Source organism: Lutra lutra, chromosome 3, assembly GCF_902655055.1.
Source record: "Lutra lutra chromosome 3, mLutLut1.2, whole genome shotgun sequence".
In the NCBI taxonomy this organism is placed as follows: domain Eukaryota; kingdom Metazoa; phylum Chordata; class Mammalia; order Carnivora; family Mustelidae; genus Lutra; species Lutra lutra.
In genome coordinates this window covers 117,750,829-117,978,771 of record NC_062280.1, presented here as the reverse complement: position 1 = coordinate 117,978,771, position 227,943 = coordinate 117,750,829, and the positions used below count along the sequence as shown (strand labels likewise).

At 38.7% G+C, this 227,943-nt stretch overlaps 2 protein-coding genes and 2 long non-coding RNA genes across 6 annotated transcripts; 2 read left to right on the top strand and 2 right to left on the bottom strand.

Annotated features, from left to right (window-relative positions):
- The first annotated feature begins 5,495 nt into the window (after nt 1-5,495).
- Nucleotides 5,496-30,105, top strand: LOC125096144 (uncharacterized). Its single transcript, XR_007126081.1, has 3 exons — nt 5,496-6,652; nt 12,932-12,983; nt 27,008-30,105. It is a non-coding gene; the product is annotated as an uncharacterized LOC125096144 (long non-coding RNA).
- A 3,316-nt stretch (nt 30,106-33,421) lies between these two features.
- On the bottom strand, nt 33,422-89,363 carry MPHOSPH8 (M-phase phosphoprotein 8). Its single transcript, XM_047722836.1, has 14 exons — nt 89,017-89,363; nt 74,556-74,711; nt 60,793-61,638; nt 59,207-59,306; nt 57,207-57,464; nt 49,895-50,020; nt 49,724-49,812; nt 46,863-47,003; nt 45,368-45,454; nt 41,237-41,391; nt 38,208-38,362; nt 35,355-35,482; nt 34,422-34,505; nt 33,422-33,765 (listed from the first exon to the last, which is right to left on the bottom strand). The coding sequence occupies exons 1-14, from the start codon at nt 89,257-89,259 to the stop codon at nt 33,724-33,726; spliced, it is 2,610 nt and encodes an 869-aa protein (XP_047578792.1). The 5' UTR covers nt 89,260-89,363; the 3' UTR covers nt 33,422-33,723.
- LOC125096145 (uncharacterized) lies at nt 35,478-36,960 on the top strand. The gene is made up of 2 exons (XR_007126082.1): nt 35,478-36,236; nt 36,357-36,960. It is a non-coding gene; the product is annotated as an uncharacterized LOC125096145 (long non-coding RNA).
- Nucleotides 89,364-91,947: 2,584 nt separating the features above from the next.
- Nucleotides 91,948-227,619, bottom strand: PARP4 (poly(ADP-ribose) polymerase family member 4). Of its 3 annotated transcripts, none has more exons than XM_047722833.1 (35): nt 227,415-227,619; nt 222,645-222,777; nt 214,080-214,281; nt 213,263-213,329; nt 211,722-211,803; nt 203,840-203,953; nt 201,135-201,281; nt 200,448-200,585; nt 199,203-199,376; nt 195,482-195,642; nt 192,014-192,151; nt 186,967-187,062; nt 174,564-174,747; nt 174,216-174,372; nt 172,832-172,956; nt 166,085-166,216; nt 165,198-165,284; nt 161,610-161,774; nt 160,580-160,626; nt 160,358-160,436; nt 156,855-156,992; nt 141,394-141,589; nt 140,336-140,403; nt 139,487-139,674; nt 136,852-136,951; nt 135,038-135,208; nt 134,702-134,782; nt 132,743-132,823; nt 131,350-131,445; nt 130,612-130,734; nt 116,639-117,679; nt 113,718-113,817; nt 98,148-98,280; nt 92,291-94,364; nt 91,948-92,082 (listed from the first exon to the last, which is right to left on the bottom strand). In XM_047722833.1, the coding sequence occupies exons 1-34, from the start codon at nt 227,483-227,485 to the stop codon at nt 94,217-94,219; spliced, it is 5,163 nt and encodes a 1,720-aa protein (XP_047578789.1). In that variant the 5' UTR covers nt 227,486-227,619; the 3' UTR covers nt 91,948-92,082; nt 92,291-94,216. The 3 variants fall into 3 exon arrangements, with proteins under 3 accessions (XP_047578789.1, XP_047578790.1, XP_047578791.1); XM_047722834.1 differs by having other exon boundaries at nt 211,722-211,797; XM_047722835.1 differs by lacking the exon at nt 227,415-227,619 and adding an exon at nt 225,541-225,599.
- Nucleotides 227,620-227,943: the final 324 nt, after the last annotated feature.

Sequence of the window (227,943 nt, the reverse complement as noted above, 5' to 3'; positions counted from 1 at the left end):
GTTTTAACATTAACTATAATTTTTAAATGATACCTGTTGCACCTAAATATCTTTCCCATCATCTTTATTTTTATTCATATAGTCCCAGGTAATTGCTAGCATTGTATTTTGCTTCAAAACTGAATTAAGAGTGGGAAAGACTTGATCCTTTGATGTTAATACCAAGCTGTCTTTGGCCAAGGCTGTGAAATTCTGTAACATTGATTCAAGAACATTTGAAAGCCAGTACACAAAGAGATGTCCTAATCTCCTGAACGTTCTAGTGTCCGGCTCAACTCTGGCTCCAAGAATAGAGTTCTACACAGCTTTTTCCCTGCATCAAGAAAATCTTTGTTCCAGTACTTACCAAGTTTACCCTGGGAACAGTCAGCTTCTGAGTGACAGTCAAGTGGAGCATCTGTGAACCCTCAGTTACTCAGTTTTTAGTGTTTTTGTATTAACAACTTTGTGGCTGGTTCAGTCAGTATTTTTTCTTGTGAATTAGTATACAAACTGAGGAAGATATTTGAATGTCATTTGCTTAAAAGCAGTAGATATAAAAATAAATAATATTAGCTTTTCTAAATAAGTGTGAACTTGTCATATGCTACCATAATTTTCCATAAAAGCTAATATGAAACAATCTTAGAATTTCACAGTATCATGTTTCCTTTTGTGTCATAATTTACTGAATTAAAAGTCTGTAGGATTTAGATTTCATATGCTATTATTATGTAAGTAATGTATATAAAATAAACACCCATTTTCCTAATTATTTTGTCAAAATTTACCTGTTTTTTGTTTGTTTTGAAGATAAATAAATTGTTTTTCTTCTTGCCAGATCTAGTTTTTTTGTTTTGTTTTGTTTCTTTGTTTTTAAAGAACTTTTGGTTCATCCAAATTTCAGAAAACCCAATTTGTTATTCCTTGAAATTTTGATTTTTCTTTTTAAAATGAGTACTGAGCACTCAGTGAAAGAAATTATTTAACCCAACGGTATCCATAATATTAAAGGAAAAAATAACCTGTTTTCACCAGAATTGCCATTTAATATAAGAAATAGAAATTATCAACAAGGACATTAATGGAATGTTGGATCTTGTGTCTCAAGTACTAATTGAAGTTACATCTTCACATTTTATTCAAAACATACTTGTTGAACATTTCAGTAACTTGGTTTTAAAAAGTAAAGTCTATAATAATTACTAAGTATTAGTGTGAATGATTAATGGTCACTAATTAATATTTGGGGGTTTGATTCTGAATTAGAAAAAGATAGTGTGTGATTGAAATAAGTGTGTGATTAAAAAAAAGTCTTGTGAATGTGATGTTTATGTTTAAACCTTTTTTAAAAGTTTTGAAATTTAGTGTCAAATGGGACTATCAGAAATAAAAGGGATACGTTATTTTGCAAAAATAGAGGAAATTTTCTGGGGAATATTGTGGTATTTAAATGATTTGTGTGTGTTGTTGTGTTATAATATCTCATAATATGTTAAAATATGTTCCTGAAATATAAGAAAGTGCTAATGATTTGAAAGACTATTTTCAAAAATAAGTTAGCGAACACCCACATATCTGACTCCTAAATTAAGCAGTTGTAAATATGTTCCTGTGCTTACTTCATTGATAGATGCTTGTAGACATGGCCTTATTTGGGACAGGGTGGAGGGAAGAGGTGGAAACTACTTCCAAGTAAGTAGCAAGTCCATCACTTAAGTTAAATAGACCCGTTTGGGTTTATTTCATCCTAAATAAATGATGATTAAATACATCGAGAGTAGTGTCATGCTTTCAAGAGCATTATTGTCTTTCCTGCACCCTTCAGAACTAAATTTCTAAAAACAGGAAACAATTTTTGTGTGCTCACTTTACATAATTGTTGTTCACAGTTGTGTAAAATGAAACACACAAAGCTTCCCAGTTGAGTGTGGACTAGTAATTTTTAGAACATCACTCTGGGGAAATAGTGAAGAATTTCATTATTTTTTTAGTATCTGATCTTAAATTTTTTTAATAGTGTCATTGAACTCTGTTTATGTATTATATATTGTATTCTTTTTTTATTTGTCAAAAGCACTGTCTTCTACATGTAGAAAAGCCATCTTGAAATTTTGTTTTCTTGATTACTGAAAAACAGTATTAATAGTTGAAGTTTGAATCTTAAAAGACTGAATATTTAAAGGCAGAACCAGAATGCGGTTACCTTGGGAATATTACTTCTTGTCTTTTTCTATAAAACCATGTTTAGATTATAACTATCTTCAGGGATTCCTTTTGGTTGAAACTTACTATTTGATTATTTTTTTCATTTACCTGGTTGGATCAGTGGAAGATACTTTGTTTTATGATGTACATTTTCCCTTTTCAATAAGAGAAGCCTGTATTTTCTAGATGGAGTATAGTGCATTTCTTAAAGTAATCTTGCCAGTTTGTAGTACACATTTTTTAAAAATTGTTTTTCAAATATATTGTTTTATGGTTTGAATCACTGTTACTCTTACCAGTTCTTACCTCTGCAATAGATACTAGATTTTGTTGACTGTGTTGATATAAAAATCTTAAGTTAGAATTACTGTTTGTCTTCTGAGTTCAAGAAGTGGGTTTTAAAAGGTGGTATTCTGCATATATGTGTATGTAAAATTTCAGTTGTGTTTTCTACAATATAATCACCCAAATTTCATGTAAGGCACTTCCATCTCATAAAGACTAATTAGTACGATTAGGTAGAATTAAGAAGTATACTCAGTAGGAATACATACTTTTTAAATTTTCAACTTATTTTTTTTTTAAGTATCAATTGGGACACCTAGGTGGCTCAATCGGTTAAGCATCTGCCTTCTGCTCATGTCATGATCCCGGGTTCCTGGGATTGAGCCCCACATTGGGCTTTCCGCTCAGCGCGGAGTCGTCTTCTCTCTCTCCCTCTGTTCCCCTCACCCAGCTCGTGCTCCCTCTCTCTCACTCTATCTCATATAATAAATAAAATCTTTAAAAAATAAGAGTATTGTCAATTAATAAGAAATGGTTTTTATTAATTACAAACAAAGGTTCTGCATTGCATCAGTAGTAATGTGTGGACCTTACTTGAGTAGTGATGTAATGGACCTAGAGTTTCTTAAATTCTCTGTATAAGTGTGTTTGCAGCATTGAAGACTTCAGAATTGATACTTATATCTAAAATTTGTTTCTAGCTCTGAAATTATTTCAGATATTTAAGGTAGGAAATACATGGATATAAGTATCAAAACTTAAAGGAGTAGCCACAGTAATCCATTATGTTTCATGTTATATCTGTGACTGGATCTCTTAAGACATATTCGTCCTTGTTTCAATGTCATCCTGCCGGACATTTGTGAATGTGAATGAGGGTTTACGTATGTTTTGGGGGTTTAGAAGAACCATGTAAATATAGTCCTTTAACTATTAACTTTGCCAAGTTTGGCCTATGAGTTACTCTCATTTTTATACGCTTAATTAATTTCTGCAAATTATACTATCATACATTTTGCCAAAATAATGGTAGTTAATTTTTTGTCAGGGTATTTTCAGATTATTAGGTAACATTAAATCAGCATCAAATGTGACACATTGCTTAGATTTACAAATGTTGCTTGGTGATTGTCTTAATTTCTGACCTTCTTAAAAGTGTTCGAGGCCTGTAGTAACTTGCTTAGTGGTTACTTAGTCTGTAATGCTAATTCTTAGAATTGCTTAGAATATATATATGTTCATGGACTGGTTAGAATATTTTAAACATTAGGAATCAGCAGTTCAACAAAGTTGAACATGAAAATCAGAGTAATTGTCCACAAAATGATACTTTTGCAGTCATATAGAGTTTATGGGGGAGCCATGTCATTCAGAATTGCACTACATCCATGTATTTATTGTACCAATATGTATTGAGGGGTCCTTTTGTTTGCTGTACCCTTTCCTAAGGCGGAGATACAGGAGTGGAAAAAACAAAATCCCTACTCTTAATTAAAAACCAGCATCCATGTGAATATCCTTTCAGATTGGTAGTTCTCACACTTCAGTGTGCATTACAGTCACCTGGAGGGCTCATTAAAACAGATTTCTGGGCTCTACCTCACAGTTTCTGATTCAGCAGGTCTCAGGTAGGGCTAAGTAATGTGCATTTCTAACAAGTTCCTTGATGAAGATAGTGTTGGGTTTGGGGGCTCTTTGAGAATCTCTGTTCTGAAGTGTTACTCAAAAGAATCATGGTAACTTTTTTGGTTAGATGGTTTTTGTTGGTGGTAGCATAGGTGATTTTCCTGGTACGTTATATGTTATTTAGGATCTCTGGCCAATCATTGAGACCATTCAAAACTCCCAAACGTTTCCAGTTACTGCCAACTGACAAATACTGCAAAAAAGTCCATTAATTTTAAGTAGGCTATTGAGTGCTAAATCTTACACATAAGATTTTTGAACTAGGATTTTTTGTGTCACAAGCCTAGTGAGTTCAAGTGAAAAGAGAATACAGAAAAGTAAAATTTGAAAATTTTGTAAAGGTTTCTCACTTAACTGATTTTCAACTACCTATACAGGATGAGAAATGGAACACTGTAACAATGTTTTTGTATAAGTATATTTGAAGATGCCTGGGGTGCCTGGCCAGCTGTAGGACTCGTGCTTGACCTTGCTGGGTCATGAGTTTGAGCCCCATTTTTGGGTGTCATGGTTATTTAAAAAGAAAAAAGAAAAATCGTGAAGTGCTTATGCCAGACAGATGAAGGTTCTAGAAAACACTTCTGGTCTTTGCTTACCATCTTGGTAAATAATGAATATAGTGACACTATTTTCATGAATTAAAATGATGACTCAACCTTTCTCTTTTGTGAACTGGTCTTTTAGTTTACTAGTTTGAAGGTACAGATTTGATAAATGCATTTTCCAAGACAGTGAGTATATTTATTAAAATAATTTTGTCTTGGTTTGCAGCTTTAATTTTCATTACTCGTTTTAGAAAGTAATGCCACCAAGGAGTTCAGTAAATGGAAATTGTTAAGCAATTTTATGGTAAAGTTATAGCCTAGCTTAAGAGACCTTACAAAGATTTGTGCTGCATATAGGTATTATTCAAAGTCTATTCAGTACATTAAATGCAGTACATTAAAACAAATTGATCCATAATGAGAGCATATAGTTGTAATCCTGATTATAGTTCCTTTCAAAAATTTTGACTATTATTAGTGCAAAGAAGCAATCACCTGGTATATAGCCTTTTAAATATTTCAGCAAGTAGTTTCTAGAACCTTGTGTATGTCTGCTAAAATCTGTGTATAGGAAACAGAGACTTGTTTGTTAATTTGATGTCACCTGGGTGCCCCTCTCTCTCTTGCTTCCCAAAGATTGCCATACCATAATGTCCTCTCAGTTTTACCAGGAAATCCACATTGACCAAGCATTTTGTGGTTTGTGAACTAGAAATGGGATTGACTCTGAGTGGTTACATATCTGTCCTCAAGGAAGTCAATTCATCTACCTTTTATCTTTCAACTTTGCATCAACCTACCCCCCCCTTTTTGTTACATATCTGTCCTCAAGGAAGTCAACTCATCTACCTTTTATCTTTCAACTTTGCATCAACCTACCCCCCCCCTTTTTTTTTTTTAATTAAGAAGTCCGATTCCTTGCTCCACAGGAACCCAGGATTCAAAGAGACTACTAGGTTTCTTCCCCAACATGGCTTATTACCCTATTTTCCAACTGTGAAATTCTCATGTAGTCTATTGAGAGTAAAAGTTTCTTAAATCTGTTCTTTAAAAATTACATGGATAGGTTTCTTACACATTTATTTTGCCTCTTCAGTTATTTATTACTAGTTTTCTTCAATCAAGAAATGATTAACTCCTGTGGCAGTACTTGGACACTACAGTAAATTATATTTCTACAAGTCAGTGCTTTATTTTTAGGAACACAAATGGAGGAAAAAGTAACATTTGAAAAAGCAAGCTGTTAATCTACACCAGTTTTCTTTCTTTCTTTCTTTTTTTTTTTTAAAGATTTTGTTTGTTTATTTGACAGCACAAGTAGGCAGAGTGGCAGTCAGGGAGAAGCAGGGAGCCCCATGTGGGGCTCGATTCCAGGACCTGAGCCCAAGGCAGCTGCTTAACCTACTGATCCACCCAGGCGCCCCTATACTGAAGGTTTCTGATTGATGTTATGGTTTCCCTATATAGCAATGTCCCCTTATCTGAGGAGGAAACATTCCAAGACCCCCAGTGGAAAAGCACAGACAGTACCAAACCCTGTACGTACCTTTTTTCCCTAATTAACAGGCATTCCTGCAGTAAAGTTTAATTTATAAATCAGGCACAATGAGATTAACAATAATGACTAATCAAAGATAGAATTATACTATAAATAAAAGTTATGTGAATATGGCCTCTGTCTCAGAATATTGTACCTGTATTCAATGCCTTTGATGATGTGAGATGATAGAATGCATTTGTGACGAGATAAAGTGAGATGAATGTCAAAGGCATTGTGATGTAGCATTAAGCTACTAGTGACCTGACCATATGTCTGAAGAGTATTGTCTGCTTTCAGACTCTGGGTAACTGGAACGGTGGAGGGCAAAACCACAGATAAGGAAGACTTCTGTATTCCCTGCACACCTGATCCTATATTTAACAGCCCCAATTATTTTCCTACTAGGCAGGTATAAAAACTTTAGATTTATACTGGTTCTGTTGCTACTATTAGAATAACACATGATTAATTAGGAAAATTTAGAAATCCTTTTTTTTGTTTGTTTTCTTTATATTATGGTACATGGACTTTGACCTGGAGCCATTAAACCTTTTAAAATATTAGAGAAGATCAGAAGGTTTTAGAAAACGACATGCTCCAAATTTTGGGGAGTAGGAACTATAATATAGGTAACAAGTATTCAGATTAATTTCTCCCTTGCTATATAATATGCTTATATTTTTAGAGGAACTCGTTTATGTCCCAGTATTTGTGCTACGGTGTCAGAGCTGAGGTAAACTAAGATATAGTTAGGTTCATATTATGATCTTTTAGACCTCTGAATGGACGAGATACTCCCTAGGTTGATTGAAATTATAGATCTTAAAATTTGAATTATTTTGCAGCTACTTGAACCATATGGAAGACAACCTGTCACAGTTTCTAGTCATTCTTCTTTTAGATTACATAAGTATGATGCACATGTTAAATAATTTAGCGTTTAAAACATTCAGTATTGGTTTTCTGCTGTTGCCGTATTGACGGTTTCTTGCAGTTTGGGCACTGCAGATAATAGCTGTATGCAGAGTAGAACAACCCTCAGCTCCCATGGCACTAGTGTTCTAGACCTAGAGGAGCAAATAGAGTTGAAATAATTTATGAGGTCTTAAAGGTAGAGGAAGTGACAGCTGTTTTAGATAAGAGGACTAGAAAATGTCTGTCTCAGGAGAAAAAGGGACAGCATTGTTTAATTTGGTCTGTGCTGATAAAAGACAACATTGTTGTGGGTGAAGTAGATGCTGTAAATCTACTGTTGGAGCTGTGCTGTTCAATGTGGCCATAAGTGGGCTATTGAATCTTTGGAATGGGACTAGTGAAACTGTAAGATTTTTAATTTTATTGTAATTACATTCAATTTTTCGGTACAGTGTTTAGCATATTTGGAAAAACTTGGGTATTCAAATCTTTTGCATCTTAAGTAATGAAATATACATACACATAAATATCGGAGAGAATTTGCCAGTTGAATTAGATGTGTAAAGTACAGAATTGGAAAGATTTTATATGAAGAAAAGAATGTAAACTATCTCAGTTTTTAATATGGTCATATGTTGAAATGATAAGGTTTGTATATATTGGGTTAAATAAAATGTACTATTTAGCTAATTTCATCTGTTGCTTTTTTTCTCTTTAATGTACTTAGAAATTTAAAATTTCTTACATTGCATTATTTTTCTTCTGGTTAGTGCTGGTCTAGAACAGTAACTTTGTCAAATTTCTCTTTTCCTTACATGGATGTAATTCCAGAATCTCATTACATGGTGTAATTATGCAGTTATTTTCGTCTTTTTAACAAATGAACAATTTGAGTTTGAACTTTAGAGTTTATGTATTCACCATTAGGTGTTAGATTGATTTCCTGGTAGTATAATTGTTTGGCATTTGTGCAGGAGTGCAAGAAAGAAATTTGAATACCAGCTTTTAGGAAATAAATTGTACACATTAAGTTTTACTTTTTTCACTTTTGTTATTTTTCTTTTGTGTTTATTATTTACTTGATACTCCATGAAGTCCCCAAATTTTATTGTCCTACAAGATTTCTCTTAAAATCTTTGTGTGATGATTTTGTGTTCATTTATTTGTTTACTTGATTCTGTCCAGAGTGTCAGCTCTAGGAGAGTATGGATCTTATCATTTAGTGATTTGTCTTCATTTTATATTACATCCTCATTAAATGTTTGTTTAATGAATTAATGACACCAGCTGAGGGCAACACACGCTTGTTGACATGAGAATATACAGCAAATAAAATATGGTCCTTGCCCTCTTGGGATTTAGAGTTTAGTGGTTTTACAGAAGCAAAGTGTAATAAGACCAGTTGGTAGTAAGGAAGGGTATAGGAAATGTTCTGAAAACCTAGAAGCAAGTATTCACTTACACTGGGAAGACTGGGAAGAATTCGCTAAGATGATAACTTTTGAGCAGGTCACAAAGGTGAATAAATACTTGTTAGCTGTAGGTTTTTTGGATGTAGAGGATAGGGAGGGAGAGTTGTGGGAAGATGGAATGGTGTCAGAAGGGCTAATAAGTGAACAGAGATCCTGAGCAGTTAGTAAGGAACTGTTTAGGGGAGGAGGTAAGAGTAGAGAAGGTAAGAAGTAATGTTTAGATAAAACTGATCTAAGTAGAGGAGTTTTGATCTTTGCCTTTTAGGTGACTGGGTGTTAGGCAAGAAGTAAATGGATCAGAAAACAGACCACATAGATCATTGGTTTACTCTCATATTCTCCTCCCCCCACATGATATCTGAAAGGATCTTTTAGTGTCCATGATGATTGTTCCGATTCCAGATGGTAATTCAGAAGTAGAGTGAATTTAACAGACTAGTGTGTTGGTGGGAGACGAGATGAAAAGTGATCTAAGAGTTTTCTAGTTTGAATGATGGGGTGATGATGCTGATAACCATTAACTGAAACACAGAAGGTAAGTGTGTTCAGGATCAGGGGTGGGGTAGCTGCTTGAGGGAGAGGAAGGTATTGGATTTTTTTAATATTTCAGTTTTGAGTATCTATGGTGGATTGTTGGGATTTTAAAACTCTACTGGTAAATATGTTCTCAAGGCACTGTCATTTGTTAACTTGTCATGCTTTTCTTTTGTTCTTGTAATTTAGTTTCCACGTCGTATCTAGTGCATCCTTTTAAAATGTGAATTAGATCATTGTAGGTCTCTTTTTTCAGATGCAATAGCTTTTCATTTTAATTGAAACCCAACTATAAGGGTACCTGGGTGACTCGGTTGTACATCAGACTCTTGGTTTCGGCTTAGGTTGTGATTTTAGGCTTGTGGGATAGAGCCTGGCTCGTGCTCTCTCTGTCTCTTTCTCTGTCTCTCAAAAATAAAAACAAAGAAACAAAAACAAAAAACCAACTATATTGTTGGCCACAGGGATTTTTTTTTTTTTTTTTAAAGTAAGCCCTACACCCAACATGGGGTTCAAACCCACAACCGCAAGATCAAGAGTTGCACACTCTACCAACTAAGCCAGCCATGTGCCTCTAGGTCACAGGGCTTTTTATGATCTGTTCTCAGTCTACCTTTCTAACCTCATCTACTTTCTACCCCTTGTGTACTAAACACTAAAATTGTTCCCCTGTCTCCCCAGATATTTTTGTAGGTTTCTTAAGAGTCTTATAGAATTTTCAGTCCTGTCACTTTGTCAATTATATCATGTTTACTTACTTGCTTGTTATGCTTGCATTTTATTCATCTCTTATTAGTGTTCCCCATATCATAGCACATTTGACATTCAGTATTTTTTGAACCAGTCTCAGGGAACATCATGGAGTAATGGCATAGATTTAAGTGTAGTTTTCAGAACCAACTAAAGTATATGGATGAAAAGCCCAGATTGCTTATTCATTTCCTAAACAGTTATTGAACATTTTTGTCTCAGCTCATTTGTATAATAGTGAAGAAAATAGAATTGGTCCTCACCCTCTTTAAGCTTGAAGTCCGGTGGGTGGCAAGAGAAATCATGGGAAGAAATGATAAATTCTTAGACGATTTCATCATTGTACTGAGCGTCAGAGAAAGCCAGTAGAGAGTATGAGTGAATAGTCCAGTTTTTAATAGAATTTAGGAGAATATGTACCCTTACATATGTCCATATAGAAATCTATCTAAAAAGAAAGTACTAAGAGCAAGTGATAGAAGGACATGTGAAGGGAGTAATTTGAAATGGATGGATGGAAGTCACACCTTACACTGAGGCTAGAGAGTTGTTGAGGTTGATGGCATGGAAGAAAGCAAATTTTTAACTCCTGGAACAATAAGGGTTCTTAAATTTTTTCAATTAAAAAAGTTCCCAAGTGTAGGTTTTGTGTATTGGGTGTCTCAAGTACAGTGGTGTTTTGGTGTTGATGGAATCCTAAGCATTAAGGAGACCACAGGTATTGGAAGGAAATAGAAAAGCCTTCCTGAAGTGTCAGGGTCACTTGGGTGGCTCAGTCAGTTATGTGTCCAGCTCTTGATCAATTCTTGATTTTGGCTCAGGTCATAATCTCAGGGTTGTAAGACCAAGCCTGTGTCAGGCTCTGTGCTGTGCATGGAACCTGCTTAAGATTCTCTCCCTCCCCCTCTTAAAATAAAATGCCTCTTAAAGTGTCCAAATCCAAAGAATACCTGTTTTTCTGATTGAGTATAAAATGAAGGCTGTTGATTGTAAGTTTACATATTTGTTTCTCTGTTGCACCTTTTCTAATCATTGATATATGTTGAAGAGAAGATTTGAAGCAGGAAAAGTAGAACAGGTTGGCTGCAAAGAGCAACTCCTTGGGAAATACTCAGAAGGGTCTCCTATTAATGTGTAGCAACTTCGGCTCATTGTTGCTGTGATTATCCATATACACTTTTTAAAAATGTGATCATCAGATATATGTCTATAGACACTGAAGGTCTGATTATGGTAATTCTCTAATAATTGAACTTTAAAATGACAGAGTGGTTAAGATTTATTTCCAGAGAAGTCATTCAATAAAACTTGGATGTTATGAAGGGAACGCCTAGTCCTCCTAGAAGATTTGAAAAATAACTTGGGTATTATATGAAAAAGAGCTTGAAAAGCTATTCTGTACAAATATTGGGAGAGAGAAGCATATAATAAAAAGTTTGAAGAAACTTTATCTCACTTGGTCTTTTATTAACAGTTCCTATTTAAGAGTGGGTAGTTATTCCAATACTCTAAAGGTTTTCTTCAGGGCTACTGATTCCCTTCCATTCCTTTATCATTGTCTTTGAGTTAACATTCATTACTGTTCCTTTTGATGGATTATAGGGATTTTTAAAATTACCTATAAAAGAGGCATTATTTGCTTTTCTGAATTGCCTTTACAATGTGATTTGAAATATTTCTAAGAAGATTAACATTTTTCTCAAATAGTAGACATTACTAAGTTCCTGGATTTAGGTTTTTATCTTTCATGTATTTTTTAGTAAATTCAAATTAGCATAAGTTTTAGGAAGAAAGGGAATGCCACTTCGTTGGGACCTAAACAAAACAATTTTCTGTTTTGCCATTTTTTTTCCTCCTTGACTTCAGAGCTGTTGAAAAATTGGGAGATAAATGTCCAAGTGCAGTATTTGTGAATGTTTTTAAAAATTTCCAGTTTACATTATGGTACAACTTTAGTTAATAATCAACATGTTAACAGTGGTACATGTCATCTAACATCTACATGGAGGACAAATAAATTGAGTCAACTCGGGTTAGCCAAAGTTCTAATGTAATTTTTTCTTTATAGTTAATATGTACTATATGAAATAGAAGAGTGTGTATGTTTTTTGGTTTGGGTTTGTTTTTTTTTTTTTTTTTAAAGCCCTGAGATCAATTCCTGAGCTGAGATCTAGAGTCATATTTTAACTGACTGAGCCACCCAGGCACCCTTAAGTGTATTTTAGTATTTACTTGAACCATAGTTAAATTTTCTTTGTTTCAGTAGTGTGGAAAGAGAATTGGTTTAAGACCACTAATTGCTGTTTGAACTAATTTGTATAAGTTTTTCATAAAAATTTTCCCCCAGCGGGCACCTGGGTGGCTCAGTGGGTTAAGCCACTGCCTTCAGCTCAGGTCATGATCTCAGGGTCCTGGGATCGAGTCCCGCGTCGGGCTCTCTGCTCAGCAGGGAGCCTGCTTCCCTCTCTCTCTCTCTCTCTGCCTGCCTCTCTGTCTACTTGTGATCTCTCTCTGTCAAATAAATAAATAAAATCTTTAAAAAAAAAATTTTCCCCCAGCATTCAGTATATTTACCATTTCATTAACTTCCCATGCTCATCATCCTGCTTTTAGCTCCCCTCCTCATCCCAGGATTCTTCCTGGAGGCTCACTTTTTTCTGCTACAATCTGAGCTGTTGCTGTATGGAACAGCTGCAGCAAAACGATACCCCGTAGAATCTCAGTGCTTTTCGGGATTGTATGTGCTTTTGGCTGAATCATCATTAAATGAAAGCAACTATTCCTTTCTTGTTTGTTCTTTAATAGTTATTTTCTTCGGGGTAGTGCTTGAAGATACGCATACACAGTAGCATGGGTGCTAGTACTATGATGAGTTTTTTGTTTTCCAGAATTTTATCACATTGTTAAAAATAACTTAGGTATTAGAATGCTAATTTAATGTATGTGCACTGTTGCTGTTGTAATTGGATATATGCATGCATTTGGTCAATAAAAATATTTTTTTTTTAAATGGATAGGGCCTATGAATTGTGAAGAATTATATCATTGTTACATTTGGAAGGAGCATAGGTGAGTATAAAATAGAAGTGGTCATATATCATGAATCACTGATTCTATGGTAGGTACTGTTGACATGGAATATCAGTTCTATTTAAGTATTTGCTACATTTAAGACTTAGGGCAGCCAATATGGGGTAGATACAAGGTGCTCCTGTTGTTGAGCAGTTCCAAACCCTGGTGGCAGAGGTTGGAATGTAGTATAATAGTTACTATACAGTGGTGAAGAAAAGGCCTAAGGGAAAACAAGAGGATGGTAAACATAGTAGGGGCAGCACCTTTGAATAATTTAAGACTTGGATTACATTTACATGGCTTGGGAGGCAGGGAGAAGAAAGGAAAAATTCAAGAAAGCACACGTGAATATAAAATAAGTCTTGGAATCATCAATACAAATGTGTTTTGTTGTGTTTGACTTGGAGTATCATGTGCAGTAGGTTATCACCTATTACCCACTGGGAAAAAAATAGCATGCTGTGTATTCAGCTCAGTGGCAGTGCTCAGTATATTAGGGTGACTTCATTTACTACATATGAGATCTGTTTGTCCAAAATTAAGTATTACGGAGAGTTTGGAGAAGAGAAATGAGTAGAAGATAAACTAATTGGGAAGGATGAGGAGAATGTTCTTGTTTAGGCAAGGGAGATTTGAGGACCATTCAGAATAAAAGGGAGAGAATTACTTAATGAGTATGTCCAAGGAATTGGGAAGGTAGAAGTGCCTGAGTATCATTTTCAAGATGAGTTACAGCTCGTGTTTGAGAGCAGGTCAAATCAAAGAAGACCCATTATGAGCAAAGCCTGGGAGCTGATAAATGTGCACGAAGCTGGCAGTAATCCAGAAGGAGAATAGGAAACTAATGAGATCTTATTCCATGGCAAGATATATTGGAAGTTTTTGGCCAGAGAATGGTGGTGGTCAGGTTTGTATTAGTAAAGTTAACTACATTTTGGGAAGGGTACATTTGTAGGAACTCAGACTGCAGGCAAGGAAACCAGTTTTTATATGTTACTTGGATTGGAAAGGAATAGTCAAGACCCTAATTAACCATGAAATGGTCAGGGCTTAGTGGTTAATTGGATGTGGGGGGCCATTATGTGGGAAAACAAAGATGACTAGTTCTTAACCAAATGGTAGGTGACTTGGGTGGTACCAACTTCGAAGAATAGAGCAGCAGTCCGGATGGAAGGCTTCAGGTTCTTGTGACATCTACTAAGTGTTTTCAGCATGAAAAATTGTGATGCTTAGGAAAAGGTACTGGCTCAAGAATTTTGTGGTCAACAAAATCAGCAATAATTAATAAATGAAAGTATGAGACAAATAGTTCACCAATGCAAAACTTACATAGACTTATATAGATTAGGGGCTATGATACCTTCTAACCATCTGTGTAGATGGGGTTTAGGTAGGTTTTAAAGGGCTTGGTGAACTAGGTTGATTCTGAGGGGTTTGAACTGAGTCTCATGCTGGAGTACTGGAGTTTAATCCATGAATACTGCAGTTGTATGCATTAGTTACAGAAAACAAACTTGTTAAAGGAATGGACACTTACTAGAGATTCATTTCATTCATATTTGGTCAGTGGTCAGCACAAGGAAATATGGAAACCAGAGGTGGACTAACACCTATTGCCTTACTCTTCAAACTTAAGTTTGAATTATCTAAGTAAGCCCTATAGTACAGTCATCATTAATACTTGTTTGAGATCCAGAAATAATCCTTTGCACACTCTTGTACTTTGGAAAGCATTAACACCTAATAAAAATAAACTAGCCTTCAAATACTATTGATACATAAACTACTCTATATTTTTTAATTATTTGAATAATAATATGCATCTGGTATGCAAACGTGAAAATACAATACGCTATGTAGTGAAAGTAAATTTCTCCCAGTTGTGTCTCCCAGTTGCCCAGCTTCTCTGTCCAGGTGTATTCATTGTGACTAATTTCTTGTGTATCCTTCCCGAAGTTTCTGTGTACTCATAGAATATTTGTATTCTGTGTTTGTATACATTCTTAATACATATGCAAGGACACTGTACACACTTTTGCCATTTACTTATTTCCTCACAATATTCAGTTTTGGAGGTTATTCAAGTAAATGCACATGTGAGAGGGAGAGCGATCCCTTGTTTTTACATCTGTTGCTTGGTCATTATTAGTTATGTTATGGATCTTTTTTGGCCGGTGATTAATGTATGTTCCCTCCCTCCTCCCACCCCACCCTCCCGCCGCTTCTCCCCTTGACATGCTCTAAAGTATGTATTTGGGCATGTATTATGGAGCATGTATGTGGATGTATATATAGGATAAAATTTCTACCAGTTCAATTGTTTGGTCACTGGGCATGTATATTTTTAAAGGTTTTTTTTTTTTTTTTTGGGATGTTCCCTATCCTAACTGAAGACAATGAGAATTTAACTTTATTCCCTGCGGTCCCCAACCAAATGCATAAAGTCAGTAAAGATCAGAAATTAATAAAAACTGATGGAACTGTTGCAGGTAATAGGTAGAAGTTTTAGAATAGAAGTTATGTGATTGAACTTGGAAGAGCTTTAAAGTCTAAAGTTGGCTAATAAGAATTCTGGGAATTAGAGGGGCGCCTGGGTGGCTCAGTGGGTTAAAGCCTCTGCCTTCAGCTCAGGTCACATGATCTCAGGGTCCCGGATCGAGCCCCCACATCGGGCTTTCTGCTCAGCAGGGAGCCTGCTTCCCCCTCTCTCTCTGCCTGCCTCTCTGCCTACTTGTGATCTCTGTCTGCCAAATAAATAAATAAATAAATCTTTTTTAAAAAATTCTGGGAATTAGAGACCTAAAGTCTTGTGCTTTAAATATTAGATTACATTAAGTAGTTGCCTGTTTAATTAAACTATTAATGTCTTTAAGAGAGTTATCAATAGATTAGATTTTTTTTAAAGGTTTATTTATTTTATTTTATTTTTTTTAGATTTTATTTGTTTATTGGACAGAGAGAGATCACAAGTAGGCAGAGAGGCAGGCAGAGAGAGAGAGAGGAGGAAGCAGGCTCCCCACCAAGGAAAGAGCCCGATGTGGGGCTCGATCCCAGGACCCTGGGATCATGACCTGAGCTGAAGGCAGAGGCTTTAACCCTCTGAGCCACCCAGGCGCCCCATAAAAGGTTTATTTATTTTAGAGGGAGAGTGAGAGAGTGGTGTGGGGTGGGGGGAAGTAAGGGCAGAAGGGGAGAGAGAATCTCAAGCAGATACCTTGCTGAACATGGAGCCCAATATGGGGCTTAATCTCACAACCCTGAGATCATGACCCGAGCCCAAACCGAGAGTTGGATGAGCCACCCAGGTGCCCAATATGTTAGATTTTTTAAAATGACATGGTGAACATTAACAGTTTGCCTTGTGAGAGATATTACAGTGAATATAATAATGGCTTTTTTTTTTGTGATAGAGAAGGGGAGGAGGGCATTAGACTCGAATTCAGAAATTTTTCACTTAAAAAATTTCTATGATTCTCCAGTGATGGGAATGGGCATAAAGTTGTGATGCTCAAATACTTAACTTGGATTTCATTTCTTAAGTGTCAAAAGTAGAAGAACCATAAACTTTCCTAGAAGAATTCCCATCTTTGGTGTTCATGCTACAATATCACTTTGAATTTTAGATCTTGTACTATTTCGAAGTACTAGAGGGAGGTAGATACGTCATTCATAAACCAAAAAGGATGGAGGTTCTAAGCTGTATTTTAGATTAGCTCTACCTAGAATTAATAAAAAAAATTCAGAGACACTTGTATACATTCCCAAGGAACTGTGGTTTTTATTCAGTGAATTATTATATATGTTTGAAGACTTTATAGCAAAATGAAATGATTTTTTTAATTAAAAAATTATATCTTCAGATAGTAACTTTAAACAGTTGTGTATATTGTTTGCTCAAGGACTTGAATGAGCAGTTTGCTGTTCGCAGAACTGAAATCTCCTTGGTCAGAGGTCATTTATTCCACCATTCATCATAATTGTGAAGTATTCTCTCTCCAAGGTATGACTGGAGGATAAACATTATTTTGTTTCACCACATATTGTAGTTATTAGACTTCTTAAGAAATATTTATTGAGCACATACTGTAGCAGTACTAGGACTATTCTGACTGACTCTTCTAATAAAACCTAGGGAATACAACTGGCCTAGGGAAACAGATGTGTCCATTTTAGCTAGGATGGTCAGGGGAGGCGTCTCTGAGGAGATGCTTGAGCTAAATGACACCTGAATAATCGGAAGGGACTTGCAGTGTTGGAGGTGTTGAAGGTGAACCCAGTTTCAAACTGAGGAGTTTATCATTTATAGCATGGAATAGGAAAATGTCTTTTGTGGCGGGCATTAAGTGAACAAGGCAAGGGTGTTTCTTAACCCTTTTTTTCCCCCTTAATTGCCACCCTCATGGCCCTCATGAAATTTTTTGACTCCCTCATGAAATTTTAACTCAGTTGTTTATGTACTATAAATATATCTGTTATATCTATGCTTTTATACATTAAAAGAAATTTTTGCCTTTCCGTACTCCTACCTTCAACTAATTTTCTCCCACTTGGGGGCAGTACTGTCCCATTGAGAAAGCAGGATGTACACCAGTGTATGCCCTAGTAAAGAGTTGAGATATTTTCTTTTTTTTTTTTTTTTAAGATTTTATTTATTTATCAGAGAGAGAGAGAGAGTGCACAAGCAGGCAGAAGAGGAGAGAGAAGCAGGCTCCCCACCGACCAAAGAGCTGGATTCGGGACTCGATCCCAGGACCCTGGAATCATGGCCTGAGCCCAAGGCAGCAGCTTAACCAACTGAGCCACCCAGGCATCCCAAGATTTTTTTCTTGATGAGATATCATCATGAAGGCTTGGGCCAGGTAGTGACATGATCTAGTTTATGTATTAGAAAAGAATTTTAGCAGGTGCCTGTTGCATGTGCATGTGCATGTGATGTAGCAGGTGCATGTGATGTTGATGAAAGCTTGGGGACCAGTGTGCCCTCCAAATTACAAACCCACGAAATGAAAGAAGGAAATGACCCTTGGGAAATGCGAAACTTGTCTGGTTTTTAACCTTGTTATCATTTGAAATTTATTTTTCAGTAGAATATCACACATAATTTAGAATGGTCAGAACTCCATATATATTTTTTTAGAGCTCCATATTTATTTCAACTTTCTGGTTTTTGCTTTTTTTGTTTTTTTTTTCAATAGGAATGCACCCCCTATTTTGTGCCTTCCATTCCAGAATTTTTATGGGGAAGTCACTTTAAAAGCCTGCTTATTCTTTTGTATTCTGCTACAGTAGTGGTGGTTATTAGTATGAGAACATTTTCAGTTAAAATTTCTTTTAGAAATAAATGATTCTTACATAACAGACAATTCTTGGGCCCTCTGACTTATGAGGGGTAGACCGTGAATTCTCTAAGGCAAAAGGACTCACACCACAGGTGCTTACTGCAGTTTGTTCAATCAGTGAGGAGGCTGTTTTTCCAAGTTCATACTGGAAGTGATTAGCAGAACCCAAATGAGATTTTATGGCACACAGTTTTGTCTCAAAATTGAGTGTAATGAATGCAAAATTACTGGAAATGCTTAACAAACCCTGGTGTAGCATAAGTAGCATTAATGGTTTTAAAAAGGGACTGCAGGGGGGCCCCTGAGTGGCTCAGTCAGTTTAAGCATCTTCCTTCAGCTCAGATCATGATCTCAGGGTCCTGGGAACGAGAGTCCTACATCTAGCTCCCTACATGGTGGGGAGTCCGCTTTTCCCTCTGGCTCTCCCCATTGCTTGTGCTCTTTCTCTCTCCAATTAATTAATTAAAAAAATAAAAAGGACGGCAGGGAGTTCTGAGGTTCACACCATTCAGATCCTGCAGCACCTTGCCACGGGAAGGCATGAAGTCCTCTTGGGCTCTGATGAGACACAGTGCAGTGCATCTGGAGCTTTTGTTGATTGGGAGTATGTTGCATTTACAAATGATGTGGAGGTGTAAAACATTTGAGAAGTGAGATTTATGACTTTTTTTTTAATGCTTTGTTTTTGTGTTTTCTGTTTCTACAACCTAATTTCTCAAATCTAGTGGTAATCAAACAGGAAATTTTGCACATTTTTAAAATGTGACCAAAAATTTTTAAAAGATTTTATTTATTCATTTATTTAGAGAGTGTGCACGGATAGGGGCATGGGTAGAGGGAGAGGAAGAGAATCTGCAGCAGACTCTGCACTGATCCTGACACAGAGCTCAATCCTAGGACTCTGACATCATGACCTGAGCTGAAACCAAGAGTCAGAGGCTCAACCCACTGAGCCCCACAGTGACCAAAATATTTAACTCTTCTGTTTCTAGACTTTTCAATCCCTTTTTTAGAACATGTGTTGGTATCTTGTATCCAGGACAAAGTATTTTCATCACTGATTTAGCTTAACACCTGTTCTCTACCCTATATTTAAATAAATGTAAATAGATAAACAGATAATAGTGCAGATTATACTTGCACAATGTTTAATTTCTCCCTGATACATCATTTCATATTATTTACTGCATGTGAACACATGTGAACACATGCAGTGGATTCCTTTTTTTTTTAATTTTTTACTATATATATATATTTTTTTAATTTTTTAAATTAACATATAATGTATTATTTGTTTCAGGGGTACAGGTCTGTGATTTATCAGTCTTACACAACACCCAGCATGCACCACAACACATACCTCCCCAGTGTCCATCACCTGGCCACCCCATCTCTCCCTCCCCCCTTCACTCCGGCAACCCTCAGTTTGTTTCCTAAGATTAAGAGTCTCTTATGGTTTGTCTCCCTCTCTGGTTTCATCTTGTTTCATTTTTTTCCTCTCTTCCCTTATGATCCTCTTCCTTGTTTCTTAAATTCCACATATCAGTGAGATCATTTGATAATTTTCTTTCTCTGATTCACTTATTTCACTTTGCGTAATACCCTCTAGTTCCATCCATGTCATTGCAAATGGCAAGATTCCTTTTTTTTTTTTGATGGCTGAGTAATATTCCATTGTATATATACACCACATCTTTGTCCGCTCATCTGTCAGTAGACATCTGGGCTCTTTCCATAGTTTGGCTATTGTAGACATTTGGGGTACAGGTGCCCTTTCGGATCACTGTGTTTGTATCTTTGGGGTAAATAACCGGTAATGCAATTTCTGGGTTGTAGGGTAGCTCTATTTTCAAATTTCTGAGGAACCTCCATACTATTTTCCAGAGTGGCTGCACCAGCTTGCATTCCCACCAGCAGTGTAAGAAGTTCATCTTTCTCCATGCAGTGGATTCTGCAAGAAGTGTTTTTATTAAGTTGATTCATTTGTTCTCTTCAAAGTAGGGTAACAGTAGTTGTTATTTTAATGTGCTTCTTAAGTATATGGTGAAAAGTAAACTGTTCATTTCCAGTGCTTTTTTCATTATATATAAACATGATTGATAAATAATAATACTTGAAGTATTGAACTTTTAAAGAAAATAGTAGTGAAAGCTATACAGGTAAGTTTTTAATAACAATCTTTTATCTTGAACCAAAAATGCAATTTATTGTTACTGTACTCTGCCTTGTTTTAAAAACCTTAACCCTGGGGCACCTCAGACTCTTGGTCTTGGGTCATGAGTTCAGGTTCCACGTTGGGCATAGAGATTACGTTAAAAAAAAAAACATAAAAAACTTAACCTTGATTAGGCAATGATCAAGGATATGTTTTCTTTGGCTTTTGGGGGAGGGGTGCTTGAGAAATCTTAGGTGATCACAAGAGGATAATGCTGCTGCTTTTTTTTTTTTCCCCTTCCTTCCTTCCTTCCTTCCTTCCTTCCTTCCTTCCTTCCTTCCTTCCTTATGCCTTTGTTGGAATTGGGGACCTTTATTGGAATTGGGGACAAAATTAAGTTTGAAATTTTTCAGTGGTGTCTTTCAGTCACAAGCCATTGTTGACCTCATTACAATTGGCTTGCAAAATTGGGCCCCCTGCAGTCCCTTTTTAAAACCATTAATGCTACTTATGCTATTTCCCATTTTCAGTCACCACCAGGGTTTGTTAAGCATTTCCAGTAATTTTGCATTCATTACACTCAATTTTGAGACAAAACTGTGTGCCATAAAATCTCATTTGGGTTCTGCTAATCACTTCCAGTATGAACTTGGAAAAACAGCCTCCTCACTGATTGAACAAACTGCAGTAATAAGCACCTGTGGTGTGAGTCCTTTTGCCTTAGAGAATTCACGGTCTACCCCTTATAAGTCAGAGGGCCCCAAGAATTGTCTGTTACTTAAGAATCATTTAATTCTAAAAACAGGTCTGGGACCTTGAAATTGACTTAGTTATAACTTTTCTTAGAAGTCATTAGTTATGTATGATGTAAGTCATTAATATGTACTTCATTAGATTTCACATGAGTGTTTGACCTTTGGAGAAAAAAGACAGTATGTGCATGTGTGTATTTATATGTACATCATATGTATCAGTAAACTTTTCCTGAAAAACCTGGTTGTCCTCAATAAAGCTGAAAAACCTAAATCTTTATTTTTTCTTTAGTATTTCCTAGATTTCAGTGTTATTTAATAGTATTTATAAATGATTCTTACCTATTTACTCAAACGAGATCTTATTTTATGTACTTATTTCTTAATTTTGAGTTGATCTTTCTCTGATTCTTGAATCTAAAAAACCTTAAAATCCCGGGGTGCCTGTCTGGCTCTGTCTGGAATATGTGATTCTTGAACTCAGGTTCCTGAGTTTGGGCCCCACAGTGGGTGTAGAGCTGACTTAAATAATCTTGGGAAAAAATTAACCTTACAATCCTGCATTTTAAAAATTTGGAATAGCCTGTCACTTAAATTTGTGAGTTTTGTTTGGTTTGACAGCCTCATTTTTCATAAACCACCTATCTGAGGGGCTCCTTTCCAGTCAGTACATCCTGTATCAAAGGAACCTCTGTATTATTTTGGTCACCACAGATTAGTTTTGCATGTTTTTGAAAAATGTAAATGGAATCATAGAATGTATACTCTTTGCCTCTGGCTTCTTTCATTCAACGTAGTGTTTTTGAGATTGATCTGTGTTGTTGCATATCAGCAGTTGGTTCTCTCTTCTTGCTGCATAGTGTACCATTAAATGAATATGCAACATTTTTTTTCCAGTGTCCTCTTGATGTATTCTTGGGGTAGATTCCAGTTTAGGGTTATTATGATTAAGCTGCTATGAACATTCTTGTATAAGTCATTCACACATTTCATTTTCCTTGGGGAAAATATCGGGGAGTGGGATTGCTGTGTATAGGGGATGTGTAGGTTTCTCAGAAACTGCCAAACAATTTTCCAAAATGTGTGTCCTACTTTATACTCCCATGATCAGTGTACCTGATTTCTGTTTTGCTCTGCATCCTTCCCAGCACTCAGTATTGTCAAGTCATGTTTGTTTTAGCTGTTGTAGTGAGTATGTAGAGGTGTATCATTGTGGTTTTTAATACATATTTCCCTAGTAATTTTTCGTACACTCTGTGGCTATTCAGATACCTTTTTTTGTGAAGTATATTTGCGTTTCAAACCCTCCTTGCTAGTCCTGCCCCCCCTTATTTGAGGGGGACACTTTGGAGAGCCCCAGTGGATGCCTGACTGTGGATAGTACCAAACCTTATAAATATGTTTTTTCCTGCATGTACATAAATACGATAAACTTTAATTTATAAATTAGGCACAGGAGGAGATTAGTAGCAATAACTAATTAATAGAACAATTATAACAGTATACAGTAATAAAAGTTATATGAATGTGGTGTCTCAGAATGTCTTACTGTTCTGTTACCTTTCTGGTGACATGCCTATGTGATAAAATGTGATGAAGTAAGGTAAATAATGTAGGCATGGAAAAGTAGCATTAGGCTTTTATTGACCTTCTGACAAAACATTGGAAGAGGATCTTCTGCCTCTGGACGACCGTTGACTGTGGGTAACTGAAACTACAGAAAGTGAAACCATGGGTAAGGTGGGGGACAACTATGACTAACCAGGTTGTGTGGTTTCATTGCTAGCCATTGTAAAACTTACTTATCTCTGTATAACCTATTGATGTAAAAAAACATGGGCATCTTGATTAGAATTTTGGAAAGCCAGATGATGTTGGGAATGCAGAATTGATTGTTCATATTACGGACTTTTGCTTTTTGTAAAATATCAGCTAGAAAATAGAAATTATGTAATTGAACATTTATTATGATGTCTGGCATGCTAATGTGGGTAGAAGATACATGGGTTTGATTAAAAAAATCAAAGCCCAGTTTGCTGTATTAAACTGACAGTTTGTTTTGAAGATTTTATTTATTTGAAAGATAGCACAAGTCGGGGAAGAGTAGATGGAGAGAGACAAACAGACTCCACACTGAGCACAGAGCCCAATTCGGGGCTTGATCCCACAACCCTGATATCATAACCTGAACTGAAACCAAGAGTCAGACACCCAACAGACTGATCCACCCAGGTGCCCCTTATTGCCTATTTTTAATCCAAAAGAGGTGAAGACTTAAAATGTTGAAATTTTTTTTACGTTTTTCTAACTTCCAACTAACTGTTCAGTTAACTGGAAATGTAATCTGTTACATTGTCTTCAGTTGAAAATGTATTACATCAAAAAGGATGAACTTGTAGTATTGTCCATTGTTTTAGAGATCTTCTTTCATGGGTGTTTATGCATTTCCTTGGGAGATGATGCCTTTTGAATTTTTGGCCTAATTTCTTTGGATATATTATTCACTTAATCAGACACTATTTCCTTATACTCTTTGAAGATGTATTTTAATTTTTTTAAAGATTTATTTTAGAGCAAGAGAGCGTGTGCTTTCACAAGCCTGGGGAAGGGCAGAGGGAGAGGGAGAGAATGCTCAAGGAGGCTTCCCACTGAGAGAGCAGCCCAGTGTAGGGCTCGATCCCAGGACCCTGAGATCATGACCTGAGCTGAAATCAAGAGCTGGATGCCTAACTGACTGAGCCACCCAGGCGCCCCAAAGATACATTCTTTGTTGCTTAAAGAGAATCTTTAGTTAACATTGAAATAAAATTACTTCACTTAGGAGTGTGTTACATATTTTCACTGTTGTAAATTCCCTGTAATAATAGTGTTCAGTTTATTTATTGCTTTAGCGGTTGGTGGTGTGGTCGTTTTTGTCATGAAAGCAAAGGATCATATTAGATTGTGAGCTCTATTCTATATATGCTCTCTCTGATGGTAATGTTTGATAATATGGATATCCTCCCACCTCCATACCCCAAACTTCAGAACATATGCTCCTCAGAAGGTAAACCCCGCTGCAGAGCATGCCAATAAAAGAATGTGGCTCCTTTATGGTTTGATACCATCGGAATCTACTTCAGAAGAAATCATAACCTTTTACATTGATTTCCGGCAAAGCCTTTCCAACATGAGCCATTGCTAAACTCCTGTTTCATAGATATTTACAATTTATTTTATTTTATTTTATTTTATTTATTTTTTTTTTAAAGATTTTATTTATTTATTTGACAGAGAGAGACCACAAGCAGGCAGAGAGGCAGGCAGAGAGAGAGGAGGAAGCAGGCTCCCGCCGAGCAGAGAGCCCGATGCGGGGCTCGATCCCAGGATTCTGAGATCATGACCTGAGCCGAAGGCAGCGGCTTAACCCACTGAGCCACCCAGGCGCCCCTTACAATTTATTTTAAACAAATTTTTGTAAATTACTGTAAAACTAATTTAAACACCTTTATAGAGTATTTTGAGCCTCCATGCTTGCTGAAGTATCTATATTTTATACATTTCTTTCTTAGAATGTACTTCTATTATAATTTATATATTATTATAATTTATATACTTGTAATTTATATACTTGTAATTTATATATTGTAATTTATTATATATTATGTAATAAAAATTATATGTAATGTAAGGATTGTGTACTCAGTAGAAAAGGATACCTTCTCTAACCCAAAGAGGGGAGAATGTTAGGTGCATTGTTAGTAATTGTTAGGAATGGCCTTCCATATCTTCAATGTTTTGTTCTTTAAGAAAAGTCATTAGAAAATATTGTATGTTTCTGACTAAGTAGGGTATGGTTAGAGTAGTCATTTTTCACTCTTAACAATTCATATGTTTTGGCATGGGAAGGTAAAACCAAACATGAACTTGTATGCAACATTTATTGAGCCAGTTTTATCCTAAAATTTAAAAATGGACCAATTTCTTTTTTTTTTAAGATTTTATTTATTTATTTGACACAGAGAGACAGAGGGATCACAAGTAGGCAGAGAGGCAGGCAGAGAGAGAGAGAGGAGGAAGCAGGCTCCCTGCTAAGCAGAGAGCCCGATGTGGGGCTTGATCCCAGGACCCTTGGAACGTGACCTGAGCCAAAGGCAGAGGCTTTAACCCACTGAGCCACCCAGGTGCCCCAAAATGGACCAGTTTCATCCAAAGTGGTATCATAGTCTTGTTACAGTTGTGCTTTAAGATTTCAATTAAGAATTTTTTTTAATGTAATTATTGGCTGGTGTCCCCCGCCCCCAGTATTTAACAGTATCACTTTATAGAGACAGCTGTTCTTCAGCATCAGAAAATAAATGTATCAGCTGTCCTTGTGTATCAACTTTCTAGGATTTCACAGACTTTAAATCCAAATTAGAAGTGCCATGGAACTGGGGTGCCTGGGTGGCTCGGTGGGTTGAAGCCTCTGCCTTCGGCTCAGGTCATGATCCCAGGGTTCTGGGATCGGGCCCCGCATCGGGCTCTCTGCTCAGCAGGGAGCTTGCTTCCCTTCCTCTCTCTCTCTGCCTGCCTCTGCCTACTTGTGATCTCTGTCTGTCAAATTAAAAAAAAAAAAAAAAAAAAGTACCATGGAATGGATGTTCGTGTGCAGTGGCTCACTGTAATTGTTAGTGGTTATGACAGACCAGTGTACCATAAGCCTCGTCACTTCTTTGTAAGACCACTTTAAACAGAATGCTAGTGATTTTGAGTATTCATATATTAAGCCACCCTTTTAAAGACTAAATATTGGCAACTAAACTTGGATAATTCTAGAGATTACCTTCCTAGGTTTCAATATAGGTAATGAATGTTTTGTAAATTGCGGGTTCACATTTTTGAAAAGTTGAGAAGATAGTATTTTGAATTGTTCAGTTGTGCAGTTTGGTTTATGCGTTCCATTCTTGTCTGCAATAACTTTACTAAAGATGATAAAATTACAGAAGTATAAATATGCACTAAACCAACTTAAGAATGCCTTAATGACTTTACTGACAGATACCTAACAAGGATCCTGCATAGTAGAATGCTACTTGTAGGTGGAAATATAGAAAAGATAAATTTTTTGTTGGTTTTTGGCATGCCTTGTTTGAAAAAATATTAAAGTTTTATAACTGGGACCATGGGTCCTGTTGGATCATTTGGAATCCCCTTAAATTACATGTAGGATTTTGTGTTCATATTTTTTTACGTACAGATTTGGGGGAGGGGACTGTTCATACTCCATCCAATTTTCAGGTGTATTTGAGATCCAAATGGGTTTTGGAAACAATACTAATTTAGGGTAGTTGTTTCTAGTCTTTGGGGGTCAAGTCAGTCTTTTTCTGATGGAATACAGGAAATGTATTTGTGTGCCCTCCCCTGGTACAAGTATAATAAAATGTTCCAGATTAGAGTAGGGATCAGGATCCTATGTAGAATTTTGGATTATAAAATTTCAAGCAGTGGTGTGCTGAGGGATCAACAATGCAGAAAAGACGACCCGCCTATGGAAATAAAAACTAAGGACTTAGCAAAATATGCTCTTAATATTTTAAAATTATTAGCAGACTTGGGAGACTCAACCTTTAGGATTTAGTGGTGTTTAAGCCAAAACATAAAATTGAACTGAATTTTAAGTCTGTTGATATTCTCCAAGAAAATGAATGCAAAGGAAAATCTTTCCTGAATGAAAATTACTATTAAGAACTTTAATACATCTGCCATTTTATTGATTGTGGAAACTGGCTAAATTTGACTTTTTTGTATTCCTAGGAGGGTGAAAGAAAACATGGATGAAGCTTCCTGAATTTCGGCTTCTGGGATGAATCAAGTTCAGACAGTATTTCCTCTCAGGTTAGTCAGTGTCTGTTGAAACATTGTTCCTTCCTTCTGTTTCCTTAACCGTACTTCCTGATCCTGGCACTGCTGATTTCATGAATATATGTAGTAATGGTCCCCATGCTTTGAATTAGTGGAATGTTAGTGAATAGTTTATAGTGGAAGCTGAAACCTCTGCTTCTCTGCCTGTATTAAGGGATCCCCAGGGTCACTGCCCTTCTCTCTGAGCCAAGTTGGAGGCTATTTTTAGCTCCAGGTTGCCCTCATCTTTCCTTGGTTAGTATTTGTCCTCAGATAAAAATGAACAGAGTAAAAATGACCTATCAAACAGGTCTTTACTAAGAAAAGAAATTCCCTCTTGGTTTTTAGTAATCCCAAGTCTAGAAGCCTTTAGTTCCTTGGAAAGTGTATAATCTTAAAAATGGTTTAATATCATAAATTCAGATCGATACTAGGGACACTAGTTCTGTATCTTCCTCGCTGCTTTCTACCTTTTGTAAAGGTAACAATTTTCCTATTATCTTAAGTTAGATATAAACTTTTATAGAACATTTACATTGTGACCTTCATGACAGAATTTCCAGTGATGGTGTCCGGTCATCCTTATAGATCCAGAAAGTATTATTTTAAGGGTATTTCTTATCTACTTGTAATGATTTACCATCTCTTCTGTTCTTGCTTCCACAAGTGTGGTCCCAGGAACCAGGAGAATCAGCCTTTTGGGCTTTTGGCAGTGCACAATCTCTGAACACAGCTGACCAAATGAATCTGAATGCTCATTTTAACACAATCCCAGAGGATTTGAATGATGCGCATTGTGTTGAGAATCATTGATAAGAGAAATTTCACCCTTTTAAAGTATCTGATGCCAGTGCAGCACAATAATGTGAAAACTCTGTTTTGTGTTCTATTATCCAGCTCTAGAAAATTAACTGTGGGTAATAATTCTCAAAGCTGGTTCCTAGACCATCTAGGAGCTTAAGAATGCACATTCTCAGGTCCAGCTACTGAACAGAAACTTGGGGGTGGGATCCAGCAATGCACTATTTTATTCTTAAAAGGCCTCCAGGTAGGGGTGCCAGGCTCGCCCAGTCAGTAGAGCATGTGACTCTTGGTTTCTGGGTCAGGAGTTTAAGCCTCACATTGGGTTATAAAGATTACTTTAAAAAATAAGGCAGGGTGGTTGGTGCCTGGTGAGTGGCTCAGTCAGTTGAAGTGTCCAAATCTTGATCTCAGCTCAGGTCTTGACCTCATGCTCATTGAGTTGGAGCCCTGCATTTTTCATCTTAAAAAGAATGAAAAAATAAAAGCCGTCCAGGTAAACTGTTTACTGTTGGAGAGCCACCAACCTAGGGAATTATTAACTAAAAAATTAGATTGCCCTTTGAAATTAGAAAATTACTTTGTAAATATTCTGTAGACCTTTTGTTTAATTTTCAAATTGCTTTATTTGTAAGTCCTTTATTAAATAAAATTTGAAAAAATAATCTCAAAGTATGTGGGTAAGGGGAAACACATTTAATGTGCATAGGCTAACTGCACCACAGATCAAAGCTATGGCATTCATTATGTGGTTATCAGAGAGAGATCTTGTAAGCTTGTCAAGTGGATCAGTCATTGGAACTTTAGGATTTTGAAGTTAATTTTGGTAAGAGATGAATAGTATTTATTTAAAATAATTGCTTTTCATTACAGATTTTCTAGTCAATGGAAAAGAGAGTCCTTTCAGGAAGATACTTTTATTAAGTTTATAGATGTTAATAAAGTGCAGAAGTCTTATTAAAAATAGGGTATCCTCAGGTTATCCTTTGATGAAACAGTGGTTCTCACATTTTCAAGGGGCAACAGAACCCCCTGGAGAACCCCCTAACCCCCTTTGTTAGAACAAAGACTGCAGATCCACCGTGTAAGATTTAGAGGGCCTGAGAGGTTTCATTTCTAACAGGTGGTGTTGGCTCTGGTGTGAGGACTGCATTTTCAGAACCACTGCTACTGCTGTTTTTTTTTTCCTCAGCATTAACGTATTTAACTCTCCAGGCATTCTCTATACGAGCTCACAACAAAATACTAATTACACAGGTGGATTGCAGAAGAAAATTTTATAAATCCAGCGTATTAATTCAGTTCTTGAATATTTTTTAAGTCTGTTGCTCAGTGACTCTAGCCTGGCAAATTCTTTCCTTTGTAACTTAAACTTCTGTGTTTCCTACAGAAGATACACAGTAGATACTAATTTCTGTTTGCTAACGAATTTATCTTTTTTTCAGGTCATTTTGTGGGCGAAGTGCTTTTAAAGACATAGGAGAAACAAGCCAGAAAACAAACTCATTTCATTTGTGAATTTATTACTCCATATAAACAACGTAAGAATGTATGAGTAAACAACTTATGGATGTATGAGTAATCCTAACATTTGACATTATGCTTCATGAAGTTTTCTTTGGTTAAAATAATCTGGAATAATGCAGACTTCCATTTTCATTCAGGTGTTTTTTTGTTGTTGTTTTTTATTAAGATGTATACCTACTCCTTCATGTGGTCTTGCCATGGAATGTAGTATGGTGTAGTAACCCACAAATACAGAATAACCAACATACTTCCCTTTCAACTCCCTATAAATGGGAACCATTAGAGGGATTTTTTTTTTACCACCTCATGTGGCCTGCAATTTTGGGTAAGTCCCCACAATAAGGATCTCATCATGGAATTTGGCATTGTTGTGAGAAAGATCATGTTTTACTAAAGCCATATATTGTATTTTTTAGCCCAAGGAAAGCAAAGAATGGCGGATATGAGCAAGGCAGAGTGTGTTGTACAGTAATGGAAAATTACTTTTTTCCAAGTTAAACTGATGCCCAGTATTAGGGTTAGGATTCCAGCTGGGGTCCTTGGGAGCTCTGGGTGTTGGCAGAGGACTATTTCCTGATTTTAATTTGGTCCTTTTTTTTTTTTTTTTTAAAGATTTTATTTATTTTGACAGAGAGATCACAAGTAGGCAGAGAGGCAGGCAAAGAGGGAGAGAGGAGGAAGCAGGCTCCCTGCAGAGCAGAGAGCCTGATGGGGGGCTCGATCCCAGGACCCTGAGATCATGACCTGAGCTGAAGGCAGAGGCTTAACCCACTGAGCCACCCAGGAGCCCCTGGTCCTTATTTGATTGTTTACTCATTGTAATTACAATTTTCTGCCTTACTAGTAACGCTCTTCTGTACTTGGAGGAAGATGGAAAGCTTAGAAATCCCAGATCTGGTCTGAAAGGAGCATTATCTGCAAGTCAGCACTGGATGGAGGAAAGCAGTGTGGGTTCTAATCAGTGGTTCTCTGCATTTACTTACCAACCAACTGGTTGGTAACCAACTTTACTTACTTACCAGCTTTACTTACTTACCAACACTTGGACCAATAAAGCTTTAAAAACTTAAAAACAGTTCTAAGGGTTTACATAGTTTTAGGCTATGAAAATTAACTGCATAAAATATTAAGATTTTCCAAATTCTTACTTCATAAATCATTTTTGATAGTGCTGGTGTGTATATCCTCCTTTTCCTTGGTCTTTGCTTATCATCCTCCTTGCTTTAAAGACATTAGACTTGAATGGTAAATGCTTTATCAGGTCCTTTTACCATTAATATTCTGGATGCTAAGCCTTTTTCCATCACTAGTATTTTCTTACAAAGCTACCAGTGTAACACTGAGTCAATTCTAAAAACACCTGAGCTACAAACTGCAACCTCCTGACATTTCACTGAATAAGACAGGAATGACTTGGGAAGATGATATATGCAAATGACCTCTTCTCAGAGCTAAACCAAACTCCCTAACTGAAGCTGTTCAACATTTGAGTAGTTTGGATACTGGATGTTGCTCTTTGGTACTACTGCGATAAAGAAGCATGTATGGGGCACCTGGGTGGTTCAGAGGATTAAGCCTGTGCCTTCAGCTCAGGTCATGATCTCAGGGTCCTGGGATCGAGCCCCACATCGGGCTCTCTGCTCAGCAGGGAGCCTGCTTCACCCCCACCCCCACCCCCTGCCTGACTCTCTGCCTACTTGTCATCTCTGTCAAATAAATAATGTGCTTTCTACTACAACCATACTCATTAGAGTGGACCAGATCTGAATGACATAGAACTTAAATTAATTAAATAACCCAGTTATGTTGTCCTTACTGCCATATGCACAGGAGAGGATTGATTTTTTTTTTTTTTTTTTAATTTATTTGAGAGCGAGTGAGCAAGCAGTGGGTGGGGAGGGTTAGAGGGAGAGGGACAAGAAGACTACCCACCCTGAGCAGGGAGTCCTGCGTGGGGCTCAAACCCAGGACCTTGAGATCACAACCTGAGCCAAAGGCAGATGCTTAACGAACTGAACCATCCAGGTGATCCTGATTTATTTTGTTTAAGTTAATATAAAATTGAAATAAAAATGTGTACTATTTGGTTTTCTCTGAGTCTGGCTGAACAATGATGCATCCTAGTTTTGACGATCTGCTTAATAAGATTGCCCACGGCCTAGATATAAAGCTCAGTTACATATTCTGTATCGTATATGCTTTCTAAGAAGACTGCTTTGGTTTTGACCTATGGTACTAAGCAAATCTGTAAATCATCTGGTCATGGTTTGTTTTCTAGAGAAACCATGGCTCACACTTTGTACAAATTTTATTTAAAAGTCAAAGTAGCAACACTATCAGTATCCGATGAAATTAGCTGCCTAGTCAGAGAACCAGCAAGAAACCACTCAAGTGTGAGTCTCTAAACGATTCAAGTCTTCTCCATCCTTAAGAAACCAGAACTTTCAGAGTGGACAGGTATGGTTTTCATTTGGCTATAGAGAAGGTATAGAACAAAAGGTATTAAATTCTGTGGCTCTATTTTCTATTCCTAGTAGATGCAACTGTTTACATAACTTACTGCCACATCTGGCATTAAATAAAACTGGTAGAAGTTGAGATGGACAACTCAAAGGTTGTGTTACCTCAAATAATCTCACACTTTTGTCTTCCTTCCCTGACCCTGCTTCTGTCAAAATAACTTGCTCAGTTATTTTCTTCATGTTACACGTTTTTTATTTTTGAAGATTTTATTTAATAAAATTAAAGATTTTATTTTATTTATTTATTTGACAGATTGTGAGAGAGGGAACAGAAGCAGGCTTCCTTCCCACAGAGCAGGGAGCCTGATGTGGGGCTCAGTCATGACCTGAGCCCAAGGCAGATGCTTAATGACTGAGCCACCCAGGTGCCCCTGTTTTGTTTGTTTTTTGTTTGTTTTTTAATCCTTGCTGACTTCCCAGCTTTCATACTTCTGAACCTAAACTTCTAAGGAAATTATTCATCAGATTTCCTACTTGATTTCTAGCCTGGCCTAGCCTCTTGGATAAACTTGCCTCTTGTAAAGCTAATAATATCTTAAGCATGATTTTGAGACAGAAATTTTCTTTAAAAATGCATTTCTCCCTGACTGTTCCTGACCCACCCCACTGTTAACTCAAATCTCACAACTTTTTTCCTAGAAAGCTGTGAAGTCAGATGACTCAATGTAGATTAAAAAATTCCAATCCCAGCTGTCATTTAGCTAAAAAATTACACATTAGTATCCCCCTGGTTTTGAAGTCCTGAGACTTGAGATACAAAGAAAATAGACCAACATTTGGTGTTTTATTGAGAACATTGTAGGAAAAGGCAGTGTGTAAAGTAAAAATGGCTCTCTGAAATGTCTATACAATGTATGTGGTCTACTGTATGACATTCTGAAAATTTTTCATTAAAATTATAAGACCAGTCATGAACTAAATAATTTTATAATCTCCAAGTCCAGACTGAGTTTGACTTTTTAGTTAGCCAAATTTCTTAAGGGACTAGGAGAGATCTGTGGGGAATCTCTAGAAGCAGTAACTCTTCACCTGAGGCACAGTATGGCAAATAAGCCTTGGCTGGCCTTCCCAGTGTTTGTTAAGGGCACAGGATCTGGCTTTTGAAAATTACTTGACAGATGAAAGAACAAGGATAAAAGTCCACAAGTACTATGTTCTTTAGGCCCCATAGTGTCCTGGCTTACATTTTTTTCCTTTCTTTTTTTTTTTTTTTTCTGTATCTTAGATTCTGATTTATTATCTTTTCAAAGAATAAAGGATAACTGCAAATACACAAAGTTTTCACCTCCAATTCAGGATCTGTGGCAACTGCATATTACGAACAGCTCAGACCTCCTCCCTCAAATCTGCCTACCAAGTTAGAAAGTCATCCTTTAAGGGCAGCAAACTGATACCTTATTTAGTGCTTCAGTGACTTGAATATCACATCCACACTTAATTGTTTTTAATGCAGAAATTCACCAGGGCTAGTAGAAAATTTCAAGCTAGAAAAAGACTTTTAATTTTCTTAAATAATCCTTCCATGTACCTTTCCACATTGTGGAAAAACTGAATTATGCAGTCTGGAGACAACATCAAAATTTCAGAACACTGGCACAAATACTTACATCTATATTTTATAATATATTAGAACCACCATGTCCTGTGTTAGAGCCTGTAACAGATAACAGGCCTGAAACTGCAAGAGATTTACAGATGAAACTTCAATTCTGGAGGTGTTAGCTGTGCCAGAGTTCCAAAATAGGCCTGGAAATAACTCCATCCCAACTCTCCGTTCCGTCACTGCAGCTGTACTCTGTATGCACCTATTAGCAGTTTAACCTTTTGAAAGAAAACAGGCGTAAGTATCAGTACAGATACCTCTATCAAGTTCCTCTTTCTTCAAAGAGGGAAAACACTCACACAACCAAGATTTGTCTTATTTGGCAATGTTCTCAAATTGGCTATCAATTCAGGGTGTTAGTTACCACTTTTGTTACATAGACTTTTGGTCCACCTTCAGTGTTCAGTGAACAGCCTACGGACATACATAAAATGTTATACATTAAATAACAAAGGCAAGAACTACAGCTTCGACTGCTCAATACTGGAGAGATGCATCCTTATCAGTCTCTTTCTTTTTTTTTTTTTTTTAAAAGATTTTATTATTTGGCAGAGAGGCAGGCAGATAGAGGAAGCAGGCTTCCTGCTGAGCAGAGAGCCTGATGCGGGACTCGATCCCAGGACCCTGAGATCATGACCTGAGCCAAAGGCAGAGGCTTAACCCACTGAGCCACCCAGGCGCCCCATCAGTCCCTTTCTTGACACACAATTTATGTCTAACACATCTGTAGATTCTGGTGCACTGCTATCCCAGAAAGCACTGGTCTCCAGGACAGGCACACCAGGAACACAGCATTGGAATTTTTTTCTGCCGATAAAGTAATCTGAAGTAGCAATATGAGTAGCTGCACTAAATGTAAGGAAAGGGTTTTCACCTTGGCAGAAGGCGCTTCCGTCAACCTTATGAAGAGTTTATTGAGGCCTGCAGCAGGGCTGAACGAGTAAACAAAATGACTGTCCTAGGGAGAGAGACCAACCAGTCAGTGTTCTCTCAAACTTCTACATCGAAGAACATCATTGTATCTTAAAACATTTCAGAATCCAAAGACGTAAAAGAGAACACAAATTTTATACTTTAGATCGATTTGCTGATTACTTTTGATTTATTAAAAAGATACAAATGACAAAAAAGCTTGTAAGATATATCTGCAAAAACAGCAACCAGATAAATCTTTAGGATTGGATTAGCTTGTATAATGTATATGGATAGCCATATACAGCATGAGTGTTAAAAATCTTCATAAACAGTTGATTTTGCTTAAGTCAGCCTAAGGAAAGAATTCTAAGTATAGAAAAGGAAACATACAGGTTCTTCAAGACCATTTTTTTGTTAAAATTATATAGCTGCTAATATTTTATTATAAACCAAAATTAAAGTATAATGGTTACGTAAAGCTACACACATTAAAACTAGGCATGGATACACCCATGTTCTAGGTATTTGAATCACAGAATGGGTATGTTTTTAAAATTCTCTAAATTTCCTTTAGGTGAATGTTTGTAATTATAATGGTGGGAAAAGGCAGAATATTTTAAAAAATCAGTACATTTCTTATACCTTAAGAATTTGTATTCAGAATGTTCTAAGACATTATGATAAATATAACTTAAGGCATATATATCAAACATGAGAAATACAGACTCTTACAAAATTTAGGAAAATTTTACTTTATAATTATGGGTTATTGTCTTATTTCCAGTTGGCTTAGTTGTAATTAACATATTTTATTAAAACACATCATTAAAAGTCATCTGTGCTTCTGGATTAGAAGAATGTATTTTTCAGTAATGAACTACAAAAATCTTACCAGAAAAACTGGAAGTTGAAATTTATCATTTAAAACTACAGCTTGTACACTACATGGTCCACAGAGCCGGGCAATAACTTCTTTACCCAAAAAGTTGGCATGGAAAATAAACAGCAGGATGCCAGAGCCTGAATAAGGGAGATGTAAACATAGATTTTCAACCCTACCATGGCCATCTTTCAACTCTGAAGAAAGCGCACCTGTACAAGTTGGGAGTGGTCCCCTCAGTAAGCCTGGTGGAACACACCCTGCCTGATGCCCACTCATACTGGACAATCTGAGTCCCAATTTCAAAACTTGGTGTTACCTAGCATTTTTCAAACCACAGACCCTTGCTATTTTTTTGTCCAAGTGATCCCTACTGACAGCTCAGGGAACAAATTTTTTAAAATATGCTTTCTACATTAATTTTGGTCTTAAAGGGTAAAAGCTGCTGCTGAATATGTAAAATGTCCTTGGATGCAAACTTCTATGATGGTTTCTCTGGGTTTGGGTTTGAGTGACTGTCTATTTTCTTCTACACAGTCTTTTGCCTTTTCCCAATTTTCTGATTAATACCATTATTTTGGCAGGGTGGGGTAGGGTGGGGACTGTGAAATTTGAAGCTTTCACTGAATATCCAAAATATTCTGCATGACTCATTTTTCTGAACAAAACTATACTTTTATTATAACAGAAAATAGATACATGAACTCTATGACCTTTCTGATAAGCCATTTTTTAAGATGAAAAAACACTGATCCAGCCCAATTATAAACAAGAGGAGGCTTTATAAAAGAGACCCCCAAGGAACCATTGGCTTTTATTGTTCTGGTCCCAGGGAAAGGAGGACACACTGATTCACCCCTAGCTCTCTTTCTTCTCCTTTTGAAGCTATTTAAGGTTTGTCATACTGATTACTTAAAATGCTATACCCACCCCACACCTGCCCCAAAGTGCTGAGGTTCAAAAGAAAAGGCCTACACACAATATAGGGACTGTTTCTTGTCTTTTTCCCCTCAGCTCCACTATGAATGAGCATCTGATCTGGGACAGAAGTTGAGGTATTTGTTACTCTCTCTATAGAGGAGAGGGGTGGTAACTCTTCAAAATGACCTGAATGGAGACTAGTGGTCTACAGTGAAAAATCCTATTTGAAAATCCTTCATTCAGGTGCTGTTTATTCTAACCAAAATCAGATCTAAGGAAGTTGTGTTCATTAGCTCTACTCTGACAAGTACTTGAATTTCACAGACCTACTATGACATGAGGAACCCTAATCAATTTGCTAGCAGTTGTTTCATGCTATCAGTATAAACGTTTTCTCCAGCCAAACTAGGTGTTAAACACAATCACAATCCCCTCAAGGAACCAAGGTCGGTGCTTCTCAAACTTGAGTGTGTTCATAAATCACCTGAGATCTTAACCAAGGTGTCAACTGAGAGTCAGGTCTGGGTGGGCCTGAGAGTCTGCATCTCTAACAAGCTCGCATCTCTAACAAGCTCTCAGAGCAGTCTGAGACCACACTGACTAGCAAGGGTCAGGAAAACCTATCAGGATCTTGTATCAGGATGACAAGGCATCTTTGGTAAGATTTCAGATAGAGAAGATTTCTGTTAGCCACACTGTGTATGTGCAGAAAAAAAATTAGTAACCTTAAGACAGTCCAGGTGCACTGAAGCCCGTAAGTTGTGAATGCTGGGAGACTGGCCCAGATCAGCTCAGCAACCCCTACACCCTGTTCCCCAACCTTGTGCTCACTACTCAGCAATGCAAACTATCCACTTGGACAGTTGAAGCCACAAGTGATTCTTCAATGTCAAGTTCACTAAACACAGGTGTTATGTAATAGATGTCTTTTAAATTTTCATTAATTACATATATAAAGATTTATTTCTTTATTTGAGAGAGAATGAAGCAAGGGCTGGTGGCCAGAGTCAGAGTGAAAAGGAGAAGCAGACTCCCTGCTAAAGCACAGATGCAGGACTCAATCCCAGGACCCTGAGATCATGACCTGAGCCAAAGGCAGATGCTTAATCAACTGGGCCACCCAAGCACCCAATATGTATTTTTTTTAATGGATGTTTTTTCTTAACAAAAAAGCCAGAACCCAGTTTCCTACTTTCATGAAGGCAGTGTTCTTTCCACTTAAACAGTTTATGCTGTGTCCCTGTCCTAGAGAAGGGCCATGCCCATGTCATGGTCTTGCCTGCAGAGCAGCCGTTAAGGAGAGGTTAGGAACCAGAACTAAAGTTTCCACCTCCTGCTATTCAACTTTCCTGTGGGTCAAGACACTGACTTTTTATTTTAACCAAGTTTAACAAAAGTTAGTACAATAATTAAGATCCAACTTCCATACTTTTTTCAAGACCCAAGGCAGGAAGAACAGTTCTAACTTCCATGCTTTTTCATTTTTAAAAAAAATTTAAGATTTATTTGAGGGGGGTGGAAGGACAGAAAGAAAATCTCAAGCAGACTCCCTGCTGTGCACAGAGCCCAACTCAGGGCTCAATCTCACGACCCTTGAGATCATGACCTGACCCAAAATGAGGAGTCAGATGCTTAACTGACTGAGCCACCCAGGCACCCCAATGGTTTTTAAACAAGTGCTAACAGTGCTCCATGGATCCCTCAAAGTCACCTGGGATGGTAGGTATCAGCTGGGTCACCTTTTTCTGCCAGAGTAGCTCTGCTGTTAACTATTTTACATAATTATTATACATAATGGGATTCTGTGAAGATATGTTCACAGAGTTCTATTTAAAAATCAGCTAACAGTCTACGGCCATACCACCCTAAACAGGCCCAATCTCGTGATTAGAAATCAGCTGATATTTACAGTGTCAATTTTCAAACAGAAAAACACAGGCTTACCTTCTGGTATGTTCTGTGGGGGTTTGTAATTGAAATCTGTTGAAAAATCTGGCCCCTCACAGAGACGATGACATGCTATTGGGAAAATTGGTTCTAATAGAGCAAGACGTGCTTCAAAGTAATCCCTTATTGTTTCTTCTGCTACTCTTGACAGTCTAGGCAAAAAGTATAGTAAGAGTTGTTAATATTAATGTAGAAAATAACCATGAGTCATATTATCAAACTGCTGAATACATGAGGCCTTCCCAAATCAACCTTTAAAATAAATGTAATTTCCTACCTATCCTGCTTCCCTGGTGTATTTTTCGTTAGCACTTAGCATCTGACAACACTGTCTTACTGTGTATGTTGCCACAGGGAATTTAGGCTCTAAGAGGGCCAGTCTCCCCCCCCCCCCCCGCCTGCTTCTCCCATCTTCCCAGTCTTCTGAATAGTTCCTGGCGTACAGAGAGCACTCAATACTTATTTGTCTAATGAAAATGAAAATTCTACTGAACAATAAATTTGAGAAGTGCCACACACACACACACACTTTATAGTACTTAGTTTAGAAGACAGTTAAATAAAATGCTAAGGCAGATTAGTGCTAATTCAGAAAATATTTTTAAACTATCTTGCAGGAAGGTAACCAACTCATTTGGTTTTCCCAAGATATTCAGGTTTTAGGAGTGGAAATCCACTGTATTGGGTCATGGACACACAGAGAAATTATGGGTTGGGTAAAGCTCCCAGCAAAGGCTGGACAGACGCACGACGTACGTGCCATTTTTGGTTTGTTTTTTGTCTCTCGTCTGAAATTTACCTTACTTTCTGCCTAGAATATAGATCCTGGAATTGGAGTTAACTATCATGCAGGCATGAAGATCCAAGTCATACCTCTAGACTCCCTGTTATTTTGAATAAACATCTTACTCGTGTTAACAACTGTTTGTGACGTTTCTGTTACGTGTTGTCAAAATAATTTTTTTTTTAAATATAGAAACCCCATCAAGTTCAAAACCTTTTATTTTTTTTTCACCATTTTATTTATTTTTTAAAGATTTTATTTATTTATTTGACAGACAGAGATCACAAGTAGGCAGAGAGGCAGGCAGAGAGAGAGAGAAGAGGAAGCAGGCTCCCTGCAGAGCAGACAGCCTGATGTGGGGCTTGATCCCAGGACTCTGGGATCATGACCTGAGCCGAAGGCAGAGGCTTTAACCCACTGAGCCACCCAGGCGCCCCAAAATAATTTTTTTAAAATTAGTTTGAGAGGCAGAATTTAGTGTTTCATCAGTTGCATATAAATAACACCCAGTGCTCATTCCATCAAGGGCCCGCCTTACTGTCACCTGCTTATTCCCCACCCCCGCCCCACACACTCATCTCCCTTCCAGCAACCCTCAGTTTGTTTCCTAGAGTTCAGCCTCTCTGGTGGTTTGCCTCCCTCTCAATTTTCATCTTATTTTTTCCTTCCTTTCCCCTATGTTCATCTGTTTTGTTTCTTAAATTCCACGAATGAAATCATGTATTTGTCTGACTGACTTATTTTGCTTAGCGTAATACCATCTAGTTCCCTCCACATAGTTGCAAATGGCAAGATTTCATTCTTTTTGATGACAGAGTAAGCCAGAATAATTCTTAAGGAAAAAGCTAAGTTACTTGTGTGATTTTCAATTAAAATAAAATGATTTAGAATTCATCTGAAAAAGAATGAACTTGAACAGATAAACTGTGGTATATCCAGACAATGGAATACTGTTCAGCATTAGAAAGAAATAAGCTAAGCCACGAAAACATGGTGGACCGCTACGTTTATACAGTATTATTTAGTATTATTTACAATAGCCAAATTATGGAAGCAGCCAAGTGTCCATCGATAGATGATAAATGGATAAAGAAGAGGTAGTATGTAAATTATTCAGCCATAAAAAATGAAATCTTGTCATCTGCAACAACATGGATGGATCAAGAAAGTATAATGCTAAGTGAAATAAGTCAGACAAAAACCATATGATTTCACTCATATGTGGAATTTAAGAAACAAAACAAATGAACAAAGGAAAAATAAAGAGACAAATAAAAAAAACAGACAACTATGGAGAACAAACTGATGGTTCCCACAGGGGAGGTGGGTGGGGGGATGGGGGGATGGGAGAGATCAGTGAAGGGGATTAAGAGTGATGAGCACTGAGTAATATAGAGAGTTGCTGGATCACTATATTGTACAGCTGAAATATAATACTATGTTAACTAACTGGAATTAAAGCAAACAAATTAAAAAAAAAAAGACATGGAGGAATCTTTAATGCATATTACTAAGTGAAAGATGCCAATCTGAAAAGGGCAAGTACTATGATTCCATCTGCATGACATTCTGGAAAAAGCAAAACAATGGAGAGAGCAAAAAGATCAGTGATTGCCATGGGTCGGGGGGCAGGGGCGGGAAGGGATGACCAGGCAAAGCGCAGAGGATTTTTAGGGCACTGCTATTCTATATGACACTAATGGTGGGTACACGTCATTATACATTTGTCAAAACTCCAAAATGCGCAACACCAAGGTGTACCCTAATGTAAACCCATGGACTCTGGATGGTAACTGTCAATGCAGGTTCATTGGTTTTAGCAAATGCACCACTCTGGTGGACAGATGTTAGTAGGGGAAGTTGTGCATGTATGGAAGCAGAGGATATGTAGGAACTCTGTACTTTTAGCTCAACTTCACTGTGAATCTAAAACTGCTTGAAAAAATCATGTCTATTAAAAAAAAATACAGATTAGTTTTAAGAAAGCATGAGTCAAATTATGAGCATAATTAAGATTTTTAAGGAGATACTCCTATCTAGGGGTGACAGTGTTAAATTTTAAAGTTTGAGACCTCAATAACTGTCAGGAAAATAATTCATATGCCGCTTATTAAATTTATGATATTTTGAGAACAGAAACCTGTTATGACTTCCACTTAACAATCTTCATCTGAGCAATTATACACATGATGTGTCCACACAGACTCTGTGACTTAACCATGGCACACTTGCTCACACTTACGTCTCTAAATGATTCTTCAGCAAGTCGTACACCAACACATTGTTACACTGCTTTGCAAAATGCAGTGCGCTGTTTTGGTGCTTTGACAAAATATTGCAGTCAGCTCCACATTCGATTACAAGTCGTACAATATCAGAATTCCCTCTTTTACAGGCCTACGACAGGGAAAAAAGGAACAGTAATTACTTAGCTGTAAGATAAGTTAACTACCAATCTGTGTTTGCCCCTTTCTCCACATGTGAGCTTGGGAATTTCTGTGAAGAGAAGGACAAGAATGTTGGAGAGGGAGAAAAAAACTTGGCATAGGGTCTCACCAAGAGTTACAAACTGTTAAGTAAACAAACAGTGGTATGCCTCTTTTACTCTGAACAGTACTGAAATCTGTACTACAATTTCATCCCTGACTCCTACGGAAATGGGCAACTCTAAAAAAAAGATACTTCTGTTCCAAGTCAGAACAAACACCAGGCCTTCCTAAGCTCTAGCGTGCTCCATTCTTCGGATCAAGTCTCCCAGCACCACAAAGTAATTTCAACATTTCCCTAGAAGACTGCTTTAAAGGAGACTAATTGAGCATAGATACAAATTTGAATTCAGCAAATTTAAGATGGACCTGGACACAATTCAAAGACCATTTCCAGAGTAAGAACACCTACATCTATGTTCTCTCTCCTGTCTGTTATTTATTTACCGGCTAAGGGACGTCAAGTAAGTCCCTAATTCTGAGTCTCACTGTTTCCGTTTGTTGAAAGGGGATCACAGTACTTCTGCCTCACAACACTGAGGCTGAAGTTAAATAACATATTGTAAAGGACCAGGGCAAGCCAGTAAGCTTTCCTACAAAAACAAGGCCATCTGGTATGCTACCACTCCAGACAGTATTTCTACAGAGTAGGTTTTTAAGCTGTGCAAGTGCTAGGTCAAAGGGCACGCATCTCGTGGAATAGCTGACAAATATGCCCTTCAAAAGAATGTAACTCAGTGGTTCCCACTGGGGTGGTTTTGCCCCCCAGGGGAATTCAGGCAATGTATGGAGACATTTCTGGTTGTTACAGGGTGGGTACTTACGGCATCTGGTGCAGAAGTTAGGGATGCTGTTATACATGCTACAAATGATCTGGCCTACAATGCCAGGAGGGAGAAGATTGAAAAGCCCTGCTGGAACCAATTATATGCCCCACATCGGTGGGTGAGAATGTGGTTTCTCCACCCCTTCACAGTCTGGTAATGACCAATTTTATATATTATTTCTGAGATGAAAGGTTTTTTAAATTTTGTTTCAAAAATTTCTGAAAATCTCTCCCCTGTGTTTATTTCTTCTAATTCTAAAAACCAATTTAATATACTAAATCCTTAAAGCTTAAGAAACCAGTACCAAAAAAACCCCAATACAAACAAAAACCAGACCAAAACAAAAAACAAAAACAAAATTTAAATACAGTTATAGGCAGTCTTATTTAGACAGCAGTTAAATATGCTTTAAGCACTTCTCTAGGAAGAAGGAACAAACAGTCCATCGATCCCTTCCCCTCTGGACACTGCTTTCCTCCTTGTCAGATCAACTCCTAAGTGCCTGCTACATCCAAGATCCACCTCCTCACCTTGTGCAACCCCACACCCCTCATACCCAACAAATGAGGGCACCAATACCCTCTCCAGTGCTACTTCCCAATGGAACTTCCCAGCCTCTTTCTCTGGCATCTCTGCCTCTGCAGATGCTGCAGGCCTCCTTAAAACGCTCAGGATGCTTCTCTCTCCTGATCGTCCTCCTCCTCTAGTCTTCCCTATGTGGCTGCCTTCCATCTCTGGCTTTTCTTTCCCTTCCAACTCTCAGCAGTGACCCCACTCTCACCCTAGGGCTGTAACTGTGCTGTCTACAGTGATGACCCTGAATCTGAATCTACAGCCGACCCCTCTCTCTTGGGCTAAAAAACACATGTGAAACATCATCTGAGCATTCCTAGCTCAAATGCAACACCGCTCTCATTGTATACTGCCTGACTTCCCGAAATTAAGAAATAGGATTACCTAGCATCACCTTCAATTACCAAGCCCTGTGAGTTCTATCTTCTTAAACCACCGGTCAGTCTACCCACTTTTATCTCCACTGTCACTACCTAGGTACAGACTACTATTTTGCTTAATTTTATTTTTTTAAAGACTTACTTTTTTTTTTTTTTTTAACATTTTATTTATTTGACAGACAGAGATCACAAGTAGGCAGAGATGCAGGCAGAGAGAGACAGAGGAGGAAGCAGGCTCCCCGCTGAGCAGAAAGCCTGATGCGGGGCTTGATCCCAAGACCCTGGGATCATGACCTGAGCTGAAGGCAGAGACTTTAACCCATGAGCCACCCAGGCGCCCCTATTTCACTGAATTTTTTTTTTTTAAAGATTTTATTTATTTGGGAGAGATAGCGAGAATGAGAGAGAACATGAGTAGAGAAAGGTCAGCAGGAGAAGCAGACTCCCTGCCAAGCAGGGAGCCCGATGTGGGACTAGATCCTGGGACTCCAGGATCGTGACCGGAGCCGAAGTCAGTCACTTAACCAACTGAGCCACCCAGGAGCCCTATTTCACTTAATTTTAAAAACATCCCTGTACTGCTTTTTATTTATTTATTTATTTATTTAAAAATTTATTTATTTTACAGAGAAAGAGTAGGCAGAGGCAGGCAGAGAGAGAGGAGGAAGCAGGCTCCCTGCTGAGCAGAGAGCCTGATGTGGGGCTTGATCCCAGGACCCTGGGATCATGACCTGAGCCGAGGGCAGAGGCTTTAACACAATGAGCCACCCAAGTGCCCCATTGCTTGTCTTTTTAACCAATTCGTTCCCCCTACTGAACTAAGTGAGGGACATTAAAAACAACACCTTTATTCTGATTATGTCTTTCTCTAGCTTAAACCTTTTAGCAGCTCCCAACTACTCTCAGGACCAAGTTATCCTAATTCCTTGTTCCAGATGTAGACCATGTCCATGCTCACTGCCCTATGTGCACACCTTTATGCACCAGACTAAAGTATTTACTGTTTAGAATGTACCTGGGATTTCTCAATAAGACAAAGTTTTAATTCATATTTGATGTGCCAATTCTTCTCTAAGCATATGGCAACAGAAGACACAAAGGAAAACTAAAACTCAAAAGTAGGGCTCCTGAACAAAATAAGCATTTCCATAAACCAAAAATGATACAGCAACACAAGCAGTGAGCAAGGTCCACATCTCGAGCATGAAGAAGGTTGAGGGGATAGGTGAACCGGGCCTTGCTCTCTTATTGACTCAGGAAAGACGGCTGAAAATAGGTACTATAGACAAACACCCACTTGGGTCAATTTCTTGCACAAAACTGTATCTACAAACACAGCAGTAAGACAGAGCCTCCACGCCAGGAACTAATGCATGGCTCGGTGTCAGGACCTGCTCTGTCCTAATGGGATTTTAGGCCAGGAACCTAAACTACCACAGTAGTTAGACTGGGGTTGGCCCCAGGAGAAGCAAAAACAAAACTGCTAAACAGGGAGAGGTCATTAAAGGGATAGTCATGGGGGATGCTTTAACAACCTTCCACTCAAAATGGTCAGCAAACCACAATTCCAAATACACATGAAGAAATTGGAGGCTAAGGAGATGAATCCACCAATGTAAAATAAAAATGAAAGTACATCATGTTCTTTTCCACTCCCAGCTCTCTGCATATCCTATTCCATTTCCTGCTTACACAGTTCATCCCTGCCAGCTTATATATCATTTGTAGGATGCAGCTCAGCCACCTATCACATCCATATCCACCCCCCCCTTTTTTTTTTAAAGTAATCTCTATGCTCAACATGGGGCTCAAAAATTATGACCCCAAGATCAAGAGTCATATGCTCTATCGACTGAGCCAGGCAGATGTTCTACCCTGTCCCACCTTGAATCGGCACTGCTCAGCCTGGTATCAACTTTTATGTAATCCCATGGCTCTCTGGGTTTATTCCTATCACATTATTGCTCATATCAACTCTTAATTTTGCTGACCTGTTTCTCCTACACATTTGTGTCCTGTTCCCCATCATATTCCCAGCCCCCAGCAGAGTGCCTGGCAATCAGGGTACTAACAGGAACATCTGTCAAGACCGAAGTGAAATATTTACCTTCATTAGAGCAGTCTCACCATTGCTCTGCTGGACATTAACAAAAGCTCCTGCTTCCAAAAGAATAGCCACTGTAGTTAAAAAGTTCTAGTAAAAAAAAAAAAAAAAAGGCAAATTTAATTCCCAGAATTCTTTAAAAGATAGTTTTTGATGACTTTAAGTTTTTAGCCATCCAGAAAAATACTCAGATTCTATCCCAAGCAGATCAGTGAACATGGGTCTTCACTGTGCCCACCATTCAGGCCCCATGCACAGCCATACACAATTTGACAGCAACTTCAACCTGAAGTTTAACTACTGGTTTCAACATAAGAAACTCTGTATATCAATCCTTTAAAAAGATACGTGGAAACATTTTAATTATGTTCTTAATCAAAAGGAACACTTAATTTCAATTGGGAAAGATTTTTAAGAATTTTTTAAGGGTATCTTTCGTGTTATTTTCTCTTTTTTAAAAGATTTTATTTATTTATTTGACAAAGAGATCACAAGTAGACAGAGAGGCAGGCAGAGAGAGAAGGGAAGCAGGTTCCCCACTGAGCAGAGAGCCCGATGCAGAGCTTGATCCCAGGACCCTGAGGATCATGACCTGAGCCGATCCCAGGACCGTGAGGATCATGACCTGAGCCAAAGGCAGAGGCTTAACCCACTGAGCCACCCAGGTGCCCCAGTTTTAAGAGTTAAAAAATTTTTTTTTTATTTGACAGAGAGAGACACAGCCAGAGAGGGAACACAAGCAGGGGGAGAGGGAGAAGCAGGCCTCCTGCCGAGCAGGAAGCCTGACACAGGGCTTGATTCCAGGACCCCGGGACCATGACTTGAGCCAAAGGCAGACACTTAACGAATGAGCCACCCAGGTGCCCCAAATTGGAAAAGATCTTTAAAAGATTTAAGATTGAAACCAGCATTAGTATATTAATCAGAGGCCCTTTTTCTTTTCTTTTTTTTCAAGTATTTCTATGCCCAGTATGGAGTTTGAATCCATAACCCTGAGATCAAGAGTCACATGCTCTATAGATTAAGCCAACCAGGTGCCCCTAGGGTCTTTTTTCAATATGAATCACTTCCCACTAGATAAATCACATTTTCTTTTTTTTTTTTTTTAAAGATTTTATTTATTTATTTGACAGACAGAGATCACAAGTAGGCAGAGAGGCAGGTAGAGAGAGAGCGAGAGGGAAGCAGGCTCCCCGCTGAGCAGAGAACCCGATGCGGGGCTCGATCCCAGGACCCTGAAATCATGACCTGAGCTGAAGGCAGAGGCTTTAACCCACTGAGCCACCCAGGCGCCCCCACATTTTGAAAATTCAATTATAAAGTACTACTATTGACCAAAAAAAATCCATTCATGATAAGTCCTAGATGAATTGAAATATGAGATTTTAAAGTTACGTGACCATGAGAGTTATATTTCCCTACAGAAACAGACTCTTGTTCTGGTCCACAGGCAGGAATTCCTACAGAATAAGAAACTGAGGTCTTTTGAGTTCCCAACCTTCTCAGCCGCATGAATGAGGGCAGTGGTCCCATTCTTCTGTCTGCCATTCACCTTAGCCCCCTTCTTGATGAGGAGCCTCAGCAGGTCGTCTTGCCCTCCTGCTGCAGCGAGCATCACCAGAGTCATCCCGCTTGAATCCTTCATTGGTTTTGTTGAGGAAAAAGACATGTCAGTGTCCATCAGAAAAATTTTAGAGCTAAGTCTTTCCGTCTATGATGTTTCAATGTGAAATCACTTAAATACACGGATTTAAGCAGCTACTTAAGGTTTTTATGAAAATATCCTTATAATAATTAGAAATATCAGTTTCTTTCAGATGTAAATATAAAATTTTACAACTTCCATGTTTGTTTGTTTGTTTTAAGATTTTATTTATTTGAGAGAGAAAGAGAATGAGAGAGACCGAGCATGAGAAGGGGAAGGTCAGGGGGAGAAGCAGACCCCCTGCTGAGCAGGGAGCCTGATGCGGGACTCCATCCAGGACTCCAGGATCATGACCTGAGCTGAAGGCAGTCGATCAATCAACTGAGTCACCCAGATGCCCTACAACTTCCATGTTTTAAAGGCCTATCATATCAACACTTGGCATGACATGTGATGAATAGTATTCGTATCTTGATGCTATAAAAATGGCAAAGTAGGGACGCCTGGGTGGCTCAGTTGGTTGGACGACTGCCTTCGGCTCAGGTCATGATCCCGGAGTCCCGGGATCGAGTCCCGCATCGGGCTTCCAGCTCCATGGGGAGTCTGCTTCTCCCTCTGACCTTCTCCTCACTCATGCTCTCTCTCACTGTCTCTCTCTCAAATAAATAAATAAAATCTTTAAAAAAAAAATGGCAAAGTATTTATTTATCACACATTTCAGACACAAAAGTCTCCCTGTGTTCTAGGTAAAACAGGTGAAACTTACTCACTCACTTGATACTCACTTAGTTGGCTGAAAGACCTAAGGTTCGAAATGACTACTAGACGTAACCTAAGTCCACTCTACTGATGACGGGCTAACTGAATGCTGTCACCACAAACGGTGGCCTATATGAATATAACTGTTGGGAAGTGACGGTTGGCTACTCAAAGGATAAAGAAGAAAATTCAGAAGGAGGAAACTGATACGATTGGATTCTAAGATGCTATGACAAAATAGAGAAATTAAAATACTTTAAAGAGTTAAAATTACATAAAGTTGACAAAAAATAAAAAGGTAATAGCTTAAATATTTTCAATCATTAACTGAAACAAACAAAACATTTATTAAATACCATCCATTTATTAAATACCATTTATTAAATACCATCTACTAAAACCAAGTTCTAATAGTTACTTTTTGGTTAATTTGGCTATAGGAATTTGGCTATAATCTGAAAGCTCAGCAGAATTCACTTATATGAGCAATCTGAAGGAATACAAAAGTCTTCTGAAATAAGAGAGTGCACTTCCTCTCATTTGTAAAGTATCCTATTACTACAAAACATGTTAAAGGGGAAAAAACCTTCTTCTAATTTATTCATAAAGACCAAGCTACATTAGTAATAAAGTAGGAAAAAAAATCTGTTAAAACCCAGCATCCATCCACCCCTGATAAAAACTTAAGCAGGTAAACAAAGGAAGTCTAGAAAGAGAAAGACTACTGTCCACAAGAAACCCACAACAGTAAAATAGAGAGAGAACCTTCACACACAGCCTAAGGGGAAATCCCCACTCAGATCAGAGGCAGAACAGGATCACTTCCATTACTATTATTCTTCAAAATGTTACCAAGTTCACAACACCAGAAAAAGAAATATTACTGGGAAAAAAGGAAACAAAATAGTTACTTTTTACTAGGTGATCATATTCTCTGCCCAAAGAATCCCAGGCAAGTGACTTAAAAATTATTACAGTAAGAGAATTTCACAGTGACGGGAGGCCACATGTATGCACATAGGTGCACACGTGCACACACACACACACACACACAAATCAATAGCTTCACCAAACATACAGAATAACCAGTTAGAAGATAAAATGTGGAAGGAAAAAGATACTAATGATCATACTGAGATAATTTAAAAATTATCAAATATGTAGGAACACAACCAAAATGAATGTGCAAGAACCATACAAAGGAAAAAAAATTTATAAAACTTTGCTTTACGAATAAATGAAGAGCTGAATAAATGTAGAGTTACCATGTTCTTATTTGGAGGACTAAAAATGTAAAAATGTCAATTCTCAGTCAAATTAATCTATAGAGTTCATGCAATTTTACCCAAAATCTCAGTAATCCTTTTGAACTGTAATTCCTAAGGAGTAAGCTTAAAAAAAAAATCCACCACCAAAGCAAAAATACTGAAGAAGAAAGTATAAAAAATCTTTTATAAACAAGACACCCAAAGCCATAAAGGAAAGGATCGACAGATATGACTATCTAAAAATAAAAATCCTCTAAATAATAAAAGACTCAAAAAGCAAAAACTAAAAACTAGGAAGAAAGGGTTAAGGTGCTTTCATTAAAAGAAAAAACACCCCCCCCAATAAATCAAAATGAAAAATTACAGCAACAGAACCATGGGCAACTGCTGTGAAGAGGAAACTACCACCGAAGCACCATCAGAGACAATGACACAAGGAGTCATTTTATGCCCCTCAGAGCAGCAGAGATTCAACCACAGACAAAAACCAGACAGGCCACAGCTAAACCCAAATGGTCGCTCTTGCGGCTGGAATTACAAGGTCTCTAATTTTCTACACTATACATTCCTACTGTGTTTTCAGTTTACAAAATGAACATTACTTTTTTAATTTTTAAAAAATGAAAAATAAAATAGAATTATATTAAAAGAGCTAGTATCTTTATTTCATGAGATTTTACTAATTACCTCTTGGTCCAGGTTATAGTCTTCATTTGAATTAAGCGCAACTTTTACAGCAATATAATCTCCATTTTTCACAGCGTCCCTCAATAAGTCTACAATGAAAGAATTAAGAAAAATTAGGCTTCACATATCTAGATACATGAAAAGGACCTCCAAAATTCCTAAACTACTCACTACTTGGAATTGCATTTGCTGTGGTAAAGTTCTCATCTTCCCCATCAAGATGCTTTTGAAAATCTTCTAGTTTCATCCATTCCAACTGCAAGTCCATGCCCAAACTCAAAATCTGTTGTCTGCCATCTGGAACACAGAAGAGCCTTTATATAAATACACATTTTCTTTTCCTGTATCAATGCTGTTTTATTAACTTTTGGTGTCTTAAGCAAAGTTTCATATACACTTGTAATATATTTCATTATGTAATTGAGTCTTTAATTAAATTTCTGCTTTTCTTGGTCAAGTAATACCAACTACCCACATTTAGATGTCACAGTGCTTCAAAAGCATAAATACAAGATTAAGTAGCTCAAAGGAAGAGAGAAAAATCATAGGGATTCAGTAAGAGGAATCTCTTAACATTTCTATCTCTGGCCATTCTTCTTGGATATGCATTGCCTACAATCATTTATGCAAGTAAAGCCATTCTAAATGTGTAAACCAGGGGCACCTGGGTGGCTCAATCATTCAGCATCTGCCTTTGGCTCAGATCATGATCCTAGGGTCCAGTGATTGAGCCCCACATTGGGTTCCCTGCTCTGCGGGAAGCCTGCTTCTCCCTCTCTCACTCCCTCCGCTTGTATTCCCTCTCTATCTCTTTCTCTGTGTCAAATAAATTTAAAAAAATCTTTAAATGTGTAAATTAGACCTGTATGTAAATAAGTCACTGATCTTTCAGACTCAGCTCCAGGTCCTCCTCTTGGAAGTCCTCTGTGCTTCCTCCTACCCACAAAGCAAGTACTAATTTCCTCCCTCATCTGTCTGACCCAGGAGCTTTCCTAACATTAGGAAAGAACATGTTCATCCACTATTGGCAGTGCAACAAATAAGATTTGAGCATTAATTCATTGGGGAGTATTCAAAACAACTGTCTTATTTTATTTTTAAATATTTTATTTATGTATTTATTTGTGGGAGGCAGAGAGGGGCAGAAGGAGAGGAAGAATCTTAAGCAGTCTCCACACACAGCACAGAGCCTGATGTAGAGCTTGATCCCGTGACTCTGAAATCATGACCTGACCTGAAATCAAGAGACTCTTGAGTGCCCAACTAACTAAACCACCCATCCAGACGCCCTTCAACTGTGCTATTTTAAAAAGCAAAAATAAAAAATATTTTATGGTAAAAGTATTTTCACCTAAAACCAATTCCTCAGGGGCACCTGGGTGGCTCAGTGGATTAAGCCGCTGCCTTCGGCTCAGGTCATGATCTCAGGGTCCTGGGATCGAGCCCCGCATCAGGCTCTCTGCTCAGTGGGGAGCCTGCTTCTCTCTCTCTCTCTCTGCCTGCCTCTCTGCCTATTTGTGATCTCTCTCTCTGTCAAATGAATAAATAAAATCTTAAAAAAAAAAAAACCCAATTCCTCAAACTACACAAATGTCAGGCAGTTAAACTTGCCATAGACATGAAGTTTGTAAAAGACACACAAAGAAATGAAAGAAATTCTTCCAAAGCTTTCAACTCAAACCCACACTTCTCTTTGCTACCTCCAAGAGCATTCCATCATAGAAACAGCACAGCCTTAAGAGCTACACATACTGGATTTTCTGTATCCCAGATCCTTATGTCAGCTGCATGGCTTTGAGTAAGTCATGTAAACTTGCAATACCTCACTTTCTGAATAACAGCAGTAATAGTAAAAGCAGCTAACATTCAGGGAGAAGTGTTCGAGTATTTAAATAAATTAGCATATTTAATCCACACACAATAACCTATACAGGGATACATGTTATGGGTAAGAAAACAAGGCAAAGAGGTTCTGTGATTTGCTCAGACACACACATCAGTAAGCCAACAGGCATCTTCTCACTGAGTTGTATCTGAGCCCACAGCTGGACCTCCTCTCTCTAGCACAGCCCCACAATACCATGGACAGATCTGTGAAGCAGGACAGAAGAGGGTTCGTATCAATTGAGATACCACCACCTAACTTACAGGACCGTTATAAGTAACAACAACATGCAATATAAATAACAAGAAAATATATGCTGTAGCTTGGATTTTGGTCTCTAACATAGCCAACTTGTTCAAAATCCTATGTTCGTTCCTACCAAGTACTGGATCTTGATTTGGCATCTGGTAGTTTAAGCCTTTCTATTTTTAATAAGCTTTATTAATTTAATAAAAAGTTTATTTTTAGTAACTAAAAGAATGTGTTAGGAGGTAAACATCTGTGAACAGAGTACTAACTTGAGCACAGACCCACCCTGGGGCCTCAACACTCCCATACCATGCTATCCCCCACCACAATGATGTCACGGATCTGGAGTTTGAATCTGTCATTCCCTTCTGTTCTTCTTAAAAATGGTTTTGCCATAAATACATATATCCTAAAAAATCTACAGTTGTTTCTTAGCTTTATAAAAATTGGTATTGGGTGAATGGGTTGCTCAGTCGGTTAAGCGTCTGCCTTTGGCTCAGGTCATGATCTCTGGGTCCTGGGATTGACACCCATATAGGGTTCCCTGCTTAGGTGGTGTCTGCTTCTCCCTCTCCCTCTGCCCTTCCCTCCTGCTCGTGCTCATGCCTACATGTGCATTATCTCTCTCTCTCTCTCAAAGAAACAAAATCTTTAAAAAGAAATTGGTAGGGTGCCTAGGTGGCTCAGTGGGTTAAGCCTCTGCCTTCGGCTCAGATCATGATCTCAGGGTCCTGGGATCTGCCCAGCATCAGGCTCTCTGCTCAGTCAGGAGCCTGCTTCCCCTTCTCTCTCTCTCTGCCTGCCTCTCTGCCTACTTGTGATCTCTGTGTGTCAAATAAGTAAATAAATAAATAAAATCTTAAAAAAAAAAAAAAGAAAAAAGAAATTGGTATCTACATGGCTAATTTTGTGCATCATATTGACTGGATTAAGGGATGCCCAGATAGCTGGTAAAACTTATTTCTGGGTGTGTCTCTGAGGGCCTTTCTGGGAGATTAGCATTTGAATTAGAAGGAGCTAAAGATCTGCCCTCATCAGTGTGGGCAGGTAACATCCAATCCTCTGCACTACACAAGAACACAGATTCTCTCTTATTGAGCTGGGACCTCCATCTTCTGCCTTGACACAAGGAATCCTGGTTCTTGGACCTTTGGACTTCCGGGTTTACACCATCAGCTCTGTGATTCTCAGGGCTTTGCACTTAGACCGAAATTACACTATCAGCTTTCCTGGCTCTACACTGCAAATGGCAGGTTGTGGGACTATTCTAAACCTTTATAATCACACATGCCAATTCTTTCTAACAAACCTTCTTTTTTTATATATATCCTGTTAATTCTGTTTCTGGAGAATCCAATACAGTATCATACTGAAGAAATTTTTTTATATATTTTGAGTACCAATCCTTTGTTTTTTTCACCTTTTTAAATGGGAACTTTTGATGAATACAACTGCTTTGCAACCAACTTTATCACTCTTTTCTTTTATGGTACTTTTTTGTGTCTTGTTTCAGAAATCCTTCCCTATCTTAAAGATATGATCCTTTGTCCTCCAAATATCTAATATCTAACTGTCCTCTTTATATTTAAGACCTTAATCCATCAGAATTTGGTTTTTGTATATGGTTTCTTCCATGGATAACCAAGTATCCTCACACTATCTATAAAGAGCTTATCTTTCCCCAGGGATCTGTTACCACTTACCATCTATCCAGTTTCCATATTTGCAAGAGTCCTAGTCTGAAGACTACTCAATTAACTAATTTAACCCTCTCTGTGCCAAGTAAATATTGTAGCTATACAATACAGCAGGTCTTGATTACTACTGGGATAACTGGTTTTGGCTTTTGGTTACTCTTCCACATAAATTTTAGAATCAGTATTTATAAATTCCATTAAAAACTATGTTGGGGCGCCTGGGTGGCTCGGTGGGTTAAAGCCTCTGCCTTCGGCTCAGGTCATGATTCCAGAGTCCTGGGATCGAGCCCCGCATCGGGCTCTCTGCTTGGCGGGGGGCCTGCTTCCTCCTCTCTCTCTGCCTACTTGTGATCTCTGTCTGTGAAATAAATAAATAAAATGTTTAAAAAAAAAAAAACTATGTTGGGAAGCTTACTGGAACCAGAGTGACATTATAGACCAACTTAAAGAAAATATCAAATTTATATTGTGTTTATTAATAAGATGGTATTAATTTTAATAACTTTCAAAAAGTTTTTATAATTTTCTCCATATAGGTCTTACAGATCTTCATACACAATATTCTTAGAAATCTTTTAAATGTATTGCTATTGAAAATTAATTTTCTCATCCCCCTACCTTTTTAATTGAAGTATAGTTGATACACAATGTTACACTAGTTTCAGGTGTACAACGTAGTGATTCAACAACTCTATACCTTGTGCTATGTTCACCGAAGTGGAGCTATCATCTATCACCATACCATACTATTACAATATCACTGACTATATTCCCTATGCTGTCCTTTTATCCTGGTGACTTATTCATTCCATAACTAGAAGCCTGTATCTCCCACTCCCCTTCACCCATTTTTCCCTTTCTCCTTTCCCCTATCCTCTGGTAACCATCAATTTGTTCCCTATATTTAAGGATCTGTTTCTGCTTTTTGTTTATTCATGTTTTATTTTTTAGTTTCCACATATAAGTGATATCAGATGGGGGGGGGTATTTGTCTTTCTTTCACTTATTTCACTTAGTATAATACCCTGTAGGTCCATCCATGCTGTTGCAAATCTCATTTTTTTTAATGGTCGAGTAATACTCCACTGAGTGTGTAGGTATATGTATGTATGTATGTATGTATGTATGTACACACACCCCACAGCTTCTTTATCCAGTCATCCGTTGATGGGACACTTGGGTTGCTTCCATATCTTAGCATTATGAATAATGTTGCAATAAACATAGAGATGTATATATCTTTTCGAATTCATGTTTTCCTTTTCTTTGGATATACTCAGCAGTGGAATTATGAGTCATATGGTATCTTTTTTGAGGAACCTCCATATGGTTTTGACAGAGGCCGTACCAATTCACATTCCCCCAACAGTTCACAAAGGTTCCTTTTTCTCTACATCCTCTTGTTATTTTTTGATGAAAATTAACTTTTTATGATTACATTATTTACACAGAAATGTATGCAGAAACGTACACTTGTATAGAAATAGAGAACTGTCATTAACTTTTGTATATTGGTTTTATATCCATCCAAGTCACCTTGCTAAACATTAAACATTTCTAAATATTTGTGAATTGAGTTTTTCATATATATAACATCTGATAATGAAAATCTGCAGGGGAGGCTTCCTTCCCAATACTTGTATCTTTTTGTTTCTTAGTGTCTTACTCTACTGGGTAGGCCTTAGAACACTGTTGAAAAACAGGGATGCAGATGTCTGCCAAAGTTTTAATGTTCTTTATTAGTTTGAGAAAGCTTCCTTTTATTCATAGTCTGCTAGGTTTTGTTTTTTAAAAATCAAGAATGTTCTTGAAACAGTTTCTCCCTTACATAGTGAATTCCTAGGGAACACCTAACTTGATCATAAGAGGTTTTTATATACAGCTAGATTCAATTTGCTAATGTTTTGTTTGGGACATTTACTTGGCTTGTCATTTTCCTTTCTAATGAAATTTTTGTCTCATTTTGGTTCTGAAATTATGATGGGCCCATAGAATGAGTCAGCATTCTTTATTTTTAGGAAGACCTTTTTATAAGTTTGGTAAGCTCTTGCATATGAAAACTATCTGTGCCCGCTGTTAAATTTTTAAGGTTACTTTAAATTACTATTTCACATTCCTTAACAGTTATAAAACTATTCAATTTTTGTATTTCTTCTTGGGTCAGTTTTGTTAAACTATATTTTTCTTTTTTTTTTTTTAAACTATATTTTTCCAGGAATTTTCCCATTCTGTTTTCAAATTTATTGGTAAAAAATTACTCAGAGAATTGTCTTTTTAATCTGGACCCAATCTATAATCATGTCTCTTTTTTCTTTGGAAATATTGTTTGTGTAAGCATCATTTTTTTCTCCCTAATCAATGTTGCTAGAAGCTTGTCTATTACTCTTACAATGAACCAACCTCTGGCTTTACTGATGCTTTTTACTATTGGGAGGTCATCGAGAGGATGTGACTTTGGGTTGACCCACAGGCTGGACCTGAGCAAGTGGAGGTTTCTCCTTAGAATGTACATGCTACCCACCATTCCCATACTAGGAGCTATTTCAAGGACATAGCCTTGAGAATATAAGGTATTATTGAGAACATCTGGACTAAATATGTGACTGAACCCAGTTAAAGCCTCTATATAAACTTCTAAGACTCAGGAGGAGGGGTGTGTGTGTGTGCACATGCACAGATTTATCTACTCATCTTGTGGCCAACCAAGGTGAACCTTGTATATAAGTTCCCTTGCTTATTAAACTTGACATCTATCAATCTGGAATGGCTAGCTTCTTCCTTTGGTCATTTCCCACACTCCCCATACCCATGCTGGTTTCAGATCTCATCCAGGGAAATTCTGAGTTCTGTTCTTTGTTTAATATCCCAACAGGAGTGCTGCTTTTTGGCATTTGCCCTGTGGGTAATCTCTTTCCTCCCTCTTATCTACTCCTCTTAGACAGTGTATCAATTGCCTGCAAGCTCAGTAATGTATCAAAAAGCATGTTTTTACACAGTGTTCAGAATCTAGTTGTTCTGCAGTATGGGAGCCACCCAGAGAATCTAGCCTGCATATATTTTTAAATATTTTAAAAATTCTCTTCAATTATTTTTCAAGATTCACAAGAAACAATTTTATCAGGTTAACCTCTTTTGTTTATTCCATCCTAGTTTTACACACACAACTCTTTTTATTACTCTTCCCTATAGCTATTGTACTCTGTATTCCACATGATTCTACCCTCCTTGGCAGCCAATTCCAACATCCCCAGGATAGCATTTATAATATAGTCTTATTTATCAAGTGTTACTTACTGCAAAGTTAAAAGGGCAGAATACAAATAAGTCTGTATTTGATAATTTCCTGAAAAAAATCTAGTAAGATACAGAAACAGACTGCTGGGCAAGAGTAGGTAATGTAGAAAACCGAAATCTTTCCAATTTCTAAATGTGTTGAGCACAGTATAGGAACTCAGAAAATATTTAATGAATTTAGAAATCATAGAAAGACTTAAGCCTTCAATATAAAAGTGTAGTAAAAATGTCAGGAGATTCACTAAAATCTATGCTATTATTTTCTGATCAGAATTATACTGGAAGAGAAGAGTAAGGAGAATGAAATAATATGGTGCATTTACCGTGAAAAAATACTGCAAAATGACCACACACATACCAGAATTTTCATCTGCTTGGCACATACTGTCTAGAACCTCTTGATCACCTTCTGCAGCTATATATGCCCAAGTATCAGTTTCATCTCTTGTATTTCTCCTTTCTTTAAGTAACTGCTTGTTTTCCTTGGTTTTGTGATCTTCTGTGATTTTACAATCTAGTGATATTTCTTCTCTTTTCCGATTATTCTCAGGAAAATCATTTTTTTCTTCTGCAGTTAATTTAAATAAATCAAATGCATTTCTGATTTCCTTAAAGGCTGGTGAAAAAATAAAATTGAGAATAAATATGAGTCACAAATTTCTGTTGTAATCATAAGAAAATCTGGGTGTTAAGCAGTTATTTTTTAAATTTTTACTAATACTTGCCTTGGTTATAAAGCACGATCAAATTTACCATTCAAAGCCATGAAGTTATTTCAACTGGCCTTTCTATTGGCTGCTCAATATTTAGAAAGGGTTTCTAAAGTGAATAGCTGTTAAGTGTTTAGAACTACTCCCAATTTTGATAAAGGCTTACTAAAGATGGTGAGTCTCAAAATAATCCTAGTCATGCCACCACCGTCCTGCTAAAAGAACTGCCTACAACTGTATCCTGAGGTTAACCTTACACAAAAATGATTCCTGGTGGTGAACGGGAGAAACAGGTGCCAGCACACTGACCATGCACGAGTAAAATTATACCTATTGTCTGTGAAAATCCACTCAGCTTTTAGCTAAAGATAAAAGTGGAAAGAATATGGGGCCCCTGGGTGGCTTGGTGGGTTAAGCCTCTGCCTTCGGCCCAGGTCGTGGTCTCGGGGTCCTGGGATCGAGCCCCGCGTCGGGCTCTCTGCTCAGCGGGGAGCCTGCTTCCTCTTCTCTCTCTACCTGCCCTTCTGCCTACTTGTGATCTCTGTCAAATAAATAAAATCTTTGGGAAAAAAAAGTATTAAAAAAAAAAAAGTGGAAAGAATACTGGCAATAATGACCTCTAAAAAGGGCAGAACAGAACAAAATTAGGAAGAACTCCATTATAAACTCTGGGTACATACCAGACAGGATTTATTAGCAGGGATGTTGAAAACTGGACTCCCAGGTAAGTACCATTATAAATGGGATGAACAGCAGTTTAAGACTATATGTTGAAGGTAAAAGTGTATCAGAAATAGACAAAGATAGTAGGAGGAAGAAAAAAATTATCCAGCTTCAATTTCACAGTATTTTGAATCTCTACTTTTTGAAGAATAATACATGTTTAAAACTACAGTACTCTGACTAGATAGCCTTTAAATTGTAAACTACTTTATGCATAATCCATCAAAACAAGTGCTCCTTCTCAGCTTCCAATACCCTACTACTTACTACTAAATCACAGCTTAGGCTTTTAACCAAAATCTACTTTGACTATTACTCTTAGCTTTTGGGAGAAAAACCAGGGGAAATTATCTATCTCTGAGAATCACCACTTCATTAGAACATGTGTCCAAGTACTTTTGGTACATGAACTAAAATATCCATTGGGGTTTTATTCAAATACTACAATGGTGAATGTTTTATAAAGTACTTGATTACAGTATTGACACGTCATGGATTCTCAGTATGTTTGATCTTTCTGATCCAAAATTTATACTCAATATTTTATTTACACAAATGACTCAAAGCTAAATACAACACATGTATTAACAGTAGTTTGTCTCATTCAGCATCCACTATAAATAGAGACATTTACTCTTCTACCACAACTAACTTATATTGTCTCTGTGATCCTAGTGTACTTCATCAAAAGGAGAAACAACAAAGTAAACAGAAGAGAAAAAATTACAGAAACAATATGAACCGTAATACAATAAACTAAAGTAACTGTTTAAATAAAAGTAGCATAAAGTGCTAATTCTCCAGTGAAATTTTCTAGTTTTATGACATTGCAGGTTAGAAATGAGAGACTATCTTCACACTAAATTGAATTCTTTGTATAAAAGATGACAATGGTAAATGACAAAATGTTAGTATTCACACTCACTCTTTAATCCCTTTGGCTCTTTACGGCCTTTTTCTTCCTTGTCCAAATCATGCCTTTTCTGGTTTTTTTCTTTGGGTTCATTTTTTTTAATCTCTTTCTCCTGAAAGAGACATATGAAAGACCCAAAACAAGAAGAAAGAACTGATATTATATATTTGAAGACTGGAAAACACAGGTCCCTGGCACCAGTGGCTGCATTTTGGGTACTACGGCACATAACCTCTAATTATTAAATCTTTTTTCACATCAACTGCTTCCTCAGTCAGGATTATCCCTCAACCACGAAGATTTACAAAATATCAAATTCAAAACCCAATACCTCACTCTAAATATTTTTCATTATTAAAAATTCAAGAAAAAGCCACCTGGGTGGCTCAGTGAGTTAAGCTGCTGCCTTCGGCTCAGGTCATGATCCCACGGTCCTGGGATCAAGCCCCGCATTGGCCTTTCTGCTTAGCAGGGAGCCTGCTTTCCTTCCTCTCTCTGCCTGCCTCTCTGCCTACTTGTGATCTCTGTCTGTCAAATAATTAAATAAAATCTTTAAAAAAAAAAATTCAAGAAAAATTCTCCTTTAGTACTACTAATGAAACATCATTATTTTTATTTCTCCACATTCTCCTTTCTGATCTTTGTAAATTTACATAGATAATTTTGTTTAAAATTCAATTTCCTTTATTTATACTGCATAGTTATTTTTACGACTGAGTTTATATTTATAATTTTCTTCAGCATAATATTTTACAAACTTTTCTATTTTTGCTACCTTGACCTCATAATTAGTATTTCAATGGAGAGATAACAGTCCCAAAGTTGATACAACAACAACATTTTCTTAATCATTTCCCTCATGGCTAGACAGTTAGTTGGACTGGTATTAGTTTTAGTAGAACTACACTGCCATAAATATGTTTGTATATCTAGCTTTTCCCTGCGTTAAAATGATCTCCTTAAGATAAATCCACAAAGAATAATGGATGAAAAAAAGATCTTTTTATAGCTCTTGGTAAATACTGCATATATGAATACTTTCATAATGAGGAAACTATTTACATTTTGAAAAACCATACAAAATAACTTTTATAATAATGGGATAAAATCCTATTAAACATTTTTTTAAGATTTAAAAGGTTTGTAATTATTTGTGCATATTATTTAAGTAAAAAACAAACAGTATAGTGAGACAGAAGGGATAAAATAGCAAGCAAGGAAAAGCTAAGCTGATGAAACTTATTTTCAGTGTTAATACACAATGCTACATACCATCTGAGTACCCCTAAAAAAAATCCTTTTGTTCCCAAATCAGTCCTCAATTTTCTAGTTGTAATCTAAAAAAGGCAAGTTTTAAGACTAAGAGAGAAACTTGGGAGATCCAAAAGCTAGATGATCTTCAGTATTTGTAAGTGCTTATTCTAGTCACATAGTAAGTAACTTAACCACTGAAAAACTATTCTTATAGTTTGTTTCACGGTTTCCTCTTTGTTTTTGTGAAATTTCTTGATCACTCAAAAAGAATGCCAGCTTGATCTGAATATTTCTGTATTCTGTAAGATTTTGACTGCCCTTCAACCAATCCCCAGAGTACTTACCTCTCCACCCGAGTCAGGGGACCTGAGGCCTCTCTCTTCCACACCTGCTCTTGAACTCTTTAGTGTCTGGACAGGTAAAGGCGGCAGCTTATCTAACTCTGTGGTGCTTCTGCCTTTGTCCTGATTCCTTTGCTTCTTATATATAGTTTTCTTCTCTAGGAAAAGATTCCTGTTTTCTAGTGTTTTGCTTTCTTTAAGTTCCTCGGTCTTTCTCAGTTTCTTTCTTTTTCTCTTTGCTTTGACTTCTGCATCCTCATCAGCACTAACAAAGTCATCTGGCTGTTTATCAAAATCATCTTGAATTGCATCTTGCCCTGCTTTATCTTTTACGCTTTTAATCTTCTGTTTCTCTTCTCTGTTGTCAGAATGTAAATCTTCACTGTCATCTTCTTGAAAAGGGGAGTCATTAAGTATACTTGATTCAGATTCCAACTGAGATTCAACACATTTCTCTTTTTTTGTTTTTCTGTTTTCTCTGGAATCTTCTCTTAATTTATTCTTTAAATCTCTTATTTCACCCTTTTTAACTTTCTTTAATTCCTTTGTTTCTTTTGTATCCTCTTTCTTGGGTTTTTTGGATTCCTTTAATTCTTCTTTGGCTTCTGAAATTCTTTTCTTTGTCCTTAAATCAAAAACAAAACTTTCAGAGGAGCTTTCCAGGTCTGGTTTGGATTTATCTTTGAGTTTCCCAGTCTTTGCTTTTTTCTTTTTCATATCATCTGGGCTTTTCTCTTCTCTATACCTTAATTTTTTCTTTTTCTTCTTTGGAGAAGTATCTTCTTTTGTCTCACTTTGCTGATCGCTATCAGAATTTGCCTCAAATATGTCATTATTTAAGGACAGTCTCTATAAAATATAAAAAGACTTAACTAGTCATTAACATAGCAATTTAAAGATTTTGAAAAGTAGTACTAATGAAAACTGGTAGAAATGTTTTTATTTTCAAGCAGTTTCTTAACTTCTTAAAATTATTTATCTAGGGGCGCCTGGGTGGCTCAGTGGGTTAAGCCTCTGCCTTCAGCTCAGGTCATGATCTCGGGGTCTTGGGATTGAGCCCTGCATCGGGCTCTCTGCTCAGCGGAGAGCCTGCTTCCCCCTCTCTCTCTGTCTGCCTCTCTGACTACTTGTGACCTCTGTCTAATAAATAAATAAAATCTTTAAAAAACAATTATTTATCTAAATTGAAGTTGTATATTACTTATGTCTCTGATTTAGCAAATAGGTCTTGGAGATGATAGTAAGTTTCATTTTAAAAAAGCAAATAAACAAAGTGCTAATAAAATGTTGGTGTCACTGAAGGTCCCAAACTAAACTAAAACAGAAATGAACAATAAAAGCCTTATGTATGGTGTGTTTTATATGATTTGAAATTCAAATTTTTCTAAATCACCAAGAAAGTAATTTGTATAGACTTTCTTGGCTGACAAAAAAGTAGTTACCAATCTAAATGCAAGGTTTTTAAAGAGTAGATCCTAGATATCTTTAAAGGTCCTACTGTATTTCACAGTTACATATGGAATGGGCAAGACTGCACACAAATCTTACTTCCCCAACTGATCTGATTTGTGTTGGAACCTGAAATATCTCCTATGGAAAATAAATTTTTCACCGCTAAAAAACCCCCCAAAACAGCAAGAACAACAACAAAAAACAAAACAAAACAAAAAATAAAACCAACCAAACAAAAAACCCCACACCTTAAAAATACTCATGATAGGCACAAAAACACTGCAAAATATTTTCAGTTCTCATTCCCCAAAGTCTTTTCTTCTAAATGATGTGCAGGTGGAAAGGGAGGGAAGATAGGTACACTTTAAAAACATTTTCCTGGGCACCTGGGTGGCTCAGTTCGTTAAGCATCTGCCTTCTGCTCAGGTCATGATCCCAGGATCCTGGGATCAAGACCCACACTGGGCTACTTGCTTAGCGGGAAGCCTGTTTCTCCCTCACCTTCTTGCCTGCTGCTCCCCCTGCTTCTGCTGTCTCTCACTAGCTCTCTCTGTCAAATACACAAAATCTTTAAATTAAAAAAATAAAAAAATTTAAAAACCCACATTTTTCCTATAGTGTCTAAGAAATGAACATCACTGAGGTTAACAAGATAGTGAGAGTATGGTGGAACTGGCATAACTTTTTGAATCTCCCTGAATTGCTTCATAAAAAGACAGAGCTGGGGCGCCTGGGTGGCTCAGTGGGTTAAAGTCTCTGTCTTCGGCTCAAGTCATGATCCCAGGGTCCTGGGATAGAGCCCCACATTGAGACCCACATTAGGCTCTCTGCTCTGCAGGAAGCCTGCTTCCCTTCCTCTCTCTGCCTGCCTCTCTGCCTACTTGTGATCTCTGTCTGTCAAATAAATAAATAAAATCTTTAAAAAAAAAAAAAAAGATTGACAGGTCAATCGGAGAGGAGTGGAAGGAAGGGGGCAGAAGCTGTACGTGTACAGGGTGACTGCAGGTGTCTATGGACATGTGAAGGGCTGGCCCAGGCCAGGTCCTGTGAACTATCCAAAGTATTTTCAGTGGTCTCTTCCAGGACTTCCATGACAAAACCCCAAAATGAGGAGAAACTACTGGAATTAGATTCCAAATAAAGTAGGACAGGAAAAACAGAAACAAAGAAAAGAGAAGATTCAGATTTGGGCAGGGGGAAGGTGAGGTAGGGTAAAACCAAAGCCAGGAAAAAAAAATCTCATTAAGTCTAAGGCCATATTTTTAAACTAAACCTTCATAAAAATAATAAAGGACACAGCTCAGGAGCCATTAAGTTAAAAAAAAAATATCTTGTCCTCTTCTTTTGCTTTTCAAAACATCAGAAAAAGTAATTTCATATCAATATAAATAGAAAATTAGGGTAAAATATTTTACTAAGTTGTTATAAGAAAAAAACAAACCAAGGAATAGAGTACTCTAAAACAATGAAAGCATGCCAGAAAGACATGCCTACAAAACAGTAGAGAAAATAAACAAAAATTTTGAGGCATCACACAAAAATACCAAGTCACTTAGAAGAGAAGGAAATTCAGATTCATCTTTTTTTAAAAAAAGATTATATCTATCTATTTAACAGACAGAGATCACAAGTAGGCAGAGAGGCAGGCAGAGAGAGAAAGAGAGAGAAGCAGGCTCCCTGCTGATCCCAGGACCCCGGGATCATGACCTGAGTAGAAAGCAGAGGCTTTAACACACTGAGCCACTGTGGCACCCCAGATTCATCTTTAGAGAACAGTGTTTTACTCCAGATAACAACAGAATAACACATTAAGATATTCAACAAAAGAAATTGTGAGCCAAGGAATTTATATCCTGTCAAACCAGCTTTCAGATCTAAAGACTGCAAACAACTATTATGAAATACAAGAACTCTAGGTATATTTTTGTCATGAGCCCTTCCACCATGAGGTGGTTCCAAAACCTTAGCATGCATCAGCATACTGGAGGGCTTATCAAAACACAGGCATGGGGTGCCTGTGTGCTCAGTCAGTTAAGAATCCAACTCTTGATTCTGGCTCAGGCTGTGATCTCAGGGTCATAGGATGAGCCCTGTGTTGAGCTCTGTGCTCTCCCTCCCTCTACTCTCAATCTCTAAAATTAAATAAAATCTTAAAAACAAAACAAAACACAACCCCCAACCAAGAAACCCCCAAAACATGGGCAGCCAGACCCTATCCAACAATGTGCAGCCCAGAGACTGAATTTTTAACACATTCCCAGATGAGGATAACTGATGATTCCGGCCTGGTGTCCACATTTTGAGAACGACTATGCTAAAGAAGGAGCTTCAGATAACCAATAATGACTGGTTAGACATCAAAATAAAGACAGGTAAAAACTATTAAGTAGATATTTGCTTTTAGAATTAAGACTGAATGAGGGCTATAAGAGAGTATAGTATGTAACAGTCACTAAATACTCTTGAGTAGAGCAGCTATCAAAATAATAGGGAGAGAATGGTGAGAAAATATGAAACAATACATAATATTCTTGCTGACTGCCTTATAGTTCTAACCCAAGAGTAAAGGGACAGTACTTCAAATTAGATATGGAGGTAGAGGGAACATAGTAACAACCAAATGAACCTTGTTGATCAAATTGATAACATAACCATCAGAAAGAAAAAAAAATCGATCCAAAGAACTTTTTTTTTTAAAAATATTTTACTTATTGGGGCGCCTGGGTGGCTCAGTGGGTTAAAGCCTCTGCCTTCGGCTCAGGTCATGATCTCAGGGTCCTGGGATCGAGCCCCGCATCGGGCTCTCTGCTCAGCAGGGGACCTGCTTCCTCCTCTCTCTCTCTGTCTGCCTCTGCCTACTTGTGATCTCTGTCTGTCAAGTAAATAAATAAATAAAATCTTTAAAAAAAAAAATTTTACTTATTTTACAGAGACAGAGACATTATTTATTTGACAGAGACACAGAGAGGGAACACAAGCTGGGGGTGGGGAAGCAGGCTCCCCAACGAGCAGGGAGCCTGAGGAGGGGCTCAGGGTCTAGATCCCAGGACCCTGGAATGGAGACCACAGCTGATGGGAAATACTTAACGAATGAGCCAGCCAGGCATCCCCAAAGAACTTTTGAATACTAAATATCCTCAGTGAATATGCTTATGTAGGGACAAAAAGAATTGCAAATAAATTTGGAGTTTTACAACAGAATGGATGTAGTAAACATCCATTTGTAGAACTGAGTAAATGAGTAATGTTGGTGGAAACCAGAGTTCTCACAGTAGGAAAAGGGAAACAGACTATGGCCAGGCAGAATGAGTGGAAGACCCTGAGGTCATGGACTGAAATTACAGATACCAATACAAATTTATGACTTAAACAAAATGACATATATTTTTTCCTTTAGCTCTGTCTACTTAAAGGGCCTAGAAATAATTGTATCCCAGTAGGTCCTGGTTTTTTAGCCTATCCTCCTCTACAAAGAATCAGGACTCCTTGGAGAAATGATTGATACCAGGGATGGAATAAGAAAGTACATGGTAACACTGGAACAACTTGTCAGAAGCAACAACGTGCTCAAAACAGAAAGGGAAATATCAAAAGGATACGGAGCTGCCTTGAAGGGGCTCCACCTACCCAAATTTGGGACCATTTTAGCATCAACATGAGTAACAGCAATGGAAGACTGATGAATAAAAAGATTCCATGAGTATGTACTGATACTAAAAAAAATTTCAGGGAGGGAGGAGCTGTTCTTTATAAAATACAAACAAAAAATATACTATAACAGCATTAGAAAAATCAGTACTTGTAACCAACAAAGGAATACTAATTGAGGCAAGAAGCATCAAGGTATTTTAAAATCATGGGGTGAGAGGCTGTGGGGGAACAGGAGATTCTCAGTCTCAAAGACTACTCATTATTAGATTATTTATTATTATGTTATTATTTTAAAAGGAAAAGGGTACCTTTAAAAAGAAAAGGGAAAAAATGGGCCTCACTTTGTCATACAACTGTAATTTAACACTAGCAATAATTGGAATAATTGACATATCATATATCTCTTGCCATAATGTAATTACCTATATAATGCATTTGTCAGAATGTTCACACTGAATCTAATCATCAGGAAACAAACCATCTAATTCCAACTTAGAAAAAACACTATTTGTGACTTAACACTAATTAGCATTCATCTAATTCCAATGTGAAGAACTTTCTATGAAATAACTAGCCTGGATTTTATTTTATTTTATTATTTATCAGAGAGAGCACAAGCTGGGGGAGTGGCAGGCAGAGGGAGAAGCAGACTCTCCACTGAGCAGGAAGCAGAATGTGAAGCTCCATCCCAGGATCCCGGGATCACAACCTGAGCTGAAAGCAGATGCTTAACTGAATGAGCCACGCAGGTACCCTGAACTGGTTTGGATTCTTAAAGAAAGATCCACATCATGAAAGACGAAAAACGGAAAACAGGCTATGGAACTGTTCTAGGTGAAAGGAAACCAGAAAGACACGAAACTAAATGCTCTGCATGACAGAAAGGAATAAAGGACATCCCAAGACCAACTGGGAAATCCAGATGAATGTAGATGCATCTTAGCTGCACATTAGGTTAACAATATTGCTGAGATACTGCTACTGAGAGGGCACACTGATAAATTTAAAGTTCCCTGAGTGTTAACAATGCAGGAGAATGTCTTTGTTGTCACTAAATACGAAACATATACAAAATACGAATATGCACTGAGGACTTAAAGTCTGCAACTTGCTCTCAAGTGCTTCAGTTGTCATGCTCTCACCCAAAAGCTACCTTTTTGCTTCAAGCAATTTCTGTGAAAGAGTACTTAATGACTTGTAATATTTCAATTTTCCCTCCATTCTAAAGAGTTTACAACCGACTTCCTTCATCTTAAAAATAATTTTGCCTTATTTCACTTAGCATAATCCTCTCCAGTTCCATCCATGTCAATGCAAATGGTAAGAGTAAAATAAGTCAAGCAAAGAAAGACAATATGATTATGGTTTCACTCATATGTGGAACATAAGGAATAGTGCAGAGGACCATAGGGGAAGGAAGGGAAAACTGAAGAAGAAGAAATCAGAGAGGAAGACAAACCATGACAGACTCTGGGAAACAAACTGGGGGTTACAGGAGGTGGGGGGGCAGATGGGAGGGCGTAGGTGATGGGTTTTAAGGAGAGCACATGTGGTGATGAGCACTGGGTATTACATACAACTAATGAGTCATTGAACACTACATCAAAAACTAATGATGTACTATACGTTGGCTAACTGAACAAAAAAAAAAAAAAAAAGAACAGCAGATTTTAAAATAATTTTGATCCAAAACTAAATAAACACATTCACCTATTATTTATTTATTTTTATTTATATTTTTTTAAGATTTTATTTATTTATTTGACAGAGAGATCATAAGCAGGCAGAGAGGCAGGCAGAGAGAGGAGGAAGCAGGCTCCCTGCTGAGCAGAGAGCCCGATGCGGGGCTCGATCCCAGGACCCTGACTGAGATCATGACCTGAGCCGAAGGCAGCGGCTTAACCCACTGAGCCACCCAGGCACCCCACATTCACCTATTATTTAAAAGAAAAAAAAAAAAGAAAGAAAAAAGAAAATCATTTTGCTAAAGACTGGTGTTGACCTCATTTCTAAAGTATACAGCCTGTTTTTATTTAACTGTCCCTATTGATAAAAGCGGAAAAGGTGCAGGGTGTGGTATGGGGGTGAAGAAAAAGAACAAATTTCATCTTGCTAGGTATATGACTAATATTACTTCAAAAAAATTTCAAACAATTATTTTTTCAGAATACTTACAATCATATTATTACTTGGAACACGGGAATAAACATATCCTGTATTCTCCACAAATCACCCAATCTCTACTTCCAGCCCAAATCTTTCTCTTCAACTCAGACCAGTATTTCCAATGAGAAACTGGACATCTTCACTTGGATGACAAATAAGTAACTAAAATCTAAAGTGTTCAAAACTGCATGTGTTCAAAACTGCATCTGTTCCCTAAGTAATACCACCATTTGTCTGGGTCCCCAAATGAGTAACCTTAGTCATCTCTGACTCCGCTTTTCCCTAGATCAGATCAGTTACTAAATCCTATGGAATGTACAATCAGTTCTCCCAACTATGCTACCTTAATTCAGTCTTCACCTCTCCCTGCCAGCAGTGTCTCCCCATCTCAGAACCATGACCGCAATATCTCCAGAACTCCTGCTAATAAACGCACAGGGATGAATGACAGGATTAGAAAATCACTATTTTCCACCCTCTAATGAGAGAATGGTCCTAGGCAGTGAGCAACGGCCTCCTAAAACCTACACATGCAAAGTTGGGAGTTTTCTAATGAAGGATCAGACTGAAAACACCTAATTTCAAAGATCGTATTAACCCCACTGTAAGGGAGTCAACTAAGGGAGTCAACTAAACATCATGTGCTTTCTGATGTGCAGGAGGTGAACACCACTTACAACTATCCTTGCAAAAATAATTAAACCCGAATGTAAATATAATCATGCTTCCGCATCTAGCTACCAGTTTACAAAAATATGGGGCTAGAGGAACGTGTTAAACACCACCATGCACTCAGCCAAACCCAGCATATGGGAAATTCAACAGAAAATGATGTGATTTCTTCGTCAAATAAACAACACGGAGAAGGAACTGCTTAGAGTAAGATTATTAATGATACATGTTGTATAGATCTTTTTCAAATCTCAATTTGCTTGAAAAGATTCTAGCAAACAGGGGTACCTGGGTGATTCAGTTGGTTAAGCATCCGACTCTTGATTTCAGCTCAGGTCATGATTTCGGGGTCATGGGCTCGAGCCCCACATCAGGTTCCACGGTTGTCTTGGAGCTTGCTTGGGATTCTCTCTCTCCCTCTAGTCCTCCCCCCAACCTCCTCCTCTCTCTAAAAAAAATAAATAAATAAAATAAATAAAAAAAAAATCCTAGTGAATAAAAAGGGAGAGAGGGAGCAGTGGACAGAAAAAGGAAGAATGGTGAAGTACTGGTAACAACTGACAATGGTGACATTTAAATGAGTCTCATGACACTGCCCTTTACAGGTTTGTGTGTTCAAATTTTCCTTAACTGAATTCTTTAAAAATAAGAGTCTGGACGGTATCAGACACTATATTTATTAAAAATGCTATCCCTAAATAAAAGAAAAAACCCAGAAAGGTATAAATAGTAAAGTGCTGATGAAGCAGAACAGATTGTAGATTATCTATCCATTAAAAACAAAGGGCTAGACCATATCACACATATGTATGTTAAATAGCACCTCAATTTTTAGTTTAAAATATTTGATGGGCAACAAAAAGATAAAAAGGGAACCAAATGTTAAATGATGAAAAGTATTTTAATGAACAAATAACATTTCTATGTCATGTATATTTTCTGATTAATAGCATTAAAACTATTTTTGGGAATTATTTTATTTATTTAAAAATATGTATTTATTTTAGAGAGAGAGAAAGAAAGCATGAGCAGGAGGGACAGAGGGAAAGGGAGAATCTCAAGCAGACTCCTAGCTGTGCGCAGAGCCCAATGCAGGGCTTGATTTCAAAACCCTAAGATCACGACCTGAGCTGAAACCAAGAATCAGACACTTAATTGACAGCGCCATCCAGGTGCTCTTTTTTGGGTTATTTTAGAAAACCATTTCTAATTTCTGTGATGCTTAACTTACTAAGTCCTAAGCAAACAATGCTCCCAGATTTAAGCAGAAAAAGTGACAAATCAAATATTCTTACAGATACTACTGTGGTGAAACCCCTACATAAGACAAAAATTTTGGTTACTGGGATAGATCACAATTTTCATAGACAACACATATTTGTTGCTTGTATGAACATGGACGATGAGATGAAGAAAGCAATTTTCTCCTACATACTATTTCTATATCTACAGTGAAAAGAATCATGAAAGTTTTTCAATGGCAAAACTGTTTTGCTAAAGAGGAAAAAGATCAATGACTAGTTGTATTTTTGCCATATTTCTATCCACTGATCTTACCTCAAAGAGTCACAGCAATAGACTGAATACTTAAGAGATGAGAGAATTCATGAGAAAGCTGACATCATATAGGAAATAGAAGTCAGTCTTTAAAATGTAAATTTTGAATTTTTGAATTTCAGATTCAAAATGTACCTAAAATTTTAAATTTTTTAAAAAAGATTTTATTTATTTATTAGAGAGAGAGAAACAGAGAGAGAGATCACCAGCAGGGTGGGGGGCAGAGGTCAAAGCAGACTCCCCAATGAGCAGGGAGCCTGACACTCAATTCCAGGACCCTGGGATCATGACCTGAGCTGAAGGCAGACCCTTAATCAACTAAGCCACGCAGGCACCCCTAGAATTTTAAATTATTTATAAAATAGTAAGGAACGCTTAGAAAAAAAATACTTTTTACAAGTGGAGAACTGTTTTTTTTTTAAACACTATTTTTAAGTAATCTTTACACCCAATGTAGGGCTCATACTTATAACCCCAAGATCAAGTGTTGCATACTCTACTGACTGAGCCAGCTAGGCACCCCTCAGGTGGAGAAATATCTTTCTAAAATTAAGACTGGATTCATAAGCTTAAGAATACACCTTAAACACACCAGTCTATCAGGAATCATTCTCATTCAGACCATTATCAGTAATTCTAAATCAAGAAAAAGAGCTGCAAGTAGGGTTTAACCAGAGGCTTGGTAAAGTAAAAGAGACAATAAAGCTAGTATTCTGTAAGAAAAAAACTTCTTGGGATAAGTTTTAGCAAACTTATCTTATTGCAGGAAATGCAGGAAAATAAGAAATATACTTTAGCAAGAATTCAATCAAAAAGACTAATTTTTTTGAGTAATGAGAACCTATCACTTAGTAAAACAGGTTTATTTGTGTTTGTAAGAGTGTTTTTAGGGAAAGAAATAGGGAAGGAAACAATAGGCACCCATTCCGTAAGAGTGAAGTATAATATAGCAAAAGAATTTGAGGAAAAGTCTTTACTGTGAACTCATTTGGAAAATGTTCCTTTAAAAAAAATTTAAAAGTAATGCAAATTTTTTTTTTTAAAGATTTTATTTATTTATTTGACAGAGAGAGATCACAAGTAGACAGAGAGGCAGGCAGAGAGAGAGAGAGAGAGAGGGAAGCAGGCTCCCTGCTGAGCAGAGAGCCCGATGCGGGCCTCGATCCCAGGACCCTGAGATCATGACCTGAGCCGAAGGCAGCGGCTTAACCCACTGAGCCACCCAGGCGCCCAAGTAATGCAAATTTTGCTTAGTAATTTAAAAACTGTATTTATTAAAGACCTTGCCACTATAACAAAAATTTAAAAACCAGGTAAGTCCACTACTCTGAATGGATTTCAAGTGATAGCCCAAACTGGTTAAGAATACAGCTGCCTGGGGGCGCCTGGGTGGCTCAGTGGGTTAAGCCTCTGCCTCTGGCTCAGGTCATGATCTCAGGGTCCTGGGATCGAGTCCCGCATCGGGCTCTCTGCTTGACAGGGACCCTGCTTCTCTCTCTCTCTCTCTCTGCCTGCCTGCCTCTCTGTCTACTTGTGATCTCTCTCTGTCAAATAAATAATAAATAAAATCTTTAAAAAAAAAAAAAAAGAATACAGCTGCCTGGCTCTATCATTACTAACTGGTTAACCTTAGCTATAGTTACTTATCTAAACCTCGGTTTCTCCTCTTAATCTACATAAAGTGGTGACCCAGTGTTTGGCACATATACAGTATAAGTGTTCAGTAAACACAAGCTGCCTTGTTACTGCTATTATTATTAACAACCACTATATTCAGTCAAAATTGGTTCCTAATATTGTTTTGGTTGAAACTCCAATTGTATGGAAAGAAGATAAACATTCAGTCCTTAAAATCTAGGCTTCAGTAAAGTTAGAATCTATTTCTTGTAAAAATTTTTCACCATATAGTTCTAAGTCCAAGAAGTTCTGCCAGTATTCTAAAAAAATTATTATAATTTCTAATGAAAAAGAAAACTAAAAGCAAAAGCAAAAAGTTGAGTAAGAGTTGGTTCAATTTGTAAATAGAAGCTATAAAGGAAATTTACATGAAAAAGTACAATGGGAATTATACAAGAATGGAATTCTTACAAGAATTTATAAATAAGATAAAAATAAATAAATAAATAAATAAATAAATAAGATAAATAAGAATAGGAATATATAAGAATGGGAATTCTTACAAGATTTATAAATAAATCTAATTCAATTATTTGTGGAATAAGAGGACCAAAGATAAAACAATAGACAAATCCACAGAAGGAAACCCTTACTCCAAGTTTTTGCTTCTGTTTTAATAATATCCCACTCTAACCTGTAAGGGCCTGGTTGGCCAGAGGGAGTCATTTTGTGTTTATGTAGTGAACTTAGATCGACCCCGCCCCTCCCAGAGGAACTTACTTGCAAAGCCTAGATACAAGGGCGGGTCAGGCCAGGTGAAGACATCCAATCAGTGGGGCGCGCATATATCTACTAGGGTAAATTGAAATTCAATTGGCCACCCGTGTGTTACCTAGCAGTTTTTTCTGTGTGTGGCAGACCTCGCATGACTGTGCAGTTTTCTCTGTGTATTGCAATCTCATTGGCCACCTGTGTATAGCCCGGCTAAACTACCTCTATAAAAGTTAGTCTGCGAGGCTGGGAGGGGTCGCCTCTTTGCAAGAGACGGCCCTGACCGGTCAGTTTGATTCTTGGTGTGAAATAAAGCTTTGCTTGACCTTCGCTTTGTATCAGTCTCGCTCCTTTGATTACGGACCCTAACATAGCCCACCATGAAACCTTTTTCCAAACTGCTGATGACAGAAGTTTAACTTATCTGGGGCACCTGGGTGGCTCAGTCAGTTAAGCATCACTTTTTTTTTTTTTTAAGATTTTTTATTTTTTATTTGACAGACGAGATCACAAGTAGGCAGAGAGGCAGGCAGAGAGAGGGGGAAGCAGGCTCCCCGCTGATCAGAGAGCCTGATCCGGGGGCTTGATCCCAGGACCCTGGGATCATGACCTGGGCCGAAGGCAGAGGCTTTAACCCACTAAGCCACCCAGGCACCCCAAGCCTCAGACTCTTGATTTTAGCTCAGGTCACAATCTCAGGGTCGAGAGATGAAGCTGTGTCAATTTATCGTGTAAGTGGAGCCTGCTTGGTCTCCTATCCTTTTGCCCCTCCCCCACTAGCACTCTCTCTAAGACAAATAAATAGATCTTAAAAAAAAAAGTTTAGGGGCGCCTGGGTGGCTCAGTGGGTTAAGCCTCTGCCTTCGGCTCGGGTCATGGTCTCAGGGTCCTGGGATCGAGCCCTGCATCGGGCTCTCTGCTCAGCAGTAAGCCTGCTTCCCCCTCTCTCTGCCTGCCTCTCTGCCTACTTGTGATTTCTCTCTCTCTCTCTCTGTCAAATAAATAAATAAAATCTTTAAAAAAAAAAAAAAAAGTTTAAATTATCTGAGCTCCTTGACCTCTAAATCCTTCCTTACCATCAGCAAGAGTTTACTTAAAAGCAATAAAGTAGCTAAAAACCAAAATGGGAATAGGAGAGAAAAATAAAAATCAGATCTGTGAATAATCTCTAATAGATTAAAATTTATAGCTTTATAAAATGATTTAAGATTTATTTTAATTAGCAGAAAAATCAGCCATAATACATTGATAATGCAGATAAAACATACAAATATGTACTATACCTGTAGTAACAACATGAATAGTACAAAAAAATGTTCCTAAGGTACACAAAAACAAGATGCTCATACCATGGATGAACAAAAATTTTGACATGTTTTTAACCTCCCCACTTTCACCTTACTCTTAACTAAAAGAACAATATTTAATCGGCATGTCCAAACTGTATTTATTTGTCAACTGTGATCATAGGCTGACTACAGAAGGAAGAGTTTGGCAAAATCAATGTAAACATTCTGTGAGAATCAATCGGCTGTACAGAATTTATAATACATGGAATACTATATATTTTATTACTATTTGTAATTTTTAAAAAAGACTTTATTTGAGAGAGCAAGAAAGAGAGAGAGCACAAGCAGAGGGTGAGGTGTGGGGAGGGACAGAGGGAGAGGGAGAGACAGGCTCCCCAGTGAGCAGGGAGCCAATGTGAGGCTGGATCCCAGGACTCTGGGATCATGACCTGAGCCAAAGGCAAATACTTAACTGACTGAGCCACCCAGGCACCCTATTTATAAATTCTTTACTGCACATTCCTTATGTTAGTAAAAATTATAGTAAGTTTATTATTCTGAAAAGAAGAAATATGAAATAAAACACAATACCTGAATATCCTTCTTAACTGGCTTAGCTTTGTTCTCCACAACTTTCTTCCTAAATTCAAGAAGAACTTCTTTACAGTCCTCAAGATGAATCTCAGGCTCCCAGGTATCATCATCTGATGTGTATCCTTTCCATCGAACTTTGTAAAGGATTTTACCCTGTTACAGAATTTAAAACAGCCAAATAAAGAACATTAAATTTGATAATTTAAATTATTAAATACATACATACAATCCTGAGAATATACGAATGAACTTGAAATGGAAATTAACATCATTATAAAGTATGTTCATCTCCTGAAGAAACTGATTTAAGAAAAAGTGTCACACCAAAAGTAAACAAATGAAACTCTATCAAATTAAAAAACTTGTTTACTACAAAGGAAACCAACAAAATGAAAAAGCAACCTACTGTACTGGCAAATATTTCCAAATCACGTATCTGATAATGGGTTAATAATATCCAAAACACAGAAAGAACTCATACAATTCAATAACAACAACAAAAAAATCTGCTTAAAAAATGGGCAGACTGGGGCACCTGGGTGGCTCAGTTGGTTAAGCAACTAACTGCCTTTGGCTCAGGTCTCAATCCCAGAGTCCTGGGATCAAGCCCCACATCAGGCTCCCAGCTCCATGGGGAGTGTGTTTCTCCCTCTGACCTTCTCCCCTCTCATGCTCTCTCTCACTGTCTCTCTCTCAAATAAATAAATAAATGGGCAGATCTGAATGGACATTTTTCCAAAGAAGACATACAAATGGCCAACATATATATGAAAAGATGTTCAACATCACTAATCAGGGAAAGGAAATCAAAACCACAATGAGATCTTACCTCATACCTGTTATTAATGAAAAGAAATAACAGGTATTAGCAAGGACTAGGAAAAAAGGAAAACACCTTTGCACCATTGTTGAGAATGTAAACTACTATAGCCACTACACAAAAACAGTAAAAAGCTTCCTCAAAAAATTAAAAACAAAACAAAAACAAAAAAATCTACCATATGATCCAGCAATTCCACTTCTGGGTATTTATCTGAAGAAAATAAAAACACTAACTCAAAAAGATATATGTACCCCCATTTCACTGCATCATCACTTCAATAGCCAAAAAGTAGAAATAGCCCAAGTATCCTCAATAGATGAATGAAGAAAATGCACACACACACACACACACACACACACACACAAATATTATTTGGCCATTAAAAAAAAAAGGAATCATGACACTGGCAACATGTTGGACCTCAAGAACATTATAGTAAGTAAAGTAAGCAAGAGAGAGAAAGACAAATACTGCATGATCTCAATTATGTATGGAAGGAAACAAAATAAAACAAAAACCCAAGCTCACAGAAAAACAGAAAAGACTGGAAGTTGCCAGAGGCAGGGGTTTGGGGCAGAAGAAATGGATGAAGGGGGTCAAAAGTTAAACATTTCCAATCATAAAATAAGTCATGGGGATATAATGTATAGCTTGGTGACTACAGTTCATAACACTGTACTGCATACTTAGAAGTTGCTAAGAAAGCAGATCTTAAAAGCTTTCATAACAAGTTTTATAACTATGTAAGGTGATGGATATTAACTAGACTTATTGTTATGATTTTGCAATGCATAAAAATATCGAATCATTATGTTGTATACCTGAAACTAATACTAATAGTATATAAAATTATACTTCAATTTTTAAGAAAATAAATAAACAATATTACAGATCTACTTTTCATAAATTGAAGATTGAGGTCTTTCTCTGATTACATAAGCAATGTGTAATATTTGAAAATCAATAAAAAGCAGGAAAAAACAAAAATCACCCATAGGTGATAGAAGGAACATACCCCAATATCATAAAAGCCATATACAAAAAACCCAAAGCAAATATCATCCTCAACAGGGAAAAACTGAGATCGTTTCCCCAAAGATTGAGAACACAAGAGGGATGTCCACTCTCACCACTGTTGATCAACACAGTATAGCAATCAGACAACAAAAAGAAATAAAAGGCATCCAAATTGGCAAAGACGAAATCAAGCTTTCACTCTTCTTAGATGATGTAATATTATACATTGAAAATCCAAAAGATTCTGCCCCCAAAACTGCTAGAACTCATACAGCAATTCAGCAAAGTGGTAGGATATAAAATCAATGCACAGAAGTCAGCTGCATTTCTATACACTAACAATGAGACAGAAGAGAAATCAAAGAATCGATCCCATTTACAATTGGACCAAAAACCATAAGATACCTAGGAATAAACCTAACCAACAAGGTAAAAGATCTGTATTCTGAAAACTTCCATAAGAACACTTATGAAAGAAACTGAGGAAGACAGGGAGAAATGGAAAAACATTCCGTGCTCATGGATTGGAAGAAAAATATTATTAAAATGACTCTGCTACCCAAAGCAATCTGCACATTCAATGCAATCCCTATCAAAATACCATCAATGTCTTTCACAGAGCTGGAACAAACAATCCTAAAATTAACTAGAAAAGACCCCAAATCGCCAGGGAATGTTGAAAAAGAAAACCAATGCTAAGGGTAACAAAATCCTGGCCATCAAGCTGTATTACAGAGCTGTAATCATCAAGACAGTTTTGTACTGATACAAAAACAGACACGTAGGATCAATGGAATAGAATAGGGAACCCAGAAATGGACCCTCAACTCTGTGGTCAACTAACCTTTGCCAAAGCAGGAAACAATATCCAATAAAAAAAAAAAAATAAATGTAACAAAACAAAACAAAACAGTCTCTTCAGCAAATGGTGCTGGGAAAACGGGACAGCCACATGCAGAAGAATGAAACTAGACCACATCTTACACCATACACAAAAATCTGAAATGGGTGAAAGATCTAAATGTGAGACAGGAATCCATCAGAATCCTAGAGGAGAACACAGACAGCAACCTCTTCGACCTCAGGTGCAGAAACTTCTTACTAGAGATGTCTCCAGAGGCAAGGGAAACAAAAGCAAAAATGAATTATTGGGACTTCATCAAATAAAAAGCTTTCCTTTTGTAGAGCAAAGGAAACAATCAACAAAACTAAAAGCCTACAGAATGGGAGAATGTATCTGCAAATGTCTTATGAGATAAAGGGCTATAAAAATCTGTAAATACTTATCAAACTCACACCCAAAAAACAAATAATCCAATCAAGAAGTGAGCAGAAGACACGAACAAACATTTCTCCAAAGAAGACATACAAATGGCCAACAGACACATGAAAAAATGATCCACATCACTCAGCATCAGGGAAATACAAATCAAAATCACACTGAGATACCACCTCACACCAGTCAGAATGGCTAAAATTAACAGCTCAGGAAACAACAGATGTTGGCAAGGATGCAGAGAAAGGGGAACCCTCTTACATTGTTGGTGGGAATGCAAACTGGTGCTACTACTCTGGAAAACAGTATGAAACTTCCTCAAAAAGTTAAAAATAGAACTACCATATGACCCAGCAACTGCACTACTAGGTATTTACCCAAAGGATACAAACAGTGATTCGAAGGGGGCACCTGCACCCTAATGTTTATAGCAGCAATGTCCACAATAGCCAAACCATGGAAAGAGCCCATATGCCCATCAACAGATGAATGGATCACAAAGACAGATCTCTCTCTCTCTCTCTCTCTCTCTCACACACACACACACACACGCACACGCGCACGCGCTCGGAATATTAGTCAGCCATCAAAAAGAAGAAAATCTTGCCACTTGCAATGATGTGAGGGAACTAGAGGGTATTATGCTAAGTGAAATAAGTCAGTCAGAGAAAGACAATTATCATACAATTTTACTCATATATAGAATTTGACAGATGACAGAAGGGAGGGAAAAATAAAGTAAGACAAAATCAGAGACGGAGACAAATCATGAGAGGCTCTTAATGATAGGAAACGAACCAAGGGTTGTTGGAGGGAACAGGATGTGGGTAGGCAGATGGAACAACTGGGTAATGGGCATTAAGGCGGGCACTTGATGTAATGAGCACTGGGTGTTATATGCAACTGATGAATCACTAAACTCTACCTCTGAAACTAATAATATACTATATGTTAAGCTGATTTTAAATAAAATTTTTAAAATATAAAATTTTTAAAAATCACCCATAGATATTGATGACAATTTGATCTACTTCCTTCACCTTTACATTTACAAATGTAATGACAAATATGTATTTTACATATATTGTTTAAAACACTGGTATAGGGGCGCCTGGGTGGCTCAGTGGGTTGGGCCGCTGCCTTCGGCTCAGGTCATGATCCCAGGTCCTGGGTTCGAGCCCCGCATCGGGCTTTCTGCTCAGCGGGGAGCCTGCTTCCTCCTCTCTCTCTGCCTGCCTCTCTGCTTACTTGTGATTTCTCTCTGTCAAATAAATAAATAAAATCTTTAAAAAAAAAAAAAAACACTGGTATAATACTATTATTTTACCTTGTTTTCTTCACTTAGATATGGAACAATTCTTATTTTAGTATTTTTCAAAAACATGATTTTTACCAATGGTTCTAAATACAATAAGAAATACAACAAAAACTGTCCCTTTGGAAACCAAGGATTGTTTTGTTTCTGATTTTTGTTTTCATAACCAAAGCTGTTATATACTTGTGCATCTTTGATCAGACTGCTAGAATAAATTCCCCAAAGAGAGATCAATGAGATTAAATAATAAAGCCACCTAAAACACTGTTAAAACACACTGCCAGAAAACACATTCCCAGAAAAGATGCTCTAATTTACATTTCCACCAGATAAAAGACCTCATCTCTGTGTATCAGAGGCCAGCAAACTATAGCAGGGCCTGCCACCTATTTTGGTTTGGTCATCCTGTGAGCTAAAAATGCTTTTACATTTTTAATTGGTGGAAAACAAATCAAAAGAAGAATTACATTTGCATCAAGCGCTTTATAATGTCATGCATGGATTAAATCTTGGGAGTTATTAGTCTTTTAATCTTTACAACAACCCTGTGGAGTACTAATACTCATTGTATAAAGAAGGAAACTGAAGCTTCTAGATAAGTAACTGGTAAAAATTATACAACTAAAGAGTAATTCAGCTGAAAGTAAAACCCAAGGGCACTTAACCAGCTTCTGCATATATCCAACACTGTGAGGACAGTGTGTAAAATGTCAAAGGTGGATGCAGGTAACACATTCTAGTGCACAGCATGGAGCCTACTTAAAAATAACGTGCACATACTCTTAGCTGATATAAGCACTGTCCCCTCACCTTGTTATATAACTAAACCATAAAATTATATCAATTTAGGCTTAGTTATTATTTTAAAATCATGAGGATTTTCAGGATTGTCTTTAAAAGTTAGGAATCTGGGTGCCTGGGTCGCCCAGTTGGTTAAGCGACTGCCTTCAGCTCAGGTCATGATCCTGGAGCCCCAGTCAGGAGTCCCACATCAGGCTCCCTACTCAGCGGGGAGTCTGCTTCTCCCTCTCACCTTCCCCTTTCTCATGCTCTCTCCTGCTCTTTCTCTCTCAAATAAATAAATAAAATCTTGAAAAATATAAAAAGTTGAGAATCTAAGTCCACTTTTCCCATTATTTCTTAGTTTCCAATCCTACTAGGTGCTGATGTTGGTCTTTCTATAAGTGACAGAATGATTAAAAGGCAGTGTAGGCATGTTGAAGGGTAAAAGCAGAGGGAGTAGCAACTGGCTTTGGTTTGGAAAGCTTACTGACTCAGTGGTTGTATGAATAAAATCAGGTAGGTGTTAAGTAAGTAAGCTAGAATGGTGCTCTGCAGTTCATGTGGAAAACTATTTCATATATTCTTGCTTCTCAGTCAGATTGGGTATTGAGCAGAAAACATAAACAAGAAATTTGGAGAAGCAAAAATGTGGAATATGTATGATTAAGATTTGATAGCCATAAAACATTAAAAAGAAAAATTCTTATAAATGAGTGAGAAAATGGGCAAAAGATAAATAGCTAATTTTAAAACTGTTTATTGTAGTTTCATGTTTTTTGGTGTATGTACCTTAAAATTTGCCATTTTAACCATTTTTAAGGGTAAATTCATAGAGACAGAAATGGCATTAAGTACATTCACAGAGACATGCAGTTATCATGTCTGTCTATCTGTAGAACTTTTTCATCTTTCCAAATTGACTCCGTCCCTATTAAACAATAATTCCCCTTCCTCTGGACCCCCGTAATCCATCATTCTACTTTCTGTCTCTGTGAATTTACTTATTCTGTGTACTTTATGTTAAGTGGACTCATACAATATATGTTCTTCTGCTTCTGGCTTATTTCATCTACCAGAATGTTTTCAGGGTTCATCCATGTTTTAAAATGTGTTAGAATTTCCTTCCCTTTTAAGACTGAAAAATATTTCATTGTGTATATACACCACATTTGTTTATCCATTCACCTGTTGATAAACACTTAGGTTGTTCCCATTTATTGGCTACCGTGAACAATGCTCTATTGGACATGGTTGAACAAATAACTGTTTGAATTCCTGTTTTCAGTTCTTTTGGGTATATATCAAACAAAGGTGTGGAATTGCTGCGCCATCAGGTAATTCTGTTTAACTTTTTGAAGAATAGCCAACTGCATAATATCTTTACCATTTTACATTTCTACCAGTGTAAGAAGGATCTATTCTCTCCACATTTTCAAAAATAGTTGTTTTCCATGTTTTTGTTTTATTATAGCCATCTAGTAACTGATGTGAGGTAGTATCTCATGGTTTTGATGTGCATTTCCCTAAGAACTAAGGATGTGGAGCATCTTTTCATATGCTTATTGGCCATTTGTGTATCTTTAGAGAAATTTTTATCAAATCCTTTGCCCATTTTTAAGTAGGTTGTCTTGTTTTTGAATTATAGGAGTTATTAATATATTATGGATATTAATCCCTTGTCAGATGTGATTTGCAATATTTTCTTCAGTTCTGCGGGTTGCCTTTTCACTATGCTGATACTGTTCTTCGATGCACAAAATGTTTATTTTGATGAAGTCCTTTTACCTATTTTGTGTGTGTGTGTGTTTCTGGAGTTATATCCAAGGTTGCATTGTCAAATCCAAGGTCCGGAAAGATTTACCCCTGTTTCCTTCTAAGAATTTTAGGGTTCTACCTCTTAAATTTAGGTCTTTCATTCAATTTGAGCTAATCTTTGTATAAGGTGTGAGATAGGGTCCAGCTTTTCTTTTTTACATGTGGAAATCCAGTTATTTCAGCACTATTTGTTTCACTATTAACTGGACTTGATACCCATTATGAAAAACCAACAGGCCATAGATGTTTGGATTCATTTTTGGATTTTCTATGTCTGTCCTTATGTCAGTACCATACTGCTTTGATCATGAAACTCTGTAGTAAGTTTGCAAGTCTTTTACCCTATTGGTTAAATTTATTCTTAAGTATTTTGTTCTTTTAGGGGTATCTGGGTGGCTTAGTCAGTTAAGCATCTGCTTTCAGCTTTGGTCATGATCTCAGGGTCCTAGGATCGAGCCCCACGTCAGGCTCCCTGTTCAGTGGCAAGTTTGCTTCTCCCTCTCCCTCTGTGATCTCACTCTCTCTCAAATGAATAAATATGTTTTCTTAAAGATTTTGTTTATTTATTAGAGATAGAAAGCACAAATAGGCAGACTTAGGGAATTTAGGGGCTCCAACATCCAATTATAGGAGTCCCAGAAAAAGAGAAAGAAAAAGGGGCAGAAAATTTATTTAATGAAATAATGTCTGAAAACTTCCTTAGTTTAGAAAGGAAACTGAAATCCAGATCAAGAAGGCACAAAGAATTCCAATCAAAGTCAACAAAGCAGATGCACACCAAGACATATTGCAATTAAATCTGCAAAATATAGTGATAAAAAAAAATCATAAAAGCAGCAAAACTTAAAAGGGAAAGCCCATAAGCCTAAGAGGAGATTTTTCAGCAGAACTTGGCAAGGAAAAGGAAAAGGAAAGGAGTAGCATGATATATTCAGTGGCTGAATGGGAAAAATCTGCAGCCAAGAATACTCTATCTAACAAGGCTATCATTCACAGAGAGATCCAAACAAAAAATAAAGGCATTTGTGACCCTTAAACTAGCCCTGCAAGAAATATAAAAGGGGAATCTTAGAGTAGAAAGGAGAGAACAAAAATGACAGTATAAAGGTATGAAATACAAAAGCAGTAAAAATGAATATTTCTGTAAAAAATCAGCTAGGGAAGTCAGACACACACATAAAGGATATAAAATATGCTAACATATACCTAAAAATGTGGACAGGAGAGAAGAATTGGTTCAAACTTAAACAACTACCACCTTAATATAGACTGCCATATACAGAAGATGCTATATATAAACCTAATGGCAAGTTAAAAACAGACCTTTCTTATGATCTAGCAATCTCACTAAAGGGTGCTTACCCAAAGAATACAAGAACACTAATTCAAAGGGATGCATGCACCCCAATGTTTGCAGACTGCTGTGTCCATCAACTGATGAATGGATAAAGAAGATGCTGTGTCCATCAACGGATGAATGGATAAAGATGAATGGATAAAGACGTATTATTCAGCCATATAGAGAATGAAATCTTGCCATTTGTGATGACATAGATGGAGCCAGAGAGAATAATGCTAAGCAAAATAAATTACAGAAGACAAATATCATCTGACTTCACCCATATGCAGAATTTAACAAAGAAAACAAACAAGCAAAGGGAAAAAAATAAAAGAGAGAGATTGAGACAAATCAAGAAAGCGACTATTACAGAGAACAAACTGATGATTACCAGAGGGGAGAATGGTGGGGGGACCGATTAAACAGGTGATGGGCATTAAGGAATGCACTGGTGATGAGCACAGTGAGGTGTATGGAAGTGTTAAGTAACTATACTGTATGCCTGAAACAATATCAGACTATGCTGGAATTAAAATTAAAACTGGAGGGGAAAAAAGTCCTTTTTGGATTGTGTATTACCTGTATATAGAAACACAACCTTTTATTATGTTAAATTCTTGTACCCTTGAAGTTTGCTGAATTCATTTATTACATCTAGTCATTTTCTTGTAATTCTTTGGAATTTTCTATATAGAGAATCATGTCATCTGTGAATATAGTTTTACTTCTTCCTTTCTAACTTGAATGCGCTTTACATCTTTTTATCTAATTGCTCTCTCTAGAACTTACAGTACAGTACAGTGCTGAACAGCAGTGGTGAAAGTGGGTGCATTACAGGTAATTTTTTAAAGAAAAAGTGTGAATGGCTTAATAATAATTCTGTAACTGGTTACAGAGCCAAAGTCAGAAGACTTCAGTAAACTGCTATATAGCAAATATTTTATACTTCATCAGTTGAAAGGGAAAATTAGGTTTCAAAGTTCATCCTAAAAGTCCTTCCTCTCTCAATGACAGTGATCTTCCCTCTTGCCCCACTTGGGGCCTGAACTCATGACCCTGAGATCAAGACCTGAGCTGAGATCCAGAGTCCAACTGCTTAACTGACTGAGCCACCCAGGCTTTAGTGTTGCTTTAAAAAGTGACAGAGGTGCCTGGGTGGCTCAGTCAGTTAAGCATCTGCCTTCAGCTCAGGTCATGATCTCAAAGTCCTGGTATCAAGTCCCGCATCAGCTCCCTGCTCAGCAGGGAGTCAGCTTCTCCCTCTCCCTCCGTACTCTCTCTAGCTCTCTCTCAAGTCAATAAATAAAATCTTTAAAAATAAATAAATTTAAAAATAAAATTGACGGGCGCCTGGGTGGCTCAGTGGGTTAAGCCGCTGCCTTCGGCTCAGGTCATGATCTCAGGGTCCTGGGATCGAGTCCCGCATCGGGCTCTCTGCTCGGCGGAGAGCCTGCTTCCTCCTCTCTCTCTCTCTCTGCCTGCCTCTCTGCCTACTTGTGATCTCTCTCTGTGAAATAAATAAATAAAATCTTTAAAAAAATAAAAAATAAAAAAAAAATAAAATTGACAAGGAACACATCATAAAAAATGCCGGTTACAATGATCAATAATAGGGGCACCTGGGTGGCTCAGTCATTAACCATCTGCCTTTGGCTCAGGTCATGATCCCAGAGTGCTGGGATCAAGCCCCCCATCAGGCTCTCTGATCAGCAGGAAGCCTGCTTATCCCTCTCCCACTCCCCCTGCTTGTGTTCCCTCTCTTGCTGTATCTCTCTCTGTCAAATAATAAATAAAATCTTAAAATCTAAAAACAATCTATAATATTAGGAGTATGAAATTGAGAACAGCTCATGCATGCAAATTATTCTCAAATTAGTTTCCCATATTTCCAGTTTCAACTTCCTAAGTAATGGCTGATTTGCTTGTTGGCAACTATTTTATAGGTTTTTTTAAAGATTTTTTTTTTTAATTAATTTATTTATTTGACAGACAGAGATCACAAGTAGGCAGAGAGGCAGGCAGAGAGAGAGAGAGAGAGGGAAGCAGGCTCCCCGCTGAGCAGAGAACCCGATGCGGGGCTCGATCCCAGGACCCTGAGATCATGACCTGAGCTGAAGGCAGAGGCTTTAACCCACTGAGCCACCCAGGCGCCCCATTTTATAGGTTTTAAATAACCCAATTAATCAAACAAATATTCAGTGTGAAACAATATAAGAATACGTGTCAGTTTAAATAAAAAATTCTTTTAAAGCACATAAAATATTTACTAATACTCTCAATGTTTGGAAATTAAGCAATATATTTGCACATAATTTGTAGAAATTGGAAAATATTTTTACCTGAATGAAAACACAGTATAAACATAATTTATGAGCTATAGCTAACCTAAGATTAGAGGTATATGATTTGAGAGAGCCTGGCTGGCTCAGCTGGTGGAACAGTTGGTGGGACAGTAAAATTCCTGATCTCAGGATTTTAAGCTTAAGCCCCAAGATGAATGTGGAAATTACTAAAAAAGAAGAAGAAGAAGAAGACAAAGAAGAGGAGGAGGAAGAAAAAGAAAAAAAAAAAAAAAAAAGGCTGAAAACAACTATGTATCCACCTCAAGATGCTGGAAAAAGGCACATAAAGATTAAAGAAAGAAAACAAAGAAAAAGCCAAAATTGATTAAAAAAACAAATACAAACATTAAAAAAGTAACATCACAACCAACTCTGGTTTATTCTGTGAATACAAAATTGATTTGACTTAGAAAATCAATATAATTTACCATATTAATGGAATAAAAGAGAAAAATTACGTGATCATCTAGATAGATGCAGAAAAAAATTTAATAAAATTCAACATCCATTCAAAAAAGTATTTAGCAACTAGAGTGCCTGGAAGGCTCAACTGGTTAAGTGTCTAACTCTTGATTTCGTCTCAGGTCATGATCATAGGGTGGTGAAATCAAGCCCTGTGTAGGTATGGCTCCCCACTCAGTGTGGCATCTGCTCGTGAATCTCTCTTCCTATGCCTCTCCTCCCACCCTCCTACATCCCAGGACTCACTCTCCCTCTCTAAAATAATAAATAAATAAATAAATCATTTTTTAAAAATCTGACAAAAATATTGTTGAGGGAAAAAAAGCACACACACAAAAAACAAATATTGTGAGATTCTGTTTGAACGAAAGAAAAAAATCTGGTAAAACTACACTCAAGTCTCAGAGAATGCATCCTTAGGCAGAAAAATTACAAAGAAAAGCAAGAAAGCTATTACCATATAATAATCCAGGACAGTGATTTTGGGGGATGGAAGAGGATACTGATGAGAAAGTTGAATCAAAAGAGGTTTCCAGGGGCGCCTGGGTGGCTCAGTGGGTTAAAGCCTCTGCCTTCAGCTCAGGTCATGATCTCAGGGTCCTGGGATGGAGCCCCACATCGGGCTCTCTGCTCAGCAGGGTGCCTGCTTCCCGACCCCCTGCCTCTCTGCCTACTTGTGATCTCTGTCAAATAAATAAATAAAATATTAAAAACAAAAAACAAACAAACAAAAACAAAAGAGGTTTCCAGGGCTGGCAGTCTAATATTTCCTGACTTGGATGGAGGTTACACAGGCGTTGGCTTTGTGATAATTTACGAAGTTTTATAATTAAAATATTTATTTGTACCGTAAAAAAAAAGTCAAATCAAATTCCCATAAATAGTAAAAGTACTAGCTTTTTATTATGTAAAAATGACTCCAATTCAAAATTGAAGCCAATACTTCAAGATCTGTCAGATTCATTTAATTGTTCTGAAAACATACAAAAAATATATTTAGCAATAAACTAAAGAAAGAGCATGGCTAATATATAAATTTAGAATTAATGCTATTCCTCCAAGCCAACACTCATCATTATGATTATCTTAGTCAATAAGAGAATACCACAGTCTGGTGGCTTATGAACAACAGAAATATCAAAGACCTTAAGACTACAAGGAGGCGAAACAAACTCTATAAGACCCTTAAGTTTTTCAACTGGCTGGCTCACTTAGCCAATATAGATATAGTTCACAGAACCGATATAGTTCTGTTCTGCTGAGCTAATACTTTTCATCTTATAAATCACTCATTCTCAAGAGCACCTAAAAATACAAGGCCCTGAGAACTAGAATTTTCACCCAACTTCACATCACTAAAGTGATATAAATAACCCTCCTTTATTGCTTTAAACACTTAAGCTTCATAGTTTCATCCGCTTTTGACTAGAATATATGAGACTTTGGGTACAGCGCCTATAATTTTTGGGACAAGGAATATTAAATATTGTATGAATTTAACTACATTGGAATTAAAATAAATTTAAAAAAGAAAAAAGTATACCAATAGATGAATCATCTTAATTCTAAACATATTACTCCTCTAACCAAATATTTTTCTAAATATTTTCTATGTGCCAAGCACTGTGTTAACTGCAGAGAATACAAAACAGTCCAAGATTGGCTCTACTCTCATCTCAACATGCTTTTGTAATATATTTGGGAAAATTACACCAAATAAAGTTCCTATCTTTGCTGAATTGCAACTAATAATAATATTAATGGCACTAGATTTCAATTATTTATTCCCAATAGACAGACTCTTCAGTGTCAGCAACTGTGTGTGCTACAATTCATCTCTATATGCTCAGGACCTAACACTGCACATAGCACACAGCATGTGATTAAAAAAAAAAAAAAAGTTTGCTAAATAGACAAAAACATTAACGCAAGGTAGCACATGACAAACAGAAAACAACAGACAATAAAAAGAATACAGAGGGGTGCCTGGGTGGCTCAGTGGGTTAAGCGTCTGCCTTTGGCTCAGGTCATGATCTCAGGGTCCTGGGATCAAGTTCTGCATCAGGCTCTCTGCTCAGCAGGGAGCCTGCTTCCCCCTCTCTGCCCGCCTCTCTGCCCATTTGTGATCTCTCTCTCTCTGTCAAATAAATAAATAAAATCTTTACCAACTCCCCCCCAAAAAAAACCCAAAAAAGAATACAGAGATCCGACTACCACGTGAGACCTTTGGTTATCTCACACTTACCTACTGAAACAAAGTGCTTCCCTACTGTCCATCCACCCATTCTCCTTTACCCCAGCTTGCACTCCATGATTCATTCACTCATTTAATAATCTGATAAACACAAACCACTTACTACATACTAGGCACTGGATACCAGTGATACAAAAATTAATAAAAATATTCCCTTTATTAAAGGAGCCTACAACCTAGCAGGGGAGACAAATATTTAAAGAATAACGCTTTAAGTGCTGAAACAGAGGTCTGAACAAAGTGTTACTCGGGTCTAGTTGAAGAAGCACCTCCCTCTGCAGGGATCAGGGTCAAAAACGGATTTCACTGAGAAACTGACGCTTAGTAAATAAGACCTAAAAGTCTGCGAAAAAGAAGAGAGGAGTAAGCGCCAAGGCATAGTGTGAGGAAGAATTTCAAGTATTACTGTGTGGTTTCAATCACACAGTAAACAAGAAGGGAAGATAATGGTCACGTTTTTAAGATCTTTAAATGCCACCCTCTTGGGCGAGGTTCTGAAGACGAAGAGGAATTCCGAAAGATTTTAAACCAGAAAATTGATCATGGCTTTGAAAAACACTGAAACGATGGCGTGGACACTGGACTATGAAGAGAAGCACGATGTCGAGTCACTCCTTTCTAACACGGAGCAGTGGCCCCAATCAGGTACGTAAACATCGAAGACCATGACAAACCCTTCACCAACAGTCTGCACCCCTGACATTCACATACCGCAACCTACACTGCTTCCTCTCCTGGCCACACAACCCTTTCAAACTTCTTGAAACGGACCCTAAAAGCCACAGCCCAAGAGTCCGTTGAGGAATGTCAATGCACTGCTCCCATGATTCGCACGCTTGCGTCGCCTCTGGCTGTCACGTTCCTTTCCCCCGCCTACGTCGTGTGTCTGCACAAGCTGGTCTTTTCCAGCTTGTGAATTCTGGGAGGGCTTTGCGTCCTCGCGCGGCAACACTCCACAGACGTCCAACAGCTCCCCGCTTCACCACGTCAGGCCCTGCAGGCCCAGCCTCGCCTCCCCCGGCGCAAACGTACCCCCTCGGTCTTCATATCCAGGATCTTTTCCACCTCAAACACATCTTCTCCGTCCTCCTCGCTGTCTCCAACTGCCTCGGCTCCTTTCGTGGCGGCATCCTTCTTTTCGCCCACTGCTCCAACACCTTCTCCTTCGACTTCAGGAGGTTCACCATTGCTGTCGGCAACTGCAACAGGAACTGCACTCACGCTCTCTTCCTCGGCAGCCGCCGCCGCCGCCGCCACCACCACCACCTCCGCCATAATATGAGACCCGCAAACCGCCGAGGAAGAGCGGCTGCGACACACACCCCGATAGTTCCTCGCGCTCCGCACTTGGCCCTAATCCACTCTGGCAGCGTGACGCTGCGAAGGAAACTCTCCAATAGCGGGCTCACGACCCTGGAGCGACACACACTGAAACCAATCACTTCGAGGCTGGCGCGCTGGAGCCCCACGAAGCCTACGGGAAGCGGGTGGGCGGGCCGAGGGGCGCCCCGGCGGAAGGGCGGGGTGGACGGGGCCGTGAGAGAGTAGCGGAGGGTTGTGTCTCGGGCTGGCTGTTGGAGGCATAGGGCTGCTTCTGAGCCCCTAGGGGGTTGGGACGGGAACTGTCGCTGGGGAGGGGAGGGGCTTGTCTGGGCGCGGGGGAGGAGGGAGTGAAGTTGACGGGGTTCCTCAGAGAGGTTGGGCTTCAGCGCTGAGTGGTGAGCCCGCTGCGGAGGTGGGCTCGGCGCTTCCAGAGTTGAGACGAGGCGCGGGAGTTCGATTGGAAGAAAAGCTCAATCTCCTGAGGGGACCGAACGGTGCGCGAGGTCTCTTCTTTCTTCCAGTTGCGCCTCACGGCCAAGGCGGGGGCCTTTGTAGGAATGCGGCCCACCTCCTGCCAAGACCTGAGCTGGCCAGAATGGAATGCCGGGCCATTCGTGCAAGTGTAATTTTGATTCGTTTAATGCGTGTGAACGATACAATCAAACCTAACTCATAGTGCTATTATATCTTAGTATATCGTATTGTTTAAGGTTAGGGAAAAAAAAATTTAAGTAACAGGCCAAAACCAATTATTTTCTAAGTTCTTCGGATTTTTTTTCCCCATTGAAAATGTCAGAGATTGTGATAAAAGTATTTTGTCCACGATTGACAAAGCTAGTTATCCAAAGTTGCTAGGATAATCCACTTAATGGTAAAATATTTTTCTCACTTTGAATCTTAAATAAAATCTCTATTGTAGGGGACTTTCAATTTTTTAAAATTTATTCTAAAGTTTGATTTAAGTAATCTCTACACTCAACATGGGGCTCAAACTCACCCCGGAGATCAAGAGTCACAAGCCTTTCTGACTGAGCAAGCCAGGCACCCCAAGGCGCTGTTTCTTTGAATGGTGGACTTAATTTATAAGATTAGCACTTTAAATTAACTTTGAGGTTAACTAAAGAATCATCTATGATCCACCAGATCCATTTGGATGATGGAGGAAAGACAGGTTTCAGAGCATACAGCCATGAAAGAATTTCTGAGACATCTTTGGTGCAAAAAGTCCGTTTTACTAAAGCATGGGCACAGGACCTGTGGGCAGGGAGCTGCGCTGGGGTCATTATATACTTTCAAGTTGGAAAGTGCTTGGGAATAGCGTAGGTTTCTCACAAATTTGGAAGCAAGGTTTCCAGGACCCTGAGGGGGCTAGCTATTGTTGGGAAAAGGTAATTTATTACTCTCTGGTAAAACCCCAGTCATGAGACCCTTCAGATGTATTTTGCAGGAGTAGAGATGAAGTTTCCAAAGGAATTTTTATATGTCAAAGTAGACTTACAGGATACTGGAGGGTTGGGCTAAGATTGCCTTTTGCCCTTAGCAAAGTATCAACATCAAGGCAGTTGAATCCCTAGAGGAATGTCACTCTGCCTGTTTCAGAGACTTGTCAATGGACTGTAAGTAGTAGGAAATTTAATAATTTTTCTTCTACCTTTGTTCCCACATCATGGGAGAGGCACATCAGATCTTGAGTGGGCTCATTGATTTATTATTTATTTAGCTTACTAAATGCATCCTATGTACCATGACTGTACTAAGTATTAAAAACACAAAGAGCAATAGAGCATAGTATTAAAATTCAGCAGACTAAATTTGAAGATCTTATTGACTTTTTTCAACAGTTGGGGCAGCATCCCATCTAGCAAATAGGAACTCCAAAGAAATGCAGAAAAGGACAGGTTTTTCATGACAGAACGGGGGTAGGGCAAGGAAGTCATAAACAAAAAAGGATTATTTCAGGCAAATGCACTGTTCTTTGGGGAAGGCTGGAGTCTATTAAGAGGATTACCTCATAGTACTAACAGGAAATTCCAGACTACTAGTTAAGATTATATTCCTAGAAGAGCCTGAAACTGCAGTTAGGTTGGGTATCAAGTCTTGCTTTGCAGATGTGGGTGTTGACATAGATAACTCCATTTTGGGCCTGTTGTCTCTTAACAGTCTCTGCCCTCCACAGACTCTTAGTCTATAAAGGAAGACACACAACAATTCTAATAATTAGATATCTTTTTAAAGCAAGTTTTTAAAAAATACTATAATCAAATAACAGTTGATGGGGAAAGCTCATTTTTTGGTTCTTTTTTCAGAAGAATTTCGGTTAACAAGCATAGAAGAAAACATAGAGAATCACAGTATTTCATGAAAATAATTCAGGCAGCAAAACCATTAGATGAAAGATTGATGAGGAACTGGCTGCCAAAGTATCTCTTCAAACTGTTGGTTGGTTGTAGGAGAAACAAAACTTCACATTGGAAAACCCAGTGATCAATGTTAGCATTACTAAAAGTAGAACAACCAAACTATATGCCTCCTGTTGATAAAAATATGGATCGTTAACCTATTCAGGGCCTTAGATAGAATTTCCAGTTTACAAGAAATATGGGGAAAGAAAAAAATGGAAATAATTGGACAAATCCAGAATGTAGGACATTGTTTCTTTAATAAGTCAATAGCAAAAGAAGAGGGAAGAGAAGACTGTTCTAAATTTATAAAAACTTGGCAAAATATTTTAAAAGATGGACTGTATGCTCATTATACTATTTTCTCTACTTTTACCTATTTTTATTTTTAAAGATTTTATTTATTTGTCAGAGAGAGAGAGTACACACAAGCAGGCAGAGAGGCAGGCAGAGAGAGAGGAGGAAGCAGGCTCCCTGCCGAGCAAGGAGCCCGATGCGGAACTCGATCCCAGGACCCCAGGATCATGACCTGAGCCGAAGGCAGTGGCTTAACCCACTGAGCCACCCAGGCGTCCCACTTTTACGTATTTTTGAAATAAAGTATTTAAGTATATATATGTTCACTGTAAAAATTTTTAACTAATTCAAATATATAAGATAGAAATAAAGTTCCTATTCCTCAAAGGTAACATTTAAAATATGACATGACAGACTTCTATATCATACAAATATAAATACCCATTTATATAATTTTTAAATGAGCTCTATTCCACATTGTTCTGCAACTGTAATATATATATATATGCACATATATATGCACATATAACACATGCATGTGCGTGTGTCCATATTTTTGCAAGAAGAATTACTAGAAGCGGAATTCCTACTAGTGAAATTTATACTTCAAGGAGGATAGTGATTTAAATTTGGATAAATGCTGCAAAACTTTGTTTTACTAGTATATAGTTCCAATAACAACATAAGGAAGTCTGTTTACCTTCACACACTCTGCTACTAGGTATTATCAATTGCTGATCCCCTTACTCTGATAAAACAAAAGAGTTATCTTCTGTGATTATGTCAAACAAGCAGACAAGTTCAAGGGCAAGACATAATTGATTTAGCCAGTAAAAACATAACAAGCTATTTTAGATTTAGTGGGTTACCATTTATATAAACACCAAGAGGAAGAGTAGTCAAAGATGCTGTCTCCTCTTGGTCCTTATCCTACACACCAAGAGGAGCTAGATAATTGCAATGTGAGTTGTGGGACACATCACTGTTGAGGAGCCAATTCTAGATGCAGCTAGGAAGATTTTTAGTCTGCAGCTGTATTTGGAGTTTATATTGCCTCAGAACTGGGAGGTGATGAGAAATAGAAATAGTCTTAAGTCTGCCTCTCAGGGGGATAGGCAGATGGGAAAAGGCCTCATGGAAGCTACAAGCTTCCCATCCTTTGAGTATCACAAGATATTCTGCCAAGACTCAATTATAGCTGTGGTTCAAGTCCAGGGAATTAGGAGGGGTCACACATCAGGATAATGGAAGTTACTCAAGATGAAGGCAGGATGGGCAGTAAAAAGGGAAATCCTGAGCCATACGTGAAGGAGAGTGGGTACTGGGCATTTGGCAAATTCACAGTAATAAGGACAGGCTGGAGGATAGCTAAAAGACTGTATCTCAGAGAAATCTGTTGTGATGAGCATTGTGCTGGCTAATTGAATTTAAATTAAAAAAAAAAAAGTGAAAACAAAAACAAAGAAACCAAGGTTTTTACATAAAGGTAGAGAGGTAATGGTCTGGAAGTGGTAATGTGGAGGAAGGTAGACAGTGACCTTACAGCTTTCATAAAAAATAACTCAAAATGGATCACAGACCAAAATGTAAAGTGCAAAATTTATGAAACTTCTGTAAGATAACATAGGAAGAAACCTAGATGACTTAAGGATTTTAGAGGCAACACCAAAAGCAAGGTCCATGAAAGACTTGCTTGGGATACCTAGTTTCTCTAAGTGACAAAAAATGTATCAAGGGTTCTATAGACTAGGAACCACACCAGGAAGCATGCATAAATGAGGCAAAGTTCTGGATACACAGAGCCCTGGAAACAGGCTTGCATGCCATGAACACTGACATCTTCCAAAGATCTTGTTTCTCCCCAGCTTACTAAGTCCAGCTGGGCCAGTTCTCCACTAGAGTCCTTAAAGGGGAGAAGGAAATGAGGCTCTAGGACCAGCCAGATGTGTCTCTTATCACCTCAAAACATTTAAACCCAAATCTGTAATATGCAATATTTTGTTACCACTTGCTAGTTCATTAAAATAATCAATTCTGTTTCTCATTATTTTAAGCGAGTGCTAAACTGAATGAAATCATAATTAAACTTCATTATGGGGATCTATTGATATCTTACTATTTTATACGTGGAAGCATGAAAAGTGTTTAAAATACAACTTCAGTTGATTCAGCTTGACTGTAATTATGAACTCTGTGAAGAGGAGGTGTGGTGTTTACGTTTGGATCCCCAGTAGCTGTTTAGTGGCAGAGTCCCAATCTTGACCCAATTCAAGCCGTTGGCAGATAGATGGATATTGTCCTTCAGTTCTTCTTACCCATTCACTTGCTTTCTTTATTTCTTCAAAAGCCCAGGGAATATTTCTAGATTAGAAATAAATAGTTCCATCAACTTCAGAACACAATTATATACGAAATATAATATGATACCAAATCCAGCACATCATATCAGACAAGATAATTCTGTCAAAAATTGAGCTATGTAGGGTACGTGGGTGGCTCAACCATTAAGCTTCTGCCTTTGGCTCAGGTCATGATCCCAGGGTCCTGGAATCAACCCCCACATCAGGGTCCCTGATCCGCGGGAAGCCTGTTCTCCCTCTCCCACTCCCTCCTGCTTGTGTTTCCTCTCTCACTGTCTCTCTCTCTCTGTCAAATAAATAAAATCTTTTTTAAAAATTGAGCTATGTAATAAAAGCAATTCTCTCTGACATTTTATGCAAGTTCTATCAGACTGAATCAACACATTTTAAAATATATTATTATACCCATCAAGTTCCAGCTTCCAAATGCTTCACAGACTTCCTTGTTGCCTCCAGGACAACTCTAGCTTTCTCTAGCCTTTATATATATATATATATTTTTTTTTTTTGTCATCCCCTTTCCATTCTTCTTGATCTAAATCCATCCATTCTTCAAGGAGAAACTCAATACTATTTTACAAACCAGGTTTCTATTTCTCTTTCCTTTTTACTGTACCAGGAATTCTTAATTTGATTAGTTAACAAAAAACTTAACACTCGCCCATGAAACTGCCATGTATTCTGTCACACAAATCAGGAACGACAGTACTAAACTGTGCATAACATAAAAACTTGAAGTTTGTGTACATAAGATGACATCAAGCATTCAAGACTGTCAATATTCAAAAGTCTATTCAAGATTCAGAAAAATTACAAAATTTTTCATTAATATTAGTTAACTACTTCCTCATTTATCTTTCACCTGCTAGAATTTATTAGCAAGCAAATGGGAACATATACTAAAGTTCAAAAAAAAATTCTATGGGAGGGGACTAAAAATTTGGAAAATTCTCTCCATCTTCCTGATTTTTTTCCCTGTAAACTGGGAAAGGGCCATCAGTATAGTGTGGTGGCTAAGAGCTAGGTTCAAATCCTGACTCTGAAATTACACAATGTTGGCTGTGTGATATGGTGCATCTTTCATTCAACACTGGAAGTCTCCATTTCCTCAATTATGATAATATGAGATCCTTAGGGTTTGTTGTCGGGATTAGCAAAACATAGATTTCACAGGCTTAACAGTCCCTGTCACAGAGTAGGTAATCAATAAATGTTAGCTGAATATTATGATGACACAAACATACTAAATAGGGAGCACGTCCAAAGTGGTTAAAAGACCTGTTTCCCAGTAATCATTAGTCCACTTATAGTTATGAACTACTACAAGCAACAAAACTAGTTTTAAATATTTTCACTAATTCCATTGGTTTTCCTCTAGCTGACCTCTAAACTTTTGACTGACCATCTCACTAGTGTGAAGGTTTTGTTCATATACCTTGATGCAATGTGCTACTGTAGTAATGTTATGTGCATCACAAAGCAGAAAAAGACAAAGAAAAGTTATAAATTATATATGCAATAAGCAGGAAATAAAAATTACTTAAAAGTTTGACTTTAAGTCAACTTTATTACTTATAAACCTTTTTGCTCTCACAATAACTCATATAGTAAGAGCAAAGTGATGGAATATACTTATTTTTGAAAATCTTGGTAAAATACTTTGTGATGTTGCAATTAAAAGTAGGTTCAAGTTATTAATACTTGTTTTAATGGTTATCATAGTTGTGATGCCAGACAGGCCAAGAAGGAAGGCTTTATGCCCCTCACCAAGACGGTTCTTGGCTTTTTGAGAGAAAGAATTTAAGAGCAAGCCATGTAGAGAAAGGGACAAAGATTTATTATGTATACAAGTAAGAAAGGAGCTACTTCACAGATAAAGTAGTGGCCTCTCTTCCCAGGGGAGGAAGAGGAGCCCCCCCACCACCTTGTCTCTAACAAAGGGTTTCATAAGGGTTTTTTGTTGTTGTTGTTGTTGTTTTAATTAGCTAACCATATAGGGAGGGGCTTACCTTTTAACTTTGGGTTTAACAGTTACATTGGGCAGTTAGTTTTTCCACTGTCCTATAGAGTTGTGGAATTACCCACAGGAGCAATTTTAGGAATGTCCAGTCTTTATGACTTTTACTGATGGAGGGAGTGGGGCCTTATGGTCTTCCGTAAGCTGAATCTTTTCACCTGTTGACTTTTAGGTTAAGGGTGAGCCTAAAAACCAAAATGGCTTTACTTTGGTCAGCTTGTCTCCTAAGCCTCTCTTCCCTCTGTCTCAGTTGAAAAAGATCTAAATAGAAGAAGTGCCTCTTTGGTTGTGTCTGCTAAATCAAATATTAACTTGTCAGTCCTGTCTACTAGTTCTTTGAAGTATTTTTCTTGATACTTAATAAATTCCTATCTTTCTCAAAAAGCTCTTTTGGCAAGCTCATGAGAAGGTAATGCTTTTCTTAAAATATAAGTACAAATTACCTACAGTAAAACGCTCAATTTATTATTTTCTGAGTACCAATTTTGTATTTGATGCTATTGGGAATTGAGAACTTAATCAGTCTTTGTGAGAGGGTAAAAATAGGTCTGCTTATTTATTTTAATTTCATCTGTAAATACATATCTCTAAGGGACAAGAAGAACTTTTTCTTAAACATGACATTAAAATAGCTATAAGAGATTCTTTAATATCACAAAATATACAGGTAATGTTTAAATCTCCCTAATTCTCTCTCTCATTCTCTTTAATAAAATGGGTTTTGTTCAAGTCAGGATCCAGAGTAGACCTAACATTGCCTTCTGGCCATGTGTCTTTTAATTCATAGCTCCCACCCATCCTCTCGTTTTCCTTTTGCCATTTATTTCCTCACATTCCAGACACTGCTGTTGGTAGTCCATCGCATAATTTAACAATTTCAATCTCTTCTCTCTGGCATCTGGTCTTTATTATGCAAAATATTTATGTAGTTTTAAAGTTAAAAAAGTAAAACAAAGTATATTAGGAGAAACCTTGTCTCCTCTTCCTCCCCTATAAATAATATTTTTATTAGTTTTGCTAGTTTTCCCACTTATCTTGCCTTTTTGAAAAAATCATAAGCTAATTATATAGGTATGTATGTATAGGTACATATATGTATATTGTGGGTATATGCACACACGTAAGGGGTGACAATTTGCATGAGGTATGGATGGAGTTTTTGTAAGTAAGAAGGGTATTCACATGTGCCTCAAGGCCTCTTGTGTGCCAGAGATCAGCCCAAGGACTGCCTCTCTCTACACGGTCACATGATGACATCAAACTTCAAGTGGTCACAGAACTCTAAATTTGACCCTGGTCTTCAAGAAGTTGTATTTGTCCAGGCAGGGCTTTAAATGTGTTTTATTTAAGTTTATTAGTTTGATTTATAACTTTTAAATGCTTAGACATATAGTATGTGTGTTTGCATCTATATTCTTGTGCCAGGCCCTGCAATTTAATGGGAACAGACCTAGTCCTGACAATCACATTGTGGATTTTCCAAAAGCACACAGAATCAATATGCCATAGTGATAAGAATACTAAACCAGGAGCCAAAGATCTGAGTTCTGGTGTAAGCTACACTTAAACACTCTGACCCCTGGTTTTTCACTGAACCAAGAGGCATAAATATTGTGTCTGCCCTGCCTGTGACATAAGAACATAGGCAAGATATTCCCTGTGAATAAATTCTCTTTGTTCTTACAATTCCATGTTGCTTCTTACAAATTTTAATTAAGAAATGGTCAGAAATGTAAGTGAGTTGCTTAATACTATAATTAAAGCTACCTGGAAATGGAAGCATCATCCAATTTCATTAGTGATTTGAAGACTATGCCTTTTTGTTCCAACTTGGTGCGAAGAAATTGTAGTACCAGAAATGTGGCAATCAGCTCCAGGAGACGCTCTCTTCCTTTTATTCCTAAAAGTGGAAAACCCTTTTATATTTGTTGGAAACTGCATCTCAAACTGTGCCCATTTATAAAAATTCTATTAAAGAATTTCCATACTATTAAACCATAATACATTAGCAGATCATAAAACTCCATAATTCTCTTCAAGATCCTTACCTACCTTGTTATTTAAATTAAAAATGAGGACAAATGGAACAAGTGCCATAGCACCCTGAGGGTTGTTAGGAAGGAATACATCCATAGCTTCATTTCTTTGCCCTCTTTAATAAACAGAGATGCATGAAGTTCGTGAAAGAAATTCAGTTTCTAGGCTCTGGTACAAATAGCTTTGAGGAGTAAACCTAAATGTACAACAGATAAACAACTCATACAGCTGGGTAGGTCAGCGTAGCAAATTATTTCTAGTGATTCATGCCATCGGAATAAATTTCTAGGCCCAAGATGGAGCTGCTATTACCCAGGGTGCCAAGTCAGCAAACCAAAATCTAGATAACTTTTATGTCCCTATAAATACTTTACCTGATCAGAAACACAATGTATCCAGTTGGCCAATCCTCCAAAACCAAGCCAACTCTGGGTGCTATACTCACTTCCCAGTTCCTTGACCTTTCTAAATATGGTCAGATACGCAACCCCAACTAATGAACGTAAACCAAGTACTTCTTCCTTGTTTCCTGCTTGCCTCTTTCTATAAGAGCTTGCAGCCCTGTCCCCTTAACTTTGCAGTTCTCTGGACTCTTGAGGATCAACTAAATTGTCTTATTATTTTTAATAGTACCTACAGGTAACCAGTGTTATACACCTAAACCAAGATATTTTACTATATTATAAAATACCAAAATTGAAAATGAATGTATATATATATTGAGCCAGAAATTAACACATTTTAATTTTCTTAAATGCAAGTATGTATTTGAAATCACATCATATAAAAATTAGATTTCAGGTATTGTTATTTTTCCAATCTAACACTTCATGAAACAAAACTTTTAACATCCATCTTTTTTTTTTTTAAGATTTTATTTATTTGTCAGAGAGAGAGAGAGCGAGGGTGAGCACAAGCAGGGAGAGCACCAGGCAGAGAGAGAGAGAAAAGCAAGCTTCCCACTGAGCAGGGAGCCCAGTGCTATCTGGGGCTTGATCTCAGGAACCTGATCTGAGCCTAAGGCAGCCAGTTAACTGACTGAGCCACCCAGGTGCCCCTTTTAACATCTATCTTAAGTGGATTAAGCCACCCAGAACATGCCCCTTTCATTTTGAACTGAAGGCAATCAGGACCCAGAAGGACTCAGGAAAAGCATTTTACCTTCCCCTTAACTGTTTAAAAGAAATTAGAAAGGTGGCTTGTATCAGGAAGAGAGCTATTACCAGAGATAACTTTTTCACCTGAGAAATATGTCTGCTTTGGAAGACAACATCCATTTACCAAGCATTTCCTCCACTCACCTTCCTGTGAATCGCCCCTGCCCCTCCTCCACTTGAAGCCACAGATCTCTCTCCCTTTCCTTAGCTCAGTTGCCCAGCTGCCCTTTAAGTCTCATCTTTGGGGGGGCTCCCTACTGTACAAGGTATATATGTGTGTACATAACAAAAATGGTTTGTTTTTCCATTGTTAATCTGTCTTTAATTACAGAGTGTCTCAGCCAAGAAACTAGAAGGAGGGGAGGAAAATTATTGTCCTCCCTTGCAATCTTCATCATCATTGAGCCACAGTGAGTTGTCTGCTAGTTTCTGAGGTAAATTATTTTTATTTCCATCTTAGATGTTTGATAAGTAGCACAGTTAGTACCACTACAACATAGCCATTTAATGGTTTTTTTATTATGAAATATTTTTAAGCACACAGAAAAGAGAAAAATATGATAGCTGGTCACCTTTTAACATTTCCCCTCATCTGCTTCAAATCTTTTTTGATTGATTGATTGATTGATTGAAATTCCTCTCTTTTTTAGAAGAAACAATATGTTGTAAAGTTGAAGCCATCTTGTATATGTCCTCTGATCCCCACCCTATGTCCTAGCTTTTCAAAGGTAAACACCATTTGGATTTTGCAATTTACATTCCCATGATGTACTTTGCTTTTGTTGTTTTTGTTTTGCAAGACATATCCTACTCTTTTCCAAAGTTAGTCTCTACATGTCATGTGTTCTCCCTTGCTTAATCAATTAAATGTATTTTTCCTCTTTTGTATATACCTTACATATACATATTTTGTCCCTTCCTCTGTCTACATTTTAAAAAAAAGTTTTAAATTCCAATTAGTTAACATACAATGTTGTATTAGTTTCAGGTATACAATATTGTGATTCAACACTTCCATGTAACAGCTGGTTCTCCACACAAGTACACTCCTTAATCCCCATCATCTATTTCCTCTATCCCCCCACACACTTCCCCTCCGGTAACCAACAGTTTGTTCTCAATAATTAAGAGTCGTTCCTAGGTTTATCTCTCTCTCTATTTTTTCCCCTTTGCCTGTTTGTTTTGTTTCTTAAATTCCACAAATGAGTGAAATCATATGGTATTTGTCTTTCTCTGACTTATTTCACTTAGCATTAATTGTTCCAGCTCCATACATGTCATTGCAAATGGCAAGATTTCATTCTTCTTTAATGGCTGAATAATATTCCATTGTGTTTATATATATCACATCTTCTTTATCTATTCATGTATGTTGCTTTTGAAAGTGATTTTTCGTAGGCTCATTAAACAACATTTAGTGCTTATAATTTTCAATTCATATTCCAAGAAATACTTAATAAACCTCTGTTAAATTTCTTTTATTTACTTTTTAAGGATTTCTCTCAGATAATTTCTCTAAGTATTTGAAATAAATATTTCAAAGCTGAGTCCTCTCCTCAATTGATACTTACCCTTTAAAAATAAAGTAATTTAGAGAACATATAATATTTGTAAAGACTCAAATACACCTCTTTTTCTGGGAGACAATGGTTTTGGGGAAAAAAAAAACCACACCAAAACCTTGCCTTGTAATAATACACAATTTTGTTTTATAAATACAAAAGGACCTGTGCATAATATGTATATATCTGCACATAAAGCATTAATTTTAGATCACTGAGATAGCCATAACTACTTAAAAAATGACATCATTTTAGGGGTACCTGGGTGGCTCAGTCAGTTAACCATCCAACTCTTTTTTTTTTTTTAAGATTTTATTTATTTATTTGACAGAGAGAGATCACAAGCAGATGGAGAGGCAGGCAGAGAGAGAGAGAGAGAGAAGCAGGCTCCCCGCTGAGCAGAGAGCCCGATGCGGGACTCGATCCCAGGACCCTGAGATCATGACCTGAGCCGAAGGCAGTGGCTTAACCCACTGAGCCACCCAGGTGCCCCAACCATCCAACTCTTGATCATGAGGTCATGATCTCGGGGTCATGAGATCAAATCCTGCATTGGGCTCTATGCTGGGTGTGGAGCCTGCTTAAGATTCTCCCTCTTTCTCTGTCCCTCCTAACCCACCCCCACACCACTGTGTGCTTTCTCTCTCAAAGGAAAAAAAAAAAAGACATCATTTTCTTAATACAGGAAAAAAGAATTAAATAAAATTTTAAAACGAAACGACAAAACCAATCCCTTATCCCACAAAGAAAATCAAAAGAGACAAAAGAAAATATGGGGACTATTTAATTTAGTGGGTTCTTCTTCTTTTAGTATTGAATATAAAATCTTAGAGTAACTTTTAAATAATAAGCAACACACAATTCTGTTAAAAACATCATAAACAATAGAATTATAAAATGCCTAAATAGTGTATTAGAGTCACTTAAGAAGTAAATTGACTGGGTTGTGGACATTGGGGAGGGTATGTGCTATGGTGAGTGCTGTGAAGTGTGTAAACCTGGTGATTCACAGACCTGTTACCCCTCGGGCTAATAATACATTATGTGTTAATAAAAAATTTTAAAAAAACTAAAAAAGAAGTAAATTGAGAAGTGGAAGAAAAGATAAAAGGAAAATCAAGAAAAGGATAAAAGAAAAAACTGGGTAGAGAGATATAAAAATAAATCAGGGGGAGAAATCAGACATCTTGCAACTACAAGTAGAGGAAAATGGCAGAAAACACACATACAAAAAAATAACATGGATAATATGGAGATATACAGAGTAGTACAGAGAAAATCCATGGGAAAGGCATATCCATAAAAAAAGCTCACCTGTTGGCACCTGTGATGCCGTACTCCCTAGCTTTCCTCTTATTTCTCTGGCCATTCCTTCTTAAGTCTTTGCTGGCTCCTGCTTTGTCTAACCACTAAATATTGGCATGCCCAAGGATGGCCCTAAGCCCTATTCTCTGTTCTGGCTACATTCTTTATTTAGGAGATGTCATACCTGCCCATGGTCCATGGCATTAAATAATGACAGTTCTCCCAAAGTCTTTCAATTCTGACCTCTTTCTGAGCTCTAGCCTCATAGAGCCAACTAGGTATTTCTTTCCAATATCTGCTAGGAACCTCAAATTTTAAAGTCCAAAGCATAACACAATTAGTATGTTTATAGGCTCAGCCTACCATTGTTTTCCTTTCTCACGCTCAATGCTGAAAATTCCCCTTCTCCTTCGACTGCCCACATCTAATTCATTACCAAAGGCTGATGTTTCTTAAGAATGAATCTCAAGGAGCGCTTGGGTCGCTCAGTGGATTAAAGCCTCTGCCTTCAGCTTGGGTCATGATCCCAGGGTCCTGGGATTGAGCCCCGCATCAGGCTCTCTGCTTGGCGGGGAGCCTGCTTCCCCCTCTCTCTCTGCCTGCCTCTCTGCCTACTTGTGATCTCTCTCTGTCAAATAAATAAATATTAAAAAAAAAAAAGAATGAATCTCAAATCTTCCCAAGCATATACTTAAATTTTTAAAAATATTAAATATTGAGTAGATGCAACAGACAAACAATGTATCTGTAGGGTATAAATAATATAACAAACACCCAAGTATGAACAACCCACTAGGTATTATTTTTGTTTTAAAAACCTATAGTAAAATACACATAAAATTTATCATTTTAACCATTTTAAAGTATACAGTTTAGTGCTATTAAGTACATTCACATTGTTGTGCTGCTGTCACCACCATCTATCTCTGGAACCCTTTTCATTTTGTTAAACAGAAACTCTGTCCCCATTAAATACCAACTCCTACATTCCCTACTCCTCTCAGACCCAGGCAACAACTATTCTACTTTCTGTCTCTATGAAATTGTCTGTTCTTGGTATCTCATAAAAGTGAAATCAAGCAGTATTTGTCTTTTTGTGACTGACTAGTTTCACTTAGCATCATGTTTTTGAGGCTCACCCATGTTGTGGTATGAATCACACTGAATGAATACTTCCTTAAGACTGAATAATACCAATTGTACGTATATATCACATTTTAAAAATATATTTTATTTATTTATTTACTTGAGAGAGAGAGAAGTGCACAAGCCAGGGGAGGGGCAGAGGGAAAGGGAGAAGCAGACTCCCTGCTGAGCAGGGAGCTGGATGCAGGACTCAGTCCCAGGACCCTGGGATCATGACATGAGCTGAAGGCAAATGCTTAATCAACTGAGTCACCCAGGTGTCTTACATCATATTTTCTTTCTTTCTTTTTTCTCCTTTTAAAAGAGAGGGTTTTTTTTTTTAAGGTTATTTATTTATTTATTTATTTGACACACACACACACAGAGAGAGAGAGAGAAAGCATAAGCAAGAGGAGCAGTTGGTAGAGGGAGAGGGAGAAGCAGGCTCCCCAGGGAGCAGGGAGCTTGACACAGAGCTTGATCCCAGGACCCCGGGATCATGACCTGAGCCGAAGGCAGTTGCTTAACCAACTGAGCCGCCCAGGTGCCCTATATCTTATTTTCTTTATTCATTCATCCAATAACGAACATTTGAGTTGCCTCCACTTTTTTACTACTTTTTGAATAATCCTGCTATGAACATGTGTATACAAATATCTCTGAGTCCCTACTTTTAATTCTTTTGGTATTATACCCAGAAATGGAATTGCTGAGTCATATGGTAATTCTATTTTTAATTTTTTGATGAACCACTCTATTAATAGTTCTCCATAGCAGCTACCATTTTATGTTGCCACCAACAGTGACTAGGGTTCCAATTTCTCCACATTCTCCCCAATACTTGTTATTTTCTATTTTTTTAAAAGATTTTATTTATTTATTTGACAGACAGAGATCACAAGTAGGCAGAGAGGCAGGCAGAGAGAAACGGAGAAGCAGGCTCCCCGCTGAGCAGAGAGCCCAATGTGGGACTCCATCCCAGGACCCTCAGATCACAACCCCAGCCGAAGACAGAGACTTTAACCCACTGAGCCACCCAGGCGCCCTATTTTCTATTTTTTTTTGATAGTAGTCATCCTAATGTGTATGAGGTGGTATCCAACTACCCATTTTAAGAAACAGTATGATCATTAGCTTGAAAGTGTCTGTGAGCTGTGTCCCAATTGTATTCTTTCCTGCTCCCTTTTATTTATTTTTTGATAAGCCTATTATTTATTTCTATTTTTTTATTTGAGTATAGATGATCCACAATGTTACATTAGTTTCAGGTACACAACTTAGTGATTTGACAAATTTACATATGTTCACCACAGATGTATCTACCATCTGTACTACTACATCGCTATTATAATATCATTGACTGTATTCCTTATGCTCTGTTTTTTATTCCCATGACTTACTCTTTCTGTAACTGAAGAGCTGTATCTCCCTCTCCCCTTCATCCATTTTGCCCAACCCCACCCCTCCTTTGGTAACTATCGGTTTGTTTGTATTTGTACGTCTCATCCTGCTTTTCTTTTATTCATTTTTAGGTTCCATATAAGTGGAATCATATGGTATTTGACTAACATAACATAATAAAAAAATAATAGACAAATGGATAAGGAAAAAGTAGAACACAATGGAATATTACACAGCCATAAAAAGATGAGATTGCGCCATTTAAGACAATATGAGTGGACCTAGAGAGTATTACACTCCCTTTTAGAAACTACCACCATGCTGACGTTTGTGTTCATCACTCAGTTCTTCCACAAAGTTTGTACTTTGTTTATTTATTGTTTATATGTGCCTTTATCTTAGTATCCTTAGAGTATGTCTTTTTCACATTTTATATTTTATTTTTAATGAAGAAATATCGCTGATGTTGTCTATTTATCTTTTCCTTTATGACTTGTGCCTTTTTTGCATTGAGAAATTCCTCTCTGATTGATAAATCAAATACTTCAAAATGTTAACATCTTTTAGGTAAAGGATATATGAGAATTTTTCGTACAGTATTTGCAACTTCTCTGCAAGTTTAAAATTACTTCAAAATAAAAAGTCTAAAACAAACAAAATCTTTCTCATCCTAAAATCATAACGAGTTTTTCCAGTATTTTCTTCCAAAAGCGTTATTGTTTGTCTTTCACACTTAAGTCTTCAATTTTTGAAGTATGGTATGAGGTAAAGGTTCAAACTGTACTTTTTTACTTATTGTCTGATTGTCCTATCATCACTGACTGAAAAGTCTTTTTTTCACCATTACTTTTCAATCATCACTGATTGATGATTGTCCCAATCATCACTGACTGAAAAGTCTATCTTTTCACCATTTTTAAAAAATTATAACCACCCTAATGATAAGCCTATTATGGGTATGAAGTAGTACTTCACTATAGTTTTTATTTTCATTTCCTTGATGACTAATGAGCCTGAGAGAAATATTTATTCAAATCCTTTGACTATTTTTTAATTGCATTATTTGTCTTTTTATTACTGAATTATAAGGGTTCTTTATATATTCTAGATACCAGTCCCTTATCAGATATATGATTTGCAAATATTTTCTCCCATTCTTTGTGCTTTTCATTTCTCAATTGCACACAAAATTTAAAAAGCTTTTATTGAGGGGGGTTCTGTATACATTTTAGGATTGTTTGTTCTATTTCTGTGAAGAATGCCACTGGAATTTTGATAAGGATTGCACTGAATCTGTAGGTTGCTTTGGCTAGTATGAACATTTTAGCAATATTCTAATCTAAGAACATGGAGTACCTTTCTTTTTATTTATGTCAGTTTTTCTCCATCAATATCTTATAGTTTTCATGTATAAGTCTTTCACCTCCTTGGTTATATTTATTCCTAGGTATTTTATTCTTTCTGATATTTGATTCTTTCTTTTATTCTTTCTGATTCTTTCAGATATATCTTTCTGACATTTTATTCTTTCTGATTATATTCTTTCTGATATTGTAAATGGAATTATTTTCTTAAAATCTTTTTCTGATAGCTCACTATCAGTGCATACAAACAAAACTGATTTTGTGTACTGATTTTGTATCCTGCAAATTTCCTGAATTTATTAATTCTAACCATTTTTTCCTGAAAATTTTTATTAATTCTAACAGTTTTTTTGAGTCTTTAGGGTTTTCTACATATACTATTATGTCATTTGCAAATAGTAACAGTTGTACTTCTTCCTTTCTGATTTAATGCCTTTTATTTCTTTTTCTTGCCTTGGACTCCTTTATCACTAGGACCTCCAATACTAGGTTGAATAAAAATGTGGACAATGGGCATCCTTGTCTTGATTCTGATCTTAGAGGAAAAGTTTTCTATTCTTCACTATTGAATATTATGTTAGCTGTGCGCTTGTCAGGTATTATTATGCTGAGGTATATTCCCTCCAAATCCACTTTGTTGAGAGTTTTTTTTTTTTTAACATAAATGATAAAAAGAAATTGTCAAATGCTTTTTCTGTATCCACTGAAATGATCATATGATTTTTTTATCCTTCATTTTGTTAATGGGGTATATTGATTAAATTGCAGATGTTGAACCATCCTTGAATCCCTGGAATAAATCCCACTTGATCATGATACTTGTAATGTATTGTTGAATTTGAGTCTCTAATATTTTGAGATTTTTGCATATGTAATCATTAGGATATCGACCTGTAATGTTCTTTTCTTGTAGTCTCTCTGTCTGGTTTTTGTATCAGACGAATGGTGGCCTTATAAAATGAGTTTGGAAGTGTTCCTTCCTCTTCTACATTTTGGAAGAATTTGAGAAGGATTGGTGCTAATTCTTTAAGTGTTTGGTACAATTCACAGTGATCTGAACTTTTGTTTGCTGGACAGTTTTTGGTTACTGATTCAATCTCCTTACTAGTAATGAGTCTGTTCAAATTTTCTATTTCTTCATGATTCAGTCTTGGTAGGTTGTATGTTTCTAGGAATTTATCCATTTGCTCTAACTTGTCTAATATGTTCGCATATAATTTTTCATAGTAGTTTCTTACGACCTTTTAGATTTCTGTGGCATCAACAGTAATGTCTCTTTCATTTCGATTTTATCTGAGTCGTCTCTATTTTATCTTGGTGAATCTAGCTGAAGATTTATTTATTTTGTTTATCTTTTAAAAATAGCTCTTGTTTCATTGATCATTTCTATTGTCCTTTTAGTCTCTAATTCATTTGTTTCCATTCTGAACTTTGTTATTTTCTTCCTTCTACTAACTTTGGGTTTAGTTTGTCTATTCCTAGTTCCTTGCAGTGTAAAGTTAGGTTATTTAGTTGAGATTTTTCGTTTATTGCTATAAACTTCCTCCTTTGAGTTACTTCTGCCACATCCCATGTTTTGGTATATTATATTTCCATTTTCATTCACTCAAGTATTTTTTTAATTTCTCTTTTGATTTCTTCTTTGTTCAGTAACATGTTGTTTAACCTCCACATATTTGTAAATTTTCCAGTTTTCTTATATCCTCTAGGAGTATTATAGTTCTACATTTAGGTCTATGTTCCATTTCAAATTAATTTTTAAGAAATATTTAATTTATTTATTTGACACAGAGAGAGAGAAAGAGAGAGAGGGAGAGAAAGAGAACAAGCAGGGGGAGCAGCAGACAGAGGGAAAAGGAAAAGCAGGCTCCTCGCTGAGCAGGGAGCCTGACTAGGTGCTTGATCCCAGGACCCTGGGATCATGACCTGAGCAGAAGACAAATGCTTAACTAAATGAGCCACCCAGGTACCCCTCAAATTAATTTTTGAGTAGGGCATGAAGGAAGGGTTGAGTTTTTTTCCCTTCCATTTACAAATCCAATTTTTCTAAGATCAGTTTTGAAAACTCTTCCTTTCCCATTAATTTCATTGGTTTCTTTGAAGAAAATCAATGGACTAAATATGCAGGTCTTTACCTGGACTTTCTATTGTGTTCCATTAGTCTACTTACCTATTTTTATGTCAGTATCATACTGGCTAGTCTTACATTTGTGCACTCCTACTGTCGTCTTCTACCATGAGATTATCTTGATTATTCTAAGGGTTTTTGCATTTTCATATAAATTCTAAAATCAGTTTGTCTGTTTGTATAAAAATGTCCCCTGGGATTGCAGTGAATCTCCTTCTGGGCTCTTCTGTTCCTTTGACCTAATTGTCTATATTGTTATCAATACCATTCTGTCTTGATTACTGTAACTTTATAGTAAGTTTTGAAGTTGTGGGCGCCTGTGTGGCTCAGTTCGTTAAGTGACTGCCTTCGGCTCAGGTCATGATCCTGGAGTACAGGGATCGAGTCCCAGATCGGGCTCCCTGCTTGACAGGAAGTCTGCTTCTCCTGCTGACCTCTCTCCTCTCAAGCTCTCTCTCTCTCATTCTCAAATAATAAATATATATATATATATCTTTAAAAAAAAGTCTTGAAGTTGCATAGCATCAGTCTTCCAACTTTCTTTTTTTTTTTTAATTTTTAAAGATTTTATTTATTTGTCAGAGAGAGTGAGCACAGGCAGACTAAGAGTGGCAGGCAGAGACAGAGGGAGAAGTAGACTCCCTGCGGAGCAAGGAGCGCGATGTGGGACTCGATCCCAGGACGCCGGGATCACGACCTGAGCTGAAGGCAGCCGCTCAACCAACTGAGCCACCCAGGCGTCCCCCAACTTTCTTCTTCGATATTGTTTTGGCTAGTTGAAGTCGTTTGCCTCTCCATATAAATTTGGGAATCAGTTTGTCCATATCTATAAAATAACTTGCTGGGATTTTGATTGGTATTCCATTGAATCTGTAGGTCAATCTTGACAATACTGAGTTTTCCTATTTATGCACATGGAACATCAATCCATTTATTTAGCTCTTCTTTGATCAGAGATCAGATTTATTGTTTTCTTCATATGGCTCTTATACATATTTTGTTACATTTATACCTATATGTTTCATTTTTGAGAGTGCTAATATAAAGGATATTGTGTTTTTAATTTCAAATTCCATTTGTTCTTTGTTGGAATATAGGAAAGCAATTGGCTCTTTTATATTAATCTGTATCCTGTAACCGTGGTATAATTGTTCACTAGTTTCAAGAATTTTTTCTTTTACTTCATCTGCAAATCTTATTAAAACCCTTTTAAAGTTTTTATTTTAATTTCAGTTAAGTTTCAAGGGTTTTTTGTTGATTCTTTTGAATTTTCAACATAGACAAATATATCATCTCTAAACAAAGAAAATTTTAATTTCTTCCTTCCTGGTCTATATATCTTTTACTTCCTTTTCTTGCCTTACTGCATTAGCAAGTACTCCCAGTACAATATTAAAAAGGAGTGGAGAGAGGGGCAATCTTTGCCTTGTACCTGATCTTCATGTAAAAGCTTCTAGTTTCTCACCTGTAAGTATAATATTAGCTATAGTTTTTTTTAAAATAGTCTTTATTAAGTTGAAGAGATTCTCCTCTATTCATTGTTTACTGAGAGTTTTTAGCATGAATGAGTGTTTGATCTTCTCAAATGCTTTTTTCCTAATCTATTGATATGATCATGTGATTTTTCATTTTTAGTTTGTTGACATAATGGATCACATTAATTGATTTCCTAATGTTGAACCAGACTTGTATACCTGTGATAAATCCCACTTGGTCGTGGTGTATTGGTCTTTTTATACTTTTTTGGATTCAACTTCCTAATATTTTGTTGAGGATTTTTGTGTCTATGTTATGAGGGATAATGGTTTGTAGTTTTCTTCTCTTGTAATGACTTTGTCTGGTTTTGGTATTAGGGTAATATTGCCCTTATAGAATGAGTTAGGAATTATTCTCTCTGTTTCTCTAATTCTGAAAGACATTATAGAGATTTGGTATAATTCCTTCCTTAAATGTTTGGTAGAATTCACCAGTGAACTCACTGGGCCTGGTGTTTTATGTTTTGGAAAGTTATTAGTTATTGATTCAATTTCTTTAATAGATACAGGTCTATTCTATTTTTCATTTCTTCTTTTGTGAGTTTTGGCAGATACTGTCTTTCAAGGAATTAGTCCATTTTATCTAGATTATCAAATTTGTGGGCATGTATTCACAACACTGAATCTATAGATCAATTGGGGAGAACCAACATCTTCACATTTTTAGTTTTCTAAACCCATTTATTACCTTAAAATTTTTCTCTATTTATTTTGATCTTTTAAGAATTCTCTCATTTGGGGTGCCTGGGTGGCTCAGTTGGTTAAGCATCTGTCTTCAGCTCAGGTCATGATCCTAGGACTCCAGGATCACCACCTGAGCTGAAGGCAGATGCTTAACTGACTGAGCCACCCAGGTATCCCTCTCCTTTATTTTTAAAGGCTCTTTTCTGCTGAATATAGAGTTCTTAGTTTGTAGGGCTTTTTCTTTCATCACTTTAAATATATTATTCTATTATTTTTTAGCTTCCATTCTTTCTTCCTTTTTTTAAAAGATTTTATTATTTATTAGAGAGAGAGAGGGCACAAGCAGGTGGAGCAGCAGGCAAAGGGAGAGGAAGAAGCAGGCTCCTCGCTGAGCAGAGAGCTGGACATGGGACTCTATCCCAGGAAACTGAGATCATGACCTGAAGGTAGCTGGTTAACCAACTGAGCCACCTGGGTACCCTAGCTTCCATTATTTCTGATGTGGGATAATTTAAAATTCTTATAGATGTTCTCCTGACTCTATGTGTCCTTGTTTTCTGTTTGCTTTAAGATTTATCTGTGATTTTCAGCAGTTTGATTCTGGTTTCTTAAATGTGGTTCTAATTGTATTTATCCTGCCTGAAGTTCTGCTGAGTGTCTCAGATCTAGACGTTGATGTCTTTCAACAATTTTGGAGAAAATTCAGTTATTATTTATTCAAAAATTTTTCTATCTACTCTCATTCCTCCTGGGATCCCAATTATACAAATGTAAACCTTTTGGTATCACTCCACATGTCCTGGATTCTCTTCTTTTTTCATTCTATTTTTTTCTGTGCTTCAGTTTGGATAATTTTTATTACCACTTTATATTATTATAATTTAAGTTACATGATTTCTTTTTGTTTTGTTTTGTACATTCTGCTACTAAGCCCATCCAATGACCCTTCCATTGAAGATATTGTAATTTCCAGTTCTAGGGTTTTCATTTGATTCTTACAGTTTCCATCTATTTGCTGAGCTCCTCCCATTTGTTCACCCTTTCTGTTCTTCTTTTCTGATAAACCCTTTACTGTATTTTTAAAGATTTTATTTTTATTTATTTGACAGAGATCACAAATAGGCAAAGAGACAGGCAGAGAGAGAGAGAGAGAGAGAGAGGAAGGGAAGCAGGTTTCCTACTGAGCAGAGAACCCGATGCGGGGCTCGATCCCAGGACCCTGGGATCATGACCTGAGCCGAAGGCAGAGGCTTTAACCCACTGAGCCACCCAGGCGCCCCTTTACTGTATTTTTAATAGCAGTTTTAAATCCTGTCTGCTAATTTCAACATAAGGGGCATCTGTAGGCCAGCATCTTTAGGCCATTTCCCCTAGATTTTAAGTCATATTTTCTTGCTTCTTTGTATATTATTAAATTTTCATTCTAGATTGTACCTTGAAAATTGTGGAGACTCTGGATTATGCTATCTTATTCTAAAAAGTGTTGAGTTTTGTTTTGGTATATCCTTTGAAAGCTTTGTTTTAGGTTTTGTTAGGGTGGGCCTATTTTGTATTTCTCCTTCATCCTGTGGAAGTCTTTGATCATGATTTATGGTCCTTTTGATAATGTCTGGGTTTTAGTGGAAAACTTAAGATTTTTATAAATTCTAATTTGTTATAATTCAAATGCCAAACTCTTTGTCTCCCCAACACTTGGCAGAAGCTGAAATCTCTGCTCTACATGTTTCCTTTCTAGTTGTTGCTTTTTTCTAGATTCCTTAAAGTCACACCCTGTGTGTATATATGGGTTAGGGAGAACCAAGATGTGAGGGAATTTGTATGCAGATTTCAGAGGTCCCTGCTCCGTGGCTCACTCCTTTCTAGGATTTTCACCCTTAATTTCTAGCCACTCTGGCAGCCTTGAACTCTGACCCAAATATCATTATCCTGTTAAGACTTTCTGTTTCAGTTCAATCTCTCCTGTGCCTCATGAACTGAGAAGTACTTTTGGGCAAAACAACAGCTGGATAAATGTGGAGCTCACCTCATTTTCTTCCTTTTTTCAGGGATTTTTGTACCCTTTGGTTTCTGTCTGTTTTTTATTGTATTCTAGGCCTTAAAAGAGTGGTTTTAAAATATTTTGTCTGGGGTTAAAAAGTGTTTTTGGTAGGAGAGTTAGTCTGATACAATCCCCTTTATCATTCCCGGAACTAGAATTCTCCTTATATAGATATTCATCATTTCTTTTTAGTGTAGAGCAGGTCAAATAGACAAAGATCTGCTAACCATGGAATAAGCCTGAGTATGAAAACCCTGACATTTCCTCAGAAATGTCAGGGTAGTTAGACCTTGCTGTTCAATGAATACTGACAAGTTGTTTAATAATAATAATAATATTTTATTTAAAAAATCTCTTAACTTAGCATTTGACGTTTAAACCAATTGCTCATCTATCCCCTTCAGTATCATAACAAGAAACAGGTCCACAGAGGTCGAACTTGCTCTGCCAGAGACTGACTAAATGCTCATAAAAGCTGTTTTCTTTTCCTTAACACAAAGCTAAAGTACATTTCCCAGCCTTCTTGTATCTGGGTGGAGTTCTGTGACTCGATCCTGCCACATTTACTATTTCTCCTATCTACCACGTAGGTGATGCCAGAGCAATTTTCTTTTTACCAGAGTAATTTTAAAGACACTTTTGATAATGATAGAGCCACAATATGGAAGGAGCCTGGGTCTGTAAATGACAACCTGGAGTGGAATTTCCTGCTGACCACTATTTGACTGTGATATGGGCAAGAAAATAATCTTTACGTTAAGCTACTGAAATTTTGTATTTTTTAAAACAGAAGTTACTGCTACTTATGCTAACTAATTATGCAAAGCCTAATCAGTGGTGAAGATATGCATAGAAACTAGTCCTCTGTTTTCTTTGATGGTTAACAAAAATAATTCCACTCATATGTAACTTACACAATTATCATAGTAGTACACTAGTTTACAACAAAATTTAAATAATTAAGAGCGTGCCATTTAATTAATAGAAAAATGCTGACTTACCCAGAGAGCGAATGCCTTTTTGTTCAAGAAAGCTGTTTAAAATAATTGTATTAAGGTTTAATATAAATCCCAGTTCTGGTGTAAGTTTCCAGAAGCCATCCTATGAAATAAAAAACAAATTTAAGCGACAGTACTAAAATTGATTCACATACATAAGAATGTAATATAATAAATAATATGTTTCCAATTATTTCAATTCAGTTTAAGACATTTCTAAAATTTTTATTATCAAAAATTTTTAATTACTATTTTTATTATTCTTTTTTTAAAAATATTTTATTTATTTATTTGACAGAGATCACAAGTAGGCAGAGAGGCAGGCAGAGAGAGGAGGAAGCAGGCTCCCTGCTGAGGAGAGAGCCCAATGTGGGGCTTGATCCAGGGTTCCTGAGATCATGACCCAAGCGAAGGCAGAGGCTTTAACCCACTGAGCCACCCAGGCGCCCCTATTTTTATTATTCTTAAAATTGAAATTCTTCATATACTAATGACACAGTATTGTTGGGAATCTCAAAAATACTATGGATGTTATGTACCAGGTGCACTTATAAAGTCTGGAGGGGTGCCTGGGTGGCTCAGTGGATTAAAGCCTCTGCCTTTGGCTTGGGTCATGGTCCCAGGGTCCTGGGATTGAGCCCCGCATGGGGTTCTCTGCTCAGCAGGGAGCCTGCTTCCCTTCCTCTCTCTCTGCCCGCTTCTCTGCCTACTTGTGACCTCTGTCAAATAAATAAATAAATAAAATCTTAAAAAAAAAATCTGGAAAGCGGGGCACCTGGGTGGCTCATGGGTTAAGTCTCTGCCTTCAACTCAGATCATGATCCCTGGGATCAAGTCTCACATCGGGCTCTCTGCTCGGCAGGGAGACTGCTTACCCTCTCTCTCTGCCTGACTCTCTACCTATTTGTGATATCTCTCTCTCTGTGTCAAATAAATAAATAAAAATCTTTAAAAAAAAAGTATGGAAAGCTGCTCACGTGTAAGGATTTTTAAAAATGGTGTTATGCATTTTTTTCTTCTAGTAATGTTTTGAACTGATGTTTCTCAAACTTTTCTTTTTCATGGTAAGGAAACATTAATTAAAATGCCAAGTGCAAAAGGACAGGATTTGGCTGACATATGTAAATGCAAATAAAAGACTGTAGGGAAAGTGAGACTTCATTGAAGGTAACATGATTGCAGAAAGATGTGCTGAGCAAGCACCTCAGCAGAACAGGCAGTTTGGGGCAGTGCCATAAGCTACAGGCATTTCAGAAAAAATACACTGAAAATGTAATTATGATGTTTCTCAAACTTTTAAGTAGCATGATTCCTTTTGATCAACATTAAAAATGTGCCTTTATGATGTCTGAAATGTGAAAATGATATTTTTTTAACTAAATATAAAATTGTTATGATGAATATGTGCTTTAAAACTATCTTACTTATTCTCACTGTCCTCTGCCCACCTCAGCTAACTTTTAGGGCTGATGTTTCTTACATATTATGAGGTAGTTGTAAACCTGAACATGGGGATCTTGAACTTGAAGTAGATCAACTCCAGGTCTCAGGGGCACTAATACAGGGAGCAGAAAGAAGGGTGAGGTCATAGGCAGATGCATGGACTCGACAGCAATAATTTGAAAAAATGACAGCATGTTAGCATATGCTAAGCATATGCTAACTAGTGATGAACTAGTTCTAGGTGCCAGGTTTTTTTGTTTGTTTGTTTTTTTGTTTTTATCTGTTTAGCCACTCGTGTGGAGGCTATTACTATACCTTTTGCAGATGAGAACTACTTTTCAATTGAAAATACTGAGGCACAGAGAAGTTAAGCAACTTGTTCAAAGTCACACAGCTAATAAGCAGCAGAAGCACAATTTAAGCCCCGACAGTCTGGCTCCAGGGCCCATAAATGGCAGTACCTGCTATACTGTTTCCAACACTGTTTTCATGTACGTTCTTTCAGGTTTAAAAAAAAAAAAAGCTGACAGCAGTTATTATCTCATTTAAACCTTAAAGCCACTCTAAGAGGCAGACACCATTATTACCCCCAGTATATGGGTGAAGAAACTAAGACTCAGAAAGGTTTTGACTTGCCTTAAATCACAAAGAAGTAGGACTAAGGCTCAAATTTAGTCTCACACTAAATCAAGTTGCTTTTCTGCTTCACTAAACTACTTTACATTAAAACACATAATTATACATGTGTGACTGGGTCTTAGTACCAGTGCAAGAACTATATTTATTGAGTGTTTACTAGCTTCACAAATGGAATGATAAGCTCTAACACAGTCTAACATGTTGAGTAATATTCCCAAGACCATATGTGAAAACAATCAGAGTATACTTACAACACTTTTCTTTACTTCACAAGGGAAGTTTACATGATTGTAATTCATCTATCTGTTCTAGAACCTAGCAAATCAAGGTGTTACCCCATGACCCACTTAGGGATGCTAATTTTCAGCTGAGGAATATTAACATTCACTTGCATGACATTCTGGCCTAACAATTAAAAATAGATAATTACCATCATCAAGCACACTATATTGTTCAATGATTTTTTTTTAAAGATTTTATTATTTATTTGACAGAGAGAGAGATCACAAGTAGGCAGAGAGGCAGGCAGAGAGAGAGAGGGGGAAGCAGACTCCCCACCAAGCGGAGAGCCGGATGCGGGGCTCGATCCCAGGACCCTGGGATCATGACCTGAGCTGAAGGTAGAGGATTTAACCCACTGAGCCACCCAGGCGCCCCTCAATGACTTTTTTAAAGCAAGATTTTCTCAGTGAAGGAAGCAGGGTGTTGATTTACATTCTTCCACCAGTCACTTTCCTCACTAATGCACTGGTAAGTATTTCAACGAGCAGCTACTTTGAGTAGCTATGTTCTGAACTATGAAGCTAATTAACCACAGACCTAAGGGTAAATAAGACTAATACCTCAGTTTGTAGACTGAAGAGTTCAGTCCAAGGCACAATATTCATCCAGCTCTGTTCATATTTTCGTGCCTGGAAGCTTGCAGTAAAATCACTTCCTGTTATATCAGATATTGTCACTTCTTTTTTCTTTTTCTTTTTTTTTTTTTCAGATATTGTCACTTCTTGAAGAAAATAATTTGCCAGAAATTCTGGTGTTCCATTATTTTCTGTTTCAGAAAAACTTCCATTACTTGAAGCAGATAATGAAGTTCCAGCAGAAACAGCTGTACAGAGAGAAGCCTCCGATTCAGTGTTAGCAAACAGATATGCTGGTGGTTTGTAACTGGTGCTGAAAGGAACTGCAGAATTTTGAAAATAAAGAGGAGAACAAGAAAGGGAATGAACTGCAAACCCTCTGGATGGACCAGCAGAATTAAGTCTACGAGGAGGCAAATGAATATTCGGCTGCAGAGGAGAGTCCAACTCAGAGAAAATGTTAGCAGAATTGTGGGTCTTATGGCCTTGATAAGTTTCAGGTAGATTAACATCACTGGAGTTAAATGAGACACCTTCACGAGCACAAAAAGCAAAGGATTTAAGATGTGGGGGAGGCAGTCTGTAAGGGGTATATGACGCAGGGGTAATGTCACCCAAATGGTTAGATTGAAGGTCTTGGTCATTCTTAGATGGACCAAACTCTTTGAGACTCTTAGCAAATGTCTTAGGATGTAAGCGGGGATGATGGAGGAAACAAGCACCTTCAAAGGGCTCATCTCCCAAAAGGGCTGAACCATGGGCAGCAGAAATACTGCAACTAACCAGTTGTGGGAAAGGAGTATCTCTATATAGCTGTTGTTTAAATGAATCCATCTGACTTAAATCCAATGGCTTTTCCACATCTTCACATTCAAAATTGAGTGTTAAAGGTTTTTCTGATAGTTGGGAACTATCTTCAAAATCTTCAGAATCTTCAGAATCTTCCAGGTGATATGATTTAAACTTTCTGTTAGTCAACTGTGGTTGTTGCAGTTCTTCATTCCATTCAAAGAATGCTAAAAGAGGCTGTCCAAGAGGGAAAAATATAATGTAAGGGAAAACACAAAATAAAATGAACAATCAAACATACTTCCTAGACTTAACTTCGGAGTAGACAAGAAATTGCCTATCCTAGAGCACTGAAAAATTGGAGATATACAAGATAATTTAAATATAATGCCGTTGTTATATAGATACAAATCTGAGATTTGGAGAGAACAGCAGTAATAAACACATCAAAGTTCTTAGTTTCTCTTTGTTCTTAGCATGTTGAAACTTCTAATACCCCTCATTTGATACAAGAGGAAACGCAGGACCACAGAAGTGTCTTGTCCAAAATTTTATAATTAGCAGTATCATAGTATGTAAATTAGCCCTAAAATAAGCTGATAATTTGAAATAAATTATTCTAGTCTTTTATTCTGCTTTACAGCAATATTAAGGAAATGAGACAACTGATAGAAAATTTCAAAACCTTTATCTTAAAAAGTTGCAAGTAAATAAAATCCAGTTTTATATGAATTACAAGTCTTTGAGATATTTTGGAAGTAAGTAGCCTGACAGCACCTGGCTGGCTCAGTGGGTAGAGTATGTGACTCTTGATCACAGAGTTATAAATCTGAGCCCTATGTTGGGAGTATAGACAGCTTAAAAGTAAAATCTTTAAAAAAAATAATTAGGGGTGCCTGGGTGGCTCAGTGGGTTAAAGCCTCTGCCTTTCGGCACAGGTCATGATCTCAGGGTTCTGGGATCGAGCCCTGCGTCAGGCTCTCTGCTCAGCGGGGAGTCTGCTTTCCTCTCTCTCTGCCCGCCTCTTTGTCTACTTGTGATTTCTGTCTGTCAAATAAATAAATAAAATCTTTTAAAAAATTAAAAAATAATTAGCCTATAATTTTACCAATGTAAATCAGGTATTTTATTTTATTATTATTTTTAAAAATCAGCTATTTAAAAAAAAAAGAGTAGTTCTTTCCCAACTCAGTCATTTCCAGTATACATTTAAATAATTACACTGCAGAACATATTACAAAACACATATTTGAAAATAATATTTAAAAACAATGTTTTTCTGGGTAAGTTTCTCTTAAACAAACGGAAAAAGAAAGTAATAGTGATAGACTAGACCTATTAGATATTAAAGTATTTTATAAAATTGCAATAATTAGACACATCAGTGGAACCAGAATAGATGGTCTAGCAATAGATCCTAAAACACATGGGAATTTAGTAGATGACAAAGATGACATTTTAAGTCAATGGGAGGAAAAAGAATTATCCAATAACCGGTGTTGGAGAAAGTGGGTAGCTATCTGGAAAAGAATAAAGTTAGTTCCATACTTCCTATCTTATACCAGGATAGATTCCAATTGGATGAAAAATTAAACGTAAACAAGAAACCATAAAACTATTTAAAAAAAAATAAGAAAAAACCTTTAGGAAGCATAGCCTCTGAATAGGAAAGATATTTCTAAGAATGATAATAAAATAAAACAATATAAAACAAAAACAAGAAACCCAAAGATCAAAAAATTTGCCTGAATTAAGAAATCTGCATGACAAAAAGATGATGAATGACATCAAAATACAAATAGCAAACTGCGATACAAATCTGTGCAGCTCAAAGTAAAAACAGCTAATTTCCCTAATACGTATTTTTCCTGAAATAAATAAGAAAATGACTAGGGCGCCTGGGAGGTTCAGTTGGTTAAGCAACTGCCTTTGGCTAAGGTCATGATCCCAGGGCTCTGGGATGGAGCCACACATCAGGCTCCCTGCTCTGCAGGGAAGCCTGCTTCTCCCTCTCATTCTCCCTCTCCCTCTGCCTGCCGTTCCCCCTGCTTGTGCTCTCTCTCTCTCTCTCTCTCTGTCAAATAAATAAAATCTGTTAAGAAAAGAAGGGAAAAGAAAAGAAAAAAATGACTAACATCACAATAATAAAGGTAAAAAAAATTAATAGGTAACACATAGAAAAGAAGATACCTAGAGCTCTTAAGAATATGAAAACATGCTATCTTCATTCACAAAGAAATGAAAATTAAAATATCATTAATGCGTTTCTCACCTGCCCAATTTGCAAAGATCAAACATTTGAACGATAAACTGGGTTAAAGACGGACAGAGTAAGACTCTCACATGCTACGGATGGGAGTGTGAATTGACATAACCTACAAAGAGGGCAGTTTGGCTAGAGTTAATTAAAATTTTCAGAACAGATTTTCTTAGGTATAATTGATGTGCAATAAACTGCACATTTTAAATGCATAATTTGAGGGGTACCTAGTTGGCTCAGTCAGTACAGCATATGATTCCTGATCTCAGGGTCATGAGTTGGAGCCCTACACTGAGGGTAGAGTTTAATTAAAAAAGTAATAAGGGGCACCTAGGTGGCTCAGTTGGCTAAGCAGCTGCCTCTGGTTCAGGTCATGATCCTGGGGTCTTGAGATCAAGCCCCACATCGGGCTCCTTGCTCAGCAGAGAGCCTGCTTCTCCCTCTTCCTCTGCCTGCCGCTCTGCCTACTTGTCCTCTGTCTCTCTGTCAAATAAATAAATAAATAAAATCTTTAAAAAAATAAAGTATATAATTTGGTGAGTTCTGACATAAGTATACATCATGATGCCATTATCATAGTGAAGAGAATGAACATAACCATCACTCTCAAGATATTCCTGTGCCCTTTTGTAATCCATCTCATTCCTCCCCTCGCAGTTCCCAGGCAACCACTATTTATTTCAATAACTTTATATTGGTTTACATGTATTTTGTATCAATGGAATCATACAATTTCTATTCTTCTGTGTTTCACTTCTTCTACTCAGCATAACTGTCCTGATACATGAGGTTGCATGTATCCATCATAGGGCTATATCACAGTTTGCTTATTCATCTCCTGATGGTTGTTTCCAACTTCTGGCTACTACAAATAAAAGCCACAATGAGTACTTACGCAGAAATCTTTGAACATACATCTTCATTTCATTTGGCTGAGTCAAATGGTAGGTGTATATATTTTAAGAAACTGTCAAAAAGTTTCTAAAATGGTTGTGCCATTTTGCACTTCTACCAGCAGTGCATGAGAGTAACCATTGTTCCACATCCTCACATGTAGTACTGTCAGTCCCTTTTACACCATTCTAGTGGCTATGTGAAAGCATCTCACTGTGCCTCCAATTTGCATATTCTCATGTGACTGATGATTTTGAGCATCTTTTTTTTTTTAAGATTTTATTTATTTATTGACAGAGAGATCACAAATAGGCAGAGAGGCAGGCAGAGAGAGAGAGAGAGAGAGGAGGAAGCAGGTTCCCTGCTGAGCAGAGAGCTGGATATGGGGCTTGATCCCAGGACCCTGAGATCATGACCTGAGCCGAAGGCAGAGGCTTTAACCCACTGAGCCACCCAGGTGCCCCTTGAGCATCTTTTCTGTATAACTTCTTTGGTGAAGTGTCTTTTCAAATCTGCTCATTATTTTATTGGGTTTTCTTAGAAATACTGAATTGTAAGATTGCTTTATATATTTTAGATGACTGTGTCAGATATATTTTATGAATATTTTCTCACAAATGTGGCTGGTGCATTCATTTGCTTAATGGTGTCTTCTAAAGAGCAAAAGTTTTTGGAATTAATGAAGTCCAATTCATCAATTTTTAAAAAAAGATTTATTTATTTATTTGACAGAGAGAGAGAGAGAACACAAGTAGGCAGAGAGGCAGGCAAAGGGGGAGGGGAAAGCAGACTCTCCACTGAGCAGAGAGCATGATGTGGGGCTCGATCCCAAGACTCTGGGATCATGACCTGAGCTGAAGGTGAAGGCCCAACCTGAGCTACCCAGGTGCCCCCAATTTATCGATTTTTTAAAAGATTTTATTTATTTATTTGAGAGAGAGAGAGAGAGAGAGAGAGTAAGAACAAGTACCAGCAGGGGGAGTGGGACAGAGAAGCAGACTCCCTCCAATGCAGAGCAGGAAGCCTGACGCAGGGCTTGATCCCAGGACCCTGAGACCATTACCTGAGCCACCCAAGAGCCCCTCATCAATTTTTTTATAGTTTTTTTTTAATTTAAAAAACCTCTGTCGAACCCAAATTCATTAACATTTTCTCCTATGTTTTCTTCCAGATATTCTAGTTTCAGTCGTTATATTCAAGTCTATATTCCAAATCAGTCTTTGCACATGGTGTGAGCTAAGGACAGAGGTTCATTTTTGTTTGTTTGGCAAATGGCCATCCAATTGCTCCAGAACCATTTGTTGAAAAGATCATCCTTTCCACATTGAATTGCCTTGACACATCTGTAGAAAATCCATTGACCCTCTATATGTGGATATATTTCTAGACTTTCTATTCCATTCCAACTGTTACATGTTTCAGTGGTGTTCTTATGGTGCAGATGTCTATTTTACACAAATATCACACTCTCCTAATTACTGTAGCCTTATAAAAAGTCTTAAAATCAGACAGTGTAAGACCTCCAAACTTTTCTTCTTTTTCAAAGTTGTTTTGGCTAACAAAGATCCTTTACATTACATATACAATTTAGAATCAGTGTGTCAATTTCTAAACAAAAAACTTGCTGGGATTTTGAGTTGGATTGAACAGAATCTATAGATTAATCTGAGGAGAATCAGATTAAACGAATTTAATCCAAGAACATTTATTTAGGTCTTCTTCAATTGCAATTTTCTCAGCAATGTTGTGTAATTTTCAGTGTACAGGTCCTGCTTACTTTGTCAAATTTGATTTTATATATTTCGTATTTTCTATGGTATTATAAATGGTATTGTTTTTTAAATACCAATTTTTAATTGTTGCCAGCATACAGAAATTAAGTTGGTTTCTTACATTTTTTAAAGGATTTATTTATTAATTTATTTGCCAGAGAGAGAGAGAGAGAGAGAGTGAGAGAGAGAGAGATCACAAGTAGGCAGAAAGGTAGGCAGAGAGAGAGGGAGAAGGAGCCTCCCCGCTGAGCAAGGAGACTGATGTGGAGCTCAATCCCAGGACCCTGAGATCATGACCTGAGCCAAAGGCAGAGGCCCAACCCACTGAGCCTTCCAGGTGTTCCTAATTTCTTACATTGACCTTGCATCCTATAACCTTGTGAAATGCATTTACTTATTAATTCTACTAGTCCTTCCATAGAATCTTTAAGATTTTCTACAGAGACAATTAGGTTGCTTATGAGTAAAGAAAGCTCTACTTCTTCTTTCCCAATATGTATGCTTTATATGTATTTACATGTGTGTGTGTGTATATACATATTTTTAAATTTTTTTTTCTTTTTTTTTAAAAGATTTTATTTATTTATTTGACAGAGAGAGATCACAAATAGGCAGAGAAGCAGGCAGAGAGAAAGGGAGAAGGAGCCTCCCCGCTGAGCAAGGAGCCTGATGTGGAGCTCAATCCTAGGACCCTGAGATCATGACCTGAGCCAAAGGCAGAGGCCCAACCCACTGAGCCTTCCAGGTGCCCCTGGTTTCTTACATTGACCTTGCATCCTATAACTTGTCAAATGCACTTACTTACTAATTCTACTAGTCCTTCCATAGAATCTTTAAGATTTTCTACAGAGACATTTAGGTTGCTTATGAGTAAAGAAAGCTCTACTTCTTCTTTCCTAATATGTATGCTTTATATGTATTTACATGTGTGTGTGTGTATATACATATTTTTAAATTTTTAAAATTTTCTTCTTCTTCTTCTTCTTTTTTGCTTTAGGTACCAGTCTTCTATGCAACATTGAACAGAAGTAGTAAGGACAGACATCCTTTTTTTCTTTTTCAAATATATCTGTTAAATTATATTATAACCATTAACACAAATATGTCTCAATAATTTCATTCTGGTAATAAAAAACAATGGTATAATGATGGTTTAAAGCTGGCTCAATTGCAATTATAGAGGCTTAATTATCAAAAGTGAAAATAGAAGACTATTAAAATAGCTAAAAAAATAACATGTCATAGTGCTAAATGTTTCTATAACTATTGGTAAGGCTTACATCTAAATTTGATACAGAAGTCATTTTTTAAAATTTTTTATTTAAACTCAATTTAATTAACATATATGGTATTATTAGTTTCAGGGGTAGAATTTAGTGATTCATCATTTGCATATAACTCCCAGTGTTCATTACATCAAGTGCTCTCCTTAATGCCCATCACCCAATTATACTCCCCCTCCTCCACCCATCTCCCCTCCAGCAACCCTCAGTTTGTTTCCTAGAGTTCAGTATATCTTACAGCTTGCCTCCCTCTTTATTTTTATCTTACTTTATTTTTCCTTCCCATCCCCTATGTTCATTTGTTTTGTTTCTTAAATTCCACACATGAGTGAAATCATATAGTATTTGTCTTTCTCTGAGTGACTTATTTCATTTAGCGTAATACCCTCTAGTCCCATCCATGTCATTGCAAATGGCAAGATTTTATTCTTTTTGATGGCTAATATTCATTTGTGTGTGTGCATGATCTTTGTGATCCATTCATCTGTCAATGGACATTTGGGATCTTTTCACAGTTTGGTTATTGTGGACATTGCTGCTATAAACATTGGAGTACAAGTGCCCCCTTCAAATCACTGTTTGTATCCTTTGGGTAAATGCCTAGTATTTAATACCCAGTATTAAATTTAATACCTAGTATAAATACCCAGCAGTTGCTGGGTCATAGAGTACTTCAATTTTTAACTTTTTTAGGAAGCTTCATACTGTTTTCCAGAGTGGTTGCACCGGTTTGCATTCCCATCAACAATGTAAGAGGGTTCCCCTTTCTCTGCATCCTTGCCAACATCTGTTTCCTGAGCTGCTAATTTTAGCCATCTGACTGGTATGAGGTGGTATCTCATCATGGTTTTGATTTGTATTTCCCTGATGCTGAGTGATGTGGAGCATTTTTTCATGTGTCTGTTGGCCATTTGTATGTTTTCTTTGGAGAAATGTCTGTTCATGTCTTCTACCCACTGATTGATTGGATTATTTGTTTTTTGGGTATTGAGTTTGATAAGGTTTTTTTTTTTTTATAGATTTTGGATATTAGCCCTTTATCTGATAAGATATTTGCAAATATATTCTCCCATGCTGTAGGCTGTCTTTTAGTTTTGTTGATTGTTTCCTTTGTTATGTAAAAGGAAAGCTTTTTATCTTGATGAAGTCCCAATAATTCATTTTTGCTTTTGTTTCTCTTGCCTCTGGAGACATCTCTAGTAAGAAGTTTCTGTACCTGAGGTCAAAGAGGTTGCTGTCTGTGTTCTCCTCTAGGATTTTGATGGATTCCTGTCTCACATTTAGAACTTTCACCCATTTCAAATTTTTTTTGTGTGTATGGTATAAGACGTGGTCCAGTTTCATTCTTCTACATGTGGCTGTCCAGTTTTCCCAACACCATTTGTTGAAGAGACTTTTTTTTTCCTTCTTCTTCTTTTTTTTTTTAATTGGATATTGTTTCCTGCTTTGTCAAAGGTTAGTTGACCATAGATTTGAGGGTACATTTCTGGGCTCTCTATTCTGTTCCATTGATCTATGTGTCTATTTTTGTGCCAGTACCATACTGTCTTGATGATTACAGCTTTGTAATACAGCTTGAACTCCGGAATTGTGGTTTCTCCAGCTTTGGTTTTCTTTTTCAACATTACTTCAGCTATTTGGGGTCTTTTCTGATTCCATACAAATTTAGGATTGTTTGTTCCAGCTCTGTGAAAAATGCTGTGGTAGGGTTTTTTTTTAATTATTATTTGATTTTTTAAAAAAGTTTTATTAATTTACTTTGTAAGAGAGAGAGAGAGCATGACTGGAGGGGAGAGGGAGAGGAAGAAGCACATCCCCCACTGAGCAGGAGCCTGATGCAGCATTTGACCCCAGGACCCCGGGATCATGACCTGAGCCGAAGGCGGATGCTCAACTGACAGAGCCACCCAGGCATCCCTTTTAATTCAATGTAATTAACATATAGTGTATTATCAGTTTCAGAGCTAATTTAGTGATTTATCAGTTTCATACAATACCCAGTGTTCACTACATCAAGGGGCCTCCTTAATGCCCATCACTCAGTTACATCATCCCCCCATCCACCTCCTGTTGGTGGTAGTTTGATAGGGATTGCGTTGAATGTGCAGATTGCTTTGGGTAGTATAGACATTAAAAAAAAAAAAAAAAGAATTTATTTATTTGACAGAATCACAAGTAGGCAGAGAGGCAGGCAGAGAGAGAGGGGGCGAAGCAGGCTCCCTGCTGAGCAGAGAGCCCGATGCTGGGCTCGATCCCAGGACCCTCTATCCCGATCCCATGACCTGAGCTGAAGGCAGAGGCTTTAACCCACTAAGCCACCCAGGTGCCCCGGTAGTATAGACATTTTAACAATATTTGTTTTTCCAATCCATGAACATGGAATGTTTTTTCCATTTCTTTGTGTTTTCCTCAATTTGTCTCATTAGTGTTCTATAGTTTTCAGAATACAGATCTTCTACCTCTTTGGTTAGGTTTTTTCCCCAGGTATCTCATGGTTTTTTTGTTTTGTTTTGTTTTGTTTTTAAGATTTATTTATTTATTTGACAGACAGAGATCACAAGTAGGCAGAGAGGCAGGCAGAGAGAGAGGGGGAAGCAGGTTCCCTGCTGAGCAGAGAGCCGCATGCCGGGCTCCATCCCACGACCCTGGGATCATGACCTGAGCTGAAGGCAGAGGCTTTAACCCACTGAGCCACCCAGGCGCCCCGGTATCTTATGGTTTTTGATGCAATTGTAAATGGAACTTTTTCCTTGATTTCTCTTTCTGATACTTCATTATTGGTGTATAGAAATGCAACAGACTTCTGTGTGTTGATTTTATATCTTTCAACTTTGCTGAATTCCTGTATCAGCTCTAGCAATTTTTTGGTAGAGTCTTTCTGGTTGTTGCTCTCTCCCTCTTGCTGTCTCCCTCAAATAAATAAATAAATAAATAAATAAATGAATGAGTGAATGAATGAATGAATAAAATCTTTTTAAAAAATAAATGTTTGGTAGAATTCCCCTGGGAAGCCATCTGACCCTGGACCCTTGTTTGTTGGGAGATTTTTGATTCCTAATTCCATTTCTTTGCTTGTTTTGGGTCTGTTCAGACTTTCTATTTCTTACTGTTTCAGATTTGGTAGTTTATATGTTTCTGGGAATTTATTAATTTCTTCCAGATTGCCTTATATGTTGGTATATAATTGCTTATAATATTCTCTTATAATTGTTTGTATTTCTATGGTGTTGGTTGTGATCTGTCTTTTTCATTCATGGTTTTATTTATTTGGGTCCTTTTTCTTTTCTTTTTGATAAGTCTGGCTGGAGGTTTGTCAATGTTGTTAATTCTTTCAAAGAACCAGCTCCTAGTTTTGTTGATTTGGGTTTTCAAAAATTTCTGTATCATTTATTTCTGCTCTAGTCTTTATTATTTTCCTTTCCCTTTTGGACTTAGGCTGTGTTTGCTGTTCCTTTCCCAGCTCCTTTAGGTGTGTATGTGTATTTGAGATTTTCTTCCTTCTTGAGGAAGACCAGTATTGCTATTGAACATCTTTTCATGTGCTTACTGACCATTCACATATCTTCCTTGTAGAAATGTCTACTCGAGACCTGTGCCCTATTTTTAAAAATGTTTTTATTTTTTTTAAAGATTTTATTTATTTATTTGACAGAGAGAGATCACAAGTAGACAGAGAGGCAGGCAGAGAGAGAGAGAGGAGGAAGCAGGCTCCCCACTGATCAGAGAGCCTGATGCAGGGGCTCGATCCCAGGACCCTGAGATCATGACCTGAGCCGAAGGTAGAGGCTTTAACCCACTGAGGCACCCAGGTGCCCCTTAAAAATGTTTTAAAGATTTATTTATTCATTTAGGAGAGACAAAGAGAGAGTGGGGAAGAGGCAGAGGGAAAGAATCTTCAAGTGGACTCCCTGCTGAGCATGGCACCTGACATAGGATTTGATATCACAACACATGAGATCGTGACCTGAGCCAAAACCAAAAGTCAGACACCCAACTGATTGAGCCTACCCCCTACCCTATTTTTGAATTGGGTTGCTTTGTTGTTGTTGAGTTTTAGGAGTTCTATACATTCTGGATATTAATCCCTTATCAGGTATATCTGTCAAAAATTTTCTTCCATTCTGTGGGTTATCTTTTTATTCTGTGGATAGTGTCTTTTGATGTACAAAATTTTTCTAAATTTTCATGAAGTCTGATTCCTCTTTTTTTTTTTTCTTTTGTTACTTGTGCCTTTGGTATCACATCCTGACAGATTACTGTTAAACCCAAAGGGTGAAGATTTGTCCTATGTTTCTTTTAGGAGTTATATTGTTTTAGGCCTTATATATAGGTCATAGATTCATTTTGAGTTAATTTCTGTATATGATATTAGGTAAGGATACAACATCATTCTTTTGCATGTGGCTCTCCAGTATTTCCAGCACCATTTATGCTTTCCCAATGAATAATCTTGGTACATTTGTCAAAAATCACTTGACCATATATACTAAGGTTTATTTCTGGACTCACTATTCTATTCTATTGGTTTATAAAAGTCTGTCTTTATACGAGTATCACACTGCTTTGATTACTTATCATTGGAGTAAATTTTGAAATCAGTAAGTGTGAGCCCTCCAGTTTTGTTCTTTTTCAAGATTGTTTTGGCTATTTTGGAGTACCTTGAGATTCCATATGAATTCCACGATGGATTTTTCTATTTCTTTCTTTCTTTTTTTTTTTTTAAGATTTTATTTATTGGGCGCCTGGGTGGCTCAGTGGGTTAAGCCGCTGCCTTCGGCTCAGGTCGTGATTTCAGGGTCCTGGGATCTAGTCCCGCATCGGGCTCTCTGCTCAGCAGGGAGCCTGCTTCCCTCTCTCTCTCTGCCTGCCTCTCTGTCTACTTGTGATCTCTCTCTGTCAAATAAATAAATAAAATCTTTAAAAAAAAGATTTAAAAAGATTTTATTTATTTATTTGACAGAGAAAGACACAGCAAGAGAGGGAACACAAGCAAGGGGAATGGGAGAGGGAGAATCAGGTTCCCTGCCGAGCAGAGAGCCCGATGTGGGGCTCGATCCCAGGACTCTGGGACCATGACCTGGCCTGAAGGCGGACGCTTAATGACCGAGCCACCCAGGTGCCCCGATTTTTCTATTTCTGCAATAACATTGCTGAGCTTTTGATAGAGATTACATTGAATCTATAGATTGCTTTGGGTAATACTGACACTTTAATAATAATACTGACATGAAGAAGCAGAAGAAGTTCAAGTTCATTGCTTCTTTCTTCTGCCTGCTCAAATCTGCCTTTGAATCCCTCTAGTGAATTTTTCATTTCAGGTATTGTACTTTTTAGCTCCAGAATTTCTTTTTGGTTTCTTTTTAACTCTTCTGTCTCTTTACTGATATTTCCCTTTCATCCATTCATCATTTTCTTGACTTTCTCCTCATCTTCCTCTAGTTCTCTGAGCACCTTTTAGATCACTGTGTTAAAGTCTTTGTCTAATATATCTGCCACTTTGTCTTTTTCAGGGACAGTTTCCGTTGTTTCATTTTTTGGGGGGGTCATACTTTCCTGGTTTTTTTTTGTATGCCTTGTGATTTTTTTCCCTTGAACACTGAGTGTCTGAATCTAATAAATGTGGAAATCTGGATATGAGATTCTCTCTTTTCCCCAGTGTTTGTTGTATTTTTGTTATTCTTTTTCCTTTCTTAATTGTTGCAGGCTGTCTCTGTGGTAAGGATCAGCCTAAAGTATAAACTTAATGTCCTCTTACGTCTTTTCTGAGCCTTTCCTTGGGTATGGGCAATATTTTTTTAATTATCCCCATATAGGAGTTATTTTGGAATGTCCTAGTCTTCAATGGCTGACTCCCAAAAGGGGAAGAGTAAAAAATGAGCAGGGAGAGTAAAGGTGCAGCTCTTTAGATCCCCTGGAATTTGCTTTAGCCAAAAGAGGAGGGACTTGTGACAACAGGGGAGGTGCACCAAAGGCTGCCTACCTCTTTATCTGCCAGTTGGGACACAGTCATTTCCCCAGCCCTGCCACTACCCATCTGTTCTGTGGAGGCTACAATTTCTCTTCTCTCTAGTGTGACCTACATGACTAGAGAAGTGAACTCAGAAAAAGAGTAAAAACAGGATTTTCAAAAGTTATTATCCCTCTCTCCTTTCTTTAAAGACAACTGTAAGATAAAACAAAACAAAAATTCTGAATGAAGGATTTGAGGAAACATTTATGGTTTTGTCTGGTTGTTGCTGTAATGTTATTTATCATCTCAGATCATGATTTTTTTTTTCAGATCATGATTTTTGAACAAAGTAAGCAAAGGATATCTAATGTGTTTTTATATTCTTAATTGACACAGTAACTTCAAAGTGGATCAAAGGAAATAAATGTTGCATATATTACATTTTCCCAAAATTCCTCTCAAAATTTTTCCTTAGATTTTAAATTTCTTAATTTTGGCAATTTTATTCTGCTAATTCTGCCAGATACCTAAGGGTTTTATTAGCACTGTTTTGTTCCTTTGGTTTTGAAAATGCCTTTCAGTTTCTATGGGAATCACATTTTCCAATTCTATTTCTGGTCACAAAGGCCACAATATAACACGTTACAAACTTTAAGAATTATTAGTGGTGAATTTAGATGATCAGATAGGACTTTTCTCACTACTTTCAAGATGAACTATTAATTACTTAGAGTAAGTGACTTTAGTTTCTTGCATGACAGCTTATTTGTCTATGAATGAAGTAAAATCACAGTTATTCCCCTTTGGTATTTTACAGCTACATTTATGTATGGTGACTCTCTCAGTCATATGACAGCTTTTTTATAAATGTGCAAATGTTTTCCATTTTGAGGGCGACAACAGTTTCTGCAAATTCAAGCAATAAGTGTGCTATTTGAAGCAAAGGGCTCCCCTCAAAATCATACAAATATGAAAACACAATATTAATTGATTTGGTAGTTAACATTTACCTGTGCCGCACTGGTATCTGGTTGCTCCTCCTGCCAGCTCATGTATGGTAGAAAATCAACATCTTCTTTGGCAATAAGTTCCCCAATATTTGGAATATTAGGAGAAGGTAACTCCTTACCATCCTATATTGAATTAAAATTAGGTAAAAACAAAACAGACATTATCAAATTAAATGATTACTATTCATTCTAAAGCCTGGTGAATCCTTAGTTTGAAATATGTATGGTGTCAGATTAGATTGTTCTGGGCCACAAGGGAGGGAGAAAGAGTCTAAAAAGAAAATTATGCTCAGTTGAGTGGCTTTCCTCTTTATTGAGCTGGGTGTGGGAGCTGTGGTAAGTGCCTTCTGTGGTCTTTTCCTCTTTTCCTCTTAAACTTACAAAAAAGAAAAGGCCTCGCAGAAGATGAGGGAAGCTCAAGCCCTTTGTTTTTTGAGGGTCTTGCGTTAATAAAGATGAGAAATGCCCAAATGTAGTAAAATTATAGTGTATCTCATAAATACACATATAACTAAGTAATAACTTATAACATCAAAAACATAACATATGTGACTCATTTAGAGAGATTATAATGAGCCCTTCATGAATGTGAGGCTCTGGTTTCATGGTCCTCCCTGCCTCTCCCCTCCCTGCTCTTCATAAGCCATGAATGTGGATATTGTCAGTAACAGTCAGAGCAAGAGTAATTTTCTTAATAAGTAAATACAAATGAAATAACCACGAATTAACAATACATACCCTCTTCTCAACTGCAACAAAGCTTGTAAACTGCGTTACGAGACAGTTTTCTTTACTGAGTATAATAATCAGAGATTTTAAGATTTGCTTCTTCATCTAAAACAGAATCAAATGAAGTTATGTCTTATTTTATTTTTCACTGTTTAGCTATGTATGACCAATAAAACAAGTATTAAATAACCAACAAATGTATTTTTCTACAAAATAAACCATTTTATAATTAGTATTTCAAATTAAATTGAGTCAATGGCCCTGTCTAAATGTCTAGAGTAGATGACTTAACATTCTCTGAAAAATAGGATCAAGTGACTGGTTAAGTCATAGAAAAATAATTCATATTTATATAGTTCTTTATGATTACAAAAAACTCTCACTCTCAAGTGTGGGGGGTTTCTGCATTTTTTTACAGTCTCTTCCTCTCATTTTAAAGATGGGGAATCCAAGGTGTGGAGATGTGGAGTGACTTTTTCAAGACTATTTGGTGGAAGGGCTGGTCAGTTGCCCACACAGATAAAAAGGCCTTCAGGAGGGCATCTGGGTATCTCAATTGGTTAAGATTCTTGGCTTCAGCCCAGGTCATGGATCCAGGGTCCTGGGATTGAGTCCCACATCAGGCTCCCTGCTTGGCATGGTGTCTGCTTCTCCCTCTACCCTTCCCCCTGTTCATGATCTCTCTCTCTCTCTTCCTCAAATAAATAAATAAAATCTAAAAAATAAAACCAAACCCAAAAAGGTCTTAGGTAAAACAGAACACAAGGCTGCTAATCTAAGGGCAGCAAGGGAGTACAGTGAAAACACAAGGCCATCTATTACCTGCCATGACTGCACTAACAGCCAGGGGAGGCCCTCTGGTTCCTTCTTTTTGGAAGGGCATTTGAGCACCACTTCTCCTAAGCTCATTTAAGTTTACAGCTACCAAGGGACCAGGTCATCAGGTGGGCTGGCTGAGTGGGACCCCCCTCCTAGGGGCCTCATCAGGTCAGTGAAGAAGGCACAGGGTGGGCTTTGGCTCCACTGTGTGTCTTTAGGCTGGTCACCTACCTGTCTTGCACCTGGGATGCTTCATCACTAAGATGAGAATACCAACGCCTACAGTATATGAGATCTTAGGTGATATTTATGAAAGGAGCTCAGCAAACATTCTCTGAGCCCTCCTCTGGCCTCCTCCTGATGAGGAAAATGATCAGAGAATTCCTAGGAAACCAATGACATCCATTCTTTCATTAATTCATTCAACAAACATTTACTGAGTGCCCTGCACCCAAGGTGCAGAAAATACAGATACGATGATGAGTGCCCCCATACCACATGTCTCTCCATTCAGCTATCCTCACTTTACAGTTCCATGGATAGACCAATTTAAGAAGGATGGAGAACAATGAAAAGAGCAAACCTCATGGTTTGTTTCATTTTCGTGGAGAATGCCGTCTTCATAATCTCGGATCAGAGCTCTTGCTGTCAGCTTGTGGATCATCTGTGTTTAAGCAGCAAAGGGGAAAAAAAGATTCAGACGGCTTCTCTCATTAAAGTCTTAACTTAGAAAACCACTTTTAAAATTGAGGTATAATAGTACATACAATAAAATTCACCCCTTTTAAGTGTACAGTTTGATGAGTTGTAACAAATGTATATAGTTGTGTGACTACCACTGAAATAAAGATACAGAATAGTTCCTTCAATTTCAAAAGTGAAGGGCACTCCTCATGGTCCTTGATGTCACCTCAAGACCCTGACACCCACTCATCTGTTTTCTATGCCTACAGTTTTGTCTTTTCTATAAAAGGGCATTTTGCTAATTCAATTTATTTCTAAAATTTTAAACTGTTCTTCTACTGTAGGAAGAAGTCCGCTTAGTGCTGTGATGCCTAACTCTGAATGTGACCTCCATCCTGAAGGGCAGGGGTGGCAAAATGTGCCCTGGGAAGTGCAAGGTGAAGGACTGCCCCCTTCCTTTCCAATAACTAAGAAACACAGCTGACTTTATTATTTTTTTTTATTTATTTTTTTTAATATGTTTGCTATGTGGCTTCTGTCACATAGCAAATCTCTTCCATTTCTTTTTTTTTTTTTAAGATTTTTATTTATTTATTTGTTTGACAGACAGAGATCACAAGTAGGCAGAGAGGCAGGCAGAGAGAGAGGAAGGGAAGCAGGCTCCCTGCTGAGCAGAGAGCCCGATGCGGGGCTCGATCCCAGGACCCTGGGACCATGACCTGAGCCGAAGGCAGAGGCTTTAACCCACTGAGCCACCCAGGCGCCCCCACAGCTGACTTTTTTTTTTTTTTTAAAGATTTTATTTATTTGACAGACAGAGATTACAAGCAGGCAGAGAGACAGTCAGAGAGAGGAGGAAGCAGGCTCCCTGCTGAGCAGAGAGCCCGATGTGGGGCTCGATCCCAGGACCCTGGGATCATGACCTGAGCCGAAGGCAGAGGCTTTAACCCACTGAGCCACCCAGGCGCCCCACACAGCTGACTTTAATAGCAATGTCTGCTTACAATGATAATTCCAACTCTTGTAATTTTGTTATCAATAAGGCCATAATTCACAGAGTAAGTACAACTATAAAAACTTCAATTTTATGGAAAGTGATCTCTTTCCAGGTAAAACCTTTTTAATTATTAATTCCCCCCTTAGATTCAATTTTTTAAAACAATAGGGAGATTCCCTTAAGTTCTATACATATATCACAGGCAAACAGTAAGTTATAATAATTGATTCAGGGCCAAGAAGTAAGCTATATTTTATTTTTAAAAAAAGACAAAATATCTGCAATGTCTTGGAAGTAGTTTACCTGGCTAGGCAAATAAACACTCCTATGAATAAAGCTACATATATATAGTATATATAGGTTAGGCATTTTCCAGGTCTGACTCTAATAGATTAGGTACTAATGCAAATACTACAAACTTTCTGGTGATAATTCATTTGCTTTTAATCTGAAAGTAGAAAAAGCAAACATTCTCAATATATGTTTACTCTCAGTCCAGTACTGTTACACTTCATATTTCAAAATAACACAGGTTGATCTGTGGTGCTTAATTTTTATCATGTCATGAACAACTTCGAGAACCTCCTTTAAAAGTGTTCCTGTATAAAATACCAAATTTAATTGCAGTTAGTCATATCCACTGATGCCCATATGGATACACCTAGACTCAAGAACCCTAGAAAAAGAACTGTTGCATCAGAAACTGAAGGAAAGCATCCTCATTTGTAGAGACAACGGTTCCCCATATCATACTGTGCACTGAAGGGTCAAAATAGAAAAACAAGAACAACAAAGGTATGAAAATATAAATTTATTACAACTTTCAAAGAGTGAGTTCATAGTTAAAGTTTTTAATCTTACAGTTCCAGTTGTCTTCTGAAGTTCACTAGTTGATACTATTGTAGAAAATTCTTTCTCTTGAATCAATGCACATAGAGCTGCCTGAAATGGGGGAGGAGGGTGGAATCCCTTATTAATTTTTCATTCTGTAGAGTCTTAGTTTCACCATGATTTTCTTTTTCCTTTTAATGGAAATTAAAAGGTTCCCCAGTATCCCTAGTTAACTACCCATTCGGTTTCCAGAAGGAGAAATTTGCCTGTTATGATACAAGGAGGGGGATGGAAGAAAGGAAAAAGAAAGTTGTTGGCAACATACATTGCTCTTCCCATAGTAGAATGAGCTGTGTGCTTCCTTACCTGTGTACAATGAGGAATAAATCCATAGACAAGGAGTCGCTCGTTGTGGAACAAGGACTGCACCTGGGCTGGAGCCTGCAGAGGCTCAGGAGCATCTGTACTTAGCTGCTGCCATTTGATGGAGACAGAGTGACAACTTGGAGAATGTAACCTAGCCATTTGGTCTTCTATCTATTTATAAGAGATGAATTATTTCTCTTTCAATGTTACATCCAGAAAATAGTTACTTAACACTTAAAATAATTTTATATTCTCTCTTTCAGGATTTGTACTACTTTGGTTTAGTTTTTCTCCTTCCTGCTCAGGGTACATTTTCAAAAAGATTTTCAATAGAATTCTTAATAATAGCATTAGCACATAATTTAAATATGTAAGACATTCCCAAATTATTCCATTAGTTAATTACTAATATACAACTCTGGCAAGGAGTAGTTGCTAGTTATAAAAATTAATCCTACAAAGGACTTGAATAGACATGTCTCCAAAGAAAATATGGCCATTGAACACATGAAAAGATAGTCAATATTACTAGTCATTAGGAAAATGCAACTCCAAACCCCAATGGGATACAATGTCACACCCCAGGATGGTTATTCTAAAACAAAAACCAAAACCAGAAAACAACAAGTGCTATCAATTATGTAGAAAAATTGGAACCCTAGTACATTGCTCAGGGGAATGTAAAATGGTGCAGCCACTGTGAGCAACAGTATAACAATTTCTAAAAAACAAAACACAGAATTATCATATGGTCCAGAAATTTAACTTCTGTTATATACCTAAAATAACTGAAATCAGACCTGAACACTTGCTTATATGGCAATACTCAAAGCAGCATAATTCACAACCACTAAAAGGTAGAAACAACCCAAATATCTATCAACAAACAAATGGATAAACAAAATGTGGTATGTGAACACAATGAAATATTATTCAGCCTTTAAAGAGAAAGAAAATTCTGACACATGCCACAACATGGATAGATCTTAAAAACATTATACCAAATGAATCAAGACAGGCACAAAAGGACACAGATTATATGATTCTGCTTTCATGAAGTATCTAAAGTAGTCAAATTCATAGAGACAGAACGTAGAATGGTAGTTACCAGGCACTGAGGGAGAGTGGAATGGGGAATGGTTTAATGAGTAGAGTTTCTGTTTGGGATGATGAAAAGTTCTGGAGATGGATGGCGGTGACGGCTGTACAACATGGTGAATGTGCCTTTATATATTATTATTTTTAAAGATTTTATTCATTTACTTGAGACAGGGAGAAAGAGTGGGAGAGAGAGCACAAGTAGGAGGTAGGAGCAGAGGGAGAGAGAGAAGCAGACTCCCTGCCAAGCAAGGAGCCCAATGCAGGGCTCGATCCCAGGACCCTGGGATCCCAGCCAAAGGCAGACACCAAACTGACTGAGCCACCCAGGCACTCCTAGTGTACCTTAATGTCACTGAATGCCACTTATGAATGGTTAAAATGGTAAAGTTTATGTATATTTTGCCAAAATAGCATATTAACTCTAGCAAAACATGTATAATACTTAAGTCACTTTTGATAAAAACACCTCCATGACACTTTATAAAGAAGAAATCAAGCTATTAGCTAGGAGAATGAGCCAAATAAGGAGAATGCGTTCCTGCTAGGTGTCAGACGGACATTAACTAAGTAATTGCTTTCAGTAACTTTGTCATTTTCCTAAGTCCCCTTTCCACAAATGAAAACACAGAAGTTACTGTCACTAGATTTGCAAGACGATAATATTTCCATATGTTTAAGCATAAAACTAGAAATAAGATGTTTGAAAAACGTACCTGTTTTTTCCAACTATGTTTGGATTTTGAGTTAAAATACTCAAATACTCCAGCACCGTACTGGGACAAAGTCCTTAAGATATGGCGATTTGCTGTAGAACTGATCACATGTTACATGTTTTAATTTTCAAGAAATTTTAGACACATTTTGAATTTCATGTAGTTAACAATGTTGACATAGCTTGAAACTCAGTAGAAGAGATATTGCATGCAGAAGAATTAGTCTCTGTAGTTGAGGTTAAAGAGATAAAACTCAGGATGGACAGTAGGAACATCTGAAGGTTTGGGTAACTTAAGCTCCCACATATCAGAGAACTTATTTCTTTTTCACAATAGAAAAGAAAAAAAAGAGCAGAAATTCTTGACTCCTGGTTTACCAAAGAAGGGAGTAGATGATTCCGAAAAACCTTCAAAAAGTTATCGGAATACTGACAAAAACATCAACCTCCTTTCAATAAGTGTCAGTTACCTAAATTTGATCTCAAAGGCCAAGAATTGGAAGCGTTAATAAAATCTACATCTTAAAATATGACGTGTATCTAGATAGCAAAAGGGATAAAGAAGTCTCTTTCTAGCAAAGATAAGCTTTGCTACTTCAATGGCAGCATCCTATTGAATTTCTCTCAATAATAATTCTAAAACTATTAGCCTTAGGGAGGTTCCTCCTGAAATAGTAAAGACACAATTAGTTTTCAGGAAAAGAGCTTAAGAAAATTATTTCTGAAATATTTCTTAGCCTATTGATTGGATTTGTCTTTAGTCTTCAAAATTGGTGGTGATTACAACACCAATTAGATAATTCCCCCAAGCTGTAGTTTATTTGTATTTTATCGAATTCATCGGCTACTGAGGCTTTTTGGAATCTTTTTTTGCTCCTGCTGTGTGGAGCTCAGAGGACAGTTTGTGACAACATGCAGGATGAAGAGTCTCTACTGGACAACTCACCTATTGCTAGAGTTTGTGAATACAAATGAGCATGTATAAAATGAGGCAGAAACATTTACAAAGATCCTAAAACCTGACAGAAAATCAGTAAAAATTCCAGCTCCCTCAGGCTGGGTTGTGTCAAAGCACACGTCATTTCCCAAAAAGGTTCATGCCCATTTTCCCCATCACAGCAGCCCCTCCTTATTTCCTTCCTGGCACTTAGGAAAACCCATCTCCCCTTTCAGCTTATTGGATTACTTGCTGCCTATCTCCCTATACACAGCACTGTGGTCCAGCACCAAGGAATGTCTGTCTCATGACTAGCTCTCAGCAAAGAAGGAATCAACAGGGTCTAGTATCTTCTACAATGAGCTCTGAGACATAACCCTGGCATAGCCTCTGATACCTGGTCAGGGGAGAAAGGGGGGTGTTGCTGTGTCCGGGAAGATAGAACAGGGCACTGACTCAGGCAGGGAGGGGGACTTGTCCCTGCAGCAGGGTAGGGCCAGCCACCCCATGTCCACAAGTTAATCAGGTAAAGCCTATTTAGGAGCAATTCCTGGGGAGTCCATTGTGGGGTGGATAAGTTTCCGGGTTGGTCTGTTGTCCTCAGATTAGAGAAAAAGACTAGGGGCTGTGACTGAGGAGGGACAGAAAGAGGGAAAGAGCCCTCTGGGCAGGCAGATCTGGCTTGGGTACAGCAGGGAGGGCCCTCAAGGGGTGTGGAGGGTCCTAGCTCCTGTAGTTCATAGCTGAGGCCTGAGGAGGACTCCATCCTAGGACAGCACAGTGGCCCCAGGAAACACCAACAGCCACCACTCCCACCTCTGCCCCTACCCCCATGTTGAGGGGTGGTCCTACTCCATGCACTGCCTCAGAATAGGGAGGCCTGGTTATCACTTGCCAGACTGGTGACTATGTGGGGGAAAGTCCAGGGAGATGAGGGTGCAGGCATGCTCTTTGCAAACATCAGTCTGGCCCCTTCTGTTTGGTGCTTTCCTTATGTTTACACCATATGCGTTGGTTCAATCCAAAAAAAGCTAACTATAACTGGGGAGGGGGTTCATTCCAACAATCATGGGGGCCTAGCCTCCCAAGAGAAAGATCCTATTTCCATCACAGGGTTAGTAAATGCAGATGTGCCCAGCCACCAGAAAGGTGTGAAGAGGCAGAGTCTGGTTGGTGGCTTGCCCAAAGCAGTGGCCCTCAGCCCTGGTCAGGAACTACCAGGGCATTGTGTGCGCCTGGCATTGCCAGGTCTTCAGGCTTCTCAGGATAGGTTGGAAATCTGGATTTTTATACAAAACAAAACAAAACAAAACAAAACTAACATTGACTAGGTGCTTGCCAGGTGTTCTTAAGTACTTTTTTTTCCCCCCAAGCAATGCCGGCGTATGGGTCTTCCTTACACCACATTTTTCTCACCCCACTGTAGGGCTGGGACGTAACTACTTTTTATATATGAGCTCATTAAATTCTCAAAGCAAACCTATTAAACCTATGACATTTTCATTATCATCTTCATTTTACAGATAAGAAGTTAAACAACTTGCCCAGAGCTCTGCAACTCTATGCTAAACTGCTTCCATATACTATTAGCAACTTCAAAACTTCTAAAAATCACGTGCAGGCCAACAGAGAAAACCTACCCACAGGCTGCCTTTTCCCCCCACAGTGCTCACTGTGTGACTAGATCTCCTGCACTTACCCGATACCGCAGGAGAACAGCCTCGTGTGCTGGACATTTCTTTTCACAAGCTGCAATGTCAGACTCTCATTCTGGAGGTGTCCATCCGATATAAGGAGAATGCTCCGTAAGCCTTGAGAAGGGTACAATAGATTTAAATATTGGAGTGTTTTCCAGAAGTCCGTATTTCCCATGGTAGGTGTAGCAGACTGGAGGAAATGAAGTGAAAGGTTATTCATTCCACCATTAACTATAATCATTTACTGAGGCATGTCTCAAAGATGGTTTGGAGATATCATCACTAAAAAGATATTTTTTAAAATTATACATTTGTGGAACAACTATGCTTATATCTTGTTAATTTATTTCATATCACACAGTAACTACAATATTATTGGTTGACTTCTTTGATTTTTTTTATGGTTTTCCTGGGTTTGCTGGCCTGGACTAAGGTGGCAACTAGTCATTCTCAGCTTGTGTCATTTTAAGAAAAAGAAAAAAAAAGGAATAGAGGAAAACATTCTAACACTGTTAATGCTGGTTATATTTAGGTGGTAGAACTGTGGGTGATTTTTTTCTTTCTACCTTTCTTAATTTCTAATTTTTTAAATGAGTCCATCTCATTAATATTATATTAATATTATAGTAATGTTCATATTATATATTAATATGTAATATTAATTATATATTAATCACCATACAATATTATATTATTATTACTGTAATAATAACAAAAGAGCCCCACTGACACACAAAAACTGAAGGACTAGGGGTGTTCTATTATTGGTCTTGGAGGGAATAAGTCCAGATAGTACCATTAAAACTTGATAGGAAAAGACCCAAGAGATGAAGGACGGTTCTTTTACTTACCATAATGAACTCTGTTGGTATATTATTGCTTGTGATAGACTTAGGATATGAAAATAATTCCTTGTAACCTGTGTGATAAGATTGGCATTGAGGTACAGCTATTAAATACTCACTTTATTGACCACTAACAATCATGTTTGACAGTTTAACATATAAAAAAAAACTTCACCACAGTATTCCTTCAAATAATTAACTGTAGTGCGTTGAAACTATGCACTTTACTGTGTAAAATGTTCTGAGTAAAATCACATGTGTAGACCTCTGTTCTGTAGAACATGGCTCATGCAAAGAAAGATGTGGGGCGTCCCAACAGCATAGGCCGCCTGGCCGCCAGAGGGACACATTCTCCTTGCAGGCCCTTGGTACCCCAGCCTTACTTGATCTCTGCCCTCAGCAGTAACAGGTGCTAGCTCCTTCATAAAAGGGCTCAGTCTTCTGCTGAATGGCACAGAAGAATCAATAGGACATGACTATCCCCTCACTCCACTCTGTGTTTCTTCTCTCATTCCTAAAATACCTTCTTCTGTGGCTGAGATGTCCTCAGGCCCAAACCTGGAGGATGGTGTTACTTTTCCTCTAAAAGGGCTGATCTGATGCTTCCTGAAAGAAAGCTAGATTTTTCTGTTACTGTGATGACTTTAAGTGTTCTGTCCATATACTTGGGACCCTCATACATGTCAAACCAAGGGTCTTGCATTTGGTTCAGCTGGTGGTAACCTAGTAATATTCATACAGTGCTTGCTCTCTAACAGGAATTGTTTTAAATCCTTTACGTGCATCAGCTCAGTCCTTACAACAACACTATTAAGCAGGAACTATTACTCTTATATTACAGATGAGGAAAGGTTCAAGTAATTTGCCCAAGGTGACATCTAGAGCTAGTAAGTGTTAGAACTGGAATCTGAATCTAGGGACCTAGCTTGAGTGTTCTGGTTCTTGAACTCCATGCTATGCTACCTCTTACTCCACAGATGAGGTCAGGTACCAATTGCCAACAGCTCTGCTCATGTCAATATTCAGGAAGAAGCACACTTTGATGGGGGCCAAAGAACACTCACCTGAGCCAAACTTGACAATGTTTATCTTTTGCTTCTTACCCATCAAGGACAGTGCATATAAGGCAATTTGCTTGGCATGCAAGAATGTTGCACCTTCCATGGAATTGGAGCAATCAAGACAAATAATCACTTCACTGTTTTCAGCTAGGTCAGGGACTGTGATACTGAGATCTGGTTGAAAAACAAGCATGCAGGCCTAAAAAAAAGAAAAAAGGTGCTGGGTTTATGTTTATCGTAACTTAAACTGGTCTGGCTTGTTTATATTGGTATAGGCATGCCTCCAAGATACTGCCAGTTCAGTTCCAGACCACCAGAGTAAAGCAAATATCATAAAAAAAAAGTGAGTTAAATAATTTTGGATTCCCAAAACACATAAAAGTTACGTTTAGGAGGAGTCAAGATGGCAGAGAAGTAGCAGGCTGAGATGACATCAGGTAGCCGGAGATCAGCTAGATAGCTTATCAAACCACTGTAAACACCTACAAATCTAAAAGGAGATAGAAGAGAAGAAGAGCAACAATTCTAGAAACAGAAAATCGACCACTTTCTGAAAGGTAGGACCAGCAGAGAAGTGAATCCAAAGCAATGGGAAGATAGACCGCGTGGGGAGGGAATGGCTCCCGGCTAGCAGCAGAACAACGGAGCACAAAATCAGGACTTTTAAAAGTCTGCTCCACTGAGGGACATCACTTGGGAGGCTAAACCGGGGTGAAGCCCATGCGGGGTCAGCGTGGCCCCAGGTCCCGCAGGGTCACAGAAGGATCGGGGGTGTCTGAGTGTAGCAGAGCTCACAGCTTTAGAGCGGGGAAGCGCTTACAGCAACGAAGCTGAGGAGTGAGCTCTCAACTTGGGGTTACCTTGAACCGTAATCCGTGGCACAGGCTCTGTGAGTGAGGTCCCCACAAGATCCGGGGAGACATCCCCTGGGGGAGCTCAGGGATCTGTAGGGTTTCGAGACTCCAGGTGGAGCTGTGTGCCAGAGACAAGAGACTCTTGGTCACAGGCTGGCTGAGCTCGAAGCACAGCCGGAGGCCAGGGAGATGGGAGTGAGTGAGTGCTTTTTTCTGAGGGCGCACTGAGGAGTGGGGCCCTGAGCTCTCGGCTCCTCTGGGCCAGAGATTGGGAGGCCACCATTTTCATTACCATCCTCCAGAACTCTACGAAAGCGTTCAGGGAACAAAAGCTCCCAAAAGCGAACCTGAGCAGATTACTTAGCCTGGCCCCTGGTAAGGGCGGTGCAATTCCGCCTGGGGCAAAGACACTTGAGAATCACTACAACAGGCCCCTTCCCCAGAAGATCAACAAGAAATCCAGCCAAGACCAAGTTCACTTACCAAGGAGAACAGTGGAATTCCAGAGGAGGAGAAAGCAAAGAGAAAGCAAAGCATGGAATTCATGGCTTTCTCCCCCTGATTCTTTAGTCTTGCAGTTAATTATTTTTTTTTTAATTTTATATTTTTTCTTCTAATTTTTTTTTAATTTTATATTTTTTCTTCTGCAAAATCTTTTTTTAACTTTTACCCTTTCGTCTTTTAATGTTTTTTAACTAGTTTATCTTAACAATACCTTTCATTAAAAAAATAATAATAATCTTTTTTGGACCTTCATTATTATACTCATATTTTATCCTTCACTGTATCTAACTTTATTTTTCTATACACATAGGGTTTTTTCTTCTAAAAAATTTGGGGTACAACTTCTTTTAATAGATCAAAATATACCCTAAATCTAGCTCCGGGCTTGTTCTAGTCTCCAGCCCGAGCAAATTCTCTCCACTTTCTTTTTCTTTATTCTCCCAACCAACTTAGTTTATCAACTCCATTTTTAGAAATTTAAAAAAATATTTTTTTTCACCTTTATAGGCATATTCCATCCCTTCATTGTGTTTACCCTTATATGTTTTTCATTCTTTAAAATTTTAGGGTGTCAGGATGGCTGAGTGGTCTAAGGCGCCAGACTCAAGGTGCTCACATTCTTTAAAATTTTGGGAGGTAGTTTCTTCTAAGAGACCAAAATACTCCCAAAATTAAGTGGGTGACCCTGTTCTAGTCACCATTCTAATATATATATATAATATTATATATAATATATGTCATATAAAATATACATAATATATAATTAACATATACATAATATATAATTAATATATTAATATGATATATTATATATTAATATAATTAATATGTGTAATTAATATATAATATATATTTTATATTATATATTTATAATATGTATATTTTTCTTTTTTATATTTTTTCATTATTTGTTTTCTTTTTCTAATTTTCTTTTCTTTTTCTGAACTTCTTTTTATCCCCTTTCTCCCCCCACAATTTGGGGTCTATTTTGATCTGGTTAAAGCACATTTTCCTGGGGTGTTTGCCACATTTTTAGTATTTTATTTGCTCGTTCATATATTCTTATCTGGACAAAATGACAAGGTGGAAAAACTCACCACAAAAAAAAGAACAAGAGGCAGTACTGAAGGCTAGGGACCTAATCAATAGGAACATTGGTAATATGTCAGATCTAGAGTTCAGAATGATGATTCTCAAGGTTCTAGCTGGGCTCAAAAAAGACATGGAAGATATTAGATTCTCTACTAACCCTCTCCAGAGAGATAAAAGGCCTTTCTGGAGAAATAAAAGAACTAAAATCTAACCAAATTGAAATAAAAAAATTATTAATGAGGTGCAATAAAAAATGGAGGCTCTTACTGCTAGGATAAATGAGGCAGAGGAAAGAATTAGTGATATAGAAGGCCAAATGACAGAGAATAAAGAAACTGAGCAAAAGAGAGACAAACAAATACTGGACCATGAGGGAAGAATTCGAGAGATAAGTGACACCATAAGAAGAAACAACATTAGAATAATTGGGATTCCAGAAAAAGAAGAAAGAGAGAGGGCAGCAGAAGGTATGTTGGAGAGAATTTCCCTAATATGGCAAAGGGAACAAGCATCAAAATTGAGGAGGTTCAGAGAATCCCCCTCAAAATCAAAATCAGTAAGAATAGGTCCACACCCCATCACCTAATAGTAAAATTTACAAGACTTAGCGACAAAGAGAAAATTCTGAAAGCAGCCCGGGAAAAGAAGTCTGTAACTTACAATGGTAAAATATTAGATTGGCAGCGGACTTATCCACAGACCTGGCAGGCCAGAAAGAACTGGCATGATATATTCAGAGCACTAAATGAGAAAAACATGCAGCCAAGAATACTATATCCAGCTAGGCTATCACTGACAATAGGAGGAGAGATAAAAAGCTTCCAGGACAAACAAAAACTAAAAGAATTTGCAAACACCAAACCAGCTCTACAGGAAATACTGAAAGGGGTCCTCTAAGCAAAGAGAGACCCTAAAAGTAGTAGATCAGAAAGGAACAGAGACAATATACAGTAACAGTCACCTTACAGGCAATACAATGGCACTAAATTCATATCTTTCAGGAGTTATCTTGAACGTAAAGGGGCTAAATGGCCCAATCAAAACACAAAGGGTATCAGAATGGATAAAAAACCAAAACCTATCGATATGCTGTCTACAAGAAACTCATTTCAGACCCAACGACACCTCCAGATTTAAAGTGAGGTGGTGGAAAACAATTTCCCATGCTAATGGACATCAGAAGAAAGCTGGGGTGGCAATCCTTATATCAGATCAATTAGATTTTAAGCCAAAGACTATAATAAGAGATGATGAAGGACACTATATCACACTCAAAGGGTCTGTCCAAAAAGAAGAGCTAACAATTTTAAATATCTATGCTCCTAACATGGGAGCAGCCAACTATATAGACCAATTAATAAAATCAAAGAAACAGATCGACAATAATACAATAATAGTAGGGGACATTAACAACCCCTCACTGAAATGGACAGACCATCCAAGCAAAAGATCAACAAGGAAATAAAGGCCTTAAATGACACACTGGACCAGATGGACATCACAGATATATTCGAACATTCCATCCCAAAGCAACAAAAGACACATTCTTCTCTAGTGCACATGGAACATTCTCCAGAATAGATCACATCCTGGGTCCTAAATCAGGTCTCAACCAGTATCAAAAGACTGGGATCATTCCCTGCACATTTTCAGACCACAATGCTCTGAAGCTAGAACTCAATCACAAGAGGAAATTTGGAAAGAACCCAATACATGGAGACTAAACAGCATCCTTCTAAAGAATGAATGGGTCAACCAGGAAATTAAAGAAGAATTGAAAAAAATCATGGAAATGAATGCTAATGAAAACACAATGGTTCAAAATCTGTGGGACACAGCAAAGGCAGTCCTGAGAGGAAAATATATAGTGATACAAGCTTTTCTCAAAAAACAAGAAAGGTCTCAAATACACACCCTAACCCTACACCTAAAGGAGTTGTAGAAAGAACAACAAAGAAAGTCTAAACCCAGCAGGAGAAGAGAAATAATAAAGATCAGAGCAGAAATCAATGAAATAGAAACCAAAAAAAAAAAAGAAAGAAAAAAGAAAAAGGAAAAAATCAACGAAACTAGGAGGTGGTTCTTTGAAAGAATTAATAAGATTGATAAACCCCTGGCCAGACTTCTCAAAAAGAAAAGAGAAACCACCCAAATAAATAAAATCATGAATGAAAGAGGAGAGATCACAACCAACAACAAAGAAATACAAACAATTATAAGAACAAACAATGAGCAACTCTACGCCAACAAATTCGACAATGTGGAAGAAATGGATGCATTCCTAGAGACATATAAACTACCAAAACCAGACCAGGAAGAAACAGAAAACCTGAACAGACCCATAACCAGTAAGGAGATTGAAATAGTCATCAAAAATCTCCAAACAAAAGCCCAGGGCCAGATGGCTTCTCAGGGGAATTCTACCAAACATTGAAAGAAGAATTAAATCCTATTCTCCTGAAACTGTTCCAAAAAAGAAGAAGTGGAAAGAAAACTGCCAAACTCATTTTATGAGGCTAGCATCACCTTCATCCCAAAAGCAGACAAGGATCCCATCAAAAAAGAGAATTAAGGATAAATATCCTTGATGAACACAAATGCGAAAATTCTCACCAAAAGACTAGCCAATAGGATCCATCAGTACATTAAAAGGTTATTCACCACAACCAAGTGGGATTTATTCCAGGGCTGCAAGGTTGGTTCAATATCTGTAAACCAATTAATGTGATACAATACATTAATAAAAGAAAGAAAAAGAACCATATGATATTCTCAATAGTTGCTGAAAAAGCATTTGACAAAGTACACCATCCCTTCCTGTCCAAACTCTTCAATGTAGGGATAGAGGGCAAATACCTCAATATCATCAAAGCCATCTATGAAAAACCCACTGCAAATATCATTCTCAATGGAGAAAAACTGAAAGCTTTGCCGCTACGGTCAGGAACACGGCAGGGATGTCCTTTATCACCACTGCTATTCAACATAGTACTAGAAGTCCTAGCCCCAGCAATCAGACAACATAAAGTAATTAAAGGCATCCAAATCAGCAAAGAAGAAGTCAAAGTATCACTCTTTGTAGACGATATGATACTATATGTGGAAAACCCAAAAGATTCCACTCCAAATCTGCTAGAACTTGTACAGCAATTCAGTAAAGTGTCAGGATATAAAATCAATGCACAGAAATCAGTTGCATTTCCTTACACCAACAACAAGACAGAAGAAAGAGAAATAAAGGAGTCAATCCCATTTACAATTGCACCCAAAACCATAAGATACCTAGGAATAAACCTAACCAAAGAGGCAATGAATCTATACTCAGAATACTATAAAGTACTCATGAATGAAATTGAGGAAGACAAAAAGAAATGGAAAAATATTCCATGCTCTTGGATTGGAAGAACAAATATTGTGAAAATGTCTATGCTACCTAAAGCAATCTACACATTTAAGGCAATCCCTAACAAAATCCCACCCATTTTTTTCAAAGAAATGGAACAGATTCTCCTAAAATTTATATGGAACCAGAAAAGACCTCGAATAGGCAGAGGAATGTTGAAAAAGAAAGCCAAAGTTGGTGGCATCACAATTCTGGACTTCAAGCTCTATGACAAAGCTGTCATCCTCAAGACAGTATGGTACTGGCACAAAAACAGACACATAGGTCAATGGAACAGAATAGAGAGCCCAGAAATAGACTCTCAACTCTATGGTCAACTAATCTTCGACAAAGCAGGAAAGAATGTCCAATGGAAAAAAGACAGCCTCTTCAATAAATGGTGTTGGGAAAATTGGACAGCCACATACAGAAAATTGAAATTGGATCTTTTCCTTACACCACACATGAAAATAGACTCAAAATGGATGAAGGACCTCAATGTGAGAAAGAAATCCATCAAAATCCTTGAGGACAACATAGGCAGCAACCTCTTCGACCTCAGCCGCAGCGACTACTTCCTAGGAACATCACCAAAGGCAAGGGAAGCAAGGGCAAAAATGAACTATTGGGATTTCATCAAGATCAAAAGCTTTTGCACAGCAAAGGAAACCGTTAACAAAACCAAAAGACAACTGACAGAATGGGAGAAGATTTTTGCAAGCGACATATCACATAAAGGGCTAGTGTCCAAAATCTATAAAGAACTTAGCAAACTCAACACCCAAAGAACAAATAATCCAGTCAAGAAATGGGCAGAGGACATGAACAGACATTTCTGCAAAGAAGACATCCAGATGGCCAACAGACACATGAAAAAGTGCTCCACATCACTCAGCACCAGGGAAATACAAATCAAAACCACAATGAGATACCACCTCAAAGCAGTCAGAATGGCTAAAATTAACAAGTCAGGAAATGACAGATGCTGACGAGGATGCGGAGAAAGGGGAACCCTCCTACACTGTTGGTGGGAATGCAAGCTGGTGCAACCGCTCTGGAAAACAGCATGGAGGTTCCTCAAAATGTTGAAAATAGAACTACCCTATGACCCAGCAATTGCACTACTGGGTATTTACCCTTAAAGACACAAACATAGTGATCCGAAGGGGCACGTGCGCCCGAATGTTTACAGCAGCAATGTCTACAATAGCCAAACTATGGAAAGAACCTAGATGTCCATCAACAGACGAATGGATAAAGAAGATGTGGTATATATATATATATATATATATATATGATGGAATACTATGCAGCCATCAAAAGAAATGAAATCTTCCCATTTGCGACGACGTGGATGGAACTAGAGGGTATCATGCTTAGTGAAATAAGTCAATCAGAGAAAGACAACTATCATATGATCTCCCTGATATGAGGAAGTGGAGAGGCAATGTGGGGGGTTTGGTGGGTAGGAAAAGAATAAATGAAACAAGATGGGATCAGGAGGGAGACAAACCATAAGAGACTCTTAATCTCACAGAACAAACTGAGGGTTGCTGGCGGCAGGGGGTTTGGGAGAGGGTGGTGGGGTTATGGACATTGGTGGGGGGGGGCTGTGTGCTATGGTGAGTGCTGTGAAGTGTGTAAGCCTGGCGATTCACAGACCTGTACCCCGAGGCTAATATACATTGTATGTTTATAAAAAAATAAAAAAATAAATTAAAAAAGAGTTATGTTTACACTATACTGTAGTTTAATATATGTGCAGTAGTATTATATCTTAAAAAACTATTCATACCTTAATTTAAAAATATCTTATTGCTAAAAAAATGCTAACCACCACCTGAACTTTCAGTAAGTCATAATTTTTTTTCTGGTGGAGGGTCCCGCCTTGATGTTGGCTGCTGATTGACCAGGGTAGTGGTTGCTGAAGGCTGGGGGATTGCGGCAATTTCTTAAAATAACTATGCTGAAGTTTGCCACATCGATTGGCTCTTCCGTTCATGAACAATTTCTTTATAGCATGTGATGCTGGTTGATAGCATGTCACCTACAGTGGAGCTTCTTTCAAAATTGAAGTCGCTCCTCTCAAACCCTGCCACTGCTTTGTCAAGTAAGTTTATGTAGCAGTCTTTAGAATCCTCTGTTGCCATTTCAATAGTATTCCATCTCAAGAAACCACTTTCTTTGCTCATCTTTAAGAAGCAACTCCTCATCTGTTCAAGTTTTATCATAAGACTGCAGCATTTCAAATATGATAATAATTAAAAAGTTTGAAATATTGAGAGAATTACCAAAACGTGACACAGAGGCATGAAGTGAGAAAATGCTGTTGGAAAAATGGCACCAAAGGACTTGCTCCACAGGGTCACCACCAACTTTCAATTTGTTAAAAAAGACAGTATCTGTACAGCATGAGACAGCACAGCACGATAAAACAAGGTATGCCTATACTACTTTATGTGCCAAGAGACAATAGAATTTCAATCCAAAACCCCACCCACACAATCTTTCTAAATGATGGACATGTAATTGGGCTAGAGTAACAGAGAATAAAGAGTGACCCACTAAAAACTGATGAAGCCCCCCTGGTGTATATGTGTGTGTGTTTCATTTAAAGTACACCCAATATATAAAAACCTGTGTTTACAGAAAAGATTAATTAATCTTCTTATTCCTGTTACTAAAATGATCCATCAATTTACCATGCTCTTTTATATGCCATGTTTATCTGTGGCATTTAAAAGGAGATTTAGGTTATATACAACTAAAATTACAGATATCCCTGCAACGGATAGATATACATATACATAGAGGTAAGATTTTCAGAGTTTGGCATAAATGTATAATTTTTATTGGAAAAGATCTCCTCATAAAATTCAATTTTCTAGCCAGGTAATTTTATAAAGACAAAAAGAATAAGACTTATTCAATTATGAAAGGCCTGTAAGGGATCAAATAAAAACTAGAATGTCAGAGCTGGGGTTTCCAATGTGTAGGCTATAAACACCTAAGAGGTCCAAATTTAATATAGAATTAGTATCTGAAAATCCATATGGTATTAACAGTCTGAAGAATAAGTAATAGAAGGTCTCTGTCTCTCACATATATGAACACACTATTCTAAAAGGAAAATAGATGCTATTGTGATGACTAAAATATGCAACCTTATCTTTTTTAATCAACTAATACTTAAAGTACAACTACCATCGTATAAGTTTCAATTAAAAAAATTTCCTCAGCTTTGAGATACAATTAATCTATTAACATTGTATAAATTTTAGGTGTACAATGTCACGATGTGATATTGGAAGTGATTACCACCATAGGGTTAATAGCACATTCATCACCTCACATAACTTCTAGTTTTGTTTTTATAGTGAGAACATTAAAAATTTACTCTCTTTGCAACTTTCAAGTGCATAATACAGTATAGTTTGCTGTAGTCATCATGCAATACATTAGATCCCCCAAAATTATTTGTCTTATGACTGGAAGTCAGTACTCTTTGACCAATAACTATCTATCACATGTTGTATAGCCATTCATCCATTAGTGGACACTTAGGTTTTTTCATGTGTCCATTATTGTGAATAATGCTGCAACTAATATATTGGTGCAGATATCTATTTGAAAGAGTGATTTCATCTGTTTTGGATATATACTCAGAAGTGGGACTTGTTGGATCACATGGTAGTTCTATTTTTAATTTTTTGGGGAACCTCTGTATTCTTTGTCTATAGTGGTTGCACCAACTTATAATCCCATCAACAGTGCACAAGTATTCCTTTTTTTCCACATCCGTGCCAATACTTGTTATCTCTTGTCTTTTTGATAACAGCCATCCCAGTAGGTGTGAGGTGATACCTCACTGTGATTCACATTTCCCTAATGATGAGTGATGTTGAGCAACTTTTCATGTACCTGTTGACCACCTGGATGTCTTCTTTAGAAAAATGTCTATTCTGTTCCTCTGCCCATTTTTTCAACAGATTTTTGTTGTTGTTCTTATTGAGCTACATGAGTTTTTTTTTTTTTTTTTTTTTAAGATTTTAATTGTTTGAGACAGAGAGACAGAACAAGCTGGGCAAGAAGAATCAGACAGCGAGGCAGGCTCCCTATTGAGCAGGAAGTCCCACATGGAGCTTGATCCTAGGACCCTGAGATCATGACCTGACCTGAAGGCAAACACTTAACCAACTCAGCCACCCATGCACCCCAAGTTACATGAGTTCTTTATATATTTTGGATATTAAACTCTTCTCTGATATATGGTTTGCAGAAGTTTTCTTCAATTCCATAGGTTGCTTTTCCATTTTGTTGATGGTTTCCTATGTTGTACAGAGGCTTTTAAGTTTGATGTAGTCCCACTTATTAATTTTGGCCTTTTGTTGCTTGTGCTTTTGGTGTCATATCCAAAAAACCACTGCCAAGGCCTATGTCAAGAAGGTTTTCCTCTGTTTCTTCCATGAGTTTTATGGTTTCAAGTCTTAGACTTAAGTCTTTAACTGATTTTGAGTTAATTTTTATGAGTGGTTCAAGAGAGGGGCCTAATTTCATTTGTTTGCATGTAGATATCCAGTTTTCCCAGCACCATTTTTTGAAAGGACCATCCTGTCCCCATTGAATATTCTTGGCTCCCTTGTCAAATATTAGTTGACCATATACACATGGGTTTACTTTTGGTCTCCCAATCTGTTCCATGGGTCTGTGAGTCTGCTTTTATGACAGTACCACAATGTTTTCATTACTATGGTTTTGTACTATAGTTTGAAAACAGGAAGTGTGATGCATCCAGATTTGTTCTTATTTCTCAAGATTGCCTTGGCTATTCAGGTTTTTTTGTGGTTCCATCATAAGTTATCTTTCCATTCGTTTGTGTCTTCTTCAATTTCTTTCATCAGTGTCTTACAGTTTTCAATGTATATATCTTTTACCTCCTTTGATTGAATTTATTCCTAAGTATTTTATTTTATTTCCTGGTCCTATTGTAAAAGGGATTATTTTTGCTTTTTTTTTTAAGATTTTTAAAATTTATTGGACAGAGAGAGAGAGAAGAGTAGAAGCAGGAGAGAGCAGAGGAGAGGGAGACACAGACTCCCCACTGAGCAGGAAGCCTGATGCAGGGCTTAATGCCAGACTCCTGGGATCATGACCTGACCTGAAGGCAAACACTTAACTGACTGAGTGACCCAGGTGCCTGGGATTGTTTTTTAATTTCTTTTTCAAACAGTTTGTTGTTAGCTCATAGAAATATAATTGATTTTTGTATGTTGATATTGATCATGGTGTGTGATCATTTTGATGTGCTATTGAAGTTAGTTTGCTACTATTATGTTAAGAATTTTTGCACCTATGTGAACCAGGGATATTGGCCTATAGTTTTCTTATAGTATCCTACAACTTGCCTAAATTTGTTTATTAGTTCTAACAGTTTTTTAGTGGAGATTTAGGGTTTTCTATAGATGAGATGTTATCCACAAATGGAGATGATTTTACTTCTTCCTTTCCATTTGTATGCCTTTCATTTCTTTTTCTTGCCTAATTGTTCTAGCTAGGCTTTCCAGTACAATGAATAGGAATGGTGAGAGTGGGCACTCTTATTTCTGATTTTAGAGAAAAAGCTCTATTTTTCACCACTGAGTATGATGTTAGCTATGGGTTTGTCATATATGGTCTTATTATTAAACATATTATTATTAAACATACCTTTATTAGAGGTATTTTCCCTCTATACTTAATTTGTTCAGATGTTTCATCATGAAAGGGTTTTGTTTTTTTTTTTAAGATTTTACCTATTTATTTGACCAAGAGAGTCACGGCGAGAGAGAAAACACATGCAGGGGGAAGGGGAGTGGAAGAGGAAGAAGGAGGCTTCCTGCCAAGCAGGCAGCCTGATATGGGGCTTGATCCCAGGACCCCAGGATCATAACCCGAGCTGAACGCAGATGCTTAATGACTAAGCCAACCAGGTGCCCCAAGGGTGTTGAAATTTTCAAACACTTTTTCTGCATCTATTGACAGGATATTCTATTTTATTTTTTACTATTGTATACTTGACATACAATATTATATTAGTTTCCTGTGTACAGCATGGCAATTTGACAAGTTTATTTGTTATGCTATGCTCATCACAAGTATAGCTACATTCTGTCACCACATGCTATTACAATAGCATTGATTATACTCTCATGCTATACCTTTTATTCCCATGGCTTATTCATTCCATAACTAGAAGCTTGTGTTTCTCTAGTGTTCTTTCATTTCAACAACTCCCTTTACCATTTCTCATAAGGCAGGACCAGTGGTGATGAATTCCCTTAGTTTTTGTTTGGGAATGTGTCTCTCCTTCACTTCTGAAGGGTAGTTTTGCTAGGTTTATGCTATATCGTGATTTACAAGAAATATGTATTTGATCAACTCATATATATTTGGTCTTTGTCCACTGTTCCTGCCTCACATCTCCCCAAACCCTTGGAATTTCCTAAGTGATCAGAGTGATAAAGGTATCTCTAACAAGAGACACCTCATGTTAATGATGCAAGTTTTAGACCCCACCTAAGATGGGGGGCCGGTTGCCAGGAAAATCAACCATATGACCAGAACTTTCAGTTCTACCCCCAGACTTCTGGAAGGGGAGTGAGGCTGGAGACTGAATCAATTGACAATGGCCAACAATTTGAATCAATCATGCCTGTGTAATGGAGTCATCATAAAAACCCCAAATCATGAGTTTTTAGAGAGCTTCCACACTGGTGAACACATGGAGATGTGGAAGAATGATGTGCCTGAGGAGGGAATGGAAGCTCTGCACCCTTTCCTCAGACTTTGTCCTATGCATCTCTTCCGCCTGGCTATGCCTGAGCTACATGCTTTTGTAATATGCTAGTAATCTAGGAAGTAAAATGTTTCTCTGAGTTCTGTGAGCTGCTCTAGCAAGTTAATCAAAACTGAGGAAAGGCAAAAAAAAAAAAAAAGAGGAAAGGCTTGTGGGAATCTGATTTATAGCTAGTTGGTCAGAAGTACGGTAACATCCTGGACTTCTGTGGTAGTGTGTGGGGAAACCCCCCAACTCCCCTTGGTATTGGTCCAGGAACCCAAAAGAATAGTATTCTTGGTTGGCAGTTTTTCTTTTCAGTACTTTGAATAGATCATCCCACTCTCTCCTGACCTCATGGTTTCTGCAGAAAAATCTGCAGTTAGCCGTGTGGGGGTGTTCCCTTATATGTGATGAGCCATTCTCCTGCTGCTTTCAAAATTCTCTCCTTGTCCTTGATTTTTAATTTTTTAAAATATTTTATTTATTTATTTGATAGAGATCACAAGTAGGCAGAAAGGCAAGCAGAGAGAGAGAGGGGGAAGCAGGTTCCCCACTGAGCAGAGAGCCCTGGGATCACGACCCGAGCTGAAGGCAGAGGCTTTAACCCACTGAGCCACCCAAGCACCCTAATGTTTTGATTATAATGTGTTTTAGAGTAATCTTTCAACTGATCCTTTGAACTGCCTGGACCTGGATGTACATCTCTCTCTCAAGATTTTGGAAAATTTTAGCTATTATTTCTTTAAATAATCCTTAAATAATCCTTTTCTCTCCTTTCCTGGGATGCCTGTGATACAAATACTCATTTGCTTAATGGTGCTCCATAATTCATGTAGGCTTTCTTCACTCTTTTTCATTCTTTTTCTTTTCATTCCTCTAATTTCAAATGATTGGTCTTCAAGTTCATTGATTCTTCTGCATGATCAAGTCAATTGCTCTGTCAGTTGATCAAGTCAAGAAGCTCTGTCTTGAATTTTTCAGTCTGTCATTATATTCTTTAGCTCCAGACCTTGTTTCATTGTTTTATGATTTGTATTTATTTATTAAGCTTCTCATTTTGTTTACGTGTTGTTCTCCTGATTTCATTTAGTTGTTTATCTGTGTCCTCTTGTATTATATTGAGTTTCCTTAAGATGACTATTTTTTAATTTGTTGTCACACAAATCATAGCTCTCCATTTCTTTAGGATCCGTTATAGGAGTTTTATTAGTTTTCTTTGGTGGTGTCAGGTTTGCCTAATTCTTCATGATCCACATAAACCTTGCATTGTTTTCTGTGCATCTCAAGAAGCAAAAACCTCTGTTTTTACAGACTAGTTTGGCAGGCTCCCTGGCTGATGGGATTACCTCTGACACTACAGTTATGCAGGACTGGAGTCAATTTCAAGGCTGTTGCTCAGTATATGGTGTGGTCTGCAGTTGACATTCTTGTTACCAGGGAGTCAGGTGTGGATCATGTCTGGTCCCTGGATGGCTGAGATAGCTCAGTATCTTGTTCGGTAGAGTAGCCTGGGACAAGAGGTCACTTTATAGTCCACAGCTCCTCAGTCAGCAGACCTATTACCAGGTGTGTGAATGGGTACAGCTTCCACTAGGTCCCTGGGAAGGCTCCTCTCTAGTTGCTGGATGAGTCCCTGGGAGGGCAAGACTGACCCTAGACTACAATTGAGAGGAGCTGCAAAGTCCCAGAACTGTTTCAGGTTTCACAGCCACAACTGAGATCTGCAGACCTGCCTCTGAAGGTGCAGGTGGATGTCTCCCATGAGGTCTCTGGGTTGGCTGACTGGTCCCTGATCATCACTGGAGGGGCTGAAGCAGAATATATGGCCCTTTCTGATCTCCTGAAGTGCAGAAATGAGCATCCACCAGGTTCTATGGGACTACTCATGGACTGTAGCTAGGAGGGTTCTAGAACTGAGAATAGGGCACTTTCAGAATCTTCAGGGTTGTAGATTAAAGTGTCTCCTGCTAGGTCCCTGGAAAATGTCTGAAGGCATATTTTGGTTTTGGTGGGTATTAAAGTAAAAACTACAGTCATAGAGAAACATACCACATGAGGGATTTGGTTGAAACCTTAGGAGTTTGTCAAGCCTGATTTTATAAGTATAAGGGCCTACTTAGCCAGAGGGAGCCATTTTGTTGTTTATGCAGTAAACTTAGATTGACCCTGCCCCTCCCAGAGGAACTTACTTAAAAGCAAGTCCGGGAAACCAGTCCCAGGTAGCAAAGCTCAGATACAAGGGCGGGTCAGGCCAGGTGGAGACATCCAATCAGTGGGGCGCACGTACTCTCTCCCTTGCTACCAAGGAGAGTGGGCCCCGCCTTTTGGGTGCCAATTCTGACCAAGGTGATAGGCTAGTTCAAATATCTACTAGGGTAAATTGAAATTCAATTGGCCACTGTGTGTGACCTAGCATGACTGTGCAGTTTTCTCTGTGTGTTGCAATCCCATTGGCCACCTGTGTGTGGCCAGGCTCAACCACATGGCCCTTTGCTCTATAAAAGTTAGTCTGTGAGGCTGGGAGGGGTCGCCTCTTTATAAGAGACAGCCCCAACCAGTCGGTTTGATTCTCAATGCCTGGCGCGAAATAAAGCATTGCTTGACCTTCACTTTGTATCAGTCTCGCTCCTTTGATCATGGACCCATTATTGGGGGACCTATCAATAAGTATTTTCAGTTGTAAAATCTTGGGGTGGTGAGAGCACATTTTGTAATGCTAATTTTTCAAGACTATCAGTAATTTCCAAATTTAAATAATCTATTCTGAAATATTTTTTCAATAGTGTCTCCCATTTTTAAGTAAGAAGGACTATACCTCGCTTTCTTTTTCTGGATGTTTTTCAACCCACATTCTTGGGAGATATGCATCAGACAAACCAACGTGAAGAGAGAATCCATCAATGTCTAAGGAGCTACCTTCCATGGTGCTAATTACAGCTTTGCAGTCTGTGCGCTACAAAACAAACAATAATGACAACAAAGTAAATATTTGAATAATAACATATGATCAATTTGCAGTTACCTGTCAAGTGGCAAATCCTTGCATAATTTTTCTAACTCCATCAAGAATCAACAAGGTAGTAATAAATTCCAAAATTATGAAATTTTTAGAAGTCCTGACCATTATCATAAGTTACCCTCCTGAAATTCTAAGGTTGATGAACACAGTCAAATTGAGAAGTCTGAGACAGTCCAAATCCTGGATCCAAAGATTACAGATCTATGTATTTAGGTAGAACTATATCGATATAGCATTATAGCACATAGTAGTACACTAGAACTCAGAATAGTAAAAATAGAAAATTCAACAGAAATCTTATAATTATGCCTTATTTTTAAATTACATCTTCATAAATATAAAATAACTTTTGAAAATGTGGATGATGAGCTTTAAAACAATAAAGGCAATGGGACAGATTGTAAAATGGCCATAAAGTCTTTCCATTCCTGTGTGCTTGTTCCTTTGTAATGTGACTTTGCATCTCTTCCTATCAGAAGGTAACACCTATTTCTCTGCCCTTGAATCCAAAGTTGGACAATGTGACTTGCTTTCATGTGATGCAAGAGGCTTGGAAAACATTGGTGCAATGGGGCTTGCCTTCCTCTGGTGCTACTGAGAACTTTTCCACTAACTATATGAATGAACCTGAGCTAACCTGCTGGATAAAGAGAGACATGGTCATCACCCCAACTGACACCAGGCCGCCCATCAGGTATTAGAATAAGCCCATTCTAGACTATCCTGTCCCAGGCAAGCCAGTGCAGCCCATTAGAACTGCCCAGCTAATTCACAAAACTGTGAGAAATAACAAATGTTATTATTTTAAACCATAAGGTTTTGAGATTGTTACACAGCAGAAGCTATCTGATGCAGAGCGTTTCTTGTTGAGGATAGAGTAAATATATATGTTTACCTCCATTCTTAGCAAAATCCTAAAATTCTCTACCATAAAAAGGAACCAATTAAAGGGTTTAAACCCATAAAGATATTGAGGATAGGAACAAACACAATAGCAGTTGAGAGAGGTCAAAAAATTTTTAAAAAATTTTTTAAAAAGTTGATAGAGGGATGGTAAGTGACTCAGCTAGAGTGGCGGTAGCTACTACCTGGGTCTGGTGGGGGACTACAGCAACCTGGTAAGGCTTATACCCTTGTGGTACTGCAGAAAACAGTGGTAACTAGCAAGTAGACTATGAACTAAGTTCTTAATACAGGCCCCCTCCCTTTCCAAAGTAACGAAGCAGGTAGCACCAATAACTAGTACTCTGTTCTCTCATTAAAGAAAACTGAAGATTCATTTCTTAGAAAAATTCAAGCAAACAGCATCCACATTGGGGAATTTTAGGCATAATAAAGCCTAAGAATATAGGTCAGCAAACTGGGGAATGAAGTAAAAGTTGGCATCCTAATGTGTGGGCCCCTCAGTCACTCTCCCTAGTCATACTTTATGAATAAGCTAGAGGTGTTCTGAATAACCACAGAAGGGCTAAACCACCACCACGAGACTCACCACCCAACAGCCAGCCAGTTGCCAGGGCCTCTAGTGCAGAGTCTTTGGTCCACTAGCTCCACCCACCTCAGAGCACCTAACTAGCTTTCTTGTGTCTCAGTTACAGTTGAACACAGAGAGGTCACCCAGGCATTTGAGGAAAAGCCTCTAACCCAAAATATGGAAACCAAAAAAAGAAAAAGCCAGAAAAAGAAAAAAGGAACTTAAAAAAAAATACAACCCAGGGAAGAGAAAAAAATATATATATTGTGTTTTCAGAGAAACAAGAAAGAGAAGATAATGTACCCATGAAACACAAAAGATGCTATTAAAAAGGAGTACTGGGGCACCTGGGTGGCTCAGTGGGTTAAAGCCCCTGCCTTCGGCTCAGGTCATGATCCCAGGTTCCTGGGATTGAGCCCCGCATTGGGCTCTCTGCTCAACAGGGAGCCTGCTTCCTCCTCTCTCTGCCTGCTTCTCTGCCTACTTGTGATCTTTGTCTGTCAAATAAATAAATAAAATCTTTAAAGAAAAAGGGGGGGGGGTTACTTATAGAACAGAAAAGAGTTCTTACAAATTAAAAATGAGAACTTTTTAAACACAAAGTTCAGTAGAATGGAATTTAAAATTGAGAATATCAGCCAGAAAGTAGAACAAGGAAACAATACAAAGGTCAAAGGAGAGAAAAAGAAAGAAAACAAGAGGCTCAATCCAGGGTACAGCTGACTTAAAGGCAATGCAAAAGGTGAAGGAAAGAGGAAGAATTTATTGTAAAAAAATGTAACAAAATTTCCCAGCACTAAAGGCTATGCATTACATACAATGAATGACTATCACATTCCTATGAAATTTCAGAATACCAGGGATAAAGAGAAGATCTGAAACTCTTGTAAAATTTAAAACAAAACAAAACAGACTACATACAAAGAATGGGAGATAAGAATAGCATTTAACTTCTCAAAAGTCACACTGGAAGCTATAAGATAATGTTTTCAATATTCTGAGGAAGATGATTTTCAACCCAGGATTAAACATCTCAGCAAATGATCAGCATTCACATATGGATTAAGGCTAGCTGCAGACATTGCTGCCCACATGCTGAGGAAATTAACAGAGGCTGTGCTCTGCCAAATGGAGGGGAAAAAAACAAGAAAGAGGATAAAGAGGAAAAGCCCTGCAAAGGAGAATCATAAAGAAAGGCCCTGGGACAACAGATGTCCTGTGGTAACCAAGCTGCATTGGGAGAGGAGAGACAGAAGGGAGGAAGGTCTCGGGGGAAAAACATTATCTGAATTATTAAGAGCATTCAACAGTGACCAACCAATAGTAATCTGAAGAGTTTCAATCTATGTGTGAGTGAGGTTAGTGGAGAGATAAGAGAAGGAAATTTTCAGGTACCACACCAGGAAATAAAAAAATAATTTTGAATCAGATGAATCAAGAATAAGCAGTTAAAAAAAAAAAAAAGAGCATTTACAACTTTGGAGGGCACCAGAAAAGAGGTAAAATATTTAAAGTGGTTCACTTTCTCTGGAGGCTGGTCTGGAAGATGCAGGGCAGAACCAGGCTGTTGCTTCTTGTGAGAAGCCGTTGTTAGCATTACTTTCTTCTTCTTTTTAAGATTTTATTTTTTAAGTAATCTCTACACCCAACATGGGTCTTGAACCCAAGGTCAAGAGTTGTGTGCTCCACCGACTGAACGAGACAGGCACCCCTGTTATTAGCATTATTTTTAAAAATTTTTAAACCACTTGAATGAATTGCCTTTATAAAATAAAACTAATGCTAAAATAAAAGCTCCTAAAAAATAAAACAAAGATTTACTAACCTTTTGTCTCAGTTTATGTGTATCACTAGAAATGGATTCAATCACATATGGCATCTCAATGGACATACTCAAAGAGAAGCTACCAAAAAAGAAGAAAAAGTCTATGATCTTAAATATTAAACAAATACTTGTTGTCATTTTATAGAATTTTAAGTAATATTTGAAACCATAAAACTAATATCAATTGAATGTCTTAAGAGGTTTTATATTTTTGGTACTAACCTTTGTTTTGTTCCTATTTTCTCTATATAAATCTTCTCTACTGTATCCTGTTAAAAGAAAAATATATATGTATAACTAAATATCTACTAAGTTTCACAATGAGAACTCTGAAGGTAATGTTACCAAGACTGCTGAAGGTAATGTTAAGCTGAAGGTAATGTTACCAAGACTACAATCTATAGCAGCAACAAGACAACCGGTCTCACTTCCCAGTACTGAGACATAGAACATTTGCTCATGGAATCACAGTAACTTCTAAAATGCAACTGATATCAGGGATAATTTATCACCAATTTAACAGAGATTTTCAACTATACATATGTCTATATGTGTGTACACACACACACATACACACACATATACATCATACCTCTATATGCATACACACACACACACACACACACACACACACACACACACACAATTTATATAAATACACACAAAGTAGAAACAAACTGTTACCCAGTAGCTTGTTCTACAATCTCTGGCAATGGAATTAAGGATTGTTGAAATTTTCCTCTTTGGTTTATTTGCATTCTTTATGCTTATCTAAATTCCTTATAATGAACATGTAGTACAGACACAAAATTTTTTTAAGTGCCTGAACAGAATAAAAATATTACACCTATTGAGCATAACTGTGTCTTTATTCTTTTCATTTTACAAACATCACATGTATCTAAATGCATAAATGGAATTAAATTGACTTCATGCCAGAAAGATTAGATTTTTTTCATGTATTATTATTACTATTTTTTTTAGAGAGAGGGAGAGAGAGAGAGAAGCATGGAAGGAGGGAATGAGGGAAAGAGAGAATCTTAAGCAGGCTCCCACCTAGCATGGAGCCCAACTCAGAGCTTTATCTCACAACCCTGAGATCATGGATCTGGGCCCAAATCAAGAGTAAGATGATTAACCAACTGAGCCACCCAGGTACCCCTGGAAAGATTAGCTTATTTTAGATGTTTTTAAATTCCCTATCAATAAATCACCCAAAAAAACTTCTTTAAAACTTTCTAAGCATACAAACCTGAATGTTTTCATTCAAAACTTTGTCCTGTTGCCAGGGTGCCACAGCAGCAGGCATGAAGAAGACAGCCCTGTTGCCTTGGATGCTGAGTTCCGTGATGTAGGTAACTTTGATAAGGACCTTAGCCTTAGGGGGTAGATTTCCAACACTAACAGTAAAAACATCCTGAAATAGAAACACATGACTCATTTTTCTCCTCAAAAGTACATCCATTCTAGGCCAGTTAATCCCTCTTATTACATGAGCCACTTAAATTATAATCTACCAGACTCTTCCTCAGAAAATGAGCATAGACCCTACAAGAAGAATGGGCATGGGCAGTGCTTAAGGAGAATCCTGGAGCAGGTCCGCAGGGGTGGGGATGGCATGACATCTATAGGGGGGTAGAAGGAGAGGAGGCCCTTTGGGAGCAGGACCTTGCCCTGACTGGGGAGTGTCACCTCTGTCCTCTACACCAGAGGCCCTGCATGCAGGGCTCTGTTGCACAGACAGTCTCCACATAGCCCCTTCTTGAAGAAGCTGTAGACTCTCTGACCTCCACAGCACCTAGCAGCAATTCCACCAGTGGCTGTAGAGCTAGAACAGTTTCACTAACTTGGTCCTCACTTTATTCCTTTGCCCTGCAGTTCGTGCATCATTTTATCTTTTTTTAAAAAGATTTTATTTATTTATTTGACAGACAGAGATCACAAGTAGGCAGAGAGAGAGGGGGAAGCAGGCTCCCCGCTGAGCAGAGAGCCCGATGTGGGGCTCGATCCCAGGACGCTGGGATCATGACCTGAGCCAAAGGCAGAGGCTTCAACCCACTGAGCCACCCAGGTGCCCCCATCATTTTATCTTTTAGAGAAAGTATTTCACTTTCTTTTCTTTTTTTTTTTTTTTAAGATTTTGTATATTTATTTGACGGACAGAGATCACAGGTAGGCAGAGAGGCAGGCAGAGAGAGAGGAAGGGAAGCAGCCTCCCTGCTGAGCAGAGAGCCCGACATGGGGCTCGATCCTAGGACCGTGGGATCATGACCCAAGCCGAAGGCAGAGGCTTTAATCCACTGAGCCAACCAGGTGCCCCTTTCACTTTCTTTTAAAGGGGCATTATAATCACTACATATAGGGATAAGCTCATGACTGGCTAGGGCAGAAAAAAAAAAGAGAGGCTAGATCTATTTTTCTGATACCTACACAGAGAAACTCTTAACACCCCATGCATATCTTCCCATACAGTTGGCTGCAATGCCATGAAACTTTTTGGTTTCTATCTGGTTTCTAGTTTGGAAAACTATTATATGTTTGGGAACATATAATACTAATGATTAATTTAGATTTCAGGAGTAAATGATTACTTTTGACATCAAGGATATCAATTTGCAAGAAGATCCAATAAAGAAATGGATTCCCGTGAAGGGATAAACAATGAAGAGGTAATTATTGAACAGTTCACAGTGCTTGTCCTTAAAAGAAGTGCATAATAGCCTGGGTCTTATTTGAGACACTGCCACATAATAGTGTGGATTTGCAGTTCCATTTCTGTGTAGGACATAGATGCAGGATGTCACTTCTGTTACAAGCTGGATAATTCACAAAACTGTAACTTGCTTGACCTGCCAGAAAGCTGAGTTGCAAGGCAGCCAAGTGAACTCAATTCCAAGGGTTAAAAAACCCCTCCGAGGAGAGGTGAGGCACAGGAGCTGTGGGGATTTCCCTATGGGCTCCCAGGGGGCTAGCATCTTGGTGCATATGGGGGGACTCGTGTAGGTGAAGAGCGTGGGAAGCACCATTTGGTGCAAGACACTTTGTCCTCCTTTCTGATATAATGAGGTTTGAAATGTTAGGTGTCCCTACATAATTTTCAAACACAAATCATTTTCACCTCAGTCCCTTGGATGTCTAAAGCCACTTTGCTAGTGGCTGATAGTTGGGAACATCATATATATAATATATATAACATATATACTTATATATATTATAAATTATAACAGTAATATACATCATGTTTTATATGCACAAACATATAATGTTCCCAAGTATAGAATACTATTTTATATGTATATATATGAGTATGTGTGTGTGCATATATATATAAAATGTTCCCAACTATTAGAAGTCTAGCAAGTAGAGAATATATACTTATATATTAAATATATAACACATATGTAATAATATATATCTATAATACATTATATAATTACATTATTAATATAATATATTTTAGAGTGAGGACATTATAGTAGCTGGATGGCAAAATACATTCTGGGGTACCTAAAGGCGCTGGTTAGCAATGGTTCTGACCAGACTTTATCCACAGGTAATAATACCCTTTCTGAAGACTATTTTCCTGTGGATCTTTTTCTTAGGGAAATATCATCAAGGAGGAACTATGCCAACCAATTCTTTTATGACAATAACCTCACACTGTGAAATAAACCCCAGGCTTTTAAATATACACTTTGGCCAGGAGTAGCATTATTAACTGTTTAACAAGGACCTCTTCCTTGCTTATTTCCATTTTGCAAAAGGTTATCTTATATGTAAAAAGCAATCATTTGTCCTTTAACTCTGTATTAATCTTTAGTAACTCCCCCCTCCACCAACATTAAATTTTCACAATGCTATGGCAATGTGGCATCCTCAGAGGTAGTATCTGAGGCACGTGGACCTGTCCTCAAAAACAACTAAATGTCTATGCTGGAGACAATGATTACAAACAGCACACAATCTAGTATCTGCCAAAGGCATATTTAAAGCATCTTATATTTAAGAAAAGAAATCTAGTGGACATGATAGCTGTCCCTTCTTTCAAATTTTCCATATTTTATCCCTAGGAAAGCCATTAATCAGAAAGAAAAGAATCTGGACCTACCTCAGGACCCTGTAGAAAACTCTTCCCGGGATATAACTTGGTGAAAACTGGATAAATTGCTAGATAAGCTTAGTCCTAGGACAAATGTATATGTAGTGGACCCTTGAATGAGGTTGCTGATGCCTGTGCAGCCAAAAATCCACTTACAACTTTTGACTCCCTAAAAATTTAACTATTAATAGCCTACTATTGACTGGATGCCTTACTGATAACATAAACAGTCAATTACCACATACTTTGTATGTTAGATGTTATATACTAAAATCTTACAATGAAGTAAACAGGAGAAAAGAAAATCATAAGAAAGACAAAATACATTTATAGTGCTGTATTGTATATTTAACAAAAAAAATCCCCTACAAGTGGATCTATGCAGTTCAAAACTGTGTTGCTCAAGGGTCAACTGTATATTACACTCTCTTATCAGAAGATGAAGATTATGTACCTCCAAATGTTTTCTTTTTGTTGTCACTTCTGGGAAACTCAGTTCCCAAGGTCAAAAGTAGGTCTTCTTATTTGTTTGGCAATACCGACACCATTTCCTCCTACCTTTACCTAAGTCGAATGGTTCTGACCAGGTAGACCTCTGCTTGCTAACAGCAAGTTAAACTCTAGGCCTAAAATAGCAGAAATTATCCCAGTTTCTACTATGGACTTCATGTTTCAAGTCGTATTCCAACTCTTTCTCCCTTCTGATAAGTGTGCTAGACTAAGGGATAAATCAAGCCGTACGGGTGCATCCTGATCCATCAAGTACGCCCCATGGCCCTGAGTGATGGCTTCTCGGTATTCACGGTGGGCGGCTCCCTTCTCTTTAACCTGGAAAACATTATTTTTATACCAGTCATGGTATGAATAATGATTTCAGACTTTAACAAGAAAAACTGCAGCAATGTTTATTAAAACCTAGGTAAAACCCAGAAAGCTAAGAGCCTAAGGTGAATGGAAACTTATATAAAGTACATTAAAATGTACTCATCTAGTAAGAATTTGAAACAGAAAAGGCCAACTAAAGAGAAATCTCTTTAATTTGTTGGGACTGTATTTCAGAGTCAATAGTGAAAAAAAAAGTTTGATTGGGACTTTATGTTGAACAAAAATAATAAGTTAAGTTTACCTTACATTTAACAAAATGTGTTATTATTGCAACTGTAGGCTAATCCTTAGAATAAACAAAGAATGTATCACTTGTTATTTCTTTTGGTACAACTTTTCTTAAAAAGTTAACAACAGTAGTCATAGCATCAATTTGACTGTTACAACAGGATGCAAAGGATCAGTTTTTTTGCAAAATTATAGAAAGTCTTCACCAATTTTCCATGGTGCCTCTCTTAAACTTTTGATATTGAAATTGCTCTGTTTCAAAGTGCTAGGCAAAGAATTTACAAGTCATTGACTGATGAACACTGGACAGGTAGGGACAGAAACTAGTTTATCAGGGAGGGATGTTTAAATGGAACCCAACTGTATAAATGCTTGGTTCTTTGAAGAATATTTCTGTTTTATGATAAGGCTGCTATTCAACTTTATAGCTATGGGAACTCAGGTGAGGAAGATTTGGGTAAATGGGAAACTGACCTTAAACCAAAGAGCAGTCACAGTGCATTTTCTCCCCTTACCTCTCCTACTATGTGCTTCCCATTGATGAATGCTTCAAAGCCACACACAGCTGCCTTATCATTCAAAGGAAAAATATATCTTGCCTCAATAGGCACAGAACTTTGATTGGTATATGTCTGAAAAACAATGACCTGAAGAAGAAAAAAAAAACACCATATACTTGATGAAACCATATGGAACAACATTTGTAGGAACAACTATTAATGAAAACAATTATGCATCTTTTCTTTAAATTCCTTGAATTTTTATCATGTCTTTCAAATTCCCAACCCTTAGGACTTAGAGCATTCTTTGACTGGAATATAGAGTCCATGTCACATTATAAAGTGTACCAGCTACAGTTTCAGGTAATTCATACATTCTTGGCTGGAATAAAAGTCACTAGTATGGGGCGCCTGGGTGGCTCGGTGGGTTGGGCCGCTGCCTTCGGCTCGGGTCATGATCTCAGGGTCCTGGGATCGAGCCCCGCGTCGGGCTCTCTGCTCAGCGGGGAGCCTGCTTCCTCCTCTCTCTCTGCCTGCCTCTCTGCCTGCTTGTGATCTCTGTCTGTCAAATAAATAAATAAAAATCTTTAATAAAAAAAAGTCACTAGTATTACAATATTACAAACATTCACTTAACAGAAGCAATGCAGCTTCATCAAGATGACAAGATAGCCTCTTTATGTGTGTTTTTTTTTTTAAAGATTTTATTTATTTATTTGAGAGAGAGCATGAGCGAGGAGAAGGTCAGAGAGAGAAGCAGACTCCCCATGGAGCCGGGAGTCCGATGCGGGACTCGATCCCGAGACTCCAGGATCATGACCTGAGCCGAAGGCAGTTGTCCAACCAACTGAGCCACCCAGGCGTCCCTTTATGTGTGGTTTTGATCCCTCCTTAGTGTCATGTGACCCAAACACTATTCCAGAATAGTTTTTTTTTTTTTTTTAACATTTTATTTATTTATTTGACAGACAGAGACCACAAGTAGGCAGAGAGGCAGGCAGAGAGAGAGAGAGAAGGAAGCAGGCTCCCCGCGGAGCAGAGAGCCCAATGTGGGGCTCGATCCCAGGACCCTGGGATCATGACCGAGCCGAAGGCAGAGGCTTTAACCCACTGAGCCACCCAGGCACCCTCAGAATAGTTCTTTTTTTTTTTTTTTTTTAAGATTTTATTTATTTATTTGACAGAGAGAGAGATCACAAGCAGGCAGAGAGAGAAAAGGGGAAGCAGGCTCCCCACCAAGCAGAGAGCCCGATGCAGGACTCCATCCCAGGACCCTGAGATCATGACCTGAGCCGAAGGCAGTGGCTTAACCCACTGAGCCCTCCAGGAGCCCCCCAGAATAGTTCTTATACCTGTTCTGTTTTCAGGTCTTGGCATTTTCCTCCTTTACCTCTCTGTATGTAGCCCTCCATAGCTCCTTCCATCTATCCTCACCTCTTCCTGTCTAGTCAGCTCCTAAATCAACTCTTTTCCACTCCTACCTGCTGTCTCTGTTCTTAGCAGATTCATTTTATTAATGGATTGTGTTTATCACATCACTCCCTTGCGTAAGAAAAGACCAGTCTTTAAACAATTGAAAATTACAAAAAAAAAAAAAACCCAAAAACGCAAGACATATAATAAACAATAATATTTTAAACATGTGGCAATAAGGAAAAAAAATTAGCCATTCGTCGTCAATAATCTCTGGGAAGAGACTGAAATGAAAAACAAAAGCATAAAGGAAACAAACTTATTCCATAATGCTCTCTACAACTGGATTTACAGTAAGCTGTGTTGCCCTTAGTGTATGTGCTGCACCAGAGGAAAAAATTTTAAGGGGCATAACTTGACTGTCTTCAAATCAATAGGTCAGCACCTTTCAGGGGTTCGAATCTCTCATAGTTCTGCAAACAAAGGCTTCATTGGCTAGTGCAGCCACCTGCTCACCAGGCTCACCCTGAAACTGGAGGCTGGCCATGGCCCTGAATTGATCCTGTAGGATCTTAGAGTTTCTTGGGTGTCTGGGTGATCTGAGCCATCATAAAAGGTCAGAGAGCAACAGGCAGAGAGCCATGCAGATTGCTGACCAGGAAGACATCACGCATGTTCCCCGTGCATAGAACTCTTCATTTCTCTCTTGGATATTCAATTTTACCAAACCCCTCAAGGGCACGTATGCTTGACCTGTAACTGCCAGATAGGGTCACTGTCTAATTGTCCTTTGGTTTGGGTTCATGTTTCCATTCTGCTCTGTGGATGTCCTGCCTGCATCTAGTTAGCAGGTCTGTTTTTGCACAGGAGTTCCCGGGGGTCAGGTCTATGTCAGCTTCACTCTCTCTGTATATCACATGGAATGACTGGGCACTCAGAAAGCAAGACATTTTAGGTAATGATGATAGAAGTATTTTTACTAGAACTTAGAAGAGAAGCTAATATACTATACTAATTTTGGATGTCTTTATTTTCCACCCTCAGATGGACTATTTTAGTTTAGTTATTAAACTAAAAACACTAAACTCATTCCAAGAAGAGTCTAGTATGTGAGCTATGAACATACTTGCTGCTGAGCCTCTGTTTGGATTCCCAATGACAATCTCCAAGCCAGCTGTCTAATCACAAATTAGTGAAAAATTCACTGCTAAATCATGAGTGGTTTTTTTTTTTTTTTTTTTTTCAGAAAATTACCAATAGAAAAAGCTTCATCGGGTTTAAAATATCAAATGGTGCAAGTTGTCTAATCCAAAGTAATGTACCGAGGATGTATGCCTCTCTTTGTAACACACTCATTAGTTTTTTATCTATATCTGTGAAAAAACGTCCTATAACCTTTACATTCATTGTATTTAATAGCCACATGCTAACTGGCAGATACTATTGTTTCCATTTTACATTTAAGGAAGCTGAGGCACGAAGAAGTTAAAAAATGATTTTTCCAAGGTCGCAGAGCTAGGAAAAAATGAGCAAGGATTCAAAGCGAAGCCTCCAAACTCTAAATTCTCTGCCTTATACAATGCATCCCAGGTTGCACTACTGCATAGTAGTTAAAGAGGCTGGACTTGAGAATCAGAATGATCAGGGTTCAAATCTGTGCTTTATCATATTGTTCAATGTCTCCATACATCAGCTTCCTCATCTAAATAACGGGCATAATCACAGCATTCACCTCATAGGGTTTTAGGAGAATTAAATATAGCATGTGAAAAACTCAATCCAGGGCCTGATTTATAGGAAATGGTAACCACTATGGTCACAGTTCCTAGGTGGCTCCAAAGAGATTAGCATGGGTTGAACATTTACTATGAGTCCACATCAGGGTCTTCCCAAAGTCTATGTTGTCTCCCTGAGCTATTCAGGGATGTGGGTATGGATCAGAGTGGGCCCGGAAATGCAAACAGAGTGGGCCATATGCAAACTGATGAGATATCATGGGTAGCATGCCCTGTCCCACCCAGGATACCCCATTTCCCCAGTTCAAGATGACCACTACAATTAATCTGATTTCCCTCTGAAGAGGGAGGAATACCACAATATTGGACTCAGATGTTCTTATTTTTCTAAGAGGTCTTTATAGTTGGTCAGTGCAGTCTTCAGTGTTTAGGAACGAATGATGAGGTCAAATCTTAGAAAACAGAGAGCCTTCACAGTACACTGGCAGCCTGCCTGCATGTGTGCCCATGAACTCTATTTTCTGTTCTGTGACCGCAGCTGCACCAGCTGCATGCTTCTGGCTGAGGCAAAGCACTGCACTTGAGCTTTGGCTCTCCCCATCTCCCCCTCGCAGAACAGTGCATCTCCAGCAAGTCCCCTCTGTGATACTGTGATTTATAATAAATATTTATTTTAGTCTTTGCACCTGTTTCTGGCACAGAGCCCCCCCAAACCCTCAGAATTTCCTAAGTGATAAGAACAATGTAGATTTCTTGGTGTTCATAACAGACCCCTTTCAACCATACCTGAGTTTATGTCAAAGAGGTGACTTTTGACAATTACCTAGGGATGGGGACTGGTTGCCAAGGGTTGGTTGGAACTGTCAGCCCCAACCTCAGACCTCAGAGGAGGGGAGAGAGGCTGGAGATTGAGTTCAATCACTGATGGCCAATGATTTAATAATCAACCATGCCTGTATTGACCCAAAAAGACAGGCTTCAGAGAGCTCCAGGCTGGTGAACACATGGAGATTCAGGGCAAGTGGCATGCCTGAACCAGGCAGGGAAGCTCTGTGCCCCTTTCCACACACTTTGCCCTACACGTTTCTTCAGGTGGCTTTTCCTCAGGTGTATTCTTCTGTAATAACTATTAATGTCGTAAATAAAATGTTCCCCTGAGTTCTTTGAGCCACTCTAGCACATCAGTCTAACACGAGGAAGGGGTCTTTGGAACCTCTGATCTACAGCCAGTCGGCCAGAGCCCCTGCCACTGGCTTCTGAAGTGGTAGCAGGAAAGGAGAGCAGACAAAACCCCTCACCTCTAGGATCGGACACTATCTCCAGGTGGACAGTGTCAGAATTAGTTACTGCTTCATGGTATGAACACACCCACATCTCACACTCCCTCTACTGAATCATCAGTTTTTCCCTCTTGCACTGGCTCACACACATGCTATGATTTCTTTTGTCTCAAAAGAAAAAAGAAAACAATCTGATCCCACTTCTCTTCAGCTACTCTCTCATTTTCTCTCCTTTTTCTTTCCATTTTCTCTTGAACTCACTCTAATTAAACTTTTAACCCCACCATTCCATCAAAGCGGTAACCGTCAAGTCACAAGTGATCTCATTGCCAAATCCAATGGTCAGGTCTCTTATTTTATTCTACTTGATCCATCAGCTGTCTTCAACAGAGTTATTCCTTCCAGAGACCCTGGCTTCCCGTGTGTGTCACACTGGCCATTCCCTCTTCATCTCCTTTGCTGACCCAGCCTCCTTTGCCTGACCATTACATGTTGGCCTTGTCTTCTCTCTCTGCAAGATTCTCTTGGTGTTTCACAATTAAAGTTGATTCACACAACTTTAAATAACATCTAAGTGCTGGCAACTCCCCCATTTAGGACTCCCACAAGGAGTTAACTCTTCCCTGGACTCTAGACTCAAATGCCTAATTGCCCACTTGGCTTTTGCTTCTGGATATCAGCATCTCACATGATAGGGCCAAAGATGACCTCCTGATAGTCCTCCCCTACCTAGCCTTCCTACCACTTCCCCATTCCAGGATGTGCAAACTTGATCGATTGTTCTAGATGCTCAGGCCAAACCTTGATGTCATCCTTGATTCCTGACTTTCTCTTATGTTCCATACCCATCAGCAAATCTTATTGATTTTACCTTCAATCCTTTGCCAGACCCAATCATTTCTTTCCACTCCCACTGCTAACATTTTGGTCCAAGTCACCATCATCCTTGACAGAATTACTTCAACAGTCACCTACATTTCGTGCTATACCATGCTCCCAGATGTCCTTTTCAGGACCAAGGCTGCTGAGAGTGTCATCTGCTGAGTCTTTCCCCAGACTGTCCTTAGAAAAAGATGGACCACCTCACTCAAGGTTATGACCTCCCCCAAACCGAGGCAGCCACATCCAGTAACTGGTCCCTCTATAGACACAAAGCCTTGTGCCCTGGCCTCAAGTAAGAACATCTCTGAAGGGCCAGCCCAGATTCAGAGCTCCTTCTGAGATCATCCCAGGACTCATATGCATAATATGTTAGATGTGTCATAGTTCAATCTCTCCTTTTGCCAGGTCCTGACTCCCTTGTTCTTATAGGTGTTGTTCCTGAGAGCAGTTCCCAACAAGCTTTCTAAAAACAAATTTCCACCTAGAACTTGTTTTCCAGACAACTTGACCTAAGATGTCTCCTAACTGATCCTCTTCAGACTGTTCTTGACATGGTGGCTGGTGTGATCCTGTTAAAACAGGTGAGATCATACCACTTCTCTGCCAAACATCTTCTAGATGCTTCCATTTCACTCAGAATACAGGACAGTACATCCTGTGTCCTGATGTGAGTTGATCCCCAAACCATTTCTTTGATCTAATATCCCGCCATGCCTCTCCCTTCTATTCTGCTGTAGCAACAGTAGCCTTCTTAATGTCCCTGACCACATCAGGCTTGCTCCACAGGCCTTTGCACATGCTGTTTTCTCCATCTGGAATAAGTGACAGCTAGATGTCTACATGGTTTAGTCTCCACTATTTCCTACGTAGCTGTACTCAGATGTCACTTTCTCAGTGAGGCCTTTTTGGCCGTCCTATTTATAAGTTCAAACCCCTCCCCTTCTGTGAAGCTCCTTTTCTGCCTGCTTAGATTTTCTTCTTTAGGACCTATCACCATCTAACATATGATGCATTTCATTTAGTTATCATGTTTTTTGCCTAGTCCCTCAATAAAATGTATGCTCCACAAGGCAGGTTTTCTTTTGTTCATTGCTATATGCCTAGAGCCTAGAACAGTCCCTGGTATGAAGGAGGTGCTCAATGAATAAACAAATTTTAGACATGCATATTTTGGGGGCGCCTGAGTGGCTCAGTGGGTTAAGCCTCTGCCTTCAGCTCAGGTCATGATCTCAGGGTCCTGGGATCGAGCCCCGCATCGGGCTCTCTGCTCGGTGGGGAGCCTGCTTCCCCCTCTCTCTCTGTCTGCCTGCTTGTGATCTCTCTCTCTCTGTGTCCAATAAATAAATAAAATCTTAAAAAAAAAAAGAAATGCACATTTTGTTTAATTCATGCAACTATAATCAGATTGTCATGTATCTGCTCAAAGTATGGTAAAACCACAAAGAACATACCTGGGCTACGAAGTCTATTATCTTCCCCTTGATGTGAACATCCTCAAGGGGAACTGAATTGCCAGAGACATCCTGCAGACCAGACTTGATGTTGCTGGAAGGTTTGGTGTCTGCTAACTGATAATCTACACATTAAAAAATTATAATGTTAGCTTTTAAAACCATCCCTGCACTGTTTTGTTATCTTAATTGTTATTCCTTCTCCTTTCCTTCATACATTATATTTTAGGAAATATGGACAAGCAGCATTTTATGATTTTCAATAGCCAATGCTATAAAGTAAGTGAACCCACGTGAGAAAAATGGGGGTAGCCTTCATAATAGACACTCTGCCTTTTTAATCTAGTGACTCTGAGGATTCATCTAAACTTTACAGTCACACAATTACTTGAAAGACATACATTTAAGCATATGCACAAGTTCACAAAAGTCTTTAAGAATTTATAAGTGTAGTTTATTCAAGAATCTAGATATCTCCATTCCCTAGCCTGTGATTTTGATTGGTCAGTCACTATTATTTATTGTGCCACAAAAGCATGCCAGACCAATATGAGATCCCTTAGACTTTCAGTGCAACGAACACTAAATCAAACTTCTAATACAGCATATGAAAAAAATGTTCCCCTTCTATACCAGGTGGTACAAAAATACACATATAATTAGATATGTAAATATATACTCTCTAGCCAGACATTTCATTTAATGCTTCCAGAGGAAAAAAAGGAGTCATCTTCTTATACATTAAAGTCATACATTTCTGACAAAAAATAATTTGATCACAGTTAAAAATGTTTATGTGTTTTTACAAGGCTATTAATAAATACTAAAATAGTTTGGGCTTACAATTTTCGGAGAAGCTATCATCCTCTCATATATTTCTACTACTAACATATAAGCTGCATATTACAGTTTTGGGAGTATCTTTGCTTAATGCAGATACTGATCTCACTTGCAACACAGAGTAACTGAGGCCCAAAAAGCTTATGCAGTTTGTTTCATATTGCACAGCCTAGTAAGTGGCAAGTTGATACTTGAAGCCGAGCTTCCTGATTCTAAAGCTGGGTCCTCTGTCCACTTCACCAATCCCCATTACACTTTTTGTGCTTTGACATCTTCAATTGCTTCAGTAGGTTTTAGCATCAGCTGTCCAGAGGTGCACGAGCTCAACTTAGACAATGTTAACAAAGTAATATGTGATTTTTGAGATCACTGACCCTCTTTCAAGTATCCTGGTTTTTATTTTTACAAAATAAAGAAGGGAATGGAATATTTATATATGAAACCATAGATACAGTTCCTGAACATGAACATAAATTCCTCTAAAAATAAAATGCTTGAGTTCTATAAATATAACATAAAATAGCATTCAAGAAAAGTGTCTTACCTTCAACATTTGAAAAATCTGAAAACTCAGGTCTGTATTCCTCTAATTCAGTAGTGTTACAAGGATGAAAGCCCTTTATTTCATCTCCAAATATACAAAATTTAATAATATATTTCATCTTAATCTGATTGGTTTTATATACAACAAATTCATCATCCTAGAGCCAACAGAAATGAATAGGTGGGGGGAAAAACTTTTATTGGCAAATGTTCTCATAAAAGCAGAATTGCAGGTTTGCTAATTTAGAAAATACTGAATTCAGAGAGTCACAGATATGCAACAATTACTTCAACTTAAGCATATTCAATAAAAACAGGAGCCTCTCTGCCTGTTTCCTGAAATAAATACCTCAAAGTCTGTGGTGACAGTGGCTGTTGCTCGCACCCCATGGACACTGTCATAACCTGGTGGTGCTTCCGACAAGGAGAAGTCTTTTTTGTTCAAGTCCATGCACTTCCCAAGGGCTACATCACAGACAACCAAGAGCCTTGTGCCATCTGTCTCTCCTGAGTGGGAATACTTAGTACTCGTGCTGCATTGGGAAAGGAAGTAATGTGTTTGTAATTTATGGTCATGGCAACAATATTTTATTACCTCTTATCCATCTCTATATGTGAAATACTGTCTAAATGACTGTACTGGCAGAATGCTCCAAATTTTACTGCTATTGAAATATCTCTGAAGATTCAATTTAGAACTTTATTGTTTACCTATTTGTTTAAAACTTTAATATGAAAATCACATATGTTTCCCTTCACATATGTGCTAGGCTGTGCTCGAAGTACTTTCTTCCAGAGAGGGATGAATTCTACTGTTTCCCCAAATCTTTATTAATTACTAAAATACAAACATTTTGGTATGGTAAACACCAAAGTGATGAAAGAGAAGGAAAATCCCCCACCTTTTTAATTAAGAAGAAGTAGATTACTTCTCTGTACTAAAGCTCAGAGAGAACATGATATACCAGGTAAATAAGAACTGCTCAAAGGGCAAGATGGGCACTATATTCTCACAGGCTTCTGAATCCAAAAGGAGAAACAAAAATTTCAAATGACATCTAAGTGAGAGATTTTGTTTTGACTTTCTTCAGGACTCAGCAGCTTTAAAAAAGCAACTTTTGCAATTAAGGAGCATAGGCTAGGACATCTATGGGAATAACATTTTGGGGATAGACCTCTATTTTTCCAAATATCAAGACCCAAATGTAAAAGCGTTTGTTCTATCCCCTCTAAGACTTGCCCCCTTTTACCTTTTATTTTTAAAAAAATACTTCATTTTTAAGTAATCCCTACACCCAACACGGGGCTTGAACTTACAACTCTGAGATCAAGGGCCACATGCTCCACTAACTGAGCCAGTCAGGTGCCCCAAGACTTGCCCCCTTTATAAAAAGTAACCGATTTCCCCCATTCTTCCTATAAACTTCCTTCCCTGTGGCCACCAAACCTGTGACCATTAGCTTTGTCCCAGTTTCCTCCCTCTCTATTTCCTGCCTTTCACAATGGCTGCCTCTGCCTGGTTGCTTGCCCATCACCACTCAACCTGCCACAGTTTGGCTTCTCCACTGAAACCACTCTGTCCAGAGTCACCAAGGACTTCAACTTGGTAAATTCAATGGAATGCGAATTTATTTTTAAAAAATCGTGACATCTAAAAAAGTTTACTTTGAAATATTTTGTACACAGGAAAGGGCATTTATACTATAAATGTGAAGTTTTAAGAATAATGATAAGACAAACAACCACATGGCTACTGCCTAGTTTAAGAAACAGAACATCATCAAGACTTCTGTGTTGTCCTGTGGCATCACTTTCCTTGCCACCCACAGGTAATCTAATTGGAATCTCGGTTTTTTGGTGTATATTATTTTTTTCTTTTATAGTATTGATGCATAGGTATGTGTCTCTGAATAACATGCTTAGTTTTGCTTGCGTTTGAACTTTGCATACATATAGAATCACATAGCAATTTTTTGCTCCACATCATGTTCCTAAGGCTAATCTATTAGGCATGTGTAGCTGTAGCACACAGGTTGAAACTGCCATATAGCTCTCCATGTAGGACTACACCAAAATTTTTCAATCCATTCCACTGTCAATGGACATCTGCATCATTTCCAAGGTTCTATTACTACAGTTTTCTTGGCCATTCCTGTGCATGCCTCCTGGTCTGTGTCTACTTACTAGGGTAGTGATTCTCAACCCAGGCTGCATATAGTCATCATCCAGGGAGCTTAAAAATCTATTGATACCCAAACCTCACCCTTGGAGATCCTGATTTAACTGATCTGGGGTGAAATCAGCACCAGTAATATTTAAAACCTCCTCCAGCTGGGGAGGTGGTGGGGGAGATGGTGGAAATAGGTGATGGGGATCACTTATGATGAGCACCCTGTAGGGGCCTGGTTAGCCAGAGGGAGCCGTTCGGTTGCAAACTTAGATTGACACCGCCCCTCCCAGAGGAACTTACTTGCAAACCCTGGATGTAGGCCCGGCCGGATGGAGACATCCAATCAGTGGGGCGTGCATATATTTACTGTGGTGTGTTGCAATCTCATTGGCCACCTGTGTGTGGGCTGGGCTCAACCACCTCTATAAAGGTTAGTCTGTGAGGCTGGGGTGGGGGGAGTAGTAGGAGGAGTTGTAGTAGCCGTTGGGGTAGCCCTTGGAGTAGTCATCAGAGTAATAGTCGTCGCTGGGAGCAGCACCCCCTGGAGCAGCCTTGCTGCCGCTAGTGGCAGCACCGCCGCGACCAGCTTCGCCAGAGCGGCAATGTCCGGGGAGCGGCCTTGTCGGAGTGGCGTCATGAGGAGCAGAGTCTGTGTTGTCGGGGTTGTCGTCCTCATCGTCGTTGTCGCCTCTTTGTCATCCGGGGAGCGGCCTCGCTGGAGCAGTGTTGTCATCCTCGTCGTCATCACCTCTTTGTCATTGGGAGTGGCGTCCTCGTCGTCGTCGCCTCTTCATAAGAGATGGCCCCGACCAGTCGGTTTGATTTTCGATGCTTGGCGTGAAATAAAGCTTTGCTTGATTTTCGCTTTGTGTCAGTCTCGTTCCTTTGATCACAGATCCTAACACACCCCATGCTGCACTGAAGTGTTGAATCACTGTATTGTACACCTGAAACTAACATTATACTCTACTAACTGGAATTGGAATAAAAACTAAAAAAAAGTCCTTCAATTTAAAACAGTCTCCTCCAGGTGATCCAGTGTGTAGCCAGGATTGAGAACCACTGCTTCCTGGTTCATAGGCCAGCTAATCCATAGGATTCCTGAGTCATACTATCAACTATGCTCTTCAAATATAGCAGGTGATGCCAAAATTTTCTCAAGAGGGCTTATCAGTTTAATACTATTGTAAGGGCCTGGTTGGTCAGAGGGAGCCATTTTGTTGCAGTAAACTTAGATTGACCCTATGCAGTGAACTTAGATTGACCCTGCCCCTTCCAGAGGAACTTACTTGCAAAGCCTAGATACAAGGGCAGGTCAGGCCAGGTGAAGACATCCAATCAGAGGGGCGTGCATATATTTACTGAGGTGAGTTTAAATCCCATTGGCCACCTGTGTGGGGGCGGGGCTCAACCACCCCTATAAAGGTTAGTTTTTGAGGCTGAAGCCGAGAAGAAGAAGGAGAGTCGTCAGAGAAGAAGAAAGAGAGCTGTCAAAGAAGGAGAGCCGTCAGGAGGAGTAGGAGAGCTGTCGGAGAAGTAGGAGAGCCGTTGGAGGAGTAGGAGAGCCATGGGAGGAGTAGGAGAACCGTGGGAGGAGTAGGAGAGTCGTCAGAGCTGTCAGAGCCGTCAGAGCCGTCAGAGCTGACAGCTCTGTCAGAGCCATGAGAGCCACCAGCGGCCTAGCTGCCAGCAGCCTCGCCACCACCGAGCCGCAGACCCGCCATGAACGGCCTTGCCGCCCCCAGCGACCTTGCCGCCCTGAGCCGCGAACGGCCTCGCCACCCCAAGCCGCAAGCGGCCTTGTCGCCCCAAGCCGCAGCCCCACCAGGAGGGGCCTTGCCTCCCCAAGCCTCGGCTCCCGCCCTGCGAGCGGCCTCGCTGCCCAGAGCCGCGGCCCTGCCGCGAGGGGCCTCGCCGGAGCAGCATCATTCCAGGGAGTGGCCTTGTCCAGAGCGGCCTTCGCCGGGGAGTGGCCCTGTCAGCGTGTGGCCTCGTCGTCAAGCGGCCTCATCTGGAGCAGCCTCATCCGGAGCAGCCTCGTCTGGGGAGTGGCCTTGTCAGCGAGTGGCCTCATCTGGAGCGGTGGCCTCCTCTGGAGAGCAGCCTTGTCAGAGTGGCGTCATGGGGAGCAGAGTCTGTGTCATCGGGGTTGTTGTCCTCCTTCTCATCGTCACTGTCGTCATCGTCTCTTCGTCGTCAGCAGCGGCCTCGTCCTGGGAGCGGCCTCGACCAGAGTGGCCTCTTCTTGGGAGCGGCCTTGACCGGGGAGCGGCCTTGTCAGAGCAGCCCCAGTCTGGAGAGTGGCCCTGTCCGGGGAGCGACCTCGTCAGCAGCAGCCTCATCCAGAGTGGCCTCTTCTTGGGAGCGGCCCTGTCCGGGGAGCGACCTCGTCAGCAGCGGCATCGTCCTGGGAGCGGCCTCATCCAGAGTGGCCTCTTCTTGGGAGCGGCTCCAATCGGGGAGTGGCCTCATCTGCAGAGCGGCCTCGTCCAGAGTGGCCTCGTCTGCGGAACAGCCTCGTCCAGAGCAGCCTCATCCGGAGCGGCCTTCTTGGGAGTGACATTATTGGGGTCATAGTTGTCGCCTTTTCGTAAGAGACAGCCCTGAGTTTGATTCTTGATGCTTGGCATGAAATAAAGCTTTGCTTGACCTTCGCTTTGTATCAGTCTTGTTCCTTTGATCACAGACCCCAACATTGGGGGCTCGTTCAGGATCAAACGACGAGAATCGAGCCAGCATTGGAATTTTTGGGAAAAAGCCTTCGGAGGTATTGGGTTTTTGGGTCTTGGGATCTTGGGTATTGGGATCCTATCTGTCTGTCTGGTTGCGGAGCTCCAGGGTATAGCCCACTGGGGAGAAGCTGGACGTGGCCATGCTCCCCAGGGCTGGAGTGGATGTGGGGATGCCCCATCCCTCTGCTGGTAGATCGATGGGGGTTCGAGTCCCCCTGGGTGGTTGAGGGGTTCGAGTCCCCCTGGGCGGTTGGGGGGTTTGAGTCCTCCTGGGTGGACGGGGGGTTCGAGTCCCCCTAGGTGGTTGGGGGATAAAGAAAGCCCCCACCAGTGGCAGGTTCTGGGTAAGAATCGTTGGGTCTGCAGTTGTCTTTGCTTGGTTCTTTTTTTGTCTGTTGTGTGGTTTGTTGTGTTTGCAGGGGACCAAGAAAGTCCCCACCAGCAGCAGGCTCTGGATAGGGATCGCTGGGCCTGCGGTTGTCTTTGTCTTGCCTTTTTGTTGTCTGTTGTGTTGTTTATTGCATTTGGAGAAATGGGACAAACGGGGAGTAAGGGGCCTGTGACACCCCTAGGTCTTGTTCTTGAACATTTCAAGGATTTTCAAGGTAAAGCCACTCAGTCAGGTGACAAGGTTTACCCGGGAAAACTAAAAACACTCTGCCAATTAGAGTGGCCCACTTTCTCCACAGGGGGGCCGCCAGAAGGAACGTTTGCCTTGACTCAGATCTATTCTACCCTGAGTGAGGTCTTTGATCCACATCGAGACCAAATACCGTACATTGTGGCCTGGCGATAGAAGAGCCGCCATCATGGCTCAAGTCCCACCTTCCTCCTGCTAACGAAACCATTTCTTTTCCTCTAAGGCAGGTCAGAGCACCAAAACCAGAACAGACAGATGAGGGAGAACCAGGGAAGAAGACCATTCTACCTCCATCGGATATGGAGGATGTGGAATCCCCCCCCCCCATTTGTCCTCTAAATCTGACTCTCGGTCCCGAAATGCCTTTACCAGTCCACCTCATACACGGTCGGGGTCCACCTATGGGACACTAAGCAGAGAGACTGCCCTGATCCTTCCCCTTTCCTCTATCCCCCTCTGCCTCCCTTTACCTCACCTGTACTGTCCGTGCCAATGCTGCCTCTTCGTGAGGTTGCTCTACCAGACGGGAGAGGGTGGCCCTACCTAAGCTATATCCCTTTCTCCTCTTCTGACATCTATAACTGGAAGACCCAACACAAATCCTTTTCTGTCCACCCTCAGGATTTAGTTAGCCTCTTGGAGACTGTCTTTCTTACTCATTAACCTACCTGGGTGGATGTTCAACAGCTCCTTATGGCTCCTTTAATGGGGAAGAGCAGGATTGCATCATGCGAGAAACCCATAAGGTGATAAGCGAGAGACTTGGCAGGGACCTCGATCCCCGCCAAATGGAGGACTACTGCCCGAGGGAACCCCCTGACTGGGATCCAAACTCTGATGAAGGTAACGAGAGCTTACGTTTCTACCGCCAGGCTCTACTGGGAGGCCTCCGTGCAGCTGCAAGGAGACCCATAAATTTATCTAAAATTAGTACGGTGACTCAAGGTAAGAATGAGTCTCCAGGAGCTTTCCTAGAAAGGCTAATTGAAACCTATAAAATGTATAGCTTGATCGATCCTGAGGCACCCGAAAATCAGAGGGCAATGAATCTTGCTTTTGCCAGTCAGTCAGCCCCAGATATAAGGAGGAAACTTCAGAAAATTGAAGGATTTGAAGGGAAGAATCTGACTGAGTTAGTGAGAATAGCAGAAAAGGTGTTTAACAACAGGGATGCACAAGAGGATGAAGAACAGACAAAAAAACTGGTTAAGGTTTTGGCATTACATGAGGCGGGGAGGAGATGGATAGGGGATAGTAAATGGAAGGAAAAGCCTAAGCACAGAGAAGGCAGGCAGGAAGACTTAGATCAGATCAATGTGCTTACTTTAAGGAAAAAGGACATTGGGCCAGGAAGTGCCCCAAAAGGAAAACAGCAATGCTTGCCACCAGAGACTGAAGGGGCCATGGTTCAGAGACCCTCCCCGAACCTCGGGTAAAAATTGAAGTGGAGGGGAAATCAGCTGATTTTTTGGTGGACACGGGAGCCCAATTTTCATCATTACTTAAGCCTATGGGAAAACTATCTGGAGAGGAAGTTTAGGTACAAGGAGCAAATGGCACAGAGAGACATAAACGGATAACAGAAAGGACTTTAAATTTGGCCTCGGGAGTAGTTAAACATCAATATCTGGTCCTCCCTAATGCCCCATATAACTTGATGGGAAGAGATCTCCTCCACAAGTTAAGAGCTGGCATTCAGTTCTCGGAAGGAGACATGACTGTAACCTTGAGACAACCCATTGTACAAGTGCTTATGGCAGCAGTAGATGAATACCTCCTTTACGAGCCAGTCTCAAAACCAGAGGAAACAAAGGCGGGGTGCCTTCTCCAAATCCTACAGGACGAGTTTCCCCAGGTCTGGGCAGAAGGGAAACCCCCTGGCTTGGCCAAGGAACAACCTCCAGTGGTGGTACAATTAAAGGCGACAGCCATGGCTATTCGCGTTCGGCAGTACTCCCTTCCCCGGGAAGCAAAGGAAGAGATCAGAAAACACATTAACCACCTCCGAGGAGACGGGATCCTAGTTCCGTGCAAGTCTCCATGGAACACACCTTTGCTGCCCGTCAAAAAGGCTGAGACTGGGGAGAAACACCCGTCCAGGACTTGCGGGAAGTTAATAAACGGGTTGAAGATATCCACCTGATGGTGCCTAGCCCCTATACCCTACTCTCCCTCCTGGGCCCCAGAAGAACTGTGTATACCGTCTTAGATCTCAAGGATTCAAGAATTCACCCACCACTTTTGATGAGGCCCTACACGAGGATTTGCGTGAGTACAGAACCTCCAACCTAGGAGTCACTCTGTTACAGTACGTTGATGACTTGCTAGTAGCCGCTGAGGACTATGAGTCATGTTTGCGGGGGACGAGAGCTCTCTTACAGACTCTGCAGGAAAAAGGGTATCGGGTGTCAGCGAAGAAAGCACAGCTCTGTCAGAGCCATGCCACTTATCTAGGCTTTGATCTCCACGAGGGAGTGCGTTCACTGTGTGAGTCCAGGAAACAGGTAATCACCCGATACCCTAACCCCACCACGTCCCGACAAGTAAGGGAGTTTCTTGGGACGGTGGGCTACTGTAGGCTGTGGATACCGCGGTTTGCGGAGATTGCCCGGCCTCTCTACGAACTGGCAAAAGGAGGGGTCACTATGATAGAGTGGACAGCTGAGGCAGAAGGAGCATTTCAGGAATTACAAACAGCTTTACTGAGTGCCCCAGCGTTGGCCATCTCAGATGTTACCAACCCCTTCCACCTGTATGTGGATGAAAAAGCAGAGGGGGCCAAAGGAGTTTTAACTCAGACTCTGGGGCCTTGGCAAAGGCCAGTAGCCTATCTTAGCAAGAAACTAGATCCAGTAGCAGCTGGGTTTCCCCCTTGCCTCCGCATAATTGTTCCAACAGCCCTCCTGGTCAAGGATGCGAGTAAATTGACTTTGGGTCAAAATCTCATCGTAACCACCACACACGCTATTGAGGGCCTTCTCCAGACTCCACCAGACTGATGGATGATGAACGCCTGAGTGACAGGGTATCAGGCCCTTCTCCTCAACGAACCAAGAGTGACCTTCCAGCCCCCAGTGGTGCTGAATCCAGCCACACTGCTGCCAGAGAAGCTGGCTGACCATCCACATGACTGGGGAGGTCCTAACCCAAGTCACAGGAATAAGGCCGGATCTCAGAGACATTCCCCTCCCGGATGTCGAGATGACTCTGTTCACAGATGGGAGTAGCTACATGGTCAATGGAAAGAGGTATGCGGGGGCTGCGGTGGTTTCTCCTGAGCAGGAACTCTGGACAGCAGCCCTGCCACATGGAACTTCGGCACAAAAAGCGGAACTGATTGCACTCACTAAGGCACTGCAGATGGCCAAAGGTAAAACCGCCAACATCTATATGGACAACAGGTAGGCCTTTGCTACTCTCCATATACATGGGGCTATTTATGAAGAAAGGGGCCTATTAACAGCAGAAGGAAAAGGAATTAAAAACAGAGGAGAAATATTGGCTCTCCTCAAGGCTATTTGGGACCCAAAAGAGGTGGCTGTTATGCATTGCCCGGTACACCAAAAGGGGACTGATCTGATTTCAAAAGGAAACCACTTAGCAGATCAAGCTGCAAAGCAAGCAGCCTGAGAAACAGTGCAAGAACTGGTTACACTCCTGGATCCAGCCCTACCAGAAAAACCGAACTATTCAGAAAAAGATTTAAAGTATTTACATAAATGGGTTAAATTGGACTATGAAGGGGACTGGGCTAAGACTAAAGCAAGAAAATATGGGCACAAGTATATGTTAGTTTTTGTAGATACCTTCTCAGGCTGGGTAGAGGCTTTTTCTGCCAACCATGAGATGGCAGGAGTGGTAGCCAAAAAGCTACTAGAAGAAATAATTCCTAGGTTTGGGCTGCCTCTCACAGTCGGGTCAGACAATGGCCCTGCATTTGTGAGTTCAGTCTCACAGGCATTGGCCAAGGCTGTGGGCACAAATTGGAAACTACATTGTGCCTATCGGCCCCAGAGTTCCAGGCAAGTAGAGAGAATGAACCAGACTCTTAAAGAGACCTTGAGAAAACTAATTCTGGAGACTGGCGGTGGATGGGTGGATCTCCTTCCTTTTGCCCTCCTCAGGGCACAATGTACACCCTATTTAAACAAGGTGACCCCTTTTGAAATAATGTTTGGGAGAGCCCCCTCCCCCGCTCTGTCCTCAGCTACAGGAGGTTGCCCTAGCAGAAATGACTGATCAGTCTGTACTCCAGTTACTGCAGGCATTAGAGTCTGTCTTAAAAAAAAGCCCATGCAGGGATCCGGACTGCCCACACTGGGACGGAGTCGGAGGTGGAACCACATCCTTACCAACCCGGGGACTTGTTTGGATACGTCGCTATCAAGTGGGGAACTTGGAGCCTCGCTGGAAAGGACCATTTACTGTTATCCTGACCACCCCCACGGCAGTAAAAGTAGAAGGCATTAGGGCCTGGGTTCATGTGGGTCACGTCAAACAAGCCGAGAGTAAGGACGCCCCCCAGAGATGGAAGCTGCAGCTGACAGACCCCGCTGACCATGGAATAAAGCTAAGACTAAAAAAACTGTGAGTTTATTGTTGCTCCTATTGTTACCTGTTTATGTAAAGTATAGGTGGGAAATTAGATGAACAGAATTAGGAAAAATGAGCTGACTGTGCACTAATGTCATTTGTATAAGAGAAAATTAGAGTGATAAAATGTTAGTCTTACATGCTCAATATAACATAGAACTGGCTGAAAAGTCAAGGATTTGACTAATCTCCAAAGAAAAGGGGGGAATGTAAGGGCCTCGTTGGTCAGAGGAGCCATTTTGTTGCAGTAAACTTAGATTGACCCTATGCAGTGATCTTAGATTGATCCTGCCCCTCCCAGAGGAACTTACTTGCAAAGCCTAGATACAAGGGCGGGTCAGGCCAGGTGAAGACATCCAATCAGAGGGGCATGTATATATTTACTGAAGTGAGTTTAAATCCCATTGGCCACCTGTGTGGGGGCGGGGCTCAACCACCCCTATAAAGGTTAGTTTTCGAGGCTGAAGCTGAGAAGAAGGAGAGCCATCGGGAGGGGTAGGAGAGCCGTTGGGAGGAGTAGGAGAGCTGTCAGAGCTGTAAGAGCCATCAGAGCTGTCAGAGCTGTCAGAGCCGTCAGAGCCAACAGCTCTGTCAGAGCCGTGAGCCGCCAGCGGCCTAGCTGCCAGCAGCCTTGCCACCACCGAGCCGAAGCCCCGCCGTGAACGGCCTCGCCGCCCCGAGCCTCGGCACCCCCCCGCGAGTGGCCTTGCCGCCCGGAACCGCGGCCCTGCCACAAGGGGCCTCGCCGGAGGGGCATCATTCTGGGGAGCGGCCTTGTCGGCGTGTGGCCTCGTCCAGAGCAGCCTTCGCCAGGGAGTGGCCCCGTCGGCATGCAGCCTCGTCTGGAGCAGCCTCATCCGGAGCAGCCTCGTCTGGGGAGCAGTCTCGTCGGCAAGCGGCCTCATCCAGAGCAGTGGCCTCCTCTGGGGAGCAGCCTTGTCAGAGTGGCGTCATGGGGAGCAGAGTCTGTGTCATTGGGGTTGTTGTCCTCGTCATTGTCACTGTCGTCATCGCCTCTTCGTCGTCAGCAGCGGCCTCATCCTGGGAGTGGCCTCGTCCAGAGTGGCCTCTTCTTGGGAGCGGCCCTGTCCGGGGAGTGGCCTTGCTGGAGCAGCTCCTGTCCGGGGAGCGGCCCTGTCCGGGGAGCGACCTCATCAGCAGCGGCCTCATCCTGAGAGCGGCCTCGTCCAGAGTGGCCTCTTCTTGGGAGCAGCTCCGATTGGGGAGTGGCCTCATCTGCGGAGCAGCCTCGTCCAGAGCAGCCTCATCCGGAGCGGCCTTCTTGAGAGTGACCTTATCGGGGTCATCGTTGTCGCCTTTTCGTAAGAGACAGCCCTGACCAGTCAGTTTGATTCTTGATGCTTGGCGTGAAAGGTCTGCTTGACCTTCGCTTTGTATCAGTCTTGTTCCTTTGATCACGGACCCTAACACTACTACCAACACCATCTGAGAATTCAGACTGTTCTAGAGACTTACCAACATCTAGAGATGTTGAACTTTTTTTTTGCTGACAGGTATAAAATGTTATACTATAGTTTAATTTGCATGTTGTTTATTACCAATCTTTTCAAATGTCATTGTCTATACGTGTTTTCTCTTAGGTTCCTATTCATGTCTTTTTTATTCATGTCCATTTGTTTAGAGCTCTTTATCTTTTTCTTATTGATTTGTAGGAATTCTTTAAATATTCTGGACAATTATCTTTTGTCCTGGGCCTGAACCTAGGCTCCATCCTATAACTAGCTCTGTGACCATATGCAAGTTACTTAATCTCCATCAGTCTGTTCCCGTTTCATAAAATGATGTCATAATACCACCTGTGAGGTTTATAGACAATGCACCTGAAGCACTTAGCCTGGTGCCTCATAGAAGGCAGGTGTTCAATATCTTTTTTCCTTGAAGATTTTACCTATTCACTTGTTAGAGAAAGAAGAGAGAGACAGCACAAGTGACAGCACAAGCAGGGGGAGAAGCAGGCAGAGGGAGAAGCAGACTCCCCACTGAGCAAGGAGCTCAGTGACACAGGACTCGATCCCAAGAACCAGGGAACAAGACCCGAGCTGAAGGCAGACGCCCAACTGACTGAGCCACCCAGGTGTCCCAAGGTGTTAAATACCTTGTGGCTATTATGAAAACAGATTTAAATATTAATAAGAATATTAAATATGAAATATTATGCTAGGTCTACAGAGTTTATTCACAATAGAGAAGTTGTTTGAGAAGAGGTCCTGTGCTATAGAAATTACGATCGCTCATCCTGGAGAAAGACAAAATGTTGTCTGATCTTAGTCAAGATATCCTCAGTGTCACTCTACTCTTTGTGATAGTGATAATAACAGAACTGACATGAGAGGGTTGTTGTAAGGATTAAGTGGGTAAAAATAAAGACTCTCAGGATAGTAAAATCACTAAGATAATTTAAAATACAATTTTCCCAAATCTCTACCACAAAAGAAATGTTCCTATATACTGAGAAAACCAGTTGCTTTCAATGATCTGTTTCTTGTGTGAGAAATTCCTCACAAAGGAAAGATGGAGGAAACCACTTGTAATAAACCCTTTGTGATAGGAGTAACAGGATTAAGGATATAATATATAGTATACATAATACACTAACCTGATTGAATCACTGAAATATATTCCACTCCCAAGATTTCCAATGTCTGTTCTCTTTGTGCCACGATCTTCAACTACTTTAGGTAAAAGCAGCCCACTAAAAAGAAAAAGACATTACAATGATTTACTAGAAGAAAGGTATCTTTTATTATAGCCTCGTAATTCTAGCAGCTCTACTTAAGGTTCTACTTAAGGACATGCTAAGTGAAAAAAGCCAGGCACAGAAACGCAATTACTGCATGACCTCATGTATATGTGAAATCTAGCAAAGTCCAACTCATAGAACCAGAGTGCAGAATGGTGGTTTCTAGGGACTGGGGGTTGGGGAAAATGGGGAGATGTTGGCTAAATGGTATACAAACTTTCAATTTTAAGATAAATAAGATAATACTGTTTGCCAAGACCAGATCTTATGTTCTTACCACAAGAAAAAAAAAAGATTAACTCTGTAGTGATGGATGTGTTAATTACCTTGCTTGTGGGAATCATTTCAGAATGTACACGCACATTAAATCATCACATTATACATCTTTAAAAAAATCACCTGTACAACCTAAATATATATAATTCCTATTTGTTAATCATATCTTAATAAAGCTGGAAAAAATATACCAATTAAAAGACAATAAGCAAATAAAGAGCATGAAATGAAAAGCAAAATGTATTTCAGAGTATTCCCACAGGATGGGTTCCAGGTGTTGGGGTCTGTGATCAAAGGAACGAGACTGATACAAAGCGAAGGTCAAGCAAAGCTTTATTTCGTGCCAAGCATCAAGAATCAAACTGATCGGTCAGGGCTGTCTCTTATGAAAAGGTGATGACGACGACCCTGGCAAGGCCGCTCCCAATGTGGCCGCTCTGGACGAGGCTGCTCCCCAGACAGGGCCGCTCCCCCGACAGGGGCTGCTCCGGTGAGGCCACTCCCTGAGGCTGCGGCTCAGGGCGGTGGGGCCTCTGACGGCTCTGACAGCTCTGACAAGAGCTCTGTCAGCTCTGACAGCTCTGACAAGAGCTCTGACAGCTCTGATGGCTCTGACGGCTCTTACAAGAGCTCTGACGGCTCTTACAGCTCTTACAAGAGCTCTGACAGCTCTCCCGGCTCTGACGACTCTCCTACTCCTCCGACGACTCTTCTATTCCTCCCCAGCCTCAGCCTCACAGACTAACCTTTATAGGGATTGTTGAGCCCCGCCCACACACAGGTGGTCAATGGGATCTCACTTCAGTAAATATATGCGTGCCCCTCTGATTGGATGTCTTCACCTGGCCTGACTCGCCCTTGTATCTAGGCTTTGCAAGTAAGTTCCTCTGGGAGGGGCAGGGTCAATCTAAGTTCACTTCATAGGGTCAATCTAAGTTCACTGCAACAAAATGGCTCCCCTTGGCCAACCAGGCCCTTAGACCAGGTGCTGTTCAAATGTACCAAGCTATGGCCAGTTTCTCATTGCTATCTTGGTCAGCCCTGAGATGCTGGTCATTTTTCTTAACCTCAGGGCTCTGCCTCCTACCTGTTGAGGCTTCCAGCACACAACAGAACCATGTGTAAGCCCAATGCTCACTGCATTTCTTCCTGGCTCAAGAACTTAAGCAGGTTTCCACTGGCCTTCTAGCACTGTTAAGAACTCTTTACCATCAAAGTTAAATCATGGTTATCTCTGGGAAGGTGGGTAAAGGGAGACTTTTGCCTTTATTACATAAACATCTACTGTTTGAATTTTGCATTATGAAATGTAATTAATTTTGTAAAATAGTTCTTGGATTTTATTCCTACTTAAAGTTTATTTAATTTTTAAAATTAAACTTATTTATTAATTTTATTATCAATAATTAATTAATTAAAATTAATTTTAATTTATTAAATTTAATTAATTTAAATTAATTTTAAAAATTAATTTAATTTTAATTAAATTAAAATAATTAATTTATTATTAATAATAAATAATAAATATTTAATTTATTAAAAATAATAAAATTTATTAATTTTAAAATTAAAACTATTTTTCAGGGTGCCTGGGTGGTTCAGTGGGATAAAACCTCTGCCTTCAGCTCAGGTCATAATCCCGGGGCCCTGGGATTGAGCCCCGCATTGGGCTCTCTGCTCAGCGGGGAGCCTGCTCCCCCTCTCTCTGCCTGCCTCCTCTGCCTGCTTGTGATCTCTGTCAAATAAATAAATAAAATCTTAAAAAAATATATTTTTCAATGCTAGTACCTATAATTCTAGATTTTTTAAAAAGATTTTATTTATTTATTTATTTATTTTCTGTGGGAGAAGGAGCAGAGGAAAGAGGATAAGCAGATTCCTTCCCCACCAAGCTCAGAGCCTGCTGTTGGCCCTATCCCTGAGATTATGACCTGAGCTGAAATCAAGAGGTGGATTCTTAACTGACTGAGCCATCCCGGCATTCCTAGTTTTAAATGTTTAAATCTTTGTTCCATGTGGAGTTTATTTAAGTGTGAGGAATGAGGTAAGGGTCCAACTTTGTATTTTTTCCAGGTAGTAATCTCTCCTAATACATAGTATTAAAGAAATTATCTTTCTTCCACAGAAATAAAAACTACTTTTATTATATGTTAAACCTTCTACGTCTTTACATTTGCTTTTGGATTCTTTTTTTTTTTTAAAGATTTTATTTATTTATTTGACAGAGAGAAATCACAAGTAGGCAGAGAGGCAGGCAGAGAGAGAGGAGGAAGCAGGCTCCCTGCTGAGCAGAAAGCCCGATGTGGGGCTTGAACCCAGGACCTGGGATCATGACCTGAGCCGAAGGCAGCGGCTTAACCCACTGAGCCACCCAGGCGCCCCTTTGCTTCTGGATTCTTTATTCTGTGACTCATCTGTTCAGGTACAACCTCACTGTTTTAAGTAACATAGCTTTATAAAATGTTTTTAGTGTCTGGTTAATTCTCCTTCATTCAACGTCTTTTTCTTAATTGCCCTGGTAAAATCCAATTTAAAAATATGTACAGTAGTATCAGCTTTTTATTAAAAAAAAAATCTTGTTAGCACTTTTACTGTGATAGCTCTAAATTTATAGGTTAACTCAAGTAAAACTGGCATCTTTCTGATTAGTGCAATTATCTTTTGGGTCCTTCAATAGGAGTTTAAAATTTTTTCCAGCTGGATCTTGTATACTTATGTTTCTTCTCAGGTATTTTTTTCCTTAGGTATTTAAGTAAGGATCCAGATGTAATCATAGCCTCCCAGGCTCCTTGTGACTGCAGTTCAGCTCTAATATTAAGTGGCTATTCAAAGCAACAGAAAATTAGTTATGTTTTATACAGATAACTAACAGTATCTAGATACTCTAATTTCTAGATCTTTCTTCTTAAGTATTGGATATTCCCTAGATTAGATACACATAGAAGAGCCTTGAAATAGAGAATCCCCTTTCTTCATATTGTAAGGGCCTGTCCCTCCCAGAGGAACTTACTTGCAAACCCCGATATAGGGGTGGGCCAGGCCAGATGGAGACATCCAATCAGTGGGGCGTGCATATATTTACTGTAGTGAGGTGAAATCTCATTGGCCACCTGGGTGTGGGCCGGGCTCAACCACCTCTATAAAGGTTAGTCTGTGAGGCTGGGGTGGGGGGAGTAGTAGGAGGAGTTAGAATAGCCATTGGGATAGCCGTTAGAATAGCTGTTGGGAGGGCGCCTGGGTGGCTCAGTGGGTTAAGCCGCTGCCTTCGGCTCAGGTCATGATCTCAGGGTCCTGGGATCGAGTCCCACATCGGGCTCTCTGCTCAGCAAGAAGCCTGCTTCCCTCTCTCTCTCTCTCTCTCTCTGCCTTCCTCTCCATCTACTTGTGATCTCTCTCTGTCAAATAAATAAATAAAATCTTTAAAAAAAAAAAATAGCTGTTGGGATAGCCATTAGAACAGCCGTTGGGATAGCCGTTAGGGTAGTCGTTGGAAGCGTTGGAGCGTCATGGTCCTCACTGTCTTTGGGAGTGTCGTGGTTCTCCTGTTCATCGTAGTCGTTGGCAGCGGTGCCACAGCAAACAGCCTTGCCACCAGCAGCCTTGCAGCCTCAAGAGGCCTCTCCACCACCGAGCTGCGGCCCCGCTGTGAGCCGCCTTGCCGCCCCGGGCTGCAGCCCTGCTGTCCCGGGCCTTGGCCCCGTCGGCGTGCGGCCTCGTCTGGAGCAGCCTTGTCCAGAGCACCTCGGGCGGCCCCATCCGTGAGCGGCCTCACTGGAGCGGCCTTGCCGGAGCGGCGTCATTCCGGGGAGCGGCCTCATCCGGAGCGGCCCCGTCCGGGGAGCGGCCTCGCCGGAGCAGCCTCATTCCGGGGAGCGGCCCTTGTCCGGAGTGGCCTCTTCTTGGGAGCGGCCCTGTCCAGGGAGCCGCCTCGCTGGAGCAGCCTCATTCCAGGGAGCGGCCCTGTCCAGGGAGCGGCCTCATCTGGAGTGGCCTCGTCTGCAGAGTGGCCTCATCCAGAGCGGCCTTCTTGGGAGTGGCCTTGTCGGGGTCATCATCATCGTCTCTTTGTAAGAGATGGCCCCTACCAGTCAGTTTGATTTTCGATGCTTGGCGCGAAATAAAGCTTTGTTTGATTTTCGCTTTGTGTCAGTCTCGTTCCTTTGATCACGGACCCTAACATCATATGATACAGTTTTCAAGGAGCAATTCACACCCATGTATTACACTCTAAAAATATATAATAATAAGTAAATAATTTGACTTATACTTATTACAATTTAAGGTGTTCATTTTTGGGGCGCCTGGGTGGCTCAGTGGGTTAAAGCCTCTGCCTTTGGCTCAGGTCATGATCCCAGGGCCCTTGGATGGAGCCCCACATCAGGCTCTTTGCTCAGTGGGGAGCCTGCTTCCTCCTCTCTCTCTGCCTGCCTCTCTGCCTACTTGAGATCTCTGTCAAATAAATAAAATCTTTAAAAAAATAAAGTGTTCAGTTTCCTCTGGAATACAATAAGCTAATTTTAACTGAAGAGGCCCATGTAGTATAGAAAAAAAAATTAGGAAAACAAGGTAAAACACTTCATGTTCATGAGGGTGAAACATTTAGAAAATAAACATGGTATCCTCTTACCGGGACAGGATCCCAACAAAGCTTTGTACAGGTGATCCATGCAGTAAGGACTTCACATTGCCAAGTTTGTTCAAAAACTCTGTGGCTTCATTCACTCTGCCAACTCTAAATATCTGCAAGATATCCACTGGACCTTTGCTGTGAAAAGTAGAAGAAAAACCTTGAGATTGCATAATCAAAAGCAAAATAAAAAATCATTATTAGCAGAAAGCCCAAAATAACCCAAATGGCCATTATTATGGAATGGATTCAGTGAATCACAACATAACATTTCTTAGAAATATTATGTAGTCATTAAAAAAATCATACTCTTAAAAAATAAGGATATGAAGTAAAACATAGTAAAATAAATTTTAAAAATAAGTTATAAAACTTTATGCACAGCATGATCTCAAATTTTGTCAAATATATAATATATATAATATATAATATTATATAATATATATAATATATATAATATATAGATGGAATATATATAATATATATAATATATATATATATATATATATATATATATATATATAATATATAGAGATGGAATTCATTCATGCATTTATTCATTGAACAAATACATTCTGGGAGTGCCTGGGTGGCTCAGTTGGTTAAGCACCAGACTCTTGATATCACTGGGGTCATGAGATCAAGCCCTGGGTCAGGTGCCACACCAGGATTCTCTCTCTACTCATCCCCACCTTCCGCTCCCATGTGCATGTGGTTGTACTCTCGTCTCTCTCTCTCTAAAACAAACAAACAAACAAACAAACAAACACTCTGTGCTGAGTATTCTGCCAGGCCCTGGAAGTGAGATAATATGGTCTCTGGCTTCACGGGGCTTGTATCTTAATGGAGAGAGACAAAAATTAAAAGTTAACAAATAACTGATTTTACATTCTATTCAGCAAACTAACCAGGTTCAGAGAGAGGATGGTCAAGAAAGGCCTATCTTTGAAAGTGACATTGCAACATGACATAATACAGTATATATTTTAAGACCTAACTGGTTGTTTGGGGAAAATAAACTGGCTGGGGCAGGAGCAGAAAGAATGTCAGGAAGTAGGCAAGACAGCAGTATCTGGATTAAAGGTGGCAGCAGTGTGAATGAAAGAAGCCAATGGATTAGAGACATTTTGGAGACAGAATTGACAGGGCACAGTGATATGGGGATGAAGGAGAGTGGACAATGGCTCTGGGTGGGTGACTAGGATGAGGAAGCATGGGAAAAGACTGGGGGACTATGAAGAGACAGAGTTGTGGGGTAGAGAATGTAAGAGAGCCTGTCCAGCATGTCTTCCCAACTCCTCATTCTCTGGTGTCACACTGGTAGCTTAAAAGTAGCTATAGTAGGGGGCGCCTGGGTGGCTCAGGTGGCTCTCTGCCTGCCAAGTAAATAAATAAAATCTTTAAAAAAAAAAAGGTAGCTATAGTAGGAGTATTTATATCACAGAAGCCAACAGTTATTATAAGTCAGGACTTCTGTTTTAGGGAGCTGGCTTGCCAGCATACCACTAGATATGGAAAAGAATCAATAATTGAGTTTGGGTTATATTCTTCTTTTTAAAAATTATTTATTTATTTATTTGACAGAGAGTGAGATCACAAGTAGGCAGAGAGGCAGGCAGAGAGAGAGAGGAGGAAGCAGGCTCCCTGCTGAGCAGAGAGCCTGATGCGGGACTCAATCCCAGGACCCTGATACACGATTCGAGCCAAAAGCAGAGGCTTAACCCACTGAGCCACCCAGGCACCCCAGAGTTTGGGATATATTCTACACCAACAAGTTAACAGTGGTCATATTATCTCTGGGTAGTGAGATTTGGGTGATCTTCAGTTTTCATCATGCTTTCACACATTGTCTAAACTTTCAGCAAAGAATAAGACACTTTATAGCTAGAAAAAATTAATATGAAAATCATCACTAGTGAAACAAAATGGAGAAAATCTAATTCTTCACAGCAGCAGAATCTCTCCATAGGGAAAGGTCCACTTTTGTCATATGAACAGTTCAACATCACTTGGGTGTGAGGTGAGATCTCCAAGGCCTTCATGAGTTATATTACATGACTAAAAATGTACAACTGGCCTATGCAGTTGGTTCAAGGGGCTGCAGTTCACCACCTTTAGCTCTAAGTGTGTAAGGCTTATGATTAAAGTTAACCTGGCCCTTTATACTTAATGAGAGCCAAGATGCCCGAAAGGTCCAGAAGAAAAACTTCAGGCAGAGGAGTGCTAGGAGTTTACATTAGTGGGATGAATGACCAAACCAGAGGAAGTCAGTCTCACCCTTGAGAATAACCCATCAAATTAGTTTCTGAACCTTGAAGCTGGGTCCAGGCTTGTTGGAGCAGCTGATCCACATACGTCTGTTGTTATTGCTGCTGCACTGTGTTGTAGAACACACAAGGGCACAAGAAACAGGGACTCTCACAGTCAATGAGGAAACAGACATGACTGACCTTTAGGGGTGTCATATCTCTTGAAGTATTTTCCAGATTTTCAACTGTTTCCATGCCATGGAGTGGCCATTTTATTTTATTTTATTTTACTTTTTAAAAAGATTTTATTTATTTATTTATTTATTTAATTTATTTATTTGACAGAGATCACAACTAGGCAGAGAGGCAGGCAGAGAGAGGAAGGAGGCTCCCCGCTGAGCAGATAGCCTGACGCGGGGCCCGATCCCAGGACCCCGGGACCACGACCCAAGCCAATGGCAGAGGCCCCAACCCACTGAGCCACCCAGGCACCCCCTGGAGTGGCCATTTTAGAAGCTGCCACACACATAGTCCTGCATCTTAAAATCTTAATTTAAGCAGATTTTGCTATATAATATCCTTCAAAACACAAAAATACCTTGTGATTTCAAGTTTTTAAATTTAATTCTCAGCAAGATTAGATAAATTTGAAATTTGAGTGGAATAGTAGGGAGTGTTTTCAAGCACAGAATACTGTCCCAAATCTATTATATATAGATATACATAATATATCAGATATATATTATATACATACAGATAAAGATATTATGTATATATTATGTATATATATAAAATATATATACATATATAGAAATATATATACATATATAGAAATATAAATATATATACATATATAGAAATATAAATACACACACACATATATATATAAATATATATATATATATATATATTTTTTTTTTTAGGCAGGTTTTTTTAAGTAGATTCCATGTCCAGGATGGAGCCCAGTGTGGGGCTTAAACTTAGGACCCTGAGATCAAGACCTGGGCTGAAATCAAGAGTTGAACACTTAACTGACTGAGCCACCCAGGCATCCCCCAAGTCCCATTATAAGCACAGAAGAAAGTAATCTGTCATCATAACAGAGCTACCTTGTTATAGAGGATTCAATTACACAAGTAAACATGGGGACTAGTTCTTTAACAGTATCTGGAACAATATTACATAATAACAGCTCCTAAGACATTTCCTTTATGCATACCTATAATTATTCTGTAAAACCTCTTCTTTAACTCTGAAAAATTCTTCAGTGTTCTGTTCAATATGCTCAATTTTGCATCTCAAAGCTCGGTATTTGGCAAGAGATGGTGGGTTGGGTTTGAACAAATTAGTTTCACAGACATTAACCATGTCTCTTATTAGCTGTAGATAAAAATAATACAAGATGTCAGAATCACTCTGTATCAAAATATTTATAGCTCATTATACTTTCTCAAAAAGATTGGAAAAATAAGTGTTTTTCTTCCTAAAGTTTTTTTTTAAAGGTTTTATTTTTAAGTAATCTCTACACCCAACGTGGGGCTTAAACTCACAACCCTGAGATCAAGAGTTGCATGCTCCACTGACGGAGCCAGCCAGCACCCCTCCCCCAAAGCTTTTGATCAATATGTAAGTTGCACATTAAAGGTAATACTCTTATTATATATTGTACCCTCAGTGATAGCATAATATACAATAATAATAATAGTAAACATCAGGATAGCACATCATTGTTGATAAAGTGTTTCAGGTACATCGTCCCTCTAATCCACACTATAGTACTGGTCTTATTAGATCTTATTATCCTCATTGTATAGATAGGGAAAGTGAGGCCCTGAGGAGCTGAAATAATTGCTCAAGATTCCACAGCAAACAGGGGGAAGTGACTAAATAGGAACTCAGATCATCAGAATTCAAGTCCAATTCTGTTAGCAAAACTTCATTAAGCATGTTCTGTATGCCAGGCATTGTATCAGGTTTGAAAGATACAAAAATGAGTAAGACATGGTTGTCTTCCCTGAGAGGGAACCCAAGTATACTTAGTATACTCACAGGTCATGGAGCTTGGAGGAAGGAACATAGTTCTTATATAATCTGAATTATGTTTATTTTAAGGATATATTGCTTTTACCATCTTTGAGATGAAAGAGACATTGACAGGGGGGCCCTATCTTGCCCTGTCACACATCTTTATGACCTCAATATAGGGATGGGCTGTAATTAAATACACCAGGCATAAAAGAAAAGATTGATACATTTTTCTATATAAAAGTAAAAATTTTCTGTATGGTAAAATAGAAAAAGTCAACCAATCATCCACCACAAGCAAAGTAAAACAAAACAAAGCAAAACAAATAAACTAAAGAAAATATTTATAACTCATATCCCAGGCTAGGTTCCCTAACTTAAGAGGTCATAACAACCATGAAGAAAAATAGAAAGATCTGAGAGAAAAATGGCCAAATGACATGAATAGACAGTTCAGAGAAAAAAACAAAACAAAACCCGCATAAACTAAATATAAATCCTGTAACTGAGAGGTATTTTTTCATCCATAAAATCGGTAAAGTCTGAAAGTTTAACAAATATACTTTTGGTAAAACTATAGGAAATAGAAAGTCTCATTCACTGATAGTGGGAGGGCAAATAATAGAACATTCATGAGGGAATAAGACAAAATCTATCACAATTACAGATGCACTGACCCCATAAGCCAGAACTTCTACTTCTGGGATGAATCTCAGAGACACTCCTGTGCAGTTATGAAATGACAAATATACAAGCATATTCACTTTGGCATTGTTTGTAGTAACAAAGTCTGGAAACAGTCCAAATGTCTGACATTAGGGGATGCCCATACAATGTGGGGAATGAGGACACTCTAAGTGGGAAAAATGGGTGTGGAACAGCAAAGATGGTATACAACTTTTTATGTAAAAGAAAGGGAGAGGAATAAGTATATATGTGTATATTTTTAATAATTTGCTTAAAGAAACTGCAAAGACAAAAAAGACATGGTTATCGAGTTGGGGAGTTGGAATGGGTGGAAGGGCAGGGTAGAATACAGATTGTGCTGAGTATACCTTTTAAATACAATTTTGACTTTTGAATAATACAAATGTATTACCTATTGAAAATATAAAAGTTAAATGAAAAAGTATTTGGATGGGCACTACATACACCTTCTCAGTAGGAGAACGAGCAACTGAGGTTCTTAATGTTGGGTGGTAGGCAAATCATGAAACTTGAAATTTGGAAGGCTCCCTTATCATCTCATTTATTGATTCTTCACTTATTTTGGATTATAGATGTGTCCAGGAATCTGTTGAGAGCTATAATTTCCTTCAAACGTGTAAAATTTTGTATCTCCAAGCTCTTTTGCAGTCTAGGTCATGGATTTCTGATCATGTCCCAATTCCTTCATGCACAGATGAGGCAACTCAGAGCCAGGGAGTGAATTGGTCTCATCTAAGGTGAGGGGCACACTGGGGCTGCCTTCCTGCTTTCCTCTTTGCTAACTGAGCCCAGTTCCCTCCCCTACAGCTCAAGGGAGAGGGCCCATTTCTGCAGAGTCAGTAATTACACTCTCCTTGCCTTAGATTCCTTGGCTTAGGAATTCGCATATGACTCAGTTCTGAGCAAAATACTAACCAAAGAGTCTACAGGGCCAGGGAAGCTTGTCCTAAAAGATAAGAAAAGAAATACTCCAGTTGGGATGCTATGAACAACTGCAGTTATAAGGTCATGTAAGGTGAGGCGGGCTGAGAGGGAAGCTAAGTTTACAGGAACCACAGAGATGAAAAGAAGCTGGGTCCTCGTTGATAATTCTCCCTCTGAGCGACTGGACCAGCAGCCACCCTATAACTGGCTTCTTGTTATACAGGGTAATAAGCATCTTCATTGTTCAAGTCAATGCCAGCTTTCTGTTTCTTTTGCAAAAAGAATCCTAACTCCTCTCCTTGAGACAGGGAAACTGAAGGACTCCATAAAAATCTGCTTTTGTTCCTTTTCCTGTTTCTATTCCTGCTAGGACCTCCACTGCACACATGCCTATGAAGCAAATAGCATTATGTCCTCTGGATTTCTCGAGAACAGATAACATCTAAGGAAAGACCAGGTGAGAACAACCTGATGAAATTATCTTATGAGCATTCTAAACCACCAGAACTAGACATCTTCACAACAAGACGCACTGGCTCTAAGGAATAACACCTGGGCCCTGTCTTTATTCTAACCAGGTCCTGGGCGCTAGACCATGATCCTCAATAACAACCCCAGACACCAAGCAAAGATAAGACCCCCTCCTTTTCTTACAGAGTCTCCCAAACACTGTCTGTACCTGTTCTCTTTCTCTACCTTCAGTAAACTCTGCTTTTGCCTCCTGCTGGCCCACGTTCTATCTCTATCTTGTGAGTAGTAAGGGATCCTCTTGGCTGGTCCTGTGGGACTCCCTCCAGGTCCTCAGGGCTGGCCTGCCGGCATCATCCTGATATAGAAAATTACTTAACGGTGTAGCAATTCTTTTTTTTTTTTTTTAAGATTTTATTTATTTATTTGACAGAGAGAGATCACAAGTAGACAGAGAGGCAGGCAGAGAGAGAGAGAGGGAAGCAGGCTCCCCGCTGAGCAGAGAGCCCGATGCGGGGCTCGATCCCAGGACCCTGAGATCATGACCTGAGCCAAAGGCAGCAGCTTAATCCACTGAGCCACCCAGGCGCCCCACGGTGTAGCAATTCTAAATATATCTGCCTTTGTATTCTATTCCAACACATTCATGTTTGGGAACATGCTTCAGGTAATCTCCATAAGAATCCAAAGCATTCTAAATTGGCTCAACATTCATTTTTGAGCCAACTTCTGTGATTCAGTACTACCTTATTAATCAGATTTGAAAAGACTCTTCCCCAACATAATGAATTGAATTCCGTATTTCAGAGATTTACCTGGCAGAGGTCCTCTTTCTTAGCTAATAGTCTCAGGTTCACTTTTTCAGTTGTTGTGCCTTTGTGAGGTATTAATCTGTAGAACTCAGTCATCATTTTTTGCAGTTGTTCTTCTGTTTCTCCATTTTTCAATGCGGCCTTTACTAGAAGGAGAACTCCCTCTGCCTTGCTCACCTTTAAATGGAGGACAATATATGTGTCTTAAAGTTGAATCTTTACCATCAGAGAAAAGGTGAAGGAACACGCATAAAAACATCTAAAATGGTTGTTAGTTATGTAACAACTAATGGTTTTCAATTGGACACCAGCCATAAAACAGGTGCCATGTTTACAGGAGATGTATATCAGTTGTGACGATGATACCATGAGAAATCTTCCAAAACCAGGCTCAGCTTAACTAGAGGAAAAAAACAGAGCCTTAAATATCTATATTGTGTATCTATATCTATATCTACATCTACATCCGTATCTCTATTCACAACTGCATCTCCATCTCTTCCTATATCCGCAAGAGAGGAATACTAATGCAACCACAAGAGACTTGCTTTTCACACAAGAAGTTTAGAAAGATGTCAGAATCACACTAGGCACAAAATCCAGCAGAACATGTTTCTAATTACACAAATACTATTTGGACTTTGACCCAGAAAACCTTTTTCTCCCTGAAATAAATTAGTTTAGTTCCACAGAGGGAAACTGTATTATTTTACTTTGACAATGCAGTTGCACAAGTTGTACCATTGGGAATATTTTCTTTCATTTGCTTTTTCAATCATATAAAATCATATAAAATTAAAAAGAGCATTTTTCTGGAGGACTGGGAGCATCCCTGCCTTTCCCTAAAATGGTCACAATTTACAAGACTGGGAAGCAGTGGCTCTGAAGTGGACGAAGTTCTGAGCGTCTAAGGACCAAGTGCAACCCTGTCCCTCAGGCCTGCTAAACACCTTGCAACATAAAGGAGCAGGCCTCCCAATGAGACGGCACCAAAAAGCAAAGCTTGGAGCAGCTCTTGGGTCTGATATGTTATATAGATAAGAACATCTAGTTTTCTTCAAAGGTTGTTTTCCCCTTAGTGCTCTCAGTGTTCCCTTTTTCCAAAGTAAAAAAAAAAACAAGCACATCGGAATGCATCCAGAAACATCTGGACCAGCACCAAACACACATAGCATGATTTAAGCTAGTAAACCAGAAAGCAGAAATTGTCATGATTGAGGTTCTCCTTCAAGGGCACACATGACTCACATCATTGAGACTAATCCTGTTCACAGGCTTGAGAAGCATGTGCTCCAGGTGGCCGAGAGCTTCCGCCCAAACCATTTCCACCAAATCGCTCACTTCTTTGCTCAGAATGCTTGAATTTATTACCTCCTCCAAAAGCAACTGCAACAATAAAGTAAAAAAAAAAAAAAAAAAAAACCAAAAACCAAAAACCCCACCAACAAAACATGTCATTAGTGGGCTGATAACGGAGACGAGAGAAGAAATCATCACAGCCAAGGACAGAGTCATAGGCAGCCAAACGACTGATAATTCTGTGTGCCTCCACTTCCTTCCTATACTCTCTAGATTTCCCCTTTTACTCCCACTTTATGTTTCCTTTTGCCTTTTCCTTCATTCTATAAGCTTTAGGCCTCCCAGTGACATCAAAGTTTAAGTGGCATTAAGGGTTAAGGACCCCTGATTCTTGGCCTAGGTTATAATGAAGTTTTTTGAAAGCCATGGGGGTTTGTTGCTGAAGCAAGCAAGAAGTTTTGTGGTTCATCCTAGAACTCACTCCTTACCTGGCTCCCACACTTGTCTATGAGTTTACTTTTCTTGTTCTTAACTCTGACTCCTTTCTCTTACCAGGTTTTTATTTGTTGTAAAGAAAATGTTTCTATTAAAAATATTCAATCACTCACACAAAATATACATAGAAATCAATCTTACTGCTTGCAGTTTTTCAGATGCTAACTGGGTTGCTTCAGGTGTAAAATGTTCTCTTAGCAGAAATCCTTGTTTCTTCAGCTCTTCAATGTAATTTTCATAGTATTCACTTGCATCTGCAGAGGTTTTCTTTACAGAGAACTTTCTAGTCTGTGAATTATAGTGTGGAGCAAAATGTTAGGATGTGAGGATACAGTCACTTATTAACCTATGATCTTTAATTGAACACCTATGCACCATGGGAAAATGGAATGTAAATAAGGCAATGGATCCCCACCAAGAAGGTGTTAATTAGTTTTTTCAAAGAATTACTTAAATCTTCAATTCTTCACAAAACTGCCTAACACCTGAAAGTAAAGGGAGAAAGCCTGAGTAGGCACAACAGGCAGAAGGGATGCATATGATTCACGGGAGAGTCACTCAAATGTCTGTTCAGAGACTTCATACTCTTACTTTACATACTAGTCTAATGAGCTTTGAAGTCTGGCATTCAAGCTTTTTGGAAATGAGCAAAATAGATCAGGAAGGGGCAGAAAATAAAAAATACCTCAGAAATGAGGCACTGTTAGAGAAAGCACACAGTCAAAATGAAATGATAGCTACCAGCAAGGAGAAAGCAGGAAAGTTCTTCATGCAAATAAAGTAAAGGCATGGAGCAAGGTGTCTTCTGGATAGGTACAGACTGCCTGCTTCCTTCCAACCTGACCATAGATGTGGCATTTGTCAGCTTTTCCTGGGAATCCTTGCTCCTGTAGTGAGCGGTTGTCCCAAACTTATTAACCTCAGAGAATGTGGAAGTCTAGCCCCAGCTGGGGCCTGTGGGTGTTGCCTAAGCCCCTGGCTCTGGAGTGTGTGCCCCCAGGGGCAGGGGGAGCCAGACCACCCATAACACCATACACCACTCTCCTGAATTTGTGGCTACAGGGCACCTCCAAAACATGGAGAAAAGAAACATATCTGTTCAAGTTACCCCATTTAAGAAGATAGAGTTTTAACATAATTTTGGAATATTTCCACAAAATGTTTTTGTATGAGAGACAGGCAAGTTAGAAAAGTCTCTTCTGAAGAACAGCTCTTTCAGTGTTGGTTAAGTGAGGATAATTTCTATCAAAGTGAACAGACTCACCTGAGGAGCCCTCTACTTGTATTCTCAGACTTAGGCTTGCCAAGGGAGGGAGGCACCCAGGAAGAGCTCTTGGGATAGTAAGCAGGAGGGGACGGTGGCCTATTCAGCCTTACCATTTTGTTTTTCAGTAAAGAAAAACAATTACAACATGTTCTATCATGGTTTTCAACTTGATGTTTCTTTACTTTTTATCCATACAATTAAACCCTCCACAAAATACAGCACACATTTTTGGGTAAAAGGATAACAAAAGCCTTTCTCCTACTTAGACATATTTGACTTGGATTGGCTTTTTTTATCTATTCACATGGAAACCTGATATGGCAAAATTGCTTGGATAACAGTCACTTCTCATGAATAAATTACATCAGGACTGGGAGCTCAATGAATGAACCATAAATGGTGGGTGGGAAACCTGACCCTTGGGCTTCCCTGAGAGCAGCGACGTAAGTAATGAGTGCCTCCCTTAAAGACATCTTGAACTTAGGCCCATGTCATGACAGGTATGGGCTACTTTGGGTGGGCTTCTGAGTCAGGTGGATTCCCACACTGACCTGAGGTGAGTATCCCTCCTGGCACCAGAGCTGAAACCTCCAGTGGGGGCAAAGCCAGAAGCATCCAGAGCCTGAATGCAAGGCTATGAGGACCACTCCCACTCAGGTGAGCCTGTGTGCCCTGAGGGTGCTGTGTTTCCTGCCTGTAAATCTGTCTAGACAGAAGATACCCTGATAGTGTAGCAGCATGTGCTTTGAATTTTAGGTGTAAGTTCTGAATTTATTTTTGTTTCATAATGGTTTCAGGTTGGAACCATGCCCTTGATTTGACTGTGACCTAATGTAAAGGTCTTGGCCTCTGCAAAGCTTTCCTTGCCATTTCTGAGCCTACAATACTTTCTACCACATTTTAGTATCAATTCTGTCCCAGGGGATTATAATCATGAATGTGTAGTTTCATCCCTGGCACAGATCTCTGAGGGGCAGGGTTTGAAGTAAATTTTATCTTTGGGCTCCAGTAGATTGGCTGGTATGTAGTAGGTACTTAACTAAGTGTGTGAATGGATTGCTTTTAGCAGAGTATACATTAGTAAAGTTGCTATAAGTGATTCAGCACAGGAGCAGGAGGCCTACACTCCCTGCACCCAGTGAATACTTCCCTCTGACAAGAAAGAACCCTGTACTGTTCTAGTCAGAGCACTTCTCTCACCTTCCTCCCCTCACCTGCCATATTCCAATGGAGAACATGTTTCTACCTTTCAAAATTATTTATGAGGTAAAAAGGTTAACAGTTTGGCTGGTTCATTGACCAATGTTAAGGAAAGTAGATATGAACAGAGCAGATAAACAAACACACAGGAATCAACATAAAGATCATTACCTTGCGGTGCCTGGGAGGCACAGTTGGTTAAGGGCCTGACTCTTGGTTTTGGCTCAGGTCATGATCTCAGGGTTGTGAGATCTAGCTCAGCATTAGGCTCTGTGCTCAGTGCAGAGTCTACTTAAGACTCTCTCCCTCTCTCCCTGCCCCTGACGCTTTCTCTCTCAAATCAATAAATAAATCTTAGAAAAAAAAAAAAGATCATTACCTTGAGGCCATTGGCCAAGAGGAAGTATGCAGATATGAGAAAGGCAGGATCCCTGGGGTCCTGGGAGCTCTGTAGCTCTACCACTGCCACCTCCTTTCCTCCCTCTGCCCCAATCTGGAAAATAGGTTATTCTTTCAGAAGCTGTATCCACTCAATAACAAGCCACACACACCATTTAAAAATTCTGATTATAAAACTAATACCAGTCATTCGGAGATATAATTTGGAAAATACAGAAAGTATGAAGAAAAAATAAAAATTACCTGTAATCATACTATAGATATAGAATTACTATTTATATTTTGGTATGTTTCCTACTATATATGTTTAAACTATATATACAGTTTACAGGGGAGCAGTCTAGATGCCGGAGGAGTAGCAGGCTGAGATGACATCAGGTTGTAGGAGTTCAGCTAGATAGTTATCAAACCATTCCAAACACCTACAAATTCAACAGGAGATCGAAGAGAAGAAGAGCAGCAATTCTAGAAAGAGAAAATTGACCACCTTCTGAAAGGTAGGACGTGTGGAGAAGTGAATCTGAAGCAACAGGAAGATAGACTGCAGGGGGGAAGGGCCGGCTCTCGGCAAGCAGTGGAGCAACGGAGCCAAAATCAGAACTTTTAAAGGTCTGCTCCCTGAGGGACATTGCTCCAGAGGCTAAGCCGGGGTGGAGCCCTCAAGGTGACAGCGTGGTCTCAGGTCTCGTGGGGTCACAGAAGGATCGGGGTGTCTGAGTGTAGCAGAGCTCACAGGTATTAGAGCGGGGAAGCCAGCTGCAGAGACAGAGCCGAAGAGTGAGCTCTCAGCTTGGGGTTACCCTAAACTGTGATCTGTGGCACAGTCAGGCCACTGCTCTTTGAGTAGGGACCCCAAAAGTGGCAGATCTGGGGAGAAACCCCTGGAAGAGCAGAGCGGCAAAAATCTGCTGGGTTTGGAGACTCCAAATGGGGCTGTGTGCCAGAGAGAGAAATGCTTGGTCACAGGCCGGGTAAGCTTGGAGTATGGTTGGAGACCAGGGAGACGGGAGTGACTGAGCGTTTTTCTCCAAGGGTGCACTGAGAAGTGGGTCCCCAAGCTCTTGGCTCCTCCGGGCTGGAGACTGGGAGGCCACCATGTTCATTCCCAATCTCAAGAACTCTACGGAAAGCAATCAGGGAACAAAAGATCCCGAGAGTGAAACCGAGCAGATTACTTAGCCCAGCCCCTAGCAAGGCCGACATACGAGCTCACTGATCAAGGAGAACAGCGGAATTCCAGAGGAGGGGAAAGCAAAGCATGGAATTCATGGCTTCCTCCCCATTATTCTTTGGTCTTACAAAGTTAATAAAATTTTTAAATTTAATTTTTTTTTGCTCTAATTTTTTAACTTTTACTCTTTTCTCTTTTAACATTTTTATAAACTAGTTTATCTTAACACTAATTATCTTTAAAAAAATCTTTTTCAACCTTCATTATTATAATCATATTTTATCCTTCATTGTACCTAACTTTATCTTTTGTATACATATAGGGTTTTTTCTTCTAAAAAAATTTTGGAATACTTCTTCTAATAGATCAAAATACACCCTAAATCTAGCACAGGGCTTTATTCTAGTCTCCAACCTGAGCAAATTCTCTACACTTTCTTTTCTTTCTTTTCCCAACCAACTTATCTCATCAACTCCTTTTTTAGAATTTTTTTTAATCTTCATCTTTACAGTCATATTTCATCCCTTCATCGTGTTTACTCTTATTTGTGTGTATGTGTGTATATGTATATATATATATATATGGAAGGTAGTTTCTTCTAAGAGACCAAAATACACCCAAAATCAAGTGGGTGGCTCTATTCTATTCATCAGTCTAATATATATCTATATCTATATCTATATATATATATATAGATATATATAGATATATATATATATATATATATTTTTTTTTACTTCTTTGTACCGCCTTTCCTCTCCCCATGATTTGGGGTCTCTTCTGATTTGGTTAATGCACATTGTTCTGGGGTCTTTGCCACCCTTTTAGTATTTTATTCTCTCCTCCATATATTCTTATCTGGATAAAATGACAAGGTGGAAAAAGTCACCACAAAAAAAAAAAAAAACAAGAGGCAGTACCAAAGGCTAGGGACCCAATCAATATGGACATTGGTAGTATGTCAGATCTAGAGTTCAGAATGACGATTCTCAGGGTGCTAGCTGGGCTCAAAAAAGGCATGGCAGATATTAGAGAAGCCCTGTCCGGAGAAATAAAAGCCCTTTATGGAGAAATAAAAGAACTAAAATCTAACCAACCTGAAACCAAAAAAGCTATTAATGAGGTACAATAAAAAATGGAGGCTCTTGCTGCTAGGATAAATGAGGCAGAAGAGAGAATTAGTGATACAGAAGACCAAATGATGGAGAATAATGAAGCTGAGCAAAAGAGAGACAACTACTGGACCACGAGGGGAGAATTCAAGAGATAAGTGATAACATAAGATGAAACAATATTAGAATAATTGGGATTCCAGAAGAAGAAAGAATGAGAGAGGGGAGCAGAAGGTATATTGAAGCAAATTATTGTAGAGAATTTCCCTAATATGGCAAAGGGAACAAGCATCAAAATCAAGGAGGCACAGAGAAACCCCCTCAAAACCATTAAGAATAGGTCCACACCCCGTCACTAGTAGTAAAACTTATAAGTCTTAGTGAAAGCAGCCCGGGACAAGAAGTCTGTAACATACAATGGTAGAAATATTACACTGGCAGCAGACTTATCCACAGAGACCTAGCAGGCCAGAAAGACCTGACATGATATATTCAGATCACTAAATGAGAAAAACATGCAGCCAAGAATACTATACCCAGCTAGGCTATCACTGAAAATAGAAGGAGAGATAAAAAGCATCCAGGACAAAAAAAAAACTAAAAGAATTTGTAAACACCAAACCAGCTCTACAGGAAATACTGAAAGGGGTCTTCTAAGCCAAGAGAGAACCTAAAAGTAGTAGACCAGAGGAACAGAGACAATATACAGTAACAGTCACCTTACAGGCAATACAATGGCACTAAATTCATATCTCTCAATAGTTACCCTGAATGTAAATGGGCTAAATGCCCCAATCAAAAGACAAAGAGTATCAGAATTAATAAAAAAACAAAACCCATCAATATGCTGCCTACAAGAAACTCGTTTTAGACCTGCAGACACCTCCAGATTTAAAGTGAGGAGGTGGAAAACAATTTACCATGCTAATGGACATCAAAAGAAAGCTGGCATGGCAATCCTTATATCAGATCAATTAGATTTTAAGCCTAAGAATATAATGAGAGATGAGAAAGGACACTATATCATACTCAAAGGGTCTGTCCAACAAGAAGCTCTAATAGTTTTAAATATCTATGCCCCTAACATGGGAGCAGAAAACTACAGAAACAAATTAATAACAAAATCAAAGAAAATATTGACAATAATATAATAATAGAATTTAACAACCCCCTCACTGAAATGGACAAACCATCCAAGCAAAAGATCAACAAGGAAATAAAGGCATTAAATCACACACTGGACCAGATGGACATCACAGATATATTCAGAACATTCCATGCAAAGCAACAGAATACACATTCTTCTCTAGTGCATATGGAACATTCTCCAGAACAGATCACATCCTGGGTCACAAATCAGGACTCAACCGGTACCAAAATATTTGGATCACTCCCTGCATATTTTCAGACCACAATTCTCTGAAGTTAGAACTCAGTCACAAGAGGAAATTTGGAAGGAACTCAAATATATGGAGGCTAAAGTGCATCTTACTAAAGAATGAATGGGTCAACAAGGAAATTAAAAAAGAATTGAAAAAATTCATGGAAACAAATGATAATGAAAACAAAATGGTTCAAAATCTGTGGGACACAGTAAAGGCAGTCCTGAGAGGAAAATATATAGAGATACAAGCCTTTCTTAAGAAATAAGAAAGGTCTCAAATACACAACCTAACCCTACACCTACAGGAGCTGGAGAAAGAACAGCAAAGAGCCTAAACACAGCAGGAGTAGAGAAATAATAAAGATCAGAGCAGGAATAAATGAAATAGAAACCAAAAAAAGCAATAGAACAAATCAACAAAACTAGGAGCTTGCTCTTTGAATGAATTAATAAGATTGATAAACCTCTGGCCAGACTTATCAAAAAGAAAAGAGAAAAGACCCAAATAAATAAAGTCATGAATGAAAGAGGACAGACCACGACCAACACCATAGAAATACAATTATAAGAACATATTATGAGCATCTATACACCAGCAAATTTGACAATCTGGAAGAAATGGATTCATTGCTAGAGACATAAAAACTACCACAAGTGAACCAGGAAGAAACAGAAAACCTGAACAGACCCATAACCAGCAAGGAGATTGAAGCAGTCATCAAAAATCTCTCAACAAACAAGAGCCCAGGGCCAGACGGCTTCCCAGGGGAATTCTACCAAACATTGAAAGAAGAATTAACACCTATTCTCCTGAAACTGTTCTAAAAAATAGAAAAGAAAGGAAAACTGCCAAACTCATTTTACGAGGCCAGCATTACCTTGATCCCATAACCAGACACAGACCCCATCAAAAAGGAGAATTACATACCAATATCCTTGATGAACACAGATGTGAATATTTTCACCAAAATACTAGCCAATAGTATCCAACAGTACATTAAAAGGATTATTCACCACGACCAAGTGGGATTTACTCCAGGGCGGCAAGATTGGTTCAATATCTGTAAACCAATCAATGTGATACAATACATCAATAAAAAAAGAACAAGAACCATATGATACTCTCAATAGATGCTGAAAATGCATTTGACAAAGTACAGCATACATTCTTGATCAAAACTCTTCAAAGTGTAGGGATAGAGGGCACATACCTCAATATCATCAAAACCATCTATGAAAAACCCGAAGCAAATATCATTCTCAATGGAGAAAAACTGAGAGCTTTTCCGCTAAGGTCAGGAACATGGCAGGGATGTCCATTATCACCACTGCTATTCAACATAGTACTAGAAGTCCTAGCCCCAGCAATCAGACAACAAAAAGAAATCAAAGGTATCCAAATCAGCAAAGAAGAAGTCAAACTCTCACTCTTTGCAGATGATATGATACTTTTTGTGGAAAACCCAAAAGACTCCTCTCCAAATCTGCTAGAACTTGTACAGCAATTCAGTAAAGTGTCAGGATATAAAATCAATGCACAGAAATCAGTTGCATTTCTATACACCACCAACAAGACAGAAGAAAGAGAAACTAAAGAGTCAATCCCATTTACAATTGCACCCAAAACCGTAAGATACCTAGGAATAAACCTAACCAGAGAGGCAAAGAATCTGTACTCAGAAAACTAAAAGTACTCATGAAAGAGACTGAGGAAGACACAAAGAAATGGAAAAATGTTCCATTCTCATGGATTGGAAGAACAAATTTTGTGAAAATGTCTATGCTACCTAAAGCAATCTACACATTTAAGGCATTACCTATCAAAATCCCATTCATTCTTTTCAAAGAAATGGAACAGATAATCCTAAAATTTATATGGAACCAGAAAAGACCTCGAATAGCCAGAGGAATGTTGAAAAAGAAAGCCAAAGTTGGTGGCATCACGATTCCAGGCTTCAAGCTCTATGACAAAGCTGTCATCCTCAAGACAGTATGGTACTGGCACAAATACAGACACATAGATCAATGGAACAGAATAGCGAGTCCAGAAATAGACCCTCAACTCTATGGTCAACTAATCTTCGATAAAGCAGGAAAGAATGTCCAGCGGAAAAAAGACAGCCTCTTCAACAAATGGTGTTGGGAAAATTGGACAGCCGCGGGCAGAAACATGAAACTGGACCATTTCCTTACACCACACACAAAAACAGAATCAAAATGGACGAAGGACCTCAATGTGAGAAAGGAATCCATCAAATCCTTTAGGACAACACAGGCAGCAACCTCTTCGACCTCAGCCACAGCAACATCTTCCTCGAAACATCGCCAAAGGCAAGGGAAGCAAGGGCAAAAATGAACTTTTGGGATTTCATCAAGATCAAAAGTTTTTGCATAGCAAAGGAAACCATTAACAAAACCAAAAGACAACTGACAGAATGGGAGAAGATATTTGCAAATGACATATCAGATAAAGGGCTAGTATCCAAAATCTATAAAGAATTTACCAAACTCAACACCCAAAGAACAAATAATCCAATCAAGAAATGGGCAGAAGACATGAACAGACATTTCTGCAAAGAAGACATCCAGATAGCCAACAGACACATGAAAAGTGCTCCCCATCACTCGGCATCATGGAAATACGAATGAAAACCGCAATGAGATACCACCTCACACCAGTCAGAATGGCTAAAATTAACAAGTCAGGAAATGACAGATGCTGGCAAGGATGAGGAGAAAGGGGAACCCTCCTACACTGTTGGTGGGAATGCAAGCTGGTGCAACCACTCTGGAAAACAGCATTGAGGTTCCTCTAAAAGTTAAAAATAGAGCTACCCTATGACCCAGCAATTGTACCACTGGGTATTTACCCCGAAGATACAAATGTAGTGATCCGGAGGGGCACATGTATCCGAATGTTTATAGCAGCAATGTCCACAATAGCCAAACTATGGAAGGAACCTAGATGTCCATCAACAGATGAATGGATCAAGAAGATGTGGTGTATATCTACAATGGAATACTATGCAGCCGTCAAAAGAAATGAAATCTTGCCATTTGCAACAACATGGATGGAACTAGAGGGTATTATGATGAGCAAAATAAGTCAATCACAGAAAGACAATTATCATATGATCTCCCTAATATGAGGAATTTGAGAGGCAACGTGGGGGGCTTGGGGGACAAGGAAGGAAAAAATGAAACAAGATGGGATCGGGAGGGAGACAAACCATAAGAGACTCTTAATATCACAAAACAAACCTAGGGTTGCCGGGAGGAGGGAGATGGTGGTTGGGTTATGGACACTGGGGAGGGTATGTGCTATGGTGAGTGCTGTGAAGTGTGTAAACCTGGCGATTCACTGACCTGTACCCCTGGGGCTAATAATACATTATATGTTAATAAAAAATTTAAAAATTAAAAAAAGTATATATAGTTTATAGCTATATCTGTATATGTTTAAACTGTACCACTTTTTATATTTTCTTTATCTCAGAGGAAATGTTTTCAAGTTATATTTTATTAAAATATCTAAAATATGTAAATCAGCATCATTTTGAATGCTAGGGTTTTCACTTATATGATACTGGAGAAATAATTTCCTCTTTTTCTTTTTAATGAATAATGTAAATACTTGGTGTCAAATCTACTCTTTAAAAAAAAAAGAGGGGTGCCTGGGTGGCTCAGTCATTAAGCAGCTGCCTTCAGTTCAGGGTCCTGGGATCGAGCCCCGCATTGGGCTCTCTGCTCAGCAGAGAGCCTGCTTCCCCCTCTCTCTCTGCCTGCCTCTCTGCCTGCTTGTGCTCTTTATCTCTCTGTCAAATAAATAAATAAAATCTTTAATAAAAAAATAAAGTTATGTTAATATTTTGTACTGTTTATATTTTTATTATGAGCACGTATTACCTTTATAATAAAAACACTAAAAAGATAAATATTAAATTTTATTTTTTTATTTTATTTATTTATTTTTTTAAAGATTTTATTTATTTGACAGAGAGATCACAAGCAGGCAGAGAGGCAGGCAGAGAGAGAGGAGGAAGCAGACTCCCTGCTGAGCAGAGAGCCCGATGCGGGGCTCGATCCCAGGACTCCGAGATCATGACCTGAGCCGAAGGCAGCGGCTTAACCCACTGAGCCACCCAGGCGCCCCAAATATTAAATTTTAAATATAAAATACAAATCAGCCTCTTACTTTTTCCAAGGTGTTATATTTTGCAACTTCAAAGTCTTGTGGAAAATGAGGAATTTCAACATTCTCTTTACGAAACCTGAAACTTGTATAATAAAATTTTAACATTAAAATTGAATTTTAGATTAAACAGAATATTCATAAAATTTTTCTTATCTATCCCCTAATTACATACAAAATACATTTTAAGTCCCTAATCCCTCCTCAGATACTCTGAAAATGGTTAAAAAGTCTTGTGTAATGATTTGGATCCCTCCTTTGGATAACTCTAGAGCTCTGATGCCGAATACTGAGAGTCTGCATTGGAAGGTGGGGTGGGATGAAGCACAAGTGGAGGTGAAAGAGAAGCAGGCCAGTGCACTGGAGAGAACACCAGTCCTTGAACCTTGAACCTTATTTTATTTGTTAATAGTACTGTTAAAAGACAGAACAAATATTAAAAAAGGCTCAATGTGATGCTTAATTGATACTACAGTTGTGGGTATGCTTTACAAAACCATATATAACTGTAGTTTCGGGGCACCTGGGTGGCTCAGTCCTTAAGCGTCTACTTTCACTCAGGTCATAATCCCAGGGTCCTGGGATAGAGCCTGACTTGGACTCCCTGCTAAGGTGGGGGTGGAGGGACCTGCTTCTCTCTCTCGCACTCCCCCTGCTTGTATTCCCTCTCTCACTGTCTCTCTCTGTTAAATAAAGAAGCACAAAACAAAACAACAACGAAAAAAACAACAAAAAACCCTGTAGCCTCATATACTCCATTTGCAGAAGGTTGTCACTATTTCTATTTTTTACATATTAGGTAGAGAGTAAGGAAGAGTCTCAACTCTAAAGGCTTCTCGGTAAGGTAGCAGGGTAAGCAGACTACCCATATCTTATCTCCAGTGCCTTTTCTTTTTAAAAATCAGTCTAACAATTATGTCCACTCTTATATAATACTAAGATGGAAATAATTAGCACTATACTAGTTGAGGTAAAAAGTCTTAAATAAACAAAAGCCTAGAATTAGAGAAGCAAGATAAATGAAAATACTACAAAAACATGAGATATTAATAGCATTTTAAAACTGTTTGAGCATCTTTCTTCAGTTCGGGTCATGATTTCAAGAGTTATCAGATCAAGGCCGCATCAGGCTCCCCACTTATTGCTTATGGGGGAGTCTGTTTGTCCTTCTCTCTCTCCCTCTGCTCCTCCCTCCTGCTCGCTCTCTCTGTCTCTCTCTCAAATAAATAAATAAATAGAATCTTAAAAAACAAAACAAAACCTGTGCTTGAGATTTACAAAACATTTTGCAAACTGAATCTTAATGATCAGAAGTAGATTACTCTGGGGACACCTGTGTGACTCAGTCAGTTAAGCATCTGCCATCAGCTCAGGTCAGGATCCCAGAGTCCTGGGAATACTTCATCAGGCTCCTTGTTCAGTGGGGAGCCTGATTCTGCCTCTGTCTGCTGCTCCCCCTGTTTGTGCGTGCTCTCTCTATCTCTCTCACACACAAATAAATAAATAAAATAAATAAAATTAAATTTTAAAAAAAAGTAGATTACTCTGTGAATTCCAAAATGTTTTCCTTCTCCATGGAGTTGTCCAGGTACGGATCATCTGTTGTCACTTCTAAAACAAAAACAAAAACACTTGTTTATTACTCAAAGATTTATTAAAATTATAAACAATAAATCCTGGAATTTTTAAGATTCTTGAATATAGGTCATACTTAACACGCTATTCTTTTTTTTTTTTTAATGTTCTTAAAGTAACTATAGTAATTGGTAATCTAAGGATAGTACAAATGGGACAAAAAGAAAGTAGATTAAAATACAAGATAGTGAGAATATATCATGATTTTATTTTAATAGACATGAGAGGAGAATTCTAATATCTGTATTATTTGAAACTCATTGATGGATATACAATTTCAAATGATATTTTTCTTTTCTTAAGAGTTGGTGAGGGGTGCCTGGGTGTCTCAGTGGGTTAGGCCTCTGCCTTCGGCTCGGGTCATGGTCTCAGGGTCCTGGGATCGAGCCCCGCATCGGGCTCTCTACTCGGTAGGGAGCCTGCTTCCCCCTCTCTCTCTGCCTGCCTCTCTGCCTACTTGTGATCTCTCTGTGTCTATCAAATAAATAAATAAAAATCTTTAAAAAAAAAAAGATTATGGTGAGTATAGTTATGAAATGCATTTCTAGTATGCTGCAGGGTCAGAATGAGTTCCCCAGTGCCATCATGTCACAAATGAAGGACCTGAGGATGTTTGATAATTTTTGTAATATGTCTAGACCATTCTTCGACTATACTGCCTTTGATAAACCAAAATGTTTACTATAGCATCTGTAATATATTAAGTGCTTGATATAAAATACTTACCAGAACTGCCTGCCTTTTGACAAGGAGGTGGCGTGATGTCCAGTGCCTTATTAGGATCATAATTCTTTACGTCCAAAAGCCTCCTTTCTTTGATAGAGTCCCATATAAAATCTGGGTTTATAATATGGATATGGTTCTTTTGGATAGACTTCAGTTGATACTGGCTCAGAACATCAGCATTGTCTAAGATTATATGTGTGCACTTAGAAAAAAAGAATCAATTCATTATGTACATATAGAAATAAATCTAAATACTTTTATCTGTTAGTTTCATCCTTAAAAGTCTTTCTTTATTAAGTTCAATTAGCCAACATATAGTACATCGTTAGTTTTTGATGTAGTGTTCAATGATTGATTAGTTGCATATAATACCCAGTGCTCATCAGATAATGTGCCCTCCTTAATGCCATTCACTCCGTTACCCCAACCCCCCACCCTCTGCCTTCTGCAACCCTCAGTTTGTTTCCCAGAGTCTAGAGTCTCTCATGGTTTGTCTCCCTCTCTGATTTCTTTCCATTCAGTTTTCCCTCCCTTCCTCTATGGCCCTCCACGCTATTCCTTATGTTCCATATATGAGTTCCATATGATAACTGCCTTTCTCTGCTTGACTTATTTCACTTAGCATAATACTCTGCAGTTCTGTGTGGATGCAAATGGTAGGTATTCATCCTTTCTAATGGCTGAGTAATGTTCCATTGTATATATGAACCACATCTTCTTTACCCATTCATCTGTTGGAGGACATCTTGGCTCCTCCCACTCTTATGACTATTGTGGAAGTTGTTTCTCTGAACATTGGGGTGCATATGTCCCTTCTTTTCACTACATCTGTATCTTTTGGGTAAATACCTAGTAATGCAAATACTGGGTCATAGGGAAGCTCTATTTTTAACTTCTTGAGGAACCTCCATACTGTTTTCCAGAGGGGCTGTACCAGCTTGATTCCACATCCTTGCCAACATTTGTTGTTCTCCTCTAGGATTTTGATGGATTCCTGTCTCACATTTAGGTCTTTTATCCATTTTGAGTTTATCTTTGTGTATGGTGTAAGAGAATAGTCCAGTTTCATTCTTCTGCATGTGGCTATCCAATTTTCCCAGCACCATTTATTGAAGAGACTGTCTTATTTCTATTGGATATTCCTTCCCACTTTGTTGAAGATTAGTTGACCATAGAGTTGAGGGTCCATTTCTGGGCTTTCTATTCTCTTCCAGTGATTTATATGTCTGTTTTTGTGCCAGTACCATACTGTCTTGATGATCACATCTTTGTTATACAGCTTAAAGTCAGGCATTGTGATGCCCCCAGCTTTGGTTTTCTTTTTCAACATTCTCCTTGTGACCAGTGTCTTTTCTGGTTCCATACAATTTTCAGATTGTTTATTCCAGTTCTGTGAAAAAGGTTGATAGATTGCATTGAGTGTGTAGACTTCTCTGGGTAGCATAAACATTTTAACAATGTTTATTCTTCCAATCCATGAGCATGGAATGCATTTCTCTTTGTGTCTTTCTCAATTTCTTTAGAAGTGTTCTGTAGTTTCTAGAGTACAAATCCTTTGCTCTTTGGTTAAGTTTATTCCTCGTTATCTTATGGGTTTTGGTGCAATTGCAAATGGGATCAATTCCTTAATTTCTCTTTCTTCAGACACATTGTTAGTGTATAGAAATGCAACTGATTTTTGTGCATTGATTTTGTATCCTGCCATGTTGCTGAATCACTGTTATGAGTTCTAGCAGTTTTGGGGGGGAGTATTTTGAGTTTTCCACATAAAGTATCATGTCATCTGCAAAGAGAGAGAGTTTTACTTCTTTGTCAATTTGAATGCTTTTATTTCTCTTTGTTGTCTGATTGTTAAGGCTGAGACTTCTAGTACTATGTTGAACAGCCGTGGTGAGAGTAGGCATCCCTGTTGTGTTCCTGACCTTAGGGGAAAAGCTCTCAGTTTTTCCCCACTGAGAAGATTTGCTGTGGGCTTTTCATAGATGGTTTTTATGATATTGAGGTATGTTCCCTCTATCCCTATCCTTCAAGAGTTTTAATCAAGAAATTATCTGTATTTTGTTGAATGCTTTCTCTGCATCAATTGAAAGGATCATATGATTCTTGTCTTTTCTTTTATTAATATGCTCTGTCACATTGATTGATTTGTGAATGCTGAACTACCCTTCTACCCCAGGAATAAACTCCATCTGGTAGTGGTGAATCATCCTTTTAATGTACTATTGGATTATATTGGCTGGGATCTTGTTGAGTATTTTGGCATTTATGTCCATCAGGGATATTTGTCTGTAATTCTCCTTTTTGATCGGGGTTTTTGTCTGGTTATGGAATCAAGGTAATGCTGGCTTCATAGAAGGAGTTTGGGAGTTTTCCTTCCATTTCTATTTTTTGAAAGAGCTTCAGTAGAATAGATATTATTTCTTCTTTTTTTTATGCTAAAGATTTTATTTATTTACTTGACAGAGACAGACAGCAAGAGCAGGAACACAAGCAGGAGGAGTGGGAGAGGGAGAAGCAGGCTTCCCACTGAACAGGGAGCCTGATGTGGGGCTCAATCCCAGGACCCTGGGATCATGACCTGAGCCAAAGGCAGATGCTTAACAACTGAGCCACCCAGGTGCCCCTCTTCTTTAAATGTTTGGTACAATTCCCCTGGGAAGCCATGTGGCTTTGGACTCTTGTTTTGGGAGGTTTTTGATTACTGCTTCAATTTCCTTGCTGGTTATTGGTCTGTTCAGGTGTTTTACCTCTTCCTGTTTGTCTTGGTAGTTTATACATTTCTAGGAATGCATCCATTTTGTTGGCATATAGTTGTTCGTAGTATATTCTAACAATTACTTGTATTTCCTTGGTATTGGTTGTGATCTCTCCCCTTTCATTCATGATTTTATTAATTTGGGTCCTTTCTCTTTTCTTTTGTATAAGTCTGGCCAGAGGTTTATCAATCTTATTAATTCTTTCAAAGAACCAGCTCCTAGTTTTATTGATCTGTTCTACTGTTCTTCTGGTTTCTATTTCATCAATTTGTGCTCTAATCTTCAATATTTCTCTTCCTCTGCTTGGTTTAGGTTTTATATGCCATTCTTTCTCCAGGTCGTTTAGGTATACGGTTATCTTGTGTATTTGGGATTTTTCCGATTTTTTCGAGAGCAGCTTTAACTATTATGTACTTCCCTCTCAGGACAACTTTCGCAGTACCCCATATGTTTTGAATTGATGTGTTTTCATTTTCATTAGTTTGCATGAATTGTTTAAGTTCTTCTTTAATTTCCTGATTGACCCATTCATTCTTTAGCAGGATGTTCTTTAACCTCCAAGTGTTTGAGTTCCTTCCAAATTTCTTCTTGTTATGGAGTTCCAGTTTCAAAGCATGTGGTCTGAAAATATGCAGGGAATGACTCAATCTTATGTATCAGTTCAGACCTGACTTGTGACTCAGTATGTGATCTATTCTGGAGAATGTTGCATGTGCACTCAAGAAGAATGAGTATTCTGTTGTTTTAGGATGGAGTGTTCTGTATATATCTGTGAAGTCCATCTGGGCCAGTGTCATTCAAAGCCCTCATTTCTTTATTGATCTTCTGCTTAGATGATCTGCCCATTGCTGTGAGTGGGGTCTGCAAGTCCCCTACTATTAATGCATTATTATCAATATGTTTCTTTACTTTGGATATTGTTTTATATAATTGGCTGCTCCCACATTGGGAGCATAGATATTTCCAATTGTTAGATCTTCGTGTCAGATAGACCCTTTGAGTATGATATGGTGTTCCTCTACATCTCTTATGAAAGTCTTCTGTTTAAAATCTAATTTGTCTGATATGAGGACTGCTACTCCAGCTTTCTTTTGAGGTCCGTTGGGATGGTAAATGGTTCTCCAGCCCTTCACTTTTAATTTGGAGGTGACTTTAGGTTCAAATTAGTCTCTTATAGACAGCATATGGATGTGTCCTGCTTTTCCAATCCAATCTGATACCCTGTGTCTTTTGATTGGAGCATTCAGCCTGTTTACATTCAGAGTAACTGCTGAAATATATGAATTTAGTGACATTGTATTGCCTGCAAAGTCCGTAGTTTATTCTGTAGATTGTCTGTTACTTTCTGGTCTGTGTTACTCTTGGGCTCTTTCTTTGCTTACAGTATCCCCCTTAGTATTTCTTACAGGGCTGGCTTGGTGGTCACATATTCTTTCAGTTTCTGTCTATCCTGGAAATTCTGTATCTCTCCTTCCATTCCGAATGACAGCCTTGCTGGAGAAAGTATTCTTGGCTGCATGTTCCTCTCATTTAGTATTCTGAATATATCTTGCCAGCACTTTCTGGCCTGCCAGGTTTCTGTGGATAGGTCCGATGTTATTCTGATGTTCCTCCCTCCATATGTAAGGAATCTCCTCTCCCTAGCTTCTCTTCATAACTTCTTTGGCTCTAAGATTTGCAAGCTTCACTATTATAGGTCAGGGTGTTGATCTGTTTTTATTGATTTTGTGAGGGTTCCTCTCTGTCTCTTGGACATGAGTGCTTATTTTCTTTCTCAAATTAGGGAAGTTCTCAGCCATGATTTGCTCAAATATACCTTCTAGCCCTCTCTCTCTTTCTACCCTCTCTTGGATCCCGATGATTCTGACATTGGTTCTTTTCAATACATCATTAAATTCTCAAAGCCTTTCTTAGTGGGCTATTAGTTGTTTTTCTCTCTTTTTCCTCAACCTCCTTCCTTTCCATCAGCCTGTTCTCTAGATCACTGATTTTCTCTCTGTCTCACTGACCCTAGTTGTTAAAGCATCCAATTTAGATGGCATCTCATTCACAGCACTTTTAGATCATTAGCACTTTTAGGCCTGATTAGATCTCATTACCATCCTTAGAAATTCTGTATTGTCATTTATACTCTTTTCAAGCCTAGCTATTAACTTTATAATTGCTATCAGGTCATGATCTCGGGGTCCTGGGATCGAGCACATTGGGCTCTCTGCTCAGCAGGGAGCCTGCTTCTCACTCTCTCTCTCTCTGCCTGCCTCTCTGCCTACTTGAGATCTCTGTCTGTCAAATAAATAAATAAAATCTTAAAAAAAAAAAAAGGAAAGAAAAAATCCAAAGAGGTCAGACAGCACCACAGAAAAGCAAACAAGGCAAGATGAACCAAAACAATAAAAAAAGGGGAGTGGGAGAGACTATAATCTCACAGGGTGGACAAAGCAGGGTGATACTCTTGCTTCTGATTGAATTTTGGTTTCTGCGTTAGAAGACACTACATCCCAAAATTGCAAGGAAAGCAAAGTTTATATATATATATAAAATTGGATAGAGTGAAAAAAGGACAAGAATGAGGCATAAATCTATAAAATATAGATGTGAGGAAAAAAAGTTAAAAAATAACTTAAAAACATAAGTTGGTAAAATAAGAATCTAGTTGAAATGCGGAAAAGATTAAAAAAAATGTAAAATTTTAGACTGAAGAATAAACCAATCATGAGGTAACATCTGGAACTCAATATATTATTTGCCCCTGGTTCTGGGGTTTTACCATCCTGTGGGATTTATAAGCTTGTTATCCACCTGTTCTTAGGTCTGTCTTCTCAGGGAGGGGCCTGCTGTTCTACTTCTCTGGTGTCTTTCCCCGGGCAAAGTTGTCCCACCTCTTGTCAGGGGGATGCGCTCGAGGTGAACTGGTCGTCTGTGTCGCTTTTATTTCTTGGTGGCTTTCCTCACCTCTTCAGAGGGTCAAAGCAAAAACAGCCATGCCAGGATCTCTGGCCCAGAGGCACAAGATCACAGTTCCCCTTCTTCAATAAACCCTGCAGGTCAAATTATCTTCACATCTGTGTGTATCAAGCCCACAGACTTCTGCAGTTCACCTCCACTACACTTCTCCTGGGGGGGTGCCTCTGGTGCCCATGAGCAACACTTCGCTTTGTGTCTTTGCAACTGCAAGTGGTTGTGAGCTCACACACATCCTGCTCTGCTGCTCCCAGGTCACAGCTGGGTGCCATCCTACTCTCCTTTCTGGGGCCATCAGTGCCTGAGAGCTGTTGTCCAGTCATAGGCACAGCCTCTGTGTGCCACACTCCACAGACTCTGGCAATTCGCACCCAATTCACACCAGGGGGTGCTCTAAGGGTCCACGAGCCTTACTGCACTTTGTGTCTTTGTGACTGTGAGTGGTTCTGGGGTCAGGCACGGACCCTGCTCCATTTCTTTCAGGTAATAGCTGGATACCATCCTACTCTCCTTTCTGGGGCCACTACTTCCCTGAGAGTTGTTGCTAGATTCATGGGAGCAGCTGTTTTGTCTCTATCCAGGAGATGTTAAACAGCCCACATGTTCCAGTTGCCTGGGGCGAAGAGTGGTCTTCCTACCAGCCCAGCTCATGGTTTATGGTGACTGGAGCTGAGAGTCCCTTCTGAGCTCTCTGACCATAACCAGTTTCCCACTTAACTGCTCGGGCACCCTATTGGATCAGGCACCCCCATTCTTTCTGTGTCTCCGGGATCCTGAGATCACAATGACCCACTTAGAATTCTGCTCTTTCCATCTCCTGTGCCCCTTTAAGAAATCTGTCCTAATGAGCAATTTCTAAGAGTTCTGATTTCATGCTCCAGTGTTATATCACTTTCCAGCAGCTGGCTTATGGAGGATCCCTCCCCACTCTGTTTATCTTAAGATATTTCCCACAGATTCACAATTCCACATCTCCTACCTTGCAAAAAGCAATTGTTTTTCTGCTTGTAGAGTTCCAAATATATTTTCTTACAACTCAGGCTGAATTTGTGTGTGTTCAGAATAGTTCCATAGATATCCAGCTAAATTCAAGGGACCAAATAAAATGAGGTCCCCTACTCTGTCACCATCTTGCCCTAGAATGTTCACCCTTAAAAGTCTTGAAGATAATTATAGTAATCTTTCTCAGACTTCTAAAACACTTACAAATAAAATAATTTTTAGTTAAATAAAAGTTTAAAAAATCAATAGTTTTTAAAGAATAGGGATAGGGATATACCATAATTGATTAACCAACCCTAGAGGTTATTCCCAAGTTTTCACTCCTTTAAACAATGCTGTACTGAGTTACTTCATGTACACATATTTGTACATTTGTTTAATTGTTTTCTTAGGAGTGGAATGATAGATTCAAAAGGTATTCATTATTTATTTAATTTGTTAAGTTGTAATTTTATTAATTTATTATGGAAAAATAGTATATGCACATTGTAGAATATCTACAAAGTAAAATAATAATAATAATAATAATAATAATAATAATAAATTAACATATATTTCATACCATTGTTCCCAGTTCATCTCCCCAGAGGCATCTGTTTTAACTTGTTTCTGGAGTATCCTTCTAAGCTATTCTATGCATAGGCAACACAAATATAAGTACACAGCCCTAATTTTAGTCACAAATGGCAGCATACTAAACATGATGTTCTGAACCTGCTTTTCCACTTAATAATTCATCTTGGAGCTCATTCCTCAACAATACATAGTTGTCTCCTTCATTATAATACATGGTATGCACATTTCAAAAGTTTATATACATTGGCAACATAATTTCCAAAAATTTTACACTATGTGGGAATTTCTGGAAATGAGAGACCATGTTGGCATTCTTTACCCAGAAGATAAACTGAGAAGGCATAACTGGCATGAATTATTCATCCATGCACAGAAATGAAATACAGGAAATACAGGAAAGCTGTATTAAGGGATGTATATACAGTTCTGCCTAAACTGGAGGTGAACAGGGACATTCCATTTCTGATAATCACAGGCAAACTACTAAATGCCGGAGGGCACCCAGGATCTAGCTGGAGTTGAACATACTTCACAGAACAAACTAGACTCATGGTCAGCAAGCCCCAGGGATGTGGTCCAGGAAGGGTCAGGCTAAGCCACCAATCTTAAACTGTCAGGCCTACAATTCCATTTCAAGAGAGGGACAGTAGCTTTCTTCGGACTTTAAATAAACAAAACAAGCAGTACAAGCTGTATAAGCAATTCAAGATGAGTTTATATGTTTTTCTTTGTCCCGAGTCACACTGTACAGGTGACATTCAGGGATGACATACTAGGGAGTGATTAGATGGAATGCTTTTTGCAAATGCTGTACACCATCACTTTTCTCCTTCAAGAATAGATTTGGCTGGTCTGTAATTATTTCTGTTTAGGTCTTCAGATCTTGTACTCTAATAACCTCGGATTTACAAGGTACGTGGAATTTCTCTACAGCTCAAGGAAATGGAGAGAAGGTGGGACGCATGGTCTTTCTTCCTCTGCCTTTCTCCAGCCCAACTTCCCTGTTAACGATGTCATAATTTCACCTGCCTTCAGTGACTTTCTTCTGTGGCCAATTGTCTCTGCTTACCTTTCTAACCATGACCCATTCTCCCTTAAAAAAAAATATTAATTTATTATTTTAAGTAAGCTCTATGCCCAACATGGGGCCTTAACTCAAGACCCCAAGATCAAGAGTCGCATGATCTTCCCACTGAGCCAGCCAAGCTCCCTGAACTACCCTCCCTGAACGGACAGTATTTATCACACAGTTCTTACAAAGTTTACATACCTGAGGATTTAATAAAAAGGAAAAATTTCCACCATTCTCCTTAATGTCATTTTGTAGCTTTTTCTTCTGTTGACGAGCTAAGTGCTTGACTTTCAAACAGAAGTTACAATTTGCAAAGATCCTCACAGTCATCCTGTAGGGAAAAAAGTTTCAAGTCATAGTTTTAAAGGATTCTCAATGGAATATTATGAGCCACCAAAAACAATGAAATCTTGCAATTTGCAATGACATGGCTAGAACTAGAGGGTATTATGCCAAGTGAAATAAGTCAGTCAGAGAAAGACAAAAACCATATGATTTCACTCATATGTGGAGTTTAGAAACAAAACAGAAGAACACTGGAGAAGTGAAGGAAAAATAAGATAAAAACAGAGAGGGAGCAAATCATAAGAGACTTAAAAAAAAGATTTTATTTATTTATTTGAAAGAGAGGATCTCCAGAAAACTCCGTGTGGAGCACAGAGCCTAATGCGAGGCTCGATCCCAAGTCCCCAAGATCATGACCTGAACCAAAATCAAGAATCAGATGCTTAACTAACTGAGCCATCCAGGCACCCCAGCCATAAGATACTCTTAACACAGGGAACAAACTGACAGTTGCTGGAGGGGAGATGGGTGGGGAGATGGGGTCACTGGGTGATGGCCATTAAGGAGGGCACTTGATGTAAGGAGCACTGGGTGTTAGATGCAACTGATGAATCACTAAATTGTACCCCTGAAACCAGTAATACAGTATATGTTAACAAAATTGAATTTAAATAATAAATAAATAAATAAACCACAGTATAATAAAATTCAGGGGAGTCTGTGGAAAAAAAAAAGGATTTTCTTTTCAGTGAATATAAATGACAGTGCATCAGGAATTGTTCTACATGCAAACAATGTGAATATGGGCATTATTTTAAAAAGACATATTGCAGGGGCACCTGGGTGGCTCAGTAGGTTAAAGCCTCTGCCTTCGGCTCAGGTCATGATCCCAGGGTCCTGGGATTGAGCCCCACGTCGGGCTCTCTGCTTGGCGGGGAGCCTGCTTCCTCCTCTCTCTCTCTCTGCCTGCCTCTCTGCCTACTTGTGATCTCTGTCTGTCAAATAAATAAATAAAATATTAAAAATAAATAAATAAATAAATAAAATAAAAAGACATATTGCAATCATTTTTAACTACAAAAATTGAACAGTGATCAAACTTGCAACAAGTACGTTGGTTTTAGAATCATTTCTAGCTTTATGGCTGGTACTATGGCACTCCAACATTCTTTGGTATAGGCTCGTACTATATATCTTAATGAAAATGTACAGATTTCAGTTACAGATCAGGTGTGTGGTTTAAGAACACAAAGCACTTCTTTCTAAATTAAAAATTAATATATGCAATAGTGAAGCCACAGATTTTATACATAATTCTTTAAAACTTAAAAGACACTTAGTCCCATTAGTTATGTGGATGTCTGTTAGCCATTCTAGAGAAAAAACTGATCAATTAGTAATAAAAATATGCAACTTATGTTTAAATGGAAACATATTTGTGTTTTAATTTAATTTCTTTTACTGTCCTACTTTCCTATATATGGAAAAGAATTACTTCTAAGAAAAATAGGCATATTTTGAATGGAAAGAAATGTATAGGTATTTAACAATAAACTTCGTTTGCCTTTTCTTCCAGGCTTTTTTTCTATGTGTATGTACTATAATGGACTATGTTATTATCAAAATTGAAATCATACCATATTCACAATACCCATCTTGCACTTTGTTTAAGTATTTTGTCTTTAGCATCAAATCATTAATTATTCCTGGAAAACATTTTTAAGAGAGGCTATCTTAGATATATGTCATAAATGAACTATTTCTATGGTTGGGCAATCAAATTACTTCTAAATTTTGGTATCAAAAACAAAGCTATAGGGACACCTGGGTGGTTCGGGTGGATAAGTGTCCGCTTTCAGGTCAGGGATCCAGTCCCTCATCGGGTTCCTTGCTAGGTGAGGTAGCCTGCTTCTCCCTCTGCCTGCTGTTCCCCCTGCTAGTGCTTGCTCACACACACTCTCTCTCTTTGACAAATAAATAAAATTTTAAACAAACAAACAAAACAAAACAAAACTTATGGGAGAGTCTAGGTGGCTCAATTGGTTAAGAGTCTGACTCTTGATTTTGGCTGTGGTCATGACCTTGGGTTCCAGGATCAGCTTAGTGGAGAGACTGCTGGAGACAATTTCTCCCTCTGTGCCCCCCACTTCTCTCAAATAAATAAATCTTTTTTTAAAGATGTTTATTTATTTATTTGATAGAAAGAGAGACAGCAAGAGAGGGAACACAAGCAGGAGTGGGAAAGGGAGAAGTGGGCTTCCCGATGAACAGGGAGCCCGATGTGAGAGATTCGATCCCAGGACCATGGGATCATGACCTGAGCTGAAGGCAGATGCTTAACAACTGAGCCACCCAGGCACCCTTCAAATAAATCAATCTTTAAGAAAAAAAGCTATGATGCACACCCTTACATGTAAATCTTTGTTTGCAATTCCAATGGTTGTCTTAGAAAATAGTCCTGAAATCCTAAACAATACTGACTCAAAAAGCTTAAATAATTTTTATTCTTGTTGAATTATATTACTTTTAGTTTTACCTTAAATTGTATTATTTTTCAGTTTTGCTTAAATTTTCAAGGAACGTACTATGAATTTGTCTTTCTAAAAATAACTTCTCCCCCAAAGTAGGTTAACCAGAATGGAGAAAAATAAAGAGCAACTACAGTGCTGGAAATGTTCTAAACCAGATAATGGTGATGATGCACAACTCATTAAAAGTTTTTGAATCATACAATTAAAATGGGTGAATTTAGTGGTATGTAAAGTATATCTCAGTAAAGTTGTTTTTTAAAAAGCACTTATAGAGGCGCCTGGGTGGCTCAGTGGGTTAAGCTGCTGCCTTCGGCTTAGGTCATGATCTCAGGGTCCTGGAATTGAGCCCCGCATCAGGATTCCTGTGCAGCAGGGAGCCTGCTTCCTCCTCTTTCTCTGCCTGCCCCTCTGCCTACTTGTGATCTCTCTGTCAAATAAATAAATAAAATCTTTAAAAAAAAAAAAAAGCACTTATGATCCTCCATGAGAAATAACACCACTGTTGATTTTGATATTTCTTTCAATATCTTTAGATATTATTCTTTCCTGTATCAATATATTTTATAAATTATTTTAATAAAACTATGTTATTTGTGAATATTATTTATTGAATTTTATAGCCAGTTTCTTTTATCTAACTTTTAATGAGTATTTGCCCAATATCACTAAATAGTCTTTGAAAATATCTGTTGTGGCTATGTGTAATTTAACTCTTCCCCAAGTCATCAGATATTTGGTTACTGAAAATTGTTCATTATTAAAAATATACTTTGAGGGAAATGTTTTAAACCTATATTTTTGGCCAAATCTCTGTCATTGTTTCCTTAGAATAAATGGCCAGAAGTGGAATTACTGAGTCAAACAGTACAGATATTTTTTAACCTTTATTTTGGTGGCAAAATGTACCTCACATAAAATTTGCCATTTTAACCATTTTTAAGTGTACAGTTCGTGGAACTATTTGTGAAACCAAAATATAAACAAACACTTTAAACAACTCTCTGGCCTCTTCTTCACAGCTGAGGCCCTGTAGGGGTAGTGAAACTAACACTCAAATTCTGTGAAATCTCAAGTCAGGCCTTGACTTCTGTCTTCCTACTCATTGTAGGAAGTGAAACTAACACTATTAAATTCTGTGAAATCTGAAGTCAGGCCTTGACTTCTGCCTTCCTCCGGATTGTATATGGAGTCTCTCTTACATGTGTGGCCTCTCCTGGCTAGCAGCTTTCTTAACATGTGCCACCAGTCTCTCCCTTCTTTCCAAGCTTCTCCTAAACAGTCAGTGTTCATTCATGTGGGCATCAGAGCTTATTGTGTACATAGGAGATTTTGGAGTCAGTCTCTGTGTTAGGAGCACAGGATAAGAACACACATCCCCAGCTCCTGAGAAACAACCTGAGCTCCTCCTCACAAATTCCAGCTACTCTATCCGCAACATGCAAATATGGAGAGGATTTCCTCCTTTATCATTACACTCACTTTAAATATTTTTATGTGTTTATTGTTATTTTGTAATCCAGAGTCAAAAGTTTGAACATTCAGCAGTGCCGTGTTCCTCTGGACAAATGCCCAGCTGAGTCACTGGGCATTCCCCGCAGGAAGTATTTACCATTAAATAAAGTTTACAAAAAACAAAGTTTTCAACTTTGATCTTCAACATGCACATTGAATGTTTCTATCATGATGTTCCTAATTTAGAGGTCAGATTACATTCCCTGATTATTCAAAAAATACTGTATTTTTTTTTTGAAACGTTAATTTTCCAAACCTAAATTGAAGAATACCTCATTTTAAGAGGATAGGGTGTCTGCCTACTAGAAGCAAAAAACCAGAGTTTTGTTGCCATCTGCTCATTTTCCCCGAGCCCAGAGCGCGCTCAGAGACCCGGCTCTGAGCACCGGCTCCCTTTGGCTGCCCCACCTGTGTCCTGTCTCCTGGGCCGCCGACTCGCTCGAGAACACGCCCCCGAAGGCTCGGGCTGCATGAGCGTGCCTGCAGTCCCACGGCAACCAGCGCGGTAAGGCCAACCACGCAACCACCATCAGCGGCGGCACAGAGCTGAGCCATCCGCTCAGGATGGGAGTCGACACGGCTACCCTCGGCCAAGACTACCCCAACCGCCCACGGGGTCCGGCCAGCCGCGCCCACGCACCTGCCAGGGGATATAGCCCACTCCCGACACTCGCTGCTCCTGGCGCTCCTGGCTCGGGACTCTCCTCGCATCCGATGGTCCGGGCTCTCGAAGCTCCCCGCTGCCTACTCTCCCCACTCCCAGAGCTCCCTCACCGACTGCTTCCGGATTCCGGGCTCCAAACTCCCCGCACTGACCCAAGGCGTGGTCCCGGCAGGCAGTGCCCCTGAGAGCGCTGCCGGAAGCCCGCTCTTGGCTGCCTCCAGAGGCCCAGCCCGGCGACCCACACAGCATGCTCCTTAGGCGGAAGATGGAGGGGCTGTCCCGGGATTAAGTAGTTGGCTGGGCTCGGGTTTCTCTTCCTGGATCAGACTGAGGATTCAGGATTTTTTTTTTTTTTTAAGATTTTATTTATCTTGCAGAGGGGGAGAGAGAGAGAGAGAGAGAGAAAGAGAGAGAGAGAGAGAGAATCCTCAAGCTGACTCCCTGCTTAGCACAGAGCCCACGGGGGCTTGAAGAGGTGTCAGTCCTAGGACCCTGAGATCATGAC

What these genes read in the sequence shown, in the direction of transcription:
- MPHOSPH8 (XM_047722836.1), bottom strand. Translation starts at nt 89,259, where the DNA reads ATGGCGGAGGTGGTGGTGGTGGCGGCGGCGGCGGCGGCTGCCGAGGAA. An exon ending in TCATTCATGCGGCTGAGAAG is followed by an intron (nt 45,455 to 46,862) that starts GTTGGGAACTCA and finishes TTTTTTTACTAG; the next exon opens with AACTTTTTAACTACAGTGGC. An exon ending in TTCAACTTCCAGTTTTTCTG is followed by an intron (nt 34,506 to 35,354) that starts GTAAGATTTTTG and finishes CTCTCTCCCTAG; the next exon opens with GACAGTCATTTTGTTTACTC.
- PARP4 (XM_047722833.1), bottom strand. Translation starts at nt 227,485, where the DNA reads ATGCGAGGAGAGTCCCGAGCCAGGAGCGCCAGGAGCAGCGAGTGTCGG. An exon ending in AACATTTTGGAATTCACAGA is followed by an intron (nt 211,804 to 213,262) that starts GTAATCTACTTT and finishes TTATTATACAAG; the next exon opens with TTTCAGGTTTCGTAAAGAGA. An exon ending in TTTGTTGGGATCCTGTCCCG is followed by an intron (nt 187,063 to 192,013) that starts GTAAGAGGATAC and finishes TTTTCTTTTTAG; the next exon opens with TGGGCTGCTTTTACCTAAAG.